The 288,358-nt window shown below is 44.2% G+C and overlaps 1 protein-coding gene across 2 annotated transcripts; it reads right to left on the reverse strand.

The window, feature by feature from the left end:
- Nucleotides 1-49,438: 49,438 nt before the first annotated feature.
- On the reverse strand, nucleotides 49,439-147,248 carry CYRIA (CYFIP related Rac1 interactor A). Of its 2 annotated transcripts, XM_066386185.1 has the most exons (13): nucleotides 147,139-147,248; nucleotides 103,745-103,896; nucleotides 83,926-84,101; nucleotides 79,596-79,675; nucleotides 66,750-66,871; nucleotides 65,402-65,507; nucleotides 62,942-63,078; nucleotides 62,436-62,513; nucleotides 62,143-62,259; nucleotides 61,972-62,051; nucleotides 60,119-60,245; nucleotides 57,404-57,474; nucleotides 49,439-54,648 (listed from the first exon to the last, which is right to left on the reverse strand). In XM_066386185.1, the coding sequence occupies exons 4-13, from the start codon at nucleotides 79,663-79,665 to the stop codon at nucleotides 54,585-54,587; spliced, it is 972 nt and encodes a 323-aa protein (XP_066242282.1). In that variant the 5' UTR covers nucleotides 79,666-79,675; nucleotides 83,926-84,101; nucleotides 103,745-103,896; nucleotides 147,139-147,248; the 3' UTR covers nucleotides 49,439-54,584. The 2 variants fall into 2 exon arrangements, with proteins under 2 accessions (XP_066242282.1, XP_066242280.1); XM_066386183.1 differs by lacking the exon at nucleotides 83,926-84,101 and having other exon boundaries at nucleotides 49,440-54,648.
- Nucleotides 147,249-288,358: the final 141,110 nt, after the last annotated feature.

The raw sequence follows: 288,358 nt of genomic DNA on the forward strand, positions 1-288,358 counted from the left end.
TCTTTTGAAATGCAATTAAGTTGAAATACAATAGATTCAGAATTTTGGTTGGTACCTCGAGTCCACAGAGGAATGTGATCATTATGTACAAAGTGGTTCTGATTTGCAGCTTTTGTATAATAGAATGGGTCTTGCCTGTTATATAATTTAGGCTCCCAGGGTGACTTCCTAATACTGTATATTTAACATTTCAATTAGTCATTTCCAAGGATAGCATTCTAACTGATTATTTTTTAGTATCTGTTGGTGATAAAGATAATAGATGTTTTGTGGAATAATTGGCTTCTTTGTTTAATATCTGTTTCTTGATGTCATTGCCCAGCAAATAAGTGGTAGAGAGTATTTCTATAAATAGCATGATGGTTGGCAGAGGAAAAAATAGCTGTGTTTCCTGACAGTGCAAATTTCACACAGTTTTAATTACCACAAACGTTCACTTCTATCTCAGAGAGCTGAGCAGGAAACTAGGAATAACTGAACATTTGTATCTGTGGCTGAGATGACAAGACTGGGATGTGGCCTCATGCCCATGTCCCTGCAACATCCTCTGGGAACTCAATGTCTAGAAGGTGAATGTGGACCCTCTGGGACTCAACCAGATGGAACTGGAAACATATTCCTACTATTTCTGTTGTCACTGCTTTATACAAAAAGAGAGACACCTGTGTTCCCAAAATAAACAGTTTAAATTTCAAAAAAAATCCAAAACAACAAAATAAAAGCACAGAGAATTGAAATTTTGTTATTCAGGTAGACACTTACCCACGTTCACAGTTCACATTTAGCCAGCATTTAAGAAATAGGAAAAAGTTGACCTGAAGATATTCTCTGGATGCTAGACCTTCTGTCTCCCTCCACTGAATTTTCAGGACTTTTCTCTTACGTGGCTGGGCTCTCTTTCCATTTCCTTGACAATCAATTGTCTTCCTTCTGAGCTCTCCCATTCTGTCCCAGTACCTGGAACCACATCTTCTTTTTCATGAGCTGTGGCCATTTCCTGGCTCTTCTGAAATCCCACAAGAATGTGGTGAAAATGTATTTGCTTCAACACTGGAGGTCCTATTCTTAAACCTTCAGTTGATTTTGAATTTGGGATGAAAAATCTCTGGTTCAGACCCAGAAATTTCTATAATACTTTGTAGTAATGAAAAAAGCATGCATTGGCACAGACATTTATAAACTGTGCCAACCTTCCTTCTACTCACTCCCATGTGAGGGTAAATCCCATTGGATTTAGATCTAATAAAATTGGAAACAACAGTATCTTATAATTACTCAGAGGAATTTTAAGGTTTAAGTAGGTGGTGGAGAAGGGAAAATCTTCATTTCCCATAGTGATGAATATGTAATTTCTTACAAAAGGGTGGGAGGTACATCTCTAAGGCTTAATAAAGGCTCAGTATGGTTTGGCAAGGATCAAAAAATCCAAACACTGTCACAATTCCATAGAATGCGAGGTGTGGCCTTTCCCACCTGTTACCGAATAAGCATTTGATTAATACTAATTATTTGAACAAATTAATATCCAAACTAAACAAATGGCTCAAAAGGGAGCAGCATACATTTAAAAACAGCATTAGTTAAAGTTTTAATTAGAAGTATGCTTAATAAAAATCGGTGGTCTCAGTATCAAAGACATGTCTATGCTAAGGAAAGTGCTCAACAACCCTGCTTGGCTCTGTGTTTATCAAGAAGCTTGAGTATCATGGTTAATACATAGTAGAAGACACGCTCAAAGTGGTCCAAGAGGAAAACTCAAAGACCATGTTGGTGGCAGTGACAGTCAAACACATTGGTTTGGTATGAAGAATTGCATATGGAAGCTCTATAGTCAAGGGGTAGACTGTGTTAGTTATCAAAATGCCTCTTAGTTCTAAGTTCCCTTTTATTTCTGATCTTTGAAAAGGGAGCTGGGCTCTTTAAATGTTTTCCCTTTGCCAACTAACAAAGAAAATGGATGTTGAGCTTTGTCCTCAGTGAGAAGAAAAGGCTTTGCTTCCTGGTTTCATTGTGTTTGCTGGGCACACTCTTTCAATGCACACTGTTTCCCCAGCTCGGAACTCCTGCAGTGTTGTGAGCTTCACAGTATCAGGCTTTTGCAGAATGCACAGCTTTAATAGTGCATGGGTGCCAGCAGCGCCTGTTGGCACTCATTACTTTAGGGGGTTTTATACCAAAGTACCTTTAGTAAAACACCTTACCAGGAACAGTTTTTCCTGGCATCCTACAAGGCAGATTTCCAACAAGTTTCACCGGTGTGGCACCACCGTGACTTCTCTTCCATCCCGTGAGCCCTGACCTCTCCAGTGATATCTAGACCTCAGCCCCAGGCAACCTCTTTCTTAGCTCACCTTTCTCCATTCTGCACATGGTGGCTGCTTCCTATAGCTGCTATTTCTGTATTCTTCAGTGTTCTCTTTATGTCTTACTAGCCAATCTCTCATTATGAGAATTCTCTGCTATAGTTAATAATTTCTTATATTAGATGATATCTGTTCAAATTAGTTTGTGGTTTTGCTTTACTGATTGGACCCTGACTCATACTCCCAGCAAATGCATGAGGTCTTGAGAAATGGGTAGAATTTAGGTAAGCATAAAGGAAAGAGAATGAATATTCAGGGCAGAATGAATGCATTAAGCTGATATTATCCAGGTTTATATTACATTATAAGAATAAAAAAATAGCAGTAAATCCACTTCATCTGGTTATAAATTCTTTGAAGCAAGGACCATGTCTGATTCTTCCATAAGACATCTAGTTTTGTAACTCTTGATGAAAAAACAAAATTCCCAGACATTGACTGGCCAATCTTTTCAATCATAACCAAGACCTAAGAAGAAAGACCAATCTTCCTTGCATTGTTTGGCAAAAACTAGTAATAATAATAATAAAAAATAATATCAGACCAAACATTGAATGATGCTATATACTAGGTTTTGTATGAATGAGCTCATAAGTAAAGACTCTAAAAACCTTTATAAGATAAATATTATTATTATATCTGAAGCTTAGAGAGGTTATGTAACTTGTTTAAATTCACGTAATTATTAAGTGGCCAAGCCAGGGCTTAAAGCAAACTGGCTCTGGGGCCCTTTCTTTTGCTCACACAACACTACTACTTCCCAAATGTGCTGAGAAGTGTGATTATACACTATGACAATACAGATTTTCTCATTCAATATTCTAGGGGAACAAAAGATGGGGTCTTTACACATTAAAGAGGAAAATGTTCTATGTAAATCAAGATAATTTTCATTGAGGGTAAAAAAATGAGGGACTTTAGAACTCTTCTATTTCAAATATTCAGATTCAAAAATTCTATATATTCATTGGTATAGTTGCTTATGCTAAATTATGCTTCCCTGGTATTTACTGTTTTATCCCCATTCTTGAGGAGCTATGACTTTAAGTGTTTGTGTTCCATCATGGAGATTCAGAGAGCAGTAGGCAGAACTCTTTTTTGGAGCAAAGTTTCTTTCTAGATCCCAGGTATGACCTCTTTTCATTACATTCAAGACCTGTTATGATTTCCTTGCCACATAGTGAAGTAATTGAGAAACCACATTGGCCCATACCTGAGTTTTTCATTTCTACATAATGTGCTTTTATTCTGAAGATTTTGGAGTCTAGAACCCATATATTCTTCCATGGATATTAATGTCCCATAGGACCCCACAATGGCTAATAGCACATTTGAATTGTGTTGACCTATGAAATCCTGCATATACTGTTTCATCTACCTGGACTCTCCCCCCACCCGCATTTGAGACTCTACTCAAATAGGATGCCTTTTGTGAGGACTTTCCTAGCCTTTTAGAAGACTTCGGGCTCTCCACTGTGCTCCCAGAACATATGGCTACCATCTCTCCAGTAGGACTTGTTGTGTTACCCTGGGTCGGACACATGCCTGCCTTTCTTCCAGACAGGGAGCTCTTAGAAGGCAGATGGCACTCACAAATTTACACTTGTTTTCCCACAGCCTAATGTAATCACTAAGATAGAGTAAGTGCACACATACAAGATGTGTAGACTTAGGAAAAACATGTCATCTACTGTAACTTTGGTTTAATCATCTTTAAAATGAGTCAATGTCAACAGTCCCTTCATATTTTGTCAGCTTATGGGTATGAAATTCAGTAACCATTTTAATCTCTTTCCCTGAAGTGGACAAAGACACTTTTAACAAATTCAAACTTTCTAAGTCTTTCAAACATTTTAACAATTTTATAAATTCAACTCCAGATATCTCAGATAGAGGAGTTCTGTTCATCTCCACTTGAGAAGACCCATAGGCTCAGATGCTAATAAAATTCCTCTGTCTATGGCAGAGTCCAATGGATAGTATAAAAGAAAAGTCACATTAACTATTTAAGCATCTTCCAGTCAACATCATCAGCCACAGTCAGTCAATCAGTAAATACCAACCTGTCAATCTCATTTTATACTGTTATAAACACTTATAACACATCTTTACAGCTCTCATTGAGAAGTTTGGAAAGAACAGCTGCCTGTCTTTCTGTCCTTGTTTAAAAGTTGGTATAGGAATCCAACTAAAACCCTACCTTTCCTGTGAGATCCCCAAGCCTAGGAAAACAGACAAGAAATGCCTCCCTTAAGAGCGGTAGGTTTGAGAATACTGGCACACAAAACCAGATTACAATTTTATGAGGAATGCCATTGGAAGGGAGGCTGCATTCCCAGGGAGATTGCTCTATATCATCCTGCTTAGAGCAGCCATACCATCCTAAAAGTCCAGAGACTTTGGACACAACTGGAATAACTTTTTTGAAGATTTTCTATCTGTGAGAGAAGATCACTACTTTGGTTCCTTCATCAACTTGAGACCTGTAATGCATTATTTTCATTTTAACCTCATCGAACTATGAAATCATTCACTTCTGGGAAGCACAGGCTCTCTTTATGCTTGATCAGGAAGTTAAATGTACAGTTCACATGACAATCCCATTATCCTGGAGGGATGATCTGCTATTGAATTAGAGCCCATAGTAACAGTTAGTCTCTCTTCTCCCTTTCAGATGCCAGGCATAGCACAACTCCAGATTATTGGCAATGCCAAGGGAGGCAACGCCCCCATCTGGCCAGACAAAAGAAGTAAGAAGAAACTAATGATAAAGAAATTAGAGTATATTTATTGACTTTTCTTTAGACATGAAGAAATAGACTCAGAGAAGTTAAGTAACCAACCCCAAGTTACAAAGCTAATAAGTCTAATTCTAAAGTCTATATTTTTCTGTATGTATGTGCTGGGGGCAGGGAGAGGGCTGACCAATGAAACACAAACTACATTTAAAAATAATAGAAAGTCCAAGATATTGTTTTTGTTCAAGTTTACTCATTTCAAAGAAGTAAATTGATGTGAAAGATGAGTTGCTCAAGGTCATAAATCAAGTTGGCAATAGGGGCAGATTTAGAGCTTAAGTCTCTCTGGCCTCAGCACACTGTTCTGTGTAGAGCAACCCCCTCCCTGCCAAGAACTGAGGCACAGAGCTAGGCTAAGAGTGCATAGCAGAGCTGCAATTGATATCTGGCTTTGGCATTTACCAACTCCCTGAGTCATTTTTCAATATTTTGTCATTGAGAAACATCATGTCCAGAGCTGATAATGACAACATTGTGTTCATTTTATGACAAATAAACTGAGATGATGTATGTATGTTATCTTGTATATCAAGGGCTCAGTAAATGTTATGCCTCTCCTTCTTGGAACAAGATCATTTAATTTATAAATATTATAATCTTATTTAAAAAACTAATTCATGCACATGGTAAAAAATTTTTTAAAAATGTTCACGAAAGTAATGGAAGAGCCTGACCAGGTGGTGGCACAGTGGATGGAGCGTCAGATTGCGATGCAGAGGACCCAGGTTCGAAACCCCGAGGTCACCAGCTTGAACATGAGCTCATCGGGTTTGAGCAAGGCTCACCAGCTTGAGACCAATGCTCCTGGCTTAAGCAAGGGGTCACTCGGTCTGCTGTAGCCCCCCGGTCAAGGCACATATGAGAAAGCAATCAATGAACAACTAAGGTGCTGCAATGAAGAATTGATGCTTCTCATCTCTCTCCCTCCCAGTCTGTCTGTCCTACTGTCCCTCTCTCTGTCTCTGTCACACACACACACAAAAAAGTAATAGAAGAAAATGGTAACTCTCCCCTTATATCAACATTCTCCAGTGTTAATTATTTTTAACTTTTTTTTTACTTCTGTCATTCTTTGTTAGTGGCATAATTTTAAATATTATAATTGTAGTTCTGTTTATTTATTTATCCACTTGATTGTTTTTTTTGTTTGTTTGTTTGTTTTTTCATGATTTCTTATTTTTTTATTGATTTAAATTTGTGTTTACATAGATTCAAGTGTCCCACTGAATACATCCTCCTGCACCCCCGAATTCCCCTCAACATTCTTCTTGCCCCCTCCCCCAAAACCCTCCCCGCTTTCCTCCAGGATTTGCTCTTCTGCTCTCTATAATGCTGTTATGTATATATAATTTCACCAAGCTCTTTCCCTTCTCTGATCTCCTCTCATCCCCTTTCCCTCTGTCCGCTTGCCCACTGGTCCCTTTGATCCCTCCTCTGCCTCTATTCTGTTCCTCAGTTCACATTGTTCATTGGATTCCTCATATGAGTGAAGTCATATAATATTTGTATTTCTTGTCTGGCTTATGTCACTTAACATAATAGTTTCCAGGTCCATCCCTGTTGTTGCAAAAGGTAGCATTTTCTTCTTTTTCATGGCCCCATAGTACTCCATGTGTATATGTAGTACAGCTTTTTAATCCACTCGTCCACTGAAGGACACTTGGGCTGTATCCAGATCTTCATTATTGTAAACAATGCTGCCATAAACATGGGGATGCATTTCTTCTTTTGAACCAGTGATTTGGTGTCCTTGGGATATATTCCTATAATAAAAGTGGGATGGCTGGGTCAAAAGGCAGTTCCATTTTTAATTTTTTGAGGAATCTCCATACCATTTTCCACAGTGGTTGCACCAGTCTGCATTCCCACCAGCAGTGCAGGAGGATTCCCTTTACTCCACATCCTCACCAGCACTTATTGTTTTGTTAATCTGTCATTCTGACTGGTGTGAGGTGATATCTCATTGAGGTTTTAATTTGTATTTCTCTAATGATTAGTGATGTTGAACATTTTTTCTTTTGCCTATTGGCCATCTGAATGTCCTCTTTGAAGTGTCTATTCATTTCTTTTGCCCATTTTTGATGCGATTATTTTCCTTGATTTCTCTTATCAATGTTTTATAATTTTCTGAGTACAAGTCTTTAACCTCCTTGGATAAATTTACATCTAGGTACTTTCTTTGTTGTTGTTGCAGTAGTGAAGGGGATTGTTTTCTTTTTTTGGGGGGGGATTGTTTTCTTAATTTCTCTTTCAGACAGTTCATTGTTGGTGTATAAAAATGCCACTGGTTTTTGAATATTAATTTTATATCCTGCCACCTTGCTGAATTCATTTATTAGGTCAACTAGTTATTTTACTGAGACTTTAGGGTTTTCTATGTACAATATCATATCATCAGCAAATAATCTTCTTCAATTTGGATGCATTTCTAAAATCTTAAATCTACATTCCTCTTTACCCTTGTTCTGTTTACAACAGGACCGTTAACACTTCTTACATCATTGGTTTAGTTGTAATAAATTCCTTGAGGGTTTTTTTTATTTTTGTATGGGAAGCTTTTTATTTCTCCTTCTATTTTAAAAGATAGCCTTGATGGATAAAGAAGTCTTGGTTGTAGGAAACTGTTCTGCATTAATTTGAATATCTCTTGCCATTCCCTTCTTGCCTCAAGTGTTTTTGTTGAGAAGTCGGATGTCATCCTTTTGGGGTCTCCTTTGTAGGTGATTGACTGCTTTTCTCTTGCAGCTTTTAGTATTCTTTCTTTATTTCTTAGCTTTGGTTTTTTAATTATGATGTGTCTTTGTTTAGGTTTATTTGGGTTCCTTTTTAATGGGATTCTCTGTGCTTCTTGAACTTGTGTGACTTTTTCCTGCATCAATTCCGGGACATTTTCAGCTATGATTTCTTCAATCAGGTTCTCTATCCCTTGTTCTTTCTCCTCTCCTTCAGGAACCCCTATGATGCAGATGTTGTTTCTCTTCCTATTGTAACAGAACTCTTTTCGAGTTTTCTCAGACATTTTGATCCTTTTTTTCTTTTGCTGTTCTGCTTCCGTGCTTTTGTTTATCTTGTCCTCTAAATTGCTCATTCGATCCTCTTTTTCATCCCACCTGCTTTTCATTCCTTGTAGTGTAGTCTTCATTTCTTCCATTGTGTTTATCATTTCTGTCTGATCCTTTTTTATGATTTCAATGTCCTTTTTGATGTCAGATAGCTCATTGTTTAGGTGCTCATGTTGTCTATCCATGGTTCCTCTAAGATCCTTGAGCATCCTCACAATCATTATTCTAAACTCTGCATCCGGCATTTTAGTTATTTCCATTTCATTCAATTCTTTTTCTGGGAATTCCTCTAGTTGATTCATTTGAATTGCACTTCCCTGTCTTCCCATTTTGTCTCAATATAGACTGCTCCTTCAAATATGTTGTTTGTGTAGTTGAGTATAGGGTTGGTGTTGTCTGACTCCAGCTTTCAGTTGTGTAATTTCTAAATCTTCCTGGGATCGCTTCAGCTGTTTGTAATCCGCTGTGGGCTACTTGTCTGTGACAACGTTTTCTTTGCCTTAGCTGGGTCAGGTGTGAGGAGCCTTTCCTTAAGATACCACTCTAACTATGGTTGTTAGGTCTTGAGCTGATGCTCTGTATCTGGCCGCTGGATGTACCGGCCCTGGAACTCACAGGCCGGAAACTGGCGAAGACCAGTGGGAGTCACCGCTTTTGACTGGCCCTCAGCAACCTTCTTGGAGCTACAGGCGATCCAGAATCATCTTCTCCTCATCCGATACCCGATCCTCCAAGTCGGCCATCTTGGGCTGCTCTCCACTTGATTGTTTTAAATGATATACTAAACTTCTATTTTTTATTCCACCAATTGCTAAAATAGTCTCTTTTCTAGTATAATAAGATGAGAAAATTGTCACCTCCTATCCCTCACCCACTTAAAATTTTCCAGGTCCAATACGGCAGCTTCACAATGGTTTTTTTTTTTTTCTTTCATTTTTCTGAAGCTGGAAACAGGGAGAGACAGTCAGACAGACTCCCGCATGTGCCCGACCGGGATCCACCCGGCACACCCACCAGGGGCGATGCTCTGCCCACCAGGGGGCGATGCTCTGCCCATCCTGGGTGTCGCCATGTTGCGACCAGAGCCACTCGAGCGCCTGAGGCAGAGGCCACAGAGCCATCCCCAGCGCCCAGGCCATCTTTGCTCCAATGGAGCCTTGGCTGCGGGAGGGGAAGAGAGAGACAGAGAGGAAGGCGCGGCGGAGGGGTGGAGAAGCAAATGGGCGCTTCTCCTGTGTGCCCTGGCCGGGAATTGAACCCGGGTCCTCCGCATGCTAGGCCGACGCTCTACCGCTGAGCCAACCGGCCAGGGCCACAATGGTTTTATATTGTTGAGGGTTACAAAGTAATTGCAACCTACTATTAAGATAAAGTCTTTTCACTTTTATCTATAAATTGAATCTTTACACGAAAGCCAATAAATAACGTTTTAAGTACTTGATCATAGTAATATTATTCACTATTAGACCAAGGGGAATATCTTGACCAATAAAAAAAAAGAAAGAAAATAGAAGCCCTGGCCTGACCTGTGGTGGCGCAGTGGATAAAGCATTGACCTGGAAATGCTGAGGTCGCCGGTTCGAAACCCTGGGCTTGCCTGGTCAAGGCACATATGGGAGTTGATGCTTCCTGCTCCTCTCCCCCTTCTCTCTGTCTCCTCTCTCTCTCTCTCCCTCTCTCTCTCCTTTCTAAAATGAATAAATAAAAAATAAAAAATAAAAGAAATAATTTAAAAAAAAAGAAAAAAAGAAAATAGAAACCCTCTGTCCCTAATATGGTAGCTTAAAAGAAATATAAACAATATATTCAGAGAGATTTTTTCTTTTATTTCATTAAATACCCCAAATTTTCTCATATTTTAATTTGCTTGATTTCTCATATTTTAATTTGTTTGATTCTTAAATTTGTGGTATAATTTTATATGTCTCTTGGTGTTTCCAATTGCTTTTTTTCTTTCTTATCAAAGGAACATATGCTTTCTTTATAACATGTGCAACAATATTCATATTTTAATCAATCACATTAGTTCTTTAATGATCTCATTTGGACCAATTGCTTTACTAACATGCTGCTTTGCAGTCTGACTGGGATTTTTTCCCCCCAAACTAGTTTCACTGTTTCTTGAATCTCATATCTGGTTTTTTAGTGTACACGTGTTTATTATTTTGCTGCAATGCTTCAAGCATTTTGTCTTCAGAACTAGTGAATGAAAAGTAACTGAGTTTTTACATAGAGAAAAATGCCTTTATGCCCTATTTTGTAAAGACTTTTTCATTTGCTCCTAATATTGCTAATATGTGGATAATCTGATTATCGTTTTTAAAAAACTTTTCTAGTTTTTGTTCAGTTTTTTTTCTTTCTGTGAGTATTTAGGCTTGTCTGTTATTCTCAACAGGCTGAACTTTCTTAAGGCTGGTACACTGAAATGGGATTTGGTTTCATTCATTCTGCTTCTTGACCTTTAGGAAAGGTCCTTGAAATGTAAGGATTAGTGGTCTTCCACTCCAGAAGTTTTTATTCCATTTTTATTTGACAATTTTTCTTTTTTTTATTTTCTCTGTTCTTATTTTTCCTGGAATATCTACTAACTGAATTGTGAATATATTTCATTGGTATTCTTTATTTTTAAAAAATTTTCTTCTTTGTTTACCTGCTTTAATTTTTGTTCTCCTTTCTGCAAGATAACCTTAATGTTATCTTTTATACTTTCTATTGATTTTTTTGGCCAGTTATAATTTTTATAAATTTCACACACACGCCTGACCTGTGTGGCGCAGTGGATAAAGCGTCGACCTGGAAATGCTGAGGTCGCCGGTTCGAAATCCTGGGCGTGCCTGGTCAAGGCACATATGGGAGTTGATGCTTCCAGCTCCTCCCCACCTTCTCTCTCTCTCTCTCTCTCCTCTCTGTCTCTCTCTCTCCCTTTCTCTCTCCTCTCTAAAATGAATTAAAAAAAAATTAAAAAAAAAAACTATTAAGTTACATATGATCTATTTCTCTAAAATAAAAAAAAAATAATATAGTAAATTTCACACACATTTCTTATTCTCTAAGTGTTTTTTCTTTTTCTAGTGATTTTCATTTTAAAATAATTTTAACATCATCCAAAATCTTCCTAAGAATAATCATTGAACTCTTACATTCTCTTTGTCCTGGATTAACTCTGTTTCTTCTTCAGGAGCTGAGTTATTTTCATTTCTTGTCTTGCTTCCCTCCCCCATCCTGAAATGTAGGGCAAATCTTCGGTGTCCATTCATATTTGTGAATGAGCAATGACTTGACTAGAACAGAGAACTGTATCGTGAATTTCCTCCAGTTTTTTGCTGCCTTATTAGCTGAACAAGCCTCTCTCCCAAACAGAGGCACTGGTGGAGAACTCTGCATGAAAGTGTTTGTGTTGATTGGCAAGGTGTAGACTGGATTTCGTCAGCCAACTGCCTTTCACCTTTCCAGCTCCCTTCATCAGTGTGCCAAGTAAGAAGAGCTTCACTCTGAGGCCAGCTCCAACACTTGGTACCTAAGACTTCCCTCTGCAATTGTCAGTTTCTTAGAATGGAGTGTTCTCTGCCCAGAGGCAAGTAACTGCAGGCTGCTCAGTACGGGGAGAGAGAGGACTGAGAGGCTCAGCTATAGTGTGAAGAGTCTTTTCATTAAATAGCATAGAAACTACTTCTTAATTCTTGGCTTTCCATACGCACAGAGATCAAATCTGGAACCTACATAGGACATTATTAATACACAGCTTCCCCTCTGCTGCAAGCTTTTCCTCCTCTGTTCTCATCATCCACTTTCTCCACTCTGGGTCACCCACACATTAGATTTAGTCTATGTGTCATCTTTTAGAAATTTGTTAAATTTCCTCATATGCTGGTATTCTTATTTCTGTCCTTTACATTTCTCTGATTTTATGCACTGCTGTTTGTTTATATATTTATTTATTTATTGGTCATTTCAATGGAAATTGGGAAGAAAGAGTTGGTAAATATGCATGTTCTGGTCTTCATCATGAATCAGAAGCCCTCAGCCATTTACACATGCTGTCAATTTTTAAAGGGATTATATTTGTCTTTGCATGTTCGCTCATTGGTTTATCATGAGGAAAGAAAAAAAATTAAATATAGATTCTATGACTTAATCTCAAATTAATACTAAATTGAGGTAAGACTTAAAATGAAATTCAAAACCAATTTAAACCTGTGACTTTAAAAAATAGAAGATAGCCTGACCAGGCGGTGGCATGGTGGATAGAGCATTGGACAGGGACACGGAGGACCCAGGTTCGAGACCCCGAGGTCTCTGGCTTAAGCATGAGCTCATCTTCTCTGAACAAGGCTCGCCAGCTTGATCCCAAGGTCGCTGGCTTGAGCAAGGGGTCACTCAGTCTGCTGTAACCCCCCCCCCCCAGTCAAGGCACATATGAGGAAGCAATCAATGAGAAACTAAGATGCCACAACAAAGAATTGATGTTTCTTATCTCTCTTCCTTCCTGTCTGTCTGTCCCTATCTGTCCCTCTCTCTGTCTCTCTCTCTCTCTCTGTCTCTCTCTCTGTCTCTCTCTCTCTCTCTCTCTCACACACACACACACACACACACACACACACACACACGCGCGCGCGCGTGCACGCATGCGCACACAAATGGAAGGTAAGATCTAGAAGACAAAAAACCCAGCACTGATGTGATAGTGTACACACACACACACACATACACACACACACACACACACACACACACACATACACACACACACTGCTCTCACCCCTCATGGCTGACAGGACTGTCTACACCACTGCACATAGTTTCAAGCACATTTCTTTGGCTGCAGGGACTTGTACTCAGACATGGTTGGCCTAATATTACTGGCAAAGTCCCATGGCAATTAAAATGGCATCGAAAACCTTCTGATCCGCCATTGTATAATAGAAAATTCAGATTATGAATTTTCTGAATTTTTATAAGGGAAGATTATGCTAATGAAAGGGCAATCTTAAAGTGGGAAGGGCTTTTTGAAGACAGCTTGTTTCATTCTCCAACTGACACACACTTTCTGTTTGTAATGTCCTGCCTAATGGTGTTTTCTTGATCATCTCTAGTAACGAGAAACTTGTAGCCTCCAGAGACAGTGTTTTTTATCTTCAGATGGTGCTGTTAAAAGGCCCTTAAATGTAACCTTGACTTGGCTCTACATACCTCCCAGTGTGCTCACCAGCTGTGCGCTCTGTGACGTGCAGCACACTCTGAATCGCTGTCATATGGAAGAGGAGTTTGATATTCCGTATATTTAACAGGACAGGTAAGAAAGAGATCTATTTAATGTCAGAGACAGTTGTCACTTCCCTGCCTAAAGATGCTTGCATTCTTCAAGCAGGCCTTTACAAAGAGCAAGGTTGTTAAGAGAAACCTTTAACAATAATTTCATTACCCACTTTACAAAGACAGAGTGACAGCCAATCATTAGAAGAAGAAAGTCTTCACAGATGATGCACCACTTGCAAAGAAGGTGATCTCTCTCATTATAAAAGGAGATATACAGTAACTTCCCACCAGGATTAGTGGAGCAGCATTTGTTGGTGGCTCCTATCATTTCCATGGCTGCAGTTTAGAGGTGAAATTTATTTCAAGTCCCCTTAAACTGTTAAGGAAAGTCTATGGGCACAAAGAATTTGGTGGTCTAGAAACACCTGAAACTTCAACCACTTCTGGCTGCCTGTAAAAAAGATGAGAACATCCAGGAGCGTAGGTGGCCTGTGCTGTGGCTCCTGGCACAGACACACCAGGGAAGCTATGTGTGAATCTGAGTGTCCCACATCCCAGCGGTACAAGGTCCACAGAGCACAGCTGTGGCTCCTGGCACAGACACACCAGGGAAGCTATGTGTGAATCTGAGTGACCCACATCCCAGCGGTACAAGGTCCACAGAGCGCAGCTGTGGCTCCTGGCACAGACACACCGGGGAAGCTATGTGTGAACCTGAGTGTCCCACATCCCAGGGGTACAAGGTCCACAGAGCACAGACAGGGAGCTCCTTAGTCATCACCTCCATTTCCCTCATCAGATGGACAAGAAGCCAGGTTCAAAGAGGGAAATGAGAAGTGCAGAGTCATCCAGAAGGCCCGTAGAAGAGTAAATACTAACATCTGAGACTCTGTTTCCCTGACCCAGAATTTTTTTCTATCTTTACTCTTGTGCTGTGACTGGTGGTCCTTTGTGACCTGAGCCCAGCCCCCACCTGAGCTCTTCTTCTGGGGCTTTCCCCCTTACTCCGGCCACATGGCATCTTGCTATTCTTGAAACAAACGGAGCTGACTCCTTTCTCAAGGTCTTGGCACTTCCAGTCAGTCCACCATGCACACTCTTTTCCCTCATAGCTGCATGGACCTCTCCTTTCTTTTAGATTTCTGTCCATAAGTCACCCCCTCAGGGAGGCCTTCCTTGATTGTTTTATCTAAAATAGGACTTCCTATCACTCTCTGCCTCTTTTTTTCTAATTTATTTTTCTTCACAGCATTTACTAGTATCCTGACATATTAGATATCAAAATATGTTTGGTAGGTATGCAGAATATGTATACAGGTATGCAGAATAATGTAAGTTCTAAAAAAGATGGGGACTTTGTCAGTTTAGATACTACTATGTCCCCAACATCTAGTGGGTGCAAGTAAATATTTCTGAAGGCCTAATTAAATGACACCTTTGAGAATGTTTGATGCTGTTTACAATCGATAGCTCAGATGTCACCACACACTTCTCTGCTGCCGAGAGCTCAGTTCAGACTCTCCTCCTGCCAAGGCAGTGTGGTTTCCTTCCTCTGGTCTTTGTTTCCGATTCCTAGTTCAGCTCAAATATCCACTGAGTCCAATATACTCAACAAATGCTTATTAAATTAGCTAACAGACACAGCAACTGATTTAAAAGGCACACTTTTGTAGTAGAAGCACAGGGGACTGGACATCAGGAGACTCAGAATGCTAAGCCCTGCTGTGCCAGCAGCAGGATCAGTGTAGACCAGTCTCTTACATAATCTCTGTCTTCACTTAATCACCATATAATCAATAATGAAGGTAAAACAGATCAGTTCTAAGAGACCTTCCAGCTCTGACATCTTAGAATATCATAAAATATTCTCTCAGGTTATTTTCTTCTTGTTCCTGGCTAGTATGAATCAATTTTAGAAGTACTAGTGCATTTGCAGGCCTTCAGACAATTTGTTCTTTACCACAGCAGTGGCTAAGGTCTTTTCAAGTAGCTAACATACCGAGCCACAATTAGACTCCACTTATCTACAGGTTCATTTCCCAGCAATCTGACTCAGTCAGTACCTTTTGATTCTAAACTCATCAAAAGAGTCCCCTGTGTCCCCACAGGAGCTGTCAGAAAGCCCTAACATTAAGGGTCATGTGTACAGCTTCTTATACCTTCTTTCAAAGCCTCATAGAATATAGATTCTTGTTTCCCATCAGCAACACAAGTGTGCTGTTTCCTCTGCTGGAAATTGTTTTTCCTGCCTATTCTTGCTGGTGAACCCTACTATGTGTTTCCAACTTGTCTCAAATTTTCACTGCCCTGAGCAGAGGTTAGAGCCTCCTACTGCCTGAAGGCCGTTCCACCATCTGTGTTGCCTCCCTAAGTCGTGCATGCCTAGTCCAGCCTTTTTGATTCTGTATTATGGTTATGCTTGTTGAGAGTTTAAACTTGTCAAGATCAACAATGTGCTTTACTTGTCCAATTCCTAAGATGGAGCCTGATATGGGGTAGGTATGCAGGGGATGTTTCCTGGAGACCTCCAATAATCTGGTTTCTTGACCACAGTACTCTGGAAGGGAACAGTTGGACAAGGTTTTCAGGAGAGTCAGATGCCAGATCCCTAAGCAAAATCACAGGTGACATTGCATGACACTGAGGGAGGAGTCAGAAAGACCTAAAACAAGATACAGGGTTGTAATACTGCTCAGGATGCTAAGAGTCTTTAGAAATACATCCCTGAGTGAGTTTGAAATTACACAGTTCTGTATGGCAGATGGAAATTCAGAATTTCTGGAAATGTCAAATACATTTCAGAAAGATGTCTATTAAAAAGAGCTTACTATTTCTGTTGGGAGTTTGACAGTTGTAACCTAAGTTATCTGGAAAAAGCCAAGGTGCAGAGGAATGAGACATTTCCTCAAATCATCCTCTGATATGATTGATTAAATGCCATCATGTGCCCAGCATTGTACGCTTTAACAATAAAGAACCAAAGAATGGACTCTTATAAAACAAAGAGACAAAATTGACACAGCTACAATGGTTAGCATGCAAGTTAGCACCCAACTGAATGGCCCACATCATGAGGGTTATAGGCCCTAAGAAGAGGGGGGGGTCATGAGTCAGGACAGCCTGCTAGAGAAGGAGAAGACAGGCTTCCTGCAGGAGACAGGACTTGGACCAACCCTTATAGATTGGGGAAGATTGAGATTGGTAAAGATGAAGAGAAAATTCTCCGGCTGATGGAGACCACTCAAGCAAAGTGGTTGGGACCAGCAAGAGGAAGTAAGAACAGTAGAGTTTGTTAGTGTAAACTCGTAATGCTAACGATGTTGTGTATGTAAATTGTAGTAGATAGAAAGTACTTGGAGAGATAGAAGAAAAATGCAAAAGTTGCTTGTTTTCTTATTTCGTCTACAAATTGCTTATTTCATCTACAAAGCTATCTTTACTTTGCATCTAATTGAGCTAGTATTTATTAAACACATTTGGAAGTCACAGAGATGCTGTGGAAGACACAGACCTAACTTTGAGCTCTGCTTTAGGAAGCCAACTCTGACATGTGTGTAAGATAGATGAGAGCAGGGATAGGCCACAAGCAAAGACAGTGGTGTAGTAATTCAGGTGAGAAGCTGAATGGGACTATGAAAAAGGATGGTTGCCTTAGGGATGGCTAAGAAGAAAAGCCACAAGGGATGTTTGAGAAGAAAATATGGTAAGGGTTTGGTGAGAAGTTTTCATCACTGGTCACTTTACTCATTCAGTTCCTTATACTGAGCTCTTTCAACCAGACTCTGCGGTATTCATAAAAGGTTACGAGCATCATAATATGCTGCATTTGTTTTGTCCTTTAAGGAGACAGACTTAGTATTAAGAAGTCTATATACATCATGGCATTTAATGTTCTGAAAGAAGGTCCTTGTAAGTAGGTATTGTCATTGCCACTCTCCAGTTACAGAAACCAGATCTCAGGGACAGGATAAACAACTTGGTCAAGCCCACAGCAGGGCTGAGCTGGGGTTATAATGTGTGGGTTCTAAGCCTGGCTCTTTCTATTGCAGCAGAGATGATGAGCTGTGGCTCATGTCACTGAAGGGGACAGCTATCATGGAAGGTGGAAACAGGGGCACACCCAGAGCCTCTGAAAATTGAAAATACAGTCTAAGAAGCAAGAATATCCCATGATGCTTAAGCAGTTGACTCTGAAGACACATGCTGGACACCAGCTGTGCCAGAAGACAAAGGAGTCAGTTGGGAGGTGCTCTGGGTGTGGCCTCCATGTGTTGTGGGGGGTAAATCCTGCTTCCGCCATGCTGGACAATTGAGTCCCTATCAGTGGGTCTGGGCTTTTCACATCTGCATGGAGAGTTTGGCTAAGTGTTCCCCAAGGTCTCCTCCATCTCTAAGGTGGTGATAGCACACAAGGAAACTGACTCCCAGAGGGTGAATGAACAACAAGTGAATAGAGGAGACTCAGTTCACCTTTTTTGTTATTTTTTTTTCACCCATAGGAATAAGAGGAGACTCATTTTGCCTTTTTTGACAATTTTTTCACTCAGGGGATATTTCTTCTATGCTTTCCATTTTGTCCCTAAGGTGTGTGAGATACTGAATCAAAAGGTTGGGGTCTGAAAGAAAGTCTATGAGGAATCTCAAGGAAAACCGGTGGGGAACCTAGACCAGTCCTGCGTCTCTGTGGCCCATGACTTCATTCACAACTCCCTGCAGTTTGGAATAGAATGCCCATCCACTTTCTCTGAATAGAGAAAGACACGGCGTAGATGACAGGATGTCCACAGGAAACGACACAGCCTGGAACTCTGCTCTCAGCACTGAGAATGGGGACGGGATGAGCCAGGAGGTGAGGACGGGGTGGGTGGAAATGATGGGGGGAGGGCGCATGTGTCTCCCAGCTGACAATCAGGGCCTTTCCGACAGCTCTCCATGTGGGTGAACAAGAAAGCTGAACACCCAGAGGCTTAGTTATTATACACGTCTGGGCAAAAGCAAAATTGGGGCAGAGAACGGACTTCTGTTCAGGCAGGACTTTCAAAGGGTTTTGGTGCCCACACGGGGAGTTTCTGTTGGCACAAATGATGCCTGTTCAGTTGAAACTGAACCTGCCCATAAACTCTGCTTCCTCCTACCCACTTTCTCCATCTCTCTCTTTCCTTATATTTTACTGAATACCAGGAAATAGCCCATTTTTTAAATCCAAGTTCCAGTGAAAAGTCATTAGACCTGGACAGTGTGTGCCCACATCAGCTCAAATGCTGATGGTTAAATTTTTAGAAATTTTGTCAGCTGCTTGTTAAACTCAACCATTATTAAAAATTAAGTTACATGACTTAATTAAATAAATTACAGTAAGCAATGATAATAAATACTCAAAATCATTATTTCCTAATTATTTTACTACATTTTAACATTGTTTGAGCTCTTGAGGTCACTTACATTGATGCTATCTGTGTGGTGTGTACATATTTTTTTTTCAATTTCATGTTCAGTGAAGTTTTCTTGGTAGCTCTAAATTGGTCATGGTTGGAAATATTTATGCCACAGAAATTTGCAAACATCACAAATCAAGACTTGATTTATTGATCTGTTAATCGTCTAGACATAGAGTGATAAATAAAATGTTAATAATATAAATTAAATTTAAAAATGTGTCACATCTATATCCATTATGTTGTGAATACAAAAAAAGACAGTATATTATTTTACTTTTCAAAAATAGTCATTTGACTCAGCAAGAAAAGTTGCTCATGTCATTGACAAACATGAAATTCCAACCCACACTGTCATTATTTACCTTCATCTTACTCATGAATTAAATGAAAATGTCAACTACCATTCATGTCTAAACCATGGGCATTGTTCATCAATAACTATCATAGTTTGGCAACAGATGGAAGACTTTTTCAAAGGCAATGAAAGCATTCTGTGAGATTCAACTGGTAATATGGAATTTATAATAAGGAATTATTTATATTTGTTATCATTTGTAAATTGTTTACTACATATGTACTTTATATTAGTAAATGTTATAGTCAACTTATGTATAAATATGCAGCACACACACACACACACATACACACACACACTTTTTCTCTCTGATTGTTGATTGAAAAATATTTTCCAGCCAACCACTAGTCCTTCATTTGATTGATAGGAAAAAGGACACTTTTATACACAATGTCACTATTTATGACTTTGGACAACAACAGCTTTGGGCCCAGAATAAAATCATGTTTCTCTCTAGTGCTTTCAATAACTTCCTAACATAGTCACTCATTCTTTATTTCCAAATAGACATTTCGGGCCGTCGTCTTCGGCCCTGAGGACGCCTAGTAGGGTAGAAACAGGGCATGTGGGGGAGCTAGGGGTCTGATCTCAGAGAGGAGGGAGCAAGCTGGGAGCTTGCTCCTTTGAAATCTTGGATTTCCTGGGAATGAGGCTCTATGCGAGGTCAAGCAGTGTGCATTTTTAACAGCTAGACTCCTGGTAGTCCACTCATATCAGCCCATTTTACCTCTACCTGGGTACACACTAAGCACTCTATGAATGCAGAGTCCACAAAGCATCAGTGTAAGATGGACCAATCAACAGGAGCTACTATTTATTAAGGACATATTCTATGTCTTACTCAGTGCTTGGTGCTTCCTATCCATTAACTTTCACGCTTAAGTGGCTCTCTGCAGCCATTAGTATTATCTGGCTCCCTTTTACAGATAAGGAAACTGAGGGGCAAAGATGCTAAATAACTTTAAACAGCTAACCTTTGGCAGATCCGAACGCAAGCTGGCCTTTGTTTATGGGGCTCTCGGGTACCAACACCTGTGTTCTCATGGCACGGTCTCATGCTCCCTACCATAGTGAGGGAGGTGAGAAGGCAGAGCTGGTGTGTGGGTGTGTGTACCTACATCCCGTGGTCTGTCATACGCATGGGGGTGAAGAACAGAATCCGCACTGCTAGAGGCTCTTCTCAAAGCATCACATAGACATAAAGAGCTTCTGGAAGGAGCTGCGCTCCAGGCAACTTCTAGTTCACAGAAACAAAAGCTACTGGAGAAGCACACTGGCCGTGCTGTGCTTCATGCACTGGGAGGGTGTGCAGGGGCTTCCCAGACAATCCATTCCAGTGCTGGCTGACAAGTCTACGTAGCTTCCCAGCTTGTATCTGTAATGAACTTCTTGAAGGGCAATAATGACAATAAAATAATAACAGCAAGTATTTACCAGTGTCAACCAGGTGCCAGGCACTGTTCTAAGTACCTCACAGATATTGAGCTAATTTTATCCTCAAGACACCCTCTGACACAGGTCATTGTGACAGAGACTGCGGGCTGGTGTCTCATCCATTCTCCTCTTCTTCCCGGGCACACAGCTCAGACTGTATGCCCAGCCCCTCTGGGTCGGGCGTGCTGTGCCACTCAGTGCTGGCCAATGGGATGGTTCCCTCCACGTTCCTCTGCCTCTCAGGGTCTTTGAAAATCCAATGCTAGACTTGGTAGAACAGCTGTCAATCTGTGTCCTCTGAATGACTGCGAATGAATCCCCTGCTCACCTGAAACCATACCTGATGATTTTGTGAATGACAAATAAAATCCTTTTCTGTCGAGTTAATGCATTTTTGAGTTTGCTACCACCACATGGTCTACTCTAAGCCAGTTTTATGTTATTACTGTCATCATCTCCATTTTACAGGCAGGGAAACTGAGGCATGAGTAACTTGCCCATGATCATGCACAAAGTCACATAGATAGAACGTGGTACGACTAGAATGTAAACCCAGGCAGTGTGGCTCCAGGGTTCAGTCCTGATCATCAGATTACAACACCAGGTATGGGCTGGAAGCAAGTGATCTGTGGGAGACAGCTGGTCAGGTAGGTGTGGGCGAGCACAGGCCTCCAGGAGGCCTCATGCCCCTGTATAGAGCTTGCATTGGATGGGGAGTGAAATCGTTAAGAGAAGAGCCTTCCCCAAGAACCCTCAACGATACTGAGGTCCATTATCCTGACCCCCATGTCTCCCTGGTGCATCATGTAGGCTGGTTGGTAAACAGGGCATAAAATATGCGTTACTACAGAGCTGCTCACTCGCCAGCAACACAGGTTTTTTTCCAGCCTCCACTTTTACAAATGGGAGGATGGAGTCTTGGGGAAGTGAAATAACTGGTTAGAAAATGAGGGAGGGGCTGGGGTTCTAATCCAGTCTGACTCCGGCTGTTCTTTCCACCAGCACCCAGTACGGGTTTTACCTGAGTGCTATGAAAAGCCGAGCATGGCCAAACTCCATGTAAGATACTGTGAGTGGAGAAAGAGGCTTTAAAGCCAAGCTCCCGGGCCCTCCCTGAGAGGGGACACAGCCGCCATGCGGTTCTAGGCATTCCCAGGAGCTTGGTCCTGGGTGGAGTTCCTCCTGTCATCACCCACTCCCTGGGCACGACCTTGGAAGCCTGTCCAGCTCACTGGGCCTTCTCTGGCAGGGCTGTGTCTTGTTCATCCGGGAGGTCCTGAGCCCAGCCCGCCTGCAGGCATGCGCAGGAGGTGAGAAGGGCTGGCTGAGTGTGGAAGAAATAAGGAGGGGCAGGCAGGTGCACCCCACTTTACAGGTGGGGAGAGTGAGGTCCCAGCCGGGAATCACTGGGCATGTCCCTTACAGCCTAGAATCTGTGGATTGATAATCAATGATAGAGCGACAACTTGGGTTGGCAAGGTGCACAATGGCTTTCTTAAAGGCCGCCACCACCAAAGCTTTGCCTGAAGGAGGGGCTCACGCCCCAGATCCTCAGAGAAACCCTGGTAAGCTCAGTCCACCTGCTTCGCAGCTGGGCTGGGCTGCAAGATGGGGAGGGCGGCGGAGGGCGCGGTCCCGAACCCCAGCCCCGGGCGCGCCCACCCCCTCTCGTCCGGGACGCGAGCGCAGGCAGCGGCTCTCTGTGCTGAGCGGCCACAGCTCCGCATTGCAGGGGTCTCTGCGGGCCGCCCTGTCGCCGCACCCGCCGGTCCTTCCTTTGTCCTGGCCCACCATCTGCAGCAGCCACCTAGCAAAGCTGCAGCGAGGCGCCGCTCCGCTGCCCGGTGCACCAGCACCATCTAGGGGCGGCCCGAGTCTCTGAGGTGGCGCGGGAAACCGGGAAGAGCAGCGCGGGTCACCGCGGGGCTTCGCGCAAGACGCTGCCCTAGCCCTGCCTGGCTTTCCCAAATTAGCATAGAGGTGACCAGCATGCCCACCACTGTTGGCTCCTCTCAAGTGTGAGGACATTTTACTCCCCGATCACGTTTGATCGTCCCAATAGCCACTGGCACGCAAGATGGAAACTGAGGCTCTGAGAGGTTAACTTGTCCCAAAAGATACAGCATCTGGGCAGAACAGATCATCAAAAGCAGGTGCTTTGGATGGCAAACCTGTACATGAGCTCCTTTGCTGCGCTGCGGGGTGGGGCAGCTTGCCCCGAACTGTGAGGCTGTGGGAAGGCTTGGCTGGCTGGTTCCCTGTCTTCTGTTAGCTATTTCCTGTGTGATTTCGGCAAGCCACCTGACCTCTCTAAGACTCCACTGTGTCTTCAGCCTTAGGCATCATCCCAAAACCTTCCTTTGACCCTGCACACAGGGACATCTGTCAACCCTGGGAAAGTTTCTCAGTTAAAATTCACCCTGACCAGGTAAATCAGAGGTTTGAATCATAGTGAGGCTCAAGAAGAAAGGGCAGCTGAAAAAACCCCAGCTCCATAAACATGTCACATCACCATTTCCACAAACACAGAGCTCCATAGCCTCCGGCCAGAGCCCAACCTCTGCCCGACCCTGGCTTTGAGGTCTCAGCCCGTGTGATTATCCCCACTTACAGCTGAGAAAATCAAGTCACAAAGAGCCAGGGACATTTTCTCAGAGTTGCAGCCCCAGGTGAACCAAGGCTGAGGTCACTGTCTGCTGCTGCTCAAAGCTCCTCTCCCAGGTGAGTGACACCCCTCCAAGAACTCTGGGATGGTCTAAAAGCGCAAGGTCCCCTCAGCCCCCATTGGAGGTGGCACCCTGCGGGTTCTCTGCTTCTGGAAGGAGGACGGCAGTGGGAGGGTTTGGTCTGGGAGAAAGAAGAACCAGAGAAACATGAAGGCTATCTCCAGATAGCAGAAGGGCTGACACACGGTTGGGTAAGCAGAGGGATGAGGCAGAGGAGAGATACTCAAGAGGGGGTCACAGCACCTGGGATTCAGCAAGAGCAGGAGCAGAAGCTGAGAAAGACACAGCCCTGCTGTCCAGTGGCAAGTGTGGCAGGCGTCTCCTAGACCTGCCCTGTGCCCATCCCATCTCTCTGAGCTCAGCACAGCTGCTCCAGGTTCCTGGGCCACTCCTATTTGTGTTGTTCTCAAAGGCGTTTTGACGATAGACACATGGATGTCGAGAGAGGGGCACGACTTGGGAATCCATCTTCGTCCCCATTCTCTGTGAAGGCAGGTTTGCCTGGATGTGCGGTATAGCCAGGTCCCCCTGGGAACTGCTGGGCCAGTCATCTCTCCAGGCTTCCTGATTATTCCCCACCACTTCACTGTATTCCTTACAACCCGGAAGCCAAACGGTTGCAGCCCACTGTCATTTGTCTTGTCTTAGAACCATGGCCTGGGGCGTGGGGTTGAGTCTTGTTCCCCAAGGCACTGGGACCTCTGAGGTCCTGGACTGCTTCTTTTTTTCCCTGCCCTCCACATCCCACTCCTACCTCAGCACAATGCTGACAACAAGAAAGAGTTTTCTAGAATTACTTGAAGTGATAGCATCATTCTTATCAGGCTCCAACCCCTTCCTGCCATCTGTAGTCACTCCAGGGGATTTCTGCCACAGACATTGGCTGAGGAGCTGCTGTAGGCTAGGACCAGACCCAGGTGACATAGTGACAGATTCTCCCCACACACCTGTGTGGGCAGATAGCACTAACCTCCTGGTACATGACTGCTAGGAACTAAGTCACCAGCTTAGGAGTGGATTCAGTCCAATATTCCTAATTTTTCAGTTATTCTTCTGAGCCCCATTTGCTCAACCTAGCAGGAAGTCCTTTATCTCCCTCTCAAGGCCAATATGACCCCTCCTCTGGGCATCCTAGCCTATCAGGAGGGATCTGTTCTGCCTCCAAATTCCAGGTGAAGAGAGGTGGAGTTCGGCCAGTAGTATAGTGACGTGGGTCGAAAACTGTCCTGGACAGACTGATGAAGTCTCCTCCCACTGTTTCTACATTGCCCTTACTTGACCTGCATCCTGCCCCAGCCCTGGTGTTCCCAAGGTTACAGCTTTTGCACTTTTTATTCACACCCTCAGTCACTGTAACTAAATGCCACCTTCTGGGCCACCGAGTCTCGGTCTGCAGGGGCTCCCATCCATCCTCAGCCCTGTGGGTGCAAGACAGTGCCTTCCACTCACAATACACCTAGTGTCAAACCTGGCCCCCCCCCCGTCCCTTCACGATCCTGACAGCAGACTGCATTCTACTAGAGAGGACCCGATTACAGAAAGTCTCAGGAAAGGAGTTAAGATTTCGGCTTCTTTCTTTCTTTCCAGAAGCTTCCTTGTCCCTTGTAAAAACATGCTCGCTGCTTTCCTACTGATCAACTTACTAACCAAGGATATTGGGAGGCCCTGGCTTTGTTAAACCAGGCAGGAAAAGCCCCATAATGCCTTTCTCCTCCTATAGCACTGGATGGCTAAGGAAACTACTTGTGAGCCCACCTACATAGAGACAACCTGCTTCTTCTCTCAGCAGCATAAACCAACAAATAATGAGCCCTGCTTCTTTGGATACCCCGTCATAGCAGATAGGGAAGCTGCAAGGCAACCCAGCTAGCTGAGAGTTCTGTACAAGGTCACACAGCTAGAGTGTGGAGGATTGGCAACTGAATCCAGGTTTGTGTAGCCAGAAAACCTGTGTTTTTCCATTATTCTTTCTGGTAGGGATATTTAGCTGTCTCAAGGATGATCCTCAACTATAGCCTATTGGATACTACCAATACCTTTTAAAGGACAGCTTCCTGTCCCACCCTATCTCTCCCAGATTCTAATTAAAGTCCCTTGGGGTCAGTGGGTCTGTTCATGCTTTCTGATCCCCAAGCAAAGTTTGCAATCTCTGGTGGGCATTACCTCATACTGGCTGACTAGGAAGACAAAATGGCGCCCTCAGTCAGACCTGAGCCAGCACAGCAGCATATGCCGTGAACCTGATGTGACCCTGGGCCTTCCTTCTCTGGTCACAGACAGATCCAATGAGGACACTTGTCCAATCTCTTCTTTGCAGTGTCCACATCTCTGCGGGATGAATGGCAAAGTATGCTAGGTCTTGTCAAGAAACAAAGTCCCGGCAGAGACTAAGGGTTATAAGCTATCGAGTTTAACAAGACTCAGAAAGACATTTGGGTCACTCCTTCCACTACACAGCTGAAGAGTCAGGGCCAGGAAGGAGAGATGACTTCCTGTGGCCATGCCCACATGATGGAATGAGGATTGGAACAAAGAGATTACTTGTATCCTAATGCTTTCTCCATCAAGCATCACTTTCTCCAGATATTGTCTTTTAAATTTCTATCACTGAAAAGTACAAAGGTTACAAATTAATATCACTAACTTGTAAATAAGATCCTGGGGCCCAGGTAGATGATATGTCTTGCTCAGGGTCATTTGGTTGGTAGTGGAGCCAAAACTATGACCCAGATCTTATAACAAGGAGCTGTTTATTCTTGTTTCTTCTCCCAGCCAGGAGAGAAGTGTTAAGCAAGTTGTCAGCTTTGCAGGTGAGGCTACTTTCTGATTCTTTCTTTCTGCAGAAAGAAAGTGACATTTCGGCACTACTTCAAAGGAGCTGAAATTTCTGGGCGTTGGCCCAGCAAGAAACCACCTTGTTCCACACCCCTTACCCACTTCGCCTTTTGACCATAATTTTGGCAAGGAGAAAATGGCACAGGTTTGATGTCATAAAGACTTACAATCCCGACTCTATTTCTTACCACTTGCAATTCTTCAAACCAGAATGTCACTTCCAGTTCCCAGAAGCAAATAAGCATCGTTGCTTCTTGGCCTTTGCTGCTTGATCCCTGTTCATGTCCATGCAATGAGCTTCTAGTATCTGTATCTGGACCTGGAGTTTGATATGAAGCCCAATGTGTCTTCCTCTGAGTGTGTAGCTTTGGGCCCAGCAGACACAGAGCACAGGTTGGCATTGTTCTTGTGTGATTATCCGTGGACACAGGCGGTCTCTTAGTTCTGGTTGCCAGTGAGTGGACCAAGCCTTTGCTCATTTAGCAGGTCTAGAAAGCACATTATTCTTCTGCATAGGGCAACCCCATTGGTCCACGCTGAAGCCCATTGCTCAGTAGTGAGGACTGCCATGCTGCCCATGGCTGGAGTTGCTACCATTGACCCCAGGGGACTTCTAGACTATGATCTACTTGGAGACTGAAGGGGGCCTGAAGGCAGCCACAAGATGCTCACTTTATGTGAGGTCCTCTGTCACTCACAAACCTCCTTTCATTTTAACATTATTTTGCAGGCCTGCATCAGTACAAAAGGCTGAGCCTGTGCATAAGACTGACAATAAAGAAATCTAAGGCGAATAAGGAAAAGGCCTAGACTTGTCTTGAAGAGGAAAAGTAGAGTGAAGCAAAGAAGTGAATAAGAACTACCAGTCTGTGAAAAATGAACTGCATGGTGCTTATTTATTTTTAACCTTGCACTGTAAAGTGTCTCCATAAATTAGAGGCCTTAAAAATGTTGTATTTAGCTAATTAAAAATTTCTACTTTTTCCAACAAAGGGGGGGGCATGTGTAAATTCTTTTGTTCTGATCTAAATCTCCAATTAAAGCACGAGCCTTACAGTTTATAAGGCATGTCAGCCAATTAAGGTCGCTAGATGCATCTCTATATTGAGCTGGCAAAGATAAGCACTAGAGTTAATTACAGAAATGTCACTAGTGCGTTTGTTAAACATCTTCAAATATGGTTTTTTAATGGGGCTCGAAGGCAGACTGCACTGTATATGGAATACACTGCCTGGCAGTGTCCTGTGCTGGGCATCAGGAATCAGAAGAATCATTCACGAAGTCATTTATTGAGCCTTGATTAGGGTTCCTTTGGGGGAAGGGTCATCCTTTCTTAATCTAAGAGGAGCTGATGTCTTGATCTTAGGTGGCATGTACCAGAAAGTCTTGGCTGAGCCTTGGTCCCTCTTGAGCAAGGCAGGGTATGTGCACTTGAAATATACATGTGCCCTGTCATCTTAGTCCTCCTATGGACTGTCCAGGAGTGAGTCTAATGAAGACAGAATGTCTCCTGTAAACAAATCATTATCCCTGATCAAGGAAGTGTAAACAGAACGTGGCCTGGGAACAGGCTCTCTGTCTCTCCCTACCACAGACACGTAAAACGCCAGGGCTCTGGGGATTTACTGGAGTCTGGAGTTAATAACGAAACTTCCTGATCTTCAGGGGAAGACCCCGAACCAGACACTCTGAGGGCTCTGAGAGAGTCCTCCACATAGGGTCTTATTGTAAAGATGGGAAAGACGGAATTTAAGCAGGAATGAGTGAGCCTTCATAAAAAATAATTTAAGCAGTCTTAAATGTTTAAAATGTTGATGTATAAAAGGATAAAAATAGATCACAAAACCATTTGCTACAAGAATACTTTTGAAGTCTAGGATCTAGAACAGGGTAGTCAACCTTTTTATACCTACCACCCACTTTTGTATCTCTGTTAGTAGTAAAATTTTCTAACCGCCCACCGGTTCCACAGTAATGGTGATTTATAAAGTAGGGAAGTAACTTTACTTTATAAAATTTATAAAGCAGAGTTACAGCAAGTTAAAGCATATAATAATAATTACTTACCAAGTACTTTATGTCAGATTTTCACTAAGTTTGGCAGAATAAATCTTTATAAAACAACTTACTATAGTTAAATCTATCTTTCTATTTATATTTGGTTGCTCTGCTACCACCCACCATGAAAGCTGGAATGCCCACTAGTGGGCGATAGGGACCAGGTTGACTACCACTGATCTAGAGTGAGATTTGATTAACTTAATCTCACTTAACATTTTACTTTATCTATGCCTTTAGACAAATCTTTAGAACCTTGATTCTTCATTTATCGTACATACTCTATTTTTTATTTATAACACATACTGTATAATACATAATGTATATTTAACTTCTCTCTTTTTTTTCTTTTTGATGATGATTAAGCTGCTTAAATATTACAAAGTGCGAGATGAATGTAAGGGGTTCTATTTATACTATGTCTAGCACATCGGTCCTTAACAGTTGGTTGCTCTTCTAATAGCTATTATACTTATGATCATCATCCTTCTCACCATTTAATTACCTCTGTGTAAAGTGAAGGACATAAGTGTGTTCTAATTAATAAGGTAACAGTGGCTATCTCCTATTGATTATAAACTATAAGCCGAGTATTATAATTGGTACTTTGCATGCAAACTAACATTTCAGTTATCCCAACAACTAACAGGAGGGACAACTTTGGAGTCATTATTTTCTAGAGGTTCAGAGAAGCGGACAGTCCACAGGGTCCAACTGGAAGATCCTAGGTTCAAGGTCAGGTCTGTTTGAGTCCACATACCCTTCTTTTTCTACTGTCCTCCGTTGCCTGTTTGGGGGAGACTGACCATGTATTTTAGAATTATTTTAGCTTATTTACTCCCCCAACCCCAAATGGAAGTCATTCACACCCATCTTTCAACAGCCTGACATATGGGATTGGCCTCCTGTCTGCAAGGCAGGGATCCCAGAAAATTCCCTTGGAAAGTTCCCTATCTTTCTTTCTGCTTCATCACCCTTGTTGTGACATCACTCTGACTGATGCTATTCTCATGAGCATCGACTCCTTCTTTGTTGCCTGAGCATTGTCCTTGTGTCAGTTATTTGTGAGCATTTTACATTGAAAATCTCTCTTCCCACCTCAACCTGTCCACCAGTTGTCCGCACGGTCCTGTGGTGGCAGGCTCCTCTGCATCCCTAAATATCCAAGACCATGGGATAAATGTAGCAGAGATGCCTTCTGCATCCTGCACTTTCTCCCCAAATTCAAGGAGTGGCTGCATATCAGTCAAACTCAACAAAGTGCTTTGTGGATGCACTTGAATGCCTCTAATAACAGGAAGCTCACTACCTACCAAAGAAGCCCATTTGGTGGTTTGGAAGTTGGACATAGGTATTTCTATAAAAAAAGTAAGGAAACACAAATTTGTATACACTTTCTGGAGATTGATTTATCAATATGTGACCAAAACTTTAAAATTAGTTTTTCTTCTCCATCAGCTGATTCTAATTTCATAAGCTAATTCTGTTCCAAGAAATTCATGTTACCAAAAAAATCCAAAATAGTGGGGAAAAACACTGTTATATTTGTAAATGCTAAAATTACATTATTTTTAATAGCTTACCTATTAATATGCATAATTAAGGATTTCTGTTACCTTAACTCTAGATCAGACAACATGGTGTATGTCTAGTAAGAGGGGATTTCCTAATATCTTCTCATCATAACTCCTTATTAGACTCTCCCAGACCAATTAAAGGAAAACTCTGGAGAAGAACTGAAGTGTCAGTATTTTTTTCAAGTTACCCAAGTGATTCTCATTGTGTAGCCAAGGTTAATAGCTATTGTTCTAGAAGGTGTAGTCATCAAAATAGCTTGGTCCTAATTTCTATGTTTAGATTTAAAAAAAGGATCTAACACCTATTTTTCAGAAAGGGAGGTAGACAAAAATGCATGTCACCTGCTTTCTACAGGGCGCTATGACAGGAAATGACAGTTTGGCACTGGTGCCCCAGAGGCTGAGGGGTTCAGCTCTAAGATCTTGGCATCATAGTGTATTCACACCCAAGGGTCCTCATTAGCCCCTCACAGAGATGGGTCTGCTGGCCCTGCTGGGAAGTCCAGATAATTTTGAAGAGGGGGCTTGGTGTGACAGGCAGGCTGGGTCTCTTTAACTTGCTACACAATCCTGCAAATGGCACTTCCAAACCCTGAGCTTCCATTTCCTTTCTAATAAGAAATAATTAAGGAGATAGTCCTACCTCACCAGGCACTGTGACGTTAGAGGCAGACCATGTGGAAGGACCATTTGTGATCTGTCCCAGACAGAGTGCCCATACCTGCTGCCAGTTGGCTTTGTGGGACAGAAGAGGAGCGCTTCACTGCACCGTGTGGAGCAGAGAGGACAGAGGAGGAGCCCAGGGTGTGGCAGACCGACCTGGGTGGGGTTTACTGATCAGCCCCTAACCCCGCTGCCAGTGAGAGCCCAGGCCCGCCCCTCTTCGCTAGATAAAGTCCAAGTACATTGTAGCTCCCTTTGTGGTTTCCGTGCCAATCACCAGCCGGGCTGGTTCCTCACTGCCACCCACACCCCTTTCAGGTCCTGGCCCTTCTCTCAGATTTCATTCTGGTGGATCAAAATTCCCACTTTTATTTCCTCTGGTGAATTCTCCTGCACAAATTGGGAAAAGCATTAAAAATTGAAATCAACCAGCTCTTTTTCTTTTCTTTAAAAAACAGCTCTTCTTGTCCCGTACCACAAATAAGGACATAACTCACATTTTTTTATTTTTATGTCCCTCAAAGTGTCGGGTTAAGGCCAAAACAGGATATCTGAGAGCATGTTTCTAAGAACCAGCATCTAGCTCTTCTATATCTGGTGCACCTGTTCATCCATTTACCCATTCATTCATTCATTCACTCATTCATAGTAGAAAACATTGCTGCCCTACTGTGCAGTTTCAGGTACATGGCAGCAGTTTGATGGGCACTTGCCTGGGTCAGAGGACAGATAATTGGGATGAAGGCAAGATGCACTCAGGATCCCACAGTGTCTCAAAACTCCTACCACACCCACCTGGGTCCAAACTACCATCCCTCTTCTCCAGATGATTGTGGTTGTCTCCTAACTCCTTTCTTCACTTCCTTTATTTTCTCCTGCCCACAGGTTAACCTTAGGTATGCAGTCAGTGTTCTTTTAAAAATATAATGTATTATACTGTATGTTGCTCCTTTGCTGAAAACTCTACAGTGACTCATCATTTCACTAGAGGGGAAGCCCAAACCCCTACTGTGTCCCATGAGGCCACCAGAGCGTTCCCTGCTCATGGTCTGGCTCTTAGGTCTCCTGATCACCTGTCTGTATGCTCACACTCCAGCCACCTGGCTCCACTCACCTTCCAACATGACAGGCACACTCCTGAGGGGCGGGGCTGGGGGCTGTGAGCTGCCCCGCCCTCCGGCCCTGTCACTCACTCCTTGCAATCCCATCCCTGGAGCTAGTTCGTGCAGCCCATTTAAGAATGCCGAATTCCCTGCAGCCTAACCCAGGAGACAGAGGGGCGGTCTGGAGGTTGGACATGTTAAGAAACACTAGTCTGTTCATTAAGGATTTCCTAGTCTGCTTCTACCTGAAGCCAAACATCTGGATGGAATATGCAAAAGCCAGACCACATAGTTGGGTGTTCTTCACATGTGAGTGCCGGCAGAATGCAGACCAGCTGGGAGGCTGTGGCTGCTTCATTCTTGATCCTTGGGTTAAGGTTCATTTACTTTAAATTCAACAAACATTTGTTTACACTAACTTTTTTGCTAGACCCCCCTTGTGGCACGGGATGTAAAGATGAACGATCCCCACCCTGGAGGCACCTACAGGCTAGAGGAGTGGGTGACAAGATCACAGTTAACATGACCCAAGGCATAAGAGCCACACCAAGGTTCCAGATCCGTATCCACAGGTTGCTTCGTGGAAGGGGTCCTGACAGCCTATCACAGGCAATCAATAAACTAGAACTTTGGAAGTCTTAATCTGTCAAAGCAATGAGACAGCCTAAAGCCCAGTTTTTTGATCTGTAGAATGGGGAGAATATTCCAGCCTTACTCAAGGTTAGGGTGGATGGTGAGAAAAATGATTTCAAGTCCATGGTGTGGAGAGGCACTACTATCCTTATCAGCACGTGGGGGAGTGTGCATGTGATTTAAAAAGTCTTCTTCATGTTTGAAAATACAGTTTAACGCATGGGCTAATCAATATAGGAATTTTGCCTCTTTTGAAAGTAAGTCTTTCCACTGCTGTCTTTACTGGGTAAAGACTTACTCAGCACTTAAAGCACAGCATAACTGCCCTTACCCTCTTTGAGAAATCTTCTCTTGTGGGTACACAAACCACTTCTATCTGCGGCCACCTCTCACCAGGCAAAGCCCTGCTGTAGTTTCTATTGCACTGTGGTCTCGTTGTTCGTGTCCGGGACATGACACAGACAAGTGGATTGCATGTCCTCCTCCCAGACTTCAGAGCTTGGCATCCTTCATACTCCAGCCTTGAAGGCACCATGGGGAAGGGACATGAGGACCCTAAGACAGTTGGGTTGGGGGTGGGGTGAGAAATGGGGCATTGCTTAGGGGCAAATAGTGTCAAGTCCTTTGGCTTTCTTCCAGCAAGGGACACAGGACATTTTCTGACATGCACCATTCTGCCATGAGTCTCGGGGTGCTGAGGACAGCTCTGTCCCGTTGGCCCCTTCTGTTACCTCCACCTTGCTTTCTGTTTTTCCTTTCTCTGGCCTCCTTTTTCTTTATTCTTCATTTACTTTTGCCCTGTATATTTCTTTTTTTTTTTTTTTTTTTTACATTCTACCCATACAGTTTATTCCTAGGTCTCAGGAAGGTCTGGTCCCTATAGCCGAGGGGGGGCCGAGATGGAAGAGGGAACTGCCCAGCTGGGCTTCCCGTGGGCTCAGCATCCACGGCAGGAAATGCTCAGCATCACTCCGTTGCGCAGATTGTCTGCTTTCCACTTTGCAGATGAGAAACATAAAGCTGGAGTGATCAAAGGCAGCTTCCAAAATCACACGTCTAGTAAGAGATCATGGGGCCATTCTTTGAGTTCCAATTGCATCCTAGGTCCTGTGTCAGCCCTGGAGTACAGAACTAAATCTGACATCTCCTGCCAGGGTCTGTCATACGGCAGAGCCCCAGTGACTCAGTTTGTGGAGAGACACTGCAAGCGAAAGTGGACAGGGAACTACAGGTGAAGCAAGAATGGGAGAACGTTGGTAATTGTTGCAGCTGAGTGATGGGTACCTGGAGATGCATTATAGTTCATTACACTGTTTCCTCTACCTTGAAAAATTTCACGTCAAGTGGCTTACAATTGTATCCTCTAAGTATTAGAGACTCTCAAGTTCAAAATGGAACATCCTTTCTTCTAGAGACGGAGCTCCCCAGACAGACTGTTTTCCTGAGCCCTGTTCTCTCCTTGTGGTTTACATAGGGTCCTCTGGGTAAACATGGCCCTGGGAAAGGATGAGGTCAAATGTCATGAGCAACATACCTCATCTGCCTGGGATCAAAGGAAGGAGAGCCACACAGAAGGAGAAGGCTCTTGTCTAATTGGGACATTGTAGGTACTCCATCCTGGGTTTTCAAGTCTTCCATGATATATACATTATCTATGATAGTTGTTTTAGAAGACACTAGAAAAAAAATTATGACACTCTCAGACACATAGACCACTGATTTTGGTCTTGCAGGAAGTCATTTTCCCCAATATCAGAGGATTGATTTCTGAGAAGGTAATAGAATAATCAATTTCCTACAGGTAGTTTTGCACAGGAAAGAGTTTTATTATAAACTGAAGCAACTGATTCTCCTATCTTCTCTGAGCAGGCTTTTCCTCCTGGTCCTGTGAGCTTTTTGGCCATGATGGTGGTACGGGTTCATCTCTGTAGTGGGAGTAGGAAAAGGCAGGTCCTTTGCTAACGCAACATCTCTTCCTACCCACAGTGCTGCCAGGTGATGCCTCAGGAAGCTGCCGCCCTGGTTCTGTCTGGATTTAGAAGCTGGCTTCAGCTGCTGATGCGGTACTCTTACATCCTGCCTAATCTGGATGCTGAGTGTGGTCAAGCCCAGCTCTGTTGCTGGGTCAAGTCTCTTAGGCCACGTGGAGTGGCATGATTGTACTAACATGTCATGTCAATGCTTTTCCTTGAGCACATTCTACACACTGAGGCTTGTTCTGGGAGCCTGGGAAAGCAGAGAGAAACATGATGGTGTCTATCTTTGCAGGAGCCAGAAGTAACTGAACTCAAGGTGAACATGTTCAAAAACTAGAGTCCCTCATTTTTCTCACAAACTCACTTCTATTTCTGTGAATGATTGCCCCACCCCCACCCCTGCTCCAGTCACTTGTGCTAGTGACATGGGGTTTATCCTGGATTGTTCTCCCCTCCAACCTACCCCACCCTGTAAACCCACATGACAATCAATCACCAAGTTCTCTCGACGACTCTTCTCCCTCTTTTCCATCCCTGAGCTCTGTCCCCTACCAACCACTCTCCTGAGCTTCCTTCCTGAGTTCCTCATGCCACCCCTTCTCAGATGACAACTTACTGATGCTTTACTTTTTAAAACTTGACAATGACTCTCTATGTCCTTCTGGCTCAAGCCTGCCTGGTTATTTGAAAATCAGGTGCTGTCCGTGACACACACAAACTCATGAGATTCTTCTCATCTCATTTCCCAGACATCTCCTTTGGAAGTTAAACCAGATTCTTTACTCTTTACAGGATTCCATCCATGTTGCTCTGATGCTTCCCCTTCCTTCCTGACTTTTACTCTGTTGGAAAGTATCTCCCTTTGGCCATATGCTACCTTCCCCTCATACTGATCTCAAATGCCACCTCTTACGTGAAGCCTCCCCTGATTTTCTAGTTTAAAGGCATCTTCCTTTCTTCAAATCCCTAGGAGATTTCTGTTGGTAGAGCATTGTGACTAGAGTGGAAGCTTGAGATAAAACAGGCTTTGGCCTAAGATTTGATGAAGCCGTTGAGTAGCCAGAATGCTCTAAGGGAGGCCTTTGGAAGCCTCAGTTTTTGCATCCACGAAATGAGAAGGAATCCTATCTCATCAGTTTGTTATGAGGATGAGACAGACTATATGAAAAGGCTTTACTTAGCACAATGCCATGGTAGGTGACTGATGAAGGGTAGTTGTTACTGATGGCCATGATAATGCACTAGCTTTGAGTTTTGTGGTCACTGTTCAAGACTCCTGACTGAGAGTCCATCCACAGGGTGGCTGTCCCAGGCCTTGCTCTGGTCGGTGACAGATAATGGCTGCATGTCATACAGGGGGAGGGAGTGCTGTTTGGGAACAGCTGGGGGCGCTGCGCGGGCACAGAGAGCAGCAGTCCTGAGGCCCCGTGAGGACCAACTGGTTTCATAAAAACAAAGGCAAGGGTTTCCTTGAAAACCCCATGTTTGCCCAGATCTCCCTTTCGGCTGCTCCTGTGGCCACACATGTTTCCGATGAATCCACATTCAAATGAATTTTGGCCGACAAATAACTCAATACAGCCCTTTGGTGGGAGGGCATTCCTTTGGGATGAGGTCATGGTTTGGCTACAGTAAAATTAAAAATAACCCGGAGCCCCCGCCGCTCTGCCTGGCATCCGCCCAGGACAGTGCATTTGGGAACCATTATCGGGTTTATCGGGGTAACGCATCGCAGAAAACCTGCTTCTGTTTACAGACCATTTTATTATTCTGTTTTGACATTTCCCTTTTTTCTTCAACCTTTTTTCCCCCTTAAGCAAATATCTATTAGACTGAGTTGAAATGTGATCCAACCAAATATACTCTTTTTCAACTTCAGGCTAAAGCAGGTCTGACTAGAAGCAGAAATGCTCAAGTGAGAAGTTATGATTTACTTTCTTTCTAAAGGGAAACAGTGTCAGAGAGAGAATTCTATGTGACAAGGGCACTTTTGGAGAGCAGAGCGGGGGCTGGCAGCTGACACAGAGCTCGCCTGGGAAAGGGGTGGTACTGAGAAGGCTGGCACAACCTTGCCCAGTGCTGCCCCTGGCACCCTGGCAAACCCCAAGTCAAGTGCACAGACACGACTAGAGTTAGTTTCAAAACAGTCAGTCCCCAGATTAGATTGTAAGGATATGATGATGGGAGCAAGGAAAGAACTTAGGATCAAACACTCCCCTCCAGGCCCATTGTCTTACTGTTGAGGACACGGAGGCTCATCAGTCAGGATGCACCTGACTTGCCCAAGGTAACTGCACTGAAATATGGTGTTAAAGGGAGTGGGCCTTAGCCTGAGCTCAGACGGCGTGGGTTTGAGAACCAGCTGTGCCACGTGATCTTAGGCAAGAGCTTGACTTTATCGTTTCTCATGTCCATCATCTATAAAGTGGGGTGATATTTGGGACTTTTCTATCTGTATCACACAGTTATGAAAGTTAGCAAGCGCTCTCTATGTGCTAGGCACTGTTCTAAGCCTTCATACAACCCATGTGCTACTCACAGCAACCCTGCCAATTCGATACCAAAATGATCCCGTCCTGACGACGGGTTAGCGGAGAGAGGCCCAGAGAGGCTCAGTCCCATGGCCCACGTTCTACAGATGGAGGACGGTACGGGCTTGAACTGAACCCGGAGCATCCGAGGCCAGAGCCTGTGCTCATAACTATGACATGATCGGATCTCTGTAACCAATTAAACCAGAACCCAGATGTGAGGGTGAAAGGTGAGATGTGGGCTGAGCCAGAACAAAGACCCAGGTCCCCCGACTTCTGCTCCCATGTCCTATTCCAGGACCTCTGACTGCCCCAGCTGCCGGGGAGGGAGGCAGGCATCGGCTTCCCTGCCCTTTCTGTCCAGGCGGGAGCGACAGATGAAATTATGAAATAGAAAGATGGTTTGAATTCTCTTTGAATGTATCAAAGTCCAGACCTGAAAGGAATGCGTGCTGGTGAGGGCCGGGGGCTTGAAAGGCAGACCTTCCTGAAAGGCTGACACACATAACAGCATTTCACGGGCATGGCTGTGAGGTTGGGGGGTCCCCGTGGTTGTTGAATCCAGCTCTGCCCTTGCATTTGCTCCCTCTCCCCCTCCCTTCTGCTGCTGATTGGTCCCAGGCCCGATGACCGCTTCTGACTGCCTCTTCGCAAGGCCCTGGATGATCTGATGACCTGGCCCCCAACTTCCTCTTTAATCTCCGTCTTTGCCTCCCATTTGTCTCCATGCTCCAGTTCCACTGGTGTGTGTGTGTGTGTGTGTGTGTGTGTGTGTGTGTGTGTGTGGCCTCTGCCCAGAATGTTCTGTCCTCCACTCTTTGCCCAACTAACAACTCACCCTTTGGGTGCTAGTCCAGGTGCCGCCCCTCAGACACGACCTCCCTGGTCCTCAGTCTTCATTAACCGTCCTTCCATCTCCTTACTTCTGCCAGGGAGCTGTTTCTTTTCTCCTGTGCCCTTCTTATACTTTGTAGTCACACGTGTATTCATCTTTAATCTCCTTATCTAGACCAGACATCAGCAAACTTTCTATTAACTAATAGACTTTTTATTACAACCGGCACACCTTATGAGTTGAAATGAGATTTTTTTACGTTGTAAATGGCTATACAAACACCTCTGTAATGTCCTTGATTGTGCTTCTTTGCCCTGCAAAACAAAATATTATTTTTCATATTTATCTTTTAAGATGACATTTGTGAAGCCTGTTCTAGACTGTAAGCCTTGGGAGAGCGGAGAGCACGTGCCTGGCACACAATGGGCCTTCACTATACATGTGTTCACCGGTATTGGCAGTAGGGGTCCCTTTCTTCCTGTTTCCACAGGGGAAGGCAGGAAGTTTAGTAGGAAGAATTTGTGGTGCGTCAGAAATCTCACTTGAACTCAAGCTCTTTTGTTTATTAGCTGTGAGACTGGGTAAGTCAACATCTCTGAACCTCAAATTCCTTATCCTTTATGTGAACTTAAAAATTGGAGGGATGAAATAAGGTAATAAATCTAAAGATAATCTGACAACATGTAAAGACTATATAAAATGCTAATTGTTATCATAATAATTGATGCTATTGTGCTAAATATCAATTTATTGCCTTCCAGCTTCCAATCCACCTTTCGTTGCTTTCTCTTAATTAGAAGGACCCTGTAAATAGTTTTGCCAGCTCATGCAATGTTTAGTTCTCTCAGTAGAGGGCACTGGAGGAACATTCCGGGAGAAAGGGGCTTCTCTCCTAGACTTTGGTGTGCTGTTTCTTGCTTCTATCATTCCGCTGATGATGTCTCATTTGGGGACATATGCTTGTGCTCATCCCTATTAAGTTTTGGTGGCACCCCTTGTGGATAATTTCCCTTTGATTTCCAGTGGTACCTCTGTGGGCAAATATCCAGTGAGTCTCATGGGCACTCCAGTGGCCAGCTTCCCAGCCTTACTGGCACCATAATAGGTTTCCAGCTTGTCAGTCAGGGACTGAGGTCCCTGCCAATGGGCCTCAGTCTCTCTGTACCCAGGAGAGTGTCTTTGTTTGCTAGTTTTAGCTGCAATTCCCTGCCTACCAACCTCTGCGTGGTGTCTGTGGACCAGCTCTGACCTGAGGCAGCACAGTGAATTTTCTGCCAGCAGGGTACAGACCACACCTTCTCCGATGAAGTGAATTCCATCCTTGGAGAAGACCCCCTGCCTGCCAAGGTTATTTTTTCCTTAAATGATTTCCATTAACCTTGGGGAATTCTTTTAAGTACTCTACTCCTTTATAGAACTGATATAACCATTATAGTCAATAATTCTTTACAGTAAATCTTTGCTGTTCAAACAACTGTATTTGAATGTCTCTTGATTTGACCCTGACTGATACAGAATTGTTACTGGAAGTAGCCTCAGAAGATGGACACACAAAGATGAAGTTTAGGGATTGGTTTGATTGTGTCTTTAAACTTGAATGTAATTTTTTTGTGTGTTGTTGTTGTTTTTTGCCAATAAGATGAAATATTAACAAACCATGGCGTGCAAAAGCATCATGATTGATCGACCTATCACCTGGGGTTAAATGTGGTGGAGTGAGGAAGTACCAACTGAAGACATGCCTTGGAAGCCCAAGCGGCTACTGCACATGACCATTCTAGAAGTTACGGTGACCACAGGGACTGTGGTATGGGAAAATTCTTCTGAGGGTACTTGAGAAATCACAGAAATAAAATGACAAACCTAGTCCTTTAACCATCAGCTCCAGACATAGTCAGGGAGGCGCAGAGAGCTTCTAAGATGGTTCTAAAAATACACTCTTATTTCTTATAGCCATAGGGCTAATATTGCAAAAAATCAACAAAGCAATTTATTGTGCAAGTTGCTGAAATACAGTAACAGTTGAATTCAGAGTCTTGCCAAGTTTCCCGTGTAAAAGCTAGGACATTCACTGGGAAAGATTAAGATACCAAAACTCGGCATGAGAATGTGAGCTTGGATCCAGATGCGCTGACCATCTTGGGCTCCAAGTCCCTCTGGACTTACCTTGCCACTGAATTTCTTGTTCTTCCTCGACACTGAAATTAGACTCACCTTCTGTTTATTTTATTGTTATTATTTAAGATTTTATTTATTGATTTTAGAGAGAGGGAGGAGCAAGAAGTATCAACTTGCAGTTGCTTCTCATATGTGCCTTAACCGGGCAAGCCAGGAGCCCTGAGCTGACAACCTTAGCATGTCAGGCTGGGGCCTCCTCCACTGGGCCAGCACAGGTCAGCCAGGCCTCTATTTACTTTTCTTTTCCATTGATTTGAGATAGAGAGCAAGAGAGGAAGAGAAGGGGAAAGGGAGACAGAGAGAAGCACCAATTTGTTTTACTTAGTTGTTCCATTTAATTGTGTACCCATTGATTGCTTCTTGTACGTGCCCTGACCAGAGTTTGAACCCGTGACCTCTGGTGTACCAGGTTGACGCTTTATCCACTGAGCCACCTGGCCAGGGCCTATACTCATCTTCTTATATCTGCAAACCTTATTATAACTTTACTTGGGGTAGATGCCTTACTAGTAGATGACTAATCTCTTTAAAATCCATCACAACCACCTCCTATTGTCATTAGACCCACCTAAAGTCGTATCTCTTCATGCTCTTCAGGTGGAAATTATCTACAAAAGAAGGATGGAAATTGTGCCAATATATATTGTCGGAAACCTAGGAAACATGAGTGGGAAATGGAATTTATGGGTTTTAGACTGACTAGGGAAGAATATAGCCATGGAGTGGACCAAATTCACTGATATTGCTAGATATCCCAGATGATGTTCTAGCTCATGCATCTAGAAGTGGCTCTCAGCTTGCTCGGGACCTCTAAGGCTGCAGAAGGGGGCGGGGTTGTGCAGCGAAGACCTATGCAGAATTCCAGGCCTCACCTCCACCCTCCCAAGAGACCATAACTCTGCTGCAGAGAAACACAGAGATCCAGGTGCAAAGTGAATCAGAAACAACCTGTCGGGAAGGCAGCCACCTTGGATCAGTAGAAAAATAAGCAGCCAGAGCTGTGGTTCTCAGGGCAAAGAAGCACTTATGGGCTAGAGGAGTCAGGAGCTGCTCATTGGATGGGATGGGATAGGAGGGGAAGGAAGGGGAGGGGAGGGAATGACAGGAGGGGAGGGGAGGGAAGGGCTTTCATTAGCGCTGCAGGGATGCCTGGGTTTAGGAGGCCAAGATACTGGCGTAGGGTGAGAGCTGAAGGGCAAGGCAGGCTTATAGATCAAGACTGAAAACAGAGCCACAGATCAGGGATCATGAGATCTATAGAGCTTGACCAATGTCTCACAGATGCTCAGGAAAATGCAAGGTCCCAACAGGGCGCAGACGGCCAATGTGTGGAGTATGACCTACAACCTGAGCATCTTCTGCTTGTGCCCAGGGCTACAGCACTTCTTTCCGATTCTTCCTCCATTGTAGTAAGCATGACCTTTGCACTTCATGCCCAGGTGCCCACACAGGTGGACATTTACACTCATCAGTGTCTCAGTCTAAGAACATTTATCCTGAGACAACTGGCAAATGGGAGTATTGGATCTTTCTGGGAGAGACGCTGCTGCTCCCTTGGGAGTATGGCCAACACTTACACCAAAGGCACAGTCACAGTTACCCCAGAGGGACTGCCCACACGTAAGTCCGCATGGGAAGAAAGCTCAGTGGGCTCTGCTTGTCCTGCTTTTGGACACAGATGGTCAAGGCATTGCTGTCACTTAGTTTTCTGAGCATTGGTAATAGCCGATTAGTCAGAAGTGCTGCTAAGGGGACCACAACCCTCCCAGGGCAATGAGCTTGGAAAAGATGAGAGCATGTGTTGTATCTGTATCCTGACCAGGGTGCAAGCAAATCTTGTTGCAGTGTGATGCTGGTCCTTCCCAGGGAAGCTAAGCTGTTCTCCAGCTGGAGAGAGTCAAATAAGCATCCTTTGGAAAGTGACTCAGTGGGACAGACAGGTGCTGACACATCTAGTTAACCATCCCCTACAGAAAGATTTCCGTCTATTCTTGCCCCAGACGATCTGATTCATACTTTTAGTAATACAAGGAGTCCCTTCTAGAGACACGCTGATTTAGAGTCAGAAGAAAACAGGCAGGAATCTTGCCTCCACAGTAGGCTGGTCGCTGCCACAGGGTGGGATGAGGTTGGACCACAGGCCACGTGAAGGAGAACTGACCACGCTGGGAGTGAGGAGAAGCAGAGAAGGGGCTCCGTTGCTGTCCTCAGACTTGTGGAGCAAGGGGGAGACTCGCTTCGTCTAGCTCCAGTTTCTATCCATTCCAGAGTTTGGAATGTACTAGAGAATGAATGCACATTTCAATAAAGGAATGGAGAGTGGATCCAAAAGGTAGGTCTAGCATTAAATGAATATAAAGAAAAACAAGACACATGTAAAGTAAAAAGAATACAAAGAACATATTACAAATCAACCCAAGGTTAATTGACCAGTGGTTCTTGAGAGGTCTAAGCTTCCCACCCCTGGAGTCTGCAGACATTGGCCAAATGACCCTCCCCTAGGAGTGTCATAGAAAGGCATTTCTGGATGGCATGGGACCCAGGAAACACAGGCCAAGCTGTCACTACCTGGATTGACATTGATTAAGTTGTGAGATATGTATGTGTGTTGGTCACTCTGGGTTGCCTTTCTCTACATATGACAGCAGGGAAAGGAGGGCATCCTTTGTTTATGGGTCTATCCATGAAGTTCATGAATATTACAACTCTGATGTATCGGCATTTCAAGCTTTTTACGTAAGTAAAGCACAGACTTGTCAGCAGAAGAAAGAGAAGACCCAGAAATCCAGGTCATTGCCACTCGGCTAAATTGAATATATCATGAATAATAAAATAAAGATAAAATATGCTTTATTATTTGCAAATTTTAGCTAAATCTATTAGAAACATTTAATTTTAGCTATAAAAGTTGTCATTAAAATGGCCTACCCTAATGTGAACATTAAAAGGGTAGATAATGAAATCTTCATTAGTTAATTAAAATTTCTTAATTTAATGAGGCAAGTGTCATTCTAATAGATTAAGTAAAATAAATGATATGCACTGCCGTTGACAAAGGAAACCCTAAAAATTAAAAAAAAAAAAACGGTTCAAAAGCATAACATCGTGTCTTTGTCTTGTTCATTTATTCAATGGATGCCCTTGCTCTAGTTTAATATAACACACAAATGCTATCACCTATCAGAGCTGGGAAGAGCCAGGACAATGGATGGCAGTCAGTGGGCCTTTCTGCACACACAGATAATCACCTACACCAGCGCTCAACTGTCACCCACCCAGAGGATGCAACACTCCATGCCGAAACACCCGCATTTTACTAAGGACGAAAGATGTCGTCTACAAGGTTATTGCTGTAATGGGGACGTTATAGGCATTATCTGACACTTGTGGGTGAACTGCTCTGTGTAGATGCCGGTGATGGTGTTAGGCTGAGGCTGGGATGAAAGAATGAGGACGGGTGGATGCCTGGCCCTCCCACGACTGCATGGCACTCATCCTTCAGAGATTGCAGAGTGAGCTTACAAACTTTGTTAACTTATAACAGTCCCAGAACAGGGCTTGCTGCAAGGGAATGCAGTAAGCTGGCTCTGGTAGGGAAGTGGACCGACCCCAGAAACCCAGCAGGAGGTGTTACTTTGACCTTGAGGTGTGGGCTGTGTGAACCAGCTATCCTGCCCAGATCCATGTGGCAAAGGATTCCCACACACACTGGGGCTTTGAGTGACAGCTGTACTTAGCACCTGAGCTGAAATCTATCCTGGATCCCCTCTGCCAATGATTAGAGATGGAAGTCGCCGTTTCCCAGTGTTCCGTTTGTATCTCCTCACCTCCTCATGAAGTTGCCTCTTCTCCTGCTCTGTGTTGTATCAACCTCTAGAGTCTAGGCTGTGGAGACCCCAAACCCCAAGACCCAACTCAGAGGTTTTTAGGGCCACCACTGCTGCCCACACTATCGTATTGAGAAGAACCTCAGGAGCTGTGTGAGGGGAGCCATGCACTTCCCCACTTCCCATCGACACCAGGGCTATCTGTCTCTGAGCCTGGTTTACTGACGGACATTTCACTCCTTAAACCTTGCCACGTATGAGTTGTGCAGACAGATACCCATGGTTAAAATGTTCCTCATGTTGTCAAGGCCCAGTTCGTGGGCCAGGGGCCCTGGGGAGATGGACCTGCTAAGTCCATCTTCACATGGTCTACCCTCCCACTCCTCAGGGAGTGGACCTCAGAGCTGCAGGGCAGCTCCCGCAGCTGCGGGGCCAGTAGCTTCTGAAATGTGAGGTTCGGTAATTCTGTTCTCTAGTGTTGCATGTGAGCAGGTTGGCATCCAGACCTATCATGCCCACACTTCTACCAGCTCCACTTGTCCTTGTTTTACTAGCTGGGATTTGGGTAAGCCTTTGTTTGAACAGAGGGGTTTTTAGGCTCAAGTAATCAAAAATTGAAGGTCTAAACCATTGTTTCTTAAAAGAAATCGTTTAGGTGCATAATAATAAATGAAGATTCCTTGACTCCCTGCAAAGAAATTCTGATTCAGTAGATCTTGAATAAGACCCAGAAAAGTGCTTTGTAAGAAGCTGTCCACAAGGTTTGGACACAGACATTTTGGGGATAGGAGGGGGCACGTGATTCCTCCTAGAACTTTCTGCCCTGATGGAAGGGCTCTCTGTGTCATCCACTATAGCAGCTATGACATGTGGTTGCTGAGGATTTGAAATGTGACTGGTAACACCTAGAAACTGAATTTAAAATTTTGCTTATTTTACCAAATTCAAATTTAAGTGGCCACCTCTGATTAGCGGCGACCCTCTGGATCATACAATACCAATGCTTTCCCTGTGAAAATCTGCCCTGTAGCAGTCTTCATAGGCAAGTACACACCCTTTGTTTGTTCAAAGACTTTCTTGCCAGTGCTGGAACATTCAAAGGATGAGTCGCATTCATTAATTTGCCTATCTGGGAATATAAAAATTAGGTTCCCTTTCTTCAAAAAGCTCAGAATCGAGTAAGAAAGATGTCAGCCAAGGAAATGGACATGTGCAGTCATATCAAAGGGTGTGAACAGATTCCAATCTTGGCAGATTTATTTTAATCCATTCTGGATTCTTTGGCTTCTAACCTCTATGATGCCTTTCTGTCAGTAAATGAATGCTTCAATAATAGTTAGAGTGACTGTGGAATTCTAGCATTCACTTCCTGATGGAGAAAACCACAGTGATTGAAGCATAGGCTTTGAAATGAGGCAGTTGGGCCCTAACCTTTGCTCGAGCGTTTATTAGCTCTGTGTTCTATCTGACCTCACTGTGCCTCAGTTTCCTCTCCATCAAATGGGGATAATACTCTTACCTACCTACAGCTATTGTTATGCAGAAAAATTGGCGTACCGTAAGTTAAGTACTTAACACACTGCCTAAATATAGCATGTGCCCATATTCAGGTTTTTCAAGGTTCTATGGAGAAGTGAGTGACCATGAGCTCAGGCTCAGCTGCATGGCTTAAAGATCTTAGAACTGACACTTACAGCCTTGAGAACTTAGGACATTTACTTAACATCTTTGTGCCTCCATTTCCCCACTGCAAAAATAAGGTTTACCAAAATAGGTATCTCATAGGAAAGTTAATATGCATAATTCACTTATTTGATCTAGTTCCTGGTTAAATGCTACATAAGCATTTATATTTATTTGTGCCCTCACTACTAATTGTTGGCTCCTCACTTCAGTCTATTTTACAAATCATCCTCCAGCCCAGTGGTCAGGATCATCTTTGGGAGGCATCCATTTGGCCATGTCACGTCTCATTTTACAATGTTTCCATAGCCCATCACCCTCATATCTTTGCAGCTTCTTGTCTAGCCTCACCAATCCCTGTGATCCCATCTGTTATTTTCCCCTCCCCTCCAAAAAACAAAACAAAAAACAACAAAAAAAACCCCATGTGCTCAAGCCATATACCTCCCTATGGGGTCACACCTTTTGCTTTTGCACATGCTGCTGCTTCTCACTAAAACTGTCACCCTTTGACCTTGCTCCTCTGGATGTGCCCCTCCAGTCTGCAAAGCTCAGCTGTTATCATCTAGATAACTTCCTTGCCATCTCTCACCTGACCACACTAGGTTAGGTTTCCCATATCCCTTATCACATACAGTGGGCTTATCTCCATCATGATTGTCAAAATAAATCATATTTTATACTCTCTACTAGAATGTGAATTCTCTGACTTTCATAAATCCATTCTTGATAATTAGCAGATGTTCTTATTTCTACTCAATATAAATAACTCAGTAACTGAGAAATGGAAAAGAAAATAGGTCACTGCGTTTTGGAGAAGAAATGAAGGATGTTGTCATTGAGAAATGCCTTCTTCGTCTCTGAGTTAGTGATCTTCACTTATCCCCACAGGAACCCATAGATGCTAATTTGACAACTCTGAAAAATCATTCAAAGGAGACTCTAATTCCACAGGTACAATGTAGTTATCTGGAGGCGACAAAATGAGTTAATAACAGGTCATTTAAGTCAGCATGCCAAGCATTTCTGTGTCTCAAACAAGCCAACTCTCTCTGAGGCTAGAATGGGACATGTATTAAAAACACTGGCAAAATCTGTCAAAGTGAGACCTTTCATATCCATAATTTCTACCACCTGTAACATCTTATGTTACATAGATCCCCAATTACCAGTAGCAGTGTTAATCAATCATCTGTCCTAAATATTTTTAGGTCGTCTTTATACACTCTACTTAGCTCTTTTTTTCTGTTTTTGTAAATGTATGTTCTTTACTTGCCACAATTAATTTCATATTGACTTTATCATATTGGGGACCTATCCAGAATCCTTTGGGAACAACTTTTCAAAACGAGTATAGTGTGTAATAACAAGTTATATTGAAACCAAAGAAAAAAATTACAAGACTCTTAATTGAGGAGAGGCAATCAAGTTTTCATCTCCCATCATATAATATTACAAATATATTTTCTTACAGGATTATATTTCTACCTAGATAAGTTACTTTGTAAGTCTGTGGTAGTATTTGTAATAAGAAGAAAGAAAACAATATATTTTCAGGAAATTACTAGTGTTAATTATTTCATGCATCTATTCTATCAATTCTTTATTAGTACTATAGTCCTGATTTACAAAAGAGTTCTTTACTCTTTAAGTTCCAGTTGGACATACAGAAACTCTGAGCCAAATAAATATGAGCAATTATTTACCATTTGTTAAATAAGAAGGTATAAAACTATACGTCTATTTTTTTAGATGGTTATATTATCAAATATTCCTCAATAGAATTGTGTGCCTTGTGGGATACTGAGCTTTTCCTTGATACCATTTTAGAAACAAAGACAATGTACCATATACCAAAGAGCCATTAAAAAGTCAAATCTTACTATTGGCACATTTTACAAATGGAGACAATTTTATGGGTAACATACACTATGGGTGCCCACACTGGATCCCCTAGACCTACCTAGGATGTCAGTGCTGTGGGGCAGTCGCCATGTGCAGTGTCAGTAGTCTGCCCAGGGGCCTGTTCTCCCCTTTTCTGTTTCCTGGCATGCACGCTTGCATGCAGACACAGAGAAACAGATAAATCATGTATTTGTCTAATCAAAGTACAAAAAGGGAAAACATACAGTCAAAAGAATTCTTTCTAAGGAAATGGATATATCCAGGGTAAAAAGAAAATATTGAGAATTAAAAGACAATAATATGTAAAAGTTTTTGCTGAATATTTCTAAATATGGACAAATTGTATTATTTTGTATAAAAATGCAAACTACTAAAACTCAAAAGAAATGTGTAAAGTATACAAAAAAATTTCACAAATATAGAGGAGATCAAGTATATTGACTGGAAATGCATTTCTGAAAATATAGGTTGAAATGGTTTCTCAAACAATTGTTTTAGATCTTCAAACAACATATAATTCTTTAGCTTTTTAAAAAATGTAAGTTCTTTTTCATCACTTCTATTTAACATTGTGCTAAGGGTTTGTATTAGTGTTACAGGGCAAGAAAAAGAAATAGAAGGGATTCAGATTGATAAAGTAAAACTTTTAGTCTTATTCACAGATAGAGTATGTCAGACATCTAATGAAATCAAAGAAGATCTACCTAATGAGATTTACAATATTCATGGATTGTAGGACTCAATATTGTTAGTAAGTTTATTCTCCCAAATTATGTGTAGATTCAAATAAATACTATTAAAATTACAGAAAGATTTTTTTTGGGGGTAGAAATAAACAAACATTCTAATATTTCAATGAAAAGAAAAGAACTATAATAGCCAAAACTAATTTGAAAAACAACAAAAATTTTTTTTAATGGGACAGCAATTAACAGCTCTGAGAGCATATTTTAGGAAACTTGCTTAGAACAATAGTATGGCATGAATGTTGTCAGACATACATACATCACAGTAAGATGCATGTTGGCTGTATAGAGAATGGAGTAAAGGGAGAGAGTAAAGTCTGAGTGACCTAAGTAACAGATAATGGAGCTTGGAATAAATACAGCAAAACAAACCAAGGAGAACTTGATAGCTTTTGAAAACTCTTGAGAAAAGATATTTGTTAGGTCTCAGTAATTATCTGGAAGACCAGGGGTTAAAGAAGTAGAAAGTGTCATACCTAGGAGTTTGGCTTGAATCTAAAGACATGGTGAAAATAAAAACTCAAGATGATACCCTGGCCTTTCCAAACTATTTTCTGCTCTTCTTATTGATATTCAGAAGCCCCAGGACAAAAAAGTATGCTCTTAAAGCTACCTAGAAACTTGTTTTTAGAATGACCTATTAATTTTGCTAACCAGAGTTCTAGAGAAAAACTTGAACCAACTCATAAAGCATATAGATTCCAGGATAAACAAACGGCTATGGACTCACCCCTAGGTTGCTATCCACGGTGCTGAATCGATTTGTTTAGTTTTTAGAAACTGCTTCTGTTGCCCTTTTGCCCCTGCCTCCAGTGGAGTGGCTGCCTTGCCCCTGACCAAACAAGGCTTCCTCTGACTAGTGTGTATGCCCTTGCTAGGACTAGTTGACTTAGACTTTTGATCAAGACATCAGCCTGATTTCCCAGCTGGACTCCTAGCATATCACCGGCAAGCTGCAAGCTCTCTGTGTCCATGGAACTGAAAAATATCCTAACAGGTAGGTAAATATTTCTTCTAGAAATAAAACCAACCAACCAGGAAAGTAGAAAATTGGTTACTGTGGATAATCATGGGCTGTAAAAATTAATTCTCAGGGATTCATTTCAGCACACTCTGATTTTGGGGCCCTGAAGCTTGCAGTTTGTAGGCAGCTTCTATTGGTCACCAGCATATGCTGAGCTTGGCCCTCTTTAAGGGGCACTTTCCTGCCCACAGGGACTTAATATATAGTGGAAAAAGCAAACACATAATTTAGACAACTGTGTAGTGACCTAAACTTAGTATCAAATAAGTTAAATGCATTAAGGACCAAGAAGAGATAGGATTAGCAAACACTAAGGTAGTTGGGGATAGCTTCATGGTGGAGGTGAAGGTAGATTTCTGATAGACAGTGAAGAAGATGGTGCAGTGACAACATAATGGAGCAGGAGTCCCAATGCTACATTTTGCAGATAGTGAATCCTCACTTGATTTATCCTAGAGCTCCCTATCTGTTCATCCTCCCCACATGTACCCCCATATAACATTATCATTTTCATACCCCTCCCCACAGTGATTGCTTTATTTTCTTTCATATGAAAGGAAATTCTTGCAAATACAATGATATTTAGAATAGAATAATTTTATAGCTGTTCCCCAAGTACTCTTGACATTTTCTAGAGACATGCTTCTTTGAGGTATAAGGGGCCGGTTAAAACTACATATCCTTAAGTCATAACATTGAAGACTTTAGCTCTTGGGTGGGTTAGGAATGGTTAATAAAATAGAGCTCTTGACTTGAAACAAACTCTGTCATGGTGCAAACCAGGATTCTTTAAAACATGAATAGAAAGCAGGGCCAAGAAAAGGGATCTAGAACTTAGTTATTTTATGAGGAAAACTGGAAGATTTCATGGAGAAATGATTTTCCTAACTGAGTTTATGAGAACTTACAGCCTAAAAGACTCCTTATAAACTAAATGTTAGGACATCTGAAATCTTACCAACATTTCAAATGGTGTTTTGATGGAAGCATTTTGCAGAAGGTATTTTCAGGACATCCACCTCCAGTATTTCCAGGATTTCTGAACTTTGTGTAAGAGGAAACAGGCAAGGAAAGAGTTACAGAGGTAAAAATACCTCAAATCAAGTCCCAGAAACTTGATTTGACCAGGGAAGAAAAACTCTCTTCTTGAATTTACTTTTGGGTTGAAGCCAACTGAACTACCAAGACCTCTTATTATTTAGACACCACGTGGGTGTGAGCAGGGATTTTCTTTTACTAACAGAGATAAAAATTCTGGCATTGAATAAATTAAATACTTAATGAATATAAATAATTTCAATGAATCAATAGAATTAAATATCATTGAATCAGTCACTTAGTTTGTGCTGAGTAAGTATAGTTACAGATCTTTCAAATAGCACTTACAAATTCTATTTGCTCATTGATAACTTGAAACATAAAATCTGGTGTGAACGCAAATTGCAAATACTCAACAGGCATCATGAATGCAGCCAGCTGAACTCTTCATCCCGTCCTTCGCAAAGAACCTTGATTGGTATGAAGGGTGTTCAATCCCTCTCTAGCTGTGTTCTTGACAATCACACTTACTCTACTCCTCTTTTTCCCCTTTAACTCTCAGCACTCTTTTAATTTAATCTCTCTCCTTCTCAGCTTTCATCCACTTATAATTTGTCCATATGCCAATTTATAGAAAATGTCCCATTTGTATTCATTTCTCTTTGTCTTTCACATAGAACTTTATAGAAAGTTTCTCTTGGAGATTGTGACCCATTAAGATCACACATAATTAGGTCTCAAGCGATAAGCTTACAAGGTGCAGACAGGCATTAAAAGTCATGCTCTAGAATAGTTTTAATGTTCAATAGTCAAGAGAATGGCTTTAGTGCTAAAGTTGCCTGAAAAAAATGTATGTCTATATAAGGAACAGGTTATTTGCTGATTTAGCAAAATTCATAAAGTGCTTATGTACTTAAAAAAATGACTAAAAGAGCATTTATTAGGGTTTTTAGCCTCTTTGGACAAATATATCTCATGCATTTCTAGATATCAATCATTCCTCTATTTAAATGATGTTTTTTTTCTGATGAGGAGTCTTTGCTGAACTTAGTCATATATAGCTGATAACCAGAGCTCTACACTTGGGGTATTTCATGTTGTGTAAGAAGAAACTAAGACAGAAAAGTCAAAGGCAGATGGTGTGATTTCCTGGTGCCCAGAACAAATGTTCAGCAACTTTCTTTGTTTGGCATGTGTCTATGATTGTGTGTTTATCGCCCACTCAACCTTGAACATCATATAAAATGTAGGTGTATTTTTAAATATATGTACCAAACTTTAATTTTCATTTCACACCCAAAACTTGTGTACAAAAAGAGGCAAAACGGGCAAAAAAATATTACAATGACTTTAGCAAACAATACATGACGACTTTAAACAGCTTTGTGTATGCAACAGCCTTTATAGGTGAGGTGGGGAAATTGAGCTTCAAAGTGTTTGTTCCTTTCAAATAAAATCCTAATATTTATTATTAAAATCTGAAAATCTCATAGCTTTCTAGTATACAAAATTGAATCAAAAGATCTACTGGACAACTGGATCCCAAAATTGAGTAGGATCTATTTTTCTTTCGAGGAAGCATGAAATTATTTTTACTTTGGTGAGATGATAGATGATATATCTAAAAGTTCATTTTACCATTAATATCTTGATATAATGGTGATGGCTAGGAGCAAACTTTTATAAAGCATGATATTAATTAATAGTTAAAGTGTAGTATCCAAGACTTTCTTTCAGGTTGTAAATCAATATGCCAGCCTGAACGGGTCACCACAGTTCAAACATTTATTGCCACCTATTTTTATTTTTTATGACTAACTCCTTATAGCATATGAAAGATTTCTGAGAACAAATTTATAACGCCAAAATAGCAGTGACTTCAAGAAACATAATTTCCATTTTGTTGCTTGTCCCCAAAATAAATATTTGAGTAATGGAAAACACTGTTTACTTGAAAACTAGGAGACATCAAATAGGAAATATAGTTAACATTGACATGGATATATGGTCACTAGCATTTTCCCCTAAGCCACCCATAGGTCTTGGATGCATGTGCATGCAGCACACAAAAATAGTGATTGTTCAAGGACTCCTGATGCCTGCAGGACAGTCTGTTAAAAGAATTTGTCTCCCACAGTACCTCTGGCATGGACCTAAGGTCCATCACCTGTTAGCGATCACAGACGTTCAGTTAACCTGTCCTCCTCATAGTCAGAGGCAACAGTTCAGACCCTGGGCTTTGGAGAATCCATATACTGGTGAATAAATCTTGGCTTTGAGACAACATGACCTGGCTAAATTGGGGTAGGCCAGCAGCCCCTCCCATATATTTGGTCCCATTTGTAGAAAGTCTAATTAAAAATTATACACATACTCAACTATGTACTCTGAAAGACCACTCCTCTTTCCATGACTTCATCTCCTTTCCTGATAAAGGAGGAAAATGGACCCAGTGATGATAAAACATTCAGTGCCTCTCTATTTCCAGTCTTGACAGTTGTTGCCAAAGGATAATGTGTGGCTTCCAAATAGAAGAACATTTCTTAAGTTGGATAGTTAATGAATTTGTGCACCCATTGCTACCCTACTTTCTGGTTTCCTCTGGGATTTTAGAATCCCTAGGCCTGAAAGGGTCTTGAAGGCCATCTAGTGTGTTTCTGCTCTGGTGGGAGAAATACCAGCCAAGCATCTGTACTGGTCCAGCTTGAAAAACATTAAAAAAAGAGTCTTTCCTCTCTGTTGACTGACATTTAGATATAGACCATGGAATCTGTTCTGCCACTTGGCTGGGTTTCTTTGTTAAAAATAAAATAAAACAAGTGTAGGACCCCCTTTTCTCGGAGGCATCAAGGGAATGTCATCTGGCCCTTACAGTCTTTAAAGCAATGGTGTGACAGCTCACTCCTTGGGACGTTGTGAATGATGCCGAGCTCTAACGTACCCAGACTCAACTTCTGGAACTACATTCACGGGATAACTCCTCCTGTCTGTCAGAAATAGGAAAGTAATTACCTAGGCCAGACTGAGGGTTTACTTTGAATTATCCAGTCTCACCCCGTAGTAGGTATGCATAGGCCATATGGTGAAATCGAAAGAACATGGAGTCCAGAGGGGGTGTCCTGGGTTCTAGTCTTCCATCGGGGCAGGGAGCATCCTGATTGGCGTCACCCTCTGTCTCATTTTCCTTTTATTGGAGATTTGATTTCCCTGATTTCATTCTGAACCCTGATCTTCAATCAGAATGACTCTAGGTTTTGTCCTACCATCAATCATGAGGGTAAGGTGGGATCATGCTTAGTGGACTCTCTACTTCTACAGAGAAGCACTTAGGAGTCAGTTGTTGTAATGACTCACACTTTGCAGAGTGTCTGTTTTCAATATCCATTTTATAGGTAAGAAAGGTAAGACACAGTGCTTAGGTGAATTTCTCAAGATCACTCTGTGAATCAGTGGGGCTAGAACTAAATTCAGGAACTCTGGCTTTACACATGGCAACAAGCTAGCCATGGGGACCGGGAGATGCTGCGTTCAAAGGACCAGGGGGCCAGGAAACATAGATTTCTTCCCCTTCAAATTTTCTCAGTCTTCTGGTAATTAATGAAGTGCCCCAGACCTTTACAGTCACGTGAATGGTCCACAGAGATCAAAGCTCTTATTAAAAGGAGCGTGTGCCAAAGAGTGTCCAAATGACTGGAATGTCAGCAAACTTCTCCACAATTTCAAAGCCAGAGCTCCCTTTCCTTGTCCCAGCAGATAGACGGGTAAAGCAGAGAGATGACTGTCCTGTTGCCTGGGTGCCCTTCCTCCCAACTTGTCCCCCACTTCCAGGACAGCCACTTTTATCAGCCCACCTGTGACAGCGCACCTGTCTGTTCCTGCTTTTCTCTTGCTAACTGCTCCAAACAGATGACTTTCCTCTTGCAAAAACTGAAAAAACATTTTGGAGGGATATAAGTCTAGACAGAAAGTGAATGTGCTGATGAATAAAACACGTGCAAATGGGAAGGCTGTGCGTGTGGTCTGCAGTCTCAGGAAAGAGGGCACATTCTGAGTTCCAAACACATGGGCCGGAAGCCCCACATGCATTTTTCTTTTTCCCATCCCTCTCTCCCTCTGTCAGGGTATCAGTCGTGTTTCCTGTAGCTGAGCCAATACAGGATATCAAATACTTTGTGTTTCTATAATATACTTCCCAGAGAGATTATACATCTAGAATTTAAACACTACCACAAACTATTAGCTATTAGCAATGTCTGATTGCTACAGGTGTAGTTAAAGGACTCAAGCGGCAAAGTTCAAAGTCTCCAAATTTTGCCTTTGGAGAAAAGGGTTTCATTTTAGATATCAAAGGTAAGGCTCAAGTCAATTTATGCTCTGCTGGGTTGAGTCAGTCAGGATACAAATTAAGGTCCATATATTTCAGTGACAACAAGGAAACGGTTATGTAAATACACAAGTATTAACATCAATCTGTATTAAATTATGTAAACATATACATCTTCTGAGGTCAGTACATAGATCCTCTTCTTGGAGCAGAGCTTTACTGAAGCATTGCTCGAATCTGTTTAGAAGTTGATTCATCATTCAAGTGCTTTGTAGTGAACCTGGGTGGAGAGAAAATGATGGAGTTCACTGTGCAAATAGTGCTCTGTGAAAGCTTCTGTAATGACTCGCCAGCCCATCTTTACCTTGGGAGACACGAGGGATACTTATATATCAAACTTAGGTTGGTCCTTTAGACAGAGAGTCACATTCCTACACCCAGAGTATCTTGTACAGATTGAATAGTTGATTCTTCCTTCCAAAGGAATTTTGTATTATGGTTATTAAACAAGTGGATCAAATAATCAAATAACTACAGAGGAGATATGAAGCAATCTCATTTTCCAGGCAGGTAGACTTCACGTGATTGAGTGCAGACACCTGGCCATCTGGGTTACCCCCGCTAAGTCACAAATTTCAAAATAGGGATTTGCATAGCAACCTAGCAGCACTAAGACCACTTATAGTCGGCCCTGCCGGTTGGCTCAGTGGTAGAGCGTCGGCCTGGCGTGCGGAAGTCCCGGGTTCGATTCCCGGCCAGGGCACACAGGAGAGGCGCCCATCTGCTTCTCCACCCCTCCCCCTCTCCTTCCTCTCCGTCTCTCTCTTCCCCTCCCACAGCTGAGGCTCCACTGGAGCAAAGATGGCCCGGGCGCTGGGGATAGCTCTGTGGCCTTTGCCTTGGCGCTAGAGTGGTTCTGGTAGCAACAAAGCGCTGCCCCAGATGGGCAGAGCATCGCCCCCTGGTGGGCGTGCCAGGTGGATCCAGATCGGGTGCATGCGGGAGTCTGACTGCCTCCCTGTTTCCAGCTTCAGAAAAATACAAAAAAAAAAAAAAAAAGACCACTTCTAGTTTCCTATTTTTTAGACAACGCTCATCCTGATTGCCACCACGATGGGGCACAAATGCAGTGAACAAATAATAATAATAATAATGTAATGTAATTTGCATCCTCACATTAACCTAGTGCGGAAATAGTTTATGAAAAGGAAGGGAAGGAGAAGTAATATGTAATAAAGTCTTGATGATGTCCTAGGCTCTCCACTGAAGTTCATTTCACTCACTCTGACTCTTTGCAAGAAAGGTTATTTGCCTCCACTTTACAGATGTCAGCACTGAGATTTAGAGAGGTTCAGTGACCCGTTCCGATCACAGAGATAGTGATGAAGGATCTGTGAATAATTTGGATTCGGGTCTGGCTGCTCTAAAAGCCTGTGCTCTCTCACTCTGCACACTGCTTACAGGACACACACATGCCAGCACTTGGAGGGGTCCCACAGCCTACAATGTTGCCCTGCTCTAGAAGTCTTCCTTGATTGAATGAAGCTGAAGACTTGAAACACTTAAGTATGAAAGTCTCCGTACTGAGACGGAAAACCAGCTTCCTGTGAAATGGGCACCACTGGATAATCCCTTGGCTGACCCACAGAATCTGGAAGGCGCTTATATCAATTCTACAACTGTCTTGAACAATGACGACTCAGAAGTGCCACAGACCAGGGTCAACCTCAGGGTCTAGGTCACAGGCTTCCTGTGTATCTCAGTTTCTTTATCTCCTGAGGGAGGGTAACAAATGAGCCTTCCTTCTCCACGTGCTGATGATGAAATAAGACAACATGACTTGGAGCGGAGTATAAAACATAAGTGTGATACGCAGGTGGAATATTATTGCTCCACTCCAATTACATTTATTGAACACTTACTGTGTACACAATATTGGGTAGAACTGAGGGAAATAAAAAATGGATAAGATAGCTAAGGGACCATAAACTTTTCAGGATGCAATCCAGTATTGGAATGACTTACACAATGAATGATTTGACAAATTCCTGTAGACACATCACAGCTACACAGTGAGCATCCCTTTCCTGAAGGTGCTCGGGCATTACTTATTGGCAGAGAGGAACTATCATGGGCCACAGCTGCCAAATACTTGAGCACCCAGACCTTGTGGGACAGGTTCCCCAATTCTGGCAGCTGCATATGTCAATGCTCAGGGAGTTTCAGAACAAATCTACAGGCCTGACCTGTGGTGGCGCAGTGGATAAAGCGTCAACCTGGAATGCTGAGGTCGCTGGTTCAAAACCCTGGCTTGCCTGGTCAAGGCACATATGGGAGTTGATTCTTCCAGCTCCTCCCCCCTTCTCTCTTTCTGTCTTTCTCTCCTCTCTCTCCCTCTCTGTCTCTCTCTCCTCTCTAAAAATGAATAAATAAAATAAAAAAAATTTTTTTTAAAAATCAATAAACTCTTTAAAAGAAAAAAAAAAAAATATATATATATGTATATATATATATAAAAGAACAAATCTACAAACACAGTGGGTGCCTGAGCCCCATTCCGAGGACTCTAATTCATTCGGTCTGGGTCGGCCTGTGAGCGTCAGCAGTTTCTAAAGCTATCCACATAACTCTTCTGTGCAGCCAGTTTCGGGATCCATCAGTGAAGAGGGAAGAGGGACCTGGGAGGCTGCTTCGTCTGCTGAGTCCCTACTAACCACAACCACAGAGCAGGGTGGCCAGGAGTTAGGCTTCTGACCTGTGGGGTCGCTCAGACCTGAGTTTAGGTCATGGCTTGGCCATCTGCTGTGCAACTTTTGGCAAGTTATCTGACTTCTCTAAATCTCAGTTTCTTCTGTCTGTAAAAGGAAGATGATGAGAACGGCGCTGACCTTCACAGGTTGTTGGGAAGAGCAAATGTGTTCAACTACGCAAGGGGTTGAACCTAGTGCCCTGCCCTCTGTTCCTGGTGGCATCTAAGTTTGAAAAGGTTCTGAAGGGCTGGCTGTCCTGTGGGTCTCGCACGGGCGGAGGCTCACCTGAGGGCGTTCAGCAGCCCCTCCACGCTGTCTGGGGCCTGCTCCTTCAAAACCTTTATGCAGCCTTTCATCTAGGAAAAAGAACAGCAGTTCGTTAATAGTCTAGTAACTCTGCCCATCATAACCTCTGTCCATTATAATATTTGTCTGCAATCGTATCACAGTATTCCTGCTCACAGATGGAGAGTCCAAGAGAGATGGGGAATACTAATCTGAGATCCAGTCCATAGGATTGGTGACTTGATAAGATATGAGGGTGAAAAGGGGGAAAGAAGACAATTCCTAGATTCTGAAAGACAAATACAGGTTTCTGGCTCAGGGACCGGGTTGGAGGAAGGTAAAATACCTGAGCCAATAGCCCAGGAGGAGGAACAGCTTTGTGGGCAAAGGATGACCTTCGATTTGAGGATGACTATTTCAGGTATCCAGAGGAGGTGGGTCTGGAATTCTGGACATAGTTCAGGCCAGGGGCTAGGTTATAGATTATTGCATACAATTTTAAGGACATCGGTTGAAAATGCTTTCTCATTTCAGCATGGCTTTTCTGGCAGCCAAGAAGAGCATCTAGTCTCTAAAGGGTGCATACCCCCCATGTGCCTTGGTAACTTTGCTCTGATGATTCCTTCTGCCTGAGAATTCCCCTTGTTTGTGTCCATTTAGTAAGATCCTACCCCTTCTTCAAGCTCTACCTCAAAAGGTGACAGCCCACCATCCTTCTGTCTCTGCCTCTAACTCATTGAATATCTCTTTTGCACTCCAGGGCAAGTTTTTTGTAAGTGCATATAATAGTACCTATGCCAAGGCCTCACAGATAAATATTACTATTTTTTTCACAGTTGATGTCAACACTTAAGGATTTATAAGCCCAGTGCATGTAACTCCTGGCTTAGAAGCTGATTGGAAGATCCTTTATGTCATCAAAATAAATGGCCCAACTAATACAGTTGTATTTGGTAAACTCAAAACTTTTTTAGAGATACATGAAAAATTTAGTATGAGGACATTTCTAAATGAGACCTGCATGAACAAATAGACTTCATCAAGATGATGTGTGGTTAGATGGAACATCATAGAATGCTTAGGACCTCAACGGAAAGGCTCAGTGAATGACAAGCAATGACAAGCTTTTCAAAGGTTAAGAATACAAGACACAATTGTACCTAGTGTATTTTTAATTATTGACTCTGTGACAAGTTAACAAATGGTTATGGTAGATGAGACTGTCCTATGAGTACCAGGTAATAAACTCAATCTATATTCAAATGATGTTCATGGAGTTGTTAATAGAGTTATTTATACTCAATCTATTGCATAAAAATGTTAAGCCTTACAAAGTAAAATATTTATTGGTATAAAAGTTTCTATAATATACTGTTATATAACTTAAATGTTTAAAAACCACATTAGTCCAGGGTGCTAATTTGTTAAGTACATATACACATACACACAAACATCTATATAAGCAGAAGGGACATATATATGCTGACCTGCTGACAGTGGTCATCCATCTGTGGTGAGGTTACTACAGATACATTTAATTTTCTGTATTTTGATTTCCTGTAGTTTCCATATTAGACATTTATTTTCTTCGCACAGAAATAATTACATTAAAAATAATGAAGAGCCATGTCTAACTGTGTTAGGAAGCCAGAATCTCAAAATGAGTCATCCAGGTTGTATTTTAAACTGATAAATTTTCTTACATTCTGCAGACTCATGGGTCCTCTGGGCATGTAGACTTCCTGTGCGTTCAGAACAGATGCTGTTCTGTGCAGATGAAGGAACACAGAGTGTGCCACCCAACTCAGCCGCGTCAGAACGTTAGTACCAGGAGGTCCTGTTCTGTACTTAAGAGGCTTATCAATACATGGGATACACTGCTGGGTGATGCTTGAAGCAAGTGCTGGGCTGAGAAGAGGCAAGCTTTATTCCACGATCAACAGGAAATCTCTTCCACACCAAAATCACTTGTTTTCCAATTATACTCATTCCTTCAGAAGGAAAACTCTATGGAGCATCTACTGAGTCCCATGTTCTATATGCCAAAGATGCGGCTAGGCAGTAAATCAGACATTGAATGTATAGATAATGGTCTCTCTGCTCCTCAGTGATCTACATCTGTGGGGGCATGAGAAAATCTAAAATGATAAATGCTCTGAGGGTCAGAGAAGAAAGAAGGGGAGGAGGGAATATTTGAAGAGGACCTTAAAGGAATCCACCCATCCGAGGAGAGGAGAGTACTCTGGGCACACGCTGGTGACAAGAACAGGCACGTGGGTCTGGTGGGCTCACTGCCAAGCTCAGGAGGAGAGGAAGTTGGCATGTTGTCTGGGATTGTGCAGGGTGCCTTATAATTTAGTATCTCCCTGTGCTGTACATATGGAGGCTCAGAGAACATATGAGGAATACATTTACATAGCACTCAAGGTACACTGAAGGGGCCACTTGCAGCTAAGTGACCGTTCATCTATCTGTTCAGCTCCGCTACAGGCTGGGGGGTCAGCCCCTCCATGTTTCTGTTATGCTTTTGAGGTTGGATGTTCATTTGTAAGCACATAAAAAGGACTGGACTTCCTCTCCTGGAGAGAGCTGCCAGGATGGGGCTTGGATCTCAGAGGTCATTCTTGGTAGGGAATGGATGAGAGAGAAAAGCAAGGTCTCTTTGGCAACATTCACGACCTCTTATTGGAAAGCACATTTTATAATTATTCTTACATCGATCTTGGATGTCTTGCAGAAAGCTCCCACAGGGTGGACATGGTCGTAGAGGATGATGACCCCCACCATCACCCTCATGCAGAACATCAGCGTCTCTTCGCTCGTAAACCTACTCCTGTACTCCCTGGGAGAGACAAGAGATGGCCCCGGTTACTGCCTGGCCCGAGTATGCTCATTTACGGCTCTACACTGGCTGCTTTAGACTCCTCCAACCCTCTCTTGAGAACAATCCCAGACCTGCACCAGCTGGGTTAATATGCTCTTCTAGAAACCCATAATGATAATTCTCCTTGAATCTATCCAACCAGCAATTCAGCGTGAAAATAAGGTAAATTAGAGGGCAGTGAATTCTCTTCTCTTCTGCCCTTCAGCATGCCAGCTCACTGCGTCCATCACTCCCCACCCATCAATCTTGAATATTTTATAGCAGTTCTCTCTGGCTGTCCAAGATTATGGAGAATAATAGCTTCATTATAAAGAAAAAGAATCAAGCTCATTTCCACAGAGCAGCTATCGTGCCTGCAGTCAGGGTAACTCCCTTTGTTAAGATACAGGCGCAGATTGAATTGAATTGTGGGAGATACCTGAAGAAATGAGGTACTGTTCATTGGGCTGAAAGTATTTGTGAAGTTTGAATTTTGTTCATTTACCCTGACAGGGTCTCTGATTATTCAGATTACTTGAGCTAATACTAGGGGCTTTCTTAATATCTATTTCATTATGAACTGGTCCCTCAATGAAGATAATTATTGGTTTTTGTCTTGAAATAAGTCTCAACTTCAGTACAAGCAAAATATTTAATATTTATGTCATCTTACACTTGAACAGAATGTCAAGTTTTCTAAGGCACTCTTGCTACCTCTGGGCCTCCCGCACATGGCAACCTAGATGGCACTGTGAGAGCTTCAGCATGAGGGGAAACCAGGCCCCGACACTGTGAGAGCTTCAGCACGCAGGGAAGCCAGGTCTCAACACTGTGAGAGCCTCAGCATGCGGGGAAGCCAGGCCCCGACACTGTGAGAGCTTCAGCACGTGGGGAAGCCAGGCCCCGACACCATGAGAGCTTCAGCATGCGGGGAAGCCAGGCCCCGACACAGTGAGAGCTTCAGCATGCGGGGAAGCCAGGCCCCGACACCGTGAGAGCTTCAGCATGCGGGGAAGCCAGGGCTCAACACTGTGAGAGCTTCAGCACGCGGGGAAGCCAGGCCCCGACACCGTGAGAGCTTCAGCACGCGGGGAAGCCAGGCCCCGACACTGTGAGAGCCTCAGCACGCGGGGAAGCCAGGACCCGGGCAGCTTTGACCACTTGTTCGAGGGTCCAGTAGGGGCTACAGATGTAAATGGAATCCTAACTTTTGAATGTGGATTTCCTCATTGCCATACTGTCTCATTGTTAACAACCTAAACCATTTTTAAAAAATCAAATAACCAGTTTAAATATAAAGAAACTACTCAGAGTGAGAATGAGAGAGCAAGAGAGAGAGATTTTCGTTATCACTTTTGCAACAGTCTCACCACTTCTCTTGGTTCCAAATCTTTTCTCTAATATATTGGCATAATACCCAGTGATTTCACCCAACCCCCCACTTGATTCTTACACAATTTCTATAACATCTTTGACTCGAGTTTTGGTTCTGCTAGCTAACAAGCTACGTGATCTTTAGAAAGTGAGCCTTAGCTTTCTTATCTCTCCAATAGGATAGCGACACCTATCACCTAAGGTTCTTTATGAAATTAATTCAGACAGCAGGTGTGTAAATGTTAATGTGCCGACCCAATTGTTAGATGGCGTCATCACCATCATTACATCAACAAGCTCTTGACCATGAATGCACCTCTGGGTAACTTACGGCGTCTCCAGCATGACTTTACAGACACTCGTCATCGTGCTGAGGCAGTCTGTGGTGTTCTCAATGGGCAGGGTTTTGTTCTGTTTGGGAGACACGAATGCATGTTAGCCTTGCAGGCAGCTTTTGGGCTCAATAGAGAATTAAAGCATCTTGTTGCTCAATTCCACTTACTTCAGAGACAAAGTGCATGGTGGCATTGCTAAGGGTTTTCAGCATCGGCGTGGCTTCTGCATAGAAGAGGGACATTCGATTGGCCATCTCATTATTGACTTCGTTCTCAATGTCTAGCTGATGAAAACAAGAAGAGAAGATGCAATTGATAAAGAGATGAACAAAATCCCCACACAGCATCCTCTGGAAATTGCATTACAGACAAGTCTTTGCCTCCTCCCTGTGCCCTGCCTGATGCAGACATCAAAGAAGATGGGAGATTGGGTGTCTGGACCAGGAGACCCGGGACTCACGTGCATGTTGTTAATGCGGTTGCGACTTATTGTTCTCCTGTAGTAGCTGAAGTCATTCTGAATTGCCGGGTTCCGCATCTGAAATTAAGAAGGGAGGGAAGAAGGTCCTCTCTCAGCATCGGATGGGGAGTGTACTGGGAGCCCCACACTGTTTCTAAAGACGCCAAGATTTCTCCTTGCTACACAAGAGTCAAAGCAACATTTGGTTAAAAATAAGTACTCAGAGCTTCATTATTTAAAAATATGCCTGGTTTTTACTGTGTATTTATTTGTCCTCAATGAGAAACAGACACTCACAAAAGGTTTTATCCTATTGTCATAGGCAGATTTTGAATCGTCATGTAAAAACCACACTCCTGAGTCACTTTGACCACAGAGTGAATATTCTCACCACATTGCATCTCTCACTCAGCGCTGTCTCCCCAACCCCACAGCTCTGCAGAGGACCTGTACACAGCAGGTGCTCAGTACCGGTTTGTTAAATTGTCAGAGGTAAGTGGCCTTACCTTCAGCTCATCGAATCGAAGGGTAAAATGCAGGATCTCCGCGAACTCCTTGGCCAGGGCCTGCTCCCGCTCCAGATGCTGCGTTGGCGTGTAGGGTGGACAGGTCAGAGACTCCAATAAACTCTGCAGAGCTTTTTCTGAAAGTCAAAGGGGTAGATACACATTTGAGGGAACCTACAGAGAGCTGTTAAAAAGCACCATGTGCAGCCCCCGCTGACATTCTCAGAGGGCACCTGTCAGAGTCCTTCCTTTCCCCGTCTTTCCCGGTATTGTGTGTGACCTGACATGTGCAGACAGCAAGAGGAGGAACCCCACATGTGAGCAGGTATATCCCCAGTAGAAGCGCCCCACCCACGGCCGCATGGTCATGTAAAAGCCTCTCTAAGCTCAGCTGCACCATCGCCTGCCCAGTAGTCCCAATTGCTAACCGTGTTAGAAAACCATAAATACATGTTTTTGGATCCTGTGCATGGGTTAGCCATTCATGGTCCAGGAGGAGACGAGGTGTCTGTGAACACTTGGGTTAGATGACCTGCCTTGGAGAGAGACCTCGGGGCCCGTTCAGTGTTTCTCTGTATCTACCGTCTCACCTCATCTCAGCAACATCTTTTCTACACACCCATTGCCATACCTACCTCCATCATTGCCCTTGAAACAGCCTTGTCACTTCCACTTATGTGTCTCTAAACAACCCTGCAGTTTTCACTTCCATGTATTTCTAATATGTGGGATATTTCTAAGTGCACCAAGTCATTCAATCAACCCTCTCCCCGAGGGGTTTGCCAACTCTGGCCCCACTTTTATTTAACAGAGTTTTTAAAAAATTTTAAATAATGTTGTAGAGAGGGTAAGGGGGACTATGCAAATAATTATTCTGTATAAAAAAATAAAAATTTTAAAGTTTTATTTAAAACTCTTTTGTGGTTTTATTTAGAGTGTTAAATAAAAAGTAAGGTTTTATATAAACATTTAAAGTTTTATTTAAAAATAGCCACACTGGTTCCTCTATGTATTGGCAGTGGTTATTTTTGTGGCACAATGGCAATAAAGACAGGCTGGCCTGCATGCCTAAAATATGTTATATGGCTCTTTACAGCAATGCTCGCCAGCACCTGCGCTAGAGTCTTACATGCCCTTTCCAGCATCTTTACAAGGGCGTGTCGAGCCTTGTCCATCTCTGGGCATGCACTACTTTCTGAGGCAGCCGGTTCGACCTTGACCTGCTCTGGCAGGTGGAGCTTTTCCCTTCTATTGAGCTGAAACATGTCTCCTCGAGGTTTCAGGTCATAGACAGAGGCTTTGAGGGAACAGAGAAATAACTCCCTAGCCAACCTGAGTCTTCAAAGGCTCTCTCTTCCTGAACAACTGATTCAGTTCATTCAACTTCTTCCTCCCTCTGGGTCTTAGCATCAAGTTCCCTCAATATCATGGCTATTATTCTCCTCAATTTCTCCATTTTCCTCTTAAAATGTAGCATTCACTTCTGGAAAAATTAGAGTAGAACACGACTACCCTCTTCCTCATTCCAGACATATTAGCGAATGAAACCTCAGACAGTTGGCCTGTTGAGGGAAGCAGTTATGTCACATTGGTGGTCAAATCCAGATGGCTATCAAAGCAGACTGGACTTGACCTTTACTTCTGCGAAGCCATTCTGTACTTCTGCCGGGTTTTGTTTTGTTTTCTTTGTTCTACATCAGTGGTAGTCAACCTGGTCCCTACCGCCCACTAGTGGGCATTCCAGCTTTCATGGTGGGCGGTAGCAGAGCAACCAAAGTATAAATAAAAAGATAGATTTAAATATAGTAAGTTGTTTTATAAAGATTTATTCTGCCAAACTTAGCGAAAATCTGACATAAAGTACTTGGTAAGTAATTATTATTATATGCTTTAACTTGCTGTAACTCTGCTTTATAAAGTTACTTCCCTACTTTATAAATCACCATTACTGTGGAACCGGTGGGCAGTTAGAAAATTTTACTACTAACAGAGATAAAAAGTGGGCGGTAGGTATAAAAAGGCTGACTACCCCTGTAAAGCTCAAGGGCAGAACATTATGCTTATCTTTCTTGTATTTTATTGTATTCTATTTATGCCTGACTCCAGCTAACCACGTTCTTTTTGGGGTAGCAGTAACATGAGTTTCCCAACTTCTCCATCATCCAGAGATATATGATCAGACCATAGTGAAACCGTTAAGAGTCGGGCTTAGCTGAGAGCACAACCAAAGGGGCCGCTCGTAGAGACGCTCTAAATGTGCCAAGAAATTCAGGAGATGAGACGTGGAGGTGAACTGAAAGAAATGAAAAGGACAGGTGTTGTTTGTCCGTGAATGGCCTCTGGTAAGACCAGCAGGTGGTTGTAGGACATTTGCTAAGGCACCTAGCTCTCCTGTGACTGTCACCGAACATCATAATAGAACTGCACATGTGAGACATGGAAACTATAAACACAACTCACCTAGCCTTATGGAAAACTCATAAAATCTTTTTAGCCTCACAACCAGAGGACACACTGCATTCCAAGCTTTTTCCTGAAGCTGGATGTCATTGGGATTTTGAATTGCCTATAAAGAAAATCACAGAATTATTTAGAAAGAAACAATAAGCTCCACATCAAAATGACTTACGATAGAGCAAGAACTTAGATTAAAAAACCAGAAAAATTTAAAAAATATTTTTATGTACTTCGCTAATGTGTACTTATTAAGCTAACGCCAGTTCATTGGACTCCAAGATGCTCAGTTAAAATGGAGATTTTAGCCCTTGAACATAATGCAAATGACTACAATTTGATCTGTGTCAACTGATTTCTCTTCTCTTAAATGTAAAAATGTGCACATCTAATTGGAAGCAATGCAGCCCTCCCCGGCCACCATTTATTCCTCTAAAGCAGAGCGGGTGCTCATTATGAAATAAAAATTCTATAGGTCTTTTCTCTTCTCTGTACTATGCAGTACATTCCTGTTAGTCTGTGATGTTACCTCAATTACTTAAATTAATGGTGTCCCCCTATGTAGAAAAACAACCTTCTCACAGGCTGTTACTTTCTTATCCATGCTGTTTTGTCTGTGTCTCAGCCCCTGAGAATTGTGATGTTAGTGGTGTTATTTGTTCAGAATAATTTTGGCAGCAGCAGTAGGGGTGTGTGCACGTGTGTCACACGCGTACATGTATGTGTTGATGCATCCACAAAACTAATTATTTTAAATAAGAAGAGTGAGAACTTTTTCGCCTTTAGGGCATTTTGAAGTCTCAAAAGGAACCCTTTGCAATCTCCTGTTTTTGTTTTGGTTGCTTTGTTTATTATGCATTTATTTTTTGATCTCACAAGTCAGTTCAAAATGACAGACCTGCAGGAGACTCAAAGTGAGGTAGTTTATGACTGTTGTTTGTGGTACTGGTGGAACCTGCCCAAATTATTACAAAATCTTGGAAAGTTCATGTAAACCCAGACTTCGTGACTCATATTTCAACTGTTGTGCATGGACTTTCTACGTACATTTCCCTCAGAGGAAGTAAGAGTCTGACAAATTATTGTTTAAATGTGAGTCCTGTAATATCACACATATTTCTGTGAAGAGAATGGCTAATATTTTACACGGTCTACCACAGTTTGTGCTTAGATTAATGAACTAGAATAAAAGGGGCCATTCATACAGTTTTTTAAGGAGACACATTACCATCCTTGTTCTTCTTATTACACTAGGAAATACTAGGTCTATTACTTAATCCTGCTCTGTGTGTGCGTGTGTGGGTTTCCTTTCCTCTCCAAGGGTGTTGTCAGCTCAGTGTTATCGTTGGCATACGTCTCGAATCTCCGGCCCTGCGCCCTTGTAAGCCTGCAGGTCGGCGAGGATGCTCTCAGAATCCTGGAGGACGGCACTGATCTGGTTCCAGATTTCCCTCTCTCCTTCTGTGGGCTGGGCATCTAAGCAAAAGGGAAACCAAGAGACAGACGGCTAGTGTTCACAAATAGCTGGAGAAGAGGATGAGCAGGCAGCTCTGCCTATGAGACAATCCGATTTTATTCCTGCAGGTTTGGTATTTACTTTAGCTTAATAAGCTACTGGGAAGGGAAAGTCAACACAACTTGGCCCATTCCTCAGTGCAAAACGGTCATCAATCTTTCTGTACACATGAAATCAAGCTTGTTGGAATCACTGTTGGCACTCTTTGCCGAATACACCTACTATGGGTTGAGTGGTGCATTGGATGCTAGAAGATATCAGCATTGTCTTTTTGGGTCCACTTTTAATAGAAGAAGCAATTGGACATTTTCCATTATGACTAAGAATCTATGAATCTAAGTATAGATACGAAAAACCATCCCCTTCGTATTTCCATATAAAAATAAGCTTAAAAGATGAGCTAGTTATCCTTCAGAGACATGACAGAAATCTATCTTTCCAGAATACAGGACAAGGTAGAAAGCACTGAGATTTGCCATTGAACATTAACTTCACAGAGGCCCGTGTTCATTTTAAAGACACCTGTCCTATTGATATTTGGTCTTGACCATGAATGTCACCCACAAAAATAAGTGACACATTCAAGCTCACCTAAGTGAAGAACATAGTCTAACAGTCACGGAAGCATCCCCTTAGCTCCTCAGTGAATTTTCACTTGATTACATCCCTGAAGCCAAGACATGCTCTTGTCCCAGGAGCTGTGTATGTAGGCTGGTGGGTCACAGCTGAGTGATGGTGAGATTGGGCTGTACGCATCTCACAACCCCTGTACAATGGATTAGCCTGGGCTAGGAAGAGTATTAATCTCCACCTAACACAAAGAGATAGGTGTCAGGTCCCAAAATCCTGTTTTCAAAAATCTATGTCCTAAGGCACTAAATTCTTTCAGAACACCTCATCAATGAAAGAAAAGGATAAAGGCTGGCCTGGCTAACTCTTCCCAGATCAAATCCCAGTTTTGACTAATTTTGTTGAAAGCACAAAAGGTTGATCCTATGGAATGTAATTCACAGTCGTACTCAGGGGGTAGACAACAGAATTCCTAAGACAGGTGATATCTAAGAATGGCACAGAGCAGCTGAGCAGGCCATCACAAAGGCGGAGTAGCTAGTGAGGCGAGGCAGACAGGGCTGTTCCTTCGCAGTGACCATCTGCCACACCTTCGTCCCAAGGCCAGACATCTGAATAGTGATGCCCATGGGGCCTCACAGACCATTTACTTGCCAGGTGCTGCTAAGACCTAAGAGATTCGTAGTTACCTGGGAAATGAAGTTGTACTTCTCTTTAGATAAACAAAAACAAAAAACAATGACCCTATTGATTATCCAGAAACTTCACAAACTACACTTTCTACAAATGAGATGGATTTTAACCAGGGAATGAGAAAGGATTAAAATACACACACAGGAAGGTTAGAGAAGAAAAGACAAGTACGGGCTGGGAGGAGTGGAACCCACTTAGCGTAAGGGAAGGGACCGAGTGGGGCAGGAGGCAGGCAAAGGGGTGTATCCATGGGGACCACATAAAGGCTGGGGGCCCAGGCAGCACGGCCGGGCTGGAGGAGAAGCTGACCTGCCAGGCGAGAGGACAGGATGCAGTCTATTGCAAACTTCCACACTTTCCCACGAGCACTTGGTAGGTTTTCTCAGGTACAATGCCATCCACAATATTGACCACTTTCTATCTGATCTTTCTCTACTTTCCCAAACTTCTCTCAAAGCAACGTGGCTGTCTTCTAACAGAAACCTCAAAGCTCACAAGCTAGGAAGAAAGCATTTCAGTGGAACAGAATTCCAGGGTAATGCTGGCAACTTTCAAGTAAGAGGAACATCAGGGAAGAGAACATAGGACAAAAATGCAAAGCAAGGATCCTAAAAAAAATAAATAAAAATCAAACACTGAAATCCTTTCTCTTTTTGGTGAATCCTTTCTCTTATCAGGGAAAAAACACAAGCCAAAGAAAATTTGTTCTTAAAGAGCTATATCTTTGAAGAAGAGAAAAAGAAAAATCACATCTGTGACCAAGAGTCTAAGGGGAAAGGCTATTTGGATATAATTATAAAGCAGGTGTGAAATGAGAAGGCAGTTGGAAACCAGAAGATGAAGCCTTCAAATCTTGGCTCCCAAATGACACTATCTCCACAAGCCACCACTTGATAAGGTTTAAACAAAACAGAATTACAGGAGAGTGGGCTGGAAGAGGGTGTGGGGAAAAACAAACCCCCAAACTCATCCTTTCCTTGATTACTGAGCCACAAAAGGAGAAAGATGTCAAAGTTGGTTTTTAAAAATAGAGGTCTTTCAGTACTTCCAAGAAAAGACAGTTTCTGATAGTGTCCTAAAAGTAGTACCAGCTGTAGATGAGAGAGCCCCTCTCTCCACCCCTGGTGAAGTGACGCTTCCTGACACAAACCAACACCGACATGTATGCGACCACAAGGTGTTGGGCAGGTGGCACGAGGGGTGGTGAGTGGAGGCGGTGGGGAGTGCCTTCCACTACCCAGCACTCTCCCTGGGCCACTGGCATGCCCTGGGAAACAGGACCCTCGGCCCCAGCCTCTGGCTCCAGGGAAACGTTTCTTTGGACAGCTAGCTTACTGGCCTGGTTGAACTGTTTCTCAGGCACCCCCGTTCAGCAGAGGAGGGGTGGGAGAAATCAGTCCATCGTCCTGTCTTTCATCTCGACTTAGAAATGGGGTGGCTCATCTTCTCCCATAATCTGTTAGTGTTGCTGCATGCCATATTTTATCCTCCTTCCCCATCATGGGACTGAAGTCAGCTCCTTTGCCAGTTAATAATTAGGTCCTAGTGCCAGCCGCACAATTCCTGCCTTCTGGGCAGGGGTAGGGTTTGTGAGATTCTCAGGGGACCCAAACCCCAAGTGGCATTAATTTCCAAGGTAAAGACTGTTGACTGGGAGGAGCTGTGATCTTTCTGTTTCTCCTTTCAAATGGGGAAAGGACTGTGTCACCCTAAGCGACATTTAGCACTGGACCATGTCCTTGTGAAGTCCGTAATTCACCTTACTTTTAACCTCTGGCTCAATGATCAGTCAGGACTAATTAATGAGAATCTGACTCATTAGACCTTAGGGCTCTGGCCTTGCTGTACTGGACAGTGTCTCTCCAGGGCCTAGCAAGTGCCTGACATGTGATAGACACTCAGGAAAAATGTGCTGAATGAATAGTTGGCTGGATGATTTAAATATATTTCTCACACTATGCTTCATGATGATTTTCCTTCTTGTCTTTGAATTCTGCAATCTTTGGAGTCAGTACTCTCTCTTGTCTTCAGTGCCCCCATAAGGCCCTACCAATTGGAGACTCTCAATAGACATATTACAAACCAATAGACAAATAAGGAAATAGACCAGGAGTTGAAGAATGAAAGTCTTGGGATGCAGAGAAAAAAATACAAATAAAAATTTTATGACTTCTAGATGTTCCCCTTTGTCTCTTCCTCAAACGGCTGTTCTGTCTCTCACTGTTACCATGAAGATATATGCATCTGCTTACAATCACATTAGCTCATCCCACTTTCATTAAGAAGTGTGTTTTTAAATTGTCCATCACTGACCTATGGCCTCAATGTCTCCTCGGTGTGGTTCACACACCAATAGGATATTTGTTGAGTGAAAAACTGCAATCATGTTTGCTCTCCCAATCAGAAGGCTGTTATCATTTTGCTTTCTGGACTATTCCTTTGAGAGGCTTTGGGGTTTATACATTTTAGTATTCTCCATATTGGTAACCATATTTTTAAAAATTCATGTCTGTAGATGCCAAGGAAAGACATCTCGAAAGAGGCCTTGAAGCATTCGTGATTGAAAGGTTGCTTTATTTAACCTATCGGCAACCTCCCAAAGCATTTGCTGAGTCAACACAGACTCTGAATTGCAGGTTTGGCTTTTCTATTTTAACACAAAGATCGACCTTTATTCAAAGGCATACACATATGCACAAGGCCCACCAAATAATATTCTTGATGAAAATAGGTCTTTATTTCCCTCTGCTGCCAGTGAATTCTTTTGTGATGTTTCCTTTAAGAACCACATTCTAAACTTCTAATCATCACCAATGATTTCATCAAAATTGAGAATGGCTACATAAAGCCAGGCTGCTCCCATCTAACAATGAAGCTGTTAAAAATCCCTGTGATTTACACAGGCAATTTCAGAAACCAATACTTCCAGGAGCCTTGGAACCAGCCCATCCAGGGCATTCCCCAGGCGATGATTTAAATCCTTGTCTTGTACTTGCTATTGTGGAAAGTGTGACAATGTATCATGTGCTCTGCAATCTTGAATGCATAGATTCTTGTCAAGAACTTGCTGGATTCCAAGCCCCTTGAATTTTTAATGGTAAAAAAATCCCTCATCAATTAAGAGAGGTAAACCCATATTCATGTGTTTGCAGGGGATCTCTTTATCCTTCCTCGGCTCAGTTTGCTAGTGAAGGTGGATAGGAACTCAGCACTTTGGTATCATGGGGTCAGGTGGAGGTTTGACAAAGGAGGGCTATAAGATTTACTGGAAGCAGAATGCCTGGCATTCCACTGTGGGGACAGAGAAGAAGGCGGCTGTGTGTTTTGTTTGTGGGGATTGAACATTTTAGGGGAACATACCCCAGGGTGGGACATCGGGGCTCAAACCAGAGCAAGGCTGCCACATCAAAGGGTCCTTATCTTTGTCAGTCAGTTAAGAATGCACTCTGTCTTCACCAGCAGCAGGAGCACACATACCTTCTTCTAACGACCTATGTGGGATTGCATAGAAAATCTGACCAGAATCAAACAGATTCACCAAAGATAACATGAGGGGATAACAACTTATTTGGACATGTCTTTGGCTTTGAAGGAATCCCTGGCACTTCATCAATAGGATATGTCACTATCTCTTCACACCACCAGCTGTTGTATAAACACCAAGAAAGATACAGCAAAAAAGGATTTGAGGGAGCCATAAATTAAATCTATAGCTCTTCTTCCCAACCCACTTCCTCACTCCTCCACCCCGCTCCCTTCAGGGTAAACTGAGAGATGTAAATAACTATCTATTAGTAACATTTGGGGATGTAAAATGGCAATGATTTATAGCACGGTGTATAACTGCTTATAGAAGCAACATAACATTGCACAGGTCCAGTGAAAAATATAAGTATGACTGGGGTGACATATTTATTTGTACAGAAACATTAGTCATCCCAGCGCCCAGAGCCCTTTCCAATGGAACAACCAATGAGGGTTTGCAAAGAGCAGTGATGTTTGAGGTGTTAGAAGGCTGGTTTATTTCATTTACATGCAATGGGATCCCTGAGATATCATGGGGGGAGGAGCAATGCCAAGAATGGAGTTTTTTGCGACCCAGATTCTATTGCCAGTTTTGCCACTCACTGTTAGACCCCAGAGCAAACCAATTAATCTCTCTTTGCCTCAGATTAATTCTTGGTAGAGAGAGAAGCTGGCAAGAACCCCCGAATAAGACTCCCCCTATCTCCTCGTGTCTCCTCCCTGTATAGTCCTGTAAAGTCATAGTGTAGATGTGGACAGAGAGGTAAAGCACTTAAAAAGCAAAAGTACTAGAAATGTAAGCAATTGTTGTGAGTGAATCTCTGTGTTGGATTCATATACAGCTTCCCAAGTCTGTTTCATTTAACTAGGGCTTCTTTGTTTTTCATTTGCAAAGTGACCAAAAATTTCCCTCTTTCTCTCCAAGATTATCTGGTGTCTTCTGAACAACCTTAGCAGATGTGAGGGTACCCAAGAGGGACAGATGAAAGAAGAGATCAGTAGTAGCAAGCAGTGGTTTGTGTCAACCAAAATATCCCAGATGGTCAGCTAATCTGACACCCTCTTTGCTTTAAAGAATGGGAGAATGGCATCCTAATAGATCAGAATGCTCAGTCTTTCTGAGAGCACAATGGCTTTTAGGTTTTAGACTTTCTTTCTTAACAACCTCATCTCCACAATGACTATTCTTGGCATTCCTATTATTCTCACAAAGGTCAGTTTGTCTTATAAAAAAATCATTTTCAGTTACTATCTTCTAAGAAACTTGCTTTCAGCACAGCCTGGAACCTGTACTTCTGGCTCTCTGTTCTAGTACAGATTTCACTACTACCTGTATTATTGTCTCTTCAGTGGACTTGCATCTGATCTTCACAATAAGATTACGTATTTTTTTACATAGAGAGTGGTCATGTTCTTTTGATGCTCCTATATTTATGTGCCCTGTGTCATCCATCTGTGTCTCTCTGCCTAATCCCTTATTATTCTCACTTGAGTCTATGATGCAGGAGATGCTCTGAATATAGTTACTGAATTAGCATTAATTTAAAAATAAAAGTTCTTAAGCCTATACTTCATGTCCAGCCCGATGCTGGACACTAGATAAAACATGATATAAGCATAAGATCTATTAACACAAAGATACCACCCCTCCCACACACTTAAAAGGTTACTGAGAGTTCAAAATTTTAAAATTGCAAGAGAAGTTTATCACATATGTAGAAGCAAAACATGTAACACTCACATAAAGTATGGAAGGGTGGTGACTGGAGGCATACTGTGTTAAAGTTCATAAATTCTTCATAAAGAAAGAATATGTTTTTAAGATGGATTCCATAAATTAAAGATGTATATTATAATATATAAAATAAGTGCTATGAGGCACAATTAAAAAGACAATAGAAAATAGAGATGAGAATACTAAAAATTATTTGATTTAATCTTAAGGCAGAAAAACATTAAAAAACAAAGAGCATATAGAACAAATGGAAATCAACACCAAGATAAGTTCAAATACAAACATTAATTAAATGTACATACAATAATTAAATGCAAATGGATTAAACATTCCAACTAAAAAGGAGATATCAGCTTGGATGAAAAGTGAGGGTGAACTATCAGTTTTTTTGCAAGAACACAGTATAAAAATTAATGCATAGAAAAGAGAGGGTACAGACACCACACAAACACTAAGCATTAAAAAAACTGTTATGGTCAAATTATGAACTGGTGAATGATATATTCAATAAAAGATATGCAGAATCTCAAAATACTATAAAACTTTTCTGAGTGAAAATAACAGATATCTAAATAATTGGAAAGATATACCATATTCAGAGGTAGCAAGAACCAACATTGTTTAGATGTCAATTCTTACCAAACCAATCTAGAGATTAAATGTAATTATAATCAATATTTTACAAGATATTTTTTTTTTAGAAATTGAAAATGAATTAAAAAATTTATTTAGACAAGTAAAAGAGCTGGAATAGTAAAAACAATCTTAAAAAGGAACAACATAATTGAAGGACTTAATATTCCTAACTTTAAAACTTATCATTTGTTATATTTTGGTGTTAATTGGTGAAAAGGATCAATAAAACAATGGGAGAGAATAGAAAGACCAGAAGTTGGCCCATACACATTATAGTTAACAAATTTCTGATAAGGTTATTAAGGCAATCTATCTGAAGTAAAATGATCTTAAATAAACCCAGCACCTTTCTCAAAATACATACAAAAATTATTTCAGTATTTGTCATTGACCTAAATATAAAACTTAAAATTCTAAAACTTCCAGAAGAAAACATAGTAGAATATCTTTTGAACCTTGGGGTAAGCCATAATGTCTTAAAGATGATATGGTATGTGCTCAGTATAAAAGAAAAAATGATAAATTGCACTTTATCAAAATTTAAAACGTCTGTTCATGAAAAAAAACATCTTTAAGAAAATAAACAGGTAAGCTACTGACTAAGTAAAAATATTTGCAAGCTACATCTCAAGGAAGACAAGTATCCTAAATACAGTAAGTAACTCTTAGAACTTAGTAGTATAAAGAAAAATAATCTAAATAAAAATGGTTGAAAGACGAGTAGACGACATTTCTTAAAAATGATAAGCAAATAATAAACACATGAAAAAAGTATTTAAAATTATTAGTTACCATGAAATGCAAATTAAAACCACAATAAGATACCACCCTATAGCCAGTAGAATAGCTAAAAAGACAAAGATTTACAATACTAAATATTGTAAAAGATGTAGAACGCCTGAGTGCCCCATCTTGCTGGCAGAAATGGAAAATAGTACATCATGTTTGGAAAACTATTTGATAGTTTCTTGCAAAATTGCATATAACTGACCAAGCAATCCCACTGCTACGTATTTAACCGAGAGAAATAATGCCCATCAAAATACTACAAGAATGCCCATAGAATGTTCAAAATAGCCAAAAACAAAACAAAACAAAAAAAACAACCCTATAAATAGCTTAGGTATTCATCAACAAGAAAATGAGTACATAAACTATCATACATCAGAAGATGTTGTAACCAAAAAAAGGGGGAATTAATTATTCATACCTATAATTACATGTAGATTTTCATCTACTTGGACTTTTAGGTGTCTTGAAGACCTCCCACTGAAAGGCAGACAGACACTGTGTGAGGGCTGAGGAGTGTGTCACTCTAGAGTTGTAGCTCTGACTTACGGCACGCTCTATACTGCCTGTTGCACAAAGGATAATAGGGAGACAGGAGCTAAGCTAAAAGGGGCCCTCTGTGACTAATGCTGGTGACCTCAGCTCTGGACCTTGGAACTCGAGAGGTTGCTTTGTTAGCTCCCCTGTCCCAAACACTAGGCTGGGCTAGTGCCTCACTTGGATGCACTAGTTAAATGTGGTTCCTAAACTGACCAATCTTCGGAAACTCAGAATGTGGGCAAAAGCAGACCCTTTGGACTACAGCATCAAATCAGAAGCAGAGGCTCAGAGGACTATACAAAAATAAGGTCTGCCACATGTTTCTAATGGTCACCTCAGTCTAGGAATCACTGGAACTATTTCACTGAAAGGCTAATAATGCCCGCTGCCCACTTTGGGTGCCATAATGGGTGGATTCAGTTAAACAACTAGCAGACCTTCAGGCACACATCTCTCTGCACACTATCCCCCCCAAAAGCATCACTTATGAAAGATTAGGCTGCATTTTATTTCCCCTCTGTCTCCCAATACTTTAAAGAGGATGAAAAAACAACAATGTTAAGTGGTTATGCAGAAGTGTGAGCATAAAGTGTAGAACTCACTGCAAAGGTCAAACAAGAGTTTAAAACAGATCTACACAACTGGGAACCTAAATACAGATGTGTCTAATTTTGTATTATATTTTGACCTCGCTTAATTATATCTATTTGACCTGGTTCAATTATATTCCATCACTGACTTCAAAAAGAATATTCAACACTCAAAGCAGAGGTGCCAAATTCATTTAAGCTATTGCTACATGCTGTTCAGCCTTCCTTCCTGCCTCCACTGCTTACTCCTTAACTCTTTGCAATCCAGCCTCTGTTCTCAAAGCAATAAATCTTAAATCTGTTCTCCCAGTAGCTCCGAGAGTGGGGCAGCTCACTTTCCATATTGTTATCAAGAATCTCATTTGGTAAGATATCCTTTTCCCTCTACAATGTAGCCTATTTCTTGGATCCTCTGAATAATAAACCTCACCCCCCCCCCGCCCCCGTCTTAAGCATAAGTGTACCTTAAGTTCCCTTCTGCTCAGATACTGTATGATCTCTAGTCTCCCCCTAGTGATATCAGCTATTCTCTTCGGAGATGAACAGTAGTTAGGGGCCTACAGTCCTGAGCTTGGGTACCTTTCTTGCTCAAGCCAGCCTTCCATTTCTGCATCCATTTCCTTTCAACAAGCTTTTGATACTTTCAACTGGGGCTTCTTGTTATTCTCCAAACATACCGTTCCTATTTCTATCCCCACTTTCATCTGCTGGAAAGCTCTTCTCCTGGTTTCTGAAAAAACCACTCATTCTTAAAGCCCATTCCACTGCGCCACTGCCTGGTCAACTTAAAGCCCATTCCAAATGCCACCTATTACTAGAAGTTTTCTCTGATCGTTCCATGGTCTTTAATTTCCTAAGACTAGATGGATTCTCTTTCTTCCTCTTTATTCCCAGGCACACTGTGGTTCTCTTAAGCCCTTCATTTTATCCTGTGTTTTGAACTGTGTGCCTACATTGTCCTCTGTACTCACCTAAGACTTCATTAGGCAATGACTGTTCTTGGTTAGCCCTATCTCCCTAATGTCACCTGGCTTTTGAGGATGTTTAACATACTCAAAATACTGTTACTGTATTGAGCTGAAATCTACAGACTCAAGGCAAATCATGACAACAGCCTTCTTTCCCTACCCTTCTAGTCCATCATGGTTCTTTTTTGAAAACCACCTTTAGGAAATAGGATTTGTAGAATCAAGAAACCAAAAGTGGTTGTTTTTTTTTTTTGTTGTTGTTGTTTCATGAGACACCTTGCTTTGTAGATGACTAAGGGTCCCTCTCTACTCTGGAATAGAATGATGGCTGAAGACACAACTTCAGAACTCTGGTGCTCCAGAGAACACTAGTAGAAAACCACCACTGTTTTAAATCTCTGAAGATTTTACTTTTATCACTTTAAAGGCTTTTAAAATTAGACTTAACAAAGACTTCAACACTGCTCTTTGTGGAGGAAGCATGGAAAGCCAAAAGAATCCAAGAATAAGTGTCGGCAAATGGAGGCCACTGAGTCTAGTAGGCATTTGTGAGCAACAAATGTAGGTAAAATTTAGAGCACTGAGAAAAGCACAGTCATGGAACTCCCCTTGGTGTTTATAGACTTCTGCAGTTTCCAGTGAATGGGGTATTGTACTACTATTTTGGCCTTTGTGTATTCTAGATGCAACAGAGTAAAATGCCATAGAAAGAACCAGTTTAATATGCAAGAAGTAAAATTAGGGTGGTGAGATAATAGATAATTTATTCTGTAAAAATTCTTAAAGCTATTAATAAATCTATAGATTAATTAAAATAAATTTTAATGACAAAGATATGTTTGTTGTAGAGAAGTAGCAAAAGTTCCATCAGTAAACAAGCCCATTCCTTCTGAAGTACAAATCAATCTGGTTTGAGCTTTCAGGTGCACCCATTACCAAACCCAACCAAATCCAGCCAAACCCAGCCACACCCAACCAAACCCAGCCAGATCCAATCAAATCCAGCCAAATTCAATCAAAGCCAGCCAAAGCCAACCAAACCCAGCCAAACCCAATCAAACCAAGTCAAATCCAAACAAATCTAACCAAACAGCAGCAGCAGCAGCACAATGAGTTAAATCAGAAGTGAGTTGTCTTTCACTGAATATAAATAATATAATCTACATTAAATATTCTTTTTCAGAACACAGGAGTTTTTGGATAATTTTTCCTGATTTTCAAGAAGTTATTTTAGACCAAGTAGAGATTCTGAAAAGATAAATCCAGAAAGCTTTTACTTTTTGGCTTGCTACACCTTGCAAGAGTCTTATAACGTTTACCTAGAAAATGTCTGTTAGAAAATTTAATCTGTATCTAAGAAAGATTTAACATATTTTTAATATGGATAAGATGTTAGCAAAAAATCAAAGTTTAAAGTAGATTAAATTCTGAAATTGATGGTGAATACTGGCAAAAATGACATTTAAAAGTGACTATACTTGTTATATAGAATTGCAATTAAAAAAAGTGCATGTGGCCCTGGCCGGTTGGCACAGTGGTAGAGCATCGCCTGGCATGTGGAAGTCCTGAGTTCAATTTCCAGTCAGGGCACACAGGAGAAGCGCCTATCTGCTTCTCCACCCTTCCCCCTCTCTTTCCTCTCTGTCTCTCTCTTCCCCTCCCGCAGCCAAGGCTCCACTGGAGCAAAATTGGCCCGGGCACTGAGGATGGCTCCATGGCCTCTGCCTCAGGCGCTAGAATGGCTCTGGCAGCAACTAAGCAATGCCTCAGATGGGCAAAGCATTGCTCCCTGGTGGGCATGCTGGGTGGATCCAGGTCAGGCACATGCAGGAGTCTGTCTGACTGCCTCCCCGCTTCTGACTTCAAAAAAATAAAAAAAAGAAAAAAAGAGAAAAAAAAAGTGCATGTGGGGACACAGGAGGAAAGGTGGAAACAGGAGTTTAGTCAATTAAACACAAATATGTCACTCATTTATAAATACATTCAATCAAAAAATAAACAAGATAATGAATCTCTGTACTTAGTCATGGTTCATAAGCCATTTTATCTTAGAAAAATATTTAAAGTTTTGATAAAAGAAATAAAACCATTCACAATCCTGAAATAGTGTTGCATTATAAAATAATATATAAAAAAGAGATAAAAATGACTAAAAAATAAATCATCTGTCAGCCTTATTCCTAGTACTGACCACTTTTTCTTTCATGTCCAGTAACAACTTGCTTGACATTAATCTGTGGAAATTACCATGTCTACTATTTTCCTTTGGAATATAACATAGAAGTGCATGATCATTATTAGGAAAAAATACCTGATGATGATTTATGCTAAGCCTACAAAATCTGATCACTTCTAAAATCAAAGAAAACTATGGACATATTTTTTAAAAGATGTTCCATTTAGTTTTTTTGTTTTTTGTTTGTTTGCTTTTGCTTCGGAATATTTATTTAGCAAACACTTCCTAGTACCTAAATGTTAAAGAAAAGAAAAAAGGAAAATGATCTTTGAAGACTCAAAAAGAAATGCAGTGAAAGTAGAATGTTTAAGGATCACAAAAAATTTTTATGTTATAACTTCCTTATTAGCAAGTTATTAAGCAAAATGTTTTCATCATTATCTTTTAATTTTTAAAACTTACTTTCAAAATCCAGAAAAAAATGTGGATAGTTTTCAATTTCCCTGGTAAGGACCTTGAGCAGGTTTCCCATGCTAGCAAACCTAGGAAGACAACACAAACCAAATATCATTAGCAGCATGAGAAATAAACTTCTAAAGAGGTGACCATATTGACTAACATGCACAAATACCACTGGACCCCCATAACTATGTGTTAGCACCCTATAAAAAGCATCTTCATATTGGGAAATGAGTAATAACTTAGCCACCATTTCCAATAAAAGTAAAGTATTTTAGTTATAAGAGATAGAGTTTAGGTATGGTCTAAAAAGTGTTCCCTTTCCCCCCTTCACTAATCCCCTTGAATCTTCACAGTTAATATCATAGCTTTGCTTTGTTTCTGTTTGATTATGTTTGAACATACCATGTTCATGGACGAGCACAACAGAAAGGGTATTATTAAAATATCTGTCCAGAAAGGTAAATTTCTTAATGTTTCTGAGGAAGATTTTAGAAAACACAGAGGTACAACCTCAGAGACCTCTTTTTGCCTCTATAGAGGACACATTCCTGGTACAATTCTCAGGCAAATCAGAGGCTCTCATAATTTGACATTTAAGTAGTAAAGAGAGTGGGTATTTCATGAACTGTAAAAATGAAAAGGTATAATATTCACATTTTATTCTCAATAAAATGGCATCCCAAGGCATTTGCAAAAATGAATAAAATATACAGAGAAATACACATTTCTTACATACCTGCCATCACACACTAAAAACAATGGAGCAAATGTAGTTATTATTTAAGTAGATAGCCTAATTTCTACTGCTTTAAGCTCTAGACATTGAACTGCCTTCTTCAGGAGGCCACCCATTCATTCATTCAGCACATGTTTATAAAGTCACAATTTGATGCTTGGGTGCTGTGCTCTTTGCCAGACATTTCTCTCACTTGTGACCGAGATGTCTCAGCTTGTAAGGGATCAACTTGAAAAATCTGAACTTTGAAATAGAGCTAATTACAAGGCTGCAATTTTCCATGCACATGGATTCTAACTGTATACAGAAAAAATTTTAAATGCTGCTATAAGAAAGATGGGTTGAGAAGAACATACTAGAAGGATGACTGTGCATGAAAATACACACCAAGCAGTTCTCAGAAGTGCAGAAGGTGATATAGTCCAGTATCCATAATCCTCCCCTGAGAAAACTCTCATACACGTGCAGTCACCATCTGTGTATCAGTTACTAATGTGAAGCTAGAAAGAGACCACATAGGGAGGTCTGCTCTCAATCCTAGCTGTTTCCTGCTAGCTCTGCTCAATGGCCTGTACAGGGGAGACATACTTCTTTGAGGATTCAGAGAAGAGAGAATACCGTGTGGAGTGGGGTCTTTCGGAAAAGTTGGCTTTTAGGAGACGTGAGCTGCCACCCAGCCAGTAAGGATGCTGGGAGTCTGGGTTGGCCCAGAGAAGCTCTTCAGTTAAAGGTGGGGGTTTTTAGGACTGAGAATAAAACAAAAGATAAAAGTTGGGTGACTCGACATGTCTTCCAAAAACAGAAGGCTTATTCCTCAAGGTTCATTTACTACAAGATAACTTTGAAATGGGTCCTTCCACATGATTTTCCAAGTCGTATAGAGAGAGGGTGTTTCTCTATTTCCTGTAGAAGGGCTAACAGAGCCTGTAAAGACTGCCTACATGTCCCTGCCAGGGGAGGCACTCATCCCCCAGGGGTGATAATTTGGGGTGTACACATGGTATTTTCTATGACTACTTTCTTGGCTTGGATCTCAAAACCACTTCCAAGGGAGTTGGCTCTAAGACTCTTCAATGGAAAACAACTACTCTCTTAAAGAAATAGTTCTCTGCAAACATTTTCTGTTCCAAAAAGGAGGAGAGAATTAAAGTGCCTGTGTACACACACATAGACACAGACACACTTTTTTTACTACTTTAAACTCTGTTTTTTGTTTGGAAGAAATTAAATAATAGCATTAGCTGTATTCCCAGAGTATGAAACCAGCTTCCAGAGCCGCTTTCTGGTAGCAGTGATGCCAACACCGAGTCCTTGTGTTAAAAAGAGGTGGCCATAGTTTGTGAGGCAATTTGTTTGTTCTTTATAAACAGGATGTAACAAAAGACTGGCCCAGAGCACAGCCATTGTGAGTGCTGGCCTTTGCCTGCACACACCGGAGTTTCAAGGCCTGATTTTCATGAATAGAATGAGTACTAAAAAGCCTTTTTCTGTAGCTGTGACTATTTGAATGGAGAATTCCTAAGCCAATACCACCTTCTGTCAATAAAGAATAGAAGGTGAGAAAAAAAATTAAAACAGCAGACCCACAGGTTTTATTTTGCAATATTTTTCTTAAGGTCTAAGATGGTAAAAGGCAGTACCTCTATCAGAAGGCATGGCTGTTGTTAGCACTCTGAATGGGCCGACACCTCCCAGAATCCATACTATTTAGCATCCCTGGTGCAAAGATTTTAAGAAATCAATGACTTAGATTCTTTATCCATGACTTAATATTTGGGGTTTAAGAAGCCTTGGTTGATACAAATATCTTTCTGTACGGGAGCAGAGTCACAGAGGGACATGGTCCCATCTCAGGCAACTGCCTCCAGCTGCGCCCCTCAACTGCTACCTGAAATTTCCCAGTTTTACCATAAGTCTGACCTCCAAACTACAACGGTGCCCAGCAGAATGGAGAAAAGCAGTCTCGTTCTGGTGCAGGAATGTTCTGGGGACTGGATGTGATTTTAGGAGGGCTATTAAGACAATCTACCTTTCAACCTGATCAACAAGGTTCAGAGTTGGAGAAATCATGACAGCCGCCAGGACGTGACCCCAGATGCTTGCAGATGCCCCACACCGCCCTGTGAGGCAAGCAGCTGTTCTCACTTGCCTCCTACGAACTATCAGCACTGTCCACGGCACAGCCCTGATATGCTGGTATTCATGCGGCCCAGAGACGCTCTCCTGGTAACCGATGAACCCCCTTATGCACACTACTTAATTGTTCTGAATTATAAGCAAAACCATATACAAGACAGGCTGCTTAAAAAAATACTTCTTGCCTGACCAGGTGGTGGTGCAGTGGATAGAGCGTTGCTTGGGATGCGGAGGACCCAGGTTTGAAATCCCAAAGTCACCGGCTTGAGTGCAGGCTTATCTATCTGGTTTGAGTGGAGGCTCACCAGCTTGAGCTCAAGGTCGCTGGTGTGAGCAAGGGGTCACTCGGTCTGCTGTAGCCCCCCCCCCCCACACCAGTCAAGGCACATATGAGAAAGCAGTCAATGAGAAACTAAGGTGCTGCAATGAAGAAATTGATGCTTCTCATCTCTCTCCCTCCCTTCCTGTCTGTCCCTATCTGTCCCTATCTCTGTCTCTGTCACTAAGAAAAAGAGAGAGAGAGAGAGAGAGAGAAATACTTCTCCATTAAAGTAAAGGCACGCATCTTAAATGACATTAAGCACCTGCTTTTCCAGGGGGAAATGCAGCAATGTAATAAAGTTGCTCAGTTTATCATTTCCAAGAGCTTGAGTCTGCTAAGCCAGGTCCATAGCACTAGGTGGCCCGGCTAGGCAGGAAGCCCCTTCCATCTGCCACCTCCGCCATGAAGTCAGAAGGATTTTTTGTTCTGTGGCTGAGTGTGTTGCCAAGAATCAAACAGATGATTTCATTCCCAGATGAAGGAGAAAACTGAAGTAGAGTGAGTCTATTAAGCACTTTCATCTGACAATAAAAATGAGTTAATGGCTAAAATGTGTTTTCAAAATGTTTTAACACTACAAGTAATGGCACTCAAATGGGAAAATGCCTTGAATATTCTCATCGATCATTAATACTACAGTGTCCCTTAAAAGGGCTTGGCGTTCCCCATGGAATACAAGCTGCTAGAGTCCAGTTGTAATGCAATCCATGGGAATTCTAAAAAAAAAAAAAAAATACACACACACACACACACACACACACACACACACACCATTAGGGAGCCGAACAATTAAGGGCAGGTTGAAAATAGCGCTCTCAATATCTTAGTTCAGTTTTCTAAAATAGATTATTACCTTATCATGGCTAATTTCCCCTAAGCCTTAATATTATAACAGTAAAATGTCTCCAAGAAATGAAGGCAAAATAAGATGCTTTTTTAGGGAATGAACGTCAATGTCCCCCTCTCCCCCCACCCCCACACACAATTTCAAACGCTGGTAAACATGGAAACAATCAAACTGGGGCTTAGTTCTGGACCAGCTCGCTGCTGGGAAGTCATCAGTGAGTTTGTCCCCTTCCACTTGTGAAATGAAGAATGTAGTTATGAGGAAACTGCCTGATATGTCTGTTCCTCACCTCAGAGGACCGATGGGGTCAGCCCACCCAGGCCAGTTCTGCCAACTTTCGCGAGGAAGACCCTCTGCAGAGCCAGTAGCCCAGGAACCTCAGTGTGAGTCCTCGAAAGGTGTTTTGCTTACTGAGTGATGCTGAGCGAGTGATGTGTTTCACCTCAAGTATGGCCTCACTTCAGTCTAGAAAATGAAAGGAATTGTTGAGAAGGTACCGAGTTTGCACTGTTCTTGCCATCAGTGATGTGGATTAAACAGACTGTCTGGTCTTCTGGATCACAAACCTTTTTCAAGAATTTCTTCTGAGGGCCTGACCTGTGGTGGCGCAGTAGATAAAGCGTCAACATGGAAATGCTGAGGTCGCCAGTTCGAAACTCTGGGCTTGCCTGGTCAAGGCACATATGGGAGTTGATGCTTCCAGCTCCTCCCCCCCTTCTCTCTCTCTGTCTCTCCTCTCTCTCTCTCTCTCTCTCTCTCTCTCTGTCTCCCCCTCTCCTCTCTAAAATGAATAAATAAAAAAAATTAAAAAAAAAAAAGGCCCCCTGCCTCAGAGTGGGAGGTGCAGGGGAGGCGTGCCGAGCGCATGTCAGTCAAACTCCACTCCCTGAGATGTGGGAGGGCCCCTGTCTTCTTGATCCTTTCTCATCGCTCTGCTCCTTCTTAAGTGTCCACTTCCTCTAGCTGACATTTAAACGCTAATCTTCAATGGTCTTTCTTTACCATCCCAGATAAGACCCTCTGGACTCCAATTTTCACCCATATGCTGAGGACTTCTCAACCTCTAGCCTGGAACTTAACCCCACCCCCAACCCCAGGCCCATCCATCTAGGTAAACTTCCTGCAAACAGAGCAATGTGAGGAGCTAACACCCGCAAGTTCTGCCCCCACAATGCCCTCCTGCTCCTTCATTCAATGTCAGGCATCATTATCCATCTCAGTAAATGAGCCAGAAACCGAGTATCATCGGAGATTTCCACACATCCTGTACACCTTGGATCCATTCTCTCCCCAAACTCGATCCACTTAATTTTCCATGTCGCCCTTAGCTCTGCCTCTTCTCTGGGCCCTTCCCCTTGCTGCGGTCTGTCCTTAGAGCCCCCGGCCACCATCCTCACCTCTCTCTCGCCTCCCACTAGCCGATGCCAGATACACTAAACGCCTCAGATCACGTGCCGCTCTCTGGGTACAGTGCAGGAAACATCACTGCGCGGTGAGTGCTCCAAATGAAACCTCTTGCACTGCTGTCCTCTTACGATAGAACTGAAAGCGAGCAAGAAAGACTTTCCTCTTGTCTCTGCCTGCCTTCCATTCTCTGAGCAGTGGTATCACGCGTTTGTGCCTGAAGTGTCTCTGCCTCTGTAGTTCGCTGTCAGGTGGTGAAATATGACCTAGCAGATTAAGGCCTGGTGCTATTGGAGGGAGTCATCCTAGGAAGTCAGAACCCCGGAGGGACTCCAACCGCCCCAGACTGACTTCATTTGTAAGTCTAGGTCTTCAGAGGTGACCTGTCTTAAACTGGGACTCAGCTTTGTACCAAAGGAGGTTTGGAAACTGATGGGTCAAAGCATTGGGGGTATTATTCTCCAGGTCAAATTTATTTTTTGGGGGGAGGGCTGGCTGTGTCAAAAATCACAGAAGCAGCAAAAACCGCAATAGAAGCCAGTTCACATATTGTACAATCCTGAAGAATTTCAAGGGATGTTGACAGGCTTCTTTACGTCTTAAACATCAACGAGGTCCAGCGTGCCGGGACTTCCCTTGAAATCTCAACAGAAGCAAGAATGCCTTGGCTTGTGTTTCCAGTTCCCAAAAGAAGCAATCACTTGGATTTCAATGGACTCTTCACAGCAAACCAAACTAACGTTTTAAAATAAAAGCCCTGGCCTGAACCCCAAGCAAGTGGTGAAGGCCATCAACGGAAGTTGGGTCAGGAGTGGCAGGTGGGGTGAGCGTTTGCTCAGGGCTGCAAGAGCAGCTCCCCAGCGGACTCCATGGCCGAGAGGGGTGTGGAGTGAGCTGCCTGGAAGGAAGGAGTGTTTTAGCACAAACACTTTCCAAGCACTGGTTGTCAGATGAAGATGCACAATTTTTTACAAGGTGTTCCGGGCCATAAAACGTGCCTTGACGCTCTTGTCTGAGCTTCGGCTCTTCTGAACGCTTTGTACTTTGGTCACACCAGAATGTGGACAGTGCCAAGTGCTCCAGTGTCTCTTGTTCTCGCTTCTGCTTTCATTGCTCATGCTTTTCCCTTGAGCTGGAATGCCCTTCCCCTTTCTGTGGCCTTGGTGTGTCCTATCTATCTTTCAAGGTTCAGGTCAAATAGCACTTCTTCCCAGAAATCTACGGCCCATCCCCCATGTTGGATGAACAACCTTCCTTGTTGTAAATTCCTTCCAGAACTGTCTCCCCTCATCATTTATGTCCCCTGAAATGGCTCAGGAGTGTTAGATCAGGAGTCATTGCACAGTGACAATAACACCTTGCCAATCGCGACCAAACCGAGCAGAGAAAGGGCAGTCATTGGTAAAGGGAATAATGAGGAGAAAATAAGTATAACCACAAATATAAAAAACATTTCTGGGTATGTGATTCTGTTGTTTTATGACCATGGGTGACATTGAGAATCTGATGAAAATCAGCGTTCGCAGAGATATGCACATATGCACAGACCCACACATTTTTGCATATAATTCCCGGAGTTACAACAGGTACATGGAAGTCCGGGAACAGAAATTTCTCATCAGACCCACACATTTTTGCATATAATTCCCGGAGTTACAACAGGTACATGGAAGTCCGGGAACAGAAATTTCTCATCTATTTTCAAATCGCCAACACTGGGCAGGATGAGAACGGTGTTTTCGAGTGTGTGGATCACAGATCACACTGGAAGGGGCCAGGAGTCACTTAGCAGAAACAGCATGAGCTGAGGAGACGTTGGGCAAGTCGGTCTATTCTTTCGAATTTTCCTCATCGGTAAAAGGTAAATCATAACACTTCCTTTGCAGTATCGTTATTGAGCAAATAAGATAATGCAGGTAAAGGACTTAAGTGACATAGCTGGCAGGCACTAGGTGAATTTACTGCACCTCCTGTCTTGCATATAAAAAAGTGCAGCCACAGTGCAAACAAGCTGCTTCCCTTTTACAATAAATTCTGCACTGCAGCTTGGGAGCGTGGGGAGAAAGCCCTTGATCAGACCATCGCCTCAGTGAAGCCCAGTGCTACACGGCTGCTGTGGGCTCATTCACATGGTTATTAATCATACAAGAGCTCATTTATGACAAACGCAGGTCACTCCCTTTGCATGACAAGGCATATGGGTCCACAGAGCCCCATTATCCAAAAAAACAGAGCATTGTGGGCAACACGGGAGAAGCCGAGTGCACACACACAAGCGGACATTGTAAGGCTGAAGGCTGTTTGCACAACCCTGCAGTGCTCCTCACGGATTTCCTGCCAAGGAGACGTTTAGATCTCTCAGAGTCTACTGCAGACTTTTGCTCATTCAATATGGCTTCAAGCCGTGGGCTGGAGAAAGCCGGGTGTGTGGTCCCCTCTGCTGGCCATCCACAGAACTGCATGCTGGGATATTCAGATGACAAAGCAGACAACATGCTGTGTTCTCAAAATCCCAGATTCTTCTTCCCCCTTTTAAGAAGCATTGTGCAACAGACATGTGTTTCAGGGTCTGGAAAGCCTCGTTCAATCCAAAGTGTAACAGGCATTAGCTACAGAACCTTGGATTAATCATCTCATGCCTCAGATCAGATCTTACTTTCCGAGATGGAGTCCACCTCACTCATTTGGCTGACGCAGGCAGAAAGAGAGTGGCAGGTACAACAGCCGCCGCGCGGCCAGTGCGGATGAATGCCTGCATCCCTACCCCCCTCCACTTGCCTCCACAAAATAGGCACTGTCATCTGACCTGTGAAATTGGCAAAAGAAATCAACTGCACCTCCTGGGAATATCTTACACTGCAGCCAGCAGTTAGAGCAGAAACGGGACTTGATCTTCCTACGGTCTCATCTCTGTTACCTACATGCACGATTTTGCCTGGTGTCTGCCACACCCGACCTCTGGGACAGGCTCAGTGTGAAGGTGAGGGGTGAGCTGGCAGAAAGTCCCAGCTGAGCTGTATCTTTCAAAGATGAAAGAAAGGCCACGCCAAGGAACTTTCTAAACTGAGCCGTGATCTGGCTGCTGGTGGTCAGTGTGCACCAAGAACATGAACTTGGGTTTGAGTCCCAGTTCAGCCATAGCTGGATGGTCTTAATCAATGCATTTAACAGTATTTACTTAACCTCCCTTGAGTCTGAGCTTCAGTATGAGTAACACAGGGATAAAGTCAACCTCTTCAAGAGTGGGTTTTTAGGAATAATAAGGTAATATATGTAGTTAGCCAGACACATAAATGGTACTTGCCATAATCACTATTATTGTTGTAATTTTTATTGTTCGACCTACTGGCCTTTGTTCTCTTCCCGTTGGGCATGAAGAAGAATTCCTCTTTCCTATGTAACCATTAATACCTGTGAGGGCTTTAAATACTACCATAGAGTATGTAGGCTGGTGACTTCCAGATTTTAACTGTCACCTGACTCATACATCCAACTGATGATTTGACTTCTATTAGGCACCTCAAACTTAACACATTCAAAATTAAAGTTTTGGTTTCTCCCCTCAAAATCAGTCGCTTCCCAAGTCTTTCTTATCTGAGTCAACAAAAATTATGGCCTATTCCATGTCCCCAGATGCTCAGTCCAAAAATATAGGTGTTATCCTTGACTCCTCTCTTTCTCTCACACACCATATCCAAGCTAATAGGTTCCATCAGCTCTACTTTGGGGATAGATCTTAAATGGGATCATTTTCACACCTTCCATCACTGGTGCCCTAGAGCAGGCTATACACCATTACCACCTCCTGCCCAGAGTATCCTACTTGCCCCCTAAACAGATCTCCTAGCTCGTTACCACTCCTAGCCACTCAGTCGATTGTTATGTGGCAGCTACAGTGATGCTTTACAAACTGCATCATGTCACTGGTCTGCTACCTCCCTTTCAAGGTGTCTTGCTTTGGTCTGAGTGAAATACAAGATCCTTCTCCTAGTCAACAAGGCCCAACGTGATGCTGTCCCAAGGTGGTTCATCTCTGACATCTCCCTCCTTCACTGTGCTAGTCCCTGTTTCTGGTCTCCTCCATTTTTCTTTCTTGAGCTTATCACATATGTTTCTGCCACAGGACTTCTGCACTTGCTAGTCCTTCTACCTGAAATGTTTCCCCCAAAAATATCTGCATGGTTTTTCTTTAGGTTTTTGTTAAAGATTTACTTTTCAGCAGAGCCCAGTGTAATTATCCGGTTCAAAATAGTACTTTACACCATCCCCTGGTCACTCCTTATCTTTATTATTTTAACCTCTATGACCATGGACATAGGCCCCTCCAACTTCTAAACTAGGGCCTGGCACATAGCAAGAACTCCATACCCAGTGAATGAAGGCATTCATTCATGAACACAACCCCCGTGACCCCTTGAAGCTTCTCTTTCAACAAACATAAGCTTCTTCTTCCATATCCCATGGGATGAGAGGTCTCAGGACATCTGATATTTTGGTCATGCCATCTGATTTGGATAAAAATTGGGGAGAAGTTGTCATTTCTGGGGATGGGGAAGTGCATAGTTGGTGACTATGGTTTTAGTGAGGGACACCCTGGACAAATACACCATGGAACTACAAAAAAACAAAGTGCATTGGGGGGGGCAGTAGAGGGAGAGAAGGTCACATCAGCTGAGGGCTGAGTGATAGGAGCTTGGGAACTAGTAAGCAGGAGCAGCAGCCTCCCGAGCAGGGGGCAGTGGCCCCTTACGTGGTTCAGAGCATTTAAGTGCAACCCTGGGCCAGAAGGACAAGGACGATGACAATGACTGTAGTGCCTCTGTGATGCCACCAAGTGTGCAGGGGTCACAGGCTGTGTCCTACTCTCACTTCAGTCACTTATTTGCTATAGGACCCTGAGGAAGGTCATTCTCCTTCTCTGAGTCTCATCCTTATCACCTGTAACTCATCAGGACTGGCTAAAGAACCTGAAAAACTCCTCCTTGTTCCAATAGACTAGAGCTTTATGCGATGAGAATGGTCAACAATGACCAAATATATATATATATATATATATATATATATATATATATATATATATACACACACACACACACACACACACATATATACACACACACACACACACACATATATATATGATATGTATATATATGTATATATGTACACACACACACACACACATATTCAGATGACCTAGTGCCAAGCTGTGAGCTAAGTGAATTATAAATGGGACACAGCTCCCACTTCAGGAACAGGACTGCGTACTAACAGCACGTTTGCAGAGCAGTCGTGGTCTTGTTTCCGAAGCCCGAAGATTTCAAGTTTTCCGGGAAGGATGGGAAAGACAGAGTCCCAGCACTTATGAATGTCCCATGCTATGTAAAAGTTGGCCAGGGCTACAGTCCGGGAGCGCTATAGAATTTATTTCTGCGAAAAGACACTGGCTCAGGAGTTGGGTAGAATGCTTAAACTACTAACGAGAAATTGTTCTCAAGCCTATGTTCCTGTTAGAAGCATCAAATATCATGAAATGCATAAACAGGCTAACTACAAATAATTTTCATGTATTTAATAAAGTGGGAGCTGGATTGGGCCATGCTGGTTTGCACAGCTTGGTTGAATCTATCATGTGTGTTCAAAGGTCTAATCTGATGTCTTTAATTCACTCTTTTCCTTTGGAATTTGAGAAGCAATAGAGGAACCCGCCATAGTCCCAACCCTAGCAGCCCAAATCAGGTCTCATTGCAATCACGTAGTAAAAGTGTAACATTAAGGCCCTAGGGTGAGGATAATCTGCCAATCCCAAAGCTATGCTCAACGGCTTGCAAAGAATTCCACAAGATGATGAAACAACGCTGTTAATATACGTCCCAAGGTCCTGGGGGTCTGTTTATGTGGCCCAGGAAATGGCTGTATTTAGTTGGAATAAGTAATAAGCTTTTTCAAAATGTCTAAAAATTACCAGGATGACAAAATTCTGTTTAGCTGGAAAAATCGCATTGGCTCTGTCGGGTTATCTGTGTACCCACATTTCACTTCGTCCTGGATGAAATTCAGCTGGAATCTAATGCCCTCCTCACCCTCGCGTCTGTGCTCGTTAGAACTGACCTCCTTCCTGTGGCTCTAATGCGCAGAAGTGGGCAAAAGCAGGTCTACAGTGTGTGACGTTCTCTTGAGTTAATAAAGCTTTGTAATAATCATAACCTGCCTGGGTTTTTTTTGTCTGAATTACTGTAAACCTACTTTTTCCCACCCCTGTATATACTCTACATATCTCTATCAAAAATATAATATACATATGTGTCTGCTGAACTCTTTGAGGGCAGGTCTTAAGCATCGTTCCGCACACTGTGGCCAGCACAGTCCTTAACAGAGCACAGAAAGATGGAGAGCTCTCAAATACACGGCTTGCTCCTTGGACAGACTTAGAACTAATAAGACATGGTTCCTGCTGTGCCCTAGGATCAGGCCCAGGGCACGAAGTCGTGTTCAAAGATGGCTTTAGAGAGTGGCAGGTCCTGGTAAAGACGACTATCTGGGTAAAGGGAAGTGTTCTGGGAAAGGGGGTGCATAAGGGAAAGGAGATGGCTCACCGTGTCCCCAATTATCTGGGGGGTTCATGCAGAATGGGGCAGTGGGGCGGGAGAGAGGGAGGGAGAAACCGACAGGGAGGCCCGGGAGCTGGAGGAGGGGACGCAGTTCCCTGATGCTGAGAACACTTTCTCGGAGGGGTAGGTGGAGATGAGGGCCTTCAGAGCAACAGCTGTCACAGGCTCAGCTTTGAGATCTGGGGCGGGTCTGTCTTCTGGTTATGTTGAAATGGTGGAACCAGTTTCCGATGTCGCTCGTGTACCAGTTCTAATAGTAGTTTCCTGCCAGGCAAACCTACCACACTACCATGCTGTGGCCGTGATGCCTGCCTCAGGTCTGGGGCGGGGTGGGGGTGGGGGGGAGAGGGAAGCCCCTGCCTCTGTCTCTTGCCAGTGCTCTGTGAGTCCTCTTGCGACACCTTCCCTCAGTCCTATCTCTCAGCCTTGCCTGTCCGCCTCTCCTCCTGGAAGGTGGGTGCCACCAGGATGTCCGCCTCTCCTCCTGGAAGGTGAGTGCCACCCGGAATGGGAACTGGGACTGACTGCCTGTCCGCCTCTCCTCCTGGAAGGTAGGTGCCACCCGGGGTGGGAACTGGGACCAACTGTCTGTCCGCCTCTCCTCCTGGAAGGTGGGTGCCACCAGGATGTCCGCCTCTCCTCCTGGAAGGTGGGTGCCACCAGGATGTCCGCCTCTCCTCCTGGAAGGTGGATGCCACCAGGATGTCCGCCTCTCCTCCTGGAAGGTGGGTGCCACCCGGGGTGGGAACTGGGACCGACTGCCTGTCCGCCTCTCCTCCTGGAAGGTGGGTGCCACCAGGATGTCCGCCTCTCCTCCTGGAAGGTGGGTGCCACCAGGATGTCCGCCTCTCCTCCTGGAAGGTGGGTGCCACCAGGATGTCCGCCTCTCCTCCTGGAAGGTGAGTGCCACCCGGAATGGGAACTGGGACCGACTGCCTGTCCGCCTCTCCTCCTGGAAGGTAGGTGCCACCCGGGGTGGGAACTGGGACCAACTGTCTGTCCACCTCTCCTCCTGGAAGGTGGGTGCCATCAGGATGTCCGCCTCTCCTCCTGGAAGGTGAGTGCCACCCGGGAATGGGAACTGGGACCGACTGCTTGTCCGCCTCTCCTCCTGGAAGGTGGATGCCACCAGGATGTCCGCCTCTCCTCCTGGAAGGTGGATGCCACCAGGATGTCCGCCTCTCCTCCTGGAAGGTGGGTGACACCAGGATGTCCGCCTCTCCTCCTGGAAGGTGGATGCCACCAGGATGTCCGCCTCTCCTCCTGGAAGGTGGGTGCCACCCAGGGTGGGAACTGGGACCTACTACTGCCTGTCTGCCTCTCCTCCTGGAAGGTGGGTGCCACCCGGGGTGGGAACTGGGACGACTGCCTGTCCGCCTCTCCTCCTGGAAGGTGGGTGCCACCCGGGGTGGGAACTGGGACCGACTGAAGTTTGAATCCAAAGCAGGTCACTCGGGGAATGTGTGTTTCTGAATAAACAGAAAAACAATGAGTGGAGAAATGAAGGTGTGAACGCCAAAATCTATGTTCCAGGCCCTCTTGTCCGGGTCCCAGCCACTTTCCTAGAGAGAAGGAAGGAAGGAGGATGGGTAGGCAGGAGAGGGGAAAAGAGAGAGGAGGAATGAAAGAAATGAGAGAAGGAAAGAAGGGAGGGGGGAAAGTGTGTTCCCCTACTTTCATAGCTAGTTTAATAATGATACAAGTTTCAGGCATATGAAGAAACAGACTCATAGGGATTTCACGTTATGCTTGACAATTAAAATAAAGAAAACTTGAGTCACCAGAAAAGCAAAATATGGCCAAAGTGATGCCCAAATTAACTCCCGAAAGACAGCAGGGTTTGAGCACAGACTGCCTCCTGCCTCTAGGGGAGACTGCCGGAGACTCGTCCACAGAGAAGAGTGTGGAACGGCCTCCAGGCGGGTTCTGGCCGCTGCGCCTGCCGACCACCTCTGGGAGGCCGAGCGGGACAAGTCCAGTGTCAGGGACAGGCATGGCGAAACAGCAGTGTCTCTTCACCAAGTAGGGCTACGGTCCCACTTTGTGGCTGCTCCTCTCACTAGACTCCTGCATGGGGAGCACACACACGGCTGAGAGGCCTCGGCGCTCTTTCAGAAGTGGTGCTCACTACCTTCGGCCCCTTGGCAGGTGGCCTGGCGGTGACGGGCCTGTTCCAGGTAAGGTCACACTACTCTTCCGCCACCTCTCCTACCTGTCAAAGAGGACAGGGCTCTGAACCTGGAATTCTGAAAACTCAAGATTACTTCCCTCAATCCTCTGCTGCCACAAATCCTCATTATCAGGTGACCCTGCAATTTTAAGTGCTGCTCACAGATGATCTCAATTATGTCTCACAATAACTCTCAAAAGTAATTAATTAAGTTGTTTAGTTTAAGAGTTATTAAAGTGGTAACTCTGTTAAGACAGCCTTTCTTTGGGCAAATTCAAGAGCTTGCAGTTAAGCACTTTCTCCACTAAGAGGCGATATCATCTCATATTAAAAACTCCAGGCTGGGTCTGGGTAGGGACTTATTACAAAAACAGAAGTTTGTAACAAGAACAAAGTGGGAGATCAATTTCAGCATCCTGAATATTTTTTAAATGATATTCCTCTTAGCTGTAAAACATTGTTCAAACTGACAGCTGTGGGCCCCCAACGCAGTAACTCAATTCTGGTTCAATTCATTTCCAAAGAACTGGCCTTCACCAGTTTGCCAGGAAAGGAGCCATGACATTTGGGGATGAAAATTAATAGATTCGGCCATTTGGCTTAGTAATTGTCCTCTCTGGCCCCTTCTGCTAATTCCTTAAATCACGTTTTCCACTGAAGGAAACATCTGTCTTGTGACTGAATCAACTTGACTCTAGTTGCAAAGAGTAAACAACCAAAAAAAAAAAAAAAAAAGTAAGGCTAAAATCCTAATTCTAAACTTATCAGAATGAGTTTCTATCACTCACTGTGGAAGAACTTTCACTTACAATCATATCATGGAATTGGAAGATACTCCGGAAATGCAAATTAAGATAGCTGGAAGTCCTCCATCGGCACACTGTATGTCCACCACAGGGCTGACAGACAGATAGGGGACAGAGGGACGTTTCTTTCTCAGAGGTGCTCCTGCCGGAAACTCACAATACGCAGGGAAGGCCACAGAGTCCCCGCGGGACTTCCCTGTTTGGATTGATCAACCTAGACCACAATTGAACCAAACAAACAAACTCACCAAGTTTATCTTCAAATTTATGTTGAAGCCCAGCCCTGTTTGTGATGACTAAACCATGTGTTGTCCTGATTTCAACTCGACCCTGCAGCCGCCCGGGTTCCCAGGCTGGTGTCTGTGGCCACAAAATGACTACATTTGAAAGCTTTGTCCTTCACTGGCTGGAGGGCTCCCAGGCCTCCCAGGCAGATCAAATACTGTTTAGGCTGCTTCTAAATTCCTCGGGAAGATAGCGAACTTACTCAGACTTGAGGCCTGGGGCGCTCCCCAGTTCCTACCCCCGAGAACGAGAACCAGCTGAACAAAGTGATCTCAGGTTCTCCCAGGTGCCCAGGGGGGTGTGGGACGCGCCCTGAAGGGGTGGTGGAGGCACAGGCCCCCCTTTCAATGCCTAGTCGATGACCTTGGCCGTGGGTTTGAGAAACCGCTACACTAGACCAAGCATGGGAAGTTTCAATGCCCAGTTCCCTTTCCGCCCAGTGTCTATAATTAGATGATGGTTTTAGGACTGGTTGGTTTCAGGATGAAGAAAACCAGGAATTCCCTTTCTACTGGCACTTTGTTTTATGAGCGAGCTCGTTCACTGATTAGCACAAATAAGAGCCCATACAGGAACCAGGAACAGCATTGCCTGCGCCCCCACGGTGGTCAGGTCTGTGCTAAGTGCTCTCCACACAGTGTCACCGACCTAGAGCCCGGGACTGCATGGCAATAAAGTCTTCTCTCTTTCTAGTTTCAACACTGCTTCCACTCTCCCAGCCTCGGTCTACTCATCTGAAGAAAGGATCAGACATAGCCAGACCAGACAATCCCACAGATCCCTCTAAATAGTAAGCTCTTAGGACATTTCCAAGGCAAAAGTCTCTCGGTAAATCTTTGCTAAAACAGAAAATCCAGGTGTTTAAATGCAATGCTTGCTTACTTACTTAATCAGCCCACAGTGGGCAGCAACTCCTTCATTTGGCCCTCTAACACACTGTCCATTGGTGACCAGACAGCTAGTGTCTCTCAGAACCGACACTGGCAGCTTCTATTTTGCTGACCAGGAGCTCAGCAGCTCAGGACAGCCCCGGGGTGCAGCCTGGCAGGTGGGCCCACGCACGTGGTAGATGCCATCTTCCTACCCTGCACTCTAGTTGGCATGGTGATGGCTGAGCCAGCCTCCCCTTGAGTCTTCCCTTCCTGTTCCCTCTGTTATCACTCCATGAGATCTCACCCCAGAAGGACAGAGAGATCCTGAGGGCGAGGTCTGATGTCAGGGGCGAACAAGCAAGCCTTTGTGGGGCCGTGCGGCACACAGAGGTGCCTGTGCTCGCTCCTCCGGGAGCGGTCTGTCCTGACGGTGGCGGCTTCCATGCCCACGTCCTCAGCCCTCTTCCTCCCCCGACATCAGAGCTGGGCAAAGTGCAGGGACCCCACCCCGCACCTTCGGGCATTTCACACTGAACGGGCTTAAAGTGGAGCTCATCTCCTGCATCAAAACCAAAGACTCACTATCAAGTAATTGCTCTGGCACTCCCCCACTCAGCACAGCACCCCCATCCCTAAGTCCTCCTTAGTCTACGCTACCATCTCCTCTCTTACCTGCTGGCCCCCACCTCCTGCCTCTGTCCCCTCCCTGCCCCCCACTCTGGGCCAGAAGCGTCTGCTCCCCTAAAATGTTTCAATTGTTCCTACGGAGTCGCGCACTAGCGATGTCTGTGTTCATCAGCATTCCTGACCTCAGCGCTGAGCCATCAGCATCTAAGAGTAGCTCTGTGTGAAGGAGACACTTCCTAACCAGCCATGAAATGACTAATTTCACAACCCATCCCCAAAATTTACTTTTCATAGAAAATTCTACTGAGGCTTTAGGTCAAAATAAAAATAGTTAACACTTAGGTACCCGCATCTATTCTGTGTGCCGGGGCCATTCCGAGTGCTTACACGTAAGAACACATTTAACAGTCAGAGCAGCCTTATGTGGCAGGGCCCACTAACAGGCTCGTTTTACCGACAAGGAAGCTGGTGAATGGGCGGTGTGATGACCACCGAGCTCCCAGGATGAGCCCCCAGCACAAGCTCATGGGACGGGGACGACCGCCGAGCTCACTAGTAAGTCTGGGGCCGAGGAGGACTCAACCCCGGGCAGCGTGGCTCAGCCTGTGCTCCTGACTCTAACACGGCCTGTCATGATGCCCAGTTAGACAAACCTCACCTGAAGTCCGCTCCAAATGCACAAAATTTGGTATAGGGCATTCCTTAAAGTAGGGACTCATGCCTTTGCAAATGTCATTCCATCTCCAGGCTCCTTATTCCCAGGTTAGGGCAACTGGAGGCAATCAAGATTGCCAGCCCCCGTCTTCCTCGACCAAGAGAAGAGAAAGAAGGAGTCCTGCGAGGGGACACGGAGGGCCGAGCGGAGGTGCGCAGAGGAAAGTTCCTGAGGCTGCACCCAGCGTTCAGAATTCTGCAGAATTCCTCTGCCTGTTACCAGCCTGGTCTGGACCCCTGCATTCTTCCTGCTTTCCTGGTCAGGGACAGTCCCCAGCCTGGGACCACTGGGCCAGCAGGTTATGAGACCCAAACAGGGAAAGGCAGCCCCCCCCCCAATCAAACACCCCACCCTGAGTGTCCTATTTTCCAACCCAGAGCAGAGGTGCAAGGAGGCCAGAGAACCAGAACAAGGGAGCGAAAAAAGGGCGTCAGCTACGCCCGGGCTCACGGCACAGGCTGGGTAGCACGGACAATAGACCGAGCCCCTTTCACTCTGAACTAGAGCAGCGGTTCCGTGCTCGAGGGCCAACCGAGGCCCCTCCAGGAAAAGGAGAAGGGTCCAGTTCTCAGCTCCCACAGCTGCGTCCTGGTAGCGGTGATGCCAACACCGAGTCCCACACTCCGGTCCTGCTGGACCACCTGGGGGCTCAGCCGGATTCAAAGACTGTCTTGGGGGACGAGTTTGGACATGGAAGCACCTGGACAATCACGTCCAAGTCCCTCATCGTGATGATGGAGAAAGGAAGGGGTGTCCAAGGTCACACGGTGAGCCGTGTCAGAGCGTGGGCTAGACCCCAGCTGAACCCTGACACCACAGTACTGTCCTTTCCTTTCTTTTGTTTGGTTTCTTTCTCTTCTCTTTCTTTCTTTTCTTTTCCTTCATTTCTTTTCTCTTCTTTCTTTTTGAACTTCTCCGTATGTCTGTTAAAGGCACCCAGAGGAAATGCTTACTGTCCAGGAGAACAGCCGGGGTTCTAGACAGAAAGAGGTGAGACAAGGCTCACATTGAGGACTTTCCTGAGAGGGTGAAGAGAAGTCAGGTTCTACGTCTCATACTCAGCCAAGCCCGTAAGGAAGACCTGACTGGCCCTCCGAGAGCAAGCGGCCAGTCTCAGCTCTGGGGAGGGGACTGCTCTCCAGAGGAGGAACGGAGAGACTCCAGTCAGAGCCAAGCATCTGCCTCTTAGGCCGATGGATGTGGCGATGTTTAAGCCAAGCAGAAATGAGACATGGTTCTGTTCAGAGATGGCTCTGTACTGAGGGAGGGGTGCTCTGTGCCTAGAACTGGAACCAGCTGCCTGGTTCGATAGTGAGCTCCCCATCCCTGGAAGCATGTGAGGAGAGAGCAGCATGGGAAGATGTCGCGGTGTGCCAACAGCACAGAAACCTGGAGAGGACTTTCAGACACATGCATCCCTGACTCCACGACAGGGTGCCGCTGAGCTGCCTAGTCTGCACTGTGGAGTTCTAAGGGAGGACCGTGCCCAAGGGAGACTTTTAATTGCTCCTCACTGGTTAGCCAGAGGCTTCGCCTACGTATCAATAAGGTGATATGGCATGTGCAGTGGAAGAGGACACCATTAGCGGAGGGTGTGGTCCCGACCACCTGGTAGCTGTGGGCCTTGGACAAGCTCCCCCATCTCCCTGAGGTACGGTTTCCTCATCTGTAACCAGATCCCAACTCCCTCCTAGTGGGCTTGTGAACATGCAAAACCATGACACGCATCAACCTGGGCACATCTGGGGAGGCGTGCAGATCAGCGAGGTCAGCACTAACGCATCTATTCGTCTTCCAGCCAAGTATGCCTGGAGCTTGTCAGCCCCAGGCTCTGTGCTGGGTTAAAATAAATTCTATATGACACATATGCATATATGTGCATGCATCTATAAATGCACATCTGTAGTATATGCATATGTACATGTACACAAAATATACATTTTTCTCCCAAAGGAAGGTAGAAGGACAGACCCAGTTTTTAAAACTCTTGCAGCTTCCATGGGGAAGAAGCAGACCCAGTTCTCTGAACAGCTGAACTTTGCCACTAGAGGGCGCTGATGCATCTATGCCACTGACCCTGTGTCTGGGGATGGTGAGGATGGAGTCCTCTCCCTCCTCTCTCTACTTCTCTTCTTGGTACCCCCATCCTGTTCTACTCATTCACACCTACATGAGGTCAGAGAAGAGATCACCTCAAATTAGTTAATTTAATTATTTTTAGTCACAGTTGGGAACAAGGTGGGAAGATGAGGGGGTGGCAACTAATGGATTTTTAAATGGCAGAGTTGAGGCATCATCTGTGAGTGACATCCACTCCAGCTATTTCCTCCCTGCCATCAGCACAGAGGATTGAGTGTTGGCCCTTATTTATAGAGTGCTATTCAGTACCAGGAGCATCTCTCTCCCAGATCCCAACTCCTACTCATCCTTCAATGCCCCACTCATACGGCCCCTCTTGGAACCTTCCCCAACTTCCGTGGCTTCTTTTCTTAGCATCCACATCGTTTTGTTCATGCCAGAACTCTTACTCACTATCTGCTCCTGTGACTTTGGTTCCTCTATATTTTTTCCCCCACAAGCTTATGAACTCCTCGAGGGGCTGACCTTGTTTGATTTGTCTGGTCATTGTGGAGCCAATTTGCTGGAGTGGAAATTTTCCACAGGAATGTCCCGCAGGTCGCTTCCACCAATGCTCTTGGAATTCGTTCACCTTGACCACTGCCGAGTCCCGGCTGCAGGGGAGAGGAGGGTCGTTCACTCAGCAACCCTCTGAGCGCCTATCCTCTGTCAGCGCCTGCGATGGACCCCGGGGGTGAACGGCGATTCAATTTGGCTGCTGCCTTTGAGTTGTTAGCCCTAGTTCCAAGGGCTAACACAATGTTTGGCACCTGGTAGCTATTCAGGTGTTATCTACTTAAGGAGTCTGTACATTTCTAAAGAGAACACTCTTAGTTTAGCATTCAACAGAGAGAGTGTTAAGAATGACTATTGCCTATTCATTGTCTGACAAGGAGAAAATGTATCAAGACCTCACTTCCATGACTTCTACTAGAATAGCATGGCCTTTGTCAGCTGTCCTCTCCCATCAGAAGCAAGGCTCATGTTCTAATCACTTCCCAGCAGTCTGTGCACCAGGTTGCATGTGAAACACTGTCCACCTTTAACATTCACACTCCGCGGCGGCGATGCCCTGGACCCCTGCACTCCCGGCGGACACCTCATTCTGTGCGTCTGCAGTGACCTGCTTTCCAGCTGCAGAAACTGTGATCTCATAGCATCACAAGAAATAAGTATAAAACAAGCACTTTACAGGATGGGGAGAGAGTCAAATAAAATTAGACCCTTTACTTCATAAAACTCTAATTTTATCAGGCCATTGATCTTTGCTGAAAGAACTGTCCACAGCTCTGAACTGTCCTCAGGACAGGCTCAGCCTTCTTCGCATGACACCCGAGTTTCCAGCTGCTTATTCTGAACGAGTCCCCCGGTGTCAGCATCGCCTCAAGTGACACTGCATAGCCACAAAGAATGACGCCGCACAGAGACCCTCCGGGGACAGCCCCTGCTCAGCCTCTCCTCTGCCTCCCTCAAGTGTATCACCGTCCCGCTGTTCACCTGCCTGATGACCTCGTTTCCAGCTGAGTGGAGACAGTGTGTCCCCAGGGAGCTTCCCCGGTTCTGCCCTCGGTGTGGGTCTGGGGCCCCTCCTCTGGGCTCCCTCACACCCACTCTTACACTCTTACACAACCCTGAGAAGTGTGTGTTGGCTAGTCACTAGTAGGTCTCCCAGTGAAACACAAACAACTCAAAGGCAGCAGACGAATCGAATCGCCGTTCACCCCCGGGGTCCAGCGCAGGCGCTGACAGAGGATAGGCACTCAGAGGGTTGCTGAGTGAACGACCCTCCTCTTCCCTGCAGCTGGGACTCGGCAGTGGTCGAGGTGAACGAATTCCAAGAGCACTGGTGGAAGCGACCTGCGGGACGTTCCCGTGGAAAATTTCCACTCCAGCAAATTGGCTCCACAATGACCAAATTAGGACAAATGCTCACTTCAACCTAATTTATTGATGCAACTTCCCCAAGCAGCCTTGAACGAGTGCCAGTCCATGGGTCCCTTGATGTCACCAAGTCTCATTCATTTCCCAAGTCTCAGTACCTAGTACTCCGGGCAGGCTTTTGCATGAATGGCTAACACTCTACTAGGCAAGAGCATCCACCCTTATTTCCACTGAGGATGCTTTAGGGATGGGGCCTCAGAGATGCCTCCCTACTTCCTTTGTCAGGCCCTGTTCAAATAACGTCATACCGGGTGGGCCTTCCCTTGTACCCGAGAGAGCAGTAATGTCTGTTCTCCCAACTCCCTAGGATAGATATAGATAGATGATACAGATATAGATAAATATAGATATAGGTTAGATATAGGTAGATAGATAGATAGATAGATAGGTAGATAGATAGATGATAGATAGATAGAGATAGAGATATAGATAAAGATATAGAGATAGAGATATATATAGATATATGTCCAGCCATATATTAAAAATATACATTTTTACATAACACTTAATACTGCCTAATATAATGTATAAACGCCCATTTACCTGTTGACAATCCCTCATCCCACTAGAAGATAAGCTCCATGAGAACGGGAACTTTGGTCCCGTGCTGTACCCATAACACCGAGAAGGACACCTGCCAAGTGACCGAATGGACGGCAGCAGGAATGAACGCCCGCAGAGCGTGCAGACAAGGAAGAAAGCCAATGTCATGGCCCTGAATGAACATACACTTGAAACTCACCCCTGTGGAGTGCCAGGCCAGGACATCGCCCCTAGATGAACTGAGAGCAGCGTCAGAATACCGCCCTGGGTCTGGGGACTCTGCTGCTCTACAGGGAAGAGAGCTGCTGGGAGGGAGACCGTTTTCACCCAAGACCTCATGAGGCAAAGGACAGAGTAAGGGGCTGAGAGAGGGGTGGGCCCTGAAGTCACATATGACAGAGCGGGCCTTCCAGGTGGCTGGGCTGCAGAGGGCACTCTGGCCAAAGACCAGGGGATGGAAGGCTGTCCTGGAAGACAAGCTCTGATCTCAGAAGCCTGTTGACAGCTTCTCTCTTCTGTAATGGGTGGGGACATACAGCGTATGAACACAAGGCCCGTCCCTGGGCTCAGACAGAACTCCACGAAGGATAAAGCTCCATTTCAATAGCTCTAAATGAGGCTGGAGAGGGAGAGAGGTGAACATTTTTTGAGGTCTAATGTAAGCAAAAGCAATGTTAATGCCTTATTTCCTCTGATTGTCACCACAAACCTATAAATGAGAATGTACTGTCCCCATCCTATAGATGGGGAAACAGGAGGTCGGGCATTTAAAATGACTTAAGCAAAAACCACTCAACTAATAAATAGCAGAACTGACATTCAAAGTCTGGTGGGTCTAATTCTGAAGCTCATCTCCTCGTTCTGAATTAGGCTGTAGCTCATGGAGCCACACTCGGAAGAGAACCCGTCAGGGAAATAAGGAAGGGGCTCCAGGTCAAGCTCATGCTCCAGTGAGTAAGAATGTGGTACAAGGCACAAATTGGGATAAGATGGCCCTGGGAACGCAGGATTGGAAAATACCTTAGAAATCACCTAGCCACACTTTCTGTACTCTGCTCTGCCATAGAGATTGCCCTGGTTTTAGTGTTCAAGGAGACTCAAGACATCCAAATGAGAAAGCACTTTAGGAGGGAGGATGGCAGAATGTGACACCAGCAACTGGCAAAGGGTAACAGGTGTGCGTCCAGTTTGACATTTCCGCATCTTCTTCACGATCACTGATCCCGCACGTGTGGTCCCTGGGCCAGCGTACAGGAGGTGTGTTAATAGAACAGTGTCACGGAGCACAACCCTCAGTACGTCTTCAGTCATCAGGAAGGAGCATCAGCTCATGTCTGGTCCAAGTTTAATGAAGAAGTTCAAGTAGATGTGGCCCTCTCTTTGTGGCTAAGAAGAAAAGTGTCCATAACTGATTGGGAGGAGGTTAGAGAGAAGGGAGGTAACAAGAGAGCCGATGTCCTGGCTGTGAGGGAAGGGGGCAAGGGAACTGTGACCTGCGGCTTGTGCACCGTGCATGCTCTTAGGTGACAAGTTCATGCACTGAATTTGTCTCTAAAGATGGTAGAGCGAGTGAGACGCCAGCCAGACCTCTGCACAAGACCTCAAGTCACTTCCAGGTTGGCTATCAAGAAAAAAGCAACTTAAAGCAATTCTACCGTGCTCTCCTCCTGCACATGGCTCTAAGCTACTCTATTTCATGCCCAAACACTCAATAGTCTCGGGATAACTCCCTCTCAGGATGCACTCAGAGTCCAGAGACCTCTATCCACTTCAAAATTACAGCCACCTGGAAATGTCCATCAATTATTAATTAGGTCCCTGTTTTCTATGAGGGTTTTTCCCCCTTTTACATGTATGTGGTGTGAAGAGACATGGTTTCCCACCAAGGATGACAAATCTGGTGAAATGACTATCTGAAATACTCTTAAGTATTTCTATAAGCGTGCATATCAAAGTGCCAGGACCACAGTGCGGCCTGCCACCCCCCATCCCTCCCCCACGTCAGTGCTTTCTTACCTGGAGATAGCTCTAGTGATTCAGGGTCACCAATCCAGGCTGATGGGATGGACCAGCTGAGAAGCCGTCAGGCCAAGACGCGCCTAGCTCCCGAATCAAGGCTGTGGCCCTCTGGAGTCCTGCAGTTTCTCAGTCCTCAACTGAGCGATACTCTGTTAAAAGGGAATGCAAGTCATGTTACTGTGAGAGGCCATTTCCTGTTCGCCTCTCATAACAATACTTTTTTTTTTTCTTTTAAAGGAGAGCAGAGAGTCCCTGAATCCTAGATTCTCAGGGGTGAAAGAAATTCACGCGATAACCTTGTCCCATGCTTTCATTTTGCAGTTGAGAAAAGTGAGGTGAGGATCAGAGGAGAAAACAGCCTCACTTAAGCTTGGCCACTTGGAAAAGGAGTCCAGATGAGAGCGTGTCTCTGAGGCTCTGGCTTTTGGAATTTTTAAAAAAGCAGCCACATGCTCTGGCTGACATCTCAAACAACTGGTCTTTGACCCTGAATGGGAAGCCTTTCTTTTTCTTTTCTTTTTTGTTTTTTAAACAGATTTTTTCAGAAAGGGAGGTGGCACTTTTTCCAGATTGCTGTTTTTGTCCATTTATCCCTGGGAGCTAAATTAGTAAAACAGCCTACCTCAGGCATGTGGTCAGGATGGTTTTCCCTGTTTCCCCTTAGAAAAATATTGTTAGGGAACAGCATGACCCTGAGCACAGTGGGGGTGGGCTTTGTTTTCCAGGGATGGGCGTGTTTGTGCCCAGCGGGTAGGTCTCTCTTGGGTCTCCCTCTGTCTCTGTCATTCTGTCTCTCCCCTCTCTCTCTTTCTGTTTCTCCTGTCTCTTTCTATCTCTGTCTCTGTGTATCTTTCTCCATGTTTCAAAAAAACACAGTAACAGACATGATCCCTTGGGTATCATCGAATAAGTCACTTTTCAGGCTACTGCACACATTTGAAGAGCCATTTTTCTGTGCTGAAAACCAAAACCAGAAATGGGATCTTGCATTTATTAAGCAAATAATGTCTGCCAGGAGCACCATGTGACTCTCACAGATACATTTTCCTAATTTGCCATTTCAAAAATGCCATTAACTTCATTTATCCAAAGGATTAGGGAACCAGACTTCAGAGAGCTACAATGATCTGCAGAGTCATGAAGAGAATACGGTGCAAAATCATTAATAAACTCATCGCTTCCTCCCGAATCTAGCTTCTGTCCATCTAAACTGACTATATTTAATCGGCCAAAACGCTGGGAGTTTTGCTGTGCTTGAGTTCGAATGCAGGAGAATGTCCTTTGGAATTGCCGACTGCTGTAATGGCATACAGATTCTCTTTATGAGATTCTCTGTCGGACGGGGGCCCGAAAGGGCACAGCTTCCTCCCTGCCCCAGCCGGGCTCACGTGCTCGGAGGAGTTGGACTGGCTCTGGCTCCCAGCAAGAGAGAGGGGCCAGCCAGCCAGGAAATCATGATTATCAATGCTCCGCGCTTGTTCCTGTTCTCAGACAACAAGGGACAGGGCTGAGGGATGGGGTGGGGGTGGAGAAAGAGGAAGAAAAAACAGGAAGTGAAGGGGGAAGGGAAGGAAATGATAGAGAAAACACAGCAACTTTGAAAAGTCCTTGCCCTGATGAGAAAGTAATCTCTGAGCCGGCGCTTCTGGGGCCGGCGCGGCAATCTGGGGAAGCGGGTCATGGTGGCAGCATGGAGAGACTGCGGTGGGTGCCCATACATTGCCCACACAGAGCACAGCCCCAGGGAAAGGCTCCCTGGCACAGGAGCTGTTTCCCACAGGCACCTGGGTGTAGACCAAGAACAGACCAAATTTCCAGGGAAGAACTCTGTGGGAAGACCCTGTCTCTTACCTCCCGGATGTGAGAGAGACCAGGTGTGCCCCACAAGGACTTGCAAACAATAAGGAGGCGCTGTTGACGTGATGGGGTCTCGGGGGGGGGCTACCCTACCCCCACACTTCTCTCCTTCTCTTTCTCAGATGCTCTCTAAATTATCACCTGCTTTCTGTGTATACATTTGGGACTTGGTTCACCCAACTGGGCCCAGCAAGAACCCGCCTTCTTCTACCACAAAACGAAGAGGGTCAGGCCCACAGAATGGTGGGTCACCTCCAGAGTCTGCTCTAAGATACTTCTTATCCATTTTGTTCACTTGGCTTGTTCATGGGCTCTTGTAAAAGTCCCCCACATGTGGTGGGCATCATTAAGAATGACAATCACCGGTAAGTTGAGCAACCGCACAAATAGACAACCCTAAAAAATAATCTAATCACATTGATGGATACTGGGGCATAGGACAGGGGTTAGGGGATGTACTAGCCCGAGGGCACGCCCTCAGACTTCCCCAAATTGGCTGTGCACCTGGGGAAGCTAACAAAAGTACAGTACAGCCCCAACCTGGGGCAAGGGTCAGAGCTTCTGAGCGTTTCTCTGTCACTAACCTGGCTCTGGTCCACGACTCGCATTCCAGTCCTCATCAGGGTTCACCTCCACCCATCTAACAGATTCTATCACAGAGGCCCCACCAGGAAGAACTGGCCTTGATTTAATAAATTATTTCCCCACCGTTCAAACAACAAGAGCAACAAAATGGAAGCATATGTGTGAGAGGAGCTTAAGCTTTTGGAAGTGATGGCTGGTGGTTTCCTGTTTGAGTTACTCATGGGCCAGATGTCCATGAGGGAGAACAGAGAAAGACACAACTTTCATGCGGGCCTGCAGGCAGCACAGCCACACACAATAGCGACACTGATATGCTTCCGTCACCAGCAGTCATGGCCAGCTGGAGAAGTTGCTACAGCCCCTCAGGTCCATGCAGGAGGCTGACACCACCCGAGACCATGCAGGTGTCCTTTAGCACACAGCAGCCAGCAAGATGCTTTTTAATAGCTTGTCTTCTTTGGTCATTTTTAAGAGAGGCAGAAAAACAGGGAGGTAATTATCCCATTTTAAAAATGAAGAACGGAAATGCAGAGACACAAAATGACTTACCCAGAGTCACATAACAGAACTGGGACTAGAACAGGCATCTCCTAGACATCCAGTCTTGTGACCTTTTCACTTCTCTTGCTGGAAGTGAAATAACCCTGCCCCATTCAGTGGAGAGACTGAGGAATTGCTTAGACTATTCTGGAAGTAAACATTCCCACCCTCCTGGGCGAGCAGGTAAGGAATCTGCAGCCCGGGGTGGAACACGTGTGTTCCCAGTCTCACTAACCAGCAGCAGGGCCAGCCTGTGAGTCTGGAGACCTCGGGGTGGCAAGACTGCGATTCATCATGTACCTACTATGTGTCGGGGTTTGTGCAGCACTGTTACGTCTTTAAACCTCACAGCAGCCACATAGATTTGCGGATGAGAAAACTGAGACACTCGTCCAAGGGATTCAGCTTTGGAGTGGCAGTGCCATGGTTTGAAGTCAGGACGTGGTGAAACACTTCTTCTCTAAGCAGTTACATTAAAAAGAATGGGTGAGGCATACAGAAAGGCAAATTAGTAGAAAGGAATAAGGACCAAAGGAAGGACAGGACAAACAGATGATGCCTTCATTCAAAAGGCAGAGGAAGGAGGCAAGTCTCCACGTGGGAATATTGCGAACTGCTGAGTGGGCCCTGGAGTCAGCCAGCGCCAGTAAATGACATCTGGCCTTGGTGTTTACACAGCCTGGCTCGGTGGGAGGGAGGAGGAAGTAGGCCAGGCTGGGCAGCGGGTGGAGGAAAGGCCTGAGAGGGCAGAGTCGTCAGGGCGGGGAAAAGCGACGTCGCAGGAATCCAGTGCCCATGTCAGAGGGGCAGGGACCCACTGGTCAGGCAGGTGAGCAAGATGCTGTCAAATGTCCCCATCTGGGACGCTGCACACACTGACAGGGACACCGGGCTCTGGTCTCAGCCTCGTAAAGGTCTAGGGATCAGGATGGAACAGCAATCGTCTCTGAGCACTTCACAGATGGAGAGATTAATAACAGTCAAAGAAGAAGAATGTCATTTGCTGGCAACCTATTACATGTCCGGAAACAAGCTAGATGCTTCACATAGGTTATTTAGTAATTATACCACCTCTGTGAGGGCCGTATGATTATTCCTAATTTATAGGTGAGTGACACTGAGTAACTTCCTAAAGGTCTAAAAGCTAGTCATCTATGAGAAAGGACCCGAAGAACGGTCTATGTGGCATTTTGTCCCATGACGTCACCACCTGGAAACCACATGTGCTGGAAATGGTGACTTGCCTTACCCATGACCGTACAATGGTGCTAACCCACAGCCAACTTACGCTGTCAAAACACAAAGGTCCAGGTTTTTACTTAAATGTATTATCTGCATTGCAGTGCATGCTCAAGGTCACACACAATCAAGGTGACCGTGCGATTTAGCATCTAAACCTGAATACTTGTGGGAGTGAAAGGGAAACCATTAATGCCACTAGGACAACAGGAGTAAATCAGGACTGTCCCAGGCACCCAGGATGTGTGGTCACCCTGATATCCGCATCCCACGGGCCAGTTATTTTTATGCTGTTATGTCGGTAGAGAATGGTCCAGGACAGTGCCCTGCTTTGCAAGCCACACAAATATTCCTCTGCAACAACTCATTCTCCCTTTGCTCACCGGAATGTCTGCGCAATCTTCCAGGCCTTAGGCCTTACATATAAAACAGGCTGATGCAACTTGGTTATAAAGCAGTCATGCTATGGCGGGAGAAGCCAAGGTGTGACTGGCTTTAGCAATATATTTTGAAAGAACTATTGGGTTCCCTGTGGCCCGACAGCCAGAACCTGAATGTGCAGCTGCTCCAATAACCAGCCAGGCCCCTGATGTGAGGGCTTGGTGGCCCTCCTGGCTAAGGCCACTGAAGGCAGCTGGACAGGCAACCCATGCGGGAAGCCGCTGCTGGTGCCCAGATGCCCTGGAGACTGCAGGCCAGCGACAGGACACGAGACCGTGTTTCCTTAAGAGGCAGCATGTTGCTGGGGCAGGACAAGCCTTTCTCTGCTGCCAGCAGGACCTGACCCTGCCCGGAGGGCATGGAGCTGGGGCCCTTGGGCGGGGCATCGCCCCTTCACCCCACCAGCCTGGGGAGGACAGAAACAGTGCTGAAAGCCGGCTTTTGTTTTCTTTTCCCCTCACATGCTGCCTCTTAAGAGTCTCTGACCAAGAAGAGCAAAGAATCAGCTGTTCTTTTAAAATCAGGAAATAGTCTTGACCCAAACTCACCCATCAATGCCGGTCAAGTAAGTGCTACAAGGAAAGTGACACCGGGCATCACAGGACGGCTGGCCCAGAGACCTCCTCCCGTGCCAGAGAAGCTGACGGTCTGAGAGCCCGGAGCGGCCCGGAGGGGCCGGCGCAGGCCCTGGGCCCCCATCCTGCAGTCCCACAAACAGCCAGGCTCTATCAGTGTCACGGAGGAGCTTCTACAGGGGTCATATTTGGTAAAGAGGTAAGGAAGGCTCCTCCTCGAAATTACGGTAGGTCACACTCACAGGCTGCGGGGGTTAGGGCATGACTCATCCTTTGGGGGGCCATCCTTGAACCCACTACTGTTATTAGCGTTATCATCACCGTTATTGTTATTATTACTAATAGCATTCAGGAGAGACCTCTGTCCTAGAGAAAGGAAGGGAAGAGACTTTTCCAATGCCACTCCACAAGCAGGTGCAGGTGCCAGGGCTAGAACACAGATCTCCCTGCCAACTCTGTTTCTTCCACATCAAGAGGCTGGGAAGCCAGGGTAAGAAGCTGAAATGGGAGCAGCCTAGGGACCCAGTGGTGACCAACCGAAGTGGCCCGAGCTCAAGCAATCCTAGATTGTCAGAGGCGGAGTAGATGATGGTGGTGGGACAGCATATGACTTTTCCTCACTGTGCGCCGGCCGTGCCCCGGGCCCTGTGCGGCACTCTCACGTCACATGACTGTCGCCCCGGGCACATCAGTGAGGTGGTACTCCCATCAGCTATATCTTGCATCAAGGAACTGGAGAGTGACTCAGAAGGGCTGAGTGACCAGCCCATGGTGAACTACATACATTCATAAGGGTTGATAATGAAGCACACGTTCGACCCAAGTTCAATCTCACAGCCTCAGTCCAGCCATCGTGCTGCACAGCCAAGGAGGGCCCGTCCCTCACTCCCAGATGGGGTATCTGACACAGCATGGGGGGGCAGTGGCCAGCGGCAAGGGGTAGTAGAACTGAGACAAGAGGCCAGGGCTCTGCTCCAAAGCTCTCATTTGCTCCACTGCCCGGGGTGTGGTTTAACATCTCTTCTGGGCTGCGCCCCACCCGCACAGCCATTGTCCCTGTGTGAGTGGCGGGAGGACACCAGTCAAACTGGCTAATGAGTTCAGAAAACCCCACCCAGTTTTTCCACCGAACCAAACTGCCGAGGTCAATGCCTTCTCTTTCAGAGTGCTTCACAGTGTTGGGTATATCAGCTCTTCTTCTGGGGTGGGGAGTGGAAGACACTTTACAAATCAGGTGAGATGCGTATTCTCCCTCTGACAAGTCCAAACGTCAGTAAATTAACGTCAGCCCAGCTGACAGCCTGGGCTATCAGCTCATGTTCCTTTCTCTCTTCCCAGGGCTGCAGCCACAGGAGTGTCGCCTTAATAACTGACCAGGTTGGAGGCGTCAGCCACCGACACTACCTCCTTTCCACCGGCAGGCAGCCCTGAGACAGAGATGAAGAAGCACGCTTTGCCAGTTACAGTAATGGTCGCAGGGACTGAAAATACTGCACGGGGAATAGTCAATAACATTGTAATAACTAGGTAAGATGTTGGGTGGGCACTAGCTTACTGGCTGGGGTCACTTTATAATGTATATAAACGTCTAATCACTAGGTTGTACACCTGAAACTAATATAATAGTGTATGTCAACTGTAATTGAAAAATAAATTAAAATAAATTTTTTTAAAGACAGAAACAAACACAGCTCAAGCTGGAGAGGCCGTGCCTGACAACCAGTGACAGGAGCCAGGACGGAGCCTCGATGTGGATGAATGCTTCATAGGGACAGGCAAGGCAACTGAGATCAATCCCCAACTTGGCCTTGGCTGGGCTGTGTGACCTTGAGTCCCTCATTTCTTCTCTCTGATCCGCCGATGCAAAATCTCTCAAACGCACATCTTACAATGAAGGGCGTACGTCAGCAAGCTTCTCTGGGCTGCTGTGAAGACCCAGTGAGCTTGCCCTTCTAAAGTACTGTAGCTGTTCAGGTTTTAATTCTGCCACTGGCTGGGAAGCTTTCTGAGAAGAGGGCAATGCCTCGTTTATCCAGAGCCCTGCACACATGATGAGGGCTGAGGGTTGAATCTGTATAATTTGGCTCTCGTGAGGACAGTGAACAGCTCAGTGTGTCTGGGGAGGGAGAACGAGGAGGCAGGAACACAGTAAAAAAAGAGGCCGGTCTCAGGCTGTGCAGGACTTTACATGGCACTACAGTGATTATGATGCCCAACACTAAATCGAATGATTTAGTAAGTATTAGTGGGAGGACGGTGCAGTGGGAAGAGCCTGTGGTTCTTGAGCTCAATACATGTGAACTGTAACTTCCTGGAGCCTTGGCTGCCCTGTCTCTGTAATGGGAACAATAGGTCCATTTCAAGGTCATTGGGGTTACCCAACGTTGAAAGTGGCCAGTGCAGTACTTGGTACCTATTTGAACTTCAGCAAAAACAACTGCCCCAAATGAGTGGGCCAAAGCTGACCCAGACTGTCAGAGTAAGCAAGTATTCTGGAAATTCAAGGCCAGTGCTGTCTAGGACTAAGAAATGGTGGCAAGACCAGACGGCACTGGGTACAATCTGAGAGCCAATTGGGCTGTAGCCATCTGTCATCCAAGTTTCCAACAATGACTCTGCCATGCTCCAGAGATCCGCAAATACTTGGGGCACTCACAGACCCCAGACCACACGGGTCTCACACGGCAAACACCGCCCAAGGGCCACAAGCCACCTGTGAGCTCCCCAACAGCCCCTGCCTTACAGTGCCACCAACAAAAGCCACCTCTTGGGTGACTAACACTGGGTGTTTTATAAAGATTGCATTTACCCCGAGTCTGACAGATGGCAAAACACTGTGGGTTGAGAAGCAGGTTTCTGCTTTGACCTTAAACGTTTCTTAGACACTGGGCCAGTCGCTCCCTACCATCCAATGCAGTGGGCGTTGGAACCTGGGACCCTCATGTCTACAAAGCCTTCCCACAAGGTGTTTCTGCAAGAGCCTCACCTATGACAGACACTGCCATTTGAGAATGTAATTTTCTACAAGGCAGGCTTCTGCTAAAAACCCCACGGAAATGGGGCCCTCTGGCAGATGGCCCCCATTCATAGCCACAGGGAATACTCTGCAGCCCACAGGTAGCTGGAGTCCAGTTCTTGCCCCACCAGTTCCTGGCTGTGCAACCTCAGGTGAGTTCCTTCACCCCCTCTGAGCCTCCACTTCCTCCTGCGAGCCTTGAGGCCATGGGATCGGGCTCGTGCCATGTCCCTACATTCCCAGCACACCTTGTTTTACTTCACAGGGAGCATCGGCCTCACTTTACTCAAATGCTACAAGGTGACCCGTCCTTCCTCGCCGTGGACAGAGCCAGGTACACTTCCACAAAGCGGGCATGGGAGGACATGGGGACTTCCATTATTCTGAGTAAGGGGAGAGAGTGCGTGCTGGCACGGGGAAGAATGATGGAGAAGGTACCCGGGACAGCTGGGAGCCGGCTTATCTATGCTGCGGAGCACGGTCACCCTGGCCTAGGACGACAGATACTGGCGATGGCACGGAGATAACGCACAACTGCTGCCACCCGGTCCTGGTCCCCACTGCAAGGCAAACCGGGAGTCACGTGATCAGCCTTCGGGCCGCATTCACCCTCAAGACTCAGTGCAATCCTGCTTTCCCAACAGCACAGGGCTGCAGGGCGTGCATCCCATACCCCTCACTGGGGTCCCAGGCACCCTGCATTTGGCCATGAGGAAAGGAGAGGTGGGAGCTGTGGACAGGAGAATGCTGGGGATAAGCTCCCCCCAGAAATCAACTACAGAAAATGGACTTTTCCCTTGGGAACCACCACCATCTAACAAAATCCATATTCCTAAACCTAGCGTTCAGGTCCATACAAATTAAGAAGCATTCTCTATATAATCCCTCATATAAGCCCATATGATTTACTGCCACTTTGAGTGTTCTTGCCCTGATATGCAGACTTACACCTCCACGCTCCTCCGCTCTTCCTGTCATCATCGAGGCCAGCAACAGCCTCACCTCCTCCATGAAGCCTTTCCTGATGCTGCTGGCACCCTGCTTCACAATATCCCCCTCTCTCTCTGAACTCTCATGGCACACTCTATCTGCACCTTTCAGCATCCCGCACCCACGGACTTACACCTCCACGCTTCTCCGCTCTTCCTGTCATCATCGAGGCCAGCAACAGCCTCACCTCCTCCATGAAGCCTTTCCTGATGCTGCTGGCACCCTGCTTCACAATATCCCCCTTTCTCTGAACTCTCATGGCACACTCTATCTGCACCTTTCAGCATCCCGCGCCCACGGGTTGCCTCATCACTTTTTGATTGGACTGTTGCACCAACCACGTGACTGATCTCCTCCTGCCTGCACCATGGCCCAGTGCTCTGCAGAAAGAACTTTCTAAAGTACAGCTCTGATGATGTGTCTTCTCGGCTTAAAACCCTTCCAGTGCTTCCCACTGCTTCTGGGATGAAATCCAAATGCCACAGCATGCTCCCGCCCTTCCTCGGGTGCTAACCACATTCAGACACATCTAACTGCTCCCTGAGGTTATGTAATGAGATGGCACCAAAGGTGGAAAGAGAAACCAGGTCTAATAACCGGAGACGGGTTCTTCCCACCGTCCTAGACTCCCCCAGGTTTAATGCTGGGCCATAGAGGAGATGGCTAGGCGCATGTTACAAAACCATGGCCAAGGTCAAAATCACAAGACCAAGCTTAGTCCTTAGGCTTGATGAGTTTTTAATACTGACAACCAGGCTATCCACTAAATAACTAATCGCGAGAGTAGGCATCTGAAGCTCAGACATAAGAAAGTGCATTTGCTGTTCATATCAACAGTGAGGAGAAGATCATTATTTCTCCTTTCACACTGTGGATGCTAAGGTTTACAGAAGTCACAGCTCCTATCAGCACTGAAACTCCAGCCAAGATGCTTCTCCGCACACTCAACATATCTGAGGCTGAGCAGCAGCCTTTACTTCCTGCCCAGGGTCCATGCTGGCCAGGAGGTCCTACTGATCGCTCCTTAGGGCTGCCGCTCTAAGCCTGGAACTCTCCCACTGCTCCAGCAACCCCTTAGATAGAAAGATCACGTAAAGAAATGTTCATTTAACAGAGAAAGGGAGGAAGAAAATGCCATTCTAACAGCTTTATACTGATCTGAACAGATGAGCAAAAACGCTTAGCAGGCTAATGCCTCCCCATCACACTTCACAGTAATGAGCGCGTGTGGTTATAAGAGAAGGGGGATGGGTGGAAGGACAAGGCCCAGAGGAAGCAAGACGAACATCTGAGCAAAGTGTACATGGATCCAGGGGGCTCCTGGAGACGGGTGACACGGACTTACCGGAGCCAATCATACGTTACCTCCTCCCAACACCCCCTGCAGTGAGGTCTGATGAATAGAAACCAGCCACGGTGGGAGTATTTACATCATGAAATTGGCAAACACTCTTAACCAGGGGTGTTTTGTTTTTGTTTTTCTCAGGGAGTCAGTTAATAAAACATTTACTAGCCCGCCACTAAATGGATCCAGGCGAAGGACACTGGGTTGGGAAGACAGGAGATTGAAAATGCAGCTCTGCCTCCAACACACTGTTTGATGGGCAAGTTTCTTCTCTTTCTGGTCCTCTGCTATCTAACAAAAGGGGAGTAAAATCCTTGCTTTCCTTGCACATAACTATCTATATAAACTAAGACAGGGGACAGAAGGGCATTTTGGTCAATGTAAAGCCATGAGGACCTATTTGTCAATGTCTGCACACATTTTTTGTTGCCACAACTGAATTGAGTGGTGCTACTGGCACCCAGGGAAGCTGTAACCCCTCCCCCAACCCATGAGACAGTCCCAACAGAGACTTATTTTGCCCAAGATGTCAGTGGTGCCCAGGTTGAAAAACCCAGATCTAAAGATAATCAAACACAGTGGCCAAGTCAAGTTGTTGGGTTTTTTTTTTAAGACATCAGCGTCCAAGAGAATCAAAGGAAACTGGTCTGTTGTCAGGAACCCTGGAGGCCAATGGCAGAATATGGCAAGGTGTGCTACAGGTGCCAACGCAAGACGAAGTCAGAGCTCTTGCCCTAACGTGGTGCTGAGCACACAGTAGGTGCTCAATACTGGTTTGTGGGAAAGCCAGATGGGTCCAGTCGAAACCATAACGTGCTCTGTCCAGCAGGCTCACACTCCAAGCCGGGCACACTACCTCCGCTCTCCCTAAACGACAACAGACAGAAGCCTCCGACCAGGGTGATCTCACCTCCTCTGCGAGGAACATGGGAAACAGCGGTGTGACATCACCACCGGCTATCACAGCGGCAGTGGTCAGAAGAGCAATTTTATTTAAGTCACTTTCTAATATGAGTTGAAATATCTTTAGAGGTGAGGTTTTCAAACCCTCCTCTGGGGGAAGCAGTTGTTAAAAACACACAGCAGGCCACCTGCTTCTGACACATTCAGAAACCACACTTTCCAGACAGCCCTTTTATCCCTTGTACCACTGGGGGCTGAAAATACATTTAGCACAAACCACCCGAGGCAGAAACAGCACTAGGAAGGGAGCTGGATCAGGATGGGAACAGGCGACTCAGACACCCACAGGGGCGGGGGCAAAGCAGTGACAGGAGGACACTCACTGGCCCTGGGGGCCTGGAGTCGGGCTTAGGGTGCTGCAAGGGAAGCTTAACCACAAGCCTCCCCCAGAAGTCGCCCACAAGGCTCCCAACTCTCCATCCTCCCACTGGGAGTGGCAGCTCATTTCTCAAGGAATGGGTGACTGGACAGAGGACCACCCCTGGTGTCGCCTGAAGAGCAGAATCTCCCCTGTAAACCACCTGACTCACAAAGCCCTGTAATTAAAAGCCCAAGGGTTCAGACCTAATTCTAGGTGTGGCGGGGCCCTGGGAGCAGAATAACCAGGCGATTTGCCCTTCCTGGTCTATGAATGACAACTCACTTGACTCAGGGAGACACACAGAGGCCCAGAGCTGGAAGCCAGCTGAGCTGCGGGGCCCCAGCCCTGCGCTGCGCCCACCTGCACTTCCGGGAGAGGGACTGTGGCCCGGGAGGAGATGGGCTTCCCCAGGGTGGCTCTCAGCTCCTCGCTGCCCCGAGGGTAAACAGTTTCTGATGCTCCTGCCTTGAACAAATTCTTTTCTTTCTTTATTTAACGTTTTACAATTCAAAGCAGTAACATGACAACTCCTTCGGTCATGATAAAATCATTTTGATATTTTATTAATAATTTCTTCATGTAATAGCTTGCAAGCTTGACTTTTTTCACACCAATAATGACCAACATTTCTGAATATCCTTTATGTGCTAAACACTTTACAAAATAGTCTCTCATTATTTAAAAATAATGGCTTTATATAACCTCTTGCTGATTCAGACATAAAGATTCAGTGTTTATGTGAATTCCCTGACCTCATCATACAGCCTGTTGGTGGCAGAAGTGGGATTCGCATGTAAGTCTGTCTGACTCTTGAATTTTGTGTTCCTCCAACTCTAATGACCTGCTTGTCTCCCAATGACATGTTGACTCAGTGCTAACTAGATCAGCACCACAGACTTGGGAGACCAGCCTCCTTCTTAAATGTGTCCGCTGGGCACAGTGCCCATGGCTCGGGTCCAGGAAGGGAGTGAGTGGAGCAGCGGCTGCAACTTCACCTTGGAGTCTGAACGGCACGCAGGACAGTCACCAAATACCCGGTGGGTTGCGTCTTCGTTTGGGGTGCATGCATTGGGACAGTGACGAGGAGGAAGAGTCCCACTGAGGCCCGCCCCACAGCCCATCCCTGGCTTCCTGTGTTTCTCCTACTTTGAAGATGAAGGTGCTGAGATCAAAGCTCGGTGCCTTACCTGCATTTGCTGGTGGCCCATGAGCTACTGGAGAAAATAAATACATAAACCAGCAATTAAAATACAGACATTCCTTGACTTACGATGAGGTTCCATCCTGAAAAACCCATCAAAACTTGAAAATACCATTAAGTCGAAAATGCATTTGGCACACCTCACCTACCAAGCATCAGAGCCTTGCCTGGGATGCTGGGACACTCACATGAGCCCAGTGTGAAGCAAAAGCTTCTGACACACAGCTCACTTTATAGCGTTGGCTATCTCATGGAATTTGTTATGCATATGGCTTTTGCACCATCACAAGTCAAACGCTGGTCATTTGAGCCATCGTAAGTCAGAGACCACGTGTACAGGGTGGCAGCTGCTGGACTGAATGGCACAGGCTGATGCAGAGTCTCCAGTGATGGGGTCTAACCTCACCCGTTCGGTGGGACCTGGGAGACGAAGGCTTCACAGAGAGGCCAGTGCCTGAGCTGAGTCTGGAATCCACACAGGGTTGAGCAGAGGCAGACCGGGTCATAAGAATGAGAGCGAGGAACAGGGGTGCTCAGGCAGAGGTCACAAGGCAATAAATAAGTGTGGACAGGAGAGAGGAAACTCGGGAAGTAAGAAACTGCATGGAGCTGGGCATAGCCGGACAACGACGGCATAGCCGGGCAACGACGGCAGAACCGGACAAGGACGGCAGAGCCGGGCAACGACGGCAGAGCCGGACAACGACGGCATAGCCGGACAATGACGGCGGAGCCGGACAACGACGGCAGAGCCGGGCAACGACGGCATAACCGGACAACAAGGGCGGAGCAGGAGAGAGGCCTGGAGAGGCGAGGGTGGAGCCAAACATGGGCCCTGCAAGCCTCGTGAACGAGCCTACACTCTAAATGGGGGCTGGATCTATAACTTACCTTTCATTATCTGACAGTGACAGTGTGATGTTTTATATCAGATACAAATATTTCTCATTACTCTAGTGGTAGTGACCTTAGTTAAGTGACTTCTCTACTCTGGCTTCACTTATTTTATCTCTAAAATGGGAAAACATATCTCAAGGGCATTATAAGAATAAGGTGAGCCCTGGCCAAATAGCTCAGTTGGTTGGAGCATCACCCCAATACATAAAGGTTGCAGGCTCGAACCCCGGTCAGAGCCCTTACAGGAACAGATCAATGTTCTGGTCTCTTTCTCTCTCTCTCCCTTAGTCTCTCTCTCTGAAATCAATAAGTTAAAAAAAATTTTTTTGTCAAAAAAAAAAAAAAAAAAAAAAGAAATAGTGAATACAAGGATTATGAAGGATTAGAAACAGATTCGAAATCCATATGGAGAATTATACCTGACTTCTCTCAAGACTGCATGAGAGAGAGGTCAGCACTGTAGAATGGGCCCCCCAAAAAAGAATAAACTGGGTGGGAGATTAGGGTGCACGGAGCTGAGACCACTTTCTTCCACTGTAGGTGCCCTGTCAGGAGGGCCCTACCCAGGGCAGCACCTGGGCACTGACTTGTCCTGGGAGCCTGTGTTCTGGGCTCAATTTCTGGTCCCTGTGACAGCTGAAAGGTTGCAAAAAACCAAACACAGGAAACCCACCTTGCCTATTTATCCAATGTTTCCAATTTCAGATAACAGAATTATTTTCACAAAGCCTCAGTGGCTAAGACATATCTGCTATTCAGAGGAAACACCAGGGTCTTTGCTATGGTGGTGGGCACAGAAATGCCCGGGGAATCTGGGTGAGTCCTCCCTCCGTCAGCCTGGCCCTGTGGATGCCTGCCTCCCGCTGCAATCAGGCAGGACAAAGCTCCCCAAGCTGCTGCCCACCGGGTTCCAGGCTGCAGGCCCGCGCAGGGGAGGCAGGCTCTGCAGAGGGACCTTCCCCAACCATCGCACAATTCATCGCCTTGATCAGCACCATGTCTCCTCCTGCATTCTGTAACACACTTTTCTTCCCATCTCAGGAAGAATGGAACGACAGACGCTGCTGCTGAGGGGGAAAATGTCTGTAAAATTTAAACCATGGGGCATTTGTTCCAGACTCCTGGGTAATGATGTCTCTTGATATATAATTCATGATAGCCTTAAAACTTGGCCTACTTTGACACAGAGATCATATATTTTGGAGATGTCAGGAAGGGGGAGGGAGAAAATCATTTTTAATGAACCTTCTGTATTGACCTTTTGAGCAAAGCCAGACAATATTTTGGACCATTCTTTTCTCCCATAAGGTCTTCCCTTAAAAAGGCTTTTATTTTATTATTTTTTTCTTTCTTTCTCTCTCTTAAATCAACAAGGCAGCATATCCTGCAGTTTCAGTTTAATCTTCTGTGACACTAGATAAAAGATGAGGCTGAATCCATCTGTTAGCACACACAAGGGCTGCAAACAGTGTGAAAGCAGGAACACACGCATGCACGCGCGCGCGCGCACGCACGCGCACACACACACACACACACACACACACACACACACACACTCCTTGCAAAAAGAGGAAAAAAATATCCACACTTTCAAAAAAAATTTATCATCAGCAACCCTACCGAATGCCGACCAGATAGCAGCACTTTTATCCTTTTATGGGCAAATTCAGGAGGAAGCCAGCCTTGCCACAAAGGCTGTTCCCCCATGCGGCCACATGAATCTGGATGCTGGGGCTGGCTGCAGGCCAGGCACCTCCCCCACAGCCTGGGGTTCCAATCTCACCAAAATCAGCTGCTCCCCCTGGGTGTCATTACCTGCCACTTCTCAGCCCTCGGGAGCTGATGCTGAGAGAGTCCCAGAGCAGCCAGAGGATGTCCATTCTTAGGGACAAAGGCCATGCTCCTGGGCTGATTCTCTGGGGGAAATGGGCAGGCAGGCTGCTGGGGCACCATCTGAATTGCTTGGCATTTCCTACGGCAATGCTGGACGGGGTGCACGTGTGTTGCTTCTCTGGGCTTTGAGCACTGCTTTTGTTCAACGATTCCTGAAAATGCCGAATGTTGTTGATCGGCTCAGATGCTGACCAACAGAGGATCAGAGACTGGAGGTTGGTGGTGATGTGGCCCAGGCCCTCGCCAGCACCCACTCTCAGGGCTCACTTCTCCACCATTGCCTCTTTACACCGGGCACAGTGCAGGGGGGCAATCTTAAAATGCAGAGTTCCTTTGTGTCCTAAAAGCAGCCACCATGTTCATCACAGAGATCTAAAAAGAATCAGGCTTCAGGCCCTGGCCGGTTGGCTCAGTGGTAGAGCATCGGCCTGGCGTGCAGGAGTCCCGGGTTCGATTCCCAGCCAGGGCACACAGGAGAAGCACCTATCTGCTTCTCCACCCCTCCCTCTCTCCTTCCTTTCTGTCTCTCTCTTCCCTTCCCGCAGCCAAGGCTTCACTGGAGCAAAAGATAGCCCGGGCGCTGAGGATGGCTCTGTGGCCTCTGCCTCAGGCACTAGAATGGCTCTGGTTGCAACAGAGCAACACCCTGGAGGGGCAGAGCATCGCCCCCTGGTGGGTATGCCAGGTGCATCCCAGTCGGGCGCGTGCGGGAGTCTGTCTGACTGCCTCCCCGTTTCCAGCTTTGAAAAAATGCAAAAAAAAAAAAAAAGAAAAAAGAAAGAAAAAAGAAAAAAAGAATCAGGCTTCAGCTCATAACAAGGTGAAGCTTGAACACTCACTGTTTGGAAGAGGATGGGGGTGGAGGGGACAAGTGACCCCCTCAGCCGCACTGCACTTTGAAAGGCTTATGTGGTTTTGGGGAGGGCTCAGAACCGAGGCTGCACCCCAGGCAGCCTGTCCTCCGGAGTGCATGTCCCACGGATTGGTTCTGCGGTGTCTGTCAGCGCCCCTCCCCCTCCTCCCACGCTCACTGCCCTAATTTAGACCTTATTATCTTTGTCCAGGATGGTTTTGCGCACGCTGCCAGATGGACGCTTCGTGAAGGAGGACAGCTATCACTGCGCCTCTCCATGGCTCAAAAAGCCACGATTTTCCCACTGGCTAAGAAATCAAGCCCAGCCCGAGAGGCACTCGGCATCAGGTCCTGGCCAGAATTCTAGCCACATCCTTCTTTCTCCTTCTCATAGCCTGCCCCTCACCCCCAAGTTCAGAGCTTCCTTTCTAGCTCGCCCACCTGCACGGCATTGCTCTTCTGTTTACCTCTACCTAAACGTCTTCTTTCCACTCCATCTCCTTAATTTCAACCCTAGTCATCCTTCAAGGCCAAATTCAAAAGCTTCTTTAGCCATGGACTCAACCTTGACGCCCAGGGAAAATTTCCCTGTCCTTTGAACTCTCATCATTTTACAATATCTCAATCATTTTCTTTTGCTATAGTGAATTCTGTACACCTTGGTTTTTTTTCTTCCACTAAAAGCCACATCTGAAGGCAGAGGAATGCCCAGTTGACTTTAGCATGTTCAATCTAGAGAGGTCCTGACACAGGTAGGGGTTCTCTTTTGCAAAGTTCACAAATATGGTTCCCGGATTGCAGACATACAGCAATTTTGTGCAAAGCACAGCTACCTACACGGATCATATCACAGTATGTAGAAAAGCTTCACTGAAGAAGCACACAGGCAGCTGGGTGAGTTGGGGTCCTAGGTGGATGACACCAACGACCTCTACGATGCTAAACCCAGCTGTCAATTCTCAGTCTTCAACTTGACAAGACCATCAGCAATTGTGACACATTGGGTCATCATCCTTCCAGAAAACCTGATGCACCTGAAGGCTAGGAGACCGCAGTCCCTTATTTCTCCTCCTAGTGATGTCGGCTCCTTCCAATGTCAGTTCCTTTGGCTGGTTCCTTCTTTTCCCCGAGACACGTAACATCGGCCTTCCTTGGACTTGGGTCTTCTCAGTCTGCCCGTTCTCTATCCAGACGCACTCCTTGGAAGAGTCTCGATAGGGACTCACTCCTTGGATGATCTCACCCAGTTTCATGGCTTGAAGTATCGTCGTCATTTGGATAAAGCTCACATTCATTATTTCCAGCTTTGTGCGCTTGCGAGAGCCAGTAGCTTACTCAAAGTCCACGCTCGGATGCCTAACGCGAGCTTTCTGTGGCCTCGGACTGAACCCGTCTCGCCGCCCAGCCTTCCTCATCTATAGACTCCTCGTCTCAGCTAATGGCAATTCCATCCTTCCAGTTTCTTAGGACAAAACACTGAGTCATCTCAGCCTCCCTCTATTTCCCGTCCCACAGCCAGTCCTTTGGGGAATTCTTCTGGCGTTACCTTTAAAATATATCCAGCACACATCAAACTACATCCCCTTTTCTCTGCTCCATTTTTTCCTCATTGTTCTTTTGACCTTCGAATAAACTAAAAGGCAGTATCATCACTTTGTTACACATACCTATGTTATTATTGTTTATTATTATTATTATTATTATTATTAACCTAGTTTCTTTCCACTGATGGATCCCCAGTGTCTAGAACGAGGCACAGCACAAAGCAGGGAGGCAATAAGGATTTGTCAAACGCTTGAATGAATGACTTCTGCCGATGATCTCTGAACTGTAGTTTTTTTAAAAGTAAACAGCTTTTAGCCAGAGGCAGAGAAATGAAAGAAGCAAGGGCCTGGAGATATAGGTTCTCCAACACCTTCAGATGCAGCCCTGTCCCACAGCCTGGGGCAGGTACCAAACCACTCAAACAGGAGAGCTGAGAGCTTTCCAACTTGTTACAACCTGCCGAGCAAAGTTTGAAGGAACTTCAGTGGACAACTATCCTTTTTTTTTTTTGTAAGAAAGACATACAAAATGGAAATGAAATACACTCATGTTGGTAAATAACTATGTCTAAACACTTCTCTACAATTTTCTTTGCATTACCCATTTCTCTAACATAGTACAAAGATAATGTCCTGAGTTTTATCTATATTTGTGCATAGGACCAGGCCAGGTCAGTCCTATTCCCTGCCTTCCCCACTGGGTCCACCCAGATGCACTGTTTCAAAATAATTTGTTCAATGAATGAAGAAGTGAACGATGTCTTCTGAATGCTACCAGCCAGGACCAGCTCCAGGACGTAAGAAAATAATCTGAGAGAGCACTCTGCCCTGAACGTGCTTTCGAGGCAGAAAACACATTTGTCCCCACCTGGGCCCCAGTGCCTGGATACCGGCAGACACTCACTAAGGATTTTAATGCCTACAAGTCAAGTTCATCCCTGCAGCCCTAGGATTGGTCAAGGATGCTGATGTATGTTGCTTTCTTGACTCTCTGTCCTGGGGTCTCAGCATTCTGTACTCTGTTGCTGGGATTTGATCCGAGGCAGAGCGGGTGCAGGGCCCAGTGGAATACCCCACTTGGTTGTGGAGTCCACCCTGCCACCCAGAGAGGTGATGACCAGAATCAGAAAGGCTCTGTTCTAAGATCAGCCCCTTCATTGGATGGACTGAGTCATGGGAGCCTCAGTGTTTGCATCCATAGATAGGGAATCATCGCACAGTGTGCTACAGGCTATTGGGGAGAATTTATGAGACCCTTCGAAGCCTGACCTCACTGAGTGCTGGCCTCAGATAACCATTATTCTCCTGAGGGCACTCCCTGCCATGCCCCCCAGGGAGACGGAGCTCACCAGGCTGCTCAGAATCCATGTGTCAAGCGGGTGCTGTGGCTTAGCTACTGCTGTCTCTCTCGGGCTTCCTCTGGGCGTGTTTTCTTGGCAGATGTTCGTGGAGAGACTGGCCATCACCCAACCCAGAAGCACGATTAGGGCCTTGTGAGCTCTGATCAGAGTCAGGAATGAACTGGCTTGAGAACCAACTTCCTCGGAGGCCACACTTAGATAATCACACGAAAGATGCATTCAGCCCCACTGTGCATATTTTTTCTACCTTTGGGGGTCTTTAACATGGAAGGGGGGGCAATTATTGCTATGGGAAATAAGAAGGAAGAGCAGAAAAAGCAGAATGTTCATCGCCCTGCCACACACACGCGTGGGTGTGGAGCCACAACCAGTAAGCCTCTTACAGGTCAGCAGCTGATTGAATTTACCTGATGGTACATGGAAGACTGGACAAGTAAACTGGTTAATTTCAACATGAGAAAGCATAAATTCCTTGTTTTTATCGTGGTAGAAACCAGGGTAGAAAGACTTGGGACAGTTCGAGCATTCTTTCATTTGAAAGTCATATTTCAACTAAACTTGCAGACATTCCAGAGGACAGCTGGCAGGGGAGCAGGACACATTCTTGAGAACCAACATCCTTCCCATTTTTTCCAAGGACGAGGGCACTTTTACAACCACTAACAAACACCACACCGCTCATATGCCGACTTAGTCGCCTATACGTTAATGAAGTCATCTCTCTTTGGCATGTATATTTCTTCAACAAGCACTAGCTAAGGTAAGCAGGAACGTCTCCTGGGCTGGTGCAAGGGCTGTGGGATTTGAAACCAGAGGTCTTGGCTTCCACTAAGAGTCCTGAATAGGTCTCTCCCCTCTTGGAGCCTCACTTTCTGCACAGAATAAAAGGAAATTAGTATGCACATGCCACGCCCACCTCCCAGGGCTAATGAAGCTTCAACAGAGCTTTTGTAAAGACTGGCCTCCTGCAGTATCTGATAAGTAACAGGCCCTCAAGGGTGCCAGTCGGAGCTGAATGCCTGCTGAGCAAATGCTGCCCTGTGACATGAGCAACACCTACTTCTGCTTTCAGAGTGGTCATAATGCTGGAAAGTAAGGTGCACGACATTCCTGTGACTCGACTATAAGGTAGAAAGCAGCAGCAGCTCTAAGATTTTACGAAGAAAATGCTCTGGAGGGTCAGACAAAGCAGAAATTATTTACAGCCAGGGACATCAGGGAGGGCTTTCTGGAAGAAGGGACACGGTGTAGGAGGATGCCACAGTTTATTTTAAAGGATAAGCATGGATGATTATTCATGCATACTTTAATACATAGAAAAGTCCAGGCCATTGTACTTGATAATAGGGAGGGTATAAGAAAAGAAAGAGACCATAGCAAAGACCTTGTCTCTGGATAATTTATAGCCCAGTTGGGAAGAGGTCATGTGTATACATTCATACACACACACACATACACACACACACACATACATGTCAGCTGCCCTTGACAATTTGTGATGAATGGCCAATGAATAATTCAGAGTGACTAAAACGGTAAGACAAGCCCCGCAGTACAACCCAGACCGTCCAGGAAGGTCTCAAATAAGGACCAGAGAGCTCGGGTTTTTCCCTCACTGGGCCTCAGAAGTCCCATCTGTAAAAAAGAGGCCTTGGTTTAAATCAAAAGATTTGCTAATTTACGGTGTCATTCTAGGGGGACAGCAGGTGGGATCAGGGTGGCCAGAGCCCCACTGGCCCTACCCCGAGGCCAAAAACAGCTTCACCTATCTCTTCTGTGTATTGTACAGAATTACTATTTTCCAGGTGGCCATGACATAGAATATTTTTAATATCCCTAGTCCAGATGACCTAAAAAAATCTGCCTGTTTGGTGGACCTATCAGGCAGAGCTGGAGTGTTGTCCTGAAACAAAGAGGGCTTGAATCAGCAAACGACAGTCTTAGGAGTCTAGAGAAGCCAGACCCTGCACGGGGCACGAGGACCTGGGCACTGTCCTGGCCAGTGAGCTCAGGTCTCCCTGCAAGACCAAAGAAGGCATGTCATTTGGTGCGGGAGCCTCCTCGGGCAACTTTGTTGTCTTCCATTGTACTTACCTTTATAAAAATGTGTCAGCTCACTGGGCCATAGGGTGTCTAAATATTCGGTTAAACATTATTCTGGTCCTCTCTTTGAGGATGTTTCTGGGTGAGATTTAACATCTGAGTAAAAGTCCCCAGGGTGAGAGGGCCTCATCCAGTCAGTTGAAGGACTGAACAGAGCAAATCTGCCTTTTCTTTGAGCTGGAGCATTGGTCTTCCGACACAAACCATGGGCTCTCCTGGTTCTCAGGCCTTTGAACTTGGGACTAGAACTATATCATTGGTTATCCTGCATCTCTAGGTTGCAGACTACAGATCTTGGACTTCATATATATGGACTTCACACACATAGGATATATATATATATATCTATCCTTCCTATTCGTTCTGTTTCTCTGATGAATCCACACTAATACATACCAGGTACCAGGTGGCATATTAATTTGCTCTAGAAATGAAAACACATCTGGTACAAACTCCCTTCCAAAAAGATATTATATAGCTGATAACTGTATTAATGCAAATTAGTGAGTAGAGATTGAACTTTCTTGTACCATCACAGTTAATATAAACAAAAAAATAAAGAACAAGTATATACAAATATGAAATAATTAACAAATGTGTAAATTGAAGCAGGTCTGGGGTAGGCTTTGAAATGCAAAGGACCTTGTCGAAATGCTATCTGGGAGCTACCTGAGTCCAGGTGAGCACCTCAACTTCCCACAGACACCATCTGCACCAGCCTCCCCGCGGAGTTATTAAAGTGACGAGAGCCCGCCCAGAGCAGAGAGCATGCCGGGAGCTGGGCAAATGGTGGCTCCCTTTCTCCCTGTTAGAAACCCATGCACAAGGTCCTACAGGTCTGCCCGGCCTCCACAGGGCCCGCTGCCACTCTGCTTCATCTGCTCCCCAGACAGACCACCGATGCTCGACTCCTGGCTTTGTGGCAGCAGGTACTCTCTCACTGCGGGGTCCTCCACTTTCTTTCCTTCTGCCTCGGGCAGTCTACACTGTTCTGCAGATGCTGGCATGGCTCATGACCCTCCTCTCAGTGCCTGCAGTCAGACTGCCTTCTCTGAGCCACCCAACAAGAGCGAGCCTCCTTCACTGTTTGCCCCGTGACCCAGCTTTACAGCTTCTCAGAGTCCTCACCACTGCCTGGTAGTGTGTGTGTTGTATATATGTAATGCACAAAAGATAAAAGTTGGGGTTTGTTTTGTTCAGTACCAAGAACATAGTAAGGGTTCAACAAATAGTTGTTAACGGAATAAGGGAAGGAAGGAATGAATCAACCACGCTCAGACATCACATACCCATTGCCACCACACATGCTCGGAGGTACACAGGGTAGACATTCAGTCTTGGGTAGAAGCTGCCAGCAGGGTATAGAGGAGACAAGTTCACCCCCTGGGGCATCCCACTGCATAAACCCTAACTGGAAAACCAGTGTCCTTGGATCCTTGAACACATCCTCAGAGCTGTACAGAGACTGTCTTAGCCCACTAATGCTGGCAGAAGGGAACAATGATTAACATGTAAATAAGACCTATATAGTTCCCATTATTACTGAAACTCCACTTTTTAAATGAGCTGTTGTGTCTTGCTAAAACCTGTTGATCCTAGTGACCAAAGCACTAGATGTTGAAATGGGTTTTGAAATGTCTGGATGCTTAGGACGGTATTACCCAAATGCGTTAGAGAAGAACACCTCAATTACAGAATTAAAAGCAGAATGATGTTGTATTATTTTCAAGTTCTCATTGCAGTTCACATTGCCCTTTAGTCTGTTGTCTACAAGGTCTTAGAGGAAAACAGCTGAGGATGGTCTGCGAGGCCCCCAGAGGACACTGTATACGCAGAGGGGCACTGTGATTTATAAACGTCCTCCTGGGACCCAAGCCCTCTTCCTGAGACAGAGCACTGCACTTGTTTCCTGAGCTGCACTTGACCATACAGGCCCTACACCTTTGACAGACTGGCCTGGCACTGCCTGACCCAGGCCATCACACAAGATATAACCAGAGGCCCCAGAGAAAGTCTGACAGTGTCGCTGTGAGTGACCCTCGTGCTTCAAATGAGCATGGCTTTGGGAAGCTTGTGTCCGGGTCAACACCACACCTGCTACTTCCCTGGTGTCTAGTGGTCAGAATCCCAGACACCACCACGAAGTTTAAGGCCCATGGCCGGGACTAAATGGAGGCCCTGCCCAAAACAAAAGCTCACCGGGTCCCCTCACTGCCCAGGCTTGGGGAGAGCAGTGCCAAGGGTGCTGACCCTGATGAGTTTTCGGGTCTGTGCACTGTCCCAAGACTGTTCAAGATAGGTGTGGCCACCTCTGCTGTGGGGGACCGTCCGTCCCATATCTGGCTCAATCCGCACCTCATTTCTACTTTTGCTCTCTCCCTTCTCAAAAGACCAGCAACAGGCAGAATGGTCCCCGAGGAGCCAACCGCTGTGCTGCTGTCTGCCTGCTGGCTCTCTGCCAAGGGTGATCAGAGCTAAGAACCAACACGGGTCGTGAATGCACTGAGCACGCACTGGGTATTGAGCACGGCTCCAAACACTTCACAGGCCTCACCCAGCAAGTGCTCACAGCACCCATAGGAGGAAGATGCAATTATTATCACTCGTATTTTACAGAAGTGAACAATGAGGCACAGAGAGGTTGAGTAACTGACCCGAGGTCACACAGCTGACCCTGAGTGCAGCAGGGGCCCACATTCCTTGTTGGCCTTTGGCTGGGCCCTTGCATCTTGGTGCCCTGATTTTCATTTCTCTAAATTTAAGAGGTGGCCATTGCTTCCAGCAAGACAGGGTAGGAACAAAAAACAACAAAAGCTATGAAGAATAGTGTTTTTGGATAGCCCCAAAGAAAGACGCCACACTGTTATCATCACCCCTGCAAGGACAGTGACCATCAACAGTGTCCGAAACCTTGAGTTATGTTTGTGCCATGAATGTTCTTTGATGTCATGAGTTTCAACATAATGGGAGGAGGGAGGTTTCAGAGATATGATTATATTTGAGCTTAAGAAGTAAATGGATAAACCTGTTTATCTAGCACAAAATTAAAACATGTGTTTCGCCAATTTTTTTCATCTTAAACAAACTGTAGAAACTCTCACTATACTTGACACTTGGGTGTGGGAGCGGCTGTGACCTCATTCAGTTATTCAGAATAACTAGTACTATGTTGGAAATCTACTATTTGCTAGTCACAGTGCTGTTCCACCTGTAGCACATGGGGATAAATGAGACAATATTTCTTATATTTTTTCTGGCATGGAGCAGCTACATTCTAGTATAACTGAATGTTGGCCAGGACAGTGGGGTCTAGTTGACTGAAATATCAACACCCTATATACGCTCAATTCCTACAACACCATCAAATTCAATTTTATTAAGAACATAACACTCACATCTTGGTTAACCGGATTTTAGTGTGTGGGTGGGGTTGCATAATTTTCTCAATTGTGACAAGATTACACAGCTTTTCTGGTCGCCGCAGGACCTGTATGTACCATCTCCCTCCCACAGGACGGGAACACAATTGATAAGGACTTGGCCATGTGCCCTGTTTAGCAAGTGGAATGTGACAGCATAAAGCAGAACCTTCAGGAAACATCTCAAGTTTCTGTGCTCTCGCTCACTTTCTTCCTCCTGTCACGAGCATGACAATCCCAGCGCCAGCTGCCTCTCCAGCCTAGTCCAAATCAGAAGAAATATGGAGCGGTGCTACAGAAGCCAACCTGCGACCCCTGACACACGACAATAAGCAAGATGCCTGTTGCTACCAACCACTGAAATTTGGGGATTATTTGTTAGGCAGCTAAACAGACTAACACACTGCATTTTCCACAGATTAAATTATTTCATATTTACAGGTTTAGGTCAGCAAAGAAGAAAGTATGTGCCTTTCATGCTGAGGTCCCCAAGACCTAAGAGCAGTTACGTGACGGTCCAGAGTCAAACAGCAAAGAGAGGAGGGTGATGGGAACTCCGCTAGACTGTGCAAATCTCCTCTGCAAACTGCAGATTGATGAAAACACTAGCAAATGATAAAGGTTTTATAGGTCTCTGGGCTAGTTCCTGACACCAGGGATGATGCAGCAAAAAAACCCCAAAATCAAAAAAATCAAGATATCTACAATTTAAAAGGAAGGCAAAACCAATGGACAGAGCTCCCAACCCCACTGAACAGAACAAGCTGTGAACTTCAGCTCTCCTGCCCATGGCTGACAGCCTGGCTGAGAGCGGCACGAGGTCAGACTGAGACCTCTCAGGGACCCGGCTGCTCTGCTCTGGCCATCGGAAGGCTTCCTGGACTGCAGCATCTGCAGGACAAAAAGCCCCAGAATGACCGTCACATGCCTGGATCCAGTACTGGGCATGGTGTGTTATTTCAACAGGAAATTCAAACATCAAGTGACCCTGACCTTAAAACCGAGTCAGGGAGGTAGTAATTCAGGCCAGCAGCTAACAGGATCTGACATGAGTGACTAATTCAATTTTCTTGTTCCTATTGTTTTAAAATCAATCCCAACTGCTTTTTTTTTCTTTTTTCTCTCTTACTTTTACTCTTTTTAACAAAGCTCCTTTCACCAGAAGTGAATCACCTTAATCATTTATTGGGCAGATTTCAGGCTCTCTGTCCCAGCTTGCTGACATATGAGGAAGGCATTCTGTAGCCCCTGATCTTTTCACCAGAGAACTCATTTTTAAACAACAGTTATTTGGGGGTGGGGGTCTGAGAGAGTTGTCGCCCTGCGTGTGGCTTTTCACAATTCACACAGCCGGTTTCTTACCCTGACCTGAGCTCACTGACTTCTGACACCTTCCTCCCTCGCTGGACCCGCAGAGGCAGCAGGCACGTCACACCCCAAGCGTTTCACATCCTGGGCAGCCATCCTGGCCTCTCCCTGCCATTAGTATAACACCACCAACAAAAAACAGCCGGTGCCATCATGTTCAAGGAGACAGATAAATGTGCACATTTGTAAAGCCCTGCACTGGATCACAGACACCAGACACTCGTATAAAATCAGGGCATGCACAGCACTGGATGGTTGGTTCAGAGGTAGAGCGTCGCTGGCGTGTAGAAGTCCCAGATTCCATTTCTGGCCAGAGCACACAGGAGAAGCACCCATCTGCTTCTCCACCCATCCCCCTCTCCTTTCTCTCTATCTCTTTCTTCCCATCCTGCAGCCAAGGCTCCATTGGAGCAAAGTTAGCCCGGGTGCTGAGGATGGCTCCATCACCTCCGCCTCAGGCGCTAGAATCGCTGGGGTTGCAACAGAGCATCACCCCAGATGAGCAGAGCATTGCCCCCTGGTGTGCTCACCAGGTAGATCCTGGCCGAGCGTCTGTGGGAGTCTGTCTCTCTGCCTCCCCACTTCTCACTTCAGAAAAATACAAAAAAATAAAATAAAATAAAAATAAATCAGGGCAAGTGCTTCTGACGCTGGAGAAAGCCCCATTGGGCAGCTGGAGATGCAGCAGTAGTGAAGCTGGTCAAAACTGAGCCGTGGACAAATGTCAGACTTCAAACCCTTCACCAGGGGCCACTTCACTCACGGAGGCCCCTCACAGGCATGCCAGGAACGTCTTGCAATTTGCATCGAGTTTTCAACTTGTTTTCAAAGCCTGTTATCTTTATCTTCATAATATCCCCGAGAGGGAGGGTAGCAGGCCAGAGGTCACCTCCACTGGTGGGTGAGCAGACAGAGGCCTGGGCAGGCTGCGTGACTTGTCACAAGCAGATCGTTGGCAGGCCCAGGATGTCGCTCTGTCCCTTTAAGGTCATGCACTGGGAATTTTCATCCCCCCACCTTCAGACATCTGGCACCCTCATTTGAAGTCAGGAGACTCAAGTGCTCTTACCCCAAGTACTTTGGAGTGCTGCTCAGGCAGGGTCCCTGGGAGCGCGCAGGCTGGGCGGCTGAGTTCATCTGCGGTGTCTGCGCAAGCGCCCAGCACAGCGCCTGCAAGCAGTCCGCCTCAGAAAGTAGCTGTTGAATAATTTACAAAGCATTTTCTCTCTTTTTTTTTTTTTATTATTTTAAATAAACCCACCAGTTGCTATCCCAGCTGACACAGAGTCACTTCCCTCCTCACTCTCATTCACCCACAACCCAGAGTCTTATAACTGAGTCAGACACGCTCGGACACACACGTCCCTCTGGTGGACAGCACACACATCACCACCACCTTGCCTTGCTAAAATTCTCTAATGGCTCTCCACAGACTTCAGGCTGGCCTCCGGCTTCATTCAATGTCCACTAATTACTACCTCTCCCTCAAGCTCCCATCCTACTGGGCGACTTGTCCCAACTGGTCTGAGTGGGGACAAGTTGTGCTAAGGGTCCTTTTGTCCTAGACATGCAAGATTCAGATTGGAAACAGACATGTAGGTAGGTGCTGAAAGCCTGGGAGGACCCTGCATGTCACCTGTCACAGGTGGCCACACACCCCTGCTCAGACCTCTTCTCTGTCCCCCCTGCCCGCCCGCATACCCTGCACTCTTCCCTTGCCTCTGAAGGCACCCAAGCAGCTCAGAGACCAGCCTTTGCTCTGTGAGGGGAGACTCACTGCCAGGGAGGATGTTTTCTTTTTTTCCAGAAAGATCTCCAGAGACACAGCCTTCCAGGTCCCCAGTTCCCCCCAGCTACCTGCTGAGTCAGCAAAGCCAGGGGTTGCAAAGCCGGCTGGAGTCCGGACACTCTGAGGGTTTCTGAGAGCCTCCTACAATCAGCGCCCAGAGGGGACCCAGGCCACCTGTAATCCAATCCAATCCAGGGTTCTGCCGGCTCCACTCAGCGCTCTCCTCCCCACGACTTTCACTTCCAGCCCCTCTTGGCATGCACCGATGCCATCCTGTGATGTCTGTCCAGAAAGAAACTGCCTAATTGGAGTTTAGAGGCAGCAAGCTTTCAGAATTCCCATCTTTTATCAAAAGAATAACAAATAACCTTTAATTAGAGTTCTTGGCCTTAAAAAGAAAGAGAAAAAAAGAAGTGGTGTTATCATAAAAGTTGAATTTTCCTTCTCCCCCAGGCCTGGAGCTCAGTGCAAGAGACAGAAAAACGAAGGACAAGTGTGGCCTTGCCACTGGGGTGCCCGGGCCAGGATGAGGACCGCTCAGTGGACAAGGAGACTGAAAACACAGTGAAAGGTCTCTGTCAAATGGAGCCCCAAGAAGGTGCTGGCATCACAGGCTGTCCCGTGTCTAGGTCCCCAACCTCACCACTTTCCATTGTCTCTGTCCTCTCTGCCATGGCCGAGCTCACCCGCCCTGGGTTTGGCGCTGCCTGCTCCCAGCCTAGAGCATGGAGCAAGTGCCCGATTCCTTCTCTCACTTCCTGCAGATCCTCCGTCCTCGTCACCTTCTCATCCGGCCTTCCCTGACCTACTTAAAACAGCAACTCTCTCAAACTGCCCATGCCCACCCCTCTTTCTGTACACCCATCTCTGCTTCATGTTCCCTCAAGAAACATATCACCATCTAACATATATTTCACTTGTTTGGGATCTACCTTTCCCCAAGAGAAAACAAGCTCCACAGGGACAAAGTGTCTTGTCTCTTGGGTTCACTGCTGAATCTCCAGCGAATGACCCAAAGGCAAATTGCCGGCCTCGGGGTGGGTGCTCAGTAAATACCTGTTTAATGGGTGGTTCAATGGATGATGAATGAATAAGGGACAAATGGATGGATGGATGGATGGATGGATGATAGATAAATGTATGGATGGATGAATGGATGATAGATGGATGGATAATGGATGATTGACAGATGGATGATGGATGGATGGATGGATGGATGGATGGATGGATGGATGGATAGATGAATAATGGGAGGATAGATGGGTGGGTGGATAAATTTGGTGGGGAATTGGGGGAAATTACCAGAAGAACGTAATACCAGAAGTGAACCTCAAGGATGCATTTGGGTAAAGAAGAAGTGTTTTGGAAGAGAACGTGCACCTCACGTGTCATCTTGGGAAAATCACGTGACTGTTTTCTCTTCTGTAATATGATGGCCATGCATAATATTTTAAGGCTCTGATGAGCCATAAAACTAAAAGAGAAGTTGGGGCCAACGAAAATGAGCCAAAATGGCATAGGCTGATGCAACGCAGAAAACAATAAGAGGAACCGTGCCCTTCTCCACAATTGCCGCACCGAGCTCTGACTGCAGCAAACAGAGATGAGGAAGTCGGGCACAGTGAGGGTGACAGCAGCCTGGGTCAGCAGGACTTGATCACACAGTTCAAAGGGGAGCTTCAGTCCTATGCCAAAGACAAAATCCCAAGCACCGTAAAGAACTGGCCTTGGCAATGTTAATTCCAAAGCAAACCACAGCCTATCACATGCTATCTGCCTATGTTTTAAAGCTAGTTTTAAAACTTTCTCAGCTTCACTGTCTTTATCTTTCAAAGAACTATAAGTAGATCTTCCTTGCAAAGTTGTCTGTATGGTGAAAAATGTGTACAAAAACAACACACAGAAGAGAATTAAAAAGAGCATAATTCATTGTTATTAATATAATTTAAAATTTGGGTATATTTTTAAAAAAATTAGGTGCCGTGTCAGTACTGGCTAACCTGCAAATCACTAGGTCAAAAAAAATAACTCATGTGCATGTACCACAAAACAGCAAGCACGCTGTAGCTATTTTAGTTTATATGAGCTACTCAAATATTTCCTGAGTTTGAGGTTGACTGATAAATTTATACAACCCACAACCTCACTAGCAGATTTCTGCATGAATAAAGCAAAGAAAAAAGGGATAGGACCTTGACACAGGTGGTTAAATGGGAGGAAAATAACAGGGGAGAGTCATAGGGTAGAACTGCCCTTCTCGGTGTTCACATTGAAAGAGGTCCCTCAGCCTCGAAACAGCACCTGGGCGATTAGTTCCATTCTTGAAGAGAAAGGCCAGAGGTTGGGCTGAGGCACAGGCTTGTCCAGAGGATGACCAGCAAGGTCTCGGCCTTGGCTGCAACTGCCAGGGTTTAAAAGGGCCCCCAAGGCATGTGTGCACATGCAGTCACACATGCTCACACACATACACATACACGCATTTGCACATTCACAATCACACATATACCCACACCCACACATTCACGTATATATACACCCATGTAATAGGCACACACTTGTATTTACAAATATCCACTAACACACACACACACACACATGCACAGGGCCGGGTCTCTCTTATATAGTCACCATTACAGGTATCCTCACCTCAGTGTGCCCTCGTGTCAAGCAAATTTACAAATCTTGAGTGGCTCCAACAGTCTGTGCAAACTGAAGGCCTTGAAGATCCTAAAATTCAAGGTCACTTCTCTATGGTGGAAACCCCCTGTCTGCAGTCAGGCCCTGGTTCCTATCATGGTTACTGCCAAGTGAGAACCTTCTGGAGGAGCAGGGTGGGTGCTCAGACAGGCTGAGCCCCTGGCTTTCTAAATTGCCTTAGACTCTGGAGGAAATGGTCAACTTTCCACCTGGCAAAGTCAGAATTATGCTACATTAAGCATAAAGTCAAAAGACAAAAAAATAAAATAAAATAAAAGAGAGAGTGAGATAAGAGAGAAGGCTATGGGTCCCCTCTCCCCTTGAACCAAACATTTTACATTTCAGCATCTAACCCACAAAGACGCAGGCCAGAACAAGGACCTGTCCCGGTCACCTGGGGACATCTTGCACTGGCCCATGCTCTGCGTAGAGAACTTCCACCCTCTGTCCTGACACCCCTCCACAACACTTAGCTCGCCTAAACTGCAACCCCGATAATGTGGAGTGTGAGTCAGGACCGGGCCAACGGGAAGCCTGGGAACAGGGTGAGTCCTCACTGGGCTCTAATGGAGGCACCAGGGCTGAAGGAAACCCAGCACAGAGTCGCCTAAGGCACCAGAAGGCCAGTGTACAAGAAGCAAAGCAATATCCAGGCAGAAACCGGGGCCCTCACGAAAGCCTCTCCACCTCCCTGCGGTCTGCCCTGCCGGGGGCTGGATGGAAGCTACAGGAATGCCACCAGGCAGGTTGCTCAGCACTTTTCACCCTCCTGTGGGGCCCCAGCCACAGCTCCTAGACTCTCAAAGAGAGAGAGAGAGGAGGAAAAAATCCATTTACCTAGAACCAGAGGTCCTGGGGCCTGGAGAAGGGAAGCAACATGCCCAAGCCCTCCCAACAAGTCACAAACAGACCCGAGACAAGAACCAAGACATTCCCACACTCTGCACAGGGCGTTTCACTTCCCCAAGCTCACACTTCTAGCCCTGGTTCCTCCTCACCAGGCTCAACTGATAAGTAGAATTCAAAATCTCCCTTCTACCTCCCCCACTCCCCGGCTAAGGGCAAAACCTGATTATGAGCCACACGAGATCAAAAACTCCCAGCTCCTCCTTAGTTCTAAGGAATTTTCTTTTTTTAAATTACTTTGTCCCAATGAAATTTTGGAACCCACGATTTTAAAAGGTTTTGTTGTTGTTGTCCGTGTATGCCAAAGCATGCTCATTTAATTAACTATTATGTAAACTGCTGACATATGAAGCCGACCACTAAGGCTTTTGATGAGCACCAGGTGAGGGGGTTGTCCCACCATCTGGCATGCAGAGGTAGGAGACTCAAGGCCCAACTCACGCCTTCCCCACACCCTCACCCCAGAGATGTCAGTTCCTGTGGGCTTATTATTGAAAGAGAGGTCCACAAACCCCCCCTTTTTTTTTACTTTTTGCTCAGGTGTGCATCAGAAATTTTCAGATTTTAGGAAGGTAATATAATACATATACCATATTATGAACACCCACACCAGGGTGTGGGGCATTCATCTGACGAAAATGTATTCATCCCAAGAGGATGATACCTCTTTCTGTTATACTTGGCTTTATCATGCTTCCCAGATATTACTTTTTTGTTTTTTTTTTACAAATTGAAGCTGTATGGTAACCCCCATCCCCACGTCAGGCAAGTTGATTGGCATCATTTTCCAACAGCATTGGCTCACGTCATGTCTCTTGTGTCACATTTTGGCAATTCTTGCAATATTTCCAGTTTTCTCATTATTGTTATATTTGTTATGGTGATCTGTGATCAGCGATCTTTGATATTATCTTTGTAATTGTTTTTGGGTGCAACAAACTGCACCCATGTAACACTGCGGCAACCTTTAATCGATAAATGCTGTGTGTGTTCTGACTGCTCCACCGGCCAGCTGTTTCCCCATCTCTCTCCCTCTCTCTCTGCTGGATCTCTCTATTCTCAGAGACACAATAATATTGAAATTAGGCCAATTACTAACCCTACAATAGCCTCAGAGTATTCAAGTAAAAGAAGGAACTGCATATCTCTCACTTTAAATCAAAAGCTAGAAATGATTCAACTCAGTGAGGGAGGCATGTCCAAAGCTCAGTGAGATAGGCTGAAAGCTAGGCCTCCTACACCAATTAGCCACGTTGTGAACACAAAGGAGAAGTTCTTAAAGGAAATTATAAGTGCTACTCTGCTGAATACATGGATAAGAAAGCAAAAGATCCTGCTTGCTGAGAAGAAAGTTTTAGTGGTCTGGCTAGAAGATCAAACCAGCTACAACACTCTCTTTTTTTTGGAGGGGGGGGTTGTATTTTTCTGAAGTTGGAAACGGGGAGACAGACAGACTCCCGCATGTGCCCGACCGGGATCCACCCGGCATGCCCACCAGGAGGCGATGCTCTGCCCATCTTGGGGCATCGCTCTGCCGCAATCAGAGCCATTCTAGCGCCTGAGGCAGAGGCCACAGAGCCATCCTCAGCGCCCAGGCCAACTTTGCTCCAATGGAGCCTTGGCTGTGGGAGGAGAAGAGAGAGACAAAGAGGAAGGAGAGGGGGAGGGGTAGAGAAGCAGATGGGCGCTTCTCCTGTGTGCCCTGGCCAGGAATTGACCCAGGACTTCTGCATGCCAGGCCGATGCTCTACCACTGAGCCAACCAGCCAGGGCCTACAATACTCTCTTAAGCCAAAGCGTAAGCTAGAGCAGGACCCTAACTCTCTTCAACTCTATGAAGGTTGAGATAGTTGAGAAAATTGCAGGGAAAAAAAGAATGCTTGAAACCAACAGAGGTGGTTCATGAGGTTTAAGAAGAAGAACCCTCTCTGTAACATAAAAGTGCCGGGGAGCAGCAAGTATGGGTGAAGCAGCTGCAATGAGTTATCCAGGAGGTTTAGATAAGACAATTAATGACAGTGGTTACACAGAACAATAGATTTTCAATGTAGATGAAAAAATGGTCCTCTATTGGAAGAAGATGCCATCTCAGACTTTCATAGCTAGAGAGGAAACATCAATGCCTCCTTCAAAGATTCAAAGGATGGGCTGACTCTTGTTAGGGGCTAATACAGCTAGTGACTTTAAATTGAAGCCAGTGCTCACTTACTGTTCTGAAGATCTTGAGGCCCTTAAGAATTGTACTAAGCCTACTCTGTGCTTGATAAATGGAACAACAAAACCTGGATGGAAGCACGTCTATTTACCACACAGTTTACTGAATATTTTAAGTGACTGTTGAGACCTACGACTCAGAAAACCGGAATTCTTTCAAAATATGACTACACATTAATAATGCACCTGGCCACCCAAGAGCTCTGATGCAGATGTACAATGAGATGGATGTTGTTTTCACGCCTGCTAACATAATATCCCTTCTGCAGCCCATGGATCAAAGAGTAATTTTGACTTTCAAGTCATATTATTTAAGACATATATTTCACAACGTTATACCTACCATAAATAGTGATTCCTCTGTTGGATCTGGGGAAAATTAAAACCTTTTGTGTGTAAAGAATTCACCATTCTAGTACCAGTAAGAGCATTTGTGATTCATGGGAAGAGGTCAAAGTAACAACATTACAGGAGTTTGGAAGTTGATTCTAACCCTCTGGATGACTTTGAGGGATTCAAGACTTCAATGAAGGAAGTACCTGCAGAGTTGGTGGAAAGAACCAGAGAACTAGAATTAGGAGTGGACCCTGGACATGGGACTGAACTGAAATCTCATGATAAAACTTTTAAAGAGTTGCTTCTGACAGATGAGCAAAGAAAGTGGTTTCTTGAGATAGAATCCACTCCTGGAGAAGATGCTTTGAAAACTGCTGACAGGACAGCCAAGGACTTAGATAGACTATTACATAAACTTAGTTGATAAGAAAAGTGGCTTCAAAGGATTGACTCCAGTTTTGAAAGAAGTCCTTTATGGATAATATGCTATCAAACAGCATTGTACGCTATAGAAAAATTGTACGTAAAAGGAAGAGTCCATCAACGAGGTCAACGTCTATTATCTCATTTGAAAAATTGCAAAAAGAAAAAAAGAGAGAGAGAGAAAAGAAATGAAAAGAAATTACCACAGGCACCCCAACCTTCTGCAGCTACCAGCCCGTCAGTCAGCCATCACATGGAGACAAGACCCTCCCCAGCAGAAAAGATTATGACCTGCTGAAGGCTTAGGGACACTTCTTTAAAAATAAAATATTTTTTTTATTAAATTTATTTATTTTTTACAGAGACAGAGAGTGAGTCAGAGAGAGGGATAGACAGGGACAGACAGACAAAAACGGAGAGAGATGAGAAGCATCAATCATTATTAGTTTTTCATTGTGCGTTGCAACACCTTAGTTGTTCATTGATTGCTTTCTCATATGTGCCTTGACCACGGGCCTTCAGCAGACCGAGTAACCCCTTGCTCGAGCCAGAGACCTTGGGTTCAAGCTGGTGGGCTTTTTGCTCAAACCAGATGAGCCTGCACTCAAGCTGGTGACCTCGGGGTCTCGAACCTGGGTCCTCTGCATCCCAGTCCGGTGCTCTATCCACTGAGCAAGCGCCTGGTCAGGCTAAAAATAAAATATTTTAATTGAAGTATGTACAGTGTTTTTTTAGACATAATGTTACTGTACATTTATTAGACGACGGTATAGTGTACACATTGAAAAGTTTGTGTGACTCCCTTCATTGTGATACTTGCTTTATTAGAGTGCTCTGAAACTGACCCCGCCATACCTCCACTGTTGGCCTGTAAAAAGTCTCATGTACAGTCAGGCCAGCTTTTGCCTCCAAATGAGCTATAAAAAAAACCCTTATACTTCTCAGAAGATTTTGGATTTGGGACTTATAAAAAAGGGAACATCAGAAAATAGTTTACGACCCCATTTAATTCTGAAGGACTCAAGGGTCCGGATTTGAAACCTCAACACTCCAGAAAACACACACACACACACACACACACACACACACACACAGAGTAAGGAAAAGATTTAGAGTGGGGAGATCGATCATACGCTGAGTGCAATGCTGGATACTGACCGGAATCATTACCCTTGCTACACTCCAGTAAACATCATACTCAGGTTCATTTCAAGTATGAAATGAAGGCTCACATGCTAGAAACAAAAGTCCAGAGGGGTGCATGTGGAGGGCTTTACCACGGGCAATTCAGGCACGTGTCTGTGTGTCTGTCAGAGAAAGGAGAGACGTTCCTCGTCATTTTCCACCCAAAGGAAACAAAGAGGAACAGGCAAACACTTTTTAAACACATTTTCTTCAAATCCCAGGCAAAGAGAAAGATGGACATATGTTTTATTCAGGTTTTCTTTGCAACATTCTTGAGCCACAAATATTATTAATTTCAGCTCACTAATTAGAAAACTTAGCAAGCCTAGATAAAGAATCTGCCAGCACCCTGGAGCCCTGGGGTATTTGCATGGAACTCCTAGAGCACATTTCGCCTCTCTGAATTTCAGAGTTGTAGTCCGACTGTAGCTTGTGTAAAGGCTGAATTCTTGTCCCAGCCTTGGAAAACCCATTGATTTTTGTTTCTCTCAGTCTGTCTATCTATCTATCTATCTATCTATCTATCTATCTATCTATCTATCTATCTATCTATCTTTTCCTTGACCTCATTTTCTATAGAGAAATTAGACAAAAGTTGTGCTTTCAGCTTTGACAACAAAGGAGGCTGCCACCCTGTAGGCTGAGACCAGCCGTCCCTGTGTTCCCAGGAGCCCCCCCCCCCCCCCGGCTCAGGAAGGGTCTGAAACATACTTCAACACCACTGCCTCTATTGGGAGGCTCCACAGGTGGGCCAGGCCACGTGCCTCACAGACCAGAGGCTCAACTCATTCCTGCCCAGGGCGTTCTCTGATGAAGTGAGCTGAGCAGACGATGCCCTCGAAGGACATCAGTCCAAAGCCAGAGACACCAGTCACAGGGGAGCTTAAAACACAGCTTTATTTTATTTTATTTTATTTTTTCAGTTCCAGGGTATGCAGGCACAGGTAGGTCTTTGAGATGAGGACTTGACCCAAGACACATGCTTGTTAAGTCCACGCCCCTCACACATGCGCTGCTCTCGTTTCTAGTGCAGTGGCAGAGAGAGAGCAAGCTTTGAGGGCACTCAGATGTGGTTTCAGATACCAGCTATGCAACCTTCCTAATGAGGTGACATTATGCAAGTTCCTTAATGCCTCTAGACTTCAGTTTCCTCACCCATAGAACAGGGATAGTACCTATTTCAAAAGCTCTTCAGAAGACTGCTAAAAGTGGATGATAGTAAATGCTTGTTCTCCTTCCTGCTACCATTCTAGCATCTCATCAAGGGGAACGCGAGCCTTGGAGAGACGGGTGACCTGCTCAGGCAGCTCAGGCTGCTTGGTGGTGGGCAGGGTGGGGTCAGACCTGGGTCCTATCTGCCTCTCCCTGGCCACACACAGCGGTGCCACTGCACTCCCGGGGCTGGGCCTCCCGTCACATCGCTGCTGCAGGAAGGGGATATGCTTGGTTACCAGCGAGAATGTGAGAACGTGACAGTGTGCTGAGGCCGTTGTGTGTTTACCATTGTTCCTCACGATCCTAAAATGATTGCACATTTTAATGTGTTCTAAAACCTGGAAAACATCAAACCAAACAATTTCATGAAAGGGCATTAACTTAAAACAAAGCAGGCTGTGAGGTCAAGCCCTCCATATCCAGGTGACTCTCTTCCCCACCTCTCCCTTTTGTCACAGCATTGACCGCCAGTCATCTATTAGATGCTCCATCAGAACGCGGTTCCCTCCTCGGAGGCAAAAGCAAGCTTTCTCTGCGCTTTGGGAGGAGGCTTTGAAAACACACCTGGCTGTCCCTATCCCCAGCTCTGCCTTGGCAACCCGGCTGGCTGAGGCTGCCAGCTGCTGCCTTGTCACCTGTCACTCGGGAAGAGGAGCCCGAGGGCTTATTAGAATCATTGGCCACAGGTGGAAGGGCCCAGTAAGTTATGAAATCCAGCCTTCTTGTTCCACCACCAGTGGAACTGAAGTGCAGAGACCTGCTCCGCTCCCACTCGGGCAGTGAGGAGCAGCACGGAGCCGGGGTCATTAGCCATCCGGGCCATATGCTCTCCCTCCCTGCTATACATCAGTTGTAATTCACAGGCAACACCCACGTGGAAGAAACAGGCTGTGCTGCACTGAACTGAGACAATTAGTATCCCTGGGACTCTGCACTCTGTATGACATTCGTCAAGCGCCACTTGGGTCCCTGTCTTCCTCTACCTCCCCGTGGAGTGAGAGCTACCTGTAGGCAGGGACCGTCCACACTGATCACAGTGTCTGATCTCATGCAACACAGGATTAAGAACCCAACCTGCACACATTCGTTAAATGAATGAATGAATGACCTCATTTTTATGCTTGATCCATCATAAACTGCAATTAAACTCTTTGGGGACACTGCCTTCACCAGTTTCATTTTAAAGATCTAATTATACATGCCATATAGAATTTTTATTAGAAAGGGAAGTCATTAAATAAGCAGACACCAAACGCAGGCCTGAGATAATTGCAAAGAGAAACGCGTCTGTCTACAGTGCTAAGCCAGACCCGGTAAGCTCACTGCTGGCAGACGTGACACCCGTGGCCAGCACTTGGGCTCAGTGGGACAATGGGATGCTTAAACTACTCATATCAGGCTTCTAAGCTCCCTGAGAAAGGTTAGTGAGCAAATTCTGTAATTGTTCTTCAACACCTCCATCTTCCTAGATGGGAGTTACGTGCCTAAATGCAACCCACCTTGCATTTGTGGGCCCATGCTCCTATACTTGTTGCTTCCATCCCCCATCCCTGGGATGTACCTCTCAGGCTTTTCCCTCATAAGTCCAGTTATAAAATCAGTTCAATTTATTTCCACGACAAACCAGCAACCCCTTCTCATGCAAAGCAAGCTACTCCTAACATCGTCAAACGTCTCCTCCTAACACAGACATGAAACATTCTTCCATATATCACTTCTAGAAAAGAAGTCTCTGCCAACTGCAGAAAGCCTCGTTAATGCTGTGCTGAGAGCAAAACCCTAATAAAGTCTCTAAATATTTACTATGAGTCTGAGTTACTGACACTGACCAGTTCCACCCCTACCCCCACCCCCGTGAAAGTCTGTTCGCATTCTTCAAACACAATTATTCTAGGTCACTGACATGCCAGCCAAGGAAATGACAAGACTGTGGAGAGCCACACAGAGCAAGTAGGTCCCGGTTTTACATTCTGGCCCAGCCACTTACTAACTGCTAGGGTCTGTGCAAGTGACCTCACCTTCCCCGGGTTTCCATAACTGTACAAAATGGATGATGATGTCAATTCCAAAAAGTTGTATTGATGATTTGGGGGGGAAAAAAAGTAAACACACATCTATGGTAACTTTAAAATAAGAAAAGGAAGCAAAACATGCCCAGGATAAAAAATATGGGGCATTCCTTTTAAAGTATTTTTCTGATGGAAGAACCAAACATACACAATGGGGCAAGGACGGTCGCTCCAATGAACAGTGTTAAGGAACTCTGCGCAGCCACGAGCACAAGGATGAGACTGGGCCACGAGCTCACATCACACGCAAAAATTAACTCAAAAAGCATTGGAAACTGTAATGGAAAACCTGAAAACATGAAATTCATAGAACAAAAACATAGGCAGTCAGCTCTTTGACATGAATCTGGGCAGTGTATTTTTGGATTTGCCACCAAAGCAAAGGCAACAAAAGCAAAAATAAACTCATCGAACTACATCCACTTAAAGCATTCTCACAGATAGTCACATGTTTTTGAAATTCAGGGTGTTTGTTGCCATTTCCAATGTGCTTCTTTCTGAGAAAACAAAGGCGTTGGTGATTTGCTCAGCGCCTGGTGTTGTAGAACAGAGCTTATCTGGTAAGAGATAATGCACAGATTAACCAGCAGCACCAGGAATGTGAGCATGGGCAATTTTCAACCTTTCCAAATAATAAATGGATCTCTGAGGGCCAGAATCAGTCCAAAGAGCTTCCCACCACGTTTCTAAGAGGACCCAGAGGCCCAGTAACTGAGAACTCTTTTCTAATCAATATAACTAAATAACAGCAAGTCTGCTGTGAGGTGGGCACTGTGCCAGACCCTATAAACATATAAGATCATTTACTGCTTAGAAGGCAGATGTCAATATTGCCATTTTACAGACACAAGAATTGAGGCTCAGAGAGGTTCTTCATTCAGAGTCTCGCAGCTGGGATGCAACAGTAGTAGAATCTGAACTCAGGTCTGACCTCAAAATCCTCTCTTTCTGATCACCAAGCAGCCTCTGGGAAAGGATTTTGACTAAGATGGAACAGGAACCAGAGGCTAATATGAGTGGATGAGTCAAAACTCCGAGAGGAAGGCCAGTTGGCTCCCTGCCACGTGCTGCTCCCGTCTGAATGAGGGGCTCTGCAGCAACCACCCCATCCCTGTGAGGGCCAGACAATGGCTTGCCAAGTGGGCAGGGGCAGGACTGCTGTATTTCAGCTACGAAGCACAGGCTGCCTGATTCAACCGGAATGGGTCACCATCTTGGGCCTCACACCTCCCTGCCTTTCCCCTCTCACACCATGTCTCTGACTCTAGCACAAGGGACTCTCCACATCTGTCCTCGCCCCCAGACTACATGCTTTGAACAGTCATTGTAATCATTTTTTAAACTCCAGTTCCCACAATTGTATTTGGTACAGAGTAGATGCTCAATTAGTGTAAGGTGGATAAATAAAAAAAAACAAGTTGAATGACATCAAGGTTGGGCAAGATGACTAAAGAAGGCCTCTACTCCTGAGATCTCACAGTAATTCTTTCTAAGTCAGTTCTGGATCTGGGCTGTGTTTCAGGGTCTCTTTGACAGCGAGGCCTTCTAACAAGATGAGGATGACATGAGTCATTCAGGCTTTTAGTCTTTCAAAGCACTCTCTATAAGCTACTCTATTCCCTCCTACAAGAACAAGCAACTATGGCCATTAGGACAGAGGCCGTCAACACCATTTTAAAGATAGAAACTGAGGCCCATATGAATAAAGGCACTTCCTCAGGGCCAACATTTGACCTGAGGCTGCTGACTCTCTGGACTTTCACCATAATGCTTTTTCAGCTTATTATAAATATTAACAAGTGTGGAGCACAGGCCATGTGGAGGGAGAAAGGGGAGGATGTGGGGAAGAAGAGGATGTGCACTGAAGGGAAAAATAAAAGGAAAGAGAAGGGACAGCTTCTCTGAAGAGTGTCACTGACAGCTGACAGTGGGTGACCCTATGGCCTAGTGCGCCCTGAGCAAGGGCTGGCTCGGGAGGGACTGATTGGCTCTCAGTGTCCCTGACTCACCCAGCTGCATCTAGGCCATAAGAGTAAAAGCAAACTGAATGCTTCTCAGTGCTGAGAAAAAACAGGAAGTCACAAGTGGCTTTACTCTCCTCTCAACTTGGGTCCCAGTACTTGGGGTAAAGGGATCTGACAGGCAGTTGCCTGCCAGCGTGCCTCGGCAGGAGTCCAGCGGCACACTGAGGGGTGAGGAAACTGGGGACCACCTTCCGATGCGATGCCCACTCGCCCCTGTTCCATTCATTTCAAAAACTGAGCACTGTGTGCTAAAATCAGTAACCTCAGGGAAAGAGCCCACTCTACAAAGCTGGGTACATGCTCCTGACCCCGCAGAACTGTCACAAAGATGAAAGGAAGTAGCACAGGCAAGTCCTCCACCACACTTGAAATCTATTATTAGCACCGAGGCAGGATGCTACCCACTGTGTGCCTGGGACTCTGATGCCATGCCGATGCCCCCTGCGCAGAGCTGGAGGCAGGGGAGTGTAAGGTCTGTCCCCACCTCTTTGCCCTATTTTTCCTCACGGGAGTCCAGGCCAGGATGAGGTGAAGTTCTGCCAGCCCCCAGCCTGGGCCCAGAGCCCATGTTTATGACTGTTTATTTCAGAGCAAGTAGAAAGAAGAAATTAAAGCCATAAAAGACAGGACAACAGACCAATAAAAACCAACTCCCAGAAGAATCAGAAGGAGGAAGGGAGGCAAAACTGTCACCATAGCAACAGAAGACAGTCAGAAGCATGCAAGAGAAACAGCCCCTGCACTGCCTCCTCTCTTCACAGCACAGCAAGCCCTGGCCCCGACTGCTTCGGGAGCTCAGGGGAAGCCAGGATATGCCAGAGAGTCCCGGCCCCATACCCAGATGCCCAGCCTGACCCGGCTAGCGGCCACCCTTCTCATGCTGGCCCAGCATAGGTGGCAGCCCTTCATGGTCCCAGCCCAGAGCTCTGTGCCCTGGGGACTCAATGCCCTGCAGATGGCCCACGTCCAACCAGAGGGATGGTGACTACTAGTGAAAGAGGGAAAAGTTTCAAACATGAAAAGAAAGGAAGGCCACAGAGCTACAGGGGAGACAAAGCTGTTACTCTGCCCAGGGGGCAGGTGGGGAAAGGAAGGTGCGTTTGTGAGGTGGGGCCCAGGCCAGGGGATCAGGCCAGGAAGTGCAGCTCTCCCAATGCAGTGGCGGAGGAAGTTCTGGGAATCTGGGCTAAGGTCTGCATGTAGCTTTGGAGATCTTCAATGATGAAGCTCTTGGGGGGTCCTGGTCACTGGGAATACTGGCCAGTGAATCAGGGCAGGTAGGAGGAGGACCCAGAGACCAGCTGGCCGGTTTTGACAGAGACCACTCAGTCCTTCAGCTGGCAGGCAAGACAGGTGTCTCCACCAAATAGCACAGCTGGCCTGGGACCAGCCTTTTGGGAAGTGGGTCAAATTGTTCCCAAGCTCAGGATCCATAAAGTCAACCCTTTCTCCAGATTGGGAGGGGAGGGGAAAGGAGATGGCAAGGGGGCCTGGCTAAGAATCTCGGGGGGGGGGGGGGCAGGTGGCAGTGGAAGGGTCCAGACAGTCCAGGGTGTAGGCGCTGGGGAGGGCTCATCTCTGCCTCTAGGAACGCAGGGATTGGTGGGGGGCCGGGCCTGTCCTCGTGGGGAAAGGGTAAGCAGAGGTTTGGGGTCGCCTGGAAGAATGACTTTGGAGATAATGATACCTGGGGGGGGTCAGGGGTGGGGGTGAGTGGTTACTGGGCAAGGGGGTGATCTAGATTCTAGAACACATCAGGAGGCTGTGCTCGGGGAAAAGGGGCAATGGGGCGCAGAGACGGACCTCTGGACGGAGATGGCAGGAGAAGGGCTAAAGGACCGGGTCCTGGGTTCTCCCGCCCGCTCTCAAGGCTGCTGGGCGTCGGGGGCTGGGGAAGGACGGCAGGCTTCGCCCAGCGCCCTAGGAGCCCGCTTTCCTGCAAACCCCCGGCCGCGCCCCCGCCGCGTCCGCGCCGCGCTCACCGGAGCCGCCGCCGCCCTGCTCGGCCGCCCGTCCGCCGCTGCCCCAGCCGCCGCTGCCGTAGACGCCTCTCCCGCGGCCGCCGCAGCCTGCGAGACGGTTCCGGAGCCCCGCCCCGGCCCGCCCCGCCTCCAGCCCGGCCCGCTGCGGCCGCCCCGCCCCGGCCCCGGGGATCCCCACCCCCGCGGCCACTGGGCCTGGTCCCCTCTGTGCCCAGGAGCTGATGCTGACCACGTCCACCGCGGCAACCTCTGCCCTCAGCCTCGGCCACTGGCTTCGCCCTCTCGGAGGAAGCGGGTTCTTCTCTTGCTGTTTCTACACATCGAATTCCTCCATACCCACTATTCCCCTCCAAAAAAAAAAAAGACAGGAAAGGCCTTGCTATCAATTCCTATATTCACAGTCCAACCTCAAATTAGCGCCCATGAGCCCAGTCACGACCAGCGCAGCCCTTCCCCGACTCTCAAATTACTTTGGATTCTGAATCTAGCCTCCCTATTCACATTATTTACAGGTTCCCAGCCCTGGGGGCTTGGGGGGGGGGCACGGTTATCTGATGAGACCACCAGAAATGTCTTCGCAAATGCTTAGTCCAAGTGTAATTACCCTAAAGAGTAAGTCTACAAAAACACTTTAAAAATTCTGTGATGCAAGGGGAAAGCAGGGGATTACAGTGTCATTGTCATGATCATTGTTTTAAAACATCTGCCATGGAGGCTTTTTGCATTAAAGAGAGAGATTCAGGAAACCAGAGAGGGCTGCATGGTGCCAAACAGGTTGTGAGTCAGAGCTCCTGTTGGGGGGGGGGGGGGTGAGTGTGAGTGTGTGTGTGTGTGTGTGTGTGTAAGAGAGTGTGTGGAGGGGGTGCTTCTGCAGGTTCCGGCCTCTCCGGCTTCCTTTTCCAGTCAATCAGCCTGAGCTCCTGAAGCATTTACTAAGCCCCACAGTAGGCCAAGCTGTGTGCATGAAGCTGGCGTTGCAGCAGTGTGCGGGTTGGTAGCATAAGGCAGGCAGGTCTGGGAGTGCAAGGAGCCTCAGGAGACCTTGGTCAGGTTCCTGCCCTTTCTGAGTTCCAATGTCCCATGCTGGACATGACGCCATCCCTGCTGGGGATCAGACAACCTGTGGGTCTGAAAAGCTTCCATGAGCTGCCTAGCGTGGTTCCTGATCTGGGTTTTGGCAAGAATTCAGACAGGAGCCAGGAGGACACCGTCTAGTTAGAATGAAATAGTCTCCCCATTGGTAAGGGTCCTTAGGCTCAGAATAAATACTTTTCAGTCTTCATTTGTGTCTGTCAAGGCCCCCATGCCTGGTCCAGACTCTGCTGTCATTCCCTGAAAAGATGATTCATTTTATTTTGGGGTAGTTTTATTAGAACATTCTTCTTGTTCTACCCGTACACACACACACCAAAATATCTTAGTCCACCTTGAACCTGGTCAGAAGGGTAAGGAAGAATCAGCCACAGAAGCCATTCATTCCATCAAGCACTGTCATTTCAGACAAGAGAAATCCTTACTTTATACGCACCTGTCTCTAATAATACAGCTTAAGTTGATGAGAGGAGACTATCTGATGGATGACATTTCACTTCCAAACGCGTAAAGACAGCTCTGTTTCAGTAATTGAGGGATACCTGCATGCTATTGCCTTGTCCATTGTGGAATAAAAGGGTTTCTAAATATCAGTGTGGAATTTAATAATTGTTTCCTATGACACAATCATCAGATGACCTAGTCTTTCAGCTTCATCAGTAGTACTAATAACAAGGTGAGGGATGAGTAGAATAAAGACTACAGTGGAATTAAACTGTCGTTGAGGGGCAGGTAGGTTGAGAGAAATTTTCAGCTGGTTTCTATTCACAGTATGCATTTGCTAAAATAAGCCTTAAGAACTGAGTTATATTTAAACCGAACTATTCTAGTTTCAAGGACATCCTCATCGCTTACCTTTTTTTTTAAAAGAGACTTCTTAGGCTTTGCCGAAGTGCCAGTCACTGTGCTACATGATGGACACAAGTCCTCGTCCCCGAGGAGTACACAGACAGGTTGGCAGCACCGTTATGACAAGGCAGACTAGGAAACAGTAGAATAAAGGTTTTGGCTGTCTGGTCCCAGCACAAGAAGAAATTCACTGTGCTTGTGGGAAATTGGGAGCCGACTCTTTTAAGGTGACCAGTGAAGAATAAGCCAGTCTTCTATAGGTAGGAAATGAGGTCGAGGACACTTGCAATAGAGGGTAAAGAGTTCGGGTGGCCGCAGTGCCAGAGTGACCGGACAAAGTGAGGCTGAGAGCGCAGAACTGGAACACCAGCTTGAGACAGCAGCTTGAGGTAGCTTCCAGGGACCAGGCAGCTTTGACTGGAGCCTCCAGTAGAGAGAGTGATGACAAACTAAGGGCACTTGGGGACCAGAGATGAGGAAAAAGGAGGCAGCAATGAGAATGATCAGAAGAGCATCACCATCAGTGCTTACGGGCTGTGGGCTGCCCACCCTGGGCAAGGTTCTGCTCCCTCATGGTTGAAAATCATCCCCAGGCTTGGAATAGTACTTAGCACAGATCAGTCCCTGATAATATTTATTGAATACTTGAATGATAGGAACACGCAAGATGGGCATCCACTCTGGAGACAAAGCAGCAAGGGCTGATCCCATCCAGGGCTGCTCTGTATCCACTGCGGTCCGTCCTGGGGCAGGGGAAACGTTACCCTTTCTCAGCAGAAGTTCTCTTGTTTCTTGAAAGGTCATTTCTGCTTCTGTACCTCTGCTCCTATATAGGCACCTAAGATGACATTCTCCCCATTTCCAGCTATCAAGACCCCTTGCCCTATGTTAATGATGCCTCAGGACAGTGGTGGCATGATGAGCTCACACTTCTTTCCTCTGACAATTTGAGCCACTTAATTGTTGCATATGCAAATTGCCTGAGGACAAGGAGATTATCTGAGACACAGATAAAACTCCAACTGGATTTGGAATCAAAGGTGAACATGCATTCTGATTCTGCCACTCACTAGCTGTGTAAACAGAAGTTACTGAAGCCTTTGGAGTTTTGGGTTCCTCTTCCATGAAGTGGGAGTGATAAGACTTACCTTAGAATGTTGATGGGAGGGCTAATGTAGCTGCGAAAGAAAGAATAAGAGGGTGTGTGTGTGCACGCGTGCACGTATGTGTCTGTGTGTGCACGCACGTGTGTGTATGTGTGTGTGTGTGCATGTGTGTGTGTGTGTGTGTGCACGTGTGTGTGTGTGTGTGTGTGTGTGTGTGTGTGTGTCCTCCTAGTGCCGTGAATAATGCTGGGCATGCAGTAAGTGCTCATTTCAGACTTGTTGCTCAGCGGGTTGATTCAGAGTTGAAACTTGGAGTGGAAGCTGAAGGATTCGGTGTCATGAAGCCCCACAGTGCTCTCTGCTTGCTTCTCTGCAGGAAGGAGTTGTTACTTTGTCCCCCTAGTTCACTTGTCTACATAGGAATCACAGAGTACTTTCCGCCTGGCATTCCTGTAGTGGCTTCCTAGATGGTGGATTCTCTTACCAATTACAGGCCAGGGCTCCTCTATGTAACTAAGGTTTCTAAGGAAACATGGTCAGGCTTCAGAGGGAGCATGATAGATTTGATTATGAATATCGAGCTAATTTTCACAGCTGACATCCGGCACACTTCCTTGTCCCAAAAACCACAGCCCAAACCATATAGAGAAACTTGATAATGGTTGAATATCCTTGCCTGTGCCAGAATTAGAGCCTGTGACTTAAGAGATCTGATGTTAATGACTTCTTTAGTCACTGAGATTGTCAAGCTCTTTCAGACCACCCTTCCTTTGCACATGGTTCAAAGCCTTAAACAGCCTTTCATCCTGGCTCATTCACTACATTTCTACCACATTTTAAAACTCCCAGATCAAAAACAACCTTCTTTAATGCCCTCTTCAACTCCCCAAGGTCATGTCAATTGTTTTTTCTTGCAAGCTTCCATAGTATTGCCTTCACACTTTTACCATAGCTCAACAAGCCATGTTGATCACCTCAGATTATACACATTTTGTGTTATTCCCAGAAACAATGAACTAGCGGGTCGTGAACCATTGCTCCTAAGGAAATAGAGGGTTAGGTTCCTGTGAGCCTCTGTTCCCAACATTTTCATCAACTGCTCAGTGCATAGCCTTGTTTTATATGTGTTTCTGTTTAAAGACACCTTACTTAATACACATTGTTGCTTCATTGATATTGAATTCATACCCAACGGCACTTTAACTCATATAACTTTAGAAGAAAGCTTGTCTAACATAGGCATGTTCTCCACAAGGCACATCACAGCCTTCTCACACTTAGAAATGCTAGATAGCATTTCAGCACTATGCTTGGGGGCCATTTTAAACAGTGAAATCACCAATATAAAGCACAAAGATATAGAAAACATGGCACTAAATAGAGAATGAAAAAGGGGATTGCTCACAGTATGAGCACTGAAGCAACAATGCAGAACTCTGCCTAAATTGACCTCAGCTAGAACTATGCATACTGGTGACTCAAGTTTTTTACTATATGGTGTGAATTGGCAAACAACACAAAGAGTCACTAGAGTATTAATTCTGAAGTCACAAATTTTAGCAAGTAGGTAAATTCACAAATACAGAATCCTTAAATCATAAGCATGGACTGTATGTGCCTCCAGACTAGGCCATGAACTCTTTGTGGCCAGAATCTGTGTTTTATTGGCCTTTGTATCTTTCCAGCACCTCTAAGAGCACCTAATAGATAAAAAAAAATTGATGCTCAATAAATGCCAATTGAATGAGTTCACTGTGCAATCCAGACTTGCATTTCTTCAGCCATTTCTTCAACAATTTATAAGTAATAATGTACCAAAATGCATCTGGTTCTTCTCTCATATGAATGTCAAGGACTTTATTTGGTTCCTTTCAGTTATCCTAGAAGAGACCTGCCTTTAAATGTAAGGAAGATCCTGTGTGGAGTACGTCCCTCATGTGTGGCACATCTGTATGCTACAGATATTGCCAAGATGAGTCAAGATTAGAAACAATACCAACCACCTACTTCCTCCAAAGAGAAGAAGGGGCAATAAATTTGAAGGATCTGAAAAAATGCAGTCAAACAGCCAACAATGAGAAACATTACATAGCTTGAGGAGCAGGAAGGGGATACTAGTGATGAAGAACAGAGTGGTAAAAGAGAAGGAAAGTGGACAAGTAGAGGCAGGGAAGTCACAGGGACCATGCAGGAACTTTGCAGGGAGGTCAAGATTGAAACCTGAGCCCACTTCCTCACATATGGCAGTAGGACTTTGGGCAGGTTTTTAAACTTCCCTCTTTCTTGTTTCTCATATATATATAGTGGGGATAATAGGACTTCCTGTAAAGAGCTATTTATGCAACTGACATTCATTGAGTGCCTACTGTGTGCCAGATGGAAACAGGAATGAGTTCATGAATGTGCACATAATGAATTCATACTGAGCATAGTGTCTCATGTAACTTAGCTACCAAACTTAAAAAGTTATAATTATTTACAATAAATTAGCTCTACTTTCATTCTTCTTTTCTTTCTTTCTTTCTTTCTTTCTTTCTTTCTTTCTTTCTTTCTTTCTTTCTTTCTTTCTTTCTTTCTTTCTTTCTTTCTTTCTTTCTTTCTTTCTTTCTTCTTCTGCAAGATTTATATGGATGACTTCTATTACCTTCTAAGTCCAAACCCTCTGATGCTTTTTCACAATCTTTGTCTGGCCAGGTAAATCCTAAAAGTTTTAATTGCATCAGTTTGGGGCATCTAAACAAAATGAGTTAACCCCTCTAGGGGACTCAACCTCACCAGCCACAAAGCTTACACCATCTCCAAAATCACCATCAACAAAGTAATGACACATACACGAGGGCCTCTGGGCCAAGTCTGAGAGTATTTCATAGGCATAGCCCAGTCATCTAGGTAGCATCACAAACAGGTAAGTAGGGGTCACTTCTGACTGTACCCATTTTATAGCCAGGGAAATTAAGGCTTGAAAAATAATTTATTTAAGTCATCATCTAAGTCTCAGCTATAACCACAAAGATAAAACAGAGGTGCCATGGCTCCTTGAATTTAGAACGAAGCATTGACTATCTTGGACAACTTGATCTTCTTTTCTTTGCAAACACTTTCTTTCCTCTTCAGGAAATTTATCAGTGAGCACGTAGGCAGGTTGATTTAGGCATAGGCCAGGATTCTCTTACTTGCTTTGGGTGATTTGGTCTAATTTAGGGAACTGAAAACCCAAGTGGGTCCTAAGACAATGTTAAAATTCCCACCAAACAGAATAATTGACTAGAGCTTTTCTACAAGTCCTGCTACTAATATATATGAATATGTTTAAATGCCCATAACTACTATATGCGGCCATCACATAAATGGCCATTTTAATGGTTTTCAACCTATTGTGCTTGCCTTTGTACTCTTTAATCACTTGAGAAATTACTTAAAATAGTGACACAATCACTTGGATATATTTAGAACTCACATTTTTCTTCTTTTTGTTCTTCTCCCTTGAGCCACTATGTAGATCAATTTCTATGAGCTGTTTGCCTGACTCATTTCAAGTTCTTTCTGATTGATCTCCCCTGCTTTCATATTCAGCGCCTCCAATCCACTGTCTGCCCTGAAGCCCCAATGACATACATGATCATGGCAACCCCCTGATGCAAACCTTTCCATGGCTCCCCACCACCTCAGCTCAAAACTTTGCATTCTTTGCGGAACTGACATGGCCACTTGTAAACTTTCCTTCTTTCTCTCATTTCTTTTCACTCTATAACTCAAAATGCTATCTTGCTCCTCCGCCCTTTTGTACCTGCTAATTCATCTTCCCAGAATGCCCCACTCTCCATAATCAAATAGATGAACTCCAGGTGGGAGAAATACCACTTTGTAATGAAGTCATTTCTGAACTCTCATCCTCAGTAGTCCCAAGGTCTGTAACTCAAATACTTTCTCTCACAGTGTTTTAATTCTGCCCATCACTGCCCGAGCAATTGGAATTTAGGGATTTTTACATACATTATATATGTATGTAACTATACATATGTACATGTGTATAAGTATGCATATATGTGTGTGTGTGTGTGTGTGTATATATATATTATATATATTTTATATATATTAAACATCCAGTGAGTTGATTTGAGTTAAACTGAATCCCTCAGGCCTGACTGGGCGGTGGTGCAGTGGATAGAGCATCAGACTGGGATGCAGAAGACCCAGGTTCGAGACCCCGAGGTCGCCAACTTGAGCGAGGGCTTATCTGGTTTGAGCTAAAGCTCACCAGCTTGAGCCCAAGGTCGCTGGCTCGAGCAAGGGGTTACTCAGTCTGCTGAAGGCCTGTGGTCAAGGCATGTATGAGAAAGCAATCAGTGAACAATTAAGGTGTTGCACCGCGCAACGAAAAACTAATGATTGATGCTTCTCATCTCTTTGTTCCTGTCTGTCTGTCCCTGTCTATCCCTCTCTCTGACTCTTTCTCTGTCTCTTGTAAAAAAAAAAAAAAAAAAAAATTAAACTGAATCCCTCAGGACCCAGAGATTAGAGAAATTACCTTTTCAAGTTATTTCTGGGAAAATAAAATATAATCAAGCTTGGAAAAGCAACATAGGACCTTTCTAATAAGAGTCATGCCAGGGTCCTTTTGTTCTTTGTGGTAAATAGAACAAAACTCCCACAATGTGCTTTTCTAATTGTGTGATCTTAAAATACAATCCACATTAGTGATTATTAATCACATTCAACAAACAGTCCTTGTCTTTTGATGCTGAAATGCTTCCTTTCCTCGTGTGCCAACACCTCTACATTCTCTTTGTTTTAATTACACGAAGCATCTTTTTGTTCTTCCTTTTGGACCTCTGCCTGGGAGGGCGGGGCAAGCTATAAATAATAATCATCATCATTATAAGAAATATTATTGCAGGGTCTATTTTTAGAGCTGCGGACGAACTCACAGGCATGCCCAGCACAGCCCTGAGAGAGCAGCAGTGATTTCTTGGGGAGAGTCTCGGGCTCTTGAATATTTCACCTGTCTCATTAGTGTCACTCATGTGGCGTGACTGCTCAGATGGCAGCTGCTTCGTCCAATAAACTCTGTCAAACTGCTTCCCATCTGTTAAGAGGAAATGCAAGGTTTGAGAAAACACAGTGACTTTTTTGATGTGATACATAAATGCGATTGGCTTTCTGATTTCCACACCTGATTTATACGCAGGCTTCCAAGAATTGACCTGAAATGTTTTTGTCTTTTTAAGAAATAATTGGAGCATTACCTTTTATTACACATATTCAGACATTTCAAGATCTTTAAAGAATCCCAGAGCAGAAGGGCTGTAGAAATAACCTGATCCAATGTGTTCATTTGACAAAGGGAAACACTGAGGCTCAGGGAAACAAGATGATGTTTCAAGGTCACGTGGCAAGCGCCTGGTCGTCCTGGCTGAAAGCTCGTGTGCTGGTGGTTATAAGCGAGTAGCTTTGTCTTTCCCCAATGCCAAATGAGTCTGCACCTACCTTCCCATCTGAACATTAAGCTTTCAGCCTGTTGTATATCCAGAGTGCTAATCCTCTGTACATAAATGGTCCAGTTTCCTCCACAGTTTCTCAGAGATCCCATAACTGTTCAGTTGGCCTAGAGTCGGTCTTGTCCCCAAGCGGGATGGGTCAAAGTAGTGAATGGTCCAGGCCAAGTCCGGACACAGGAATCTGAAACTGTCATTCTAAACAGGCCGAGTGGTCTATTGGGAAGAGCTCGTCCTGCCTCTCGGATGGTAGAGATAGCTTTGTTTTGTTTGTTGTATGATTTGGGGCAGATCGGTGAACGTCCCTAGTTTCAATGTTTCCATTTGTTCACCATGGATGATAAATGCCTAACTAGCAGAATTTTGAAAGAATCAAATGCAATGACAGATGTGGACAGGCTGTGAGAAGCTAAACAAAAAATCATTATTTCATGGAGCAATAGAATATTTCACTTTTATTTATTGCCAAAGTGGCATGTGTGGTATTTGATGCTAATTGTTTTCAAGTGGCCAGGTTTCCTTTGCCCCTTATTTTTCTCCTACCAAACATCATTGAAGTTTGAACAAATCTTATGTTTTCATGTATTTAAGAGTTTATTTAGCACTTACTATATGCCAGACACTCTGATAGGTGCTAGGGTTACCAGGAAGGATGCTCTTGTAGCCTGACTGCTTGCTGGGAAATAGACATGAAAATACATAAGAAATTGCCTTATAGTATGAGGAGCGTATTACCAACCCAGGGACAGGCATTCTACCTAGTCTGTGAAAAAGACTTTCAGGAAAAATGTTAAAGATTGAATAGGACTGATAGAGGGAATTTCTCTTCAATATTTATCCTGATACAGGGGATAGTCCTCAGGAGTTTTTAGCTCTCAAGTTTGTCCTCACTTAGTATCCAGCACTTAGTCAATTTCCCTTTAAGTCAGGGGTCAGGAACCATTTTGGCTGAGAGAGCCATGAACGCCACATATTTTAAAATGTAATTCTGTGAGAGCCATACAACGACTCGTGTATGTTACGCATTATCCAATAAAATGTGGTGTTGTCCCAGAGGACAGCTGTGATTGGCTCCAGCCACCCACAACCATGAACATGAGCGGTAGGAAATGAATGGATTGTAATACATGAGAATGTTTTATATTTTAACATTATTGTTTTATTAAAGATTGGTCCACGAGGCAGATGCAGCCATCAAAAGAGCCACATCTGGCTCGCAAGCCATAGGTTCCCGACCCCTGATTTAAGTGTTTCTATCAGACTCCACAGTGGCTTCTGCTCCTGGTGAGCTGTGACCCTCTACAGTTTCCTGACTCTCCAATTTTTAGGCCCTGTGACCTCAGTTCTAGGTCGCATCTGTGAAAGGTTGTCGATTTTCAGTTTGTTCTGCTTTTTTCTTGTGAGGATGGGAGTGAAGACTTCCAAGTTCTGTTCCTATTGAACTGGAAACTGAAAGTCCCCAGCTTTGAATGTTTTTTTTTAAATATTTATTTTGTTTATTTCAGTTACACTTCTGTGTTGGTCCAAGAGCACATTGTGTCCTGATACATAGTTACTTCTTAGAAATGGTTCTTGTGTGCTTAGAAAGACTGTATGGTCTCTCTCATGAGTTACTTAGTGACTTATGTTTTTAGAATTTATTTTTTCTTTTCTCATATTGGTCTTTTCTTACATTGTGATTTCTCTGTTTCTGCAAACATTTAAAAAGAGTTATTTTATGGTCTTGTAAAATGACTCCATTGTCTCCAGGATTATTCTTTGTTGTTCCTCTTGCCTGTTCTCTTCCTGTTTGTTCATTTTCTTATATGGTTTATAATGTTAGCCATATCTTGTGGTCAGTGAGAATATTTCCAGTGGAAATCCTATGTCACTTGCTTTGGGTGACAGTTTCTCGTTTGTACCTGCTGAGAATTTAACTATACTAGACCAATGTTTATGTGAATTTTATTTCTTTGGGAGTCCTGACCTACTGAGGTGGCTTAAATTTGGACCCCTTCCTGGGTCCTGATTACTTGTAGCTATGTGTGTTTCCATGCACTGGCTTAGTAGATAGGGAGCTTCATTACAGCTTTTTGGGGGGATTAAGTAGACAATGATTTTCTTACAAATGACAATGATAGGGGCTGCAGAATCAATTCAGGCCACTTCTTTCCTGCTGCCCACCCACATGGGGCTGCTGGCGGAGTTTCCCTCTCTGTGTGGGTGTCCATCCCCAAGCCCAGCTGTTAAAGCCCATGACAGGTTCCAATTCCGCTGTGACACTTGTCATTTTTTTTTCACTCTGAAATTTTCCTTTCCTGGTCTCAAGTTAGGCTGTGAATTTACCATTGCTAGCTAACTTATGTTTCTATTTTTAGTCCAGCATTTCTATATGTTTTGAGTAAGGGGCGTATCTTCCACTTTAGCTCTCAGTGGTTGGGGACATATGCAGTCTGAAAGAGGTACACAGAAGTCAGGCTGTCCTGTGGGCAGCCAGACCCTCTGCAGGAGCACAGGAAACCCTGGTTCGAAGCTGGCTTCATTCTCCCTCTCTCGTCATGCCAGCGACTAAGTAAAGTGTTAGGCTTGCCTGGTCATACAACTAACTGAAATGTGGAAAAGAAAGGCTCTTAGCATAAATAATTTTTGGAAAAAAGTTTACTTCCTCTAAAACAAAGAGACTTTTAGCAGAACTTACTTTTTCTGAAAGAGGTTCCCTATTCCTGGCCTTGGGGCTGGTCTCCCAGACTGTGGCCTTGGACTAGCTTTGAAGTAGCAGGTGTTCTCAGAGTGTTTCTCCCTGAATTAACCCTATAGATAAACATTGTAGAAAGCTTGTTTCACTGCTCTGTTTTACTGCTATGCTTTCTCCCCTCCCCATTCCTCAATCAGTATGTAATTCTCCCTATAAAACCTAACTTCAAAATGCAGTTGGGGCCGCATTGATTTGAACGACTTAGGTTTCCATGTGTCCACATAGCAGGCTAAAGACTCCTAATTTCCTAATTTGACTAATTGATTGATTGTGTGGCAAGATGTTTGTTTCTCGCTGTTCTGATATAACATACCCTGTCCACCACAGCTATTTTTTTTTTTTTGCATCCTAGGTCACTAAAGACTATGCCTGACTCTGCAGGACCTTTTCAGCTAATGCATGCTTTGAATGGTGCCCAATCTAGGTCCCAGGGGACGCCTCAGACTGCAGTGTGTATTTAGTGCCTACGTGAAGTCCTCGGTCCATCTCTACAGGAGGACCTGATGCCACCGCTTTGGACTGTGGTCACAGGTGCTGTTCCAGATGTTCATGCCTTAAGAATGTGTGACTCCTTTTTCTCAGTCTGGGTCAGTCTCCAGGCCTAATGACTTCAGCTAGAATATGTGATTGCAGTTAAAAATTCCCCAAGATGTAAAAGACTCCTTGTCTTGTCTCAAAACCTATGATCTTGAAAAAAAAAGTTATCAGTACAGTTTGATTACTTCAAGCTTTTAAAGAAATATGTCCCTCAGTTCATCCACATTTTAAAATATTTGCTTAAAGAAAATTATCCTTATCCTAAGGTTACTAAGTAATGAAGACAATGTTAGATGAGTTTATTTACCTCTAACATGATTTTCTTCTCCTTTTATTTCCCAATAAGGAAAACTTTTAAAAACAATATTTCTCAGAGGCTGAAGAGAAGGAATTATGATGGTTTCTTCATGGCTATTATCAACCATGAGAGAAAAATTCAGCTAGTGTGCAATTTTCAAAGAAATGAAGCGATTACTCTGTTAATGTCTATTCAGTTCATTTTCTATTTGGGGAATTGAATGTAAGGGCGGCTGCAGAAATCTTCAATTGCAATAGGAGCCTTCTCCACCTGCAGAACTTCTTCAGTGTCGGTCACAGTGAACGTGGGCATATGAGTAAGAACTGGAGTTTTGTTCATTCCTTAGAATTTCACACTTAACGCAAATGAAAGCTTCTGGTAAAAATTACTATTGTTATTAAACAAATGCATTTATTAAGTGATCATCTATACCTCAAAAGGCTGAAAATATATAAAAGCTCAATTAGAGATGATGTATAAACATGTTGATGTTATTAAAAGAAATGAGTGTGTTAATCAGAGGATGCCCAGACACATGAACAGGTAAGTCGCTGACATAAAGAACTAGCGTATTGAAATTCTATACAGGCCAAGAGGATGTGCTGGGAAGAAACACCGGAATGGAAGTCAAGGGCGTGGGCGTTAGTCTGGCTTTCTTGGCCCTCAGCTGAGAGAGCTGGGAAATGCCCCAGTCTCCATAGGCTTCACTTTCCTGTGTGAAGTTAGACAAAATTAGGGAGTCAGACAACAGTTATTAACACAAGAGTCACGTATGGGCAATAATACATGAGTCCCCTCTTCCAGGAAGCTCAGCTTATTTAACAAGAAATAGAATAAACCTCAGGGAGTCTATGTGGGGAGAGGCAGGAGTAAAAGCTTGGCTGGGTTTGTTGTCAACTTACTGATTCGCCCCAGGGACTGAGCTTGAGGCTGGGACAGCCCAGGAACCCACGAGCGAGCGTAATTTAAGTAAAAAACAGTTGGGCAGGGTCTGCCAGAGGAGAGAAGGAAGCTGGTTTCTTGGTGGCCCCAGAGGCTAGCGGCATGGCTGGGGGTGACCTTACTGGCTAGGGGGGACATTATAGGCAGGAGAGTTGGACCTGAGAGTCTGGATGGCATGTCACACTCAGAGATCGGAAGGCAATGGAGAGTTCTGAAACTGCACTGACTTGCTGAGTGACTGGGCGGTTCACTGTCACCCTCTGGCTTGCTGTCATTCATGGACCACAACAGCTGTGTATTCCAGGAACTCGACAAGGCCCTTCTCTTCAATTCTGAGGGAGAATCTCCCATCTGAGCAACACAAATTGGAGAGGTGGCCGGGGTCCCACCATCACTGGACACACTGAGGCAGGGCTGCTTCCCCTGCCTACAGGAGGGGTCTTTTTCACCTTGGGATGCGTGGACATTTTGTTGTCGAGATTCTCTGGGTTTCAGAAAGCATCGGAGAGAGTGGCAGGTAGGGGAGAGCAGGCAGGGGAAGGAGCTGGGGCACTGTGAGCACTGGGTTGGAAATGCACCCCAAGCAGCCACATGAGGACCCAAGGGGCCCAAAGGTAATTAGAAGGTGGGGACCACCTGAGCCGGCAAGGATGAGGAGCAGGGGAAGGCAGGTCCTGGTGAGGCTGCAACAGAAGGGCAGAGCCAAATGGCCCAGGACTTACAGAGAGAGGAAAGGAGGGATTGGGCCGTTCCCAGAATGGGAGGAGAGATGATGTGGGTGATCACAACCCAGGGAAGATGAACAAACATCTGCCAATATCCCTGGGCAGCGCAATGAAACCTCTGCTTTGTGATTCAATTTCATGCATCTTTGCAGAGATTGGAAAACTGTTCAGGGTGTCTCTGTAAGGCCACAGACACAGCCCACAGCACATGGAGCTCAGCACTCGGGGAAAGATGGCTGGACACTCAGAGCCGGAACATCCATGCCACTCAGGCCCACGCACCGAGCAGTGTATGATGTTGCAGCCAATGTGGTTTGTCCCTTAGACTCAGAGGCCCCCAAAATGTGTACCTGATGCCAAACCCCAGGCTTTACCTGGAAGCTTGGGGCTCAGTAGTCATCAGGGAGAGATGACAATGAAGAATGAAACAAAAAGGTAAAACTGGAAATGTTCTGTTTTAGCTACTAGGGAAAACAGCTTACATTGTGATGGTTTTCAAAAAAGCGGTGTTACAGCAACACATTCACCGTCTCAGGAATCTCAAGAATTGCCTTGTAATCCTCACAACCAAACACCACAGACCCCCAGAGAGCGATGAGCAGAGGAAAGAGACAAGGTTGGGAATAAAAGGGGTGGTCTGAGCAGAGCATTAGCCGAGGTAGGCTGATGTCCAAAATCATTCAGAAGGAGGTTCGTGGAAACTCATCATGGAGGTAGGAATTTTCTGTACTGCTATTGGCACCCGTTCCGTTGCCAGGATATCCCAATCTGTGTATACACAAGCACCCCTGCCACCACCCCCACCACAGTCCCATTGGCATGGGCACCTTCTGACGAAACACCCTTGCAGCTGACTGTCCTAACTCAGTGCCAGGCACCCAGTAGCCAACACTTGAAGGAAGCTTCTCAAGTTATTTTCTAACATAAATGATTTTATAACCAGACTTCTCTGCAGAGGCTGATTCCACAAGAGGCATCATCCTGGAGCCCAATTACTGCAGGAGAGAGCTGACAAGTTAACAAAGCCATAGGCCGCCGGTAGGATGTTTGGAAATTTCTGGCAGCAACCCAACCGGGGCTACTTCCTCAACTCTGGACAACGACGGGTCAGCACAAAGGCCATTTCTGTGTGGAGACCAGTATGGAGCCCCTTCTTTCTGTCTCTGCCCGTTGCTGCTTATCTGATTCCGTGCCTCTGCCAAGCTGATGCTCCAGTTTCTGCTCCTCTCCACTTTCAGTCCCCATTCTTTGTGACCACTGAAGCTCAGCCTTGATACGCAGTATAAGGACTCAGAACAAAGAGGGAAAGAAAAATGGGTTCGGGAGACGCAGTGGGACAGGTGGCAGAAGGGGATGTCCCTTCTTCTAATAAAAGAGACATTTTCTGCTTAGGAAGCTGCACTACATGTTCCAAGAGACTCTAATTTTGGAAGAAATTATTCTTGGGAGGGCACTGAGTAGATGAAAGGGAAAATGTGAGGGAGGTTGGGACAGATCAAGGAGTCAGTTAGATGTCAGGTTCGATAATTCCCAGGTATTTTATTCTAGTTCCCTCTTCTTCCTACTTACTCGTCTTTCTTTTCACTGCACTTTATGGGAAGGAGGAAGTCGCAAGGTTAACTCTCACAATTTAGATTTGCAGAGAAAATGGTAATTTAAAAAATTTGCATGTAATTGAATGGACTTGCTTCTAGTCTTTGCTGTTAGCTAGAATAAAGCGCACGCACGCGCGCACACACACATTCACACACACCTATAAACACACACATCATATAGACAAAACAAAAACCATCCAGACATATTTTAATCTGGTATAAAAGCTCAGTCCACTTGAAAGTTTAAATGATCTCTGAGGCATTATTGAATTTCTCATTGGAGAAAACGTTTCCCATTGTTTGGGGAGCCTGCTGCCATTCTCCTCTGCCTGGAACGAACACTGGGCAGATGGGGGGCTGTTCATGTGGCCTCCATGCTGGGAAAGCAGAGGCCCCTGGGGTGATCCCGGTTCTCGGAGTTGTGGTGGTCCCACCCGAGGAACTTCCCCTTGCCGGGCAATTGACAGCGAGAACGGTCATCTTCTTCGAAGAGGCATACCCCGTCTTCCTCTCCAGAAGCCATGGAAAGGAGAGTCTTTAAATCTGAGCATCCAAAAAGTGCTGTTTGGGATAAACTTAAACAAACAAACACAAAAACAAATAAATAATGATGGCCATCCAGACCTATGCTGGTAAAAGCTCAAAATAAAAGGAAAGAGAAATTCTTCAAAAAATTTAGAGAAAAAAAAAAGTAATCCCAACACCTCCGGAGGCTGGAAGATTAGATTATCACCTAACTTCTCTTTGGTAATGTCAGTTCTTAAAACACTGAAACGTGATTCTCAAAGTTATGAGATAAAATTATTTTGAAACTGGAATCCTATAACTGAGTCAAACTGAAACTGAGGCAAACTTTGAGAAGATGAAGTAAAGATATTTGGGCAATGCAAGGACTCAGAGAAACTTCTCATAGACTTGTTAGAGCCCTGATTCTGGCAAAATAAATAAGAAAGTCAAGAAACGGAAGATATGAGCTAGGAAAAACATTGGTCTTGCTAGAGAAGAAAACAAAGGAAAAAAGCTGAAACAAGACCACACTAGACCAGTGACTAATAAAACCTATGACTGACCTAATTAGTTTTGTGTAATTTAAAAATATTTTAGCACTAATCTGGATGTTAACATAGAAGAAAGGGAAGAGTGTGACATTTTACAAAGGATTTTGTCTTGTGGTAAAAGGTATGTACACTAACTGGCTGAGAGGTTGCCATGTAATGTAATGGTTTAAGGGTTTCAGCACCAAAGTTAGGATGTACAAACATGAAAATACTAGAGGGACAACATTAACAAAAAAAATTCGATCAATTAAAAAACACAAGACAGTAAAAGTAAAAAAAAAAACACTAAGAAAGTGTACAAAATAAAAAATAAGAGTACCAAAATAAGTCCAGCAGACATAATTACAATGCACACAACACCCTCAGATAGAGTGCCAGCTCTGTGCTGTTTATGAGTAGCATGCCAAAAACCCAAGAAAACATAAAAGACACAGTTGAAAGTGGCTTTTTAAAAATCTATCCCAGGCACATTGTCACACAAATGCCAAAACAGCAACATTCATTTTAGAGGAGACAATTTAAAGTGAGGATTTCTAAGCAAGACAATGGAGAGATAAAGCGTTTAATAAAATTGGAATCCTCAACTAGCTACGAACCAGGGATTTTTTTAGACTTCTAACAATTTTGTTTTAAACTGTGTGCTGAAAACTGACAAATTCTAAGGGAGACACGCAAATCCACATTAAAGTATAACATTTGAATACCATGTTTCCGGAGTCAGCAGATTAAGTAAACAATAAAAAGGGACTGAGCACTGAGCTTCCCAGCCCTCTGCCCGGCAGTGGCCGCAGATGAGTGGCTGAAGGGCTGACTATTGATCCACCTAGCCATGGAATGGCCTGGTGGGACCCGAGGCAGCCACAGCCTCAAATCAATCACCACAGACTTCAAGCAGCTTTGTGCATTTCCCAAAGGTGCCATTCATACAAATTACCCTGTGAGCTGTGCTCTGACCTGAACAAATTTGGGAATGACTGAGGAAAACTAACTAGAATCTGATACGTGATACAATGCGTCATGTAGTCACACTATATTATATGTTTGCTATTTGTTGTATATTTGTATAGCTTTTCTATGAGACTTTGCATATCTACCTGTTTGGCAGTGACAGGGAGTGTATTACATTTTAAAAGTTGTAGACTTTCAGGTTAGTAGTATTCCTAGGAAAATGTATAGTCTTACTTTCATATAAGAGAAGAAAAATTAAGAATAAAAGAAGAAAGCATACAATTAAAGAAGGCTGGAAAGCCATCACAATAAAGCAAAATAAAATGCAAGAATATTTTAACAAAGAAAAAGCAAAAATATATAAATTAGAAAAAAGTGACAAAAAAATATTTGAACAGTAAGATGAAGTAACTACTCTTTGAAAACATCAGTAAAATAAAAAATCTAGACAAATTAACCTAAGACACAAAAGATATATAGTAGAAAAAATTTAAAAAAGAATAAATATGAAGATTAGAACATGATTCTTACAATGGTAAGAATAATACATTAATTTTGATAAAAGTTAAAAAAACTAGAAATCATGGATGATTTTTCTAGTAATACACCATTTAGCAAAATGAAATCAATAGAAGTTAGCACACTTGTCTATAACATGGGAGAAATAAAAAAGTAGCCAAGACCTAGCCCTATGAAAGAGTCCAATCCAGGTTGCCTTTTAAAAATGAGCTGATTCCTGTGCTATGAACTATTCTGAAGTACAGAGAAAAACAGGTACTTTACGGTCAGTCTATTGATATCCTGATAAGAAATTCTAAGTGAGGCACACACACCTCACTCTGCAGTGAGCTAACAATAGGAGACATCTTCACTTCATAAAGTACATCTATGAAATTGCACAACTCACAGAATAAAACCAAAAGAATCAGAGGCATAAATATTAGGAAGCAAAAAAAAAAAAAAAAAAAAAAATTGTAGGCCACTTAATTTTTTAGATGCTAAAATCAACAAGAATAACAAATTTGACGAGGTGGCTGAACTGAAAACACAAGAAATCTCAATTTCAATATACAGTGTGTCTGTAAAGTCATGGTGCACTTTTGACCGGTCACAGGAAAACAACAAAAGACGATAGAAATGTGAAATCTGCACCAAATAAAAGGAAAACTCTCCCAGTTTGATACCTATTCAGTGCAGTTCGATGTGGGCTCACACACAGATTTTTTAGAGCTCCTTAGGTAGCTATCCCGTATAGCCTCTACAGACTCGTCACTGACTGATGGCCTACCAGAACGGGGTTTCTCCACCAAACTGCCGGTTTCCTTCAACTGCTTATCCCACCGAGTAATGTTATTCCTATGTGGTGGCACTTCATTATAAACGCAACGATATTCACGTTGCACTTTGGTCACGGATTCGAATTTAGCGAGCCACAGAACACAGTGAACTTTCCTCTGTACCGTCCACATCTGGACTGGCATGGCTGTGGGCTGCTCCGCTGTATACACGGTGTTACGTCATCATCTGCGCATGCGCACATGCTGCCACATCATCCTCCAGAAACTGGGAGGGTTTTCCTTTTCACTTGGTGCAGATTTCACATTTCTATCGCCTTTTGTTGCTTTCCTGTGACCGGTCAAAAGTGCACCATGACTTTATGGACACACTGTATTATAACTCTAACTTGGATATTTGAAGAGATAAAATGTCTCTGACTGCCTGATCAGGTGGTGGCGCAGTGGATAGAGCATCAGACTGGGATGCGGAGGACCCAGGTTCAAGACCCCGAGGTTACCAGCTTGAGCGTGGGCTCATCTGGTTTGAGCAAAGCTCACCAGCTTGGACCCAAGGTCGCTGGCTCGAGCAAGGGGTCACTCAGTCTGCTGAAGGCCCACGGTCAAAGCACATATGAGAAAGCAATCAATAAACAACTAAGGTGTCTCAACGAGAAACTGATGATTGATGTTTCTTGTCTCTCTCCGTTTCTGTCTGTCTGTCCCTGTCTGACTCTTTCTCTGTCTCTGTAAAAACAAAACAAAATATCTAGGCTACAGAAATGAATTTAAAAGTACCTAGGGCAAATCCTAACAAAAATATGCATAGCCTATGAGAAGTAAATTAGAAAAGTGCTAAATGGTATGAAAAGGAAAACAACAACACCAAAAAAAAAAAACCTGAATAGAAATAACCTAATATCATAAAAATATTACTTTACCACAGGTAAGTTTACAAATTCAAGCAACTCTACTTGGCGTTAAAAGATTTTTTAAAAAGACACTTGACGAGCAGATACAAATGTTTAAATGGAGTGGAAAATAAATGTAACTAGTACAATTGACTAAGCCTGACTGATGATATAATAAAACCCACACCCCTTTAAAATGTACTCAGAGGTTATTTTCTTCTGCCCTCTGTGGAAAACTCGAGCAAACAAGTGATTTTTCTCCTCATTCTCAGATGACAGATAGTTCTATAGTCATTGACTTTCCAAACAATCTCAATCCAAAAATTAGGATTTAAAATCCAAGATACTAAGTGAAACTCCTCCTGACTTCAACTTATCTACCTATTTATTTATATTTTAATTGATTTATTGGGGTAACATTGATAAACAAAATTATACGGGTTTCAGGTGTATAGTTCTATAACACGTCTTCTGTACACTATACTGTCAAATCTCTGTCCCTCACCATTTACCCCCATGCCCTCCTCCACTACCCCCACCCCACAATCTCCACACTGCTGTCTGTGTCCATGAGTTTGTTTGTGTGTGTGTTCTTTTCTTTACTTACTCCCTCCACCCCTTCTCCAGCCTGGACACTGAGAATGAGGACTAGCAAGAAAACGAGCTCTTATTAGGTGCCTAGGCCGGCTGGCTTCGTGCAGGGAATCTGGAAGTGGGAGTAGTCTCTGTGGACTCTCCCTTGGATGTCATTATGCAGTTGTTAGGGAGTTATTGTGATGTTGGCCAGAGACTAGGAGAGATGGCAGTGGGATAGCTCCATTCACTTACTGCCTGGAGGGCTTCACCTTGAACGTGGTAAAAAGACGCTCTCTCTCCACTCTCACCTGTAGCTTCTGCCTGCCCTACGAACTGTCACTATTTTCCAGTGTTTTTGTACTTTTAATAATCTTGTTCACTGATTCACTTTAGTAGGACATTGGGAAAGGGAATGGGGATGTAAAAGGAATCAAATATTCTGGGACATTGAGACCCTGGAAATCCTACCTGGAGCTTTGTGGTATAATGTCTTATGTTCATCTTGTGCTCTAGTCTAACTTGAAAGTCCCTTGAGGGTATAAGTCAGCATTACATCTCTTTAACATGTACACAGGACTTTCACTAAAAAGATACTTATTATTATAGGTTGGCTGAATATTAGATTAACATTATTGTATTTATATCCATTTTTTTAGAGAAAGATTGAGAGAGAGAGAGAGAAAGAGAGAGAGAGAGAGAGAGAGAGAGGCATTAATTTGTTGTTCAACTTATTTATGCATTCGTTGGTTGCTTCTTCTATGTGCCCTGACCAGGGATCAATCCCACAACCTTAGTCTATGGGGATGATTCTCTCAACTGAGTTACCTGGCCAGAGGTTATCCATACCCATTTTTACACAACTGTAAGCTGTTTTGGGGGCTAGAAGCTTTCTTAGGTCAAGTCTCCCAGAACCCAAACGGGAGAAAAAATTTATGTGCAAATGATTGACATAGAATATGCTACCAGTACAAACCAGTAAGGGAGTGACCGGGCAGAAAAGGGAAGAAAAAGGAGGGAGAAACCGAGAGAGAATGAAGTTACAAGCAAAGCCCCAGCTTCCGTCTGATGCCACAGGGAGCTTAGGGGTATAAATTATGCCTCAGAGTTTCTCCCCTTAAGTTTTATCAGCCTCAAACTCTCGCACCAGTCACTTGGCTATGGGTCTCGGTGGCTTGGGAGTGATGGGGTGTTGAGGGGGAAGGTAGCCCCCAGCCTTCTGGCTCTGTGCTTTCAGATAAAGCAGCTCCAGGTGAAGCCTTACAAAGCAGAGAGGGACAAGTAGGCACACAAAAAATGGTCCAAGCGCCAGAGGGGATTTGGGTGGAAAAGCAATATTTCCACAGAAACCTTACTTTGATTTTATTTTCGTAAGTCATTGCTTCCTTGGGTGTCACCCATTTGACCACTATGAGACATCTCTCTTTTCTCTAAGCAATGACAAAAGTGGTAATTTTAGCACTGGGTAGGACTGATGTTTCTGTTACTGGTGGTTGCTGGGTCAAGCACAGGAAACACTCACTCTAGGTCTATCCTTCTGAAGATTATTGGGAATCTCCAGATGGCTCCTTGCCACCATAACTTTCTAATGGAGACCCCGGTTGGTGTAAACCGAAAGCTTTTACTAAGGGAAGGAGAATTGCACATTCACAGTTTCCATTTGGCTAAGGCTTTGCATAGATTTGCACCGGACACACCCACTTTAAAAATGCCTGGCAACCTTATGTTCATTTTTTTGAGGAACCTTTTACTGTTTTCCATAGTGGCCGCATCATATACATTCCCAGCAACAATACATAAGAGTTCCCTTTTCTCCACATCCTCACCAACACTGTCTCTTGTCTTTTTGATGATAGTTACCCTGACAGGTGTGCAGTGATATCCCATTGTGGTTTTGATTTGCATTTCCCTGGTTATTAGTGACATTGAGCACCTTGGGATTTGCTTGGTGGCCATTTGTATCTTTCTTTGGAAAAATGTCTGTTCAGGTCTTTTGCCCATTTTTTAACTGGTTGTTTGTATTTTTGTTATTGAGGTATGTATTCCTTATACATTTTGGATAGTAACTCTTTAATAAATGAGTTTTTCATATTTTATTAGGTTTTTGAAAAGAAAATATTTGCAAAAAATAAGCATTCCTGATATATGTTTACTTGTTTTCTATTACTATTTTATTTGTTGTTTATTTAAAATTTCTATGCTCTGATTTTTTTCACATTGTTATTTTGATCTTTCTCATTGGTGGCTCATTTGTTTTCATTTTTTCTTATTTTCTGATTAATGCATTTGGCTTCATATTTTCCAGTACTGCTTTAACTTCATCTTCCAATTTTAAGGTGCAATGTATTTCGTTCATCTATATATATTAATTAATTTTTACTTTTATTTTCTCTTCAACCCATTAATTTTTGAAAATGGCAAATAGTACCTAATTTCATATATATTTAACATTTGGTTTAAATTTTAACATTTACAGTTAATAACATTCAGACTTATTAAAGTATTTTATCAACTTCTCAACTCACCGCTGTTTTTCTGCTAGCTTTGTCTTTTTGCTGAATTCAATCTATATTGTGTTTCACTTAGTATATACATTATCATTTAGAAATTGTGTTGTTTTGCCACTCACATTGAGATAATCTGAAATTAATGTTTAAATAATTAGTTGACATATACAATCCAAAGTAAGGGTCAAGATTTATGATTTCCAATGTGAAAATCCATTTGCCCTAGAACCATTTACTGAAAAGGCTAGCCTTTTGCCATGGTTTTGCCAAGCCATTTTGTCATAAGTAAATTCTCTCTCTATATATATATGGGTTTGTGTATGAATCCTTTCTGGGGCTCTGCACACTTCTTCAACCTCAAGCCAATATCATATACTCTCATTTACTGTAATTTTCCAGTAAGTCTTAATAGCTGATGTGCCATTTCCTCAATTTTGTTTTATTCTTCAAGACTACCATGGCTTTATTTGATCCTTTGCATTTCCATTTTAATTTTTGTTTGCTTGTTAGTTTCCTCAGGAAAAAATTATACACAGGAAAGAAACCAAAATAATCTGTTGTTATGATTTTGTTTGCAAAAAATCTTTAAATCATTTTGGGGAGAATTGAAATCTTTGGAATATTAGGTCTTCCAATCCAATGATATGCTTTTTCCTTATATTTATGTCTTTTTAAATTTATCTCAGTAATGTTTTGAAGTTTTCTCTATAGAGTCTTTATATACCTTTGTTAGATGTATCTTTAGATATTTGATATTTCTTTCATACTCTTATAATGAAAATAATTTTTAATTTTATTTGGAAGTTTTTTTGTTGTTGGTATATGAAAATGCAATTTTTGTTTATTGATCTTTTATCCAGAGACCTACGTATTTAGCAAAACTCAATAACTAGTCTATTAGCCTATGTTTAGATTCTCTGACTTTTTAAAATCTACATGTCATTTCAGTTGCCAATAGTAAAATTTCTATTTTTTCAAACTTCTCTTTTTTATTTTTCTTGCCTAAATGTATTGCTCAGACCTCCAATACAATGTTAAATAAATTAGCAATAGTTGGCATCCTTGTCTCATTGCCACTCTCTAGGGAAATTATGCTCTCTTTCCATGTTAAATATGATGTTTGTTGACATATTTTAGTAGAATAGTTTTATCAGATTAAGTCTGTGCATTTCTAATCCTCAGTTACTGCATTTATGAATATTGGATTTTATCAGATGCACATTTAAAAGTGAATTAATTTTATGACAATGACTGAAATATACAATTTTAAAACAAAATATAAATATGAAAATTGACAAAGAAAATGAAAACCCAAAAATGTTACTTACTATCAAATAACTTTCATTTATAGTTGAAATAATTAACCATCAGCAACTCCACTTTACATATTTCCCAAACCAATATGAATTTAAGACAGTCATTTTACCAAATATGAGGGGGCCCCCTTCATAGGAAATATATAAGAATAGAAACAGAAGGACAGCTGACCGACACATTTTATGAGTCTATTGTAACCTTTAAATCAAAATTGGTCATAGCTTGTTCAACATATCAAATACAGGGCCATCCTTTTTCGACATCCATTCAATATATGTTGGAATTTCATATTGTAGCTTTCATTTCTTCAAGGTTCTAGGACCTCTTTTCCTTCTCGCTTTGAATGAGTCTCTTTCTTGGTTTTGGTCATCACTCATTAAGCCAATTTCATTGAGTTTCCCACCTCCCTGATTTTAATTCCTTATGGCCCTTTTCTAGAATTTATATTTTCTTTTTGAAATTTTCCCATTATATTTTATTTTCATGCTATTCTTATTTTATACTTTGTCCTTCCTCAATTTGTCACTTTGCATACTTTAAATGTCCCTGACTCAAGTTTCTTTTTTGGGCATAAGTTCCCCTCTTTGTTGCAACTGTCAATTACACAATAAGGGAGTTTCTTCATGTGATTTTTCATATTCAGTAGAGTTTTTGGTTTCGGTTTCGGTTTTGTTTTTAGGTGTGTTTGTGTGTGTGTGTGTCCTGGTTGTGGATTGATTTAAGATTTGTGGAGACAGTCATATAGAGACTTCTGGGATTAACTAAGTCATGTTTTACCTTTTTAAAGGTTTTATACTTTCAAAAATGTTTCAATTAGGGTCATGAGGTAGTGCCTTGTATAGCCTTAGAGCTTTTATTTCTCTCTGACCATACTGCTTCTGTCTCTACCTGTATAGGTCATCTGCTGCTTCTTTATTGTTCATAATATTTCTAGTCTCAGTCCATCAGTGGTCCAATCACGTAGCTCTGAGTTCCATGCAATGAGGCCAGTTCTTGACCCATCCTCTTCAACATATAGCCATATCTTTTCACTCTCCTCAGGTATTCAAATCTTAGTTCCTGAGTCAGATGTCCAATACAGATACTCATAGAAATGACTTTGACATATATTCTTATAGCAATGAAAATGAAGTCTCTCTTTTTTCTTTTTCTGTTGGAAAAACATGGAAGTGTTTTTCAGTCTGCCATCTTGCCTGAATGTAGGGAATAAGAATTAATAAATGTTATTTAAAATCATACTTCTTCTATTTGTAAAATATATCTATTGTCTATTTTGCAAATGGATGATTAACTAATGGATAGCTCAGTCTTGGAACAAGATAATGAAATTGTTCTTCATTGAATTTATAGCGTATTAGGTACTTAGTGCATCTAGCACAGCACATACATGGCATTAAAAGGAATAAAAGCAAATTCATGATCATCAATGCCTTCCCAAGTCTCACTAGAGCTCACAGAAAGGCCTTTGAAGTAAAAATTATGATGACTGGTTCTGGAAATTTAAAATCAACTGCTCCAAAAATGATTTCTTAAGTTGAAAGAATTAAAGAAGCTCCTTTTTACTTAGCTTTTTTTCCAAAATGCATGTTGCATCTGCATTTGTTAGAATATCCTGGGTCATCGTCTTCAGTGGAATATTTGTGTGCTTCCTGCATTATTTGGGGCTAGAGGCATGGCCTACTAGGAAGAAATGGGTCTGACCGGCATCTGAAGAGCCATCTAATGGCCTAAAACCCAGGAAGGTTAGTCTGTAGTCTGCAGTATTGGCTTTTAATCTATGGAAACCAGGATCAATAAACAAGCCAGCTTTTCTCTTTCTCATATGTATGTGTGTGTGTGCGCACACAGTCACAGACCTTTTCGGGAGTTAGCATTTGAAACCAAGCTAGAGCTTCTGGGGCCACTCGGAACTCTTTCTGGTTCACTCTGATACATGCCAGGCTCCCACTGTCTCAAGGGGCTTTCTTGGGACCACGAGTGTTCTTCAAACTGGAAATGAGCTTAGAGATCAACTTGTTTATCCATCACATTGTACATGTGGGGAACCTGAGGAAAAGGAGGTGAAAACACTACAGGTCCTGGGGATCAGCCCTGAAGAAATGAAAGGAGTGCCTTCCTGGGAACTCAGTCCCACCTTGGATGTGGACAAGGATGGGGACAAGGACACAGGAGTGGGAAGGTCCTTGTTGGCTTCTTTCTGAGTCTCAGTCCATCACCTCCGCTTTTCAGCCATCACCCAGACACAGAAAAGAAAACCATGAATACGATGCCTTTGCCTTGCAAGGAGAAGGTTACGAACAGCACTAAGAAAATATAGTTAACACACCAACACTTCTACCCCTGATTCTGCTCCCCATTATTCCCCTCCCGACCCCCAAGGCTCATTCCAGCTTCTTCCTCTCTTGGTCTGAAGCAAACTCTTCTGCTTCTGATGTCAACTCCGGCTGACTTGTTCTCTGGGAGATGTGTGCCCCTGGATTTCCCTTTTGACTCCCTGCCCGTCCCTCTCTCCCCATTCCCGTGCCAGGAGAGTGAGTGAGGCTCGAGTGTGGTGAGAGGAAGGAATGACTCAGGAAACCTAATGGGGAAGGGAGAATTGGCCAGTGTCAACAAGCCACTCCTCGCGCACTTTATCAATTGTACTTTGGGGAGAACTGAGCGGTGGGTAAGAGGCAAAAGGCATACTGTGGAAAATATGTATTAGCATCAGTGAAGCCGGAGCGGGCATTTTACATACTTCTGTCTTGTAAGAGAGAGAATATGCATCCGGATCTGCTTTTGCAAAACAGGAATGAAGTTACAGGTTTTGCATAGTTTTATCAGTCTTAAATGGGCATGCCTGTGTACACCTTTCAGCGTGGGTCCTGGCACCTACTAGGCTCTTGGTAAATAATATTTTTTAAGCTCAAATATTACATTGTTAAGACTGTATTTATCTTTTCCTCGGCTTGAGAGGCATCCAACATGGAAACAAGTATTTAAGCCACTGCGGCAACCTTATACCCGTGTTCCCAGGCAGAAGCATGCACGTTTCCAAACCCAGAAGTCTGGGTCCTGCCCGGAAATGCGGCTCCCTAATGAGATTTCCATCATGTTTCTGCTCTCCCAGCATTTTCACTTGGGCTGAGGCATACCAGACCTGAGATGGGTTTCTCCCGTGGCTGAGGGTGTGGGAGGGCAGGGGTAATGGTGTGCAGAATGGGCTGAGTCTGGAGGTCAGGGAGCTGTGTATGAGTTCGTTAAGACTCACTTGGTGAGTTAACTAAGGAATCATTTTTTTAAAACTTTGTCAGTACGGTTGCGCAAAGCCAAAGTAAACATTTCCATAGTATAGAAGTGCACAGTTAAAAGTAAAAGTCCAATGCACACTTGTAAATGTACATAAAAGTTCTGCTCTGCCCTTTCATCTACACATACAGATAGGTTCATATTAAATATAATCACCTTGAGAATTGGGGCTTCAAGATGGGAATTTGGGAGGTCACATTCAGTCCGTAGCAATAATTAACAGTAAATAAATAAAATGTATAGTTTAGATAGTGATACAGAGGAGAGAAATAAAATAGGTAATATGATCTAGTGTTATGGAAAGTACTCCTTTACACCGAATGACATTTTTATCTAAAGAGAGGACATTTGGCTTGAGGCTGAAAGATAAGAAGGAGGCACTCCTGTGAAAAGGAGGGGAAGAGCTCTGCAGACGGAAAACACAGGCACCAGGAACACGCGTGGAGCTCCAGGAAGAGAGAGAACTCAATGTGGTTGCAGAATGGGGGGCGACAGAGAACACGGTACAAAATCAGGTGCAAGAGCAAACCAAGGGGGCTCTGAAGAGCAGGAGTGGGTTGGGATGTGGGAGACTTTGAAATTGTCTGAATATTTCATGGTCATGGCTTGGTCCAGGAAGATAGCAGTGCAAATGGAAAAGAGTGGAGCCATTCAAGACATCATTCAAGGGTATAATCACTAGATAAGACCAGCTGATAGATGAGAAAGGAGGTAAAGGAAAAAGGTGGAATCCACAGGCATGGACAGGTTTTGGCTTTGAGCAAATGATGATGCCGTCGTCTCAGATGGAAAGAGTAGTGTTTGGGAGGACTAGGATGGAATGATGGGGTGTTTTGAAGGGACATGAGAATCACGGAACTTCTTATTTATTTATTTATTTATTTATTATATTTGAAGTGTTTATTAGACATTGAAGGGACAATGTTGATTAGACCATTGGACAAACGAGTTCAGAAATCAGGGCTAGCCATACAAATTTGTGAGTCAACATTTGGGTATTAGATACACAAAAGCCATGAGGCCAGAAGAAAGCGAACTGAAGGAAAATGTGTCTGGAGAGGACATTGTCCCAGAGAAGACACTGGGCACTGTAATGCTCAGAGGACATAAAGAGTGGGAGAAGGACCCAGAAAAGAGACACCAAGGATGTAGGAGGAAAGCTGAAGGTGACGCTCGAAGAGGATGTTCTCAGAAGAAAGTCACGACCACTGTGGAAGTTCTTTCTTAGAACAAATTAACCCTGACTCCGTATTTCTTCTTCTACAGCTTGGTCTCAGCTTGTAACTCCAGAAAGCATTCAAAAATGGTAAAAAAAACTTTAATGTTTCATCGTAAAAGAAAATATATGCTGGAGTTATCCTGTCCCTAGTTTGAATCCTGGGGCCACCACTGATTAGTCGTGTGACTATAAACAAGTGACTTGGCCTTGGTGAGCTTCATTGCTTCTCATTTCTGGAATGGAGACAGTGACATTTATTTTGCAGTTTACAGTGAAGTTCAGGAACAATGCACATCACACACCTAACTGATAGCATGTGCTTGATAAAGTGAAGCGATTACATAAGATTGGCCCTCTTTTCCCTGTGATAGCCTCAGAAAGATTTCATGATTGACCTCATATGACTTTAGAACCCCAAGTTATCTAAAGCTATCATTTCTCCTTTTTTCCTTTATCCCTCCTCCAGCCTCCATTCCCATGCTTGGCTGGTTTTCCAGATCTTGGAGAATTTAAAGCAAAGAGAGACAGCATCATACAAGCTATGTTTCCTATGAACACAACAGCATGGGCTGTGTCATGAAGAAGGAAGCTACTTTGAGAAAGTAGTGCACCATGGATGAGAGCTCCGTTTTTGACTCACAGTACATGAGATTTAATTCTATTTCCCTTGCTTCCAAGACACATGAACTTGAACAAATGACTTAAACTTTCTGTGTATCACTTCCCTCATTTGTAAAATGGAAGTCATAGTACCTACCTCCCAGGGTTGTTAGAAGGATTACAGGAATAAAAATTAGTAAAGTACTTAACAGAGAGCCATGCTCTCTGTACTGAGTAGGCGTTCAATGAATCTGAGCTGCTAGCTCTGGTCAGGATTTCAAGCGGATGGCCGGATGGCCTCCCTTCCAGAGTGTGGTTCCAGGGATGTGTGCGTACAGGGGAGGTGTGGGATGACTGGGGGCGGTGTGGGATGACTGGGGGAGGTGTGGGATGACTGGGGGAGGTGTGGGATGACTGGGGGCGGTGTGGGATGACTGGGGGAGGTGTGGGATGACTGGGGGAGGTGTGGGATGACTGGGGGAGGTGTGGGATGACTGGAGGAGGTGTGGGATGACTGGGGGAGGTGTGGGATGACTGGGGGTGTGTGGGATGACTGGAGGAGGTGTGGGATGACTGGGGGAGGTGTGGGATGACTGGGGGAGGGGTGGGGTAGCTGGGGGAGGGGTGGGGTGACTGGGGGAGGTGTGGGATGACTGGGGGAGGGGTGGGATGACTGGGGGAGGTGTGGGATGACTTCTGAGGCCCTTTCTGCCTTTGACTTTTTCAGATTTGATGACTAGGGAAACTCAGTAATTTGGGGGTGGACTATGTCCAGAGGCAGAGAAAAAGCAAAAACACTAGTCCTTGACTCACAGGAAGCTGCAACACATTCAAGAAGACCTATGGATTTAGGGCAAAAAATCAAAATCCCTTCAGGTTTGAAAACTTCGACTGGTCCTCAGGCTCATTTGATCATGTGTCTTCCGTTACAGAAACAAGATGATATGGAGAAAAGACCCTGAGGTCAGGGTGAATTTTAAATTTAACTCTCAGTTCCTCTACTTACTACAGAATGGCTGAATGTCTCTGAGCCTCAGTTTCCCCAATTTACAAAGAAAAGTACTAATGCTTGCTTTTCAGGGGTATTAAGTGAAATGAATGATGCAATAGATGCAGCACTTGTCCCACTGGACTGCAGCCCCATCCCTGCTCAATCTCATTTCCTCCCAGATTCCACGAATATTAGTGCAGATGACTTTTCCGGGAACCAGAGAAAGCGTACATCTACATTTCCAGTGTTAGATCCTGCTATTGGATGATATTTGTATCAAAAAACCCCACTGAAACTAGACTTATGACTTGAATTACTAAAAAAAAGTAGCGTTTGCAAGTTCTAAAAATATTGCTCCGAAATAAGGCTGTCCAGCCCCCTAACGCTGAGTAAGGTAAACCCTACCTCTCAGTTTAATAGGCTGCTGATAATTCCCTGTTTGCCAATGGGAACATCAGCCAGTGCCAAGATATTTTTAACTGGTCTGAACAAACACATCCTCATTTGCATCCAGCAAGATGTAACCTTAGCAACAGTGTGTATTTTGGGACTGCTTTTCATTTAATGCAAATGAAGTCCCACTAATATACCCAAATCCGATGACAGATTTCAACGTGACCAATTCACATGTCTGAGGCCTCAGGTCCCTGGCCAGCCGGCATGATTCTGATTTCCCATCACCAGCCAGCGTGAGCCAATAGGGCCCAAGCAGAAATCATTTTAGAGCACTGATTTTTCTTGTTTACTTTCTTCTAAGTCACTTTTATTTAACCAACCATCACTCCCATTACAAACAGTCTGAGTATGGGGAAGACTGGATATTGCTGTGTAAAGAGCTTAGGTTTCACAGTCGACAGAGAATTAAAAACGTACCTGTGCTTCTTCCGAATTCTGACCTTGGGGCGGGTACCTGCCCTCTCTGAACCATGACCCCGCCTATGAAAATAGAGACAATCAATCGTTTACTAATTTTCCTCCCTTGTAAAGTTCTGAGTGTTAAATAGTATAGAATATGGGATGTGAGTTGTAAAGAGGTAAAAGGGAGATTGGGATTTGAGGACGTACTTTTGCAATTTGTGGCTCCCAATTATAACTAACTGCTCTGACACCTGGGACATAGAATTGGTGGCAAAAAATTGGAGGAAGATTTCCATTCCGAAAGTGGAAATGGTGATGAAGGAGATGGGCCTCCCTGGAGACAGGACCCTCCACTCTCTGCAGTCCATCCTTGGCTAGTGTTGCTGAACTTGAGTGACGTAAGGATAGACCTATGTGGAATTAGACAGGACATTCTCCTTTTTCACCAAAAGTGGAGCAGTCAAAAACATCTGAATAACAGAGGGAGTGGCCAGTCCTGTTGGAATAGTTGAAGTTGCTCAGCTTGAGTTTCTTGGTCTTTCGTCTGTCATTGCCACGGTCAGTTATTCTTCAATCTTGTTTATGTATTGTGCACTGAAATACGTGATTGCACAATTGATTACATTGTCAAACTGTGAGCACGACTCACCCAACCTTAGGGTCACACTTGATGAAAGCCATGGATAAGCCATGGATTGTGATGGAGTGCTCAAGAGTAGGAATTTGAGTGTCTGTGAGTATCTCTATGTGTGTGTGTCTGAGTATGGACCTAGATGGTTCCAATTGTGTGCATACATGTGTCTAGGTTCATGGCTCTGTGCATGTGGCCCTATGAACGGGGGTTTGTGGGCATGCATGGAAGGGTGTGAGTTCACACGGTGTGTCTGTGTTATTAAATCAATGAATGCATCATTTCTGTATGCTTATCGTTGTGTAGCCGGAAGGGAGCAGCTGAAGATTAGGCATCATTTATTCGTTCATTGAAGAAATATTCACTTAGGAGATGAGCAAGCCAGACTTTGAGTCTCTGAGGTCATTGGCTCAGTCAATGAAGGAATCGTGCCAAATGGAGATGGAGAAATCCTGGTTTTGCTTGTGTGCATGGAGCACACCGTGGCAAAAGTCTCTGTCCACGGGTGCTCAGGTAGCCACTCTGGGGTATGGCAAAGGCTCCAATAATCTCTGTGGTCATACATATTACACCATAGAGGGCTTTGACAAGCCATTCTTGTTCCTAGGAAAGGCACCCCGTGGTGTGTTCCTGCCTGTGCAGTTCTACAGAGCATGTTTCTGGTTCATCAGTTCAATTATTCTCCCCAGTGGAACCTCTCGGATGTCTTCAAGGGCTTACACAACAGTCTCCTCATGTCACACTGTGTTCTTGTAGTTAGGAAACTCAGGGTGATTGGTAGTATTCCAGTTGCTGTCAAAGTGGTAGTGTTGAGTGTTCTACAGAACAGAAGGAAAGCTCATTATTTCTACCAACATCAGAGAATTCCGCAGAGAGGATGCCTTCACGTTTCTTTCTGGGCAGGAGAAAAGAGAGCACCACAATCAGGAAGAAGGCATGCCTGACTAACTAAGTCCCTCAGGGGTAAACTATGGTGGAAACCCAGGTCTCTTCATTTGGATCTTTCAAAAGCCCCTCTCCTATGGGCAGCTTTCATGTTATGGTCAGTATGCATGGCCATGAAGTGCCCAGGTTGATTAAACTTTATCTCTGGTGTGTCTGTGAAGGTGTTTCTGAATGAGATGGCATTTGAATCAGTGGACTCGGTAAAGCTGACTGCCCTCCCCAACGATGCTGGGTGTCGCCTAAACAGTTGAGAGCCTGAATAAAGCAAAGGCGGGGGAAGAAAATATTTGCCCTTTACTTCCCGCCTGTTGATCTGGGACATCTATCTGTCTTCTTCTGTCTTTCAGCTGGGATTTATACCATCAGCTCCCCTGGTTCTCAGGCCCTGGGACTCAAACTGGAATTATACCACCAGCTGCCCCAGGTCTCCAGCTTGCAGGCAGTGGACTGTGGGACTTCTCAAACTTCATAATTCTATGAGCCGATCTTGCATAGTACATCTCCTTATCTATCTCTCTTACTGGTCTGTTTCTCTGAAGAACCCTAGCGCACTCTCTGAACTCTCTTTTCCCAAAGGGGCTGATGGAAGTCCTCTGGGTTTGTCCTGTGGGCTACTGGAGCATTTCAAGTTTAATTGAGGCTCTGAGGGGAGGAAAGCAAAGGGAACAACCAGATATGAAGGTTCACGTCCAGATTTTCCTGACTTGAGCGTGGTTCACGTTTCTCAAGCCTGTGTGCAATCTACACTGGGAGGTGGCCAGGGCAGGGCCCCCCTCGCTCTGCTGCGCCTTCTCACCATTGCACTGGGCCTGGCGTGGTGTCCAGGGTTGAGCTCCTCAGGAAAGCAGGCTTAAAGCTGAGATGAAGGAAACTCGTCGGAAGTCCCCTCAGGATCAGGACCTGTGGGAAGTGAAGGATGTCGGGTAGGGCACGTGGAGAAGTGGAATTGCAGTGCAGTGGCAAGAAAAATCTCAGCTGATGCTGAAGGCAGCTCTGGGGCTGGGTTAGAACTTGAGCTGTTTTAAATAGAAGAGAGAAGCCCGGGTTTTTGTCCCCTGTTATTAACCAGTCACTGGATGCGGGCTGCCTCCAGGAAGGGCGTGACCTTGGGCAGAGTGGTTCACTTTAAGGAAGTGCAGTCCAATGACTTAAGGAGATACACTCAGCTAAGAGCCATCTGCTAACCACACTCCCAGCAGCTGGGAGATTGAGTGACTCAGCCCTGTGGGGGGATCTGGGTGACACACCACAGAATAGCCAGGAAGCGGCGGTGAAATGGACAGTTCTCAGCCACACGTGTGCCTGTTCTCTTACCAGTGAGCTTTCCTGACATGGGGTTTGGTTTTTCCTGCACTGGCCCTCTTACAGCTTTGAAAATCACTGCCTTCTCTGTCCCTGTTCCTCCCAGGATGCATGGACATTGCCTCAGTGTGCGTGTGTGTGTGCGTACATGTACGTGTGTGCTTGTGTGCTGTCCTGTGTGTGTTTGCCTGTGTGTTTCCCATCGACACCCACTGAGGCTCATTTCTGGTGGTATCTCAGGTGACGAATCTGTATTTCCCAGCCACACTGAGTGGCATGAATGGCTAGGATGGTGGTGACGGGGCCCCTGCCCTGGCTTTGCTCTGTTTTTATGCTCAGGGCATGTCCGGGTCCCCAACTTGTGATCTTGGGACACAGCGTACTTCATGACACTTACAGGGCGGAGCCTGCACACAATGAGGAGAAAGACTCCAGATTGGGTGGCTTTGAGGCCTCCTGAGACTTTGGGGACCTCTCAAGGTTGGGCTCCAGACAGGAGGGAGATGGGCTGGAGTGGCCATAAGGATTCAGGGGCCCTGAAGGGTCATCCTCTGCCCGCTCCGGACACGGCTTCCATTCTCCACAGAGGGCAGGGGTCATGCCGCTGCAAGTTCACTAGGACTCTCTCCGCATCCCTGAATCCAGACTCTGAGGAGATTGATTACCTAGGCTAAGGGACAGTAACCCTTACCCCCCAGACTAGTTCTAGAGCCGGGCAGCTTTCTCTGGTGTCCTGGAGGTCATGCAAAGGGTCTGCTGGAAAGGGTGCTCCTTCTCCAGGACTCCGACTTTGGCTGTGGCCCACATTTTCCAACTGCGAGTCGGGCTCTAGATCTGGCTAGACAGCAAGTCTGGAACCTGGACACAGTCTGAGACTGCCCTCCAGTCTGATGGGTGGTAGCAGGGAGATGGCTGATGCCTACTTGGGCCTTTCCAGCGTCTTCAGAAAGTCTCTCTGGCTTTTTCCATGAGATCTTGCTGGCTGATGCTAGAGTTCCCCTCTAGTAGATGACAGCATTTTTCAAATGTAGCTCAGACATTGCGACCCTCATTGAGGGTGATTCAGGGGATAGTGTCTGACATTCCATTTGGAGCCTGGGTCAGATTGTGACCTATCCTAGGAACTGAATGAGCTGATGTTGGGGGGGACAGAGAGAGGGAAGGTAGGGGGGTACTGGTGTGGAGAAGGCTGTGGAACTGGGGGCTGGGTATGGCCTCAAACCAGAGTTTGCCAGCTTGTCAGCACGATCTTCATCTGTCTGTCACGGGACCTTGGAAGGTTCAACAGGGAATAACATCACTTTGCAGGCTTAAGTGCGGGCCTGTCAGGGATTGGCCTGTGGCCTGCACATCACCTCATGCTCACAGCAATGCCGTGAACAAAATGTGCCCGAGTTCTTCCTGAGGAAGCTGACCTGGGAACACCATTTACATGATCACCTCTCTTGGACTCAAAGGAAACTTTCCAGAGCAGGTGACAACTGATATGGGGCTTCTGCAAAGAGGTTAGGAGCTCGACAAACAGGTCTTTGTTCCCATCCTGCTCTGTGCTGGGGAGTTCCCAGTGGAAGGGACAGCACCCATCACTGATAGGGTCTCTCAGGGACTGAGCCATAAGCCATAGTCCCCATTACTGAATAGATGAATAAACAGGAGCTTCCAGAAACCAGATCAGAGGAAAAAAAAGCTCCTTTGCAAATTATAAAGGAGAAGAGGGAGACTGTGGCAGAGAATTTCTATGAAGACAAAGATGTCGTGGTCTTTCTTTGAAAGTAAAAAATGATTTTGCTTTATAGAGTTCTTTTAATATGATTTTACTTTTATATCTGCAGTCTGAAATCTCATAAGAAGGGATCAACGGAAGATCACGTGGCCCAGAATGATTATGATTCCTTGACAGAGTGCTTACTTGTGTTTCCTAAAGGAAACAGGGGACCGCTGCAGGGAAGGTCCTACGCTGGGGCCAGTGGCTTCCGAGCTGCTGGGTGAGCTCACCACGCATCCTTGGGCTAGTGTCTTGTCCTCTCTGGATCTGTCTTTGCAAAATCATAAACTAAAAAGTGACTTTTAATTCTGTTCCACGGAGGGTCTATTTTTAACAACAAAAAAAATCACACTGACTCCCACACTCTGAGCTTGCCATAACGACATTTGTAGCTCCACAATATTCCCAAAATCAGGAAGAAATAACATTTGTGAAATGTCAGCTTGTCAGAAATGACTGGCAACGGGGGGGGGGGGGGGGGGGGGGGGGGATCCACGCCCATCCCCCACGCCTGCTTGGCGACGCGGACACGGCCAGGCTGAGCGAGGCGCCAGCCCGCACCGCTGCTCCAGCATGTTCTTACTGACTCGACCGCGTGTTCTCAGGGCAGAAATAGAATCCGTCTGTCTCACAGCAAGTGCACTCCTGGGAGGATGGGGAGGGTGTGTATTTTTTAAATTTAATTTATTTCAGATAATTTTCTGTTAAAAAAATAATTTCTGAAGTGGAGGGTGGGGGCCCTGAAAAGCTGTCATCTCCCTGCTAGACAAGTCACTTAGCACAGTCTCTTGGCTTCCCCAACTGGAGCCCATGCCAAGAATGCTGAGCATACATCTTGCAGGGAGTTCCTGGGGCGGCGTGGCTGAGCCCGCAGACCTTCCGGGTGTGAAGCTCCACTTTGATGCAAAGCATCGTCAGGTTATTAGGAAACAGAAGCAGCCCTCTCCACATCCCGGAGTCAGGATTCTCAAGAGCTCAGCGAAGCTGGCAGCCCTGAGCTCGTGTGGCCCACAGATCAGAGCCCACACTTCCCACCTGGTAAGAGGGGGCTTTCCTCTTCAGCCTCTGACCAGAGGCATCCAGATGGCTCGGTTTCCGTCTCAGATCTACACAGCATCCAGTGAGCTCCCTGCTGCCCTGACCTGTTCTTACAGATGAAAATACCGGCGACTTGAAAACCCCTCAATAGAATCAGCAGTTCAAGTCCAAACTTCTCCCCACGTAAAAGCTGCATAGCTTTGAGCGGGCTATTTAGATTCCTCTGGATGTCCATATATCTTTAATTTGAAGATCATACCATTTATCTTCCCTATCTTGTGAGTGGTTGTGCACGTCACATATTGCAGTGGGCTGAGCAGAGGCCTGTGGTTGCTGTGCTCACGGTGCCAGACACTTGCCCCTGAGGAGGGATAAGAATAGTATGCAGGTGTCAAGTATGAGAATAAAGCTGGAAGTTGGAGCCAAGGACATTGGAACTATGAGCGAGCAGGGAGGGAAAGTTCTTTGTAAATGTTGCTTGAAGGAGACCCATGTCTGGGAGCGTCCTCCATCCCAGAACATCTTGGGATCATTGGTTTTCTCAAATGAGTGAGTCCTGTCCCCATGCCCTTCACAGGTCCCTGAAAGAGACAGGAGGTGCTTGTCACCTTGTTCTCTCCTCAGAATGGTCCAGCTTAGCACCTGCTTGGCCCACAGCAGGAGCTCGGGGCCCCTTTCAGAACTGTTCCTTGGTTCCTTGGCCTCTTGCCCTCCCTGACTCACCTGGGCTGCTCTCCTGTGATGCTTTAGGAGTCAGGTCCCGTGCACAGGGGCTTCCTGTCCTTGCTTTCCTCTCCCCATGTGCCCCTAATGAGTCATAGTCCCAGCAGGCCACCAGGCTCCTCCGGGTGTTTATTCAGACTTCCTGTCCCCTGTGGATTCGAGGACAAGGGCATGTTTTAGACCCTAAGTGGGCACTGTGGGAATCTGGAGATGAGCAGGCATGATCCTTACTGTCATGGATCTAACAAAGCTCCTAGCGAACTCGCCCCCACCAGACGAGAGAAGTCCTGACAAGCTGAGGACATGGACAGCCACATCTTGACTGGAGCCCTGCTGACAGCAGTTGCCCAGAACCACTAGCTCTTTCTTTCATCCATACACCAGCTCTTTGGAGATTTTCATACCCATTTTCCTGCTGAGGAACCTGAGGCTCACAGAAGGGTAGTAAGTGGCAGAGCCAGGATTAGAAATAAAGTTTTCTAACCCCAGCTAATACATATTCCTAACAGGCCAAGACGTTTCAAATGGTGTGCTGGGTGAGAGGCCCACAGCGTGTCTGCGCTGAGAATAGCGTAAAGAGCTGAACTCGGTCTTGCTCTGCCGGGGAGAAGAATTCAATAAATGAATACATGAGTCAGTGGGGAGGCAGCATTTCCTCTTCGGAAAACATGGGTGTAATTCTGCAATTAGAGGTTCCAGTAAAAGTGGGTGGGCAACTCCTTGGACATATAAATTGCTTCCAATATGCAGAGATAAACAGCTGTAGCCACATGGGCTGGGCCCAGAGGTCGGGATTTATACTTATGTCATGACCACTTTGGAACCCATCCCCAGCTTTGGCCACCAATTTCTAATTGAGATTCCTTCTTCTCTTTTTTTCTGTTACAATTTACCTCCTCCTCCGAGCCATCTCGGTGATATTTTACTTTAAACCTATAAGTATATACATTTCTACATATTGATGTGTGTATAACCACTTCCCTAGTTAAAATACTTCATTGGTTTCCTACCTCCGCAAAGTAGAATCTAAACACCTAAGTATGGCAGTATGGTTCATGGGGTCGTCTTAGCTTAAGTTGTCCTCACAGCAGACTCTGAGACAAGAATCCGGGCTCCGGCATTGCCCACTGAGAGGCAGGACAGCTGAGGCATCTAGCCATCAGTGCTTGTTTTTTTTCACTGGTTGAGGCTGGCTTCCGGGACATTAGCTTCCCCGCACATCTGTCTGCTCCTGGCATGGACAGCTCACTCCTGGGGGGAGGAGGGCCCTCGGAAGGAGAGGCATAGGGCTCTGAGGGGGTCGTTGGCACACGAGGAGCTGCCCGCTGAAGCTGCTGACGGCCTCCCCGATGCGCGGAAGGGATGCAGTCAGTGTGGCGCCTGCTCCCCGCACGGCCCCTTCCGAGCATTGCTGCTGCTGCACGTGGTCTCAGCTCTCAGAGGCCTTATTCCATGAGGAGGACACCCATGTGGATCACACATGTTATCATGGAACCTTAATAAGACCACGTTTCTCTTGAGAAGCAGGCAATTCACTTTACCATGGGAGATTGACCGGGTCGTAAATATAGGACTCTTTTTCTTATTTTAATATAAAGTACCACACCCTTATCTAACAGGCACGCAAGACGGAAGCAAAGGACAATGGAAAACAAGCTTTTGGAAGCAGGAGCTTCCAGTGGGGCTTTCTCTCTCTGGGTCTGGGCAGAAACACCTTGCAAAACTCTTTGAACATCTTATAAGAGTCCATATTACAAATGAGTAAGTTAAGAACAGTTATGTTCTGTAAACTCTCTTAAATAAAGCAAAACACATGACCTGAGCAGGTGTGTGGGAATTTAACCTGAGCTGTTGATTCGATAAAGATAGAAAGCTGTTCTCAAGTACGTACTCTTATCTCAGATGCCCGTATGCTGCCCATGCCGGTCTGCCCTCTGGGATTCCCTTCACACTCTGGGCCCAGCACCTCCGTGGAGGCCTCTCGGACCGGGCCACGCAGAGACACTCACTTCCACCTCCACCTCTGCATCAGACCTTGTAATACTTTATTATCACCCTCAAAATCATTAGCCTCTTCCCAGAGTAGTATTTATCAGTAATATAAAATGTTCACAATAATGAGCTCTGAGGCCTACAATATTTTAATATATTAAAATTTCTAATTATTACTTTAATAGCAAAAATCACCTAATTTGTAAGATAATATGTATACTTTTCTATTTAAAAATTTTTTTTAAATTTATTTCAGGTTGGCTGTCATAAAACTTCTTTTATTCAAAAACATTTGCTAACTGTCTTTTATGTACCAGACTTATGCAGATATACTCAGGGTTTATTATTCCCATTCTTGATAAATTATTTTCCTGCTAGGAAGCTGACATATAAGCATTTAGGCAAAAAACTAAACCAGAACAAAAACAAACAACAAAAAACAGAGAAATAATTCCAGTCATTTGGCAAGCAGCAGGAAGTTGTACCATCAGGAAGTTCAGCAGGAGTTGGGCAACGTTTCAATGCTCCGAGGATGCAAGGCTGTTGCCGGGCCAGGGGGAGAATCAGGTATGGTGTTTCCAATGGTGGCAGCAGGACTTCCTAATGAGAACAATACTGACAGCATAGAACCACAGTGGGAACAGGCAAGGTGGAGAAGTAGGGACATAAGACCCTTGAAGAATATCCCTGGAACTAACAGCAATACCTGCTGTCTAGAGCCGGAGATGTATTTGGAGAGGTCCAGATTAGGTGAACTTGGATGCCAGCTGATGACATTTGATATGAGACAACATAAAATCAGTGACATTTTAGGATCTAAAGGGAGACTAAGGAAGGTCGATGTTGCCGTTGTCCAGCCATTGGAGTGGTTAAGGATGAGAGAAGGCTATCCCACTGAGACCCTCAGGAGAACAAGGCTTGAGGTAGGAAAGGCAAAGAAGATGCAGGTTTGATGGGACTTTGGTCTGGAGACCGGAAGGAAGGAACCTTCAATGGTGAGGGCTGCAAGGCTTGGCATCTGGCCAGAGAACGGTGGTAGCGGGGACATGAAGAAATACTGACCCAAAGAGGTAGAGCCACATGAAGGGAGGGATGTATGTGTGTGTAGGGGCACAAACAGAATTTCAGTTTGAGAAGATGTCTAAAGAAGGGAAGAGACCGTCACAGTCAGAGGTAAGATTTAAAACCCTTGTCTCTGAACACAGCTTCATTTCCAACTATTTGAATCATTCTTTGGAGCATGCTGGGGCCCTGACTTCCTAGAGCATCAATAATGCAACATGGAAATTCCAGGTCTGTTCCTGAATACAGATACTAGGTTTAGGGAAGCAAACCATCTGAGAGCAAACCTCCTTTACCACAGTAATTACAAACACGGCCCCAGGCTCGGACCCTGGGGTGGAATTTGATGCTCAACTCTTTGAGACATGACCACACAGTTTCCATTCACTTTCCTTTTGGCTGATGATGCTACTAGTTTTGTATATAGATAAAAATGCATTTACTCATAGCACATACAGAAACATATTCACAGATGTTTTGTGCAGAAATCACTTAGGCTCAGTCACTGTCAAAATATTTTTGCCATCCACCACTCCTGAGGGGTAGGCACAGTACACTCTGATCAATAACAGAGAGTCAATTCCTATGTCTCCAATTTCAGTGAGGGAATGGAGGGACATATGTCCCTTGGTGCCTGAATAAGAGTTGGGGGAAGAAAGAGCAGAAAGCCTAAGGTGGTTCTGATAGAGCCCCAGGAAGCAGGTCCCTGCCCTGTCTTCTAGTTCAAGCACAGCGTGGGCTCGTCCTTCTGCCTAAGCTGGACTTTCTGCCCTGCCTCCAGCCCTTCTAAGCCTAAGCCTAACCTCAACCCTGCAGCCCTTCAAGACCCAGTTGTACTTCTGCCTCCTCACAAATTAAGGTGGCCCCTTCAATGTGCTCTTCTCACCACTCATTTCATATTTGACTCTCTGAGGGGTTGTCAGCCACCAGCCTGTTAGCTCTTTGGGAGGAAGGCCTTGTTTTATTCATCTCTGAATACCAGCATCTGGCATAGAAATTGGCACAGGATAGATCCATAGTGAAAGCTTACAGATAGAATGAATGGATGGGTGAAGGAACAAATGAATGAATGGAGTGGTTAGATACAATAGTCTTTCCAATTCTGTGGGTTCAGATTCTATGACATGTGAGTTGTTGCACGCCACTGTAGTTTCCTAATAACTCCTCACATGTGGGGAGATTTTCGGAATCCTATCCTTACCTCCCTGCCATTCTGGGCTCTTATCAGGGGGAGCCATCATTATTCTGCTGTTAGGCACAAGGAAATAGGTGCTTGAGAGTAAACTGAGGCTGCACATTAGGAGTCAGGACAAGAATGAGGTGCTCAGACCTGAAGGTTGGGCTTTTCCACTTCACCACATTTAATCTTTTTAATCATTTTGCATATCATTTGTGCCTTTTTGGATTATCTGGTATTTCTCTGTCAGAGTGAAGTTGGGGACACCACCATGAATGCCTGACTCCTTCCCCTTCTGAGTCTTTTTGGAAGGACCCTGCTTTCCCTGATTGGAAAATACAGCAGGAACTGTTTTTTCTGTGATGCCCAACCTCTGACCTTGTTTGCGGCACAATTCCCAGCTCCATTCCGGAAGCCATGCTGACCCAGAGGACTTCAGAGCTTCCTTCAGAAGCTTGGAGCAAGATTGATAGGCAATCGCTGTTTGGTATTCATCGTCTTAGAATAGAATACTAGAATGTACTCTGTTCTATTTTTTAATAGCTTCTTTTTCTCCTTTCTCTCCCCTCTCTCCTCTTCCTTCTCCTCCTCCAACTCCTCCTCCTTGTCTTCCTCCATCTTCCTTTTACCTATCTTATCCTTGAAACATTATAGAGATTCTCATAGATATGGGCAATTAAATTTATTTTCTAAATCATCCTTTGCTTTATTACAATAAAAATTAATGCATATTTTTCCTTCTGCTGATGTTTCTGGCTAGAATACAAGAGACCCATATTCTTGTAGTCATTGGCTTTGTGACTTCAGAGAAATCATATAAAAATTAATGCATATTTTTCTTTTTGCTGATGTTTCTGGCTAGAATACAAGAGACCTATATTCTCGTCATCTTCCCATAGTCATTGGCATTGTGACTTCAGAGAAATCATATAATCTCTCAGTTCTTTTGTAATTTCAAGTTGCGTTCTCAATTATTTACATGACTGCTGGCGTACAAGCACCCAGCAGAAGTAGCATCTTGTCTAAATTTGCGACCTCAACACTTAGTACAGTTTCCAGCAAACCTTGATTGGATTCCATAGAGCGCTGAGTGCCGGATAGCATAGGGGCTATGCAGAAAAGGGGCTCCACATAGCCTTGCTCAGCTGTCGGATGCTTCCCCTGCTGTTTGAGGAGGAAAGCAGCATGGTCGAAGAAAGCAAAAGGTGTGCTTTGTGTGTGTCTGTGTTTGCACACTTGCGTGTGCACATGACACTTGTTCTGAATGGAGGACAGAGAGTTGTTGACAGCAAGAGAGGGGAGGAAACCATGAGTGACAAAGCCCAGACCAGAGAGTGGCTCATTTAATATCAGGATCTGACATGACCAGAGACCTTTGACTCAAAATTCCCTAATCATACACCCAGCAGGTACCTTGTGGAATACCCGTGATCATGATCTTAACACCACTGTGGCAAAAGCTGAGAGTCAAGAGTCCTTCTAACTCATTGGGTGTCTTAAGGAAAGTTACATTTAATTAGGGTGACCTTCATATTTCTAAGAGGGTAAAGGGCAATGAAGGTTGTTAGCTGGACTTTGAAAGATTCAAAAATGCACCCAAATTTTTGAGTATATTACGCCATTTTTCAGAGAAATGGGGCATATCAGAATTTGCTTATTTGGGAATTCTTTCTTAACAACATTGCCAAGGGAAAGTCAGAAAATGCCAAAAAACCAAAATATTAGTACAAGGGATTGTTAAGCTGGGAACAACGAATATCTAAAAGACAGGAATTTTGCTCAAGAGAAAAACTGTGAAATATATATGAAGGTAGGAAATAGAATAGAGTAACCACTATAATTAGTATAATTGCGATCAAGACATTATGGAAAAGGCAAACCTGTTCAATAATTTAAAAGCACAAGAGATACAACAAATGAGTCCTAAGAGTTCATTCAACTGAGGAGATTAGCAAGTGTACGAGAAAGATAAGAAGGTATTTTTTCCAAAGGGAGAGGCGAGTGGAAGGTGCTTGGTGAGATGAAGAATGCTGCCTACAGCGTACTCTGCCCGGGCATCAACTTCAACATTAAATTGACTTTCAAGATAATACAAATGACTAACTTTAGGTAAGAATTATAATTTACAATTAAATATAAATTATATTTAATGTGAAAAGGCCCAGAATCTCAGGCGTCTTCGAAAGGCTTACCGATTCTTAGACTGTCCCAGGAACCATTTTCTTGGGATGAGGTTGCCAGCTGCTCACCAACTCTCCAACGCTTTTCCCGTTCCAACAGCCTGCAGGCGACCCTCACGATGCACACCTGCAGCCTCAGGAGGGACTTGGGGGCCCTGCAACAGCACGACCACTGTGCTTTCACCTCTGCAAGCACTCCTTTGATCATTTTCCCTGACAGAGCAGAAAACTAAGGTAACAAAAACACAAACTCTCAAGTCCTGTGAGCTTCACAACTGACAAGTAAAAAACTATAAAAGTTTTCTCCAAGCATCAAAATAATTAAAAAAAAAACCCTCAGGTTTTGTGCCTTTTCCTTAAATTCAGAAGCTCGTTCTTTCCCCGGCATGATCTTGTGATGCAGTGGTCCCCAACCCCCGGGTCGCGGACCGGTACCAGTCCGTGGGCCATTTGGTACCGGTCTGCAGAGAAAGAATAAATAACTTACATTATTTCCGTTTTATTTATATTTAAGTCTGAACGACGTTTTATTTTTTAAAAATGACCAGATTCCCTTTGTCACATCCATTTAAGACTCACTCTTGACGCTTGTCTCAGTCACATGATACATTTATCCGTCCCACCCTAAAGGCCGGTCCGTGAAAATATTTTCTGACATTAAACCGGTCCGTGGCCCGAAAAAGGTTGGGGACCACTGCTGTGATGTTTCCTGAGTGTTTATTTATCGTGAGAGCCTGTTTCTGCATTCATCGCTCTGCTGGTTGTCTGGGAATCGCTCCATCCTTCTTGGCTGGGTCTCACCATGATTTACTCCGCGTGGGTGATCTACTTTAAGGGCCATTGTGTGACTCTGTTGCATCTGTGGACCCATGGCAGAATGATACAACAATAAATATTGTTCTACAGTATCACAAGGAACATCATTTTTTTTAACGCATGTAGATACCCTTCTCATAACATATGAACAATATATATCAAAGCAAAAATAGAACTGAGACCATCTATGGCCCAAATAAGAGAGAAATTTAGCTCAGGAAATTCCTAACTTAAACCCAAGTGAATGTATTTTCTGGAGAGAATGTTTAAAGAAAATGAAATGAGCATTGCATCTTTATTTGCTTACAGAGTAAGCACTCAAATATTGAAACATACTCACTCATTACTCAGCTGTCAGCTGAGAGCTGACCATAGGTCAGCAAAACTGGTAGCCTGGAGAAATTTGTTTTCATAGGTCTGGCCTCCACATGCCCTGAAAAGAGATCCTAAACCCCTTTAAGATTATTGGTGCCCAAACCCTGTAACAGTCATTTTCCACCTAGAAGGACTTTGAGTCATGGCATACCCTCTCCCAACTCCCCCCAGTGAACCCGTTTCTCCTTCTTATAAGCACTAGTGACAAATGGAAGCTCTGCCCTTCTTTGCCTAAGACCTCACTGTGGAGGTTGTGGCCCTCAGCTTCACATAATATTTTTTAACTTGAGTTTCTAGGTTCATAACCTCTTCTTAGGTTTTAATCACTGTTCTGGCATGCCCTTACCAGGACTGATTCTGGGCTATTTCCTTCTTTCTTGGTCATGATTTGTCCATCTGAATTATATAGCACCTTATATTTGACACTGAAAATTATATAGCACATTATACTTGTACCTTAAAGCAAGCAAAAAAAGACCCCCCCCCCAAACAAAACACAACAACAAAATTCAAGGAAAAGGATTAAATATTTTCATAACGGTTTTCCAACCACAGGGAAGGCGGTATCATATGTCTGTTTAGCTGTAATGTTGACGGCCTGCTTCTGTTCAGATGGTAGCCCCCTTCTGACCTGGAGATGCTTATAGTCCCCGCTGAGTTGAGGTTCGCGTCCTAACTTCCAGAGAGAGAGTGCTACAGGCTCTTCAGAATAAAGATTTATTTGTGCTTCACTTCAAATGAATCTCATCCTTCTCACTCACGTAGTGCATCTCGGGCCATCACCACGGGGAAATTCCAAGTCTGATAAATGCCTTCCTGCTCGTGACACAGGAGCACAAGCGAGTCTCCAAGCCAGGCCTGGCACCTGCTCCTTCCCAGCGCAGCCTGCCCTCGCCCGCCCACCGTGTGGGTGCAGCCCGGGCTCGGTGCCTCATGCACACATGGCTGGTAGTTTTCCATTGTTCATGGTCTGAATGGCCTCCCAGCCTGCAGACACTGGGCTCCCCTTCATCTGGAGATCTTCCATTCGCCCTTCAGAAAGAGACACCTGTCCTCCGGGAAACTGCACGCCACTGTCCTGCTTTAAGGCAGATGTTCCACCATTTCCTCTCTAGACGTTCTTGACACTTGTCTCTCATTCCTTTTTTTATATAATTTTAAAAAATATTTTAAAACTTACAAATAATTGGACATAAAATATATGTTCACTTCAAGGAATAATAAGAAAATGAACACCCATCTTAAATAATAAGAATTTGAATATTCTTGTTACTTACTAAATAAGAATTTGAATATTCTATTTATTTATTAAATAATAATAATTTGAATATTCTTATTATTTATTAAATAATAAGAATTTGAATATTTTATTATTTAATAAATAATGACCATCATCTGGCTTAATTAACAACCTTTTTGAAAGTTTTTGTGTGCTTTTTCCTAATTCCATTTCCTTCCTGTCCTCCCCCTTCCCTCTGGAGGTTACCACTTTCCTGAATTTTTTTTTTTTTTTACAGAGACAGAGAGAGAGTCAGAGATAAGGATAGACAGGGACAGACAGACAGGAATGAAGAGAGATGAGAAGCATCAATCATTAGTTTTTCGTTTCGACACCTTAGTTGTTCATTGATTGCTTTCTCATATGTGCCTTGACCATGGGCCTTCAGCAGACCAAATGACCCCTTGCTCAAGCCAGCGACCTTGGGTCCAAGCTGGTGAGCTTTACTCAAACCAGATGAGCCCACACTCAAGCTGGCAACCTCAGGGTCTCAAACTTGGGTCCTCCGCATCCCAGTCCGACGCTCTATCCACTGCGCCACTGCCTGGTTAGGCTCCTGAAATTTTTAATTATCTTTTTTCTTTCTATAAATTTTGATCATATTTGTAGGAACACTGAAACAACACAATTCATAGTATTTTTTGTATTTGAATGCTGTATATAGTAAATCAAATAATTTATATTCTTCTGACTTATATATTTTACACACCATCATTTTTTTTGAGATCCATCCATGTTAATGCATAAAGCTAAAGTCCATGTGCTCCATCACTGATGTGCAATATTCCATTGCTTGAATCATCACAACTTCTGTATCCATTCTGATGACAGATATTTTTTTCTTATAAGAGATGTTTGTAGATATTTTTGAACAGATTTTTTGATATAGATTGCCAATGTTCTTAAAATATATACTTCGAAATGCCAGTGTTGAGTAAAAATTGTGCCCATTTTAATCCTTTGGGCAATGACAAATCATCTTCAAAAGTGACTATACCAATGTAACCTATTTCTAGTTCCATTTTTAGTATCCAGTTTTTTTGTGTGTGTCTTTCCTTTTTTACTTTCCTGTCTTCTTTTTTACTTCCTATACCTTAATTTTCTTTTTTTTTTTTTTTTTTTTTTTTTTTTTCTTTTTCATTTTTCTGAAGCTGGAAACAGGGAGTGACAGTCAGACAGACTCCCGCATGCGCCCGACCGGGATCCACCCGGCATGCCCACCAGGGGCGGTGCTCTGCCCCCCAGGGGGCGATGCTCTGCCCATCCTGGGCGTCGCCATATTGCGACCAGAGCCACTCTAGCGCCTGAGGCAGAGGCCACAGAGCCATGCCCAGCGCCCGGGCCATCTTTTGCTCCAATGGAGCCTTGGCTGCGGGAGGGGAAGAGAGAGACAGAGAGGAAAGCGCGGCGGAGGGGTGGAGAAGCAAATGGGCGCTTCTCCTATGTGCCCTGGCCGGGAATCGAACCCGGGTCCTCCGCACGCTAGGCCGACGCTCTACCGCTGAGCCAACCGGCCAGGGCTAATTTTCTTAAATTAGAGTTGAAGTTATACAGACATATCAGTATTTATATACTATCTAGACCTTAAATTCTAAACTTAGTCAATATCTTTAACTTCTTCCAAATAATACCAGGATTCTATAACATCAGCTTCCCTCTACACTTCAACAGCTAGCTTTTGCCCTCAACCAAATAATACTAAACAGCTGGAAACTTCAGAGGGAAGTTCTGTGGCATCTGCAGCATGGCTAAATAGATGATCAGGGACTGAAGCCACTCTGTCAACTCAGGCCAGGATCTCAGTTTACTCATCTGTACAGTGGGGTAGGGAATAAAATGCTCTCCAAGGAGCTTGTTACCTTACCAAGTCAAGGAGCCTGTGACTGAGGACTTTCTACTTCCTGACTCTGTTATTATAGGCCACAATTTATCCGTTACTATGTCATTTGCCTATCGAAATGGAAACTTTTGTTGCTGGTGAAGTTTATCCCGGGAGCCAAACACTTGAAAAATCACATCCAAATGAAGACATATCACCCGTGATTCCTTCTTCCTATGGATTTATCCAATTCGCCTACTTCCTTTGGTCTTGAGGGAGGCCTCTGAAATCCTTCATTTTTGCATGATTCCTTTGGGAATCCCAGCCAGAACTAATTCTTCTATATCATCACAATATAGGACCATTTCATTAATGCTGAGACCCAAGAATAGACTAGGTCTGGGGGCCTGTCGTATTTAGATTTCTCCCAGTATTACAGATCATCCTCAGTTCCCCTATATCAGCTGTTAAAATGGAGTTTTGGGGTCCCAGGGACTGGCCTCGTAGGAGTCAGTGTCCCAGGTCCCTCACCGACACACTGAATGCGGCATCCTTCCACCCGCAGCCCCAGTGGCTCAGTTTCTTCAACACACCTAAGGAGAAGCGCCCAGGTACTAAGCCAGGCACGCGGGGAAAGGAAGCGACCAGAATGGTGTCTCCAAGACCCATCGCCTGGTGGAGGGGGGTGCAAGACTGCTCTAAAACGTCAAAGCCCGAGGGACTTAGCCCTTCACGGTCCTTCTTCTGTTAAAAAGAAGACTTTTCAAAAACAAACTTTTAATTCTATTTTAATGCGGCACTGGTATAAAGATGAGTACAGTCTGGGCAGGATTCATGATTACATGATCATGTGTTACTTTGTTTAGTTTTTTCTTCTGATTTTTGAAGGAATTAAAACATTTCCATCTGCCTCTGAAAATACTGTTGGTCTCTGGGCATGAGCCCAGAGGCACAGTCAGCCCTGGGAGGGGAGATGGTACAGACAGAAGGCCCGGGTTTTCTGGGACTCCAGGGCGGAGTCTCTTCATTCAACAAGGTGTGAAGCCTGCTCTGGGCAGGACAGCTGGACGAGACACTTGAGCCAAGGGTTCAGGTGCAGCAGGAAGCGGGGAGGCGGAGAGAGGCAGGAAGGTCTTCGGGGAAGAACAAAGGGAGAGGTGAGGAAGAAAGAGGGGGAGCAGTGGTACAGAGAGCTAGAAACGATGTGACGATGTGACGATTGAGCAGAGGACCCAACAGCGATGGGGCTGGGGGGGCGGGGCATCCAGGTGGTAATGCAGCTCTAGGTCAGTTCAGTGGCATGAACATCGTAGTGAACGAACAGCTCAGAAGGCTGGGAGGACTTCCAAACCGGGATGGGTGATCAGATCTCAGATTGTAAAGAAATACACGCACACACTGAGCTAGACCAGGAAGCAAGGTGTGTGTGTATGTACGTGTGTGCACGTGTGTGTGTAGTGTGTGTGTGCGCACACACATGCATACTTATTTCAGGAGAGACTGGAGGGCGGATTGTGCTGCCTTGAGGCCCCTTTGCAGCCAGTGGGCTTTCTTCCACGGACGCCCCACAGTTCTGAAAGGCACAGCTCTGACAAAGTCAGTGTCAGGGGTAGAGGTGGAGTGCACAGCACAGTCTCTCAAAGCTCTTGTGGAAAAAAGACAAAGTTAAACAATGTTTTGTTTCATGATAGTGTTTGGTGCTGCTCTTGGGAAAGACAGAGAAGGAACAGTCTCACCTGAACCCTCTGAGACCCCGTCCTGCTCACCCTCCCTACCACATACCGTGAAGCTCCCCAGAGCCGGCCCTGCACCCGCTGGGCCCCCACACCTTCCCCAGGCCGGTTCCCCACCCCATAGGTCTTTCTCTGCATGGCTGGCTAGCTGAGCACCTGCCATCTTTAAAGATGCAGCTCAAGTACCTCCTGTGAAGGTTCCCCTGCACCCTTCCCGGTTACTCCCCCTCCCTGCACCCTCCCTCCATCACTCCCCTGCCTGCACCCTTCCCCCCATTACTCCCCCTCCCTGCACCCTCCCCCGGTTACTCCCCCTCCATGCACCCTCCCTCCATCACTCCCCTCCCTGCACCCTCCCCCCCATTACTCCCCCTCCCTGCACCCTCCCCGGTGACTCCCCCTCCCTGCATCCACCCCAGTTACTGCCCCTCCTTGCACCCTCCCCCAGTTACTCCCCCTCCCTGCACCCTCCCTCCATCACTCCCCCTCCCTGCACCCTCCCCCCATTACTCCCCCTCCCTGCACCCTCTTCCAGTTACTCCCCCTCCCTGCACCCTCCCCCAATTACTCCCCCTCCCTGCACCCTCCCCTGGTTACTCCCCCTCCCTGCACCCTCCCCCCATTACTCCCCCTCCCTGCACCCTCTTCCAGTTACTCCCCCTCCCTGCACCCTCCCCCGGTTACTCCCCCTCCCTGCACCTTCCCCCCATTACTCCTCTCCCTGCACCCTCTTCCAGTTACTCCCCTTCCCTGCACCCTCCCCTGGTTACTCCCCCTCCCTGCACCCTCCCCCAATTACTCCCCCTCCCTGCACCCTCCCCCAATTACTCCCCCCTCCCTGCACCCTCCCCCAATTACTCCCCCTCCATGCACCCTCCCTCCATCACTCCCCTCCCTGCACCCTCCCCCCCATTACTCCCCCTCCCTGCACCCTCCCCGGTGACTCCCCCTCCCTGCATCCACCCCAGTTACTGCCCCTCCTTGCACCCTCCCCCAGTTACTCCCCCCTCCCTGCACCCTCCCTCCATCACTCCCCCTCCCTGCACCCTCCCCCCATTACTCCCCCTCCCTGCACCCTCTTCCAGTTACTCCCCCTCCCTGCACCCTCCCCCAATTACTCCCCCTCCCTGCACCCTCCCCCGGTTACTCCCCCTCCCTGCACCCTCCCCCGGTTACTCCCCCTCCCTGCACCCTCCCCTGGTTACTCCCCCTCCCTGCACCCTCCCCCCATTACTCCCCCTCCCTGCACCCTCCCCCCATTACTCCCCCTCCCTGCACCCTCCCCCCATTACTCCCCTCCCTGCACCCTCTCCCAGTTACTCCCCTTCCCTGCACCCTCCCCTGGTTACTCCCCCTCCCTGCACCCTCCCCCCCATTACTCCCCCTCCCTGCACCCTCCCCCCATTACTCCCCCTCCCTGCACCCTCCCCCCATTACTCCCCCTCCCTGCACCCTCTCCCAGTTACTCCCCTTCCCTGCACCCTCCCCTGGTTACTCCCCCTCCCTGCACCCTTCCCCCATTACTCCCCCTCCCTGCACCCTCCCCCCATTACTCCCCCTCCCTGCACCCTCCCCCAGTTACTCCCCCTCCCTGCACCCTCCCCCCATTACTCCCCTCCCTGCACCCTTCCCGGATTACTCCCCCCTCCTTTGAGATTTGGTGTGTCAGGTTTCTCCCCAATCAGGGTACCCTTGCTGGGTGCCCCATGTGTGAACATGGCTGGGACCTTCTGGGAAGGGCAGGTCCTTAGGGTGGGACTCCTCTAACACATCTCTTCAGGGTCGGGCCCACAGCCCAGCACACAGGCACCCTGCCTGCCTTGAATCCACGTGCTTTTTCATCATGAACCTTTGAGGCTCACCTCTTGATTCTCAGCAAAGCACCCTAAATCTGAAAACACCTGTGACACAGAATTTTGAACTTTAAGTTGTATGGAAATTCCTCTTTACAAAGATGTCAGGGCTGTAATCTATCATCTTTACAGCATTTCGTACTTCTTCAGAGCTCATAAGTCTCATTCTATGGGGTCCAGCATCACCACTATGGGATTTGGGGTGGGGGTTTGTATAAAATAGCTTCAGGCTCACAGTTCATGTCACTGCGTCCTACTATAGAGGCTTCTCCAGTGGAACAGAATGGAATCGTGCCTGTGTTTATTTCGGGTTGAGTTTTCCGGCTGTACGTTGCTGCTTACACAGAGGAAGGCATTTAGAAGTGAGCTGAATGCGTGTGATTCACATGGCGAGTTCGGGTGATGACACATTCAGGACCCTCACAGGAAATAACGATGCCTGAGTGCACTCTGGGCTCCCTCCAGATCAAGGCTCTTCTGATTGCTGAGGGTGGAGAAAGGGGAGAAACGGCTTACAGATTCTCCAGGAGGTGCCCAAGTCTGCATGCGGGCTGCTGCCCCAGACACCCAGCTCCCTCCGCGGGTTAGCTGTGTCCTCTGCTTCCAGGGCAGAAAGATCCAGGTGGGACTCGGGGTGGGGACAAGCTGGAACAGGGCATTGCCACCATCGATTGAGTGTCACCATGTGCCAGGTTCTGTGCTGGGACTTTGCAGACACGGTCCCATTCAAATGTCATAGTTCATTCATTCAAGAAATAGTTAGTAACCAGCTTCCAGGCATCACAGTGAGCGTGGACATATAGGGATTATTACAGAAACCAAGTCCCACTTCCCTGCAAAGTGTATGTTATGTTTGCAAAGGCACACAGACAATGATGAAGCATATAAACAGATGTGGAGTGTTGAGAGGCACAACAGGAAAGTGCCCAGCGTAGAGATAGTGTCGCCGTTTTATGTAAGATCGGAGAAGAGGGCCCCGGCCAGAGGGCACTTTGGCGGAGACCTGGCGGCAATTGAAGTGGGGAATAGTGACTCAGGGAGAGGGGCAGCAGGCTCGAAGGCCTGCAGGCAGGGCTGTGTGAGTATGTTTGAGAAATAGCGGTCACCCTGCAAAGTAATTACTGTTCCTCCCGTTTTACAGATAAGAAGTGTCGCAGGTGTTGTGAGGCCAAGCAACTGGTCTGAGGTCGCAGAGCTGGTGGAGGGTGGATGGTGGAGTTGTCGTTTTCCCAGAGTCTCTCTGACTCTAAAGCCTGTGTGCTGTCCACCGCATGGCCATGTGTCAAGGCAGCGGTCGGTGCTTGAAAAAGACGGTGGGGCGACCCCTGAGCTATCAACCTGCCGCACCCTCCCGGGGACGTTTCCTGGGTCCTTCCTCCACCCACCCATCAAGCAGTGGATCCTGACTGAGCAGTGGCCATTGCCACTGGGCAGCTAGGGAAACTCAGCATCTGAGCCACTTGTAGTCTCACTCGGGAGACCGCTGAGTGAGGGGAGAAAGGTCAAGGCTGGAGCAAGTCAGAGAGGAAGAGCCCTGACTCAGCCTGAGCAGCCGGGAAGGCCACTGCAGGGGTCAGGATGTGAGCTGGGCTTGCCGAGGAGCAGAGGACACGTGCCTCTGGGTCGGTACCTGCTCAGCTTTACGTCACCCTCGCCTTGACCTTGGCAGTATGACCTGGTGTTGGATCACAGAGTGTGGGTGGAAGTGGCAGGTGTCTGTGCTGACTTGAAGCTTCCAGGGTCGTGGCGAGGTTCCCCCAGGTTTCCCTCATCCCTCCACTTGCCGTGAGAGGAAAAACACCACGGTGGCCGCAGACCCCAGAATGAGCAGACATGGGGAGCGGACGTCAATCAAAACCATGGTCCCGGCCAAGCTCAGTCAATCCCGGCTGACCCAGTCCAACCTGGCAGGTGCCAGCAGTGTTCCGGTGAGCCCGTCCACCTGTGAATGTCACATCACTCTTTGTTTTAATAAGCCAGGGAGACCCTGGGATCGTGTGTTGCCCTGTATTCACACAGCAGTATTTGAATAACACACCTTTGCTCTCAGTCATAGGTAAACTCAACTACGCCTTCTAATTGCTCCGAGGGCATGGGGCCTATGATGGGAAGCAGCCCAGCAGACTATCACCTGTCAAACACGCCACAGTTCAGTGCCTTGTCTCTGAACTATGGGGATCCCCAGGACCATGTGCTTACAGACGGCACAGAGCACAGTGCGTGAGGAATAATCACTGTTCAAAGTCGGTGTCTGTGTCCCAGTTACGGTTCCTGCATGCTGGTGCTCCACAGAATCCTGGCGCGTTAGAAGTGTTGCAAAGGGGCCGGCCATGGTCAGAGGAGGCCAGACAGTCCAGGGATTCCAGACTGCCTTCCTGGCTGCAACTCAAGAACCTCTACTGTTACTGGTTCTATACGATCCGATTCTTTAGGATTTTATAAGTTGAAAGCCACTGATGAGAAATGTTTGGGATCACTAGTGTTCTTGTATAGCCCTCACTCTGTGCCCTGATATTTAAGAGTCTTCACAAGCTCTGCCTACTCTTAACCCGTCTTAGCCCCAGCCCCTGCTCCAGTCATCTGTGCACCCCATTACCACTCCCAGGCTGCCTCTCCTCTGCCTGCCACACTCACTCCTGTAGGGTCAGCCAAAGACATCGTGTTCCCCAGGACCCCGGCTCAGTGGCCAAGATACACTCTCAGGTAACAGCGGTCCCACCTCTCTAACCGGAACGTTCACAGTGCTGATTTGTAAATTCCAACAGCTATTGAGTATTTAAAGACAGGAGTTACTAAGCATTTTATATGACTTAGCTCAGTGACTTCCTCAATATTTGAGCTGCAAACACTTATTTTTCCATTTGATAGCTGAAGAAACTAGCCCAGAGAGGTTTAGTAATTTGTTCAAGGTCACACAGCACATTTGTACATCACCATTCTGCATTTACACAGGCTCCAGAATATGCATTGTAACACTTTCAAAATATTGGATTCTCTCCATTTATATATGAAGAAACTGGCCTTGAATGGAAGAAGATTTGTTTAATGCTATACAGCCAGTTTATGGCCAAGCAGGCCAGCACTTGGGTCTCACAGTGCCAACTGCCTTCAGAACTGTGCCCCTGGACTTCAGTCAACCCCGGCCATGATGGTGCTAAAGGTGCAGGCTGGTGGCAGAGCCAGGAGTCAGCTCTGCCACGGTGCCTTCTGCCAGTTGGCCACACCTGTGCATGGCTTACACTGGGCATTTCCTCTTGCTCACGGTTTCATCTCATTTCCTCGTAGTTACAGTTCATGGCTGGAAGCAGTATTGGAATGCCTCTGGCTTGAAACTGACCAGCCATTAATGTCACCTGAGGAAGTTTTGTAAAGGACACGGAGTTGATCTCTGCTCTCCGGGGTTCTGATGTAATGAATAGTCTGAGGTGCGGCTAGGACATTGGTGCTTTTGACACACTGGCAGGTGGTTTCAGTGTGTGGCCCAGGCTGAGATGCTTGGCTCTCGTCCAGCCTCCTGCCACCCCACCCAATCCACCGAAAGGGAAGAGACCACGCACGTCCCCACATAGCAGAGCAGCAAAGCCTCGCCTGGAGGCTGAGCTCTTCTGAGTTAGAGCTCATTCTCTTTTCTACTAGGTAGGAGGCCTCTCCAGCCGCTGTCCGCGTCAGCGTCCTCCCTTTCCCTGCGGCACGTGAGTCCATAGCGGCGCGAATACGAACCCATTTAGTTGGAAACACAATCAAGACAGTTGGGCAAAGAAGCGGAGATGTCGTCGAGGCTATTCGTGGTACAATCAAAACATCGGGGCGGAATGGGTCAGGAAATGGAAGCATCACAAGTATCATCAGCATTTCCCACTGTCCTTCGCAGCAGATTGAGTAACCCACCGTCCCCCGCCCCCTCCCACTGCCCTTCGCAGCGGATTGAGTAGCCCACTGTCCCCCGCCCCCTCCCACTGTCCTTCGCAGCAGATTGAGTAACTCACCGTTCCCCACCCCCTTGCCCACTCCCGTCCCCCCTTGTCCACTCCCGCCGGGTCCTGAGCTTTGCGCGGAGTGGGCTGGGGTCTGGCCACCTCCTTCCCAGCGCCCACACCACTCACCCAGCCTCTCACAGGTAGCTCGGCCTGAAGGTGGACTTTTTAAATACAGTTGTAAGGAATTGCCAAATATATCATATTTTATTTTTTGTTCTGGGTCAAAGGTCTTTAAAATATGACGTGCCACTCATACAAAAATCAAAACAACCCCTCCCACCACCAAAAAAAGCATGAGTGTGGGCATGCCAGTTTAACGGGGCTTTAGGAACAAGAATCCACACTTTTATAGCCTCTCGCTAGGTAGCTGTCCCTGGTTACTGTTCTGCCTCTGTCTCCACAGAGACTACTCTGGGTCCTCGTAACCATGGTGATAGGAGAAGAGATGAGCAGATGGCAGCTCCACTTCCAGAATTTAAACATCCTCCTGTTGTGGATGTGTGTGGGGGACGAGGGAAGGAGACAGAGAGCTAAGGGGGAGGGAGAAGTGACACTGTCCTTAACCCAGGAGTGGATTGCCATGCTGGGGACAGACCACGGGTGCAGTTCTTGAGCCAAGTCTGCGCTGTGACCTCAGTGATGAGGCGTTCCCCTCTACTCCCCTTGCAGTCTGACCCTTCCAGACAGCAGCATTCCCAGGGCAATGGGGGCATAAGGACTCTGTCACATACAGAGTTAGAAACAAGGGAGCCAGACAGACAGGAAGAGGGAGAGAGATAAGCATCAACTCATAGCTGTGGCACTTTTAGTTGTTCATTGACTGCTTCTCATTTGTGCCTTGACCAGGGGCTCCAGGTGAGCCAGTGACCCCTTGCTCAAACCAACAACCTTAAGCTCAAGCCAGAGACCTTGGACTCAAGCCAGCGACCTTGGACTCAAGCCAGTGACCTTGGGCTCAAGCCAGCGACCTTGGGTTTCAAACCAGCAACCTTTGGAATCAAGCCAGCGACCATGGGGTTATGTCTATGATCCCACACTCAAGCTGGTGACCCTGCGCTCAAACTGGTGAGCCTGTGCACAAACCAGATGAGCCTGCGACCTCAGGGTTTCAAGCCTGGGACCTCAGTGCCCCAGGTCAGTGCTCTATCCACTGCATCACCGCTGGTCAGGCTGCATTCATATAATTTTCACAATGTATCTTGATTCAGAAAACAAGGATCCAAAACCGTGTTGCTTTCGGTCTTCTATCATTGCGGTGTACGAGGCGGGGCCTCAGCCAGGGAGGTATGAAATCGGAGGTGTAGCCTGGGTTCGTCACTCCCTTCTGGACAGCCTCGGGCCAGTCCCCTCTCCCAGAGACTTGGTTTATATCTCTAGAGTTTTCAAAGTTCTCTGTTGGCATTAAAATTATGTGGGAAAAAACCTTATAGGGTGTTAAACTGAAACTTTGTCTATTCATTTCTGCTGACACCCCCAAAGGCTGACACCAATAAAATAGTGACAGACAGCCTCGCAGAGCCTGTGAAAAATGGCACAATTGGATTTTGGTTTTTTTTTTTTTTTTTTGGTTTGTTGTTTTTCAGTCCTCAGCCTGGAAGAAGGTTGGCAAGTGCAAAGGGAAGGTTTCTCTGGAGAGCTTCAGTTTGCTGAGTATTGCTTCCGCCCACCTCCCACCCAACATCTGGGGAGGCCGGAGGCAATAATCCCATTTGGAGAGCTTGATCCATGACCCTCTGGGATTCGGGGAAACGTGGAAATCTGTACCTGAGTCAGAGTGGGACTCGAGGCTGAGCGCTGCAACAGGACCCACGGGAAAGAGAAGAGCTCTGGATGGGACAGAGCCAGACGTTCTTATGTTAGATAGAAACAGATTTTTATGGTTTTGGTTTATTCATTGAAGGCAACTGGAAAAGCTGAGGTCAGCCTGAGATTTCATCCCTGGGTAGTGGGGGGAGGGGATGTCCTCGGAACACAGAATGAGGAAGGGTACGAAGGAACGGAGTGGGGTGCTGCTTGTGCTCTACCGTCACGATAAGTGGGTCACAGGGTTCTGGGCTGAACTGCATTCCCTCAGAGTGTGTCTGCCAGGACCTCAGAATGTCACTGTATTCGGAGATATCGTCTGTAAGGGGTAATTAAGGTAAAATGCGGTCTGATGGGTGTGAGCAGTGTTCTTGTAGGACAAGGACATGAGGACATAGAGGCCCGCAGGGAAAGGCCCTGTGAGGCACAGGGAAGGTGCCTGTCCATGGGCCACGCGGGGAGGCAGCAGGAGACACCAGCCCTGTCGACGACACTGTGATCTCCGACTTCCTGCCTTCAGAGCTGTGAGAAAGTGTCCACAGTTTAAGTCCTCCAGGCTGCGGTGCTTTGCTGTAACAGCCCTCACAAACGGAGACTCTCACTGGGGCTGTCTGTCTGAAGAGAAGAGAACCCCCTCCAAGGGTCTCTGCAAAGATGTGGCTCCTCAAGTCTGAAAGGGACCCGAGGTGTGGCTGCTCTTCCACACCCTCCCCAGGTGGCTTTGGAATCAGTGCATAGTCACCTCTCCTTCCCTGTGTCGTGGGTCTGGGGCCCCGGCTGCTCCTCTGCCTTGGGCTCAGGTGTGTAGAAGTTCATGGCATAGTCACCTCTCCTTCCCTGTGTCGTGGGTCTGGGGCCCCGGCTGCTCCTCTGCCTTGGGCTCAGGTGTGTAGAAGTTCATGGCATAGTCACCTCTCCTTCCCTGGGTCGTGGGTCTGGGGCCCCGGCTGCTCCTCTGCCTTGGGCTCAGGTGTGTAGAAGTTCATGGCATTTCTCCTGCGTCTCGGGCCTGGAGGTCAGTGTAGGACAGGTGCACTTGTAGCTGAGCCCGGGGGCTGCCTGAGCCGTGGGAGCCCGACCACAACCCAAACGGAAGGGGACACAATGCCCAAGCCCTCCTCCACTGGCCAGCCACGCCGAAAGCGCTGCGCGGGGTCCTCTCCACGCCTCCTTGCCGGCCGAGCTGGCGGAGCCGCAGGGCCTGTTCCAGCCTTTGCCACGACACCTGGTTTTTGTTCATTCATCTACTTGCAGGGGAAAGGGTATGCAAATAAATGAGATTTCTATCTTTCCATGAGCCTTCCTTTCCACTGGGAAGCCCAATGAGGACCAAAACTGTAACCATGGCTGCGGCGGGGTAACAGGATTTTCCTTTCCTACTGGTTCAGCCACAGGCTGCAATGCGCTGACCACAGTGCTGGGGAAACACAAATACCCAGGCCTCAGGAGCCGTCCTTGTGGGGTCGTGGTCCTCATGGGGTCGCGGTCACGAGCAGGAGCACCGTCTGAACACCTATGCGGTGAGCAGAAACTGAAAATGGGGCCACCTTGTACCAATGACCAACAGCTGGCTGGAGGGGGTACAAAAAGCTGGCCCCGTGCCTCCAGATGGGGCCAACGCTTTGGTACAGTTTGTGCCCAGAGCCCCCTCGGGGGGGCTGGTCTCCAGGCAGGACCACACCCCTGCTTCCCTTCTCCCGGGCTTTCTTCTCCTTCCCTGGCCCCCTGGCCCTAAGCACACCCCCTGCCCCAGTGACTGAATCACAGTAACTATACCAGAACCGCTGCGTCAGGCTTCGATCCCAGGGAGCTCAGCGCGGGACGGCATGCTCCCTGCTCCTTGGGGACGCCTTTCATGGCCCTTGGCTGCTGCCACCATCAGGGGCTGCTGTCCCTGTTTCCTAAATGTAAATATACATTCTGGCTGTCCACTTCTCTGCTCCCCTAAACCCTGTGCACACCAGTGCCCGGACCCCTCGACTCTCCTGTCAATCCATCTGTCTTCCCTTCCTCTCCCCTTGGACGTGATCTTTGGGGTCCATGCCTTCAACCTTCTTTGCCAACGTCCTTTGGTCGCTGCCCTGTTGTGTTTTTGTTGCATTTTCCCTGGACGTCCCTCACTCTGACTGAGCCTCCCGCAGACCACCGGTGAAATGCACACCGTGCTGGATGCTGCGGAGAACACGAGTGGTCTCCCACCCCACCCAAGGCAGCCAAGAAACCCTTCTGCTCCCAATGTGTCTTTGTTTCCCGTAACAGCTGTTTAAAGTCTTCCTGATGATTCCCAAACTGCCCACCCACCACTTCCCATGGCTTCCCCTGTGGATAACTGCATCTCCTTCTTCACAATGAAAATGTCTTCCTCTACTGCCCGCCTTCACACCGACATGTGACTGACAGCCACTTTCTTCTTCTTGCAAGTCCGTCTCTACAGCCAGAGGGAAGCCTGCTCTTCCTGTGCCACTCGGCCCGATCCCCCGCCTCCCACAGCCTCCCGTGGGTTCTCCGCTGCTCCCCTAGCCTGCCAGGCTTTCTTCCCTGGCTCTGCCTTTCTTTTTTTTTTTTTTTTTTAAATAAATTTTTATTGATGTTAATGGGATGACATTAATAATTTAGGGTACATATATTCAAAGAAAACATGTCTAGGTTATTTTGTCATTAAATTATGTTGCATACCCCTCACCCAGAGTCAGATTGTCCTCCGTCATCCTCTGTCTAGTTTTCTCTGTGCCCCTCCCCCTCCCCCTAACTCTCCCTCCCTCCCTCCTGCGTCCTCCCTCCCCCCACCCCTGGTAACCACCACTCTCTTGTCCATGTCTCTTAGTCTCGTTTTTATGTTCCACCAATGTATGGAATCATGTAGTTCTTGTTTTTTTCTGATTTACTTATTTCACTCCGTATAATGTTATCAAGATCCCACCATTTTGCTGTAAATGATCTGATGTCATCATTTCTTATGGCTGAGTAGTATTCCATAGTGTATATGTGCCACATCTTCTTTATCCAGTCTTCTATTGAAGGGCTTTTTGGTTGTTTCCATGTCTTGGCCACTGTGAACAGTGCTGCAATGAACATGGGGCTACATGTGTCTTTACGTATCAATGATTCTGAGGTTTTGGGGTATATACCCAGTAGAGGGATTGCTGGGTCATAAGGTAGTTCTATTTGCAGTTTTTTGAGGAACCACCATACTTTCCTCCATAATGGTTGTACTACTTTACAGTCCCACCAACAGTGTATGAGGGTTCCTTTTTCTCCACAGCCTCTCCAACATTTGCTATTGCCTGGCTCTGCCTTTCTAGTTCCTTCTACCTGGTCTGCATCCAGCTCTGAGCACGGCCTTACTCTTCTTTCCCATTCACAGTGAGGCCTGAAGATGGCATCGGCTACGCTGTTGGGAGTTTACCCCCAGCCCTCCTCTGACGCTGTGCTCCCTGAGACCCCAACACATCTCAGGGAATCTGAGCCTGCAGCCTCTCTCAGGACTCCTACTGCTGCTGTCTTATCACTGTGCCCACCTCCGCCACCGCCTTGATTCCTCGCCTCTGTCCTGTGCCTCCCCTGACCAGTCTCGAGCCACTTGGGCCATGCCTTCTCAGGCTCTCCTATGAACTGCTTGTTGTCCTCTGGACCTAAAGTGTCCTGTCGCTTTTCCCCTAATTCTCTCCTTTTTGTCCCAACGTGTACTCCCCGGGGCGTTGCCTCCACTCCCTTACCGAGAGCTCTGATTCCCAGAATTGAGAACTTAGATAGGGCTTTAGATTTATTTATCTGACCATCTAACAGATACCGCTGTTCAGGAATCTCACAAACCCTTCAATCACGGCGTAGCATAGAGAAGTCACCCGAGCTCACCCAGGACACCTTACTCCTTCTGGGATCCCAACCTGGGTGGGCATAGTGGGTTGAGTGTGCTCTCCCAAAAGGTGTGTCCACCTGGATGTGTGAGTGCACCACGGCTGTGTGGTGTTGCCTCCTGCTCTGGTCTCCTGGCTCTGTCCTCGGGACCACCTGTGACTACTGCCCCATGTGTCTCACCTTTGGCCATGGTGAGCATCAAGAAGGTCCAGTTCTTTCTGGATCTTTCTCCAGATTGTGGAAGCTAGCCATGAGTTTACCATGTAAACAGATTCCTTGTATAGACTCAAGACTGTCCTGCCCCTCAATGTCCCTGAAATCTCTGCTCATCCCAACAATCACACTGACTCCATAAGTAAAAATACCGTAAAGAGAATCAGAGATTCCTACAACTAGAAGGAATTTGGAGACGATCAGTTAAACCCTCTCATTTGTCATTTGGGGAAAAAATAAATAGAAAGGATGCCTTAGGCTTAGAGTATGTAAGTAACTGGTTGAAGTTTGCATGGCTGCTTGGTAATAAATTCGGAACTATCAGCCAACTGTCTCAACTTCTAGTCCGTGTAAGAACCTTGAGTTGCCACTTAGCTCCTGAATTGGGCCTTTCAGAGACTGTGTTCTCGTTTTCTTGTGTTTTGGGGGACTCTTGTTAGTGTTGTGTTGCCTGTGGACACCAGTGGGACCCTGCCAAGGACAGAGCCTGGTCTTGGGGCCAGGACTGGTGCTTGGCGGCTCCCCACGCTGTGGACATGGCCACGGGGGATGGAGCTGCAGAGGGAGGTGGGTGCTCATCCTTCAGGACGGACGCCGCCTGCCCTCCCTGGAGGACCCCGCTGCTGGACGAGCGGCCGAGCCCTGCAACGGTTCCGCAAAGACTCCAGGGAGCAGGTGGACCCAGCAGGTGCACAGCGATGGGCCTTGGGAAGGGCTCTCCTCGGGGCCCGTGTCTGGCTTGTCCACCCGAGCCCGCACTGTGTCTGGTCGGGTGAGCGTGGGCAGGGAGAGGGCCGATGGACGCCACGCTGGGGGTGCGGGGTGGACGTAGATGCGAACAGTAACTGAAAACAACTGTGGAGGGGAACTGGTTCCGTGACCCATGCTGCTTCATAATTACATTCTCGCTGCCTTTTGGTTCTGGCTTCATTGCATCTGTTTATTGAGATGCTTTGCGGAGACCAGCCACTCCTGAGAAACGGAGGGACGCCACTGAGGTTTGGACTCCCCCGAGTCACACTCCAGGTGGCGGGTTTCAAACGGTTTCATCAGAGGAGATCAGAGAACAAAGAAAGAGAATGACAAGATCTCCCAATATCCTCTGCTGTCACCCAGTGAGAAGGGAGCCTGATTTACACATAAATGACATCGGTAGGATTTGTCTCTTGAGCTTTAAGAAAAGGATAATTTTTTCTTTGCCCAGCCTTGGGGCTTACTTTCCTTTGGCTGAGCTTGCTGCGGGGGGGTGGGGAGGGGGTGGGGGGGTGGGGGGGGCGCCCTTTCCAGGGTGTCCTTCTTTGCCTCCCTCAATCCCGTGTCCTCAGCCCTAAGCCAGGCGTCGTCACCTCGCTGCAGTGCTGTGGTCCGTCGCGGGCTCAGGTCTGACCCCACGCAGCCCTCCAGCTCATCTCTGCCCCACGCCCCAGCTGCATGCGGTCATCCTTCTAAATCGTCTGTCCACGTCCCTGCCCTGCTTAAAGGCCTTGAGGAGCACCCATTACTCTCGGGTAACGCCCCCGGGTTCTATGGGCCGCCTGGCTCTCCAGCCTGCGCCCTGCCTCTGTGCCACGGTCCCGGCATTTCCACACCGCGACCCGGGCTCTCTGTGCCTAGGCCTCTGCTCCCACCGCTCCCATTGCCTGGATCTCCGTCCTCCTCGTCTCCTCGGTCGCAGCTTCTGGGTCCCCTCTTTCACAAGCCTGCCCTGACCAGCTGTGTCCCCATCGGGATCGGGGCGTACACCCGTTGTCTCACTACCCTCATGCCTGCCACCCCTCTGTGCGCTTCCCTGTCACCCTGCTGGCCGAGCATTCCTGAGGGCTGGGTCAGCGTCGTCACGGGGAGGCCTGGCACAGACCCCGGGTCTGGCGCATGTTGGTTGGAGTTGTCAGAGAATGAGAACAGCCCCCGGATGAGAGGATCCGTTCAGTCCTCTCCCGGCCTCTGCCTCACGCAGAGACAGCTGCAGGGCCCGCAGGGCAGAGCCCCTGGGTCAGAGAAACAACTGTCTTGTGTTCTCTCCAAAAATGAGGATTGCGACATCCTAATGGCCTTGAGCTCAGGGCTGTGGGAAGAGGCCACGCGGGGTAATGGTGGGGGTGGGGGCCATGGAGACCTGGGGTCCACTAGGTCAGAGTGAGTGCAGGGAGAGAGACCCCCTCCCCCCAGCCCAGCCCCTTGCTGAGACGGGCTGCAGAAACTTCTGGAGAGGAGACTGCTCTCTGTAGCTCCCTCCCCACGTTTCATTTTGTCTCTGTCTCTGGTTATGTGTCAGCTCTCTCTCTTCCCATGGGAGCCAGCGCCAGCACCGAAACATGTTTACAAACATTAGCCTGGGCTATTTTTTGTGCACCATCCAGCTTCCAGGATGTTCAAACCACCTTCAAAGTGGAAAGCCCAGTGCCTTGTAGAGTGGCGCCACCTGGTGGGCACATGGAGTTACTATTCTCCACCTGGAGGAGGCAGAGTACAAGGCCGGACACAGGGTCTCTGTAGTCCTGCTTGAGGCTCAGAATAGACCCTGCTGTCCCTGAGACATCTGTTCAGTAGGGCAGGGATGAGCGTGTGTGGCCGTGGATAGAAGAAGCAGCCCACCTTCGCACGTGGATATTGAAAATGTATACTTCTGGAATCTGAGAGCTGGATCAAGAGACCAATAAAGTCCCACTCACTCACTTCTCAGATAAGTGACCTGAGGTCCAGGGAGGAAGTCTTGTGAGTCAGGACCATAACCCAGGTTTCAGTCCTTTTTGTCTCACAGTCATCCATTCCAGTACATTAGAGCAGCTTATGGTGAAGTTTGATTTTTTTTTAAATCTGAGTTGTTATTTTAGAAGAGAAAGAGTGTCAATCTCCACTCTAGCATGAATTTTCTTCCTCTTCTGAATGCCTACCAATTGAATCCAACTCTAGTCCTTATTCCTCCAGGAAGTCTTCCCTGAACAGCCAGAAATCTCCCTTCTGATATTCGACAATCAGCCAGCCATTCATTCAATATCTACAGAGGGCCTGAGCTAGACACTGGGGTACAGTGTCCACATGGCAAAGTTTTACACTCAAGGGATGGATGAATGGATAGATAGATGGGTGAAGAGACAGGTGATAGGTAAGTAGGTAGATAGATAGTCTATGGATAAATAATTTCAGGTACTAATAAGTGCTCTGAGGAAGATAAATAGGGTGATATAATACAGAATGACTTTGAGTGGGGACAGCTTTAGCTCAAGTGACCAGGGAACTGGTTCTGAAGAGAACTCAGCTGTACAGGAGGATGAGGAAGAGGGAAGCAATGGGGACAGTAAGTGCAAAGGCCCTGAGTCTGCGGTAAGACTGGCAGGTCCAGGGCACAGAGAAGGCCAGAGAGGGGTGAACGTGTGGACAAGGGCGGTGATGTCAGTCAGAGAAGTATGCGGAGGCCAGATCTAGGGTGAGCTGGATTTGTGTGATGCCGCAGGGGGAAGTCATTACAGGTTTAAACAAGAAAGCATCCCAGTCTTATTTATTGCTCGGTGATTCTCCAGTACGTTCATGCTTAGGGAGTCCTCCTTTAACACCTCATTACCACTAGAAAGTCCTCACTCGCCAGGTGAAGTACTTGTCCGTCCTCTGAGCCTCAGAATGATCTTCATGTCACTGTCATTGTGCCCACCACCGTATTTTTAGACTGAATGGTCTGTGTCTTCTTACTTTACTAGAAAGTTCATTCCTTATGTAGGGAGAAGGTGGTAGAGTCCAGATGGAACAGACTGCCTGCATGCCATGTCGCAGCAGTGTGACTCAGTTTCCTCATCTGCAAAATGGGGACAATAGTGCATACTGTTATTATGATCACGTAACATGTGTAAAACAGCAATGGCGGGCACAAAGTCACCACTCCGTGAATCGCAGTATTGCCCGGTGTCCTTTCAAGTCTGCCTCGGAGAAGGTTGGGCCAGACCACTCTAGGGCTCTGGCAGTGGTGTGCTTCGCTATGGAATGCTGACACAACGAAGGAGGGGTTTCAGTGACAGGTACAAGGTAGTGCGGCTGGAGGGCTAGGCTATGCAAGCAGGAGTGACGAGAAAGGACGCTTTGTTGATCTGATTATTCCTGTCGCCGACACGGGTGAGTAAGAGGCAGTGGAGTTCAGTTGACAATCTACTTTAAGCACAGGTCTCAGCAAACCTATGAGACAGGGATTCTTATCTTCATGTGATAGGCCGGCCGAGTGATTTGCAAGGTAATAGGAGGAGCATGCGTTCAATCCAGGGTTCACATACAAGTCTGCTTAACTTTAAAACACAGGGTTCTTCTTTCTAAGAGCATGTTTATTTTGTTTTGATTTTAACCCCAGAGCACCATGCAAGGGTAGCAGCTGGCCTTTTTCATAAGCAAATTTAATGCTTTAGTGATCTTGCTGGTGGCTGAAATCTCCCCATCAGCTGTTGTCTCCCTTGTTCCTGTGACACTGGTCCCCTGGTGACAACATTGAAAACACAGAATTATGGTGTCTTTCGTTGGGCCCTGACCTCTCAGATGGAGGTAACGTTTAGAAAGATTGAAAACTGAAATTCACATTATGGTTTTAGTTAGCAAGTTCACCCCAGCATGCTCAAATTAGAGCTTGTTTATACTTCTTCTTTTCTTTCTTTCTTTCTTTCTTTCTTTCTTTCTTTCTTTCTTTCTTTCTTTCTTTCTTTCTTTCTTTCTTTCTTTCTCTTTCTCTTTCTTTCTTCTTTCTTTCTTTCTTTCTTTCTTTCTTTCTTTCTTTCTTCTTTCTTTCTTTCTTTCTTTTTATTAAGTGAGAAGTGGGGAGGCAGAGAGACAGATTCCTACATGTACTCCAGCTGGGATCCACTCAGCAAGCGCCTTGTGGGGCTCTGCCTGTCTGGGGCTGTTGCTGGGCAATTGAGCTATTTTAGTGCCTGAGGTGAGGCCTTGAAGCCATCTTTAGTACCCGGGGCCAAGTTGCTCCAACCGAGCCACGAGCCTCGGCTAAAGGAGGGGAAGAGAGAGATAGAGAGAGACAGAAGGGAGAAGGGGAGGGGTGGAGAAGAAAGACGAGTGCTTCTCCTGTGTGTCCTGACCAGGAATTGAACCTGGGACATCCACATGCCAGGCCGATGCTCTAACACTGAGCAAACTGGCAAGGGCCCGTTTATATTTTTTTCAATTTACAATTTGACTTCTTTCAAAATTACAGTCATGCAAACACAGGCAGGTTTGGTGGTGACATAGGAGAGCATGGTGGCCAAGAGCTTTGATCCCTAGTTCCTCATGAGAAGGTATGAGCTCCTCACAGATTAGCTTCCTGCACCCAGTTTCCTTGTGTCGAGATGGGGTGACCATAGTTAGAAGAGCTCCTCACCAGTTATGTTAGCAGTTGTTGTTACTGTTCTTACTACTCCAAAGAGAGAATTGAAGCCTTGTTTAAAAAGCAAAGAATGTTACACCAGGGGACTAGGGACAAAGGAATTATTAAAATAGAGTCTCAAATTTAATTTTTAAGTGAAAATAAAACAAACATATAAAACAAAAGCAAAACAAAGAGCAATTACAGCATTTTACAAGGTCCTTGTGGTAAAGCTGTGCCCACCGTGCCCAGCTCGTCTGTTAGAAGAGGCGATTGTCATCTTGACCAAAAAGTGAACTTGGAGCTCCAGGAGCAAAACTTGGTCCTCAGCCTCCCATGCCCACGTAGCTCTTGGTTTCTTGGCTGGCGTCTCTTCACAATGCGACACAGGGCTGCTGCTTCTCCAGTCCCCAGTGCCCGCACTCTGGTCCAGCCACTGTCCTCTCCCTCCTGGATGGTGTGAGTCAACCCCAGCCCCCAGCCCTGTCTCCCTGCCTCCACCCCGCAGCCTCTCCTCAGCCCCGCCCCCAGGGTCTAGTAATAGCTCGGGCCCTGCCACAGCCTCTAAGACGGCCCTGTGGGGTTTGACTCCCAGGGTCTCTCTGATTTCCAGCTCACTCCGTTCCCGCCATTCTCTGCCTGCAAAAAGGGTGAGAGAGTAGATTCCCTTTCTACTCTGAGCAGAAATAAGTTTCTCCTTCCCTTTCCTTTTCCTTTTTTTTTTTTGTATTTTTCTGAAGCTGGAAACGGGGAGAGACAGACAGACTCCCGCATGCGCCCGACCGTGATCCACCGGGCATGCCCACCAGGGGGCGATGCTCTGCCCACCAGGGGGTGATGCTCTGCCCCTCCGGGGCGTCGCTCTGTTGCAACCAGAGCCACTCCAGCGCCTTGGGCAGAGGCCAAGGAGCCATCCCCAGCGCCCGGGCCATCTTTGCTCCAATGGAGCCTCGGCTGCAGGAGGGGAAGAGAGAGATAGAGAGGAAGGAGAGGGGGAGGGGTGGAGAAACAGATGGGCGCGTCTCCTGTGTGCCCTGACGGGGAATCGAACCCAGGGCTTCTGCACGCCAGGCCGACGCTCTACCACTGAGCCAACCGGCCAAGGCCTCCCTTTCCTTTTCCTAACCTTTCTCTCCTCTTTTCTTCTTTTTCTCTCCCTGTTACTTTTATTCCTGTTGGTAAATAATTGTATTTCTCAAAAACATAATGGAGGCTAGTTCTATTGGTACAATTGGTTATTCCATTCTACTCCTCCTGCAAAGCAAATTATGTACACAGGATTTGGAAAGCGACTTAGAAAAAGGTTAAGGCTTGTTAAAATAGTTTCTAGGCCCTGGCCCGTTGGCTCAGTGGTAGAGCATCGGCCCGGCATGTGGAAGTCCTGGGTTCAATTCCCCGTCAGGGCACACAGGAGAAGCACCCATCTGCTTCTCTACCCCTTCCCCTCTCCTTCCTCTCGGTCTCTCTCTTCCCCTCCAGCAGCCAAGGCTCCATTGGAGCAAAGTTGGCCGGAGCACTGGGGATGACTCTATGAACTCACCTGAGGTGCTAGAATGACTCCAGCCCTAATGGCGCAATGCCCCAGGTGGGCGGAGCATTGCCCCTTGGTGGGCATGCCGGGTGGATCCTGGTCAGTTGCATGCGGGAGTCTGTCTCTCTGCCTCCGGCTTCTAACTTCAAAACAAAGCAACCCCTGCCCCCTGCAAAAAAAAAAAAAGTTTCTAAACTCTTTAATTACCAGCTTTATATTTTTGTTTGATTTTAATTTGTATTTTTTTTTTTCCTTTTTTGTACTTTTCTGAAGCTGGAAACGGGGAGAGACAGTCAGACAGACTCCCGCATGCGCCCGACCGGGACCCACCCGGCACGCCCACCAGGGGCGACGCTCTGCCCACCAGGGGGCGATGCTCTGCCCCTCCGGGGGGTCGCTCTGCAGCGACCAGAGCCACTCTAGCGCCTGGGGCAGAGGCCAAGGAGCCATCCCCAGCACCCGGGCCATCTTTGCTCCAATGGAGCCTTGGCTGCGGGAGGGGAAGAGAGAGACAGAGAGGAAGGAGGGGGTGGGGGTGGAGAAGCAAATGGGCACCTCTCCTATGTGCCCTGGCCGGGAATTGAACCCGGGTCCCCCGCACACCAGGCCGACGCTCTACCGCTGAGCCAACCGGCCATATTTTTGTTTGAAGGAAACTTCTGCAAGGGTAGAGGTCTCTAATAGCCCTCTTGAAATTCGGCACTATAGTGGGGACATTTTATTGGAAAAAATCTACCTAGTCAGTTAGTTGATAAACTAGAGTTAAGAAAAAAAAATCTGGTAGAAGAGCATTAGAATCTTCAACTTTTTAAAGATTACCAGAATATTATTTCACCATTTTACCAGGAACTCTAGTTCCTTCCCAGAAAGAGCTCGTAAAATTCTTCATATAAAAACATTACTTCTCAGACTAGAATTAATACAATTTCTCCTGCTCTGTGCTTTGGAGAGAACAGCTCAACACGAATTTGGTCCCTGTTCTTGACCTTGTGATGAAGGTCCTCAGGTGATTCAGCACTGAGTCCTCATCAGACTTTAGTTGGTTCCTAATTTGTATCCCGGAAGCACAGGAGGCCTGGGGACTCAGTCAGATGCTCGCAGGAAGTCCCCCAAAGACCCACTTTGGCAGAGGGAGCCACCCTCGGCCTCGGGGCCCATGTCAGAGGCCACCCCCTTGCCACATGTAATGCTATAGTCGTTTCAGAATGAGGTCAGTCCTACATGCCTGGCTCTCCTCCGTATTCTAGTGAGTCCTGTGGGGGTGGTCGGAGTAGCCTGAGTTATATCTCCGGCTATGCATAGCTTTTAACCTAGATTTTTCTGGTTACAAAAAAGAAAATCTTATTAAGTAACATTTAGAAATTTCTAATAGTGATAAAAATGAGAAGATAAACTATCTACATTATAAAATCGGATAAAATTCTTTTCTCTTCACCCGAAAATATTAAGATAAAAAATTCACGACCTGAGATCAATCATCCTAAGTTATCTCTTTCTAGCACTTTATGACTTTGTTTTTACATAGCAAATGAGGTTTTATCTATAGTTTAAATATTTTTTATATTTACCTTTGACAACAATTTACTGTCTTTAATTTACTTAAACATTTTAAAATATATTTATAGCTATATCCAAAGACTTTTGTCTTATAAAGCTTAGTCCTCATAAAGGTTATTTTCTTTGTTTGGTTGAATTGTAAATAGTACATGAATTTATTTGTTTTTGAAATTTAGTAGGACAAAAAGCGATGTAAAGTATATTTCATTTTCAGTGTAGACTCCCAGGACTACTTGCAAGTTATAATAAAGGAGGTATTAATGGCACATCAGATACTGAAAAGGAGTCTTCTCTGTCAGTTTCCGCAGAGGCCCCCAGTGGACAGAAGCACCACATCTGAAGTCAGGTATGATGTCCCCTGTCTGGGGCAAGCTGAGAGACGGCAGACCCCATGCTACCAGGGCAGGCGGGCACCTGCACTCAGCTGTAAGGACAGCTGAGTTGGGCGCGTGGAGAGGTAGAGAGAGTTGTCGGAACATCATAAGTGCCTCCTGCTTATCTCAGCAGGAGGACAGGGAGTCCTTTATACCTTCATTGAGAAAGGTTTGGGCTTCAGTGTCTAACTGGGAAATGTTATGTGTGTTCCCTGGAGTTTGAGGGGCAGGAAGCCAGGCTGCCCTGGGAACGAGCTGCAAGCCCACTGCTGCTGGGTTCAGGGGAATGAGCTCCCCAAAGACCAGTGGACCCATCAGACAAAGAAGTTGGGGTCCTCTGGAAAAACTATGTCCAGGGAGAGTGGTTGGAGGTGGAGGTGGGAGCAATGTGCCCAGCAGAGAGGTGTACCACATGCCATCCAGGGAAGGGAAGCATCTCCCATAAGAAGCAGACATCAGGTGGAGGCCCTTAGTAGGGAAATTGTTAAGAAACCCACAAAAACACCTGCTGAACAGAGAAGGCCATTTGCCAAGCCCAGGGGCTTACTGACAGGTCATGGCTGTACCATGGCCTCCATCCCTAGCAAATCCTGAAACAGTAGCCTGTGAAACATGGAAGATAAAGAAGAGACAAACCACACACACACACACACACACACACACACACACACACACACACCCCAACCTATGTGCCTATCACGGCTCTTCCCTTCCTCACACAATCAAGGCTCCTAAGCCTTGGTCTATCTTGCACAGGGACACCAGGGAGGTCCACCTTACCATGCCCCCCCTTTCTTTGTGGTAGGCACACTTTGAAGGTGACTCTCCAATGACTCCATCTCTTGGTATCTGCTTTTGTGCAATCCCCTCCCTTTGGGTGTAGGCTGGGCCTAGGGATTTGCTCCTAAGGAACAGAAGGCAAAAGCTGTGGGACACCATTTCCACGACTGTGTTGCACATGGGCTCGGCTTCCCCCCAGCAAGGCCCTTCTTCTGTGGGCACTTCCTCCTGCCTTCTCAGTGGGCACGCTATGAGGGGGCACGTTTCCATTCTGGGGCATCCCACCTGCCCAGGAATGGAGCCCAACATCTACCAGGGACTTGATCCTGCCCACCACCACCTGATTGAACTTGAACATGGATCTTCTGTGGCTGAACTTGAGATGAGTCTGCAGCTGCAGCTGACACCTGGTTGACGCTTTGGGGAAGACCCTGCAGCGGAGGGGTCAGCTGAGCCACACCTGGGCTCCTGACCTACAGCATCGGTGGCGGGATACACATGCGTGGTTTTAAACCTCTACATTTTGTTATACAGCAATATGTAACTAATACACTTTTGTAATTTGTTATTCAGCAATATGTAACTAATACACTTTTATCCATTTTAGGTCAGTTATTTTCATTTCGTAGCTTCTTGAATACACCTCATAAGTCTGTAGGTATACATGAAATAATATAGAAATAAAAAAAATCTTCCTTTTCCCTCCACTGAGAGACTGAGGTGCTGACATAGAGTTGGGAGCCCCTGTCGCATGGCCCGCCTTCAGTCGAGTCCCTTTGCCTCTGCTGCTCTGCCCCCAGCATCGCCCTTCTCTGTGCTTTCCACCAGTGTATTCACTCCGCACTGATGTGAGCTCCCAGCATGGGCAGCAATCCAAGAGGGGTAAGAAATACGGGGAGTTGCTGCCCATACCTCACACTCTGTAGATGTTTGCTGCCCCAGTATCATCTCTCAGGTTGTGCCTCCTCTTTGAAAGCTCCTTTTTTTTTTTTGCTCGGACTTGGCAGGTTGTACTCATGTTTCAAAACTCTATGTTCTTCCCAAACTTCTCTGTCTCCAGTCCAACCCTCTGGTGCCTGTCCTTCTCCTCCAAATGTCTATGAATCAGAACCAAATGCATGATACAGCCCATATTCATCAATGTCCTCTGACTTAACCTCTGACTTTGCACGATGTCTGAGCCCCAGTTAGCTGTGAACAGTGCATAAGTCAAAGGAAGTTATGTGAGAGGAAGAGAGATACAGAGACAGACTTCCTCATGTGCCCTGATGGGAATCCACCCAGCAACCCCCATGTAGGACCAAGCTCACAACTGAGCTATTTTTAGCACCTAAGGTGGAGGCTCAACAGAGCCATCTTCAGCACCCAGAGCTGACATGCTCAAATCAATCGAGCCATGGCTGTGGGAGGAAAAGAGAGAGAGAAAGAGAAGGAAAACCAATTCGGGAGAAGCAGATGTTCACCTCTCCTGTGTGCCCTAACTGGGAATCGAACCTGGGACTTCTACAAACCGGGACGACGTTCTGCTGCTGAGTCAACTGGCCAGGACCAGAAGTTACAATTCTTAAGAAATAAAATTGACTTTCAGGCAGGCTAATTATAAAGTGCTCTAAGATGACAGTAAAAGGTCACATGGTCATCATTTTGCCTATTTACCAAGGTTTGAAAATTTACTTAATATATATTAGCTCTTATACTTATTTTCATAACACTTTAAGTCTTCCAAGGACTCTTAGCTTGAAACTGGACATTATGCATTCCATGGTGGACTACATGTCAACTGTCTGACTCTAGTCAAAAAGGTAATTTAATTTTTAAAAAGTATGCAAATTTAATTAGCTACCATACTTAGTCCCCATGAGGCCACCTATGATGTGTAAGTGATACTACTGGGTGTCCTGTTGGTGACTTGAATCAATTAGCGATCGTCAACTGGAGCTGACTATAATTAATTACACAATTTTGAAATGTTCAAGTCTCCTTTCCCTAAAATTACAGCATAAAACTGGGGCATTTGTGGGATTTTTCGCAGAAGGGAAATAAGTATGAGTAATTACTCAGTATTAAAATGATGGCATTTATGCACACAGCAGTGTTGGACTCTTCAGTTACCGTTGTCACTGATGAAAGTGCCCTAAGGTTGCACACATCTGGGTTGCTGAACAGACATTCACCACTACGATCTAAGAAATAAGCCTCTTCTGGGACTATTCACGAATAATGACTGCTCAAGACACACACACTAATTGTCCGTTCATTGGGATGAGACCACCGTGACCCACCGCTGGTACGTTGTCTGAGTCTCAGCCACAGTAGAGGTCTGGGCATGACTCCAGAAGGCCAGAACTGACGTGGACAGAAACTTGGTTCACGTAAAATAATTGGGAACTGAAGCTGGCTTTTGTCTCAGGTCTCCTTCTCTAGTTTCACTAAGTCGTTATCTTAAGTCATATCTGAGATAAAATACCAGGAGATCCAAGAGAGTTTCTTGGCATCTGTAGCTGTAGCCTATTGCCTCAGTAATGCTGTGTGACCACCTCAAAGGTCAATGCCTTAACATAACACCCACTTGTTACTGCTCATGAATCTGCAGGTGGGTGGAGTGTTGGTGAGCTTGTCAGGACAGTTCTTCTGGTTTGATCGCTCACATAGCCAGCGGGTAGCCAGCTAGTTTAGAGTCCCCTCGGCTCAAACAAGGGCCTCTGTTCCACCAACATGTTCATATGACAGTCTCAGGGGAGAGAGGGAAAGAGAGAAAACAGGCTGTAAGTTCTCCGGAGGTCCAGGCCCAAAGTGGCACAGTGTCACTCTTCCAGCACTCCACTGAGCAGAGCAGAACAACGGCCAGTGTAGACTAAGGGTGGGGAAATAGATTTCACTGCTAGAAAGACTTGTAAAGTCCTAATGCAAAAGAAAGAGAAAGTTGGGACCATTCCCCAGTCGATATACAGTAGCCTCCCAAAGTGGATATTCGTATGATAACATAATTCATATCATGAACACAAACATACTCAGAAAACAGTCAATTCTATTATTCCCAGCACAGTATGGTCTAGAGAGGCACGGCCAACAAGGAATTAGTAAATGCTGAGTTATTTCATTCCAAAGGAGGAATGAGCTTCTGGTCATGATATCCTCATCACATCAAATGCCATTTGTGTTAGTGCATTTTTTTTGCCAACATCCTCATGAAACAAGCCTTTAGTATTAAAAACGTGCTTTTCTACGAAAACCTTATCTTGTATAACACAACACATATTTGTAAAATCCTTCTGCAGCCTCCTGATCTCCAGAACTTACCTGGCCTGGCTATGCGTTCTCAAAGGCACCATGCTCTCATGGCCCACCAGTGTGTGGGAATAAAATATCAGAGCTCCTCATTGCATAGTTTTTTCTCATCTGTTCATTTAAAAAATTGGTGTAGCTTTTCTACCACAATCTCCTTCTCCGAGACACTGTTTTCTCACCTGGAAAAATGCAATAACCCCATAGTGAGGCTCTGCTTCTGTCTTTGGCCCCTGCCCCACAGCACTAGTCTCTCAGTCATCAGAATAATACTTTTAAATTGTCACTCAGATCAAATCACACTTCTCTCAGAATCTTCCAATGAATGCCCATTTCACTAAGTTAACACCAGAGTCCTTAAGGCCCAAGGCTATTTGTCTTGAGTTTTCTCTCTGATTTTCCCTCCTCCCAGTCCCTGTGGCTAACTCCACTCCAGCCACAGAGGTCTTCTCTGCCTCACAAAGATGCCAGAAACACTCCTGCCTCAGGGCCTTTGCACCGGCTCTTCCCTGACCCAAGTCCCTGAAACCCAGACATCAACATGCCCAACTGCCTCCCTTCTTCCATTCTTGCTTAAATATCGTCTCTCAGCCTGCACCCATGTCTCCCTCCCTGTCAATCCCTGTACACATTTTGTTCATGTTTTCCCCACAGCACGTACTGACTTCATCTAACATACTGCATGATTTCCTTTTTAATTTTATTATTATCTGACTACATGAAGGTAGGATTTTTTTTTTTTACTCATGAGAATAACCCAAATGCCAGGAACAGTGCTTGCATGTAACAGAAATATATTAAATTACTCAAAATATATTTAAAGGACTGGTTGAATGAATGACTATATTTTATGTGAAATTCATAATACACTATTAAAGCTACAATGTATATAACCTAAAAAATAACTCAGGTAGATTCCCTCTGTCTCTCTCTTTCTCTCCCTTCCTCTCTCCTTTTCCTCAGAAGAGTGCTGGAGGAAACATTTCATGAACACTGGCTAAGAAGTGTGGGATGAGATGAATTGAGATCATCTTTAACATGTTTCTAACTCTGTCCAGGAGATGGGGCTCATTCCTAATAAGTCACCAGTGGCGGGCACAAGCACTGAGCATCTCAAAGTCTTGCTGTTTTCAGAGGCTGGCTATTGTGTCATGTGAGTAATTATCAATGGCCCTGATACCATAGCATGACAAAGCCTTGCTGACACTTGTATAGCCATGTCCCTGAGATTCCTACTCAGTGAGCAAGGACTTGAGAGCACTGTTTTGTAGACATCAGCTGCCTTGTGCCAAGGGAGTAGGGAGCTGACCCATGATGCCAGAGGCTTGGCAGGAGCTAGGTGTGCTTGTTGGGCCAGCTGTCCCTCCATCCCTTCTATTTGAGTCCTCTCCCCAGTGTGATGCCACAGACCTCCGGATGCTCCCTGCACACAAGCCCCTTAGCCCTTGCAATGGCTGCTGCTTGTGAAGAACTGGCCATGCGTCAGACACTGAGGGACCCTTAGTGTACACAGCTGAACCTTCTCCATCCTCTTGGGAAGAAGAGATTTAGAACCCCACTTTACAAAGCAGGAGACTGAGTCAAACAGAGCATCTCTGCGCTGCTCCTTACCTGCACATGTGCCAGGAACTCAGAACTCAGAGGTGGGGGAGCTCTGGTTCTGCCCTCCATCTTAACACCACACACACACACACACACACACACACACACACACACTATTATAGGGCAAGTCATGACACATGCTGACACAAAGGTATGCAGAACTCTCCAGGGTGGAAGTTCACTCAAACTCTGCAGGGCTCCATGTTTCTTGCTTCTTCGGTGGGTTTTCCAGGTTGCTGTGTCGCAAACCTCATCTGGGATCCCGTTAAGATGCAGGCTCTGCTTCCGTGGGTCTGGAGTTGGGCCTGGGATGCTGAATTTCTAATAACTGTCATGAGATGTGAATGCTGCTGGTTTAGAGACCACACTTTAGTAGCAAGAGGCCAGAGGAGCGCTTGGCCCATGGCCTGTTTCTGTTGGCCCTGTGAATTCATTCATTAAGAATGAATGGGTTTTACCTTTTTAAAGGATTATGGGGAAGAAAGGGGGTGACTGTGTGACTGGTCATATGTGACTCTCAGAGCCTGAGATTTTTACTATCTGACCCTTTACAGGAAAAGTCTGAATCTTCCCAGTAAAGATTCTGTTGCCTCCTTTCTGCACTCCATTGGAAAAGTAAGTTCTCTTCACAGTGCGTGTGGAAGAGGAAGAAAGGAAGGAGGAAAGCTCAGCTCCGCCCTTCCTCCCAGGCCCTCTGCCTGCGTAGACGCCGATAGCAACGTGGCGGAGTCTGCTGTGCGGATGGGCTGGGCTGGTCCAGCCATCACGGTAATGAGCTAAATGCAAGTGAGGTGTCGGTGAGCTCATTTTCAGCACATCTAACTCTGGCTGGTGGACGCCATCCCTGTGCTGCTGAATGACTCTGTCTGTCCACACCACCGACTGTCCTACCAGAAGGCTCATTACAAGTCAGAGTTGGACCCTGTGCCAGGAAGCTTTTCTGCATCCTGGGCACGAGCATGGCCTCACCAGCAGCTTCTGGTCCTCTGGGTGCTATCTCAGCTGGTTCCTCTGGGGAGCAGCCATCAGCCACTTTGACACAATGGGTCCAAATCATGGGAAAGTGGGCCTGATTTGACAAAAAGCAGCAGCCATACATTTTTTATCTTGAAGGTGTAACCATGGTAATGACATTAGATGAAAAACTGTTCCTTAATGCAGGCTACACTCAAATGTGCATGGCAGTTTGGGGTAGTGGAGAAGGAGGTTCATTTTAGGTTTTTGCTTCAGGGAGCAGAGCAAAGAGTGTGGAACAGGGAATGTCACAGACCTGTGGCGGCACCCTGTCCTTCCCAGCCCACACACCCCATTGCAGGCCAAGTTTGTATTAAGCAGTTGTTTTGCTTGTGACATTCTCCTACCTGCCGTAGCTCTGGTGACAGGGATGTGCCACCAGAAAGTCGATCTTTTGTGGCAATTCCCATGAGTTACCAACAGAACCACAAAAGAAGTGCACTCAAGAAGCTGCAGGAGTTTTAATCACTCCGAATTCAAGCTGGCTTTCAGAGCCTCGCCCCAAACCCTCCGTACTAGGTGCCCTCATGGTCTCTGTTTTGTAGGGACAGAGGATGTGGAATGTGGTCCAGGAGACCTGGCCAAGAGCTAGCCCTCTACCATAGCATCCTGGGAGACAAGGTTTGCTGGCAGGTCTGCGGGGAGACCTTAGGGGCGTTTAAGTCAGCGCTATGTCCGGCATTCAGGACAGCATCTCTGCTCCCTGGAAAACACAGGCTGTTGGTTACTATTTCCCAGTGAAGGTGGCCATTGCAGGGCTGGAGGAAAAGGGTGAGAAGGAACAATTAACCCCTGACGGGGTGGGTGTGGGTATAGTATCAGGCTCACTTCTCTAAAAGCAATTCTTCCGATACGTGTAAAAAGCTGTCAAATGTTCATATACCTTAACCCACTAAGTCAGTTTCTATTAATCATTCTATGGGAATAATAGTCAAAGCTCAAATGATTTTCTCTGCCAATATGAACATCACAGCTTTATAGGTATGATAGCAGGTTTTCAAGAGAGCCTACAAAATAAAAAATTGATCAAGTAAACAAATCTAGGAAGTAGAGTAATATATAATTTAAAATGTGATCCTTGCCCTGGCCGGTGGTGCAGTGGCTAGAGCATCATCCTGGAGGGCCGTGATTGCCTATTCGATTCTGGGGTTGCTGGCTTGAGCCCTAGTCAGGGCACATAGGAGAAGCAATCAGTGGGTGCACAGCTAAGTGTTAAAATAAGTTGATGCTTCTCTCTCTTTCTCCCCCTTCTTCTTTCTTTATCACCCCTCCTCTCAAAAATCAATGTAAAAATAAAATGGAAACAAAAAAAGTGTTTAGTGGCATGGAGAAAGATCTGTGATACAATACTGTGTGCAAAGAGCAGAGAACACAGTAATATACAGCATGAACTCCTACATTTGTGTAGTGATGCTTTATAGACATGATAGAGGAAATGAACAGAATATTGCAGAAAGATTGAATTAGGTGGCATTTTAATTTTCTTCTCTATTTTCCCATTCTCCATAATAAGCAACAACTCTTATAAATAACAGTTTTGTTAAGAAAAGAAGAAATAATAATCATAGTACTAATAAAAGAACTGCCCCCATTTATTAAGCACTTACTTTCTGCTTGGCAATATATAAAAGAGGTGTACCTATGTTTATAGTCCTTTTCCTTACAAAGCCTGACCTGTTCTTACACCTGTTTCACAGGAAAGGAAACAAAGACCGAGAGATTGACTTGCCTGGGAGGTACTGAATGAATGGATTATTACAGATAACAGGTTACCAGCATTTGTGACATGCTCAAGAGATGAGCAGCAGCCTAGCTGGCTGCCCGTAGAACTGAGAGTCGTGGGGATGGAGAGACAAAGGGGGTGGGGCTGGAGCACAGGAAGCCTCCGTGGCAGGACGGAGAGGATCCCACAGGTAACGTGGAATCAGCTGCACAAATTAGAAAGAAGGAAAGAAAACAATAGGTGTGTGCGTGTGCGTGCGTGTGTGCGCGCGCGTGTGTGTGCGTGTGTGCATGCGTGTGTGTGTGCGTGTGTGTGTGTGCTGAAAGCCCAAGTGCTCACAGACTTACACTGCATACAATTCTAGCCCTCATTCGGCCCCATGGTTCTTTCCACACATTACCTCCAACATAAACATTCTTGAGTTTTGCGGCCGTTCTGAGTTTCCCTAGGTGGAAAAGCAGAGGTCACCCAAACCTTCAGGGCAGCTGGAAGCAGAGGAACAACAGCAAACATGGGCTTATCTTTAAAATCCTCTTTCTTGCCCTGACTGGGTTGCTCAGTTGGATAGAGCATTGTCCTGATACGCCAAGTTGCTGGTTTGATCCCCGGTCAGGGCACGTACAAGAATCAACCAAAAAATGCACAAATAAGTGGAACAACAAATCAATGTTTTTCTCTCTTCCCCTTCTCTCTCTCTAAAATCAGTAAATAAAAATTAAAAGAATAAACTCAAATCCTTTTTTGCTCCATTCTCTTAGAGCATCACTCAGTCCCGGGACTGCTTGGGCCACAGGTGTCCGTTGTCCTGGGTGAAGAAAGCAGACGATCTTAGACTCGAGGGTTTGGTTCAGGCTCTAAATCTGGTTCTGTCTGGCATGTGCTTCCAGCCTGAGGTCTGGGCATTCTCAAACCTGCGCACTTGAGAATATTTGCATCACGCACTGTATCACTGGGCCACTCAGCCAACATCCCTGGATGTTCAAAATTTCTGATTGGACCCTCGGTCTTGAAGCCAACAATCCTGTGCATGTTTACCAAAACTGCTCGTTAGATATCACAGCATTTCAAACTTTTCTTTCCAGCTGGGTGTGTGAGTTCATAAATATTTATATTTGCAGATACTTTCATAATACTCAGGCACAGATCTCAGGGCTTAGACTGAAATCAGTAATCCTCACAATAATTCTTCAAGGTTGGAGCTATCCCTACTTCACACCCAAGAAATCACAGAGAGCATCAGTGATGTGGCCGCGACCCTCGCGTTCATTAGGAGCAGGCAGGATTTGAATCCTGCGGTTCTGGTTTCAAAGTCAGTGCTCCCCTTCCCTGCACCCTGCACCCTCTGCGGCGCCCATTCCGAGCGAGAGGACATCTGGAAGCACTGACCCAGGAATCATTGTTACGATGCAGTCCCATTTAACCAGCACTTTCTCTCTACTCCAGCTTTGCCTGTGAAACTCCAATTCCTGGCAGATGTTGTGGACAACGACGCCACTAACGACTCGATTTAGTGTGGTTTGTCCCCTTCCTTCTCTTCTGCTACTTGAAAGATGCCGTGTCTCCCAGTGCACCCCTTCTTCTTGGTAAATTCCTTCCCAGGTAGCTCACTTACCCCACCGCTTTACAGCCTCGTGATGACTCACCTTCCAGCCCCGAGCTTTCCCCCGGCACAGATGCAAAGGCTGAGCACCATACTACACACCTCCTCTTCCATGGTGAACAGAGACCTCACACTCAACCGTCCTCACCGAGGCTCAGTACCTCGCTTTCCTATCCTGGCAGCTGCGTCCTATTGACAACTCAGCTGTGACTCTTGCTTTTCCCCACCTGCAGCGAGTTGTGGGTGGCTCCTCTCTGTTGATTGTTACTCTTCCCTCCTAGAAGCAAAACCTTTCTGGCTCACACACTGAGATGGTCTGTGGCGTATCTGTCTCCTGAGATGGTCCCCCGATCTGAATAAGGTTAGAAACTCGGATCGTGGGTTTCCTTAAAACACTCCCTGGGAAGCACCTCACGGAGAAAGTGGAACAAGAAGCAACTGCTGGAAAGAAAAGGGCTCCGTCAGCCTGCGGTGCCCGCAGGGCAGCTCCGCGTGGACAGCCCTCGAGTCTCTGGGGAAAGGCGTGCTTTCTGCGGCCCAGGCACTCAGCCTTGGAGCCCTGAGCTAAGAAGTCCACCTCCACCCTGTTGGAGGGACCCTGGGAAATTATGTGGGGTTGCGTGGAGGAAGAAAGGGCCCAGGTTGAGCCTGGTCTGTGAGCCAGCCGCCAAAGCCCCAGGCAGGAAAAGAGAACTAGGTGCTTGCTGGAGGCCTGAGCTCCATAGACAAGAGTGCCTACTGCTTAAAAATAAACAAAAACCAGTTCCTTGACTAGCAAAGTATACAGGACCCAAACTGACAAGCTTTTATAGAATATCTGCATTGTTTTTGATACATTGTATTAAGGATTCAGAGAATAAATATACTAAAAATAATAGATGTATTCAATTCACTAAATACTTATTATATGACTAAAATATACAGATCTCATACTTCCAGATATAAGACAAACTGGAGGCACGAAATATGAATGATAGAAGTGCCTCTGATTGCCTTACAGCTATGACAACCTTGACATCCCAAAATATTTTTATCCTAAATGTGCTATCTGACCCTATAAAAGCCCCATGTGATTTTCAGGGCGGCTGTTACCTCACATTTTATAGACTTACAAAGGCCTAGACATATAAATGCTTATTATGAGCCAAATTGTGTCTCTCCCACAAATTCCTAGCACTTGAGGATATGTTATCTTATGTGACAAAAGGGACTTGGCAGGTGTGATTACCTTGACATATTTTGGTATGAGGCGATCGTCCCGCGTCATTTGGACTGGGCCTGATAAAACCTTAGGAGTACTAACAAAAGAGAAGCACGGGGTTCTGCCGAGAAAGGCGGTATGGTGATAGAAACAGTGGTTAGCGTGATATGCTTTGGACATGGAAGAAGGGGCCAATGGCCAAGGAATGTGGGGCCTCCAGATACTGACTAAGGCAAGGACACAGACTCTGCCAGAGGGAATCGAGCTCTGCTGATGCCTCAGTCTGAGCGCATGTTATTGACAGAATTATGCCCCCTCATGAGTTAAAGTCTTAACCACCAGTACTTCCCAAAGGCTTCTATTTAGAGATAGGAATTAGATTAAAGACGCACATTAGGGTGGGACCTACTCCACTCTGACTGGTGTCCTGTGAGAAGAGGGAGAGATACCAGAGCGAGCATGCCGCAGAGGAAGGAGACCGTGTGAAGATACAAGGGAAGACGGCCTTCTATAAGCGGAGGAGACAGACCGGAGGGGAAAGCAGGCCTGCTGACACCTAGACCTTGGAGTTCCAGCCTCCAGAACTGTGTGGAAGTAGATCTTCATTGCCGAAGCTGCCTGATCTGTGGAACTTTGTTATGGCAGCCTGAGCAGAGTAGGACAGTGGTCTACCTTGGTGACAGAGTTGAGACTAGACCCCAGGAGTTCTGGGGCCAGCTGCTCTGCCGTTCCTGCTGCTTGAGGCCCCTTCACCTCCCTCCGCTAGGCTATGACCCAGTGGTTGCGAGTTCCCTGGGTTCTAACTAGCCTCCATCAATCACCAGCTAGGTAGTCGGAGACAACATGCTTATGTTTATACAAGGTGCTTGTCTATGTGACGTCTTTCTGCGCTGCAGTGGGGATCAACGAGTTACCACACGTGAGGTGCTTGGCATCCGTTAATCAGTCAGTGAACCTCACGTATTGTTTCCAATGTCTGTATCCCAGGCTGAGAGAGAACTCATGGAGTTTTCTAGCACAGTCCCTGAAAGCTTTCTTTTTTTTTTTTGTTTTTTTTGTTTTTTGTATTTTTCTGAAGCTGGAAATGGGGAGAGACAGTCAGACAGACTCCCGCATGCTCCCGACCGGGATCCACCCCGCACGCCCACCAGGGGCGACGCTCTGCCCACCAGGGGGCGATGCTCTGCCGCGACCAGAGCCACTCTAGCGCCTGGGGCAGAGGCCAAGGAGCCATCCCCAGCGCCCGGGCCATCTTTGCTCCAATGGAGCCTTGGCTGCGGGAGGGGAAGAGAGAGACAGAGAGGAAGGGGGGGGTGGAGAAGCAAATGGGCGCGTCTCCTATGTGCCCTGGCCGGGAATCGAACCCGGGTTCCCTGCATGCCAGGCTGACGCTCTACCGCTGAGCCAACCGGCCAGGGCCCCTGAAAGCTTTCTTAATATCATTGGCTTCAAAAAATAAAGAGAAGGGGAAAATGAGGGATGAGATCACTGACAAAAGCTGGATGCGAGGGAGAGTGTTTCTTCCTGTAAAGTGTTAAATTTTGCAGCAAAATTTCTCTACTGTATCAGCTATAGACTCTGTAATCATTTGCAGGGGTGGAAAGTATTATTCATCAATGTCATTGTCATCAAATAAAATGTAAGTGCCTACAGAGACGCAGAGAAGGAGGTCTGCAAAGAAACTGTAATTGGTACCTTGCCTTTCAAACCAGCCAGAAAGCGGAGTTCATGATTCCAGCTGCAGATTTCAGCCGTGATTCTCAGGAGCCTTGAAGTGTCTGATCATGGCTGTCCTCCCCTCTCTTGTCCAGCAACTGCCTGAGGGGGTGCCCGTCCTTTGACGTGGACGTCCAGGGCTGTGCCAGGATGTTCTCAGCCCCCAGAGAGCCTGAGGGAGTTTCTTGCAGCTATGTGAAGTTAGGTCCAGCCCTCTGCTGTCTGGATGTTTGGGGTTTTTTTCTGAAATGAATCTCTGTGCTCACTACAGTGAGACAGCGAGAGGAGGGCCTGGGCCCGCAGGCCATACCCAGCTGCTCCAGCTAACCCATCAAACCCAGCCATGTGTGGCCACTGCATGCCAGAGCGGGTTAAAGCAAAAACCTGAGACATTCTGCATCAGAAAGGACAGCTTTTAGAACAAAAGAGTGTGAGCTACTCTTTAGCTTTCTCTTCTTCATATGATTTTCAATGTTTGTTTTGTTTACATTCAAGATTATCAAATATAATCTTTTTATCTTTAATTTTTTAAAAAGTTCTCAGGATTGTTTCATGAGCCCTGCCTGTACACCCATGGAGCATTTATAGTCGTAAAGAGCTGTGCATGTCAGCTAAGAGTTCAAGCTGCATTTCAATCATATTAATTCCCCATGGTCCATGCTAGTTGTTAACACTTCATACTTTCTTTCTTTCTTTCTTTCATTCATTCATTCATTCATTCATTCATTCATTCATTCATGCATGCATTCATTCATTCATTCATTCGTTCATTCAATGTATGTTTTAATGATTTGTTCTGAGCCAAACGGTATTGAGTTCCAAAAATTACTTGGAAAGGCTTTATACTATGGTCGGAAAAATAACAATGATTCTTTTTTATCCTTAAGTGAGAAGTGGGGAGGCAGAAAGACAGACTCCCACATGCGTTCTGACCGGAATCCACCTGGCAAGTGCCTATGGGGAATGCTCTTTCCATCTGGGCTGCTGCTCTGTTGCTCAGCAACCAGCTATTTTAGTGTTTGAGGTGAGACATAGAGCCATCCTCAGCACCTGGGGCCAACTTGCTCGAATGAGCCATGGCTGCAGGAGAAGAGAGAGAGAGACAGACAGAGAAGGTAGAGGGGAAGAGAAGTAGATGGTCACCTCTCCTGTGTGCACTGACCGGGAATTAAATCTGGGACTTCCACATGCCAGGCCAAGGCTCTACCTCCGAGCCAACTGGCCAGGGCCAAAATATCTTTTCTTAGACTAGGGTTTTTATTTTTATATTGATCATGAGACAATTTGAAATACAGAAGTTCTGACTTTTAATGTGCTCATATTATCCATTTTTGTCACCATAGATTTTTTTTGGGGGGGTGCCATATAACAATCCTTCCATTTATCAACACTTTGTAAATTGGGTTCATATTTTGAAAGCATCACCCCAGGTGTTACACCTTCTGCTTCTCATGGTGTTCATGCTTCAGAGCAGGACCAGTGCTGGGGCACACTCAGTGTGTTCCTTGCTTCTAGTATGTCTCAGCCAGCTGCCTGGATGTGGCCCTCACTTACGCAGCACAAATACACAAATGTCAGAGACAGTGGCATATAATAATAGCAGGTACAATTTTTTGGGTATTACCAGGTGCAGGTCAATACCTAGATTTCACCATATAATCCTCATAACTTTATCTGATGAGTAGTTTTATTACTTTATTCTAAAGATGAAGCAATTGAATGTCAGAAAAGTCAAATGATTTGCTTAATGTTATGTGACTATGAAGAGAAAAAGTTCAGGAAGTGAATTCACTTATTGGATGATAAATTTCAAACCTTTAAACCCAAATCAAGACAGTGCATCTCTGGGTCCAAGAGTTCAGGTCTTGACCCAGACATTTATCATGGGTCATTCCCTTCTTTTGTCTTAGCTTTTCTTATTTGGAAAATGGAGATGATCATCTCTCTGTTAAACGTCACAAGGCTTTTATGAAGACCAAACCAAAATATATAATGTATATGATTAACCTTTAAAACATATAATGTGCTAGATAAATGATCAGGTGGTTGTTATTACTATAAAGGCACTGAGTATAACTACATAATAAGGTGATTAAATTATAACAAAAGCATTATAATGTATTGTGTGGTTCAAATTTGTTACTTTTGGAGATAATGTACTCATGCCATGATCCTACCTGTCTTTAGTAAACATGGCCTTTGGAGTATTATCAGTAGAGTAGCTTGTATGTTGTACATTTATGTTGAAATTTAACAAACACTGACTGGTAAATGGGATTTAGAGTCCAGTCTGATAATCAAGTGAGGAAAAGGTAGCAAAAACAAAAATACAAAATAAAACAGAAAAAAAACACCATCTTAAATAATCAAGTTACTTTTATTGTGTGATTTTTAGATAGTTTCTGAAGACTTTCCTTAAATGTAGTCCAAATACTGAGTCACAAAGAACTGTTCAAATGAGTACATTGCCTATGTCTCTCCCCCAGAGACTGGCTTTGCCTGGTCTGCATAATCAGTGTCAGGGACCATTTAGTTCAACTCTCACTGTAGAAATCTCTTTGACACAGTCAGCCATCCAAGCATCTCCATGCACGTCTCCAGCCTTGGTGAGCAAGTCACCTCAGGAAATAGCCTGTTCCGCTGTTGGACAGCCCTGCTCTTTAGGCTGGGCACTTTTTTATTGAGCAAAAATTTGCATCCTTGCAAGTTCCACAGTTGTTAGGAGGGAACTGAAATGTCTTTGGGGAGTTCACACAACATAGTATTGGAGGTCATGGGTTTTTCAGATTCAGGACAGGATTCAACTCAACTTTCCCATTTTCTAGGGTTAATGTTTGCCTTCATTTCACAGTGGGGGTGAAAATGGTATAACCCATCTCATCAGGTGGTTGTAAGTCTTTAATGAAATATGGCAGACCCAGCCACTCACTCAACAGCAATATGATGCAATTTGCTAAAGGGCTCTTTTTTTTATTAAGCCCCTTTACTGTCCAATGTTGTAAAATTGCCATAAAAACTATCTAAATCTACAGGCCAATGAACAACTTGCTTGCTCCAGAGACTGATCGCCCTTGCTATAAAGTGCCTTAGGCATAGTGCCCAGCCTGTGGCAGTCTCCCCTACATGTTAGCAATGTCTGTTGCTCTAGCTCTGGACCACTGCGTTTCAAGAACTGTAGGCCTGTCTTTCTGGGGTCACGGCTGGAGCAGTATTTTTGTCGCAGGTGGCCAAAGAGTCTCTCTGCCTCTATCTTAGAAAGGTAAGACTAATTGGAAAGAACGAATCACAAAAGTCACTTTATTTTTTTTTATTTATTTTTTTATAAATAAATTTTTATTAATTTTAATAGGGTAACATCAATAAATCAGGGTACATATATTAAAAACACCATGTCCAGGTTATCTTGTCCTTCAATTATGTTGCATACCCATCACCCAAAGTCAGATTGTCCTTCGTCACCTTCTATCTAGTTTTCTTTGTGCCTCTCCCCCTCCCCCTTCCCCTCTCCCTCCTTCCCTCCCCCGCCTCATAACCACGACACTCTTGTCCATATCTCTTAGTCTTGTTTTTATGTCCCACCAATGTATGGAATCATGCAGTTCTTGGTTTTTTCTGATTTACTTAGTTCACTCCATATAATGTTATCAAGATCTCACCATTTTGTTGTAAATGATCCGATGTCATCATTTCTTATGGCTGAGTAGCATACCCTAGTGTATATGTGCCACATCTTCTTTATCCAGTCTTCTATTTTTTTTTTACAGTGATTAAAGCCTTTAAGCAAACTCTTGGCCAATACAAAAACAATCCATAAGAGTAGTGTCCTTAACATGTTCACCAAGTCCAAGTTGGCACCAACACCATTCCAGATCCCTGCAAATGCAACCCAACCCCAGTTCAGTCCATTAGGAGCTGTCACAAGGAGCAGGAGTCCAGGAAAAGTCCACATCCAGGAAAAGTCCGCATGGCACTGGAATTGTTGTAACAATTCTATACTTTGCAGCTCACATCCAAGTCCCAATGACCACTGCTTCTAGCTGGTAATGATTCAGGTAGACTGGAAAAGCCATCTGTAGCATGTGTGGAGATGGAGCTTCTGTTCTCCTCTGCCTGGAGAGATGAGACCTAGGGTATTTCTTTCAAGAAGCAGGTAAACTGATCTCATTTGCACAAGGGCCACTTAACTATGTCTTGCCTAAATAGTCAGGTTTTTTATTCTTCCCTCAAAGATCTCTGTTGTGGGTGTTGATAGTCCTATTTTCTGCTGCTTTGTTTAATATATAATGTTTCCTTTATTCCTCCTACCTCAATGCCCCACTCATATTTCAGGCTGGGACCTACTCCTAATTTAGAGCTCTCTTTCCCCTTTTTGCCAATTTCTATTATGTATTTACCTTTGCCACCCAGCTTAGTGTATCCCAAGGTTCTCTTTACCACGCCACAGTTGCAGAGCTCCAGGGAAAAGCACAAAAGTCACTTTAACCTGCAGTGTTTACTTAAAATGAAAAGAAGAGTGATGCAAATTTTTGCCCACGTTAACCCCATAGGATTTAAATATAAGGAATAGTTTCACCTTCAACATTTAGTTATTGAAAAGTGAACAATAGAAGCACAAAAACATGAAAATAAAAGTGCTTTTGGATGATATTACTTATATTGTTGTCAAGGGAAACTAATGGCTGGAATTATCAGATAACGGAAGGCTTTTATGTTAGTGCCGCCCCTCACATGTGCATTACATGCCAGGAATGGTGTTAAGAGCTCTTCACACGCTGTGTGCTGTATCTTATTTGTGAACTACATCCTGTCTCCCCTCAGTTCTTTGCCCTCTCAGTAAATGATCAGACTACTCACTGAAGTTGAATTGGGGTTCATTTGAGTATTCTCTCTTTCCCATGCCCTTATTATTCCATCTTCAATCAAGTTGGAACATGTTTTGTGTCGATCCTCTGCACAAAACATAAGAAAGTGCATGCTTCAGTCTTTTCTCTGGCACCATCTTCCTGGTTCAAGTCTCCAACTTCTCTTCCTCATTGGGTGGTATTTGCCTTCCAACTTGTCTCTTGACTCCTATTCTTGCCCCTCTTTTGTTGGTACCCTAGAGCAGTGATTTTCAATCTTTTTCATTTCATAACACACCGACTAATTACTAAAATTCTGCAGCACAGTAAAAAATAGATTATATTTTCGCCGATCTGACAAAAAAATACGCATAATTTTGATTCATTCACACTGAACAGATATTGTTGTGTTGGCTGTTGTCATTTTCTTTTTATTTGATGATCTAAGGAAGAAAAAAGTCAGTGCCCCTGACTAAATAAATAATCAAGTGTTGCCTGTTTTGAAAATTCTTGTGACATATATAAAGAACTTGTATAACTCAACACCAGGAAGACAAACAATCCGATTTAAAAATGGGCAAAGGACCTGAACAGACATATTTCCAGAAAGGACATACAGATGGCCAATAGACATATGAAAAAAATGTTTAATATCACTAATCATTAGAGAGGTGCAAATTAAAACCACAGTGAGATATCACCTCACATTTGCCAGAATGGCTATCATCCATAAATCAGAAGTCAACAAGTGCTGGTAAGGATGTGGAGAAAAGGGAATCCTCATGCCCTGTTGGTGGGAATGCAGACTGGTGCAGCTGCTGTGGGAAACACTATGGAGTTGCCTCAAAAAATTAAAAGTAGAACTACCTCTTGACCCAGTGATCCCACTCCTGGGAATATATCCTGAGAATCCCAAAACACTAATTTGAAAGCATATACACATCCTAATGTTTATTGTAGTGTTATTTACAATACTCAAGATATGGAAACAATGCAGATACCCAACAGTAGGTGAGCAGATAAAAAAGCTGTGGTACATTTGCACAGTGGAATATTACTCAGCCAAAAAAAAAGAAGGAAATCTTATCTTCTGTGACAGCATGGGTGAACCTGGAAATTATTATGTTAAGTTAAATAAGCCAGGCAGAGAAAGACAAATGCTATATGATCTCACTTATATGTGGAATTTAATAAATGGAATAAACTGATGAACAAAATAGAAACAGAGGCTTGGATACAAGATCCACACTGATAGCTGTCAGAGCGGAAGGTGATGAGGGGATTGGATGAAAGAAGGTGGAGGGATTAGCCTGAAAACATATTTGCAAAACACAGACACAGTCAACAGAGAGGAGACAGCCAGAGGGATGGGGGGGGGGGGTGGACAAAGAGGAGAAAAGTGGGGATGTTTGTTGAATTGAGTACTTAAAGCCTGGATGTTTTTGTGAAACGATATTATCCCAATAAATTAAATAAAAAATGCCATCCCCCCAAAAGAAATTCTTGCGGCACATTGGTTGAAAATCACTGTTCTAAATAAAAGCTAGATCATTTAAAAATATAAATCAGATAAAGCCATTCCCTTGCTGGATACTTTCAATAGCTTCACTTAACTCTTAGAGTAAAATATGGACTGTCCCAGGTCTAGTGTGATCTTACTCTGACCTTTTCATGGCGCATCAAGACTGTCTTCCTCCACCACTGCTGCTCAGAATCTGGCCCTGCCCAAGACGGTACTGGTCTCAGGGCCTGGGGGTTTGCATTCTCTCTTCTTGAATCTCTCTTTTTCAGTGGTTCCTTCTCTCTTCTAATGTTTCAGATTCAATGTTGTCTCTTTGAAGAGGCTTCTCATGATTGAACTATCTAAAGTAGATCCTCTTACCATTATCTATAAAAATACCTTATTTATCATATTAGAAGTAATAATCATGATCTGTAATTATTTGTATCATTTATATGCTGCTTTTTATTGTGTGTCTTTCTTTCTAAAAGGTAAATTCTAAGAAGGCAGGAATCTTATATGTTCTTCTAAGTTCCCAGCACAATATCTAGTATAGAGAATGCACTTTGTATATATTTGTAAAGTGAACAAATTCATATCAAATATGTTCAAGGTAGTAAGGATTTCCTTATAACTTTCTTGTAACAAAAGTATTATGTTGACGGTTTTGCAAAAGATAACTTAGTTGTGTGAAGCCAGTAAGTGAAGAGCTAAAACAGAGTAGTTTGACTTCTCCAACAGAATATTTATCTACCAGTCTATTCTGCATAATTTTGTGTGTGTGTGTTAGTGACACCAACACTAAGTTCTTGGCCATTTTGATTTATTCACCGTTTTACTAGCTCACTTATTTTTAAGTAGTATTTTTGTTGTATGTTTGGTTGGTTAATTTATTTTTTGATATGTAACTTCTCATTTTATTTATTCACTATTTTATTTTAAAAGTATGTTCATTCATTTATTCATTCAGGAATAATGAATGGAACATGTGCTGGGTGCCAGTTGGTCACGTGCTGGGAACCTGGCCCTGTCTGAAAGCACCCCCAGACATTCTGGCAACGTGGTCACTAGCACCCATGGCCTCGGCATAGGTCTCCAGAGCAGGTTCGCACCGAGAAGTAAATAGCTGCTATTTAACCTTTGATTGACGAAAACAGGCTTGGAATTTCACAGGAAATTTAGTCTTTAAAATCAAAACTCATAAGAAGCAAGCTTTTTTGAAGGGTAAAGTGGATTTTGGTTGTTGTTTTGTTTTTAATGAAAAAGGTTAAGTGCTCTAGGACCCAGAACAGGTTTACCTGTAAGTTTAGACAGAAGAACAGAATTCCTAATATTGCACAAGACATTGTCTAGCTCTAAAGAAATAGAGTTGGTGGGAAAAGGCAAATTTCAAGAACACAACTAAAAGTGCAAGGCTGCTATGAGGCTGGGAGAGGGCCCTAATGTAAACCCAAGCTTTATACTGAGAAATGTTGTCTAGTTTCTACTTGGGTTTGTTCAGCTATTTTTGGTTATTTTTATCTTTCTATGATAAATTTTGGGGAGACTGCAAACTTTGTAATTTAACATCCATGTTCAACTGATGCTTGAGAGGAAATTGATGAGTGAAATGTCTAGGATAATGATGCTAAATCCTGCCCTCCAAATTTTAACATATAGATCCACGAATAAGTAAATTCAAAGCAGGAAAAAATACAAATGAAACCTATATAAACATGTATTAGTTAAACTGATAAAATCCAGAAATAAAGAAAACATCTTGAAGGCATTTAGAGAAAACAAGAAGAGGAGGCCAGGAGACGAGGGAATGACAGTTTTAAATTGCTGAAAGCAAAAAGCAAAACCTGTTACTCCAGAATCCAACAACCAACAAAAATATTGTTCAAAAATGGGAGTGAAGAGATATTATCATAAAATTGGAAACTGAGAGAACGTTTCTACCAGCAGGACCGTTCCAAATGAATGTGAAAATATATTCCTCAGGCTAAAGTGAAATGACCCCAGCACAAAAGGGGGTCTGCAGGAATGAGCGGCCAGCAGGTGGTAACTAAATGGATAAATATAAAATGCTGTTTTCCCCCATAATTTTTTCTTTTTAATTTAATTTAAATTTATTGGGTTTACATAGATTCTAGTGTCCCCCCAATACCTCCTCCCCTCCCTTGTGTTCCCCACCACATCCCCCTTGCCCTACCCCCCAAGCGCCGCCCCCCTCCCGGTTTTGCTTTTCTGCTCTCATCCCATCCTATCATCCCCTTTCCCTCTGTCCGCTTTCCCTCTGTTCCCTCTGATCCCGCCTCTGTCTCAATTTCATTCCTCAGTTCACACTGTTCATTGGATTCCTCAAATGGGTGAGGTCATATGGTATTTTTATTTCCCTGCCTGGTTTATTTCACTTAACATAATAATTTCCAGGTCCATCCATGTTGTTGCAAAAGGTAAGATTTCCTTCTTTTTCATGGCCCCATTGTATTCCATTGTGTATAGATACCACTGCTTTTTAATCCACGTCTTTGACAGACATTTGGGCTGTTTCCAGAATTTGGCTATTGTAAACAATGCTGCCATAAACATGGGGGTACATTTCTCCTTTTCAATCATTGATGGGGTGTTCTTGGGATATATTTCTAAAAGTGGGGTGGCTGGGTCAAAAGACAGTTCGATTTTCAATTTTTTGAGGAATCTCCATACTGTTTTCTACAGTGGCTGCACCAGTCTGCATTTCCACCAGCAGTGCAGGAGGGTTCCCTTTTCTCCACATCCTCACCAGCACTTATTCTGTGTTTTTTTGTTGATGAGCGCCATTCTGACAGGTGTGAGGTGGTATCTCATTGTGGTTTTAATTTGCATTTCACTAATCATTAGTAATGTAGAGCACTTTTTCATCTGCCTATTAGCCATCTGTATGTCCTCTTTGGAGAAGTGTCTATTCATTTCTTTTGCCCATTTTTTGATTGGATTGTTTATCTTCCTGGTGTTGAGTTTTACAAGTTCTTTATAAATTTTGGTTATTAATCCCTTATCAGACGTATTGTCAAATATGTTCTCCCATTGTGTAGTTTGTCTTTTTATTCTGTTCTTGATGTCTTTAGCTGTGCAAAAGCTTTTTAGTTTGATATAGTCCCATTTGTTTATCTTGTCTTTTATTTCACTTCCCCGTGGAGATAAATCAGCAAATATATTGCTCCGAGAGATGTCCGAGAGCTTACTGCCTATGTTTTCTTCTAAGATGCTTATGGTTTTACGCCTATATTTAAGTCTTTTATCCATTCTGAGTTTATTTTTGTGAGTGGTGTAAGCTGGTGATCTAGTTTCATTTTTTTGCAGCTGTCCAATTTTCCCAACACCATTTGTTAAAGAGGCTGTCTTTACTCCATTGTATTTCCTTACCTCCTTTGTCAAATATCAGTTGTCCATAGAACTGTGGGTTTATTTCTGGGTTCTCTGTTCTGTTCCACTGATCTATATACCTGTTCTTATGCCAGTACCAGGCTGTTTTGAGTACAATGGCCTTGTAGTATAACTTGATATCAGGAAGTGTGATACCTCCCACTTTATTCTTCCTTTTCAAGACTGCTGAGGCTATTCGTGTTCTCTTTTGGTTCCATATGAATTTTTGGAATATCTGTTCTATACCTATGAGTATGTCATTGGTATTTTAATAGGAATTGCATTGAATTTATAAATTTCTTTGGGTAATATGAACATTTTAATAATGTTTATTCTTCCTAACCATGAACACATGGTATATGCTTCCACTTGTTTGTATCTTCCTTGATTTCTTTTATCAATGTTTTATAATTTTTTGAGTATCAGTCTTTAACCTCTTTGGTTAAATTTACTCCTAGGTACTTTTATTGTTGCAATAGTAAAGGGGATTGTTTTCTTAATTTCTCTTTCAGACAGATCATTGTTGGTGTATAAAAATGCCTCTGATTTCTGAGTATTAATTTTATATCCTGTAACCTTGCTGAATTCATTTATCAGGTACAGTAGTTTTTTGACTGAGACTTTAGGGTTTTCTATATACAGTATCATATCATCTGCAAATAATGATAGTTTTACTTCTTCTTTTCCAATTTGGATGCCTTTTATTTCTTCTTCTTGTCTGATTGCTGTGGCTAGGACTTCCAGAACTATGTTGAATAAGAGTGGTGAAAGGGGCACCCCTGCCTTGTTCCTGATCTTAAGGGGATTGCTTTAAATTTTTGCACCTTGAGTATTATGTTGGCTGTGGGTCTGTCATAGATGGCTTTTATTATGTTGAGGTGTATTCCCAGTATTCCCACTTTGCTGAGAATTTTGATTATAAATGGGTGCTGGATTTTATCAAATGCTTTTTCTGTATCTATTGATATGATCATGTGGTTTTTCTCCTTCCTTTTGTTTATGTGATAAATCACATTGATTGATTTGCAAATATTGTACCAGACTTTTCTCCTCAGAATAAATTCCACTTGATCCTGATGTGTGATTTTTTTTTTTTTTTATGTATTGTTGGATCTGGCTTGTTAATATTTTATTGAGAATTTTAGCATCTAAATTCATCAGGGATATTGGCCTATAGTTTTCTTTCTTTGTGTTGTCTTTCCCTGGTTTTGGAATCAGAATTATGCTTGCCTCATAAAAGGAGCTTGAAAGTTTTTCCTCTTAAATATTTTGAAATTGCTTGAGAAGGATAGGAGTTAGTTCTTCTTTGAATGTTTGGTAGAATTTGCCTGTGAAGCCATCTGGCCCAGGGCTTTTGTTTGTTGGGAGTTTTTTGATAACTGTTTCTATCTTACTTGTTGTAATTGGTCTATTTAGGTTTTCTGATTCTTCCAGATTGATTTTTGAAAGATTATGTTTTTCAAGTAATTTGTCCATTTCACCTTGGTTGTCTAATTTTTGGGAATACAATTCTTCATAGTATTTTCTTACAATATTTTGTATTTCTGCTGTGTCAGTTGGTACATCTCCACTCTCATTTATAATTTTATTTATTTGAGTCCTCTCTCTTTTTTTCTTGGGAGTCTAGCTAAGGGTTCATCGATCTTCTTTACCTTTTCAAAGAACCAGCTCTTGGTTTCATTGATCCTCTGTATTGTTTTTTTAGTCTCTATGTCATTTATTTCCACTCTGATTTTTATTATTTCCTTCCTTGTACTTCCTCTGGGCTTTACTTGCTGTTCTTTTTCTAGTTCTTTTAGTTGCAGGATTAAGTTTTTTATTTGAGCTTTTTCTAGCTTCTTAAGGTATGCCTGTAATGCTATAAAGTTTTCTCTCAGGACTGCTTTTGCTGTGTCCAATAATTTTTAAGTTGTTGTATGCTCATTTTCATTTGTTTCAAGAAAATTTTTTACTTCGTCCTTGATCTCATTTTTTGACCCATTTGTTATTTAATAACATGCTGTTTAGTTTCCAAGTGTTTGAGTGTTTTTCAGTTTTTCTATTGTAGTTGATTTCTAGTTTCATGCCATTGTGGTCAGAGAAGATACTTTATATGATTTCAATCTTCTTAAATTTGTTGAGACCTGTTTTATGCATTAATATGTGGTTTATCCTAGAGAATGTACCATGAGCACTTGAAAAGAATGTATATTCTGCTGCTTTAGGATGAAAAGTTCTGAAGATATCTATTAAATCCAGTTGATCTAGTGCAGTGGTAGTCAAACTGGTCCCTACTGCCCACTAGTGGGTGTTCCAGTTTTCATGGTGGGCAGTAGCAGAGCAACCAAAGTATAAATAAAAAGATAGATTTAATTGTAATCAGTTCTTTTACAAAGACTTATTCTGCCAAACTTAGCAAAAATCTGACATAAAGTACTTGGTAAGTAATTATTATTATATGCTTTAACTTGCTGTAACTCTGCTTTACAAATTTTATAAAGTTACTTTCCTACTTTATAAATCACCATTACTGTGGAACCGGTGGGCGGTTAGAAAATTTTAGTATCAACAGAGATACTAAAGTGGGCGGTAGGTGTAAAAAGGTTGACTACCCCTAATCTAGTGTGTCCCTTAATTCTGCTGTTTCTTTGTTAATTTTCTTTCTTGAAAATCTATCCAGTGATGTTAGTGGGGTATTAAAATCCCCTTCTATTATAGTATTGCTGTTGAACTCACCCTTTATGTCCATCAAGTCTGCTTTATATATTTAGGTGCTCCTATATTGGGTGCATAGATATTTACAATGGTTATCTCTTCCTGTTGGATTGTCTCTTTATCATTATGTAGTGACCTTCTTTATCCCTTATTATAGTCTTTGTTTTAAAGTCTATTTTGTCAGATATTAGTATTGCTACCCCAGCTTTTTTTTCATTTCCATTTGCATGAAATATTTTTTTTTCCCTCCTTTTACTTTCAGTCTATGTGTATCTTTTGTTTGAGGTGGGTCTTCTGTGGATAGCATATGTTTGGTTCTTGTTTTTTATCCATTCAGCTATCCTATGTCTTTTGATTGGAGCATTTAATCCATTTACATTAAGGATTATTATTGGTATGTAGTTGTTTATTGCCATTTTATTCTTTAAATCTACATTCCTCTTTTACTAGATCCCCCCCCCCCACTCTGTTCTGTCTACATCAGCCCCTTAACATTTCTTGCAGCATTGGTTTGGCTGTGAAGAAGTCCTTGAGGACTTTTTTGTCTGGGAAGCTTTCTATTTCTCCTTCAATCTTAAACAATAGCCTTGCTGGATAAAGAAGTCTTGGTTGTAGGTTCTTGTTCTGCATTACTTTGAATATATCTTGCCATTCCCTTCTGGCCTCAAGTGTTTCTGTTGAAAAGTCAGATGTCATCCTTAAGGTGGTTCCTTTGTAGGTGATTGACTGTTTTTCTCTTGCAGCTTTTAGTATTCTTTTTTTAATCTCTTAGCTTTGGTATTTTGATTATGATGTGTCTTAGTGTGGGTCTCTTAGGGTTCTTTTTTAATGGGGTTTTCTCTGCTTCTTGAACCTGTGTGACTCTTTCCTGTATCAATTTGGGAAAAATTTCAGCTATAATTTCTTCAATTAGATTCTCTATCTTTTGTTCTTTCTCTTCTCCTTCAGGAGCCCCTATTATGTGGATATTGTTTCTCTTCATGTTGTCACAGAGCTCTCTTAGAGTTTCCTCAGAATTTTGATTCTTTTTTCTTTTTTTTGTTCTGCTTCCATGCTTTCATTTATGTTGTCCTCTTAGTAGCTGATTCGATCCTTCATCCAGCCTACTTTTAATTCCTTCTAGTGTAGTCTTCATTTCTGATATTGTGTTTGTCATTTCTGTCTGGTTCTTTTTTATAATTTCAATGTCTTTTTTGATGCTTGTTATCTCTTTATTCAGGTGCTCATTATGTCCATCCATTGTTGCTCTAAGATATTTGAGCCTCCAAACAATCATTATTTTAAACTCTGCATCCAGTAATTTGGCTATTTCCATCTCACTCAGTTCTTTTTTCTGGGGATTTCTCTTGTTGATTCATTTGGATTGCATTTCTTTGTCTTCCCATTTTGTCTGTGTATACATGCTTCCTTTGGGTGTGTTGTTTGTGTAGCTAGCTGAGTCTTGGGTTGGTATACTCTGCTTCTAATTTTCAGTTGTGTTGTTTCTAGGTCTTCTTGGGTTGGCCTCAGCTGTTGTTTGTAATCTGCTGTGGGCTACTTATCTGCTACCACTATTCATTTTGCTATTTGTGTCAGTGTTTTCTATGTCTTAGCTGGGTCAGGTGTGAGGAACCCTTCCTTAAGCTACCACTCTAACAAGGGTCGTTAACTTCTGAATTGATGTTCTCTGTATTTAGCCACTGGATGTGCAAGCCCTGGACCTCTCTGGCTGGAGCCTGGTGCAGATAGCAGATCGGTGGGGGTCACTTCCTATAACTGGCTCTTATCAACCTTTTTGGAGCTACAGGTGATCCAGACTTGTGGCTGCCTCTGCTGGGCCCCGGTGCCATTGTAAATATCAGCTGCAATCCTAGGCTAGCTTTTACCTACTCTTGGCGTGGGGGAAGTTCTTTTAAGAGTTCAAATTCCCTTGAGATCTGCTTTCTGCTGCCTCATATTGCTGGCTACTTGTTGGGCTCAGTACTGTAATTCCGTGATTAGGTCAGTATTGGATGTGGATTGTTCCTTAGCCTCAGATGTCTTTCTATCCAGACTTTTTATTTTATTTTATTTTATTCTTATTTTTCAGCACTCAGAAAGGTGTGGTCTCAGGGGTCCAGTGGGTGTGACCTCTGTGCTTTTGATGTGTGGTCTGTCCACTGGCCCCCCATTGCTGCTGTTGCTGCCTCCAACCTTTGGGCTCAGGCGCTGCTGGTGCCAGCCCGCCTCCCCAGACGCTGCAGCTTCCGCCTCCCCTGGTGGGCCCACTGCGCCTGCTTGGATGCCCCCAGGTTGCTAAGGCCCCAGCTGCTGCCGCAGGCGGGCTCACACCGTGGTCCATGGGGGCTTCCGCATCTGTGGGCGGGTCCATGCACTCCCGTTGGAATGGCTTCCGCTGTTGTCTGGGTCCCCCCACCTCCAAAGGTGGGCTTGCTCAGCGGGGGATGGGGGCTTCGCATAAGCTCGGACTGCTGCAGCGTCTGCCGTGGCCTCTACCCCCACGGGCGGGCCCATGCTCGCCCGTTTGGGCTTCCTCCACAGTCAGCCCGGCCTCCTTTGCCTCCAAGGGCAGGCTCGCACCTCACAAGGGGATGCGTGCCCCCCATAATATCCATAGAAGACTACTGATGATTTAATGTACTGTAAGAAAAAAATGGCAGCCTGACCTGTGGTGGCGCAGTGGATAAAGCGTCGACCTGGAACACTGAGGTCACTGGTTTGAAACCCTGGCTTTGCCTGGTCAAGGCACAAATGGGAGTTGATGCTTCCTGCTCCTCCCCCTTCTCTCTCTCTGTCTCTCTCTCTCTCCTCTCTAACATAAATAAATAAAATCTTAAAAAAAAAAAAGAAAAAAATGGCAGGGCATAAAATAATACCATATTTTTCTAAAGCTATTAAATTTGTGGTGGAGAGAATAAGAACTGAGAATGGGAAGACTTTATTTTTAAGTTAGAAGTATAAATTGGCAACTGGAATGCATAAAATGCAAAGTGAAAGTCATGGAACATGAAGTGAACTCAAAACAGACTTTGATAAATTAGCAACGGTTATTGCTATTCCTAGGTCAAGACTAAGGTACATGAGAATCCAACACAGAAAATAAAATGAATAGTTAAAAGAAAAAAATTAAATTAAGAAGGAAAAAAGCAATAGAAGAATAAATATAAACCAAAGCAAAGGGCATGTATAAACCAACCATAGCAATAATAGCATAAACATGAAAGAATAAAGATTTTTACGAAAAAGAGAAAGCATGTCAATGGAATAAAGAAAAGCTATACTCAACTATGGGCTGTCCATAAGAAATGTTATGTTATACTTGAAAACACAAATAGATTAAAAGTGAAAAAATGCAAAAAAGATAATCCCAGGCAAACAGGGTAGGAAAAAATGTATCTATTTTTAGAAAACAAAGTAGTCTTCAAGACAAAGTATTCAAAAGGATAAAAAGGGCATTTCACGAAGTTACAAATTGCAATTCATTTGTAAGACACAGCAATCATAAATATGTATGAATCTAAAAACAGCTTCAAAATTCCTGAATCCAAAAATTATAGAATTAAAACAAAATAGACAAAATCACAATTCTACATTTCAACAGTTCTCTCTCACTAATCGATTGAAGAAATAGACAATCAGTTTATTTGAAGACTATGAAAAATGCTCTCAAGTGTTTGCCTAATTGACTATTTTCCTTGTCAGTTATATTGAGGACTAACTTATTTCAATAAATTGCATCTTTTTACAGTGCACCATTTGAGGAGTTTTATGTAAAACCATTGCCACAATCAAGATAGAACACCTCCATCACTCCTGGAAGATTCACTGTGTCCTCTGTGACCCAACTCTCTTTGTCCCAGCCCCCGAAGAAACATGGTTCTGCTTTTTGTTATTGTAAGAGAGATTGCTTTTTAATAAAAAATTATTTATTTATTTACTATTATTATTATTATTTTTTACAGAGACAGAGAGTCAGAGAGAGGGATAGGTAGGGACAGACAGACAGGAACGGAGAGAGATGAGAAGCATCAATCATCAGTTATTCGTTTTGACACCTTAGTTGTTTATTGATTGCTTTCTCATATGTGCCTTGACCGTGGGCCTTCAGCAGACGGAGTAACCCCTTGCTCAAGCCAGCAACCTTGAGCTCAAGCTGGTGAGCTTTATTTTGCTCAAGCCAGATGAGCCCATGCTCAAGCTGGTGACCTCAGGGTCTCGAATCTAGGTCCTCCACATCCCAGTCCGATGCTCTATCCACTGCACCACCACCTGGTCAGGCTAGATTGCTTTTTATATAAATAGAATTAACTTATGTGTACCTGCATATCTATCGCTGCATAATTGGAAGCTATGGGTTTTTTCATGTATTTTGATGAGTTAAGTTTTTCTAAAAAACTGTTATTAATTTGGTGTGGTAATTAGTCCATGTGGGGCCAGTGGATGCCTCTTGAAATGGACTCTTCTGTCATTTTTACACAACTCCCATGGTCTTCAGTAGCTTACTTGCTTTTTGGCATGATAGGTATTCCAGGCCCTTGTGTAATTTTTTTCTTTTAGGTCCTTTCTGGTTTCTTTTGGTGAGAATGGTTTTTATACACCAAATTTTGAGTTGTGGTGCTCATTTTTACAAAGTTAGTTATTATTTTTAGGTCACACCAGTAGCCAGAGCTGGGAAATATATATTATTTTGTAAAGAGAAAATATAACATGAGTGCACATGGATATTTACATTTTAAATATTAAAAAAGCCAGAAAAATAGAGTTAATTGATTTTCAACAGAGCTGATTCAGTGAGAAGAAAATAATTATTTTCAACAAACCATTCAGAACCAGCTAGATATTCATGTGAAAAAAAATGAACCTTGACCTCTACCTCTCAACCTGTCCCCAAAATAGTAAAAATTAAAAATGGTTCATAGACCTAATAAAAAGTATAATATTTATAGAAAAATAGGAAAAAAATACTTATATGACTTTCAAGTAAGGAAAGATTCCTTAAAACACCAAAGCACTAATGATAAAAAATTAATAAATTGGATTTTATTAAAATTAAAAATCTATTGATCTTTGAAATATCTTTAACAAAATATAGTCAAATCAGAGACTTGGAGAGAACATTTTTCACACATATATCTGATAAACAAATCATATTCATGATATATCAAGAACTTTTACAACACAAAAATGAAAAGATAAGCAACACAAAAATGGACAAAAGACTTGGATGGACAGATCAGAAAAGAAGACATTTAAATGGCTACTGAGCACATGGCAAGATGGTCGATAGCAGGATTTAGCAGACTTTTCTATGAAGAGCCAGATAGTAAATATTTTATATTTATCAGGCCATACAGTTTCTGTTGCTGCTACTGACTCTGCCATTGTCTAGCTGTAGATAATATATAAATGAATGAGCACGATTGTGTTCTGAAACAACTTTACAGAGCTCAAACTTGAATTTCTTATCATTTCAAGTATCCCAAAATATGATTTTTAAAAATTTAACTATTTAAAAATGTTAAAACCATTCTTAGCTAAATGGTCCAAATGAGACCAGGTGTCAGGGTGAGTTTGGCTGATAGGCAGGGCCAGGGTTAAAGGCCTGTGACCTGCACGATCACGCAGGGTCCCACATTTAACAGGTCCTCTTGCTTTGTTTAATGTTTTGTTGTTGTCATCTTGAAACTCTTTTTAACTTTTGAAAAAGTGGCTCTGCATTTTTATTCTATGCTAAGATCCACAAATTATGCAGCTGGTGCTGCCCATGGACATAGTGTATAGATCTCTGCTCTGTAAGTCCTTCATTAGTCATAAAGCAAGTGAAAATGTAAACCACAATCAAAAGATCACTTTACACACACTACAGTGGCTAAAATGTTAAAAGACTGAGAATTCTAAGTGTGGGTGAACATGTAAAGAAATGTAAAACTTTCACATAATGCTGGGGGAAATGCACAATGCTATATCATCCCTTTGGAAATGGTTTAGTAATCTCTTAAAACTTAAATAAATACTAACCACATAACTCAGTATTTTACTCTTAGATATTTACCAAGAGAAATAAAAACACATATCCATGAAATGACTTCTATAGAAATGGTCATCCATCTGTAAATGGATAAACAAATTGTGGTATATTCATACAGTAGAATGCTTACTCAGAAATAAAAAGAATGGATACATAATACCACAACATGAATAAATCTCAGAAACATGAGGTTGGCTGAGAAAAGCCATACACAAAGGCAGACGTATGGTGCAACCCCTTTTACTTTAAACTTTGGAAGCAGTAAAAGCAGTCTGTAGGGCTGGAGAACAGAGCAGTCAGGACATGAGAGAGGGAGAAAGGTGGGAGTTTCTGGGTGACAGAAACATTCTGTGTCTTAATAAGACAACAGTTGCATCATTTACACATTTTCCCTTTCTCATTGTTTGCGCTGAGCACCCCACACTGTTCTGGGCAGCGTCAGAGCCATAAACTTGGGAGGACTGACATGTTCATGGCTCCTTACTCAGCACAAAATGATCATCAATAGCTTAGCTTTTGAGTTTCTATACTTGTCACATCCAGCTTTCACTTTTGTTTGATATTAGCTGACAGACCCATCTGCTCATAATTTCTCATTCTACTTCAATTACTTTTTGCTTCTGTCTGCCATGAATTTGGATATCAGTAAACATTATTTTTAGACCTGAGTGTAGACTAAGGAAATAGAGCCTTCAATGAAGGATTGAAATGTCCTTCTAAAGGCATAATGAAATGACTTTGACATGTATTTTCACTTGCCAGAGATCAGCTTTGTTTTCCTTCTCTGAAATTTTCAAATTAGAAAAACAATCCAAAATCTCTCTTCTGAAAACGGAATAGCCATAACTCTCAAATTACAGGTAACACCTCGATGCCAAGAAAATGCCAGATAGCTGGAATATCAAAGGAGACCCCTCCCATCCTGCTGACTCTGGAGGTGAGAGGGTCATTTGCCCTGAAAAACGCTGTTCGTATTTGCACCATGATGCTCCATGACTTTCAGAGGCTGGAGTGAGGAGAGGTTGCTTTCTGGGGAAGGAACTGTTCCTTCTACAAATATGTGCGAGAAATTAGCTTTGTGTCAATGAGATGGAGAACTGTGCACATGGCCCTCTGAGGAGCAGAGTCACTGTATAGCTTGGAAGAACTTTGTTGTAATGAAATCCCTGCAAAGAGTCAATCTGCTTAGGGGAGTGTAAGAGCCTTTGAAGGCCTTCCTGCCTCTAGGAACACTTTCAAATCAGCGCTGTCACCTGGAGGATACGGTTCTCATGCAACTAATGTAAATTTCTGGGAAGCTGGTAACTAGACTCCTAAGAGTTCAGGCTCTTTACCTGAAAGAGCAGACATTCACCCAGAAAAGGAGGGGGGCAAAAAAGGAAGGGAGGGAGGAAGGGAGGGAGGGAGGAAGGGAGGGAGGGAAGGAAGAAGAACCATGAAATTTCTCATCGTCTAATATTCCAACCATTTCTTAGACTTGTTTGAATATTTTAAAGGCCAATTTCATCATCTCAACAATCTTTTTGATGAACTGTTACTAAATTCTTTAACAGATAAAAACAAAATACAAACAAAAGAGGTTGACTAACTGGCAAATGATAGAGAACTAATACATGTTGGGTCAGCAGAAAGCCCACGTTCTTGCCTTGCTCTCGGCTGCTTCGTGAAGGATAGCTCACACCCTCTGCTTCCCACCCCAGCCCGTCTGATCAGCACATCAGACCTGTGGACTGTGGGTAGAAGGTGCTGCCATCCGAACTGGATCTAAAAGCCCAGTTACCTCAATCTGTATTTCTCTCCTGCTCATTTCAAATGAAACTCAGCAGCAGTGACATTTTCTATTTTTCCTCCAGCACACCTTTATGAATTTTTTTCCTGGGGCTAACACACAGAAAACGGGTGACTGGAGATTGTTGGAACTGTTCATCGTCATGCTTGTCTGTACTGATATAATGTGTGCTGTTGTCTGACTCAGTGGTAAACGTCTACGTCATCCTTATTTCATTCTGGAATAGCGTCTGAAAACTGCACCAGGAGCTGACCACCGTTTCACGTCCATTACCAGAAGACATCTTACTGCTGGTTTTGCTATATTCTCAAAGGATGGCTTCCCACTGAATGTGCTCATGCTTGCCAAGAAAACACATAACATGAATGCATTAAACATTTCCTGTTTTTTCTTTCATAAGCTCAGAGGCCCTGTGAAGCCTCAGCCCAAAATACTTCTGTTTAATTCTTAAAAAGAATAAACACTATGTAATGAACTTTTCCTAGTGGCTAAAAAACATACTCCACATATGCCGAATATTGACACTTTAGTTCACCAAAGTTAGCTTCTGCTATCGTCTCTCCATAGAACTGCTCTCCTTCAAGTCCTCGTAGGCTTTTTCTTGCTAAATCCAATTACATGTGTTCAGGTCCTCTTCTTAATTGGTGTCTCTGATAATCACTTCCTTCTTTCTGGCACTCCCCTGCAAGGTTCCCAGGGGGGACTTCCTCCTGGTTTTTTCCTGACTCCTCCAGCCTTCCCTAATGACTCCTCCCACCACCCACCACCACCATCCCTGGCCTTTTGAGTTGATGTTCTCCAGGGTTCTTCCCATGAAAGCTCTTTCACTATATTATCTATATATATTCTCATCCAGTCCCCAGACTTAGTTATAACCTATGTGCTGAAAATTTCCAAATGGACCTTTTCAGCACTGGATTTCCACCCTTACCCCACTAAACCTTCACTGCTAGAAACACCAGTGGATTGAAATGTTTATCTGAACCTGTCAATCTCCTTCAGAACCACTACATTTTCCACGATTTCAGCAAATGCCACCGCCATCCACATTGTTTCCAAAATTAGAAACTAGGGGGTCATGGTAGAGTCTTCCTTCTCTCTTACCCCATTCACTGAAAGGCTGAAAGGTGCTCTCAATTCTACTTCCTAAGTATGTTTAAAACCTAACCTCTTCAAGTCTCAGCGTCTACTCAATCCATTATTAAAATGTCAGGGTGAACTGGGTCTAAGTCGTTACCCACTTGGCAATCCTGGAGAATCACTTTATTTTCGAATCAGCTATTTGACTCTCCTGTTCAGCACCTTACCAGTTCCTCATCACCAGTAGAACATAGTGGAAGCACAACAAAGCATACAGAAAGCTTTCTGAACTGCCTCCTATGTATCTCTGCTTCTCAGGTCATGAAGCCTGATGTTTTACGTTGACCTCATCTTGCTGTTTGGAATCCTGTTCATAGCAGTCTTATCTAAATGAAGACAAACTGAGTGGACTTGATCCCAGCAACTCTTAGATTACTCTAAGAGGCTGAAGTAGTGATGAGCTCATGGAGAAAATGATCCAGAAATCAAGACATTATAAAAATGAAGAAGGGGTAGAGCTTGTTGAGAGACAAATATCTTATGTTTCTATATTTCTGTATGTCTTGTGAGCAGTGATACTGACAAGTTTTGCTGTGGGCTCCATTTCAAGCTTGGGTTTACAGCAATAATAGACCTTTCCAGGGCCAAGCTCAGGCAGGTTTGCTGAGAGACCATTATAAAAGATTGAGACTTTTCTATGCTCAGGGCTTCTTTCCTGTAACACAGTCTCTGCATGTACAGACATCTTTCAGCCCTCTTCACATCACCTTTTCAGAACGGGGACTTGGAAACTGGTCAAGAGATGGTGACACTCTTGCTACTGCTCCTGCTGTAAGTAATTAACCAGCCTTTGTGTCTGACCCAGGCAGCTGATGTCTCCTTTACCTGTTTTACAGGTGCACCGATGCCTGCTTGGTGTCAAACACAGCTCTTCCAGATTCTGGGAAGGCAGAGATGGGTAACACACTATTCCCAGCCGCTAGGAGCCATGGTCTAGTGGAGGAGACTGTTGGAGAATGAAGACTGTAACATGGTATAGGAAGTCCTGCAATAGATTCAGTCAGGCCACTGCAGGAGGTTCAATGATGAATCTTGTGATGTCAGGTTTATTTTAAATAAAAATAAAACTAAAAGTTCTGGAAGACATAAACACATTTCTACAGTCATAACGATGACTCTGTCCTAGAACTGCAACAGCTTCAGGAGATCTCAAAAGGCACATTTCACTCGTTAAACACACAGCGAAGGGTGAACCATTGCCCGAGCTAGAGCCTCAAAGCTCACTTGTGCCCAAGGCTCTCCTTTCTCCGGACCTCTGTGTGACTCCTTCCTGTGCCTGGGGGGGGGGGGGGGGTGGGGTGGTAGAAAGCACGCAGTTCTCAACCTGTCTGCGGGGAAGGAGAAGGTTGGCTGAAAGGTCAGGTCTTGGGCCTGTTTGATTGTGTCCCATGTGGGTCTGGCTCTCAGAGGAGAGGTTATGCAAGAGTAATGCCCAGGTTTACAAACCATCCTCAAAATTTTAGGTCACTCGCTCCACTGAGCATCTCTTCACTCCTGGGGATCCCTTCCACCTGCTGAAAGGGTGAGAAGTTCCCTGGTGCAGGTGCAGCTAGGCATATGAAGGAAGTGACCTATGAATTCTATATATTTTTTAACACATTCTGTGAGTCAGTTGAAGATTCAGAAAAATACATTCTATTCTCTTTGTTTCTACTGGACAGTATAAATAGCTAAGCCAGGAGACAGATTGTCTGGGTTTGAATCTGGTTTTGGCATGTTTATTAAGCTCTTCATTCTTTGGTTTAAGCATAAAATAGCAATAGGCTTGCTAAGAAGATTAAGTTATAAAATTCATGTGAAATGATTAGCAAAATGTTTGGCAAAAGTCAAATTGTAATATATGCAAGCTGTTACTACCTTTGTTAGTTTCAACCTTTTATTCATTTGATCAAAGCTGAATACAGAGTACTTCCTATGAGCTAGAAGAGATAGGGATGGAAACTTTATGGCAAGGAGAATATCTTCAAGACCAGAGTCCAAGTTTTCCAAGAACAGAGAGTTTTAGTAAGACAACAAGACACACACCCTAGACACAGTGAAGGAGTGCAAGGAGGCATTTTACAAGAAAGAAATTGAATCAGACAGGTGAAGTGACTTCCATGCTTGAACATCCCTTCCAATTATATCTTCTTTTTGATTCCAAGATTGTACTCAAAGACTGATATTACCGACAGTAGAGATTACAGATAAAAGTTTATAATATGTTCTTAGGTTTTGTGGTTACCACAGCAATCATGAGTAATATGCATAAGTCTGTATTTCTTGAGGTATTTATTTTTATCAATATGTCAAATTTTTGTCCTGAAAAATGAGAAAATCAATCAAATAACATTTCTCCCTAATGTCCTAATTAAGAACATCAAACTCTTAATTTCTATTAATTACATTGCCTTGTAGTTTTAGCATTTATAAAGTTTATACCCTTTTCTGTAACCATATTGTTTTTAGCCTTGATACTTTATTTAAATGTAATTATCAGTTGATCTATATAAATCTCATAAGATTTCTGAGCTCTTTTGTTTGATTAATCTTTAAAATTCAATGACTTTACCAGGACATTTCTTGGCATTATAATTCTTTTGTGTGTGTGTGTGTGTGTGTGTGTGTGTGTGTGTGTGTGTGTGACAGAGACAGAGAGAGACAGAGAGAGGGACAGATAGGGACAGACAGACAGGAAAGGAGAGGCATTATAATTCTTCATCACTACTCTGAAAGCACATTGCTTTTTCAAACTTCACATGCATGTATTCTATATTTTCGGGAGGTGTTTTTGCATTAGATATTTAAATACAGTTCCTGCTTCATTACTTTTATTCTTATAGAAATAAAAAAATCAATCATGTGAAAATTTGGCATCCTTTGTCTTTTTTTACATAGGTACCATTTCTATCTAAAAATGTTGATCTCTTTGTAATTTCTAACTACTTTTGCCTGCTTTTGTTTCAAGCATATGCCCTTCCATTTTAACTCTATTTCAAGCCATTCTATTCTCGGTGCTTTTGAGTTGGTTTTAATTTCTGTACTGGGTTTTATTATCATCTTATTTTTTTCCCTGAGGTATGGAGTTAAATTTTACCACTTTTGTGATTTTGAATTTCTTATTCAGTCTGTTTCTCCTTTTCTCCTGGGTAAATACCCAAGAGTTAAATATCTGGATAATAGGGTATGAGAATATTCAACATTTAAGATAATGATAAGACATTTTTTTTTCAAAATGGTTTTACCAAACTGCATACATCAGAGCAATGTATAAGAGATCAATTTCATCCATATCACCTCTAACACTTGGATGATATAAATTTTATTGAAAATTGAATTGCACTATGTTTTTTCCTTAGAGCTTTAATTTTGATATTGGGAGATAAAGTTTTGTATATGTCAAGAGATAGTCCATTTTTCCTTCCCTGATGTACTTTTCATCAGCCCTGTGCCCATTTTGACTAAACCCTCTTTCCCACACACATCTGTCATACTATCTCGGTCATGTATCAGGGCTCAACATTGTGTTCATCCATCCAGTTCTCCATTCCTGCCCTAACACCACATCTTACTTATGGTAGCTTCCCAATCAGATCTAACATCAGATGGGGCATAGATTTCATTGCCTTCCTTCTTTTCCACCTCCTCCTTCACTTCTTTATTTTTTTTCTAAATGTCTTAGTTATTCTTAGCTCTTTACTTTTTAATATGTATTTTAGAATGCCCAGCTTAAAAATTTCTACCCAGACCAAACAATCTTATCTCCCAATTGGAGCTCTAGTCATTAATTAGAGAGAACTGATGACTTCTTATTCATGAACATTGTATCTCTCTTAGAATCTTTTGGTTTTATTTAATATATTCAATAAAATTTATAATTTCCTTGGCGTTCAGATCTTATACTTATTTTATTAGGTTTATTTCTAAGTTTTTTATAGTTTTTGTTAATGTATAAAATATAATTTTTTAAATTTATGTTTCTACTTGTTTGTTCTGATATATAAAAAATTAATTACAGCAGTTGCATTGCATTCTTTAAGGTTTTCTATGCTGAGAAGGCCAGTTTTATCTTCATCTTTCTAATATTTTACTTTAATTATCTTTTTGGTATTATTGTACTGGCCAATATTTCTAATTTAATTTTAATTTCAAGTGGAAATTATGGCAATTCTAATCTTGCTTCTGATGTTAAAGGAACACATACTAAGGTCTCTCTATTTAAAACATTATGTATTGTTTTTTTAAAAATACATAATTATCGATATATTTTTATGCCTAGTTTATTAATAATTTTTGTTGTTTTGTTTTCCTTAAATTTTTACATCTTTGTGCATAAATAAGTCCAGGTCTATTGCTTTCTTTTACATGCTGTTATTCCCAGGTTTGAAATGAATATTTTTGTTTTAATCTTTAGACCAGTGAATCTCAACTGTGGGCTATTTCTTCCTTAAGGGACATTTGTAGTATTTTTTATTGTCATGACTTGAGGGGCAGATGCTACTGGCATCTATGGGTAGAGGCCAGGGATACTGCTAAACATCTCTCACTGCACAGGACTGCCCCCTTCCCCAGCAAAGAATAGCATAGGGTTGAGAAATCCTGCTCTGGTGCATTCTGAGTAAGACCCGAATGATTAAGCCTTTTGAGTTTGGTAGAATCTGTTTGTAAAACATTTGCATTTGGTATTATGCTGGTGAAATAATAGGATAATGCTAATTTCTTATTATAAAGATAAGAGGATTAAGGTGATATGATATTAGAGGCAAGTGAATTGAGGTGCAGTAATATGTAGAGAAATAGAGACAGAGAGATCATAAATCCAGGCCACGGATTCAGAGGATAAATTTGATGGCGTATTTTCTATACACAGATCTAGGCAGAATGGAATGATCTGGATAAGCATAAGAAGAGGTGAGGGCCTGAGAAAATAACTGTGGGTGATCACATTATACAGAGAAACTGAAGTCTAATGATGAAGGGCCTCCAGTAACAAATTAAAGGCTTAAATTTATTCTGTGGATCACAAAGATGAGAACCCCTGAAGCTATTTGTTTGTGTAGGAGAGTTGAGTGATGTGAGTTGGGTTCTAGCATCAGATACTTCTGAAGTCTTTCAGATGTGTCTTGGGCTAAAGCAGATATCATTTGACAACCCAAGAGCTTCTTTCAAGCCTCGTCTGACTGACATTCTTGCTCCTGAACCCAGGTCTGTCCGTGATCTTGATCTGGCATTGCTGAGGCTGTTTGTATTTAAGGATTGCAATTTGCTCATTCGTCTGATGTTCTAATCTCCTGCCGCCACCGAGATGAATATGTTTGGTTGTGTTTCACGAATGAGCAGGCCAAAATTCTGTGAGTTAGTGAGAATCCCTGCTGTTCCCTAGCCCATGTGAGGAGAATGAAAATCCAATTTTGCTACCAAAAAACAGGGCAGACAGCTGCTGAGCCCTGGGGGAGCACACAGCCTGCCAGGCCTCTTGCTACCCTCAAGCTCAGCACAGCCACGTCCACTTTTTTGTTGTGTGTGAGCTCAGCTATGTGTGAAATTCAGAGTTTCCATAGATCAATCTGGTCAGCATGATCAAATATACCTGATATTCTGAGAAAACAAATAAGAATGAATCTTTTTTCCAATAATCCTAAGCAAATTATAAAAAATAACAATGCCCTCCACAGTTACTTTAATTAAACAGCCTCACATCAGTGCCTTTCTTAGAATGATGATTCATCAGTGAACACTCACATCAGCAGAGCTTGTCGACCAGCAAGGAAGAAATAACAGATATAGTGTGAGATTGCAAAAAAGGAAAAAGATTTTTTTTCTTATAAATTCACTGGGTTTCAAGTTATCCAGCTTATGTAACAACAGGACATTATGACAAACTCTCCAATTTCCAAGAAGGAAACTCAGGCATTTCACTTTTACATGGCAAGCCCATAGGAGCACATGAACATACATGACTATGTGTGTGTGCATGTATATACATGTATGTACATAGGTGTAAAATATGTATAGACACACATATTATGGATATACAAACTGAACATACTCACAAAATATTGTGAAACATGTTGCAAATAAAACTCATGTATATGTATACATAAGCACATACATAGATATATTGACATACATATGACTTATGGAAATAAACACATGAAAGTAAGCACAGATTATAAGTACAGCATAAATACATACTATACTCCTTTGGAGTTCTAAAAGAAGACAAGAAGAGAAGGTGTAACATTAAAAAGGGAATTGTGTAACCCTTTGTGATTAGCCATTGAAGTAAGATTTATTTTTTTAAAAACAAATCTGCCTTCACTTACAGCACCTAGGGTAAGCTAAAATTACAGAATAAAGGGAATGTGTATCTATCTGGCTGATACATTTAGAAATTTTGAGTTTTAGTTTGAGGGATTATGGAACCTAGTCTTGGCCTATTGAAAATATCTAGGTTCTCAGGATAAGGACAAAAGCCATAATTGCAATATGTCTAACCTAATAAAATTCTCACTCAACTCTACTGTCCATACAGTTTCGGGCAGTTGCATGCTTCTTTTGGGAGAAAAATGAAATTAATGGTAAGTGATTTGGAAAGTCATTGGCATTTGGGAGTTAATAAAATATTTATGAAAACATGCTGGGGTGAGAATTTGTCTGGGATATCTCCTCGTCTGAAAGGATAGAAACATGTCAAACTGCTAATCAAATTTCTTAGGATTCAACCAGAGAGAGACCTGCTCTCACTCGTGTTCTTCTCAGGACGCTGCATGCCATAATGACTGAGTGAAAGACTGGGGCTCAACTTAGTCTAATAATTATTCCACAAAAGACAAGCAAGGAGACTGAAATAGTCCCAAAATCAATGAGAAAGATGATGTCAGAAACCAGTCAATCCAGAGAACACCAAGTGGGAGAAGACAAAAGAAGCAGAAGCCTCTGTCCGGACTGTTGGGAAGCTTCAGTACAGGTGCAGAGGGGCCCAGGAAGTGTCCCAGGCAACATTAGTCTAGAAGCTCTGGGAACCAAAGGAGAAATCTTTGGTAGGCTGAGAAGATTCGCTGGAGGATTTTAAATGGACTAGAGCAGTAGATTAATCAGAGTTAAACAGATTCCTAAAATAGTGAGGGGCCATTTTGGCTGGTCCAGTATCAATTTGGATGGATTTGAATATACAAAACTAATAACATGTATTGTGAATAAATTATGCACTAATCGTAGGTCAGTCACTACTATGTTTATTTTCATATATGATACATAAGCCTCACAACAACTCTATGAGAACACATATTGTGAGTCATATGATATATTAAGAACATTATGTTTGACCTGCGGAACTAGCCCAAGATCACAAATCTATTTCTGATTTGTCAAGATTAAGAGAATTATAACAGCCAGTTTTTGCTGTTTTTTGTTTTTGTTTTTGTTTTTTTTTGAACAATCAGAACCATTCAGCAGTGGAATGCATTAGCCAAAACATTTGGTCATTGGGAGCATCCAAACAAGTAAGTGATGAACTCAAGTTGGGAGCCTTCCTGTACTGAAGAGATTTTGAAATGAGTAAGAGTTCAGACCATTGACAATTATAAAGTTTATAAAGTTCTATGGCAATACATACAGTCCATTAATAAATATATTCAAAGTGAACTTTTACTTCAGCCTTGTCTTGAACACCCGTGGAAGATAGTGCTTCTCCTCACTGTTGGTTCAAGGGCCATTTCTCTGGCAACTGTTGGTTCACTGTAAATTGCATTTATAAATTCTGCCTCCTCCGACCTTAAACCTCGCAGAATTTTATGAGCTGAAACTCTCTATGCAAGTGTAATTAAGACGCATTTTACAATTTTAGGTCTAAACAACAGCTTAAGGGCAGAGTAATATTTTTTAAGGTGAGAACAGAAAGTACAAATTTTAAAAAAGTTACTCTTCATCTGCTATAAAAAAATGCATGTTAAAGTGGAGAATTTTAGAAGCACAGAAAAGTAAAGACTTTAAAATAATAACGACCCTTAAATCCAACATCCATAGATAATAACGGTTAGCAATTCAGCATAGTCCCAACAATTCAGCAAATCTGTTCTGGAGCTCTTTCATATATGGTTAAAATAATAGCTTTTAGAAGAGGAGTTCTCAAACTGTATGACCTCAGACCATTTTATGCCTTTAAAATTATTGACCACTCCAAAAAATTTTATGTGTTACTGATGTCTACTGTTGGGTTTTAAACTTCAGGGAAAAAAATATGATATTTATTGGTTTAAATTTCAATACTAAATGCATGACATGTTAATTAACATAATGTCAGATTTTAGTAAAGTGTGTTTTCAAAGACAAAGACTTTGTTAAAAATGGTATTGTTTTACAAATCTTTTTAATGTCTGATTTAATGAAAAGAGATGAATTCTAACATCTGCACTGCATTCAACCTGTTGTGATATATTGTTTAGGCAAAAATATATGAAGAAAATGCAGCCTCATGCATATGTGAAATTGGAAAAGGGAGAAGTAGTTTACTAGCTTATTTAGATCATTGTAATGTGTCCTGTAGCCTCCAGAAAACTCCGCTGTACATTTATGGAAGCAGGACAGTGAGATGTTACCATTATTATGAAGATAGTTTTTACTTCACAGACTCCCTAAAGGAGTTGGGGACTTCCAGCAATCTCTTTACTTAGACTTGAAAATCATATATATATTCTGTTTGTCATTCAACAGTATATTTTAAACATTTTTTAAAAATTAAAATTAAATGTGTTCTAATTGATTTAACCATCTTCATGTTACTTGGACATCTAGATTAATTTCTGTGTGATATAAGAATAACACTGGAATATATATGTTTCATCCATAATCTGTCATCTGAATCTCATATTATCCTTCCTTAAGGCAGATTGCCAGGAGTTGAAGATTGTATTTCATGGCTCATAATATTTTTATTTGTACTAGCTTGATTTCAAGACAAATTTTAGCAACTTCTATTTCTCAAACAGAATATAAGAGGAGATATTTCATTGGAGCTTCAATAGTACTGAGTATATTATGTCAATCAATCTTTGCTTTGCTATTAGGAAAAATGTAGTTATAAATATTCTCTGTACACAGATGATGATAACTATTTTTTTGCCTATTATTCACCCATGAATATTCTGTATATTAAATATCATACAGTGGGCTTTCTGACATTAGCATTCCTAATCTATTTTGTCACTGAGAAGGGTATTTATAAATCTCTTCAAATACTGCAACAATATTCTTAATAATATAATATGTAAGCAGGGCTGTGTGGCTATTAGTTTGCAAAAGCTTCTGTAACTAATTCTCACAACGTAAGTGGCTTATAAAACATAAATTTATTGTCTCACGGTCCGGGGAGGTAGAAGCCTGAAATCGTGGGGTAGGTAAGATTGGTCTCTTCTGAAGGCTATAAGGGAGAATCTGATCTTATCCTTTCTCCTAAGTGGTGTCCTGGCAATCTTTTTGGCATTTCTTGGCTTTTAGAAGTGTCACCCCCATCTCTTCCTTCCTCCGTCTTCACATGGCATCTTCCGTGTGTGTGTGTTTCCCTTTTTTGTAAGGTCACCAGTCATCTTGGATTAAGAGCCCACCCTATTCCAGCATACTCTTTCCCTACCTTAACTAATTAAATATACCATAACCTTATTTCCAAATAAGTCCACATTCTGAAGTACTGGGGGCTAGCACTTCAATGTCAGGATTTTGGATGGACACCCTTCAATTCAGAGCAGTAGGACAATAGTAGAGAATGAATCCTGCATGAAATGAGAAGGACAGCGAAGGACTGAGATCATCAGGGTGATCTGATGAAACTCTTGAGTCAATACTGGGTTACCAAGAGCAAAAGAATTCAAAATTGAAACTGGAAATGTCGCCCTGGCCGGTTGGTTCAGTGGTAGAGCGTCGGCCTGGCGTGCAGATGTCCCAGGTTCGATTCCCGGCCAGGGCACACAGGAGAGGCGCCCATCTGCTTCTCCACCCCTTTCCCTCTCCTTCCTCTCTGTCTCTCTCTTCCCCTCCCGCAGTCAAGGCTCCATTGGAGCAAAGATGGCCCGGGCGCTGGGGATGGCTCCTTGGCCTCTGCCCCAGGCACTGGAGTGGCTCTGGTCGGGACAGAGCGATGCCCTGGAGGGGCAGAGCATCGCCCCCTGGTGGGCAAAGCGTTGCCCCCTGGTGGGTGTGCCGGGTGGATTCTGGTTGGGCGCATGCGGGAGTCTGTCTGACTGTCTCTCCCCGTTTCCAGCTTCAGAAAAATACAAAAAAAAAAAAAAAAAAAAAAAAAAGAAAAAAAAAAGGAACTGGAAATGTCAAATCTAATCTTGTCTTTCTGCCCGTGATTACAAATACATAATAAGTCCTAACCAGTACCCGCCTTGGTCCTCCTCAAGAAGGATTTGGCAATTTGGAAGCCATAGGAAAGACTGACTCATGCCAGTTTCTCTTTAGAAAATGAAAGAGGTAGAGGAAGTAAACCCACTTAGGTGCCCAGGGAAAATGTGACGTGCCATCAAATTGCAATAATTGTAAGGCAGCCTTTTGTCAGCTCTGATGGGGGGCAGTCCGGGCAAGAAAACAAGCTCAGCAAAGTGAAATGTTTTCCTCTACTTCACATTTAGAAACAGACTCAGTGATAGTGGTGTTTTTGTGCTCTGGGCACGTTTCCACGGAGACGAAATGTCTTGAGTTGGGAGAGCCCTCCCTGCCTCTCCCCAAACCTCTGCCCTCCCAGGTCCTCTGGGCCCTCACCTCTCATGGTTAATGCCCTAGCCCCAGGGAACTTAATGCAAAATCTAGTCAAAGAATTATTTGGGATTTGGGTGTGAGTATAGGTTTTGGCCATGAAGGTCAACGCTGTTGAGGTCGGAAGGGACCCCTAAATGTAGCACATTGCTCTGACTGCAAGGCAGAGAACAAGATACTATTTTCTTTACTGAAATTAAGCTGATATTAGAGGATGTGGCTTAGGCATGCTGTCATAATGATCTATCAATCAACATAGGAAAACTGTAGATAGACCTCCCCACATTGGGCCTGGACTCTGAATGTATACCCTTGAGGAGAAGGTCAGTCTGTACTTACTGAGCATGGTCAATTTTCAAGAAGAGAAAAGAGAAGGGACTCAGCTTCTCATTCCTGTTTTTTTCCCCACCAAATCAACAGTTGACAAAAGTCATTCTTCCTCTCTAGGGGATGAGTGAGTAAAGAAAAGTAGAGACGTGGAGAGTTAGATTAGTGGAGCTCCCTCCACAAAAGAAAAAATTATGATCGGAAAGATGTGTGTTCTCTGTGTGGCTGGGAGAAGCCATTTTAATAGCTGGAAGAGAAAACCCAGAGCCCTCAGGGGTCTCATTGAATTTAATTTATAGGTAGGGAGGTGGGGAGGGTACGAAGGAGTGAGAGTATTCAACTGTATGCAGGGAGGTCAGGGAAAGTTTTACAAAGCTGATGACATTTTACCTTGAGCCCTAAAATAGCAAAACCATGGGTTTTGAAATGGTGTGAGAAAATTCCAGGTGAGTGAAAAAAAGATGAGGTTATGTAGGTACACAGGTGGGCCCAGTCATGGGAGCTTTGTCTGCATGAGATGATCTTGCCCTGTTAAAAGTGGGGGAAGCCACTGAGGGGTTTGAAATGTATTTGCTCCTGGAAGTTCTCTGACATTTCAGTGACCCCTAATCCCTGGTCTGCTTGTTCCCATCTTTAACACAGTTTAGCTCTACTATGGCGATTGCTCTAAAGCAGTTTATTTCAGTTGAAATGCTCAGGTCTTATTTGATGGTGCACAATAAATTCTTTTATAATTCAGTCAAATTGTCTGATGTCTCACTGATAACTGAGTGAGGCCCAGGGAAGCACCAGAATGATAAAGCAGGACCCTCATTTTAAAGAGCACTTTTCATAGTGCAGGAGGACGAATGTCTACAAAACTAAACCTAGAACAAATCCAAGGTAGGGCTCTAAAAATGGAGATATTGAGGACTTTGGGAATGCAGAGAAAAGAACACTGAATTCTGGTTAAGGAATAAGGAATAATGCCTCGGGAATGAGGGGACAGATTCAGATGCCAGGTATGGTTGTCACATTCATCTCCATAGCGGTGTCTACTCCAACCTCGATTCTTGCACTAACTGGAATTGGCACAGAGTTAATGGTGTAAGTGAGAGATGAGAGGAGCCAGAGAAGGCAGCTGTGGGGAGATGGGGCACAGGGACTCCGCACAATGATTCCTGTATGAGTCAGACTGAGCACAGAGCTCCTGTTTGAAGGTGTGGAAGTGGTTAGGACAGGACATATGGCTGGAGTTTCTGGCTCTGGTGATGAGGTGGAGATCACTCAGGACATTGGGATGGTGACTACAGCTGGCTCAAAGGGTCTGGAACTCCACCTGGGAGAATAATCTGTGAAAGGCGTTGGAATGGACCAAAAGCATCACTGAGGGAACTCACTGGACAAGTAGAGACTGTGTAGCAAATCTTTTGGGTTACTTGATTTTATTAAGTCCTTGTGCCTTTCTTTGTTTTTGCTCTATTAATAATTATAGATAACTAACTAAAAACAATGCAAATGTTTCTTGTTCATAAACAGTGGAGAGGACAGCTTACCTCCTCTACCTCCCAGAGAGTGAAAAGATATATATATGTGTGTGTGTGTGTGTGTGTGTGTGTGTGTGTGTGTGTATACACACACACATATTATAGCTTTGGATTCTGGTTTAAACTGGCTGTGACATTTTATTGGTTCCCTCATTAATTAATGAGTCAAGTGAATTTTTGACATGTGTTTGTTTGTATTTATAGAAGTGTTATACTTTCACATTTACAGGGTGTGTCAAAAGTACATTTACAGTTAGGTGTTCATATGGAAAATGATGCAATAATTAATAAATAATAATACAAAAATAAACTCTGTTTCACATACTCACATCTGTAAACCTACCTTTCCCCCACTTCTGTATATTAATAGTCTTCATTTACTTGAACTTTATTTGAATGTAATTTTAAAGACCTGGTCGCCTTTCTCCTTAACCTCACATTTCCAGGGGCAGGAGAGGGGTTTCCCAGTCCTCGAGTTCATGCCCACTTCCTGTTGGCTAACCCAGAGATCTGACAGGTGGCTGCTCAGTGCCTTCTGTCTGGGTGCCCCAGTGAAGTGTGTCTCCTGCCACCGCCCCAGGAAGGGACAGTGAGGTTAAAGCCTGACATGAAGACCTTTTGCCTTGCCTTACTCTTTGGAAAAGTCATTTGCTTATTTGACACAAATCATGTGATCTGGCTGTCTTCTGCCAACATTTTATATTCAGCTCAATGCATTTCTTATTTGTGTCTGGAGAACATTTCAAAACAAACAGAACTTAATGGCCCATTGGGGAAACAGTTTTAAAAATAAACATTTTTTTCCATAAAAAATAAAATTCAAAATCTCACTGGGTAGAAAGAAATCATACTTGGAAACATTGAAACAATGTTCCCATCTGATGCTTGTATCCTGCCGATACAGTGGCTGCCCTCCTGGTGGCCCAGCATGCCCGGTACACTCTCGGCCTAAAGCCTGTCCTCCTCGGTTGCATTCATCTTGATGCACTTGTCTGCTTGCTAAGCTGTGAGACCCTTGACGGCAAGAGACTTTTGATCTCTCCTCAACACCGAGCACAGCTTGGAATAGAGGACGCAGGCTTCCCTGTATCACTGGACCCCCTCACAATTACAGTTGTTCAGAGCCAGAATCTGCTTCTCCGTAATTTCTACCCTCAGGTTTCAGGTGCATCCTTTGGAGTTGTACATTTCAGATTTAGTAAGTTCCCCAAATGTCAAAGACATGAGCATGGCAAGAAATTGCTAAAAGAGAAGGCAGTTACAATAAGAAAAACCACTGAATTCTAATCTTTCCACACATCTTTAAAGAATGTAGCGATAGAAAGGAGAATAAGTAGCCCTGGCCGGTTGGCTCAGTGGTAAAGCGACGGCCGAGCATGTGGAAGTCTCAGGTTTGATTCCTGGCCAGGGCACACAAGAGAAGCACCCATCTGCTTCTTCCCCCTTCCCCCTCTCCTTCCTCTCTGTCTCTCTCTTCCCCTCCCACAGCCAGGGATCCACTGGAGCAAAGTTAGCCCAGGTGCTGAGGATGGCTCCATGGCCTCTACCTCAGGTGCTAGAATGGCTCTGGCCACAATGGAGCAACACCCCAGATGGGCAGAGCATTGCCCCCTGGTGGGCAGCTGGGTGGATTCTAGTTGGGTGCATGCGGGAGTCTGTCTGACTGCCTCCCCTGGTTCTCACTTTGGAAAAATACAAAAAAAAAAAAAGAAAGGAGAATAATAAAAACTTCAGTTAGGCCATACCTGTAGCATGATGATGAGCTAGAAAATAACAGAATTTCTATGTATATGTCGGTTGAGAAATAAATTTCAAAAGTAGTGGATTTTCTCTGGAGCGCATGCCAGAGCTGAGAGTCACATGGAAGTGCATGGAAGAAAGGTCGATGTGGTCCCGGATGTGACAGAACCCAGAGAGGGACAACAAAGGTCACGACCAGAAAGAGAAGGTCCCACGTAGAGTGAGGACAGATGTGAGGACTGGTGAGCAGAGCTGTTGCGGAGTTAGCAGATCTGGACTCTAGGTATCCAGGAGGGAACAGTTCTTGTACTATTCTAAATGTTCTGCATTAATTGTTTATCTTAGTATGTTGGAACAACACAAGGAGGCCACAAAAAGGTCGGAATATACGGTAGAGAATATGCTGTGGGAACACAGGAAAAAGTCACTGCCCTTCTGGGGCTACAAAATAAGGAGGTTTGGAGAGGGGTCTGGAAGGAAGCACAAATATCTACTCACCGGGGGGTGGGGAACTGGGCAGGCGCGCTTCCTCACTCACTGTCAACCTGGTACCTGGGCGCTCAGTGCCCCACCTGAGGCTTCAGACCCCCTTTGGTCCAGGATGCCTGTCAATATTAGCACTGCCAGTATTAATCTGTCTTCCGATCTTGGGTTCACTCTTTTTCTATGGGAGGTTCCAGGTTGCTGCAGAGATAAAAGTATGTAGAATAACACATAGTGCCAAAAAGTTAAAAATTTTAGATAGATTGGAGGAGCCAGCAGGTTTTAGTCTTCAGGTGCTAAAATAGAACAAGTTATTAAGTACAGAGCGGTATCAGCTGCCGTGCTGTAACCTCTTCTCTACCAGAGCACACTCGGTGCCCGTGTTAACCTGATATTTCTTTCACAAGCCTGGAGGAATATGCAAAGCATCTTTTGCTCAGGGAATAAGCATGAAGAAATAACCCTTACTGAGAAAATGCACAGAAACAGGCATTATGATAGGCGCTTTATGTACATTTTATCAGATCTTCCCTAATAGGGTGCCAGGGAACTTGAGTCCCCATGAAAAAATTGTAGATGTGCTGAGATCCTGCTAATCTCTACGTATGAAGTGTTTGAACAGGGCCTGGGGCGGCCCTAACCCAGGCCAGACACGTGAGGCCACAAAGAACCCATGTTTTCCCAGCACCAGGACATGAAGCATCTGGTCTCAGCATTTATTCCTCATGGGAGACTGTAGGTAAATGTTACCTTCACCATTTCACTTACGGCCATTTCTAAGGCAGTTCAGAGTGCACAAGTAACCAGTGAACTAGTCAGCATCAGGTCTCACAGCCGTGAGTGGCAAAGCCCAGGAATGGCTGGGTCTGCCTGGTACCAAAGGCTGAGCTCTCCCTCTGTACCACTCTCTCCTGTTCACCGGCGCGCCCCTGGACAGCTTCAGGTCCCAAAGGCTTAGGACATGTCTGCATTATAATTGCAAACTCACAGAGGGCCACGACTCAGATTTGGAAGCTGAAGTCATAAAGGAACTGGGAGGCTATCTCAGAGGACGGCAAGTTCCGCACATGTGGGACTTTGTGGCTGAGCAGTTGGATCAGAGTGCACTAATGTGAAAAGGTTGGAGAAATCCATAGGGTTCAAATCCCGGATGCCTGAGTGACAGGTTAAGGAGATGGGACACTGAAGAGTGGGGAGTCTTAGGAAGCTTTTCTTTAGTTTTCCCTCCAAAGACTCTTGCTTGCTGGCATACCATTAGGTCTCCCCTGTCTCTGGGTAGATCTGGATTCATTTTAATGTGAGTATCTGGGCCATATAAACTCAGAGGGCCCTTCTCTTTGACAGCAGGACCCAGTGTTTCCAAGGCATCCTCAGTGGTGCCACGTTTTCTCACACATCAGGCCAGTCTGTTGCCTTTGAAGCGGGACCAGTGCCATGCTCTTCTCATTGCCTGTCCCCGGACCACGGCTTTCGGCAGCACTGAAGCCAGTGCCTGGGATGCCGCGTTGTCTGGGCTGGATATGAAGCTGGCAATGCTTGACTCTAAGCTGGGACCTCCTGCCCTTGACATTGCCCATACCCCAACTGCCATGGCTGCTAGGCTTCACAGATACCCCTCTGACCGCCTTCACTCCCCACAGCCTCCCCAATCCAGACCACTGCCTGCCACTTTCTTGGACTAGTCCAATCTCTGCTTGCTTATTCTAAGCAGAAGCTTTACCCACTTGTCCTCACGAATCAGCACCCAAGGGGCACTGTCATCGATGTAGCTACTGTCACTATCAGGACAGTGGTTCTACTTTAGGATCTCTGCAGCAGTGGCGTAGCAAGGGGGGACAAGGGGGTCTATCATGCTCCGGGCGCCACTCGTAGAGGGGCGCCAGATGGTCTCCAAGACAAATGAGAAAAGCATAGTAGAAGCGTAGTTAGGGGGGTGCCAATAGAATGTCGTGCCTTGGGGGTCAGTTATGTTCGCTACGCCACTGCTCTGCAGCAGTACACGCTGGCTCAAGCAGGTAGGACATTTCCAGTAACACCCACCATGCTCTGCTAGTTTTCCTAAGCCTGATTCATTCTAGTAGATTTCTTCTTCCCTAGGGTAGATTCTCTCCACGAGGATCCACAGTCCTTCTTGAAATCTCATTTGGCTGGGTTATTCCCACTCAGTTTACCAGATGTACTTGTAAATATGCTGGCCCCTAATCTTAGCACCAGTGGAGTTATTTTCCTGGGAGGTTATCCAGGTACCATGCTAACAGTGATTAACAAGAGGGAAAAGACCCATGATTCACATGCATTTTTCTCCTTATTTCAACAACATGTCATGTTGATTGTAGAGACCTTAGAAAATACAGCAAGACGATAGGAAGAAAATGAATATCACTGGTCATTTTACCACCCTGAGCTACATGCATTCAGCATTTCCTGAATGCCATTTCTCTTTATTTCAGGACCACTCTGAGCCTGACATTGTGCTAAGTAAGAACTGGTAACAGAAACCTGACAGGAACCCCTGCCTCCCATCTCCTGTTTTATAACCTGTGTCTCCTACATGCTATCTCACAATGCCTATCTCTCTTACTCTTTATTGAAGATGACACAACGTTCTCATATTTTCTCTTGGATTCTGAATTAAATCACAGGCATATGCCCTTCTCAGAATTTTCCAATGTCTTTCTTTTTCCAAATTGCAGCATTTTTCTCCTCCACTTCCTTTATTCCCCCTCTTTTCTTGTCCTTACTTAGCCAGTAATTCAGCTAGCTGTCATCTCAGTATTTGTCAACAAATAGGGCAAATAAACTACTTTCTGCTGCCTTCTGCCCACTGGCGTGCTGTTTGAGTCTTCCCCCTCTCTCCTCTGGGAGGATGTGACCTCTCATCTTCGGACAGCTTCCAGTCGACATGCTCGTACTGTACTCTACTCTGTGCAGCTGAAAGCCTTTCTTACCCCCTCGCCCCAAACCCTGTAACCAGTGCACTGGCCTCTGAGTTACTGGATAAGGCGGGGTGGAGTGAGAGCGCTCTCATTCCCAGTGTGCACCGTTCCCACACTGGCCCTCCCTAGTCTACACAAAGGGTCTTCCTGCTAGAGCCCGGAATGGATTGTGCTGCAGGGAGCCCCTCCTAGCTGTGTTCTGAGAGAAGCTCTTTATAGGTGTGGGAACCACATCAAAGGGTGTTTCCTCACAAATCAGCACCCAAGGGGTAGGGGGAAGCTGCTTGCCGCCTGGATTAGTTCAAACATTGGATCATGTTTTTGAGTTTGCAGATAATGAAAAAAGAAAAAGTGCCTTTCTTTGTTAGGTAATGTCTGTCTCCTAAATGAAACCCGGGTAGATTTCTCTCTATGTGGTTTTAAACCCATTAGACTTAGATATTTCTCTCTTTTCTTAGGTTGTGAGTCCATCCTAATAGTCTGTTGTTATTTTCAATTTCTTCTTTTCTTTTCCCTCTGTGCTCCATACTTTTCTAACTGCTTTATTTACCTTATCAGTTTGATGCTAATCTTACCAGGTAACTATTATTATGTCCATATTATAGATAAATTATCAAAGGCTGAGAGGTTAATAAAACATTTGTCAAAAGGATACTGATGCACAGCTTAGATTCAAACTAAGGACTCTCACACCAAAGCCCTTGACATTTCCCCAGTCTCTTGACATTTTTAAGGTTAATTACCATGTTGAGTAGGACTGAGCTCATGCAAAATGTCTACTGAGGTCTGGCATTGCTGTATTGTAGGTAAAGGATAATATTCTGTCACTTTAAAACTATTTTCCTTCCTTCCTTCCTTCCTTCCTTCCTTCCTTCCTTCCTTCCTTCCTTCCTTCCTTCCTTCCTTCCTTCCTTCTTTCCTTCCTTCCATCTTTGTTTGCTCCTACTCCTTTTATTTCTTTTATCCTAGTTTCCCATGAACTTATATTACCTACTGTCTACTTGCATAAAATTCCTAGCACAATGGGATTGATTGGAAATATGTGAGTTCAAAAGGATTGAAATAAAAATGGCTTCTCTACCATCTAAAGGAGTGAAGACTATAACCAGGAGTAATAACTGGCACTATTTGCCTGTGCCAGAGGGAACAGGACACAGGCAATGTCCCAGAGAGCAGATCAGCTGACAAGCTGCCACATACGGTGGCTGAGCTCTCTGGGGAGGCTGTCTGCTGCCCCTCTGTACCAATAGTAGAAAGTGTCCTGCAGCCAGGATGCACTTATTAGGCCACTCCTATCTCCCGAGGCACACTGGAGTTGGGCCCCCTAGCTAGGGTGCTGGCAGATGGATTGAGAAGCTGTGGGATTCCTCAGCCTCCGCCCCTTCCTTCCACATTCCACAGGGGTGGATGGTGGAGCCCATACACTTAAATCACAAATAAAAGAACTATTTGTTTCATGAACTCAAAAATACTTTTCATTAGTAGTTTCTCTGATTTTAAAAAATATAAATAGCAATGCTTGTATTAGACTTAATGGTGTCTGTAAATTGAGTATTTTAGATCCATTGCTAAAGCCTATCCTTGTACTTGAGCACGTTATGTCTGATAAAAAAAAAAGTTGTTAACTAATTTGTAAATGATTTCACTTTTCTGCAAATGAGTCTTAAAGTTTGATCATATTCTCAATATTTATACATTCATAGCAAGGCCAATACCCCCCACAAATCATCCCTTTTTATATAAATATATTCATGTGGTTTACCTCACTCACATTGCCTATGTGCACAAATGCATGTATAGATATATTCTCATATAAGGTATTTAAAAATTTGGTCCACAACCCATCACGAAATGGTGGGAGTTCAATACTGATCTTGGTTGAACAGACTGGAGTCTACACATAATTCAGAGTGACACTCACAAGAGTTCCTTAGTGAATCTGTCGCCTATCTATCCCATAAGGAAATCAGATTGTCATACCTGATAGCTGAAAGGTACAGTAGGAACTGTCCAAAATGCCAAGCTGCTGCCCTCAAACACACCGTCCAGAAACACAAAGCACTCAATGCTCGTGGGCACCTGGGAAACAAGAGGGTGCAGGGAGCTCCTCGGGGGGAAGCTGTCCCTCACTGGTGAGCATTAGACAGCCGCAGCCCATGACACAGAGTGGACACCGTCATCCTGGAGAACTCTCTTTCTGTTTTTAAAATTATTGAGATATAATTCACATTCCAAAAAATATACTTATTTAAGTATATAGTTCAGTGTTTTAGTGTATTCACAGACTTATACATCTATCACTCATATCAATCAATAACCATCTTTCATTTCTAATACTCCCCCAACCAAGAGCCTCAAGCAACCATTGATCTATTCTTTTTGTCTCTGTGATTTGCCTACTCAACACATTTTCTGCAAATATAATGATATAGTATGTGGTCTTTCATGACTGAATTCTTTCACTTACTACGTTTAAAAGATTTAGTCATATTGTACCAGTACTTCATTTTTTATTGCCAAGTAGTATTTTATTATATTAGTATTCTTAAGTGAATAGTCACTTGGGTTGTTTTCACCTTTGAACTATTACGAATAATGTTGTTCTGAAAAATCTATGAACAAGTTTTCTGTGTTCATGTGTTTGGCATCTCTTAGGTATATATTAAGAGTGGAATTTCTTAGTCATTTGATAACTATATTTAACATTTGTGCTTTCAGTGTGCTCTTTAAGAAACTATTACCTAACCAAAGGTCCCAAAGATTTATTCCTGTGTTTTCTTCTTGGAAATATATTGCTTTAGCTCTTAAGTTTAAGTCTACGATTCACGTTGAGCTAATTTTTATTTGTGCTGTGAGGTAGGGGTAAAAATTTATTCTTTTGTTTTTAGAAGCTGGTTGGTCCAAGAATCATTTATAATTTGTGCAGAAGATGTGAATAATCTAAATTCCTTAGACTAGTGAAGAAGAGGCAAAACTATTGTTTATTTTTGAGTTTTTAAAGTTTATATGTTAACATTTAAAAGCATACCAACTAATGAAAATATAAAAACAAATGCAACATTTCCAGAAAAAAAAACTATAGAAATATATTTAAAAGATTATTCTAAAAAATACAGAAATGGGGAAAATAAAATTTAAAAAAATCAGAATAAATAGAAGATAAAAATTAATAAAGACAAAAACAGAAAGTCAACAGAGAAAGTATAAAAGAAAAATTATGCTACATCTTTAAAAGGACCAAGAAGAACAAAGGCTGTCAAAATTGATTTAGAAAAAAACAAAGGTAATAACAAACAATATTAAGAATTAAAAAGAAGAGTATAAACTTACCAAATGAGATTAAAAATTATAAAAATAAGAGATGAATTATTTTCTTGAACATTTTAAGTAATTGGAGGTGACTTAAGAATATGTAGACAATATAGATTGAACAGTAAATGCTTAATAAATTGAAAAAATAGTAAACTATCTCCACTCAAAAACAATAAACCCCATATTATTTACAAGGCAATGTTATTCAATCTTCTAGGTAAGTATTTTATGTAAGCTTACTATCAACACCTGACAAGACAATATGTTGACAGAAAAAAACAAATGGATAACAGGAATGCCAAGATTACCCAGTACCAGAATACCTTTTTTCCTTAAAGAAAAAAAAAAAACATGTTTATATCAACATATATAAAAAGTTATTTTATGAATAATTTATATTTTTAAAACACAAATATCTGTACAAAAATAGAAAGATATTCCTATCACCAGGTAAAGGATCTGCAGCATAAATGTATAGAAAAATTATACTTAGTAAAAAAATTTTAGAAGCATTACCACTAAAGTTATGAAAAATATATGTCTGCATTTGCTGCAACAGTTTAACAAGGTTTGAGAGGTCATAACTACTGATTGCCTCAGAAAAAGAAATGAGAATAAGGATGGAATGACAAAATTGCTTTTGGACGTATATAATTTTCGACAGACAGAATTCAAGATCCGAATGACAAGCTACTACAGTGTGTCTGTAATGTCATGGTGCACTTTTGACCGGTCACAGGAAAGCAACAAAAGACGATAGAAATGTGAAATCTGCACCAAATAAAAGGAAAACTCTCCCAGTTTCATACCTATTCAGTGCAGTTTGATGTGGGCTCATGGACAGATTTTTTAGGGCTCCTTAGGTAGCTATCCCGTATAGCAGGGGTCCCCAAACTATGGCCCGCGGGCCACATGCGGCCCCCTGAGGCCATTTATCCGGCCCCCGCCACACTTCTGGAAAGGGCACCTCTTTCATTGGTGGTCAGTGAGAGGAGCATAGTTCCCATTGAAATACTGGTCAGTTTGTTGACTTAAATTTACTTGTTATTTATTTTAAATATTGTATTCGTTCCCATTTTGTTTTTTTACTTTAAAATAAGATATGTGCAGTGTGCATAGTGATTTGTTCATAGTTTTTTTTTTAGTCCAGCCCTCCAATGGTCTGAGGGACAGTGAACTGGCCCCCTGTGTAAAAAGTTTGGGGACCCCTGCCGTATAGCCTCTACAGACTCGTCACTGACTGATGGCCTACCAGATCGGGTTTCTCCACCAAACTGCCGGTTTCCTTCAACTGCTTATCCCACCGAGTAATGTTATTCCTCTGTGGTGGCGCTTTGTTATAAATATGACAATATTCAAGTTGCACTTTGGTCACGGATTCAAATTTAGCGAGCCACAGAACACACTGAACTTTCCTCTGTACCGTCCACATCTGGACTGGCATGGCCGTAGGCTGCTCCACTGTATACACGGTGTTACGTCATCATCTGCGCATGCGCACATGCTGGCACATCATCCTACAGAAACTGGGAAGGTTTTCCTTTTACTTGGTGCAGATTTCACATTTCTATCGGCTTTTGTTTCTTTCCTGTGACCGGTCAAAAGTGCACCATGACTTTACGGACACACTGTATACCTAACAAGAGTCTTCTGCTACTTTTCTAAATAAAAGATTAAAAACAAAAATTCATTATCATTTTTGTTTCAGTAACAGCCAAATAAAATGATATGCAATACTTTTAAAATATCCATACATTTCCTCCCTCCCTTCCTTCCTCTCCCTTCCTTCCTTTTTATTATTATTATTATTATGTGTGTGTGTGTGTGTGGGGGGGGTATTTTGGTTATTCTCTCCTCAGTCATTACCAGAAAAGTCCCTGGAATGAGAGTTATCTGTGTGCTTGCCTTGGGGGGATCCTAACAACTCCCTGGACTGGGAGGAGGAAACTCTCCCAGGAAAGTGGGAGTGGCGGCCAGTTGATGAAAGAAGCCAGTGGTGGAAATGGGAGGAATTAGGCCCTCTCTGCACTGAAGGCAATGCCTCTCTTCCTCCAGGGCCTCGTCCTATTATTTCTGCCAACACATAGCCATGCCTGGCACGGAGTGGCTGTGAAGGAAATGTGGGGCGAGCGAAGGCTGGCACAGCTCCTCCTGTGACCTTCTACATGTTTTTTCTCTCTGACACTACTCCTCATGAGGATGAGCATATGGATGCTGGGAACACATTTCCTTAGGTGTTTAATTTATCCCTAATAACCACACTGCAGAGTTCTTGCGCAAAAATCAATTTCCTTTCTGTTTACATCAAAACTCATGTTCTCTTTTCAGTGTCTTAAAATCACCAGAGCAGAAATTTTATATCAATATCTCATTTTGATTAGAGAAACCAAATTGCATGAAATCATTTCTGCCCCTGTGACATAGAGTTTGGTAAATTTTCTGTGAAGTAAAATTCTTTGAAGTCAAGACACCTCAGTTGTGCCTAACATAATTAAGAGCAAACTTTAGGCAAGGAACATAGTCTCTTCTATAATGCTAAAATATCATTCCATAAATATATACCTAAAAGAAGTAGACTTTACATGGAGTTTTCAAAATCTAAAACCTCATTATTGTGGTCAAAGTAGATATAACTTTGGTTGGAAATTTAATAAATTATTGCTTTGTCAGTGATAGAAATAATATTGAAACAGACATACGTGGAAGAAGAACTCATTTAAACCCTATGAAAGTGAAATAGGGGTGTCTTCTCTGAGTTTATATCTAGGGTTTATGAACCAGTGAGCTGCAGCAGGAGAGAGGGAACAGGGAAGATGTGGAATTTATATCTAGAATCGCCCCTGGATTTTGTTGGTAGAGGGCATGCTGGTTCATTTCAGTGTGGACAGTTTAAGCTCATCTGCATGCAATATATTTTCAGATGCTGTTAATTAAGATTCAGGAAAACAGTTATACTCAGAAGGCAATTGGAGAAATGAGAGAAGCCAGATATTTAGACACAAAGAGTTAGACCCATGGCAAGACCCAGAGAGTTCCGTCTATAGGCAGCAGGATTCCAGTGTCTGAATTAGCATTTCTTTTTAAAATGTACTGATTGATTGATTTGAGAGAGAGAGTGAGGAAGAGGAGGGGAAAGAGAGAAACATCAATTTGTTGTTCCACCTATTTATGTATTCATTGGTTGTTTCTTGTACGTACCCTAATGGGAATAAGTAGCAGGATGAAGCTCTAACCAACTAAACTACTCAGCCATGGCTTGAATTAGCATTTCAGTTCCAGAGATCCAATTCCTTGTTCGAGGAAGAGTTGACAAAGATAACACAAACTATGATATAAACTAGAGTATGAGGCAGGTTAATAAAAAACAAAATTAAAGAACAACAAAACACTTAGACCTAGGAAAACAAGAGTGGGCTACTAGCCTGACCAGGTGGTGGCACAGTGGATAGAGCATCGGACTGGGACGCAGAGGACTTAGCTTTGAAACCCTGAGGTCGCCAGCTTGAGCACAGGCTTATCTGCTTTGAGCAAGGCTCACCAGCTTGAGCCCAAGGTCGCTGGCTTGATCAAGGGGTCACTCAGTCTGCTGTGGACCCCGGTCAAGGCACGTAAGAGAAAGCAATCAATGAATAACTAAGGTGCCACAACAAAAAATTGATGCTTCCATCTCTCTCCCTTCCTGTCTGTCTGTCCCTATCTGTCCCTCTCTCTGTCTCTCTGTGTCTCTGTCACAAAAAAGAGAAGAGAGTGGGCTACTCATTATACCTAATACAAGGTGCATTTTGAATAAGGTAGCAGCCCAGCTACCAGCTTTGTGGTCAGGAATATGATATGGACTTGGTGTTATGTATTACACTGTAAGGCTGGAATTGATACATTATTTTGGTAAAAATTATGTGGATATTGGGAAATCTTGAGGAGGGAGAGCCTCATAGCTAGGAGACTGATGCAGTAATCTAGATTAGAGATGATCATGAGGATTTGACTTGTAGCATAACCTAATGCTAAATTCATCAGCTAGTTTTTTCACAATTTCCAAGAGACTATCAGGTCATTTCCTATTGACCTCCACATCTGGAAGCTGGCGGTAGATTCTGTCATGAGAAGGAGAATAGACTTCTAGAGAGATGAGGCTATTGGATTACTAGGTGTTCAGTTCTGCTTTCCCCACCCATGGAAGGACAAGGGCAGACTCTGGCTTCAGGAAGACGTGTATAAGAAAAGCTATATCTCACCTGAAGTATCTGTGACTGGGTTAAATTATTCTCCAGATCTTCAAGTGCCAGGTCCACTTCCTCCTTGGTGATTTCATGGTACCAAACATTTATCTGCAGAAACAAAAATAAAATGTCAGAAGCGGTAGTCTTCAGCTATTTCTATTTCATGGATGAGTACCCTTCTATTTTAGCACCAAGCAAAGAGGCCAGCTTGTCTCCTAGTTTTATCACTATTTTTTAAAAATGAGAATTCATTTTCCTCCTGCCTTTTAAGCCTTTATGGCAGAGCCTGAGAAACCTCCCTTTTACCCACGCACCGTACATGGCCCATAGGATGGCTAATTACTCCCAAAGGACACACTTTTGAATTTACCTGCAGGCATTAGACAATTGAGACTCTAGAACCACATTTGGAAAGCCAGGGAAACCTTATCCTCCCATAACTGACCCTCTTCTGCATTACATAGCAGTGGGTCTGAGTTTGGATATTTGAACCCCTAAAGGGTTCTCCTGGAGCATTTAACAAAGACTAGACATTAGGGATGGGGTGGGATGAATGAGACATCTGAGACCACTGTGGTGAAATTTTTTAAAATGAGGTCATACAATGGGCTGGCTGCACATGCCTGCAAATAGGAGCTCTTAGAGGCTTTTTCTCCTGTTTCTTCAGTGTCTTATCCAAGTATAAGTATTATTCAACTAGCAATAAGGAGATTTATTCCCTTTCTCAGAATTACCATTCAAGAACTAAACAGTTGAAATTATTGCTGAATTTAGGAAGCCTCCAAAAAAATCCTCCATACCCATAGTACTTATTGACTACTTATTATCAGGCTGTAGGCTTTGAACAAAGAAGACAGGGTCTACCCTCATGAAGCTTACGGTCCACTTAGGAAGAACTCCTTTAAGGAAGAACTGTTCCTTATCTCTCTTAAAACATTATCGTCCAACAAAATGTCTGGTACACATTAAACCTTTTGCAATGATACTAAATGAAAATTTTCAGTATGTTGAGTTTAATAATCTGAAGAGCTCTCCCAGGCAAATATAACAAAATCCCAGATGCAACAAAACAAACATATTGTTTAGTGCACCCAAGAAAGAAAGAAAAATCTCCAAAGCTTATAAAAGAAACTAACAACCAACCAACCAAAGAAAAAACACAAGCTGGATCCAGAGCAGGAAGCTGTGAGTGTGAGTTACATGTTAATAAGGTAAAAGGTGAGGCTACCAGGAGGGCAGAGCTTACCAGGCTCTTTGCAGTCCAAGTTTAGAGCTGGCAGCATTACCCCTGCTTTGAGCCAGGATCCTCCAAGTGAACTAAGGGGACAACAGGTTGGTAGTATGCCCTAGGCCTGTGATGGCGAACCTTTTTATAAAAACCACCCACTTCTGCAGTGCTGGTCAACCTGGTCTCTCCCGCCCACTAGTGGGCATTCAGCTTTCATGGTGGGCCAATCATGGCGCCCTTTGGTTGCTCTGCTACCCGCCCACCATGAAATCTGTTGTCTTGTTGATTCCTTATTCCATTTGTCTTCTTTTAGACATTTTACATTATTTTATTTGCTGGTTATTTCATCCTGACCACTACAATTTAGAATATACATGGCTACCTTTGTGATTTTACCACACAGTCACGCCCAATATGGATGAATGTCAGAAACACAGTGTTCAAACCAACAGAAACAAACAGAAAAACACAATGATTCCATTTCTAGAAAGTCCAAATTAACCACAACTAAACAATGTTTTCTTTAGGTACGTATATATAAAATAAAGACATTCTGAGGATGATGAACATGAAGGTCACAGGAGCTATTTCTTGTGGAGAAGACCAGGGGATAAGATAGAAAAGAAACACAGAGATAGTGTCTATCTAAAACAACTGCAATATTCTGCGTCTTTAAGTGTAGATTTGTTCATACATGCTTTTAAAATTATTTTGCTCCAGAGATGACATTTAATTTCATTAATTTTACAAATTAACAAAGTGTCACTCCCCAAAAAGAAAAAAAGCTAATACTAATAGCTTAAAGGATTTTGTAAAGTTTCATGAAAAATTTTACATGGTAATAATGATTAAAAGGCCTGCTATAATAAACATATTAACTCAACATAGCTATATAATAAATATATTATATACTATATATGTATTCATATGTATCAAGTATTTTAAAATATTTTAATAAATATTGGAGCAGAAGAATAAAAAGGTTGTAATATATACACAATCCTCCTAACTGCAGAAGACTGCATAGTCTGCTATGGCAGAGTAGAGAAAGTTATTTTATGCAATTTGTAAATCTCTACCACTTACATTATCTTATCTAATGTTCATAAAAGTCTTTCATAAAGGCAGAGTAGTTGTTTCTAGTACAAGAAAGAAGGTAGTTGACTAAAATAACCATGCAGGAAGGGAGAGGCTAGAACCTCATTCTGCTCGACCTCGTTTCAGCTCTGAGTCCTCCATTAAGACTGTGTGGTGCTGAAGGATGAGGCTCACTGAAGCCGAGAGCTCTGAGTCCTCCATTAAGACTGTGTGGTGCTGAAGGATGAGGCTCACTGAAGCCGAGAGCTCTGAGTCCTCCATTAAGACTGTGTGGTGCTGAAGGATGAGGCTCACTGAAGCAGAGAGCTCTTTCAAAGTAAACTACTGTACAGACTATGGAACAGGAGCAGACTGAGGATTAAACAGCACGGAAGTTGGAGTGGTAGCTGCAATTGTTCTCTAAAGGAAAATATTGGCAAAATTACAGGAAATGAAAAACCCTGCTTTAGCAAATGTTTTCCTTTGGATGGTAGGAAAAGAAAAGAAACACTGAAAACTGAAAATTGTTGTGCCCAAACGTTTTAGACAGGATTGGCTTTCTAACGTGCCTTACCTGAATTATTTAGACAGTTATTTAAATAAGGATTAAATGTGGCCGTGGGTGATAGTAACATTGGCTTAAATAAAAGAATTTTATTTCTCTAGGTAGGTAACCCAAGTATAAATTAGTGCCCCTTGTGTGAAAAACCCCAATCCTTTGGGTTTGTAGCTCCACCATGTGACTGTCATTGCCTGTTCACCTTCTCATCCAAGCAGGCTACTTTATTCCCAGTGTTACCTCTTCATCCAAGATGGACACCCAGTGGAAAATGGAAATATCACTTCCTCTTATATCATATTGGCCATACGTTAGTCATATAGACAAGTCTAAATCTAAAAGAGGCAGGAAATACAGTCTTCATGCTAGCTGACCATCTGACCCAATAAAGTAAGTTTTATTCCTATCACCAGGATTTCAAAAACTCTTCCAATGTATATTTTTAACTTAAAAATTCACAAAAATTTGATACATACTGGTTAAAAAGTTAAATATAAAAGTTCATCAAGTCGAAAACAAAATTTTTATAATCCTTCCTTCCAAAACTAACCATTTCATGTATAACTTTTCAGGCCCCTTACTAAGGATTCTAAAATCTATTTTAAATGTAAAAAAATACTGTTTTGAATGGACTATTTTGAATGAAAAACATTGAACACATACATGTTTTGAGTGACTGGGTAGAATGACAATGAAGTGCTTTATATCGTAACTATACCGACTGCACCTGCTTGGCATCTGTTCGCTCACTGTGGCTGAGGCAGTATTTCCACTTTTCCTACTATTGGCCTTCCACACCTGTCTCAAGCTTTGATGTTAGGTTGTTCTGAAAGGAGGAAAGAAAAGAGAGAGAAAGCAGGAGAGAAAAAGAAAGAGGTAAGGAAGGATGTTTCCCCTTTTACAATATCATTTTATAAATACATTCATTAATTATCAAATATCTTTACAGCTCCCTCCAAGGTCGAAGAAGGTATCTGAGCAAGAGTCATGGAGGGAGAAGCAGGTAGATAGAGACTGGTTCCTGTTCTGACTCAGGGCAGATCAAAGGCCTCATTTCTTCTGCGATTCTCAGGATGGGCTGTGGCTTCCTAACACGATGAATCCCTCGAGCAAGAGCAATGTCTCACAGAACCCCTTCTACCAAACTTCTGTCCCGACAGGTTTATCCTACAGTGACTGCAGTTTGGAAAACAGAGAATCTAAATCATCTTTCCAAAAGTGAGAATGGAAATACTCTCAGAGCACTCAGAAGGCCTCCAGAAATGTTGAGACAGGCTTAACTGAAACGATTACCGGGGAGAGTAAACGGGACAGACGCAATTTCCCTTTCAGTGACTGCGTAGCTGAAAAAGGCACTTGTTAACTCCCACTGAAAAATAGGCCTGCTGTCCAAGTCAGCAGTGATTATGGGAGAAATGGTGCAAAACTTCACAGCCCGTAGAGAAAGCCCCAGTTGCACAGAAGTGGAGCTGTGAAATGCTTCCTGTATTTCAAGGAGAATTAGTTTATTTTTGCTAAGTCACGGAAATAAACAATCACAGTTATAAACTGTGAAAAACAGCAAGAAACACTAGGAAGATGTAGAATACCTACTTCTACTCCCTGTGGCATAGTTAAGGTAGCACACGTTATACACACTGCCTTAGCATCTGAGGTTAACAAAATAATTTCATATGTTTCCTCTTATTTAAATTTTACAACATTGTCTGACAGAGAGAAGGATTTTATGTTGTACACAAGAACCCAATGTTCAAATAGGTTTATGTGACTTCCCCCTGGCCACAAAGATGACAAACAGTGATATTGAAGTGGGGGTCTCAGACTTGGTAATTCTAGTCCATGCTTTTAAATCCCAGTTGTAGCTCATGGAAAAATGTCTCAGAAGTCACACACAACTGTATTACCACAACACTGCATACTTTTACTCTTTACCTGGATTCTGTACTGGTGTGTTTTTAGGGGTTTCTCATGTCTGCAAAAAGTGTCAAAAACACATGCTCTGTATTCTATGCATTATTATTTTGTAAGATGAGGTTCTCACACTTACAGATTTGGGTTTTGGAGTCACCTACATGGGTTAGAATCCAGGCTTTGACAGTCATTAGCTCTGAGCAACTCACAGAACTGTCTTGAGCCTCTTCTCACATATAAGGGACAAATAATAACTTTTGCCTTAGAATTATATTGTGTCTCTAGGGCCTGGTGAGTAGCGAATGTTTAATAAATGGCTGATCTTGTTTTTGTTTCTCCCTAAGGCATGTAAATATACATTGTGTGTGCACAAACAAAGGGCAGTTAAAATGGAAACCGAAGAACTAGAAGATGAGCATGCTCCCGGGAGCACCGTGACCTGTACCACCGTGGCACACCATTTCCCGTTGAACTGCCCACAAGGCAGTGTGAAAAGATAACAATTCCTACTCACCGACTGGATAGAACCCTTCCTCAGCACCCTCTCCTTCTTTTTTTATCGCACACTTCATTTGAGGATTTTTTTTTACCCTTCTCAATTTTCTTTCCACTACTTTAAAACTGCAAGCTCTATGAGGCCGGAAATTTTTTCCTTTCTCTTTAGCCAGCAGCTAGAGGAGAGTCAGGTACACAAGGCACTCATATTCTGACAGCTCAAGGCCCAGTCCTCCTCACAAAGCCTCCCAGTTTACTTTGGGACAATACCCTCCCTCCTTGCTTGCTGTCTCAGTGGGCGGTGGATCTACGCGGCCACATTTGGCTTGCAAGCCTGAGGAGCCAGACTTCTCCTGGCCCTGCTCCACTGCCACGGGCCTGCAGCCTCCACTGAGCCAGTGGAAGACTCTCTGACGGAAGTCTGCAATTTGAGTGGATGTCAAAAATCCAAACCAAGAACCAGCATGTGTTTTTCCCACAGACAGAGTCCTGACCCGACTGTTGACAACTGCGAGGTCATTGCTGTCTTTTGTTTCTAACCCTCCAAATCCGTGTTGGCTCCTGAATCCGACAGAGTCTACGCACCCACAGCAGCACCTTTTAGTATGTGCTGTTTGCTTAGGGGACTCAGATTCAGTTTCTAGTGCTTGAACCAGAGACTCCAAACAAGAATATGTAAATATGATTTGAATTGTATTGAATTTATAAATACTACATATCAGTTTATCAGAGAAGTATACATATTGTCCCCTTCACTCAAATTCTATAAAGAACTATTGTGAGCCCTTGTATATAAAGGCTAAGTAGCCACAGCCATTTGGTAGTAAACGATGGAAGACATTTTATATACCCACTTAGTATACAAGGTCTCAATAAAACTTGACGATATCATTTTGAGTCATAACTCATCAGAGTATTTTTTAAGAAGTTAATAAAGTCCAGATCCATTGCTTGGGTAACAGCTGGTTCATGATAACACAGAGTTCAGAAGAACTCAGTTGTTTAAAATTATCATTTTCTCAGATAAGAGTTTCAAAAATCTTTCAAAATGCTTTTAACTATAGTTTGGTGATAATCAATTATAAGTTGAAATTCCAAATTTACCATACTCAGTATAAAATTTTTTTGTTAATTTATTTTGTTAGGTAGTTATTTTTTTTGGTTCTGCTTTCTCTGATTAGACACTGTAATCCTTAAATTATAATCCTGACCGACCCATGATTATAGTTGATTTCTCAAAAAATGAGAACAGAAACATTACTATTGGATCTCTTTGTCTTTCTTAGAAAAACAACATAAATACATTGTCTGGCAAATAATTTATTTAACATTTGTAAGGGGTGCAGGATGTAAAAAGCATCATACTTTGCCAAACAGTACACTATTTTTTTTTTTTACAGAGATAGAGTCAGAGAGAGGGATAGATAGGAACAGACAGGAATGGAGAAATGAGAAGCATCAATCATTAGTTTTTCGTTGTGACACCTTAGTTGTTCATTGATTGCTTTCTCATATGTGCCTTGACTGTGAGGCTACAGCAGACCAAGTGACCCCTTGCTCAAGCCAGCGACCTTGGGTCCAAGCTGGTGAGCTTTGCTCAAACCAGATGAGCCCACGCTCAAGCTGGCGACCTCGGGGTCTCAAACCTAGGTCTTCTGCATCCCATTCCGATGCTCTATTCACTGTGCCACCACCTGGTCAGGCCAGTACACTATTTTTAAAAAAGCCAATCTTGTGGCTTTAGTCAAAGATCAAGACAATAGTTTCAGGATAAAATTGCAATGTTCCATTTTAAAAGAATGGGCAAAGGATCTGAATAGACACTGCTCCAAAGAGGACGTACAGATGTCCAATGGACATATGAAAAGATGTTCAACATCTCTAATTGTCAGAGAAATGCAAATTAAAAACCACAGGGAGATATAATCACACTTGTCAGAATGGCGCTCATCAATAAATCAACAAAGAACAAGTGTTGGTGAGGATGTGGAGAAAAAGGAACCTTTGTGCACTGCTGGTGGGAATGCAGACTGGTGCAGCCACTGTGGAAAGCAGCATGGAGTTACCTCAAAAAATTAAAAATGGATCTTCCTTATGACTCAGTGATTCTAGTTCTGGGAGTACATCCAAAGAAACCCAAAACACTAATTCAAAAGAGTATATACACCCTTCTGTTCATGGCAGCAATATTTATAATAGCCAAGATGTGGAAGCAGCCCAAGTGCCTTTCAGTAGAGGAGTGTATATAAAAACTGTGGTATATGTACACAATGGAATGCTACTTGGCCTTTAAAAAGAAGGAACTCTTACTCTATGCAACAGCATAGATGGACCTGGAGAGCATTATGCTGAGTGAAATAAGCCAGTCAGGGAAATACAATACCATATGATTTCACTCATATGTGGAATATAATGAACAAAACAAACTAACAAAATAGCAAATGACTCATCAATGCAGAGAACAGACTGAAAGCTGTTAGAGGAGAGGGGTCTTGGGGAGGGCTAGGTGGAAAAGGTGAAGGGCTTAGGGGTAAACCCGCACAGACACAGACAACAGTGTGGTGATTACCTGAAGGGAAGTGGGTAGGGGAGGTAGAGGAGGGTAAAGAGGGATCAATGGTGACGGAAGGAGACCTGACTTGGGGTGGTGACCACACAATACAACATGCCGATGACATATCATAAAATTGTACACCTAAAACTTATATAATTTTATTAACCAATATTGCCCGAATAATTTTGATAAAAATAAAAACAAAAATGTTCAAAAAAATATTATAACAAAGAATTTAAAAATATAGGATAAAACAGAATGTCACAAATACATTAAGTGAGTGTAATTTAAAGAATTCACAAATCAAATCAAAGGATCACTGTGATGTTAACTGTGAGGATGGAGCAGAGGTTGTCTGGAATTTTTAAAGTAAATAATGTAAGGGGAAAATATTTTATCACTTCCAGTCATACCTAGAATGATATTTGTGGACATATTACCAGACTAAGAGCCAAGATATTCTCTTTCTAGGCTCGATGTATCATGTATCTCAAATTTTTTATCTGTATAGAGGGTTGTACTTGCTTACCTTCAGTTTCCTTATAGCACTAATAGAGATATATGTGTCTCATGTTACACAAGAGGACATTGCTTCCAATAGCATAGTTTCATAAACACTATTGAGAACATAGCTGGATCAGACACTGTAATAGGCTTTGGATTTACAAAGCATCTCTTGACAAGATTACACAATCTAGGGGGAAGTCCTGCCAAGTAACAAGAGTTAAAGAGGTCACCACAAGGTGTGGTGGTAGCGTTGAGGAAGATCACAGACCTGGTCTCCTGGTCTGAGTGTCCAGAGAATGTTTTCTAAAAGACATCAGAATGTTAAAGCATAAGATATTAGCAAGATGAATAGAAAAGACTGGAACACACAAGGCAGGAAGAAGAGCTTGAGAAAGATGCAACGTGTGAAAAACCATGCTGTGTGCAGGAAATGAGAAGCAGTCCGGCACTTCATGGTAAAACAAAGGTGGTAAGTGATCAAACTGGAGAGGCAGGCTGCTTTTGGGCTGTGCAGCACATTCTATTATTAAAACAATGGAGAGGAATAGAAATATTTTTTATAAAAGACAGTAAAACGGTACGGCTTGTATTTTAAATCAATCACTCTTGTGCCCATGTGGAGAATTAACTTGGGGGGGGGTGCCTCAACTAGAAGTGGAAAGAGTAGTTAAAAAGGATGAAGACAAAGTCTGCACCAGAAAATGGCCAGTGAGTTTGACATGGAGGGGTCAGTTTCTAGGGCTTGAAAGGGTGTGGCAGGAAGTGGACAGTTGAATATCTGTATAGATTTGACAAATGCACGGCAATATCTGAACTCACGTAAGGCATGGTGAGTAATCAGAACTGTAATCCAAGACTGGAATTCCCCAGACTGAGTGGGTGAGAGAAAGTGGTGCCCAGATCAGACAGAGATTGAGAAAAAAATAGTTGAAAATTGAGGAGTATCAATAAAGAATCGTGTCATAGTTGAAGAGGGTAAAAAAGTTTCAAAAGAGGAAAGTGGCAAATAGTTTAAAACGCAGCCAGAGCAATAGCTTAAAAGAAAAAAGAATAAATAGTTTATTTAGACTTAGCTACAAAAAATAACAGAGAAACAACTCTTGCAGGATTGTGGAGGAAGAGAAGACAGATGTTTCTAAAAAGTAGACTAAATGGGCAGTAAAAAGAGGAGAAGAAAAACAATTTGACATAAATAAAATGTCAGGTTTTGATCCTGTGGAAAATTTAAAAATAAAAAAGGAAATACTTGTGAAAAGTGACACTTAATTGAAGTTAAGCAAAGCCAATATATGAATAGTAAGGGACCCTGAAAAATAAAAACGAATGTAATGAAATAGATATCAAACAAGCTATAGTTCATGAAAATTTTCCTGAGCTAATAAAAATTTGGTATTACATTGAAACAACACACTGTTTAGTGATGATTAAGTACCATGTACCAGAATAGCTCCCCTTGGAAAAAAGTGGGAAAAAAATAAAGCAGCTGTTTTCAGATATTGGACAGTAGCCAGTGTAAGCATGTGATTCCTAATTAAGAAAAACAGCAAAATGAACTTTAATACCACCCTTGCTTTCTGCCTCATGGTACTTTCTGGCCAAGGTACATGAAGAAGAAATCCAACTGGCTAAGGCCAGTTTTACTGGGCTGAGTAACAAAGGAATTAGATTTCAGTGAAGACTGGGGTAGATGTGATTTTTAGGGCGGAATAAAAGAGAGAGAAAAATGCAGAGGAAGAGACTGAGAAACTCACACAGGGATCCATCCCCTTGAGTATCTGGCTGAATATTAAGCTTAATTTGTTTAGGGTGAGACTCCATAAGACTAGACAAAGGACAATTGCCCAGGAAAGAGCAACTACTGAAACCAACAGGCTGAACAAAACTGGAGTTAACATAGGTCTAGGAGGCTTTCCACTTCAACCCACCAGAAAGGTATTTCAAGTACCGGGTCATTCATTAGGAACCCTGGGAAGATCGCACCTTATACTTTAGAAGTAGGAATAAACTAGCCCTTTAATAGACCACATTAGCAAAATGTAAAATCAAGTTTTGAAGGAATAGAGTTGATTTTTCAGTAAATTAATTGCCTGCCAAAACAAATTTTAATACTCGTTAATACTCTTAAAGGAAGACAAGAAAATCCAGGCACTCTGGAAAATAACATTCACAATGTCCAGCACCCAATCTGAAATTATATAACAACCTCAAGAAATAGAGAAAAAGCATTTCATATGTTTTAACATTCACTCTTTTTAAATGGCTATAGTCTTTCTTTTATTTGAGTAGTATGGTGCTCTCATATAGTAAGTACAGGTTTAATATATATTTTTTAATATATTTTTTAATATTCACTCTTTATACAAACTCTCAGCTAAATGGGAATAAAAGAAATAAACTCAATAGAAGGTACTCATGAAAACCTACAGCTAAAATCATCTTTCAAGTACTTTCAATTAAAGATGGAGAACAAGCCTGACTAGGCAGTGGCACAGTGGATAGAGCGTTGGACTGGGACGCGTAGGACCCAGGTTCAAGACCCTGAGGTCGCCAGCTTGAGCACAGGCTCATCTGGCTTGAGCAAAGCTCGCCAGCTTGGACCCAAGGTCGCTGGCTTGAGCAAGGGGTTACTCGGTCTGTTGCAGCCTCACAGTCAAGGCACATATGAGAAAACAATCAATAAACAATTAAGGTGTTGCAACGAAAAACTGATGATTGATGCTTCTCATTTCTCTCCGTTCCTGTCTATCCCTATCTATCCCTCTCTCTGACTCTCTCTCTGTCTCTGAAAGGAAAAAAAAAAAAGCCCTAAAGATGGAGAACAAAACAAGAATTCTGCTGTCACTTAAAGTTAACATCAGGGGAGAATGTTTTCTTCCTGGTGCAAAAATCTGCCTCATTTGCCTCCTGTCTTTTCTCCTACAGTGCAGCTCTGTAGCCTCTAATTAGTATATTCTTCAGTCAGAAACCTAGTGGATTAATTAACTTAATTCATTTACTTCCTATAAGCTGACCTAAGTCTGGAAATATAGTACAGAAACTTGGAATTGGAGAGGACCATGGAGAAATCTGGTCCAGA

Source organism: Saccopteryx leptura, chromosome 5, assembly GCF_036850995.1.
Source record: "Saccopteryx leptura isolate mSacLep1 chromosome 5, mSacLep1_pri_phased_curated, whole genome shotgun sequence".
Lineage (NCBI taxonomy): Eukaryota > Metazoa > Chordata > Mammalia > Chiroptera > Emballonuridae > Saccopteryx > Saccopteryx leptura.

What these genes read in the sequence shown, in the direction of transcription:
- CYRIA (XM_066386185.1), bottom strand. Translation starts at nt 79,665, where the DNA reads ATGGGAAACCTGCTCAAGGTCCTTACCAGGGAAATTGAAAACTATCCA. An exon ending in TTTTTTTCTGGATTTTGAAA is followed by an intron (nt 66,872 to 79,595) that starts GTAAGTTTTAAA and finishes CCTTTTGCTTAG; the next exon opens with ATGCCCAGCCCACAGAAGGA. An exon ending in TGAGTTTTCCATAAGGCTAG is followed by an intron (nt 63,079 to 65,401) that starts GTGAGTTGTGTT and finishes TTTGACTTTCAG; the next exon opens with AAAAAGCTCTGCAGAGTTTA.